Consider the following 254,996-nt stretch of genomic DNA (forward strand, 5'->3'; position numbering starts at 1 on the left):
AGCTCGGGGTTCAAGTGAAAGACCCACCTCTGTCAATAAAGTGGAGAGGAACCAGACATCAACCTCTGGCGTCCAAACACATGCATGCACCCCACACATGTGAATGAAGAGGAAGCTTGTAGATTGTTGGCATCCCCCATACCAACCAATGAAAGATGGTGAGTGAGTGGTCCCTCTGGGTGTAAGCTAAAAGCTTCTGTATATTATGTGATCCCAGCATGCGCCTGTGATCAGAGAAAGCCCTCACGTGGAGTCTCTTGAGGTGTGAGGCCATCAATGTAGCGGCTGTGGGGACAAAATGCTATGGACTGAAGTTGAAGGTGAACCTGAGAGCCAGCTGGGAGGATGGGAGAGACTTGCACTGGGCTCTGGCTACACCAGTCTGTGCTGGATCCTCTCAGCAGCCTTTCAGTAATGCACACAGAAAGCACCTACTATGTGCCAGCAACTCTCCTAGCCCAAGGGGAGTGTGGAGCCGCTCTGACACATTGAAGTCCCTGGAGAGATGTGGTTCCTCCAGACAGAGGAAGGGTCCCCTCATTCCCTTCTGCCTTTCCTCACACTACCTTTTCCATGAGCTCTTTTCTTCATACTTAATTGTGACCTTACCCTCTACTCCCCCTCTTTGCTATGTATCTCTGTACAGGTTGCCCCAACTGAGGTTTCTTGGAATCCAGACTCCATGAGAGCTGGCTAGGATTTCTTATTTATGCTCATGGCAGATTCCCCCGGCACTGAATGGACTGAATGGGCATTGGGTTTAAGGGAGCCCCAGAAACCCAGCCTGCAAGAGTGGGGCAAGATGAGGAACTGATGGGAAGATGGATGGGGAATTAAGTTGCTGTGTTACTTCTCTTGTTGCTGCAACAAGTAAACCTGACAAAAGCAACTTGAGGGAGGAAGGGTTTGTTTTGGCTCATAGTTTGACAGAACAGGGACCATTACAGGGGGGAAGACATGGCACCAGGAGCACAAAGCCGCTGGTCACATTGTATCCACAGTCAGGAAGCAGAGATGAATGCTGGTGTTCAGCCTGGTTTCCCCTTCTTACACAGTCCAGAACCCCAGCTCGTGCCATGGTGCCACCACAGTGAAGGTGAATATTCCCACCTCAACTAACCTCATCTAGAAAATTTCTCACAGACATGCCCACACATGTTACCATGGTGATTCTAAATCCTGTGGTGCAGGCTTTTAATCCCAGGTAGGATTTTACCATGAGTTTGAGGCCAGAGCCTGGGGCTACAGAGTGAGTTCCAAGTTAGCCTGGGTTAGAGTGAGACCCTACCTCGGAAAAAAAATAAGATAAAGGAAGGAAGAAACTCCTACTGTTGCGTGACTAGGTGGATATGCTGTGCCCATCAGATTGCCCTCTAAATACTCACATTTGTGCCCATAGACTAGTGCTTCTCTCCCCTTTGGGTGAGAAGCTTTTTGTAGTTGGTGACTATTGGAGAGACTCAAAACTCCATCACAGTTCTGAGAATAAGTGACTGTGGAGTGCTCAGTGCTAAATGAGACCTCCATATCACCCCCTCCAAGGCTTGAGGAAACATTGCGGGAGAGGTGGCAGAAAGAATGTACAAGCTAAAAGAATGGGGAAGACGGCTTTGGAATATGGCCTTCCAGACTGAAGTGGCCTCACAGTGACTACTGTGACCCACACAAGACCAGCACAATACGGGGTCATTCTGTCATGGATGGTGAAGGAGGCAAAAACATGACGTCAAAGTAGGACGAGTTGAAAAGAAGGGGTTCTGTGGAAAGGGGGCGGAAGCAGGAGACAAGAAAAGGTCATTGTGGGTTATGATCCAAATGTGTTATATGCACGTATAAAAATAATCTTTTAAACTTTCTCTTTATTTTAGAGAGGAAGAGAGAGAATTAGCATGCCAGGGCCTCAGCCACTGCAATCGAACTCCAGATGCTTGCACCACCTAGTGGGTATGTGTTGACTAAAAGGGAAGGATCTGGTCATATCACAGTTTTAAAAACATTAAATGTAGTGGATGTAAGAAACAATTTGCCGGGCTGGAGAGATGGCTTAGCGGTTAAACGCTTGCCTGTGAAGCCTAAGGACCCCGGTTCGAGGCTCGGTTCCCCAGGTCCCACGTTAGCCAGATGCACAAGGGGGCGCACGCGTCTGGAGTTCGTTTGCAGTGGCTGGAGGCCCTGGCGCGCCCATTCTCTCTCTCTCCCTCTATCTGTCTTTCTCTCTGTGTCTGTCGCTCTCATATAAATAAATAAATTATTAAATAAAAAGAAACCATTTGCCATTGCTATCACAAAACATTAGTCTAGGAGCTTGATAAAGAAGAAGCATATCTAGCATATTTAGCTTTGGAGGCTGAACGTCCAAGGTCAGGCGGTCCTATCTATCTGTTCAGCCTCTAGTGAGGCCCTTGCAGCTGTCACGGTGTTCAAGATGACATGATAGAAGCACGTGTGAGAGGAAGAGACGAGAAGCCAGGCGTGCCGTTCTCTAGCAATCCATTCTCACAGCCCTCACTCCAAGACCAGCACTAATGGCTCCCAAGGGCACAGCCCCAGTGGCCTGACTACCTTCCCCTGGACTCTTCCTCTTAAAGGACCCATCACTTTTCCACATCGCCACGTGAGGGTAAGCAGACTTCCACACATAACCCCTCAGATGTGGATAAACTCCATCCAATCCACAACAATGGTTTAGAAGGAATCATGTGAAAGTGGTAGTGATGGAGTTTCTGGGTGGTTCCAGGCTCAGCCAGGCTTTTGTGTGCATGTCTTGTCAGCCAGGAGCTGGGGAGGCAGCTCAGCTGACTTCTGCCTGGGCTTTCTCGCATGCTTGGGAATCAATCTATGCCACAGGGATCTAAAATGGTCTTGCAGGGGACAGCTCTGGCATGTGACCTGTCATGCTCCAGCAAATTCCTTCCCATCACGATAGCACATTTTCTCCACTCTTTAGAGCCTAAAGTAGGGGATGTCACAGTGTGCCACCAACACCTCCTCTTTCAGGATGGAGATCTTGTTGCCCTGGGTGCTATGAATTTGGGGTGTTGGTGACCTGCAGCCCACTGCTCCCCAGAAACTACCCTCTACAGAAGTGAATGCATCCACCACATGATCTTCTCAGGACCCCCCCCCCCTCCACTTTCCAATCCTCACTCCAATTTGGGACAACTCTGAGAGCCAGCTCAGTGACACAAACCAGGATGCAGGATGAGGACTCTGTCACCTTTGGAAATTTGATATTCCTTCCCTGGGATTCCCTCCAGGAAAGATTCTTGGAACTCCCCACCCCAACACACACACAAAACTCACCCTTCCCCAGGGGCTATTCTTGCAATGAACTGAAGAGTTTTATATGCCTTTTAACATTTCTCAACATGTTACTAGTTATGTGAAAGCAACCATTTCCCAAGAGAATGCTATTTTTTTCATGTCTGCTAGTTTCCATGATGTAAGTACTCCATCCTCGTAATTCCATACTGCCACCTCCAAATCACCCTGGGGAATCCAGAAGAGGTGATCAAAACAGGCTTTCATGAATCAGGGGTAAGTTGGCTCCAGGAGACCTCTCATCTGAGGCCAGCATTGCCACATACATGTCTATGTCTGTATAATTTACTTTACTCATTGCTGTGACCAAATATCCAACAAGAAGCAACTTCAGGATTCGTCGTGGCTCACAGTTCAAGGGGACACAGTCCATGATGGTGGGAAAGGCAGGAGCAGAGGCAGATGGTCACATTGTATCTGCAGTCAGGAAGCAGAGCTCAAACAGGAAGTGAGGCTTGGCCCTTGAGCCTCATGGCCTGCCTCCAGGGACTCTCAGCAAAGCTACTGCTCCTAAAGGAAACACAATCTTCTAAATCAGCTCCACTCCTGGGAACCAAGTGTTTAAACACTTGAAGCTGTGGGGGCCATTTCACACTCAAACCCCAACAATGTCATTGGAACAAAAGTATCGAAGTAACCTGCCTTTCTAGTGAACTGACTTATTTTTCTATTTTCTTATATTTTATTTATTCATTTGAGGGAGAGAGAGAGAGAGAGAGAATGGGCATGCCAAGGCCTCCAGCCACTGCATGAAAACTCCGGACATGTGCACCCTATTATGCATCTGACTAACATGGGTCCCAGGAATCGAACCTGGGTCCTTTGGCTTTGCAGGCCAATGCCTTAACTGCTAAACCATCCCTCCAGCCCTCTTCCATTTTTTTATAATTTCATGTTTTTAAGAATAACTTATCTGCAAATGGAGACAATGGGCACACCAGGGCCTCTGGCCACCACACATGAGCTCCAGATGCATGTGCTTCTTTGTATATCTGGCTTTATGTGGGTACTGGAAAATTGAACCTGGGTCAGTAGGCGTTGCAGGGAAGTGCTTTAAACACTGGGCCATCTCTCCAGCCCTATTTCATGTGTTTAAAGTCTCTCTCAAGCCACCAGATGACTGTTACATCCTCGAATGGGGTCTGCTCCGCAGTTCATCATGTATGCATTAGGTGTGGGCAGCCTGGCAGAAGGAGCAACAGGTGGGTGCTGGATGGAGGGAGGTCCTCCCAGATGCCCAAGTATGGCTTTTGTGAAGACTGAAAAGCTTACAGAGTCTCTTTAAAGACTAAGCTCTCTGGAGTCCTTCACTTAAGCTGTCTCAGGATGCCCAAGAAGAGGTTTTACAAAGGTGAGAATGAAGTTATCCAAGAGCCAATTTACCAGCATGGCTGATACCAAGAGAGGCCTATCCTTCCCCAACCTGCCCACCCACCACACACGTGCATACAAACAAGCAAAACCTCCTGGGTGGTTCCAATGCCATGACGACACCATCAAGTCACAAGTTATCAGATGAATCTGCTAACACACTGCCATGCAGTGACGTCACCTCTCAGAATGAGCTGACACTTCCTGTCCCTCCAACATCAGCCAGCTAGCTGCAGAGAGGCCTAACTCAGCTGTACACATCATTAAGCTACATTTTCTCTTATTGTCCTTTTGAGCCCACTGGTATATTTTGGTTACACTTTGCTCATAGCTGAAGTTTCCTGTGCTCAGCTTGGTCCCCATCTTTCAATAGTGGGAGGAGGGAGGAGCCCATGTGAGCCTCAAACCAATGACCCTGGTGCCTCAGCCTCCTGAGTGATGGGATCACAGACATTCACCACTATGCCTGGCTATGTCCATGTCACTGGCTTGGGCCAACAGAAATTGAACATAAAAGTGTAGACTTTGCTGGGTGTGGTGGCACACATTTTCAATCACAACACTTGGGAGGCAGAGATAGGATCACTGTGAGTTTAAGTCCACCCTGAGACTGCATAGTGAATTCCAGGTCAGCCTGGCCTAGAGTGAAATCCTACCTCAAAAAAAAAAAAAATGCAGACTTTGTGGGGGGCACCATATACTATCCAAAATATGACAAGAAGGAACCCACACTCTCCTCTGGTGATCTCATGACATCTATTCAGAAAGGTCCTCAAGACATAAGGTCCCAACAAGGAACAAGAGTTCCACAAATCTCTCAGATAACTTTGCGCACCCCATTTAATTCAAGCTTCTCTGTCTTGGTTGGAGAATCTGCTTTATTTTATAGATGGCAAAGAAAACAGAGTTGATCCATTGATAAAATAAGAATAGCTGACTGCCCACCACAAGACCCGCCACCTCTTCCACACCTGCCACAGCCCAGTAGAACTTGTCGTGAAAGTGGTGCCATGAATACTGCTCCCACTGCTAGCCTGACAACCAGCTCCAGGGTGGCAGACATGGTGATCAAGTAAAACTCATCAAAGCAGAAGTCCAGAGGCTACAGAGAACACTAAATCAAACTGCCAACAGGCCTGCCATGGCTCAGTGGATATTGTGGAGGAGGGGGTGGAAAGATGACAAGAACCACAGTGGGTAGAAATACCCCAGAGGCACAGTCCCTGCACTATCCCATTGGGACTGACTGAGGCCTTCATGATCCCACAGTGAATACCATAACCCCACTGAGGAGGGCCCCAGGGTAGTGATAGTAGGAGAGAGGGAATAAAAAAGTATAATCTACTAAATAAAATTTAATTTTAAAAAAGTTTAGGACCCCTTCCCCCCCACCCTCACCAAGAGAGCAACAGCAGATGTTACAGTCCTAGAAAATTCTAGAATTCTTCCACTGCACAGCATAGATCTAAGCAGCCCAGGAAGGCAAGGGCTGATTTTAGCCGAACAGGAAGAAGGCCTCATTTCTAACGCACACCCTCTACCACCAACCACGGCCCACCACGGCCCTCTCCTTGGCTGTCTGTAATCGGATGGAAATGGTGGCCTCCTGGCTAGGCTTCTCTTCCCGGGCAGCTGAGCCCCCTCTATCTCTTTGAAGATTACAGGGCTTTAGTGTGCCTTTAAAGTGAATTTTTCCCCCTGTGTTTTATTATAATTAATGACCAGAAAACTCTTCTCTTTCCCCTCCCTTTATCTCTTAAATATGTTTCTTCCCTCTTTAAAAATGTAGTATTTCTTTTAAACCAGGATATGGATGAGCCTGTCCGTAGCAGGGCAGACCCGGCTTCATCTGTCAACTTGATTATGCAAAGCCTCTGTTCTCAGCTGGCATCCGAGGTGGATTTCAAAGCCCTGACTCACGTGGGCTTCCAGACAGCAAGCTAAGCCAGTGCCCAGTCATTCGGTGCAGGTGGGGCTGGCTGAGCTGAGCAAGAGGATCCCTCCAAGGCCCCCTGGCCCAAGGCCTCTTGGGACTGCCTCTCTCTCTCCCTCCCTCTCTCTCTCCCCCCGCCCCCGTGTGTGTGTCTGCATGCACACAGGTATGCACTAACAATGCATAGTTCTGCAGACCTGATCTGAATGACTTTTACTGGCACCCAAGAGTCATCCACACAGACACATCTGCAATTGCTCAGAGGACTGGAAGTGAGAATTCATCATAGGAACATGCAAAGATGGCTGAAGAGGTGTCTCTGTGGTTAAGATGCTTGCCTGCATGCAAAGTCTGATGGCCTGGATTTGATTCCCCAGGACCCACATAAATCCAGATGCACATTGTGGTGCATGCATCTGGAGTCTGTCTCCAGTGGCTTGAAGCCCATGTGCAAAGATGTAGGTAGGGCTATGTCTGAATAAGTCTGAGGTGATGACTGCTGCTCTTTCCTAAATGCTCCTCAGCGTGCCTAGAACAGAGCCACACTGTTCAGAGCATGTGCCATACTGTGCCACAGAATGGAGCCCAGAAGAGCAAATGCAGAGCACTGATTACAGCGCGCATGGCCACGTATGTGTGTGCGCACAGGAGATGTCTAGGACATGGCTTCTCGACCTCAATGCTCACCATATCTGGGGATGGATAATCCTTGAGGATGTGGTCTACACATTGTGGGATGTGTGGCAGAGTCTCTGACCTCTGCCTACACACGGCGGTCATGCTATCTGTGTCTGACAACTAAAACCCTCCCCGTATTCCTGAGTGTGCCCAGGGCAAAACTGGGAACATTAAAGATGGCTCAGGAGGTAGCTGTGCTTCCTGCACAAGCATGAGGGCCTGAGACCTCCTGAGTTCGACTCTTGAGAATCCACATAAGTACCAGGTATGGCCGTTCATGCCCCCATCCTGTGGGGAGCAGAGACTCTAGAGAATCCCACAGGCTCTCAAACAGCAAAAGAGACTCTCTCACTAGGAAAACCAAACCAAGTGGGTGAGTGACAAAGCAGTACCCAATGTTCTGGCCACTGCAGAAAAGCCCACCAGACAGTGCGGGCCAGCTCACAAGGCACCATATCCACACATATGCCACACATGCCACACACACTAATCTCTAAAGACTCACACCAAAATGCCAGCTCTGAGTTCTGGGCAGCAGCATCAGGAAGGGGAGATGTGTGGGAGCTCTGACTAGTTGAGCAACATTGTCTTGTATGACTTCTCAGGGCGGGGACACTAAGGTGAGGCCAGGGGACCTGACGATAAAGGCACGATCGCAAAGGGAGGTGTTCAAAACTCCAAGTCTGTGGACTTAGAGCTTCTTGCTGGAGCCATGACTATATGAGCGGTCTTCCCGGGAACATTCATACAGAGCCCTTGGGAGACTTGCATTCAGGGTATGTTGTGTGAACCCTTTTCTTGGAAGGTGCTGACGAGCATCCGCCCTGCCCACCTAGGGTGCCAACAGCAGACTGACGTGGGATTGGGATGCCAGCAAAGGTATACCTGATGAACCCAAGGAGTTCACTGTACTTCCTTACAAAGCGTGGGCGAGGGGTTACTTACAGGAGCGCCGGGGATCCCAAAACGGTCTCATCCCGTTGAGGATGACGACTTCCCCACTAGCTCCATGGATGGAGCGCCCATCCCTTGATCTTCTACCTTCTCTAACTCTATCCCCTGAGGCACAGTCTCATGTGTCGTGGCATACCACAGTCATGGGGTACAGCTGAGATCTCAGGTGGGGATCTGCTGACCTTTCCTGCCCCCTCCATCTCTAATAGGCCCAGTCTACAGGGTCTCTCATGAGAGGTCGCAGCTGCTGCCCCTGACAAAGATGGCAAGTTGATCTGCTCAGAGGACAGTGTCACACAGCAGGGAGTAAGTGCAAGCTGAACAGGAGACGATGCTGGCACACATTTTGCACTAGACAGAACCTTTGCATGGGCCGAGCTCTGCATCATGCAATCTTCCCGGCACTTGTTTGCCAAGAATCTTTCAACCCTCTTTGTTCAGTAGGTGGAGTGCAGATCCCCCAATATGGTAAGGGAAGGGACTGGCTTGTTTTGTCTTCACTAACATCCTCCATGTGTGGACACGTAACTGGGGTGGTATAGGAAGGACCAGAGGCCAACTTTGCCCAGCCCACTCCTGAACCCTTAAAGGGTGCCTCTCTCCTTGTCCCTCCTAATCTTAGAGACCTGACTGTTCCGTGAAGACAGGGCAGTGTCATATTAGGAAGTGGAGCCAGGGTCACAGCTCCTGGGTCTGATTTGATCCAGCGTCCCAAGCCCCATCCCTGGGATCTGATCTCAGTGGGTCTGGGTTGGGGCCCAGACTTCTGCATGCTTCCTGCCTCTCAAGCACTCGGCTGGATCATTGCTTTGTCTTCTGCATGATCTTCTACAAGAGTTCATGGTCCGACCTTCACTGTTAAATGGAATGGAGCTGGGGTTGTCATGTGCTGATCCAACATAGCAAGAGACTTGGGGGTGGGAGGGACATGGGAAAGATGCCCTATGGGAGGGTCCCTGGGCCTTTGGCTATGGGGAGAGCTCTGTCTCAGTTGGTCCCTGTGTGGTGGACAGGAAGGGGCCCTTTCATGCTTGCATAGAGCCAGCAATAGCAGCTCTGCCTCAGCAGGGTCGCAGCCCCACCTCTGACTCATGTGGCAGAATGGCCAGCTGGACTTATCAGAACACAGCATTGAGTGAGGAACTCAAAGCCCCAGGCTTTGGGCCCCCAACTCTGATCTATCTCTATGCCTAGAGCTGGGCCGCCTGGGGGAAGCGGGGCTGGGTAACCACATAGTATGGGTTTGTTTGCTAACAAGAATGGATGCCCCATGCCACCTGCCCTGCCCGAGGTCACACAGCCTGGTCTTGGGCAGGCCTTGGTTAGAAAACACACCTCTCTCCCTTATCCCTATAGCATGGAGCTGGTTCCTATAGGTATTGAGTCTCCATTTTGTCATGGGCACAAGGACACAAGTGGGAAGTCTGAATAAAACCTGGAGTTTAGTTAATAGCGACATGTGCAGGTTAATTGCTTCGTTCTAAAAAGGTCATAGGGGAAGATGTGAACGCAGGGGAAGATGGGCCGGGAGTATAGGGAATGTTGTACACTGTGCATGCTAGACCACGTGAGGGACAGGCTGGCCACTGGCCCCGGTTAGGATCAGAGTTCATGTCCATCTTTCACCCAGTTCTACCACCCAACAGAATCTTATGAGGAAACAGGCTGGAGGAGTTCCCGGACCTTCGCCTCTCTTCCTCTGTAGCATGGTGCTCATAGAGCCTGTGGGGGAGGGGAGAGCGGTATCGGACTCAGCATGACGTGGCGCATTTGCACACACTGCCACTTAGCTGCTTTGACATGTGGCTACTGAATGCCAATCAGCTGTCTGTTCAGACCTTCTTAGACCGGTTCCAGGCGATTGTCTAGTCTCTTCTCCGTGGATGGCCAGGTAGTGTGTGTAGCACTATTTTCAAAATGGCCCCAAACTCACATGGAAGATCTTAGCAGCCTTTCTGCCTCCCACCCCACTGAGCATGCTCACTGGCCTAGAGCCAGCTATTTCTCTCTACCCTGAATGGATGAATTATAAGGATGTGCCATGTTGCTCTCGTTGGAAGTAGCCCAAGTGTCTACAGAGAGGGGGTAGTACATGGGAGGCACGCCCATGCCCTGCCAATAGCCAAAGTGAACGACGAGGCCAATCCACCTGTGGAAATGACCTCCAGATGACCAAGAAATTGCCAGTGTAGATGGTCTCCACCGCATAAAAATTGTGAAAAGGGCTGGAGAGATGGCTCAGCAGTTAAGGTGCTTGCCTGCAAAGCCAAAGGACCCGGGTCTGATTCCCCAGGACCCATGTATGCCAGATGCACAAAGGCACACGTGTGTCGAGTTTGTTTGCAGTGGCTGAAAGCCCTGATGTGCCCTTTCTCTCTCTCTCCTCCTGTCTGTCTCCAACAACAACAAAATATTTAATTGAGTAAGTTTTAAAGAAAACTTTAATTGAGTGCATTTACAGAAAATCATGAGAGAACTTGTACAGGAGAGATCATGGACAGAAGGTCCTGTGTGTTGTAGTGTCCAGGGTAGTGTGGACCATAGAGCATTGAAAAGGTAGCCAGTGTGACTAAGGGCCTGAATGGTACTCTATTCCAATTAATTAAAATTAAATTGCCTCATTGGCTAATAGGTCCCTTACTGGACAATGAGGGTCTAGAAGGTGACAGGACAAACCTACTGGGCAGAGGACAGGAGGCAAAGAGAACTGTGTGGGGTGTGGCTTGTTTAGGAACCTTAATGCTGTATGGTTAGAATTGAATGCTTCCTCGAATGCAGTGTGGAGCCTGGGCTGGAACCCAGGACAGATAAAGAGCAACAGCAGGCACCTGCTGAAATCCGAATGGGTTCAGGAATTAGTAGTAGATGGGCCAATGGTTTTTCCTTAACAACTGCACAGTGATGTGACAGGTTAGTGCTAGGGGAGGCTGCGCAAAGGGTCTGCAGGACTCTGGCGTGGCAGCTCGCCTATAAGTAAAATCATTCCAAAAGCAGGTATTCAAAAATTCACACTCTGGCTAGAGAGATGGCCTGCAGTTAAAGGCAGTTGCTTGCAAAGCCTTCTGACTGGGGTTCGATTCCCCCAGCACCCATGTAAATCCAGATGGACAGTGGATGCATGTGTCTGGAGTTTATTTGCAGTGGCAGGAGGCCCTGGCACACCTATACTGTGTGTGTGTGTGTGTGTGTGTGTGTGTGTGTGTCTCAATAAATATGTTTAAAAGTCACACTTAGTGGTTTTCTGATAGGTCTGTCCTGGATTTAAAAAAAAAACAGACACTTGAAATACCTTTGATTAAAGGTAATAGTCGAAACCAAAGTGCTTGTTGGTTCTAGGCTTAGTTCATTCAAGAACTCTGATGGGGCAACCACACAGCAACATGATGGAAAACTGGCATCTGATCTTGGGAGCCTCAAGCTTGACCTAGGGACCACCTGTTACCTGGCCCTAGCATGAGGTGGAGAATTCAGTTCACACCTATCCTGACTGATGGTGATGGCCTGCCAAATGATATAGCCAACGCTAGTTCCTGAGGCCCACCCAGCTCACTGTGAATACAGGTTAAACTACGCAAATGCTGGAGGACAAAGAGCTGTGTGTCCCACAGCGGCCTTGTTCTTCACAGTCCACCCTATGACAGGAGAGAGATGTTTCCTACTTCCATCCTAACCCTGAGCTCCAAGGTCACAGAGGAGGCCAGGAGTTCAGCAACTCAAACAGCTGAGAACTCTAATGAGTCCATCCGGTGCCCGCCTACACTGTGGACGATGGCAGGGGCCCTGAGGCACCGGGGTGAAGGTCCTGCACAGCCATGTGGACTCTATGGAGCCAGGCAGACCTGAGTTGTGTTCATACCACATCCTAGCTGAGAGGAAGGACCTGGGTGAACACATGTCTCAAGAGCTACAAGCCAGTTCACTTTCTCATCAGTGAACTGTGAGTGACAATTTGGGACTACAGTGAGAATCACAGGAAATAGAAATTAAAGCACCGATAATGAACTGATATGTCATGACTTGTACTGCTTCCTCACAGCCACGGTTTCTACGGGAAGCAGAAGAGACTTCCAAACCACCACAAAGTTCAGTTGAGCTGGGAAAAAAAGATCCAAGTCTTGGGCTGGAGAGATGGCTTAGCGGTTAAGCGCTTGCCTGTGAAGCCTAAGGACCCCGGTTGGAGGCTCGGTTCCCCAGGTCCCACGTTAGCCAGATGCACAAGGGGGCGCACGCATCTGGAGTTCGTTTGCAGAGGCTGGAAGCCCTGGCGCGCCCATTATCTCTCTCCCTCCATCTGTCTTTCTCTCTGTGTCTGTCGCTCTCAAATAAATAAATAAAAAATAAAAAAAGAAAAGATCCAAGTCTTGATGGTGTCATTTCTAGTTGGGGCTTCAAAAGAACACTAGAGAGATGGCTGAAGTCTCTACTTCAGGTGTCGGGACATTCATAAACCTTCTATGGACATCAAAACCGACTGGTTTGCCTGGTCTGAAAGACCGGTAATGGATGTCTTCTGAGAATGGGAAAGAAACCTTGATAAATGTACATGTCGCCTCCCAAGCATCACGTGATGTTAAGGTCTCCTGTGTCATTGGGCAAGCTTCCACCTCAGTCCGAGTGTCACATGGCAGCATCTGCCTTCCTGGACGCTGTTCCCGACATGGGTAAATAATGATGGCTAAATCAAAAACAGACCACACCTCCCTCACTCAGGGAGAACTCACCAGCGTCGGCCTCACCTCTGGCCCTGGGCTTCTGTGTCAGAGGTCTGGGGCGGTGGGGGGGGGGTGTCTGTCTTCATGGACTAAAAACAGCTCCTTCAGGCGGTTTTCTTCTCTACAGAAGCTAGCAGGTCCCTCTGAAGGTGAGAAGGAGTGCATGTTCCTGGGGATCACTTCCTCTGTCCTCATGGGACACATGGGATATTTAGTCAGGTCCCACTGCTGCCTTTTCCCGTGGGAATACTCCAGGGCTGAGATGCGATGGGAGATGTGAATAAAGAGACCCTTGACGTGCCATCTGTGGCTGTGTTTTCTCAGATGGCTTTGTAATGAAATTTTCTAGGTGGTTCCCTGGCTGCCTTAGTGTCCCCAGCCCTGTTACCCTAGTGTCTGGTGGCAGAGCTCACAGGGTACACCCAGGATGGCATGCAGAAGATTCACATTCCATTCATGCCAACAAGAAATGGAGCAATGCCTCTACCTCCTACTGACTGTCCCTGGGAGGACTGAGGTTCCCGTGACCCTGGCAGTTGCCCTGGGGCCCCAGTGAGCAGTCCAGCCATGGCTACTTATAACCAAGGAAGTTCACTTCTCCTGGCTCCTTTTAAAGGTGCCCAAGAGCCAATCGCCAGGGTCTGGCTGCCCCCGGCCCCTCCCACAGGACTTTGCACAGGAGACTGCCTGAGCTCTTCTGATCCAACAGCCAGGTCCCCAGGAGTCCTGGCTGCTGCCGTTTGCCAGCCTGCGTCCTCAGTGTCCTGTCCCCGGGGGTAACAGCACAGACCAGCCCACGTGTTGCAATTTGAACTGTGTTCAAAGACCTTGAATGTAGGATAAAAGGCCATGGTGGCTGTGGTTTGAATCACATGTCCCCCATAAACTCACGTGTTTTGGAATGCTTGGCCCCTAGCTAATGGCAGTTTGGAAGGTGAAGTCTTGCTGGAGGAGGTATGTTGTCGGGGGTGGACTTAGGGTGTTACAGCCAGCTCTGCCTTGCTGGAGTTCAGCTCACTCTCCTGTTGCTGTTGTCCATCTGCTGTGGCAGAGGTGACGTCCAGCCTCTGCTCATGCCATGCCTTCCCCTGCCATCATGGAGCTTCCCCTGGAGACTATAGCCAAAATAAACTTTCCTGCCGTCAGCTGCTTTGGTTGGGTGCTTTATCCCAGCAACAAGAGAAGGTAACTGAAGCAGTGGCCAACACCTGAACACCCACTGCATGCCCCTACAAGTGCATTTTACAACCTTGTTCACCTGAGCCTGTTTTCCTACCTGTGAAATGAAAATGGGGTATTAGTGCCTATCTCAGAATTATTCCATGGGTCACATGGGCAAATAGTTTAATCACTGGGAACGATGCCTGGCATGTCTCACCAAGATTTCATGAAGGGAGGATTAATGAATGGGCTGCAAGCCTCCTATAGGTGAGGAAACCAGTCAGATAGGCTCTGTGACTCACAACCAAATTATCAGGTAGGGCTGAAGAGACGGCTTGATGGTTAAGGCACTTGCCTGCAAAGCTTAAGGACCCAGGTTTGATTCCCCAGAACCTGCAGAAGCCAGATGCACAAGGGGGTACACACATCTGTAGTTCGTGGTACACCCATATTCTCTCTCTCTCTCTCTCAAATAAAGAATAAATAAAATATCTTTTTTTAAAAAAATTTTAAAGTGAATATGGCCAGGCATGGTGGCACACACCTTGAATTCCAGCGCTCAGGAGGAGCGCCGTGAGTTCAAGGCCACCCTGAGACTACATAGTGAATTCCAGATACCCGGCTAGATTCCCGGGCTAGAATGAGACCCTACCTCGAAACACCAAGATCCAAAAAAAAAAAAAAAAAAAAAAAATGAATATACCTGAGGAAAGACCCAAGGTTGACCTCAGCCTCTACCAGCATGTCTACATGCATTCACGTGCCCTCAAATAGTATACAAATAAAACTTTATTATCAGTGAATGTGTATTTTAAATGGTTCTTTGGTGTCAAAATTATCTTATCATTTATTAAAGATAAAATCAAGTTGTGGCTGAATGTATGTGCTTGTTCATGTCTACATAAAGATGTCTTGACTGGATATTTAATATTGTAGGATGTACGGTATCTAATGGTTTTCAGAGTTGAGGTTTTGATTTTTTTTTTTTCAGGCAAGCCCAACAGACTGACCTTTTTATTTAAGTGTGTGTGAGAGAGAATTGGCATGCCAGGGCCTCCAGCCACTGCAATCGAACTCCAGATGTGTGCCCCGCTTGTGCGACCTTGTGCCCTGTGTCACTGTGCATCTGGCTTGTGTGGAACCTGGAGAGTCCTTAGCCTTTGTAGGCAAGCGCCTGCGCCACTAAGCCATCTCTCCAGCCCATGATGTTTTGATTTTACAACAGTCAATTCTAAAAATGGCACTTTGCAGAAAAACACAATATACAATGGCAAAAGCATGTTTGAGAACATTACAGAAATCGCTGGAAATTTTGTCATAGACCCAAGCCAAAATTGATTCTTTTCATAAAACCCACACTGGCAACTCAAGTTAAAAAGAATTTTTTTTTTTTTTTTTTTGAGGTAGGGCCTCACTCTAGTCCAGGCTGACCTGGAACTCCAGAACAGCCTCAAACTCATGGTGAGCCTCCCAAGTGCTGAGTTTGACACACACCACGCGCCCACCTAATCAAACAGCCATTGTTAAAATCAAATATTCTAACGCAATACAATCCAAAGACGTACTAATTTTATACTCACGAACTGAGGAATGGAGCTAGGAAAGTATTGTCTTTGTTTTGCATTATTAAGCTATTATGTGCCTTTAAGAACAGAAACATGTGCACGGAAAAGCCACCGCCGTTCAGAACACACTCTAGTCCTGAACGTGCGCTGCGGCGCTCTGGACAGCATGCGGGGCGCAGGGCAGACGGGGTGTGGGCTCCAAACCAAGGCTGCAGGGAAGCCACGGACGCGACTCAAGGGAACCCTGTCAGAAATAACCTCAGATTCATGGCACGCCTGACTTTGAGTGTTGGGTCCTTGTGTGTTCAAAAACCTTTGACTGGTGCCAAACTTTTCACAAGCCCCACATTCACTCTGAGGTTGTGGGATGTCCCCCATAAACGCACGTGTTTTGAACACTTGGTCCCCAGCTGATGGCAACTTGGGAGGTGGAGCCTTGCTGGGGGAGGTGTGTCACTGGAGGTGGACCTTGAGTTTTATTAGCCCCTAGTTCTCCACTGTCAGCCCAGCTCACTCTCCTGCTGCTGTTGTCCACCTGCTGTGGCAGAGATGATGTCCAGCCTCTGCTCATACCAGGCTTTCCCCTGTCCTTATGAAGCTTCCCCTTGAGACGATAAGCCAAAATAAAAGCTTTTTATCCCATAGCTGCTTTTGGTCAGGTGCTTTGTCCCAGCCAGAAGACAGCTGCAACAGGTTTCAACCTACAGAAGCTGACCTACCCTGTCTATTAAAACTGACTATAGGGATGGAGAGATGGCTCAGCAGTTAAGGTGCTTGCCTGCAAAGCCTAATGGCCTGGGCTCGATTCCTAAGTACCCAGATAAAACCAGATGCAAAAAATGGGGTGTGTGTCTGAAGTGTATTTGCAGAAGCAAGAGGGCCTGGCACACCCATGCTTTCTTTCTCTCCCCCTCCTCACTCTTCCCCTCTCGCTCGCTCTCGCTCTTCCCCTCTCGCTCTTCCCCTCTTGCTTTCTTTTCTCTCTCTCTCGCTTTTCCCCTCTCTGATTCTCTCCCCCAACTCCTCTGTCCTCCCCCTTTGCTCTTTGCAAATGAATAATTTTTTTTTTTTTTTTTTTTTGCCAGGCGTGGTGGCACATGCCTTTAATCCCAGCCCTCAGGACGCAGAAGTAAGAGGATTGCTGTGAGTTCAAGGCCACCCTGAGACTACACAGTGAATTCCAGGTCAGCCTGAGCTAGAGTGAGACCTTACCTCAAAAAAAAAAAAAAAAAGAGAGAGAGATAGGTTCTTCCTCTAGCCCAAGCTGATCTGGAATTCATTATGTAGTCTCAGGGTGGCCTCAAACTCTTAACAATCCTACCTCTGTCTCCATAGTGCTGGGATTAAAGGTGCATGCCATCATGCCTAGTTTATGAATAATTTTTTAAACTGATTACATAGGTGTTGAGGCTATAGCTCAGTGCTGCACATACCTGCCATGCACAGGGGCCTGGGTTCTGGCCCCAATGCAAGAGAGTTAATGCTAAAGCTTTAGTGACACCTAAATTGAACATAGTGTATCCCATACTCTTATAAATATGTTTCATATGTTTAAAAAAGTCTCTGTGCCTCAGTTTCCCCACCTGTACCATTGGCAAGGGCAACTGAAGACCCAATAAGCTCACTGACCTTCAAGGATCACACAGTGAACACAGAGTTAGCACATGAACTAGCTTAGGACTTTGAACATGGCACACACGGTGTGATTTTGGGATAATCCTCCTGGTGATGGTCCCTGGTCCATTTTTTCCTAAGTCATGTGGGACCCTTGAGCATCCTTAGGGCCCTGCATCCCATCTCTGCTCTTGAAAGCCATTGCACTGTGGCACCAGGGCAAGATGGGTGCCTGCCCTACCTCCTGGGATGGGGGAAGGCATCGTCCACAGAGGACATTGAGTAATAACTAGAGAAAAATCCACTCTGGTTCCCAAATAAACAAGCTCATGAGTGATGAGGGGACCCCCTTCTCGCCCACCCCCAACCAGGGCAGCTGGGCCTTGCCAGCACCCTGGACACGTTTCTTACACGCGGGCAAATAAACACCCGCAAAACCCACTTCAAAAGGCTCCAAGGGCAGGGCAGAGGGGCAGCTGCTGCTGATGGAAGCAGCGTGCCTTTGGGGGGCTGGGGTGGCCTCTGGCAACAGACAGCCCCGAGACGTCCAAATACATCAGTGTGACTGCCTCAAAGGCCCAGAGACTGAGAGCAGGAAAAATAAATAATTCCGTTATCTCTGATGAATTTTTGCCTTTGATCTCATCCCCCCACCCTCTCCTTCCATTGCTCTTTCTCCCCACCCCCTTCCTTGATTTTTTTCCCTCTCCCCACTACCTCTTTTTAAACCTCTCCTCCTTGCCGCCATTTGATTTATGCCCCAAACAGCTCTGAGAGGCTGACATCGCCTGATGAATTGGTGGGGTGGCTGTGTTCAGAAACCCCAAACAGGCGGCTGTGGATAGGGCATGGGTAGGTAGGAACGGTTCCTTGCGCACAGGGAAATGCCCATCTCTGGTGAGGGACGCGTGTACACACATGTGTGCAGGTGTGTAGGTGTGCTCCCGTGTGCACACCCATGTTAGTTGAAGCTTGGGCCCCCTCTTCCTCCACGACTTGCCTTTTGTTTTGAGCTAACAGGACTAAGAAAGAGAATTTCTGGGTCTTCCTTGGAGAGTAATCCATACAGAAACCTATCATGATTCTATTGCATTCAAAGCCCTAAGAAGTGAGGGGCGCCTATGACCATACTGGAGCAACCAGAGGACGGCAGTGGTTCTCGGCCATGAGCAGATTATCATGCAAAGACCTCAGCCTCTGTAACCAGGCTGCCCAGGTTCAAGTTCTAGCTCTGCCGTTCACTGGCTGTATGACCTGACCTTAAGAGGCTTAACCTCTCTTGCCCCAGCTTCCTCAGATAAAATAGGGTAATAAAGTCTGTGTCCTAGGATTAAATGGGCTGGTATGGAAAGCATTCACCAGCCACTGGCCAGACTTTTATCAGCCAATAGTGCAAAAGTCAGCAAAAGAAAAGCAGCAAGCTCGGAAGTTTCTAACAGAGCTATGCAAACTAGCTAGAGATTTCAGAGACGAGTTTCCCAACAGCATGTGCAAAGGTCCCGGGGCTGAAGCATGCAAGAAACTAAAAGCTATGAGCATTAAGGCTGGGACATTCAAGGGACAAGAGGAGCAATGAGGGAGCTGGGGGCTGAGCCTCCTCTCCCTCCCTCCCTCCCTCCCTCTCTCTCTCTCTCTCTCTCTCTCTCTCACCCCTCCCATGTCTCTAATAAGTAAATAAAAATCTTTTTAAAAATCTACATGAGTGAGAGCTCAGGAGATGGTTCTGTGGTTAAATGTGCTTGCTTGCAAAGCTTGCTGGCCCAGGTTCAATTCCCCAGTACCCACATAAAGCCAGATGCACAAAAGTGATGCATGAATTTGGAGTGTCTATCCCAAATATATTTTTTAAATTATATTTAAAAAATGTAAACAACCTATGCCAGAGGCCTGGGGCTAAAGTGGAGGCTTGGAGGGTTACTCATGGTTAGAGCTTTTTGGATGAGCACAGACAGTGGCTTGAGTCAGCATGACTCTCTTCACAGCCAGTCGTGAGGGATTCTAGGCAGAACTCTACAAGACTTGAGAAGACACGAAAAGTCAAGGCAGCCTCCCAAGTTCAAGATCATCCCACGGTTGGGCGAGGGAAGGGGGTGGAATCAATGGTAGTGGGAAAGGTGACCACGTTTTTATTTTAATTTCCAAACACCAAAAGAAGTCGCTGGAGCAGCTGATAGAAAGGGGGTGGTCTGAGTAACCAAGTGAATTGTACCTAAAACTCCATTTCAGAAGCTGATCATGGGAATTAACCAGTGCAAGTTGGGAAGTATGTGTTTGCACATGCACGTGCATGCGTGTGTGTGCACAGATGCACGTATCCTGTGTACGTGCACAGAGAGTCCAAGCATGCAGGGGCAGATGTTGGATTGCCCCTCCGTCATCCTTCTGCCTTATTTTCTTGAGACAGCATCTCACCGAGCCTGGAGATCCGCTGTTCAGCTGCATGGCTGACCAGTGAGCCCTGGTGGTCCTCTTGCCTCTGTTTCCCTTAGCATTGGGGTTATGGGTGGACATGGTCACATCCAGCTTTTTGGGGGGAGCTGGGGATCAAACTGAGGCCCTCATGCTTTCACAGCAAATGCTTTTTACCTCCTGAGCCATCTCCCCAACTACCCACCCCCATTTTTTTTTTTTTTTTGTATATCTGGGTCCTGGAGAATTGAACCTGAGCCATCAAGCTTTGCAAGCAAGCACCTTAACTGCTGAGGTATCTTTCCAGCCCATTTTAAACTATATATATATATATATATTGTTGTTGTTGTTGTTTTTGAGAGAGAGAGAGACAGATAGAATGGGAACACCAGGGCACCCTGCCACTACAAACAAACTCCAGATGCATGTGCCACCCCTCTTATTTTATTTTGGGAATTTTTTTCAGTATCAATGCTTGCCTTCTACACCAAGATGTTTATCTGTATGAAGTGTGAACTTGGTTGGTTTCTGGGGGTTAATTTGTTGGTTTGTCTCAAAGCTCCCAGGTGATTCCAGTGTAGTGGGAAACTAGAGACGCAGTGTGATTATAACACATACAGGAGTGGCAGAACTCAGGCCAGACAGATCATCCAACTCTATCGCAACCTCACTGAAGGTGTTTCTCACCTGTGCAAGGAAGCAAGAAATGCCGGTTAAACCATTTGCCCCAGTGAGGCAAGGCGTGTGTGGATGGTGTTTGAAAGAAACCCATCAGACCTCAGCTGCTAGACTCATAACCACTGGACGGTACACTGCCTCCTGCTGTGGGGTAGAACTGGGAAAGAAGTTTGGTTGGGCTTGTAGCCCATGTGGCTTTGGAGTGCAGACCTGAAGGTGGGCAGGGGTGGGAGATACAGTTTCAGCTTCTCCAATCACATGGGCCACGCAGATAAAGCCACCCGCTGGATAATTAAAACTAGGTTCCCAGTAAGCCTGGGCCCTGTGTCAGCATCTTTCCTTGGCCAGGTCCAGCCCCTGCTGTGGGTTCTATCTAAACGACTTCCCAATCATTAGTACCTCACAGCCCCTACTGCCTGCCTCCCTGTGCTTATACTGTGTTCCTCCCTCGCCGTCAGAGTCCACTGAGCCTCCTGCCTTGATTCTTAGAGGTGGTTTTTTTGTTGTTGTTTTTTTGAGATAGGGTCTCACTGCAGCTCAGGCTGACCTAGAATTCACTGTGTAGTCTCAGGGTGGCCTCGAAGTCACAGTGATCCTCCTGCCTCTGCCTCCCAAGTGCTGGGATTAAAGGCGTGTGCCACCAGGCCCAGCGAGAATTTTTTACTATGTTACAATCATAGGCTATTCAATGACTGCCTTCCACTTGGATTAAGAGCCAGGACTGGAGAGATGGCTTAGTGGTTAAGGTGCTTGCCTGCAAAGTCTAAGAACCCATGTTCAACTCCCCAAGTCCCACATAAGACAGATTCACAAGGTGATGCAAGGACAAAGGTCACACATGCGTACAAGGTGGCGCAAGCGTCTGGAGTTCACTTGAGTTGTTGCAGTTGCTGGAGGCCCTGGTTCACCAATTCTCTCTCTCAAAAAAAAAAAAAAAAAAAGGAAAAGAAAAAGTGTGAAAAGGAGACCACATAAGGGTTGAGGAATTTTTCTGTATAACTCAGAAATCCACCCACAGCCAGAGCTTGGACAGATGTGTGTATGCATGTGTGGGCCGAGTGGGCATTGCTAAGGGCTTCTGGGAGAGGCGGGTAAAGGCTCTTCATTGCAATCCTTGTGTCAGACACCTTTATGTCCACATTTCCTGCTGGCTGCCCCATCAAACAAGAATGAAGTCCTAAGTGGACACTTTTCCAAGCACAGGGTAGAAGAAGCACATGAACAAGACAGAGGAAACTTGAAAAGGTAAAAATAAGTGCAATCGTGGACAGCAGCGTTTCTAGCAAGGTTAACACTCGGACTCTAGGCCCTGGAAGAAACCTGCCCTTGTCCACTGACCACTCACCCTCCCAGGCCGTGTGGCAGCAGACAGGTTTGAAAAGGGCGCCTGCCTTCCCCGGGGTGGATCCCCTGTTTGGCACATAGTAAAGTTGTCTCTTCCTGCTTGCAACCAGATTCAATGAGCCCCTGAGCAGACATGAAAGTGATAAATGCCATGATAGTAGAACACAGGTGAAATGAAGGCCGAATCAACTGGGGGGCCTAGGAGCAAAATCCGCCCCCCCCCCAAGATGGGTGTTCTTGGTGAGAGGCCGCTGAACAGCTCTTGTCTTGATTTCCAACCAAACAGGGCCTGTGCCACCCTCCTATTTTGCCTCTGGATGGATCCTGTGTGTCAAGCCCTCAGACTTCTTTCCACAAATATGTCTCCATAAAGAAAGTACATGGGCTGAAGAGATGGCTGATTGGTTAAGGTGCTTGCCTACAAAGCCTAAAGACCCAGGTTCAATTTCCTAGGACTCACATAAAACCAGATGCACAAGGTTGTGCATGTATCTGGAGTTTGTTTGCAGTGCCCAGAGGCCCTGGTGTGCCCATTCTCTTTTCTTTCTCACTCTTTCCCCCGCCCCCGCAGGTAAGGTTTCACTTTAGCCCCACCTGACCTGGAATTCACTATGTAATCTCAGGGTGGCCTCGAACTCAAGGCAATCCTCCTACCTCTGCCTCCCAAGTGCTGGGATTAAAGGCATGTGCCACCAAGCCTGGCTAAACACCCATTCTCTATCTGCCTCTCACTCACTCTCACTCTCTCTACCTCTCTCAATAAATAAATATATATTTTTAAAAGCAGACAGAAGTCAGCATGGTGGTACATGCCTTTAATCCCAACATTTGAGAGGTAGGCAGAGGTAGGAGAATTGCTGTGCGTTTGAAACCACATAGTAAATGCCAGGTCCATCCTGAGCTAGTACAAGACCCTACCTTGAAACAAAACAAAACAAAATACACAGGAGCTAAAGAGATGGCTCAGCAGTTAACATGCTTGTTTGCAAAGCCTGAGAGCCTGGGTTCGATTCCCCAGTACCCATGTAAAGCCAGATGCACAAAATGGCGCATGCATCTGGAGCTTGTTTACAGTAGCAGGAGGCCCTAATATGTCCATACTTACTCTCATTCTCCCACTCTCTCCTTGCTAATAAATAAATAAAAATTGCAGAATAAAACAGAAAGCAGAGCCAAGTATGATGGTGCACACCTGTGATCCCAGCACATGGGAGGTGGAGGAAGGAGGACCAAGAGTTCAAAACCAGCCCAGGCTACATAGTGAGTCTAGGCCTAGCCTAGAATTATCTGAGACCCTGTCTCAAAATACAAGGAGAGGAAAAAGGAGTAGGGGATGGGGAGGGAAGTCTGCACCCATCTTCGCCCAGTGTGGCTCCTTTGCCATAACTTCTGCCTTAGAAAACTCCTCTCCCCAGCCTGGCTTCAGCATGCTACGGCTGCTCATCCACTTATTTTCAATTTTGTTCATACCACCTCCAAAGGCTCATATAGGTTCCAGAGAAGCTTAAGGGATATCCAGAAATTTTTGTGTATTTGTTTTTCAGTTTTTCGAGGCATGGTTTCAGTCTAGCCCAGCCCAGCTGACCTGGGATTCTCTATGTAGTCTCGGGCTGTCCTTGGCCTTGAACTCCACACTCACTAGGCCTCTCACATGCTGGGATGAAAGGTGTGTGCCACCACACGTAGGTATGTTTGTGTGTGTGTGTGTGTGTGTGTGTGTGTGTGTGTGTGTGCGTGCGTGCGTCCACATTTACGTGCATGTGAAGGCCAGTGATCTGTCAGATGTCTCCCTTAATCTCCCTCTACTTTATTTTTTGAGGAGGAGAGAGTTGATTATTTTTGGAGGCAGAGTCTCATTCTATCCTAGGCTGCCCTGGAACTCACTATGTAACTCAGGCTGGCCTCAAACTCACAGTGATCCTCCTACCTCAGCCTCCCCAGTGATTAACGAGGTGAGCCACCATGCCTGACCTCTTAATTTTTTAAGTTTGTGTGCATGCATCTGCAAATGTACATGAGTGTGCACACCTGGAGGCCAGAGACCAACCTCAGGGTGTTTTCCTCTCCTTTCTTCATGATAAGGGTCTCTGTTTTGCTGCTGCTGTGTGTGTGTGTGTGTGTGTGTGCACGCGCGCGCGCCTGTCTAGCTGATCCATAAACTTCCGGATTCTCCTGGCTCCACCTCCCATTGCAGTAGGTGTGTTGGGGTCACAGACATGTGTGCCACTTGTGTCCAGCTTAATGTGGGTGCTAAGGAAGTGAATGAGCAGACAGGCTGAAGAGTAAGGACCTTTTGCTGCTGAGCCACCTTCCCGGCCCCTCCCCCTCCCCACCTTTGTTTGTTTCTTTTTTAAAGACAAGGTCTTTCACTAACCTAGAGCTCACTGATTGGACTAGACTAGCTAGCCAGTGACCCCCAGGGGTTTCACATCTCTGCCCCCTCCGCCAGCACTGGGATTAGACATGTACCACCACACCTGGCTTTTCTTTAACATGGGCTCTCGGGATCCTCATGGCGCAAGCCCCTTATCCACTGAGCTGGGGTTTGCTCTCCTCCATACAGGGTGTGGTAGGGCAATGACTTAACTTGCTATGCCTCAGTCTCCCCACCTGTAAACTAGTGGAGACAGAAGGACCTCCACACACTGCTGTGTGAGATGGAACAAGGCATGTGATAAGGACTCTGTGAACCCACGGGGCGGGTAACGTGCACAGAGACCCTCTTGAGAGGACGCTGTCACAAGAGCAAAGTTCTCGTGGACACGAGTCTGGTATTACAAGTGCATGGTGGCCTTTGCTCCCCTTGTCTTGGTGGCTCTTGTCCACCGCCACCGCCCTTCTATCGCTGGCTTTCCTGTCTCGTGGCCGAGGAGAAAAGACTCTATTTGAGAAAGCGTTGGCCCATCTGTTTCAAAATTCAGGGAAAAATGCCAAGCAGCCTCCCCAGCTGGGGCCTCGCTGCCTCTGATAAGGAGGATGAGGAGAGGTGAATTCTGAAAATTAAACAAATCCCGGTGTCTTTGAAAGGTCACCCAGCTCTGGGGTTGGCCGTCCTGGCGGTGACAGACTACAGAGCCAGCCGGCAGGAAGAGGGAGTGGATGAAACCAGAGACCAGGGCCGCCCGAGACGGGAAGACCTCAGACGTCACCCCACGGGTTCGAGGCCTGTGAGCCCTTGGCATACGAAGCTGACCACTGCCGGGCTCCCCCAGAGTGCTCACAAGGTGCAAGAGCCAAGCATAGTGGATTCTGTCCCTCTAGGAAGAGCCCACTTCCTGTGGCGAGTGGGCACTTCCTGTCTGCCCAGCAGTGGTCAAGAATCCCATCTCTGACCAGGCGTGGTGGCGCACGCCTTTAATCCCAGCACTCGGGAGGCAGAGGTAGGAGGATTGCTGTGAGTTCGAGGCCACCCTGAGACTCCATAGTGAATTCCAGGTCAGCCTGGACTGGAGTGAGACCCCACCTTGAAAAACCAAAAAGAAAAAAGGAAAAAAGAAAGACAAAGAAAAAAAATCTCTGGAGACATCTATGCATCTGGATGAAACAGGAAAAGAGAGTCCTCCTGGGGCTCTGCTAAGCTCTCTAGGGGACCTACAGGAGACTCACTCCTCCATCCCTTCTTGATGGGGCCATAGCGCACCACCGTGAACATGGCCATGAGGACTTGGGACGTCTCCTGTGGCCTTGCCCTTGTGTGTGGCTGGATGGGGGAATGCTCTGTGGACCACGTAGTGCGGGGAAGGTAAGGGGGAGGACGGCACCACACCAGGAAGCTGAGAGAAGGAAGCCATGCATCAGAACTGTCCCATGGTTATGAGGCTGGCGCCACCAAGCAGCACACGAGCCTTATTCCATCTGAGCCTTCAGGCAGTGCTGTGTTAACAAGTCCTTTTATATCTTAATTGACACGAGAAAACAGAGGCTACATCTCTCAGCTGTGGAACTTACAGCTCTGGAACTTAAGCCTCTTTTTTCCTTTTTGGCACACGTGTGTATGTGTGTTGTATGTGTACACACAGGGAGACCAGAGGTTGACATCTAGGGTCTTCCTCAATTCACTCTCCACCTTTATTGAGACAAGGCCTCTCATTGAGCCTGGAACACACCAACTGGGCTAGACAAGCTGGCCAGCAAGATCTAGGGATCTTCCTGTCCCCACCTCCTCAGCGGTGCTTCCCCTGGCCCTTTAAGTGGGTTCTGGGGGTTCTAATTCAGGCCCTCATGCTTGTGTGGCAAGTGCTGTACCCACTGAGCCACCTCCCTAGTCCCAACCCTCTGTTCTTTTTGAACTATTTATTAGAGGGGGGCACTCCAGGTCCTCTTGCTGCTGCAGCCAACAAACCCAAAATAAGTGTGCCACTTTGTGCTTCTGGATTGATGTGGGTACTGGGGTGTTACACCTGGGCCATTAGGCTTTGTGAGCAAGTGCTTTTAACCACTGAGCCATCTCCCCGGCCCCCAAGCCTCTGTTCCTAATCACCTCAAGTTGCTCAGCCCTTCCCATTGTGCACCACGTTTAAGGGTCCTGGTTTCTCCTCCATCTCTGCCCACTCCTGTGATCTGGGGGGGAAGGAGAGCAGCAAGTCCTTTCATGGAGTAGAGACTAGGAAGGAGCCTCACCCCCAGTGCCAGCTCACCACACCATGTCATGAAACTGCCAGTGCCTCCTTCATGAGATGAACCAACTAGCCTTTCCTACGCAGCCTCCAGCCTGGAGAGCCAAGAGCCATGGGGCATATGTCTGCCTCTTCCTATAAACACCGTGGTGGTGGCGGTGGTGGTGATAATTATGGCAGATGGATGGCCTACATTGAATAGAAGGTTCTGGATCTTCCACTGGCTCCAGGCTCCATGTAACATGCTCTGTACATGGTAAAGACATGACATGTGGTTTATCACCCAGGATGAGAATGTTACACAACCTGGTTTACTTCTTTGTAGCACCATTATCTTGGTTTTGTGTGTGTATTTAAACGGTGCCAATGTATGATGGTGAAAACCCATACTGATAACTATTCCAGGGGAGCCACAGGGCCAAGGAGAACAGAGCATCTTTGTTGGGAAGGGCCAGAGTCTGCCCTGGTGTGATGTCAGATGAATCATGTCATGTCCCTGGACATCTGAAGGGGCCTGATGGCCACAGCTATCTCATGCTGGTGCTGTGAAGTTTTGAGGTGGTCAGCCACTCATGATCATCAACTTAGAAATGGGGTTTGGGGCTCAATTTTGTAGGTTATAATTCATGACTGATTCTGTCCATTGTTTCAGGGTTCAGAATTAGGACATCATGGCAGAAATATGGGGTTCAGCAAAGCTGCTGACCCCATTGTCAAGAAGAGAAAAAGGTACTAAGATCCTACCAACTTCTTCCAGAGTAACCCCCTCAATGACCTAAAGACCTCCCTGTAGGCTCTGCCTCTTAAAGGTTCTACCACTTCCCAGTTATATCTCCAGAGGGAAAAAGCCTCCAAACTATACAAGCCTTTGGGGAGATATTTAGGATCCAAACTGTAGATCTTGTGAATATATTTCCTATCATCCACCTCATGTCATCATGATGAAGTTTGCTATGAGGAACCAGATGGAACAGGAACCAACCTGCTTCTGTCAGTGTTGAAGGACAGAGGTCAAGGGACTGGCACAAGGTCACTTTGCTCAACCCGTGGACAGGCTATCCATTCCTACCTCATAGGACGACCACTGTGAAGGCTCAATGAGCAGAACAGTAGATCTTCATAGACAGTGCCTCACACCCTGGCCGTGTCGTAAGACACTTGCCACATGTCTTTCATGTGTCTGCCCGTCTCGTGAAGCAAAGCAGTTGTCTGTATAGACAGCGACTTCTAGATGGTCTAGATAGCAGACTGCCTTGGAAAGTAGAGGTGGCATCTCCCTCCAGGACACAGGGTAGGCTTCTTTGGTGTCCAGTGTCATAAAGATAACTCTATTTGTTGGGATTCTCTCAATAAATAGAAGTGACAGAATGAATATATATGATAAAAGGTATTGATTAGACAAGATGAGCTGTTCAGCCCAACAGTGGTTGTCTTCAGGCTGGAGAGTCTGAGAACCCAGTAGCTGGTCAGTCCATGAGCTGGGTGCCTCAGCAGTCCCGATCCCGTGCCAAAGGCCTGGAGGATTTCTGAAGAACCACTGTTTTCCAGTCTGCAGTGGCAGGCTGAAGAAGCTGGGATCAGGTGTCCAGGAAAGATAGAAGCAACAGGGTAAATTCACTCACCAGTGAGAGGCAAAGGTGCCACCTTTTCCTGGAGTCATCTTATATATAAACTACCACTGGAAGGGCCACCCACCCTGAAGGAAGGTCTTCCTCCCTCTGTCAGTCCTTCCTGGGAACACCCTCACAGATCCACCCAAGAGGCATGTCTCTTACTTATTCCTGATCTGATGAAGTTCATAATAGAAATTACCTGTCATAGGCTGCAGAGATGGCTTCATGCTTAAGACACTTGCTGGCAAAGCCAAAAGACCCATGTTCAGTTCCCCAGTACCCACATAAAGCCAGATTCACAAAGTGTTGCATGAATCTAGAGTTCATTTAGAGTGGCTAGAGGCACTGGTGTGCTCATTCTCTCCCTGTCTCTTTCAAATGTTTTTTAAAAAATTAACCATCACAACATTACTTCTTGGGCAATAGTCAGGGAAGTGTGTGTGTAGCTTCTTTGGGAAGAACTTGGTTCTCAAAATCCAGGGAGGCCCAACTGAGATGCAAGCCCATCCTGTGCGTGACATTCTCCTGGACTGTTCCATCATTCCCAGGGGACTTTGTCGCGTCCGCCTCGACCAGCAAGGAAGACACAACCACAAGTTCTTCTTACAGCAGTTTATTCAGGCAACTTCAAGCTTCATCTCCCCCGAGCCTCAGGCGGGGATTCCTTATAAGCGCACTCACTCGCGCACTCACTCCGCCCAATCACTCCAGGCCATGCAACCCCTCCAGATGAGCATCAGAAACCAATGAGCGGCAGAGATGGCAAACTCCTCCAAATATGGACTTGTTTGTCCCAAGCACTGAACTTCCGTCAGGCACCATCTTTAAGGCTTGGCCAGGGGTACTCTCCCCATAGGCCTTGGCCATGCGGGCCGAGGGGCTCCCCACAGGACTTGGCAAGCAAGGGGAACCCTCACCACCATGACCATTCTACTTGTACTATGAGAAAAGACAGTCCTTGTCTCTGAACATTTGTCAAGTGGTGCCACAGTAGGATATCATCTTCCTCTATTAGCAAGAAACTCTCAAGACTGGAGCTGCTGACCTTCCCTCATAGAAGGAGGGGGTGAGGAACATCATCAGACCCTCGCCTGGGATCTCAGCCACTCCCCCCTGCACCTCCCTGAGTAATAGCTCCTGATCTTAGAAGGTGTGAGAGTACATGGTGTGTGGAAGGTTAACTGGAAGGGCTCCACCTATGAAGCTACAGAGAGGTCATCATTCATGCTGGTATGAGACATTCTGGTGATGCAGATGGTTGGGAGGGGCTAACCTACACCCCTGTAAATTCATTGGTTCCCCAGACCGAACTTTGGAGTTGTTCTTTAGTCTGTCATTTGGTGTGCTCATTCTCTCTCTGTCTCTTTCAAATGGTTTTTAAAAATTAACCATCACAACATTACTTCTTGGGCAATAGTCAAGGATAATAGAAATTTCCTGGACACCTGAACCCAGCTTCTTCAGAATAGCGGACACCTCCTCACGGAAAAGCTTCATAAAAGATGTAGACGAGGAGTCCACATCAAAGTGTGCTGGGTGTGTTGAAGCTATGGGCACTAGCTTTTGCTTCCTACTGCAGTGTGGTAGTTTGCATATAGATTCCCCTCCCCCCAATGGCCTCATGTGTTTTGAATGCTTGGCCCCCAGCTGGTAGAAATTTGGGAGGTGGGGACTTGCTGGAGGAGGTGTGTCACTGTGGGGTGAACCTTGAGGTTTATTAGCCCCTAGCTGGCCAGTGTCTTAGAATTCAGCTCCTTCTGCTGCTTCCTGCCAGCCGCTATGGCAAGACGTAATGCCCTGCCTCTGCTCTACCATCCTTTTCCTGCCATGAGAAAGCTTCCATGCAAGAGTATAAGCCAAAGCAAACCCCTTTCTTCCAGAAGCTGCTTTGATTTGGGTAGTTTGTTCCAGCAACGTGAAAGTAACTACAACAGGCAGGTAGGACAGGATAGGATTATTTTCCCTAGACATGGGCAAGAGTTGTTCAACTTACATATTCTAACTCTTTAACCCCTCAAAGTACTGTGAACCAAAAATGCTATCAGTCATTCTGATATAAGGGTCACATTTTAACCATATGCAGATGGTCTGTCTCATTAGCTTCTTGAATCAAGACACACACACACACACACACACACACAACAAAGCCCTCAATCAGGTCTCATAGTATTATTAGGTCTGGAGTATTATTGTAAAAAGAGATTTGGGGGCTGGAGAGATGGCTTAGCAGTTAAGCACTTGCCTGTGAAGCCTAAGGGGGCGCGCATGTGACTGGAAGCCCTGGTGTGCCCATTCTCTCTCCCTCTCTCCCTCTCTCCCTCTCTCCCTCTCTCTCTCTCTATCCCTCTCTCCCTCTCTCTCTCTCTATCCCTGCCTTTCTTGCTCTGTCTGTGGCTCTCAAATAAATAAATAATGAACCAAAAAGTTTTTAAAAAAAAAAAAAGATGTGGGGCTGGGACAGATGGCTTAGCAGTTAAGGATCCCAGTTTGATTCTACAGGACCCACATAAACCACATGTGCAAGGGGGCACGTGCATCTGGAGTTCGTTTGCAGTGGGTAGAGGCCCTGGTACACCCATTCATTCTCTCTCTCATTAAATAAATCAATAAATCGATAATAAATAAATAAAATGTTTTTTAAAGGAGATGTGAAGTCAGAGTCTAGTTCTGACTCATAACCCAACATTACCCAGCTAGTCCATGGTAAGTCATCTTACCTCTGTCTCCATCTCATCATGTTACTATCTACACTAATGTGTCACAAATAGGCTCTAAAACTGGCTTCCAATCACCCTCCTCCTCTATGCACCTGCCACTGCCCATAACAACAGGATGTGAATGCCCCTGTTCTTGAGTCTGGGCTGGCCCTGGGCCTTTCTTTAATCAACAGAGTGAGTGTGGTGGAAGTGGTGGTTGGTGCTTGCAAGCCCTTAAAAAGACTTAAAGGGTTTGCTTTCCCTTCTTGAAGCACAAGCTATACCACTTGGGGATAGAAGCCACATGCCAAGACACTCTGAAGGAGGAGAGTCCACCCTGTGTTCTGAGTCACCAGCTAAACATAAACACATGGAGGTCTCCAGCTGACATCATGTGGGGCAGAAGAACCACCTGGCTGAACCCCACCTGAGTGCTAGATGAACAGTATCACAAGAAAGGAACTGCCATGTTGCCCCAACTTACTAGTTTGGAACACTTTCTTATGCAGGTCATTGGATTTCCTCTAACCAGCAAGAACATTCAGTCACATGAGGATTTTGTCTGCCTTGATCCCACTGTATCCCTAAGCCTAGCTGGGGACCTGGTGCTTTCTCTTACTACGAATTTTTATACATTAAGGTTATTCATGCAAACAAGTATGGGGCCTTGTTCAGCATTTCCAAGATTTTTGGATTTTGTTTCTGTGTATATGTGTGTGTGTCAAGTGTTGGTACATGTGTATAAGCCCAAAGAGGCCTGAGGACAATGTTGTCCACTTTATTATTTTTTTTTATTTTATTTGCAAGGAGAAATAGCAGGGAGAGAGTGGAGGGGCAGAGAACATGGTAACACCTAGGCAAAATAAAGTATCTGCCACTCTATGCATCTGATATTTTCACTGGCACTGAGAAATCAAACCTGGACAGAAGGCTTTTGTAAAAAGCACCTTTAACTGCTGAACCATCTCCTCAGTCCTTATTTTTAAGTCAAGTTCTGCCACGTGTGCTACAGCACACCTTTAAGCCCAGCACTAGGGAGGTAGAGGTAGGTGTTCAAGGCCAACCTGAGACTACATAGTGAACTCCAGGTCATCCTGGGCTGGAGAGCAAGATCTAACCTCGAAAAACCAAAAGGAAAAAAAAAAAATTAAGACAAGGTCTCTCATTGAACCTGGAGCTCACCAATTAGGCTTGACTAATTGGCCACAGAGCCCCAAACATCCCCCTGTCTCCATCTCCCAGCACTGGGCTCATAAGTCAGTCCACCACACCCAACATTTTTTTGTTGTTGTTGTTTATTTTGTTTCTTGAGGTAGGGTCTTACTCTACCTCAGGCTGACCTGGAATTCACTATGTCATCTCAGGGTGGCCTCGAACTCACGGCAATCCTCCTACCTCTGCCTCCCAAGTGCTGAGATTAAAGGCGTGTGCCACCACACCTGGCCCACACCCAGCATTTTTCTATATATACCAGGGCTTAAACTCAATTTTTTGTTTCCAAGGCAAGCACTTTACACTCTGAGCTACTACCTAGTTCTGTTTTTTGTTTCTTGCGGACAGGGTCTTAATATGTAGCCCAGGCTTAAACCTACTACACTCCTCCTATCTCTGCCTCTTGAGTGCTAGGATTACAGGCATGCGCCCCACATCCAGCTTGTATTTCCAGTGTCTAGGCAACACAGCCAAAGCCTCTTGTTGCTTGGAGACCACTTCTATGTAACCTTTAGCCACAGTTACCCATTCCTGTGTACCAAGGGGAGCTAGACAACAGGGATAGAAATCAGGACCACGAGACAAGGTGACCAGAGGCTGCCCCCACACCTAACAAGCATACCAACTGCTTACCACCCACTTCCTTCCCCAGAAATCCCATGGCACCAATCTCTGGCTCTAACTCCTAAAGGACTGGGCCCCATTCTCCCCTAACCTGCAACAGGGTAGAATGCTTCCGCTCCCACTGACTTCTGAGTAGCTGTGTTCCTATCAGAGCCCGTGTGTCTGGTTTCTAGTATAGAGAGGGACTCCACCTGCATTCCTTGTCCTCCCCACCACTCTCCATCTCACTGGTTCCCCAGTTCTGGGTCTGAACAACAGAAGAGTCTGAAGGAAAGTGGTCTGTCTTTTCTGCCCGCCCCCCACAGCAACCCCCCACGCCATCTCCCACCCCACGGGTACTTTGGAGATAGAAGCCACTTGTGGCTGCAGGCTAGGGAGGAAGATGTCCAGCCTCCCACTGCAATGACTGTCCCCTTATCTGTCCCCTAATGTCAGAGCTCTGCTCCCTCCCCTCCCCCAAGATGGGTCTGACAAGCTTGTTCGTTCACACTCTTCCAAAGCAGTGTCCACTTTGGGAAGGGTGACGGGGCCCAAGAGCAGTCACTTCCTTTGACAAATGCCACTGCTGACAGTCGGACGCTGTTTTACAAAGCCCGGCCCTGCTGCTCTCCAGGTTGCTCAGAGGCAAGTCACTCCCCAAGGACAGAGCCCAAGAGGGTGTCGGCTGGGTGGCACTTACACAAGAGAGGGGCAGTGGGCTGCAGAGCCCAGGCATGCTGCCAGCACCGGGCTGTGTGTCTCAGGCAAGCCATGCCACCTCTCTGAACCTCCTTCTCCTCGCCTGTAAAGATGACAGCAGTTATCTCGCGGCTGTCCTTCTCGACAGACCTCCATCCACCCAGCTTCAAGCAGTGCCCGCTCTATTTCTGTGGGTCAGCTTGGCCTGTTGCTCAGCAAACTCTCTGGAATGGGGGCTCTCCGGATTACAGAGTGTCCACAGAGACACCTGCAGCTAGGGGCCAGATGTGATCTCTTGCAGGCTGTACAACGGAGAACCTCAACTCTGAGGTGGCTTTGGTTGGAAGCTGCCCTTGAGCCCTTGCCACATGGGCCGCTCTAACATGGCAACCAGTTCCCTCCACACCAGCCAGGGGAGAGTCTGCCAGCAAGGGGGCAAGATGGTCTGTAACCATCACAAATGACAGCCTTGTGCCTGCCATGGGCTAAAAGCAAATCACAGTTCCTAGTCTCACTCAAGGACGGAAGGGCAGGCTTATAAGGAAGTGAGAACTAGGGAGGAAGAACTAGTCAGGACCCTCTTACATTCTGTCCACATATCCCTAGCTCCCTCCTGGAATGAAGGATCTGCTGCAAAGGAAGTACTTAGCAGAGGATGTACTCCATGCAGAGTCTGAGTTTTCTGTTCTAGCATTCAAGGACCAAGCAGGAAACAGGACACATCTGTTTGTTAAGCCAGCGAACTATAGGGTTATTATTTTTTTGGAGGGTGGGGAGTGATTTTTCAAGGTAGGGTCTCTCCCTAGCCCACGTTGACCTGGAACTCACTCTGTAGTACCAGGCTCCCCTAGAACTCACAGCAATGCCCCTCCTCCTGCCTCCCAAGTGCTGGGATCAAAGGCACGCACCACTATGCCTGGCTATAGGGTTATTTTTATTTTATTGACAACTTCCATAATTGTAAACAATATCCCATGGTAATTCCCTCTCCCACCCCCAATTTCCCCTTTGAAACTCCACTCTCCATCCTATCCCCTCCCCCTCTCAATCAGTCTCTCTCTTATTTTGATGTCATGATCTTTCCCTCCTCTTCTGATGGTCTTGTATAGGTAGTGTCAGGCACTGTGAGGTCATGGATATCCAGGCCATTGTGTGTCTGGGGGAAGCACGTTGTAAGGAGTCCTGCCCTTCCTTTGGTTGTTATGTTCTTTCCACCACCTCTTCTGCAATGGACCCTGAGCCTTGGAAGGTAGTCATGAGCCCTAGGGGTGTAACGTCTGCTGGTGTCTGGCTAATTGTATCTACTATGCTCACCAAACTGCCTAGTAAGCGCGCACACGTGTGCACACACGCGCGCGCACACACACACACACACACACACACACAATTTTTTTAAGAGAAAAACAAAGCAGGTAAGAGAAGAACACCTCCTCACTCATGGTTGTTAGGAGTTCCTGCCACCCACAGCGCATGATTCTTGTGTTGAGTCCTTTGCTCCTTGTAGCCGTCCAGCCCTGCCACCCCCAGTCCATCCATCACTCCGTCCCTGCTCCCATCCATCTTCCCAGGGCCAGCCCAGCACAACACACATCTGTCAGCACTGGTGACACCATCCACCACTCACCCATCTTTCCCAGACCACCCGCTCTTCTTAGAGCCAGGGCTTCTCTTCCCTCCTGCCCCTCACCCCCGCAGTATGCTCGCCTCTGCCCTTGCTAACCATCCTCCAAACTGTGCATGTGTGAAAAACGAGAACCAAGCAGGTGCTGGGTGGCCAAGGTGACTTCACCCTACCTGTTCCTAGTTGTCCCCATCTCGGCACCTGAGCACTCGGGGGCCTAAGAGCACTCCACAGTACAGATGTGCACACACATCACTCCAGTTCTTATCAAACTACAGGCTGAGGGCTGGGGAGATGGCTCAGCAGTTAAAGGCACTTGCTTGTGAAGCCTGATGATGGCCAGGGTTCAATTTCTCAGTACCCACACAAAGTTAGATGCACAAAGTGGCACATGCATCTGGAGTTCATTTGCAGTGGCAGGAAGTCCTGACACCCCCATATTCTCTCTGTCTGCCTGTTTCTCTCAAATAAAAATACTTAAATTAAAAAAAAAGCTGGGCATGGTGGTGCACGCCTTTAATCCCAGCACTTAGGAGGCAGGGGTAGGAGGATCACCTTGAGTTCAAGGCCACCCTGAGAATACCTAGTGAACTCCAGGTCAGCCTGGGCTTAGAGTGAGACCCTACCTCGGAAAAAAAAAAAAAAACAGGCTGGAGAGATGGCTTAGTGGTTAAGGCAACGCCTGCAAAGCCAAAGGGCCCAGGTTTGTTTCCCCAGGACTCACAGTGAAGCCAGATGCACAAAGTGGTACATGTGCCTGGAGTTTGTTTGCAGTGGCTGGAGGACTTGGCATGCCCACTCTCTGCCTCTTTTTCTCTTTCAAATAAATAAAAATACTTTAAAAAAAAACACAACATACAGGCTGGGCTGGAAAGATGGCTAGTGGTCAAGACACTTGCCTGCGAAGCCTAAGAACCTAGGTCCGATTCTCCAGGTCCCACATAAGTCAGATGCACAAGGTGGAACATGCGTGTGGAGTTTGTTTGCGGTGGCTGTAGGCTCTGGTATGCCCATTCTCTCTCTCTCTCTCTCTCCCTCCCTCCCTCTCTCCCTCTCTCTAATAAATAAATAAAAATTTAAAAATATTCAAAAATAATAAAAACACCCAGGCTAAGTAAGGAGGTCTATGCAGGGCCTAGGATTCTGCGTTAATTTTCGTGTGTGCATGTGTTGTGCATATGTGTGTGAACATGCATGTACCCCATGCGTGTATATGCAGAGGCCAGAGAATATCAATTATTCTCTCTTGCACAACTGTATGTTTCCTTAAGATAGTCTCTCACTGAACCCCGAGCAGCCATTTCTGGTCAGACAGGCTGAGCAACAAGCCCCAGTGAGTGTCCTGTGTCTGCTCCCACAGAACTGGGGTTACAGGTGACTATAGCCATGCCCAGCTGTCTACATAGGTGCTGGGCTCAAACTCAGGGTATCTCGGGCTCTTACGCTTGTGTGCCAAGTGCTCTTACATGCTGAGCCATCTCCTCTGCACAGAAATCTGTGTCTCTCCCCTAGCTGATGCTGCTGGTCTGGGGACCAGAGTTTGGGACGCCACACTGGAGACACTGTGCAGTGGCTTCTCTGATGCGTGGCTCCTGGGAGGATTTCCTTGGCCTCTGAAAAAGACTCTGCTAGTGCCTGAGGCCTTGTATGAGAACTCTGGCATCACTCCACTGGAACTGGAGTGAAATTGGAACTTGGTTAGCACTCTTCCTCTCTGAGGATGTCGTGTCTGTCATAGAGAAAGATGGTTAGATCCCCAGTATTGCATAAAGCCAGGCATGGTGGTGCACACCTGCAATCCCAGCACCCAGGAGGTAGAAGCAGGAGGATCAGAGGTTCAAGGTCATTTTCGGATACGTACTGAGATCTAGACCAGTCTGGGCCCCATAGGCCTGTGTGAGGGAGAGGAATTGGCTTCTCTCTTGGGTCCCTGCTTCCTTACAAATAATAGTGTGGAGCCTGGCATGGCGGCACATGCCTTTCATCCCAGTACTTGGGAGGCTGAGGTAGGAGGATTGCTGTCAGTTCAAGGCCACCCTGTAAATCCATAGTGAATTCCAGGTCAGCTTGGGCTAGAGTGAGACCCTACCTCAAAAAAAAAAAAAAAAAGTGCAGGAAGAAAACTAGTACTGTTCTAGAAGATCATCTGGTGAAAACCCCTTCACCACCTGATCAAGGCCACAAGCCTGAGAAGGGTGCTTCTCTGTCACCTTCCCAGTGACTCATCACCCCCATGAGCAAAGTGTCAGGCACCCCAATGGAAGGACCCACAGCCCTGACCAGTGCTTCTCCGTGGGGCCAAGAGTGAGCAACAGGAAAGTGGAGAACTTGGCTTTGAGCCGAGGGCCGGAAGAGGGTAAGGCGCACGTATCTACATGCCACAGAGAGCCTGGAGGAGCTCTTGGGACAGCAAGAAAGGGTGTCACAGTCTTAACACCAGGGTCTGAGGAAAGGCTGAGGCAGGGGGCTTAAAACTTCAATGCCTTCAAAGGGGAAAGTGCGGGGGGGAGGGAGGGTATTACCATGGGATATTTTTTTATAATCATGGAAAATGTTAATAAAAATTGATTTTAAAAAAAACAACCAAAAATTCTGTTAACATTTTATGGATTGATGCATTGTATTACTGCAAGAAATACTTTATTTTCAGCACAGTGCAAAAGTTCTTTAAAAATGCATATGTCTTTTTTTTTCTAATTCCATTTTGTTTTAAAGCACATTTTAAATGTAGTTTTCTCATTTAGTAAAAGTTGTCTAATTGATATGAAAAAAAAACAGCCAAAAAAAAAAAAAGAAAAGTCAAAAATAGATAAAGTGGTGCTTTCATCTGGAAAAAAAAAAAACAAACTTCAATGTCTGCCTGCACAATTTGGTGAGACCCTGTCTCAAATAAAAATCAATAGAGGCCTGGAGAGGTAGTTTAGTGGTTAAAGTGCTTGCCTGCCAGAGCCTAAAGACCTGAGTTTGATTCCCCAGTACCCACGAAAGCTAGTTGCACAAAGTGGTACACGCATCTGAAGTCCATTTGCAGTGGCTGGAGGCCGTGGCACACTCAATTCTGTTTGTCTCTCTCCTCTCTGCTTGCAAATAAATAAAATATATTTTTTTTAACCAATGGAGGGCTGGAGGAAGGGTCTAGCAGTTAAGGTGCTAGCCTGCAAAGCTAAAGGACCCAGGTTCAATTCTCCAAGACCCACATAAACCAGATGCACAAGGTGGAGCATGCTTCTGGAGCTCATTTGCAGTGGGCTGAAGGCCCTGATGTGCCCATTCTCTCCCTCTCTCTCTTTTCTAGCTCTCTCTCTCTCTTCTCGCTCTCTCTCTCCCCCCAATAAATAAATAAATATAAAATATTTTTTAACTCAATGAGCCAGACATGATTGTGCACACCTTTAATCCCAGCACTCAGGAGGCAGAGGTAGGAGGACCGCCATGAGTTGGAGGCTACCCTGAGACTACATAGTAAATTCCAGGTCAGCCTAGGCTAGAATGAGACCCAACCTCAAAAAACAAAAACAAAAAAAATCAATGGAAAAGGGAGGACCTGGTGATAGAACTTATGCCTAACATGGGTGAGGTCCTAAGTTCAATCCCCAGTACTGTAAAACCAAGTGCATAGCTTATTTGCAAATGCCGTTTACACCACTTTGCACACAGCACTCCTGCCTCCCAGGGGCCCCAGGAGCCAGCCCCCATGGATGCCAAGTGAGAGAAGACTGCCATGGCACGTGTGTGAAGATCTGTGAGCCTAAAGACGTGTGCGCAACATGACTCACACCCAACTGTGGAGTAGCCTCATTTCCTAAGTGTCCACTAAGTATGGACTAACTAAACAGGAACGAGCTGGCCAGCCAGCCTGCACACCAAGCCATCTCGACAGAGGCCGAGTGCATCCTACATCATTCTGACGTGTGTCACCTCCCGACAGCAAACACTCTTCATGCACCAGGTACAAACCATGCTTTCAATCATATGTCTGAGACAATCTAGTGTACTTACACAGATAATATCCGTCCAATGTATTTATAGACACTATAAAATGACATTGAATGAGTGGATAGTGAGGTAATTACAATGATCGTCTCCAGGGAGCATCAGGAGAGGCCTCGGCTTTACTGTGACTCGCATGTCCAGAACACACAGATGTATGATAGAAATACACTGTGTGGGCTGGAGGGATGGCTCAGAGGTTAAGGTGCTTGCCTGCAAAGCCTGTGGACCCAGGTTCAATTCTCTAGGACCCATATAAGCCAGATGCACTAGGTGGCACATGCATCTGGAGTTCCTTTGCAGTGGCTGGAGACCCTGGTGAACCCATTCTCTATAAAAAAGATATAAAGAAATACATTATGTAGGGGGCTGGAGAGATGGCTTGGTAGTTAAGGTGCTTATTGGCAAAGCCAAAGGACCCAGTTTCCATTTCCCAGGACCCTCGTGAAGCCAGATGCACAAGGTGGCATACATGTCTCAAGTTTGTTTGCGGTGGCTAAAGGCCCTAGCATACCAATTCTCTCTCTCATATAAAATATTTGGGCCCATTCCCTCCTCTCTCTCTCTCTCTCTCTCCCCTTCACTCCCCTCCCCTCCCTCCCTCCATCCTTCTCAAATAAATACATGAATAAATAAACAAAATATTTAAAAATTATTTTTAAAAAAGAAATACATTGTGCAGGCTGGAGAGATGGCTCAGGGGTTAAGGCACTTGCCTGCAAAGCCCAGTGACCTGTGTTTGATTCCCTAGTACCTGTGTCAACAGATGTACAAACTGGCACATGCATCTGGAGTTTGCAGAGGCTAGACGCCCTGGCATGCCCATCTGTTCACCTGCCCCTTGAAAATAAATAATTTTTTTACAAAAAGACGTGCATTGTGTAATAACAGCAACACTCTTGCGAAATGGTTTACGAATAGTGTTTCCTTTCTGACCAGCGTTGTGTCTTGACTCCTCCAGTTGAGATCCAAGCGTGGCTTGGGACATGTCTGGGCACCTTCTCTATGCATGGCCGTGCATCTGTCCTGCCTCTTTGCACCACATTCGGGGGAGAGGTGCTGTGTTTCCCCAGCAGAAGGAGAAACTGAGGCTCAGTGGACAGGGGAGGAGTCACTGAACACACGGCAGCCATCACCCTGGAGACGAGCAGGAAGTGAGTTCTGGCTTCTTGTATTATTATCAGGTGCTGTTACTGTGCAGAAGGCAAATCCCAGGAGGAGGAGTATTTACAAAATGGCCCGGCCTATCAGTGTGGAGTGGGTGGTAACTATTTTTAGGGGCGCATTCCTAGAGGTAGAAAGGCAAGGCCAAGCAGAGCATGGTGGTGTACTCCTTTAATCTCAGCACTTGGAGGCAGAGGTGGGAGGATCACTGTGAGTTCGAGGCCACTCTGAGACTACAGAGTGAATACCTGGCCAGCCTAAGCTAGAGTGAGACCCTGCCTTGAAAATCAAAAATAGCCAGCTGGAGAGATGGCTTAGAGGCTAAGGACCCAGGTTCCACCCCCAGAACCCACACAAGCCAGATGCACATGGCGGTACTTGCTTCTGAGTTCATTTGTAGTGGCTAGAGGCCCTGGTGCACCCATCCTCTCTCTCTGCCTCTCTCCCTCTTTCTCCTTCCCCAGCTCTCTCAAAATAATTAAATAAATAGTTTTTTAAAAATAAGGCAAGCCCAGGGAGCCCCCAGACCCTGAAGCCCTGATGCATGCCATGAATGTCCACATTTGTGGTTCTCTGGACTGTTCCTGGGTGTCTCTAAGAGGAATACAGTGACAGATGAAGGAACGCTTCCTGGCAGTGCCGCCACCTGGGCCACCTTAGGGTCGGGTCTAGAAGCACAAAGCTTCAATCAAGAGTGGTGTGTGAACCATTGCTTCTTAAGCTTTTCCATAAAACAGAAAAAGAAGAAATCCTACCAAATTCCTTCTATGAAACCAGCATCACTCTGATACCAAAACCAGGCAAAGATAGAACAAAAAAACAAAATTACAAACTAATCTCCCTCATGAACATAGATGCAAAAATTCTCAACAAAATATTGACAAACAGAATACAAGAGTATATCAGAAAGAACATTCACCCTGACCAAGTAGGCTTTATCCCAGAGATGCAGGGATGGTTCAACACATGCAGATCGATATATATAGATATATATACACATACATTACATAAATGGACTGAAGGACAAAAATTATATGATCATCTCATTAGATACAGAGAAAGTGTTTGACAAAATCCAACATCCCTTCATGATAAAAGTCCCACAGAGACTGGAAATAGAAGAAACATATCTCAATATAATAAAGGCTATTTATAACAAGCCTACAGGCAACATATTACTAAATGGGGAAAAACTGGAAGCTTTTCCAATAAAATCAGGAACAAGACAAGGGTTTCAACAGTCACCACTTTTATTTTACATAGTACTGGAAGTCTTAGCCATAGCAATAAGGCAAGAGACACACATAAAAGGGATACAAATTGGAAAGGAAGAGATCAAGTTATCATTATTTGCAGATGACATGATTCTATACATAAAGGACCCTAAAGACTCTACTAGCAAACTGTTAGAGCTGATAAACACCTACAGCCATGTAGCAGGATACAAAATAAATACATAGTAATCAGTAGCCTTCTTATATGCTAACAACAAACACACAGAGGATGAAATCAGAGAATCACTCCCATTCACAATTGCATCACAGAAAATAAAATAGCTTGGAATAAACCTAACCAAGGAAGTAAAGGACCTCTATGAAAACTATAAAACACTCAAATGAGAAATTGCAGAAAACACTAGGAAATGGAGAAACATCCCTTGTTCCTGGATTGGAAGAATCAATATTGTGAAAATGGCAATCTTACCAAAAGCAATCTACACATTTAATGCAATCCCCATAAAAATTCCAAAGGCATTCTTCATGGAAATAGAAAAAACAATCCAAAAATTTATTTAGAATCACAAAAAACCTCAAATATCTAAAATAATGCTGAGTAACAAAAATAAGTCAGGAGGTATCACCATACCTGATTTTAACCTATACTACAGAGCCATAGTAACAAAAACAGCATGGTACTGGCACAAAAACAGACATGTAGATCAGTGGAACAGAATAGAGGATCCAGATGTAAGTCCAGGTAGCTATAGCCACCTGATATTCGATTAAAAATGCCAAAAATACTCATTGGAGAAAAGACAGCCTCTTCAGCAACTGGTGCTGGGAAAACTGGATATGGATCTGTAGAAGGATGAAAATAGATTCTTCTCTCTCCAAGCACAAGAATTAAATCCAAATGGACTAAAGACCTTAAATCAGACCTGAAACTCTGAAACTGCTAGAGGAAAAAGTAGGGGAAACCCTTAAACATATTGGTCTTGGCAAAGACTTTCTGAATATAACCCCAATTGCTCAGGCAATAAAACCACAGATTAACTACTGGGACCTCATGAAAATACAAAGATTTTGTACTGCAAAGGATACAGTGAAAAAAGCAAAGAGGCAACCTACAGAATGGGAAAAATCTTCGCCAGCTATATATCTGATAGAGGATTAATATCTAGGATATAAAAAGAACTTAAAAAGTTAAATAATAAGAAGTCAAACAAGCCAATTAAAAAATGGGCTATGAAGCTAAATACAGAGTTCTCAAAAGAAGAAATACAGATGGTGTATAAGCATCTAAAAAAATATTCTACATCCCTAGTCATCAGGGAAATGCAGATTAAAACTACATTGAGATTCCATCTCACTCCTGTCAGATTGGCTACCATCAGGAAAACAAATGATCATAAATGCTGGCGGGGATGTGGAAAAAGAAGAACCCTTCTACACTGTTGGTGGGAAAGCAATCTGGTCCAGCCATTGTGGAAATCAGTGTGGAGGTTCCTAAAACAGCTAAAAATTGATCTACCATATGACCCAGCTATAGCACTCGTAGGCATATATCTGAAGGACTCATCCCATTTCCTTAGAAGTACATGCTCAACCATGTTTATTACCACTCAATTCATAATAGCTGGGAAACGGAACCAGCCTAGATGTCCCGCAATTGATGAGTGGATAATGAAGATGTGGCACATTTATACAATGGAGTTCTACTCCGTGGTAAAGAAAAATGAAGTTATGAAACTTGCAGGAAAATGGATAGATCTGGAAATGATTATACTAAGTAAGGTAACCCAGGCCCAGAAAGCCAAGCGCCGCATGTTCTCCCTCATATGTGGATCCTAGCTACAGATGATTGGGCTTCTGTGTGAGAAGGAAAAAACTCAGTAGCAGAGGCCAGTAAGCTAAAAAGGAGATATAAAGGGAAGAGAAAGGAAGGGAGGAGGGTAGATAATAGGTTGGTATTGTATATATGTAAGTAGAAGAATAGATTAATGGGGGTGAAAAGGCCCAAGTGAGGTCAGGGGAAGAGATTTAGTAAAGGAAAGGTGGAAGGAGGGCTAATCAAAATCTAAGAGGATGCAAATAAATCATATGGAATCCTCTGGTTTTGAACAATGGAACACTCAGAAGCCATATATCGTTGTTAGAAAATTTTCAGTGCCAGGGATGGGATACCTCCAGTGAGTTGTTGGCCATGGTGGTCCTTGATGCCCCCAAAACATTATAGGCCATTGCCGAGGCCCTTGGTTTCCCACCAGGAATAGATGGTAAGACCCTATTGCTGAAGACTCCACATACTTGGGCTGCAAGGCCACTGAGAAATCCTGCTGAAACTGAGCTGATAATCTCCTCCATGTAGACCAGCTGACAGAAAGCTGGAAGAAGCCATTCTACATGTAGTTCAATGGGAGAAAGAGATACTACCAGTGAAGATACTCAACAGTGGACACTGCAAGCCTTATAATTGGCCAGCCAAGCCAAATGAGCCAACAGGTGCAATAGTGGCACATCTGTCATGGTGGAAACCACCTTCCCTCCAATTGGACTGGGGCCCGCTCCATGGGGGGAAACACATCCCTGATACTGAAAACTTAAATCAGGGTAGTCATGAGCCCTAGGGGTGTAACATCTGCTGATGTCTGGAAAAATGTATATACTATGCTTATCAAACTGCCCAGTAAGCACTTCTCTGAATATTTATACCCTTATATTAATGCAACTCTCACTTTGGGTAGAGAATCTTCTCTCTTCAGATGGCAGTGACTTTGGGATGACTCAAAAGGTATCATAGTGCTGGAAAGAAGTGACTGGAATACTGAGTTACATCTCGATCACACCTGCCAAGGCTCAGGGTCTAATGCGGAAGAGGTGGCAGAAAGAATGTAAGAGCCAAAGGAAGGGTAGGACTCCTTACAACGTGCTCCCTCCAGACACAAAATGGCCTGGATATCCATGACCTCACCGTGCCTAACACTACCTACACAAGACCATCACAAGAGGAGGAAAAGATGATGACATCAAAATAAAAGAGAGACTGATTGAGATGGGGAAGGGATATGATGGAAAATGGAATTTCAAAGGGGAAAGTGCGGGGGGGAGGGTATACTTTTTATAATCATGGAAAATGTTAATAAAAATTGAGTGAAAAAAAAATTTTTTTTTAAAGTGGTGTGTGAGGGATTTAGTAGTGGATGGTCCCAGGAGACATGGGAAAGAGAGAAGGGGGGTGTTACAACACGGGTAAGTCCAGCAAGAGGGCAGCTCGGGCCATCCCTGCCTGACTCTGTGGGTACTCTTGGGCAAGAACTCCACCACTGAGCTGTCTGGGCTCCAGGTGGGAACATGTCTTTCACCTCCTCCATTGCGTCCCAAAAAAGCTGAGCTGGGGACATTGGGAACCCAAAAACACAGATGCCAAGGGGTTAGGGACACCTACCGGGCAGCAGGAATCTGGATGGCAAGTCAGTTGTTTCTCCTCCACCTGACAATTGTCCTTTCTGGGAACCTCAGCCATCTCCTGAGACCACCACAGGCCACAGGCATTGAATCCTGCCCCATAGACAACCATGGGCTGGAGAGACAGGTCAGCAGTTAAGGTGCTTGCCTGCAAAACTAACAACTCCAGCTTGATTCCCTAGGACCCATGTGTAGCCAGATGCACAGCAGCACATGCATCTGCAGCTCATCTGTAGTGGCTGGAGGCCCTGGCGCACCCATTTTCTTTCTCTCTCTCTGTCTCTCTTTTATCTATCTCTACTTGCAAATAAACACAAATATTTTTGTAAAAAAAAAAAAGTGTATGTGTATGACTAAAACACTGTGATTTCATTACCAAAAAAGCAAAGAACCTCTTTTCACAATGTTTTTTTTTTTTGGTTGTTTTTTGATTTTTTTGAGGTAGGGTCTCACTCTAGCCCAGGCTGACCTGGAATTCACTATGTAGTCTCAGGGTGGCCTCAAACTCATGGTGATCCTCCTACCTCTGCCTCCTGAGTGCTGGGATTAAAGGCGTGCGCCACCATGCCCGACTCATGATAATGTATTGCATAGAGACTTGAATACCAACTTGAGATGAGCCTGCAGTTTCTTTGTGCCTGGCTCATAGCTCATCCCCACTGTCTCTTGCTCACACACAACACCCTGGCCATGTTGCAGCAGGCCCCTTTGGGGACTGATGGAGTATGAATAGCTAGCATCTCTGTGGAAAGCAGTGTGGTAAAAATTAAAATTTCCCGAGTTGCCCTGCCTGTCACCCACATCCAGAGCTTTCTCCTAGAGGAGCAGAAATGCCGCAGCATTCTGGGCTCAAAGGACATGATCAAGGGTATTGGTCGTAGCACATTTTGTAACATGAAACAACTGAATATGATCCGCCTGTCCCTCAGGAGAGAAATGGCAGAGTCATGATTGAGTGTCCATAGGGTGGATTAGCACACAACTATTAAAATGTATGGGGCTGGGCTGGAGAGATGCCTTAGCCGTTAAGCACCCACCTATGAAGCCTACGGACCCATATTCAACTCCCCAGAACCCAGGTAAGCCAGACACACAAGGTGACACATGCATCTGGAATTCATTTGCAGTGGCTAGACGTCCTGACATGGCAATTCTCTTGCATGCATTCACTCTCACTCTTTCACAGAAAAAATAAAGTATGAGGGTTGGAGAAATGGCTCAGCAGTTAAGACACTTGCCTGCAAAGCCTAAGGACCCAGGTTCTATTCCCCAGTACCCAGATAAGCCAGATGTACAAGGTGGCAAATACATCTGGTGTGTGTTTGCAGTGGCTGGAGGCCCTGGCATGCCCATTCTCTTTATCTGCCTCTTCCTCTCCCTCACTCTCAAATAATTTTTTTAAGAAACACAGGAATGGTGCTGGGCATGGTGGCACACACCTTTAATCCCAGCACAGGAGGCCAAGGTAGGAGGATTGCCATGAGTTCAAGGCCTCCCTGAGATGACATAGTGAATTCCAGGTCAGCCTGAGCTAGAGTGAGACCCTACCTCACAAAGATTAAAAAAAGAAGAAGAAAAAAGGATAGGGCAGGCCCATGAAGTTTTTGTTTGAAAGTATATCCAAGATATTACTGGGGGGAAAATGTGCTTTGGAGAATGAACAGCAGTGTAAACTAGTTTTTGCAAGAGGAGGACAAGCTCGTGCTTATGCAAGCACAGAGGAGGGCAGGCAGCACCCGAGGTTCTTGGCTCAGGGTGAGGAGATGGCACAGCTTTCTGTAGCTCTTCTTCTTTAGCTTCTCAAAACCACAAATTATTAAAACTGAAACTTTGACAAGCTGGAGAATGGAGTGGGGGAGGGGCAACATCGGCCTCAGAGCCTGTCTCCTCCCTCTCCCACCCCAATCTCGGCCCCCATAGATGCACACTGTCCCCTCCGCCTCTCCCTGCCCCTGGCCCCCTCCCCAGCCATCCTCAGCCTGTCGTCCTGGGATGTCTCACGCTGACACAGCCCATGCTGCCCACCTCTCCAGCTGCCAGCAGGCCTGCTGCCCCGGCCCTGACCCCAGCCCTCCGAGAGGTTGAAAGGCCACAGCGAGATAACCCAGCTCCAGCCACCCCCGCGGGAGATTGGAGTGCGCTCCTCAGAGCCTCCTGTGATAACCACCACCATATACTAAGTGTCAGGCAAGGTGCTCCACCCTTTAAATGTGTGCCCACATCCCAGCCTCACAGCAGAGCTCAGTGCAGGACAAGGACTGAAGTGGGGGCTCTCGGGCCTTGACTTGCTCATCTGTGAAATGGGGGGGGGTGTTGGTGATGGTCCCTCCTGGGGTTCGGAGAATTAAAGGTGTGTGTTCATATAGTCTCTATTTCTGTATTCTTCTTAATTCTCTTTTCTTTATATTCTCATATCCATATCTGTTTATAGATAGAATAGACTTCAAACAATAGTTTCCAAAGATGGCCACATGATTGACAAGGGGAAGCTGGAAAAGTGACACCCTATAACTAGATATTCCTGCAGAACTGGTGTCCTGTGGGAAGTGTCCCTGCGAAATTAGTTGTCCCTTGGATGAATTTCCCTGTTAAGAAGGCACTGTGGGCTGGAAGTGTAGAATGAGGTTAGTATGGGGTCTTCTGGGAAGACATGCCAGGAACTGGCCCATTTTACATCAGCTGTGAGGTCTCCGGTGATCCCACCACATCTTCCTAAATGGTTGTACTGGAGCTTGTGCACCACAGGGGCACTGGGAACTGGGACCTGCTCCATCCTAAGGGCAATGGGCTGGGGGTGATAGAGGGATGGAGGGCCCACCAGGCCAAACAAAGGCCACTGTCCATTTAATGTAACTTATGTACTATTTTTGTCTGTAAAATGAGACAAAGAGTGCTGCAGGGATGGCTTAGCAGTTAAGGCGCTTGCCTGTGGAGCCGAAGGACCCAGGTTCAATTCTCCAGATCCCACGTAAGCCAGATGCACATGATAGCGCATGCATCTGGAGTTTGCAGTTGCTAGAGGCCCTGACATGCCCATTCTCTCTCTCTCTCTCTCTCTCTCTCTCTTTCTCTCTCTCTCCTGTCTTTCTCACTCTCTAATAAATAAAAAAAATATTAAGAAAAAAATTATTTCTCAATGGTTTGAGAGGTAAAATTGAATCAAGTGAAAATATTGTCTGGGTGCTCTGTGTATGGGGTCTCATGAGTTGGCTTAATTGCAACCTCCACAGAACTCAAGGAGTGAGCCTTTTGTTTGTTTGTTTGTTTTGCATGGTTGATTTAGAGATCAGGTGAAGTGGATAAGCCACTGTTCTCCCCAGTCCCCTGTCCCCAGATGGGAAAAACGAGACACAGAGAGGCGAGTCCCTTTTCTAGGTGTCTGGGAGAGCAAGAGGTAGAAATGGGCCACAGTCCGGACTTCCTCCAGCTCCTATTCCAGTCTGGGCCTGGGAACACCGGCTTCTGCCTGAGGAGCACGGGCGCCCCCTTGTGGCCACATGTCTCACTAGCACCCCCCCCCCCAAAAATAAGGAAGATGAGGAAGGTGTCTTGGGAAAAAATAAAAGTGGCTTCACACACGTTAGTGTTAATGAAGATGGTAAAATATAATAAATGGCACAGATGGCCATCTTGGTTAAATTGAGTCATTGACATAAAGCAATGAGGAGGCCATTAAAGTCAACATGGCCCATATATGGAGGGGTTTGGAAAACTTGAAAATGTCCATGGGAAAACAGGACGGAAACAATCAAGGGGTTGGAGATGGTTCAACAGTTAAAGGCACTTGCTTGCAAAGCCTGATGGTCTGGGGTCCGATTCCCTAGCACCCATGTAAAGCCAGATGTACAAAGTGGCACATGTGTCTGGAGATTTTTGCAGTGGCAAGGGGTCCTGGCACACCCACGTTTTCTCTCTTTCTCCCCCTCCCTTTCTGTATCTCTCCTCCTCTCTGCCTGACTCTTTCTCTATGTCTCTGTCAAATTAATAAATAAAAATAATACTTTTTGAAAATGTGTTTATGGGCTGAAGAGCTGGCTTAGCACTTAAGGTGCTGTTGCAGTCAGGTTCACATTGCTGGCAGAAAACACCCAACCAACAGGCTTACAGACTCAAGGGGCAGCTCCATGATGGCAAGGGGAAAACGATGGCATGAGCAGAGAGGGTGCATGTCACCTCCTGGCCAGCGTCAGATGGACAATAACAGCAGGAGAATGTGACAAACAATGGCAAGAGGAAGCTGATTATGATACCCAGAATCCTGCACCTAACAATACATGGACTCCAGGAGGCTTTAATTCCCAAATTTCTATCAGCTGGGGACCTACTATTCAGAACACCTAAGTTTATGGGAGACACCTGAATCAAACCACCCTGGCCCCCATAAACTGATAACCATACATGATGTACAATGCAATGCATTCATCCAACTTTAAAAGTCCCCATAGTTTTTATCAATCCCAATGATGTTCAAATATCCCCATAGTACGGGGTCTTTTAGCTGAGCCACAATACAAAAAAGAAAAAAAAAAACTCATAATGGCACAGAATAAACATTCACACTACAAAAGATGGCACTGAACAGAGCAAAGAAATATTCAACTAATACAAGATTTAAAACGAACAGGGCAAACATCAAACTCTGTAGCTCCAAGTCCAACAACTCTGACCAGTTCCAATTCAACCCCTCTAGCTAGGCTACTCACAACCTCAGCAAACTTCATCAGTGCCAGCAGCTCTCCTTAGCAGCCATCTCATAATCCTGGCATCTCCACTGGGTCTCAACTGCAACCTGTGGTTCATCCTCATGGCTCCATCAGGTCTCCACACAGGTTATCCAACAAACCTGCTTCACACTGCCCATGGCCATTTTCAAAATACAAAACCATGTTGCAAATTCAATGACACTCTCTCTTTCCTGCATTTCTTATACTCCATAATACCAGGTGGGCTGCCAATTTGTTAATCCAGGGAATAAAGCAGACTTTGAAGAACAGGACAAACCTTGAGCATTCAGGCCCCTTCATAAAACTGCATTCTTTCTGTTGTCCAGTGCAGGTCACCTGGCCCAATCTCAATGATTGTAACTTCTCATACAATTGCAACTGAACAGGCAGCTGTTTCGGCCCAAAGATTTCATTTCTGTGCCATATCCCTCTGTTCACACCAGTCCATTTCTATGCAATGCAACCCTGCACAAGGTCTCATGAAACTGGTATAGCAGCAAGCCTCTCACACAAACTGCTTCTAGCCCAGTCCACGCAAAGCTCTTTCTCACCCTCATAAGCCAAACCTCAGTCTATAGTTCTTACTGCATTCAGGTGTTTCAACTCTGATCAGAATGGTCCATCAAGCTGTACTTACAGCACTGTGAGGTGTCTAAGAGGCCATGGTTTCAAATCTATCCACATTCCTCCTGCGAAGCAGTCCCAAGAGGCCAAAGCCACAGAATCGGGTTTCAGGTTTCAGGCAGCAGCAATTCCACTCCTCTGCCACCAACTTTACTGCTGCAGTCAACTTTTTTTTTTTTTGGTTCTTCAAGGTAGGGTCTCACTCTAGTCCTGGCTGACCTGGAATTCACTCTGTATTCTCAGGGTGGCCTTGAACTCACAGCAATCCTCCTACCTCTGCCTACCGAGTGCTGGGATTAAAGACGTGCACCACCATGCCCAGCTTGCAGTCAACTTTTCGTTGCTGCCAGAAAATACCCAACCAAGAGAAGCTTGTGGGGGGGGGTGGGTGGAAAGAATCACTTTGGCTTACAGACTCGAGGGGAAGCTCCATGCTGGCAGGGAAAAACAATGGCATGAGAAGAAGGTGAATATCACCTCCTGGCCAATATCAGATGGACAACAGCAACAGGAGAGAATGCCAAACACTGGCAAAAGGAAGCTGGTTATAATATCCATAATCCCACTCCCAACAATAGATGGCCTCCAGGAAGTTTTAATTCCCAAATTGCCATCAGCAGGGAACCTAACATTCAGAACATGGGGGACACCTGAATCAAACTACCACAGGGCTTGCCTGAAAAGCCAAAGGACTCAGGTTTGATTCCCCAGGACCCATGTAAGCCAGATATACTAGGTGGCACATGTGCCTGGAGTTCATTTGCAGTGGCTAGAGGCCCAGGCATGCCCATTCTCTCTCACACCTTCTCTCTCCCTCTCTCTCCTCTCTCTCAAAATAAATTTTCAAGTGTATTTATTTTAGATACTTTTATACACAGTGTACACAATGCATTTTGACTCCACCCCAACAATTTACCTCCTCTCTTCTGCCTTCCTCTCCCACTAAGACCTTCTCCATTGGATCCTCATTCTGCCTTTATGCCTTGTATTTGTTTTGACCCACTGATGTAAATTAGAATTGCATGCATAATCATGAATGCGAAGTTGTTTGCTGGAGTGTGCGCAATCCTCCATTGGCTACACCCCTAAAGGACATGACCCACATGCTCTAATCATCAGTTTGCTCTTTACTCTGGGAGGTGTGGGGTCTCCTGGACTCCTCCCTCATCTGTGAAACTGACAGGACCCATCACATGCAGGAAACCACAGTTGCTGAGTCCATGAGCGCAGTGGACTTGTTGTGTCCAGAACACAGCCTTCCGCAGCCCCACGTCCCAATCTCCTGCCCTTACCTTCTTTCCACCTGAGCCCTGGTAGCTGCAGTTTAGATGTCATTCTAGGACTGAGCAGCAACTTGTCCCTCCTTCCTGGTAACCCGGACGTCTCTGCATCTCTGCATTCACCTTTGTCCTCTGTGAGAAGAAACTTCTGTGTTTGAGGTTGCAAGCAGTACCCGTGTATGGGAACAAACATGGATATTTAGAAGGTAATTCAACGTGTTGTCTGATTAGCATAATGCAGTATTGGACTCCCCAACCCACCCCTCCTGCCAAAGCCTAACCACAGACTTTTGGCCAGATTTATAACACCAGGCATGATTTCCCTGCTGTAGAGTAGATCTCCAATCCAATCCGAAAGCAGTTGGTTTCTCCCCTGGTGTTCACGCTACTATTGTACCAGTGGGCATATCTTGCCTGACCTGACACATTAGTTGTGGGATGCCCAGGGGCACAGCTAGATAGGACCACTGATGGCTTCTCCCTGCCCAGCAGCTTAGAAGAGCACCTGCTGGTACTAAGAAAGTGAGCTGACGGGGAAGAAGTCTTCAGGCCTGCTCAGCTTAGCTTCTCTGCATCCTGCAACTGAAGCATGTGATGTCTTCAGCAATCACGATGGACCATTAGTTTTGGTGAGCAACCAAGAGTAACAGCAACTGCCAATATTGTCACAGGGGCCTTGGTGGCCCCCTTGATCCAATGGGAGGTATTTCATCCTGGGTACTAGGATTTTACATCGATACCCTATGGCTTCTGGAAATAGCTTTATCCACCCATATAGACAAATTTGTTGAAATATCTTTTTAATTTCTATTTTAAATTGGCTTATTAAGTAGTAGGTTTCCACTTGGCTTATTCACATCCTTAGTTTTGTTTTGTTTTGCTTTTTCATTTTTCATTTATTTATTTGGAAGCAGAGAGAGATAGGGAATGGGAGCGCCAGGACATCCAGCCACTGCAAGCGACCTCCAGACACATGTGCCACTTTGTGCATCTGTGGGGATTGGGGAATCGAACTCAGGTCATTAGGCTTTGCAAGCAAGTGCCTTAACCACTGAGCCACCCTTGCAACCCACATGTCCTTAGTTTTAATTCATCTTCCCACTGCCCCGTCCCTTCCTCATCTCCTCCTCATCCCCATCCCTGCTTAAACGATCCTCTCCCACTCACGCCCCTTCTGCTTATGTCTCACGCGCTCTACTCTCCCCTTGTGTAACCCCCTCCCCCGCCCGTGGCCCTTCTCTAGCTTCCTGATTTCTACACACGCTCATTCTGGTTGCGCCCCCTAATCCAGACACCTGAAGCTAGGCTGCACATGTGAGAGAGAACGTGCAGCATTGTGTTTCTGAATCCAGGTCACCTCACTAAGTACGACCTCTGCCGGTTTTATCCATTTTCCTGAAATTTTAATTTGTCTTCACAAATGAATAAAACTCCATTGTGGGGCTGGAGAGATGGCTCAGCAGTTAAGGTGCTTGCCTGCAAAGCCTAATGACCCAGGTCCAATTTCCTAGCATCTATGTAAAGCCAGATACACAAAGTGGTGCATGCATCCAGAGTTTATTTGCAATGGCTGGAGGCACTGGCATGCCCATTCTCTCTGTCTGACTCTCTTCTCTCTATCTCTCTTTGCTTGCAAATAAATTAAAATATTTTTTAACTCCATTGTATATATGTGTCCATCTTCCTAATCCATTCATCAGTTGGTGGCTATCTAGGCTGGTTCCATATCCTAGCTATTGTGAATGGAGCAGCAGTAAACATGGAAACGTGAAGATTTCTGAGATACTGGAATACAGAACCCTTAGGGTCTATGCCCAGGAGTGGTATAGATGGATTATGTGGTACATCTATGTTTTAAGCTTTGAGAAACCTACATTCTGATTGCCATAATGGCTACCAGCTTGCATTCCCAACAGGAGATAAGAGTCCCACTTTGACCACATTCTTCCCAGAATTTGTTGTCTTTTTTTTTTAATTAATGCTAGCTATTATGACAGGAATGAGATGGACTCTCAGAGTGGGTTTTTGCTTATTTGTTTTTTGTTGTTTTTTTTTTTTTTTTGGTTTTGTTTTTTGAGGTAGGATCTCACTCTAGCCCAGGTTGACCTGAATTCAGTCACAGGGTGGCCTCAAACTCAGCGATCCTCCTACCTCAGCCTCCTTTGTGCTGGGATTAAAGTTGTGTGCCACCATGCCTGGTTTAGAGTGGTTTTAAATTTCTGTCCCTTGTGGCTAGGGATGATGAAAACTGTCTTAGATATTCACTAGTCACTTGTATTTCTTCTTTTGAGAACTCTTTGGTGAGTTTCAGCTACTTTTTGATTGGGTAGTTCATTGTCTGGATATTTAATTTTTTGAAGTCTTTATATATTCTAGATATTAATCCTCTGTCAGATGTGTAGTTGGCCAAATTTTTCTCCCATTTGCTAGGGTTTATGTTCACTCAGTTAACCACTTCTGGTGGTGGTCAAAAGCTTTTTAAATTTCATGTGGTCCCATTTGTCAATTGTCAACCTTATTTTCTGAGTGACTGGTCCTATTCAGAAAATCCCTGCCTATGCCACTATCTTGTGATATAGCAGTCTGATGGCTTTGAGTCTTACATTAAGGTCTTTGATCCATGAATTTATTTTTATATTTTCATGGTTTTTATTTGCAAGCAGAGAAAGAGGTAAGGAGAAGAGAGAACGGGTATACCAGAGCCTCCAGCCACTACAATCAAATTCCAGATGCACACTCCACTTTGTGCATCTGGCTGTACATGGGTACTGGGGAATTGAACCTGGGTCGTTAGGCTTTACAGGAAAGCACCTTAACCACTGAGCAATCTCTCCAACCCTAGAATTGTTTTGCACAAGGTAAGAGATGAGAATCTAGCTTCATTCTTCTATGAATATCCAATTTTTTAACACCATTTGTTAAAGAAGCTGTCTCCTCCAAAGTGTACTCATCTTCATCAAAAAACAGATGGTTAGGCTGGGCATGGTGGGTGCACATCTTTAATCCCAACATGTGGGAGGCAGAGGTAGAAGGATTGCTGTGAGTTCAAGGCCACCCTGAGACGACATAAAGAATTCCAGGTAAGCCAGGGCTAGAACAAAACCCTACCTCGAAAAACCAAAAAAAAAAAAAAAAAAAAAAAAAAATCAGATGGTTGTACATGTATGGATTGATATCTGGAGCCTCTATTCTATTCCATTGATATAATCCACCTTTTAATAAACCCTACATTGGCTGGATGTAGTGATGCATACCTTTAATCCCAGAACTTGGGAGGCAGAGGTAGGAGGATCACCATGAGTTTGAGGCCACCCTGAGACTACATAGTGAATTCCAGGTCAGCCTGGGCTAGAGCAAAATTCTACTTTGGTGGGGGGGAACCCTTCATTTAGTCAGATGTGATGATGCACACCTGTAATCCCAGCACTCAGGAGAGAGTGAGAAAAAAAATTACAACTTTGAGGCTAGCCTGTCTTAAAAAAATTCAAACGGAGCTGGGTATGGTGGTGAATGCCATTAATCCCAGCATTCCAGAGGAAAAAGTAGGAGAATCTCTGAGTTTGAAGCCACCTTGAGACTAGTTCCAGATCCTCCTAGGCTAGAATAAGACCCTACCTTAAAAAAAATAAATAAATAATAATTTTTTTATTTTTTTTTAATTTTTTATTTATTTATTTGAGAGCGACAGACACAGAGAGAAAGACAGATAGAGGGAGAGAGAGAGAATGGGCGCGCCAGGGCTTCCAGCCTCTGCAAACGAACTCCAGACGTGTGCGCCCCCTTGTGCATCTGGCTAACGTGGGACCTGGAGAACCGAGCCTTGAACCGGGGTCCTTAGGCTTCACAGGCAAGCGCTTAACCGCTAAGCCATCTCTCCAGCCCAAAAAATAAATTTAAAACTAAAATAGAGCTTGGAGAGATGGCTTAGCAACTAAGGTGCTTGCCTGCAAAGCCTAAGGAGCCATGTTCAACTCTCCAGGTCCCACATAAGCCAGACACACAAGGTGACCCAAGCATACAAGGTCACACTTGTGCACAAGGTGGTGCACATGTCTGGAGTTTGAGTGCAGTGGCGAGAGGCCCTGGTGTGCCAATTCTCCCTTTCTCTCTCTCTCTCTCTCTCTCTCTCTCTCTCTGTCTTGCTCTCTTGCACTCTTGCAATGAAAACCTGAAATCTACATCTAACATCCTTGTAGTTTTAGTTGAAGGACACTCATCACATGGTTATTCCTTAATGATAACATCAGTTCAAAGTAATTTCTATTTTCCAAATTTGGTAAAAATACATGCCTAATTTATCCAGCTCTTGTGAGGCTGAGGTAGGAGAATAAGAGTCAAAATAAGATATAAGTTCTTGCACATTTATCTCATGCTCACAGAAGAAAGTACCCCTTTGAAGGGCTTCAGTTTTCCCACCTAATTAATTAATTAATTAACCTGATTAATTTGTCACCACTAAACATACCAGTTATGTTTGGGGGTATCATAGAAGTTGGGGTGTCCTCAGGTATTCTTCTAGAGGTCAGGGAGAAGGTTTTAGTTAGGGTCTTTGCTTTGCAGTGCTGGGGATGGACCCCAGAACCCTACATTGTACCCTTGAGCCCCAGCCCAGTCCTAGGGAGCTGTTGAAAAAGACAGGCCAGCCAGGTCCACCATCTGACAGATGAGCAAGTCACTGACCAAACCTGCCTCCCAAATCCCAAAGCCCATTCATGAGCTGCAGCAAAAATCCCCTCAAGGGCTGGGAAGATAACTCAGCACTTAGAGGTGCTTGTTACCAAACCTGCTGTCGCAGGTTCGATTCCCCAGTACCCACATAAAGCCAGATGCACCAAGTGGCACATGCATCAAGAGTTCATTTGCAGTGGCAAGAGGCCCTGGTATACCTATTCTCCCCCACCACTCCCTCCCTCTGCCCCCCCCTTTCTGTCATAAATATTTTTTAAAATCCCTTCAAGTAGGGTCTTGGAAGCCCTCTGGAAGGGCAGGGATTCCCCAGAAAATCCTTCCAGGGCTGACATGGATCAGTGTCTGCCAACACAACAGTGACTTCAATCTCTGGGCACAGCAGGCCCCAATGTTGCCCTCTGTTCAATGGGGTGATCACTTGCTATTTGAAGGCTACTTACTATGGGGGTGGCAATAATTATATGTTATCAAGCCAGGGGTCATTTTGTCCTCCAAGCCTGTCCTGGGGATAGTGGCAATATGGTTTGTGCTCAGGTGACCAGATGGAATTCAGAGGAGCAGGTAGCAGCATGTCCCCCAGCCAGACACTGGGCAGGTACACTGTGAGTGTAAAATCTACCCTGTCCCAGACCAGGGGCCAGCTGGGGACTTTAGCCAGGAGGTCCCAGAACCCTGGCATTATCTTCCCCAGGGAAGGGTTGGCCTTTTTCCGGATTATCATATGCTGCTGAGCCCTGCCCCCTCTCTCTGCAGGGCAGTTTAAGTCAGTAGGTTGTACATCTGTATTCAGAGCTTAGAAGTCTGCTCCTAACCGTGATGTATTCTAAATGGCTAATGCTGTCAGGGAGACCTTAGGCACTCCTCTCCTCACCCATCTTTTTTTTTTTTTTAAGATTTTTTATTTATTTATTTGAAAGTGACAGAGAGAGAAAGAGGCACATAGAGAGCAAGAGAGAGAATGGGCACGCCAGGGCTTTCAGACACTGCAATCGAACTCCAGACGAGTCCAGCCCCCTTGAGCATCTGGCTAACGTGGGTCCTGGGGAATTGAGCCTTGAACTAGGGTCCTCAGACTTCACAGGCAAGCGCTGAACTGCTATGCCATCTCTCCAGCCCGTCCTCACCCATCTTAACCAGGGAGAAACCAAGGCTGAAGAAAGGCAGAAACATGCCCAGGGCCACACAGCTGTAAATGACACAAGAAGGTTTCGACTACAGATCTGATTTGAAGCCTGCTTTCTGCCTGACGCCCTCATTACTCTGCATCGAGCCAAGCCCAGGCTTAACTGTGAGGGGAGATGAATGGAGTGGGGCTTTCAACCCCCTGGGTGCAGGTGCTAGCACGATTTCAGAAGTACATGGGCGAAGGAGGTGGTGCCGCAGGCCAAGGTGCTTGCTTGCAAAGCCTGCCAGCCTGGGTTTGGTTCCTCGGTACCCACGTACAACCAGATGGACAAAGTGGTGCTGGCATCTGGAGTTTGCAGTGGCAAGAGGCCCTGCTTACCCTTTCTCTGTCTGTTTCTCTCTCTCTTCTCTTCTCCTCTCTCTCTCTACTTGCAAGTACATAAACTAAAAATAAATAAATAAATGCATATTCCTGGCTGGAGGAGAGGAGAGTGACAGGGACTGAACCAAAGCCATCAGTGGTAAGGGGGATTTAAAGGACGGTAAGACCAGCGATGAGAAAAATCACCCGGGGACTCTCAGGAGGAACTTCATGAATCCAGTGAGGGAGATAAAGGCAGCTCTTCCCTTAGGTCTACAAATTCACACTACATGAGACCCGAGAGAGAGAGAGAGGAACAGCACAGAGATGTGCCCGGGGAATCGCCACGTTGGCCACATCATCGACAACCCTAGGAGAGGACCAAGGAGCACCCACCCCTGCTAACGCCACGACCTCAGACTCACAGCGTTTTGAGCCACAGGAAAATGCCTTTCTAGTCAAGGTCATAGACTGTCACTGACTAGATTTGGGAACCACCCACTCACCCACCCAACCTGCTTCGGAAACCATAGCTCTCTCTGCACCATGGGGCAATTTCTAGTCTCGGGTCCAGAGGACAATCTAATACAAAGGGCTAAAAGTTTGCTTTAAAATGAAGAGGAGGAGAGGAAGCCCTAGTATGGGGTTAGTCACAAGCACCTTCGTGTGACCTCAGCAGCTGGGCTTCCAGCCGAAAAGATGAGGTGATTCCATGAAGGCTGAGGGGTTCCTGCCATGGTCTAAATGTTGTGACCTCCCAAGGTCATTCTGAAATCCTAACCTCCAGGATGACGGTATGAAAAGGGGAGACCTTTGAAAAGTGGCGATGTCATAGGGCACCCTCACAAAGGGTCATGTGCACCAGGAAGGCCCCTCACTCCTCCCACCCGGTGGGAGCTGAGCTACAGAGGCCATCCGTCACCCTTGAAGCCCCCTCACCAGACACCACATCTGTGCGCTCCTTGATCTTGGACCTTCAGCCTGTAGAACTGTGAGCAGTGTATTTCTGCAGCATATAAGGTACCTAGTTCATTGAATGTTGTGTGTGCACATGGGGGTGTGTACACGTCAGAGGCTGGAGGAGAACCTCAGGTCTCCTCCTCTGTCCATCCCCCTTGCTTCCTGGAGATGGAGTCTCTCACTGGACCGGTCAGACGGCTGGCCAGCGAAGCCAGTGGTTCTCCCATGTCTGGCCCCACTCAGAGCTGGATTGTCAGGGGCTTGTGGAGCCACGCCCTGTTTTTCATGCCGGCACTGGGGAGAGAGCTCATGCTGATGCAGAGAGTGCTCTTGCCTGCTGAGGCCCTCCCAATTTATGATTTTCACATAGCAGCTCTAATGGACAAGGACGGACTCTGGTTCCTCTGCCTGCTCTGGGAAGCCCTGGCTGACAGTTATACAACAGGGAAGCTGAAGGTCTCCCACACACTATACAAGGGAGGTGGATCCCTGTTTTGAAAGGTAACATTGCGCATGCAATGTGACATTCAGTGGCATGTCCCCAGAGACCAAAAGGTGTGTCAACGCTGGGTGTGGTCCTGCACACCTTTAGTCCCAATGCTCAGAAGGCAGAGGTAGGAGGATCACTGTGAGCTCAAGGACAGCCTGGGACTATAGACTGAGTTCCAGGTCAGCTTGGGCTAGAGCGAGACACTACCTTGAAAACCACTTGGGGATCTGCTTATTCTGTGGCGTCATCCATCCATCCACTCCATCTGCAGAAGGATGGAGCCGTTGCTGTTGCTCACGATGAACACATGCTCCCTACTGCAAGCAAAAGGTCTTTCCTTATTTTGTTAATTGATTGGCACACAAGATGGGGTCTGCCTGGTCCAGATGCCAGAATCCTGGCCCAGAGCAGGGCGGCAGCGATGGAGCCACTGCTGTTGTCGTCAGAGCTGTCGGCTCCCATAGCCAATGGTTCCATCGTACAAGCGCCCCATCACCCAGTCTGCGCAGACACAACTCTCAGCCCTGCCTTGGTGTAAGATTGAGGTCAAAACAACTGCACACAGTGCTGGGGAGATGCTTGGGTGGGGGAGTACTTGCTGCGCAAGCATGAGGACATGAGTGCGGATCCCCAGTACCCACGTAAAAGCCGGGCACGGTGGCATACGCCTGTTCCCGGTGCTGGGGAGGTGGAGAGCGAGGATCCTGCTGGCTAGCTAATCCCGCTGTCAGTGAGCGCCACCCACAAAACCTGCCGGGGTTAGTGTGACTGGACTCTGGTGGTTTGGATATAAATGTATATACCCCATAGACATACACATTTTTAATATTTATTAGAGAGAGAGAATGGGTGTACCAGGGCCTCTAACCCCTGCAAACGAACTCTAGATACATGTAGGCTCTAGGGACTTGAACCTGGGTCCTTAGGCTTCACAGGCAAGTGACTTAACTGCTAAGCCATCTCTCTAGCCCCATGTGCATTTTATTTTTATTAAGTTTGTAACTTGGATCTCCAGCTGCCTGGCTGGAGGAGGTGTCACTTGGGGGTGGATCCTGGGGTCCAGCCCTACGGTGCATTTGGGGGTGGATCTGAATTCCAGCCCAAAGGTGCAGACAGGTCTGAGCTCTGGGCTCTTCCTTGCTGCCAGCTCTTGCTTGCTGCTTTTTGGTGTTTGCTGGCTGGTGGTGGGTTTTCTCTCTCTGCTTAGGTTTATGAATGGGAGCCAGCTTCTTCTGCCACCAATGGAGCTTCCCCCAGACCTATAAGCTGGAAATAAACCCTCCCTCCCTCCCTCCCTTAACACTGTGGTTGGTTGATGCTCATCCCAGCACTGTGGAGATGTCTATGACAGACTCCTTTGCAAATTCTATCTGCAGGTTCTGACTGTGACCTGTAGACAGACTTACAGGGACAGGATGGAGAGGGGTTAAACTGGGATATTCCCAGGCTCCAGAGATCACAAACGCATTTTGGAAAAAATAATAATTACTAAAAATCAAGACCAGAGGACCAAATGGATCCTAAGTTTCTAAAGCAAAGAATCCAGCAGAAAGAGAAAATCAACGACCCACCAGTCTGCCTATGCTTGAGCAGTCTCCAACTCGGACACATGTCCTTGACTGTAAGATTGCTGTATGAAGTGTTTATGTGGAAAAGAGGTAGAATAAGGCTTTTGACAAACCATCGTCAAATGCTTCCAAGAAAACTCGTTGCCCTGAGCTGAGCTGAGTGGGGGAGCCTCCCCTGAGTGGGAGCCACCGAGAGTCTGGGCAGGCTGGCCAGCTCTGGATGGGGCTAGCCAAGCCAGGGCAGGGCAGGTCATCTCTCAGAGATGCCAGAGGACCACCCTAGGAAGGGCCATCTCACAAGTGGGTCATTGTCTCCTGGACAGCCAGGCGCTGGGCTCAGGAGGAAAGGTGGAGACTGTGTGTGTTGGCAAAGTGAGCGAGGAGGGTCTTGACTGTGTGACAAGAAGGGTGTTTGGAGGCTGGGACAATGGCCCAGTCAGTGAAACACTTAGCACACAGGCAGAAAACCTGAGTTCAGATCCCTAGCGCCCATGCGAGTGCCAGGCGTGGTGGCACTGGGGCGGGCAGAGACAGGAGGATCCCTGGGCTTGCTGGAAAACTTTTTTTTTTTTTGAGTCAGGGTCTCTCACTGAACCTGGAGCTCACAGATTTGGCTAAAGCGGAGAGCCAGAGAAATGGCTCGGGGTGGGGAAGGCACTTGCCTCAAAGCCTAATGACCCAGGTACAAATCCCCAGTACACACAAAGCCAAGTACAAAGGTGTCACATGCAAATGGAGTTCGTTTGCAGTGGGCTAAAGGCCCCGGCACACCCATTCATATTCACCCCCCCCACAACATTTTTTTAAATAAAGTAGAAAGTGACTGAGGAAGACCACTGATCTCAGTCTCTAGCTTGTACATGCACATGGACATAAACACATGTCCACATGCATACACATACACCACATACACGTACATGAAAACTAAACGGCCACTGATCTCCCATCCCAGTAGAGGAGGAAGCCAGGGTGGGATGGCCTGGGGAGGGGCAGGCCCGTGGTGATCTGGAAATGGGAAGTTTCAGGATGGAAGGCAGGCTCTGTTTTGACACAGAGACTGGGGGAGAGGACGATGGGAAATGGGAAGAGCTGGCAGCCGAGATTCATGCACCTCCAGAGAAGGAAGCGGACGCACTAGGGCCGGGTCTGCGGCCACTGGGGACTGTGACGCGCTCCCCATCGTGTCCCCTTCCTCCAAACTGCCGCCCTGTCACCACCTCCTGAATCCCGTCAGGGGAAAGCTTGGGTAGTTCCTGCCCTGCGTCAGCCAGTCCTTCATCACTTTAGAAGCAGGTGGGAGCTACTTTCCAGTAAGGGGGACCCACCACCTGATGCCCACAAAGTGAATCTTGCATCTTGTGGAACATGATCAGTTGGTCATCCAAACTACACACACATAAAAATGCGCACATGCACACCTCTGTTTCACCCTAAGTATTTCAAGGGAATTGGTGACTGAGTTGCTAAAAATTTGTTCCATTCTCCTGTTGACCTGCTGAACACAACACCAACCTCCATGAACATGGTCAATGAAGGCTGTAGCTGACTGACACCCCCATTCCTGCGTCCCTGTATCCCAGCCACACACTCTTGATCTGAGACCAGTGAGTGCTCCATAGGGCCTACGACCTTCTATGAGGAACTAACCTCTGCTGAATCAAGCCACTCATGCCCACCCCCAGCCTTGCCCAGAGGACTCTTGGGCACTGCTTTGACATGGTTTTCCCCACCCACCACACACGCACACATGCCATCAGAGGACATAGGCAAAGTCTCCAGATGTTTTTTGGTTGTCACAGCTGGAGGAATGGTGCTGACCTCTAGTGGGCAGAAGTCTAGGATTCCATGTCCTGCAATGCCAGGATAGTAGCAAATGTCAAAAGATGGGCCACCCTAATTCAGGATGACGTCGCCTATGTGGTCACTGTATCCACTGATGAAAGAGGCTCACCCACCTCCTAACATTCAGCTCTCCCCCACCCTGGGCCACACAAGCCGTGCCTGGGCCAGGGCTGCAGAAGACAGCCTGGGGTATCAGAGAAGTCACTTGGGATGTTCGGGAGACAGGTTTGGGAAGCAGAAGCTGTCATGGGGTTTTCTGAGAGGGATAATGACAGATGCAGCCAGGAGGAAGCAGGGGGAGAGAAGATGGGGAGGCCTTGGCTCCAGCCTGGTCTGCAGCTCATTCTGCAGGTAAGTGCCACCATGCGCTCGTCCCCGCTGGCCCTCGCCAGGCTAAGCCAGGGCTTTCACAGTCCCTTGGTGGCTGAGGTGACCCCAGAGTGATGCCAGCTTTTGTGCCATCCCCAGAGCCCTCAGCACTGGCCTGGCTGATAGAGCCAGCCAACCTGCAAAGACAGCCAGGGACAGAGAGGCACGAAGCCACGGGTGTCCTTCCCACATAAGCGAGAAAAGGGAGTCTGCGTGGAGCCTCGGCCATGCGAATCTGCCAGACACCCAGGCAATCCGCTCAAATGAAGAGCCTCGAGGGGCTTTTCTGTGATCTGCACAGTGCTGGATCCTGTCCATGAGCAGGCAGGAGCAAGCACGGACGAGCACCTACTGTGCGCCACAGCCCTACTGTGCCCTGGTTGGCCATATATTCCTATGAAATCCCGGCCCTACCTGCCCTTGCATCATAGAAGGTCACGGGCTTTTCTCCCTACTCATGAGTTAATGTCTACGAAGACTGCTCACAGAACGAACCTCTGGCCAGGCATGATGGTGCACGCCTTTAATCCCAGCACTCAGGAGGCTGAGGTAGGAGGATTGCTGTGAGTTCCAGGTCATCCTGGGCTAGTGTGAGACCCTACCACACACACACACACACAAAAAAAAGGCTGGGCCGGGCACAGTGGCGCACGCCTTTAATCCCAGCACTCGGGAGGCAGAGGTAGGAGGATCGCTGAGAGTTCTAGACTACATAGTGAATTCCAGGTCAGCCTGAGCCAGAGTGAGACCCTACCTTGAAAGACCAAACAAAAACAAAAAGGCTGGAAAGATGGCCTAGCAGTTAATGTATTTGTCTATTAAGTCTAAAGACCCAGATTTGATTCCCCAGTACCCACATAAGCCAGATGCACAAGGTGGCACATGCATCTGGAGTTCATTTGCAGTGGCCAGAGGCCCTGGCACACCCATTCATTCTCTCTCTCTCTCTCATAAATAAATTAAATTTTAAAAATAGACCATCTGTACAGAAACCCAGTGGACAGCATCAGTTCAGAGGCAGCTCCACTCCCATTGTCCATCTCTTTAGGAAGGAACCAGGTCCAGAATGTTCCTTAAGTCCTGGATGGGCTTGAGGGTGTGCGGGCACTTTGAAAGGATCTGTCTAAAGTTTGTGAAGACGTGGATGTTGGCAGTGGGATCTGTTGTTCCTCTAGATTTTTCTGGGGGAACCAGGACACTAAACAGATGCTAAGAAAGGAATTCCTGTCTTCAGGGCCGCTGATCTTGCCGACAGAGGTGTGTGGGCTGTGAAAGCTGCTTTACAACAGACTGGATTGGATGGTTTGCACGACTTCAATAACCATCTCAAGGTTCTTGAAGAGGGACTATGAACTGTGTGACAGGCCACGTGTTTGGACCACTGGTGCCCAGCAGGTGGCGATGTTGAAAGAGGCTGCAGGACCTTTGGCTTAAGTGGCTCCGGGGTGGGGGAGCTTTGAGTCACAACCCTGTTCTTGCTCCAGGCTTCCTGATCCAGCAAGACGCGAACAAGTTATGCCACACTCCCGCCGCCACAGACGGAGCTGGTATCCCTGAAACCGTAAGTCCTTGTCCCGTCACAGCGGTGAGAAAAGTAACAGGTGCCTTTTGGAGGCTGCGAAGCAAGTCAGCCCAAGACTCCTGTAGGCCATCCTGTGTGTCCCTTGATTTGTGCCTGTCTGTGACCCGATTCCCACACCCCCCCTTTTTAAAGTTCCTACGGCTTCATTACACACGTCATTTTTAATTTTTATTTTATTTATTTGAGAGAGCGAAAGAGGCAGAAAGAGGGAGAGAATGGGTGTGCCAGGGCCTCCAGCCACTGCAAAGGAACTCCAGATGCATGCACTACCTTGTGTATCTGGCTTATATGGGTACTGGGGAATTGGACCTGGGTCCTTTGGCTTTATAGGCATGTACCTGAACTGCTAAGCCATCTCTCCAGCCCTGATTTCCCTCTTTTGAATATTTTACTTATTTATCTGAAAGCAGAAAGACAGAGGGAGGCGGAGAGAGAGTATGGGCAAGTTGGGGCCTTCAGCCACTGCAAATGAATTCCAGATACGTGTGCCACTTTGTGCATCTGGCTTTATGTGGGTCCTAAGGAACTGAACCCAGGTCAGCAGGCTATGCAAGCAAGCACCTAAACTTCAAAGCCATCTCTGCAGCCCCCTGATTTTCCCTTTTTATAAAGACACCCGTCATGCTAAATTGATTGCTCGCCACACTCTAGAATGGGGTAAATTGTTCACCTCGACACATGACACCCGCCACAACCTCCATTTCCAAATGAAGCCACATGTTGAGGCACTGGCACTTTGGACTTCAACATATGAATATTTGGGGAGTGAAATTTCACCTACGTGGTCACAAGTTGGGGACGGTGACTACCGTGACAGCCAGGCTCAGGCCACACAATCAGAGGGTTCTTTTCATTGGTGCCCAGTGTCCCTAGCTCCTGTGGGCTCACACCCACCCTTCTACTTCTCCTGCTATGATAAGTCCCCACCCCAGTTCCAGGGCAGCTGTGACCAGGTCAAAACTTCTCAGTGCCACAACAGTCTGTCATGGCACTTGGAGACTCTCTCCAGACAAGGTCCGCACCGTCTTGAAATGGGGGAAGCCTGGAACCATAAGGCCACTTTGACCAGTACAAAAATGTGGTCAAGCCCATTCTTGGTGTGTATCAAAATCCCAGGGGTCTTATCTTGAGCCTCCGTTTACAAAAGCAAGAGCTCAGGTCTCTATTTGGAGCCATGTCCAGAGAGCACCGTTCCTCCTTGTATGACCTCCCGTTTGCAGACCCCATCTCTCACCTGTCAAACAGAAAGACATGATCTCTGCCTGGTTGCAGGTTCCTATGCTGGGTCTCCACTTACTGCTGGTGAAACTGAAGCCCAGAGTGCAGGCTTCCAAAGCACTGGACCCTAACTAAAGCTTTCAGAAAGCTGGAGGAGGAAGCATAGCAGTAACTGCATAGCATCAGCAGGGGGCGCTGCTCTAAGCACTTTACATTTCTTCTTTTTTTTCTTTTAAATTTTTGTTCGCAAGCAGAGAGACAAAGTGAAGAGAGATGGGTAGAGAGAGAATGGGTGTGCCAGGGCCTCTAGCTGCTGCAAACGAACTCCAGATGCATGCACCATTTTGTGCATCTGGTTTTACGTGGGTACTGGGGAATCAAACTCTGGTCGTTAGGCTTTGCAGGCAAGCGCCTTAACCGCAGAGCCATCTCTCCAGCCCCACTTTACATTTCTTAGTTCTTTTGCCACATGATCCCCATCTTACAGAAAAGGAAACTGAGGCACAGGCCGTAGAGATCACAGTAGTCCATGTTTCTAACCCTTCGTGTAGAAACACTTCCCATCATGTAGTTCAGTGGCTTGCTCCAGGCCCCACATCCCCTTCCCTCCAATCGCCTCCCACTCCCCTTCCCCTTCCCCTCCCCCAGCACGCATTAAGCCAGGCTGGGTCTTCGCCAAGTCTCAGCCGTCACAGGTTTCTCATCTTTGATCACCAGTCAGCCCAGATGTTGGGCTGATCAAAGGCAGCTGTTGCCCGGACCCTCCCCAGAGCTCTGGATTATGGATGTGGGAGGCAGATTGGACAGACACGTTGAGGGACTGGGTATTGAGCCTGGCTGGGCAGGGGCGGGGCGCTTCCCTGACCCGGGAGCCTAGAAGGGTGCTGTCTGAGAAGCTCAGGGAGTGCTGGCCCTAGGTCCCGACTCAGGAGTCAAGAAGCCAATTGAGCCAAATGCAAGGTGCCCAGGTGCCTGCTCAAAGCGACAATCCCATGATGCACATGACTCTGCCATGGGCTCCCCCAGCCTCCTCTTGTAGGTCCTAAGGAACTGCGATATTTGTTTACAAGTAGTTAAATGGAGCATAATGGCTGGACATGGTGACAAACACCTGTAATCTGTAATCCCAGCACTAGGGAGACTGAGGCTGGACAATATGGTTTCAGAGCCACCCTGTGCTACATAGTGACTGCCGAGGCTGTTAATGTAACTCGGTGGCATAGAAAAGCCCTGGTTTGCAGTGACCTTGGAGTGACTCAGAAGGTATCATGGTGCTGGAAAGAACTGACCGGAGTGCTCAGCACTGCAATATCTACATCACTCCTTCCAAGGCTCAGAGTCTAATGCAGAAGAGGCGGCAGAAAGAATGTAAGAGCCAAAGGAAGAGTAGGACTCTTTACAACGTGCTCCCTCCAGACGCAAAATGGCCTGGATATCCATGACCTCACAGTGCCTGACACTACCTACACAAGACCATCATAAGAGGAGGAAAAGATCATGACATCAAAATAAAAGAGACTGACTGAGATGGGGAGGGGATATGATGGAGAGTGGAGTTTCAAAGGGGAAAGTGCGGGGAGGGAGGGTATTACCATGGGATATTTTTTATAATCATGTAAGTTGTTAATAAAAAATTTGAAAAACAACTAGATTAAAAGCAATATTTTTAAAAAAGCTCTGGTTTGACCATCAACACCACAAAAAAGAGAGAGAGAGAGAGAGAGAAAACAAAAAGATAGCACACACCTATACTCTCAGTCCTTGGGATGTGGAGGCAGGAAGACCATGAGTTCAAGGCTGGCTGGGCTACATGAGATCTGTCTCAAAATACTGTCTAGGAGGAAAAGATTTCTCCTCCCACTCCCATTCAATGATTCAACATAATTTAAGGGCATATTCTCAAATATATACATCCATATATATCTCATATATATATATATATATATATATATATATATATATATATATATAATTTATTGGATACCAAAGAAAGGCTTATCTCTACTTTGGAAAATTGATATCTAGTTTTGTAATGATTTTAACTTTCAAGCAAAATATAAAATAGTCTGAATGCTTGGGTATAATTTTCTTAATCATAACTACATAAACAGAAAGAAAAGACATAGATGGTGCTGTGGCTTGTCTAAGAAAAGCATCCGACCCCCTGCAGGCCAACAGAGGGTCACACTTTGAATGCAGGGTCCCCACTGCTGGTGCTAGTTTGGGAGGCTGTGGGAACGTTAGGAGGCGGCTCTAGCTCGTGGAAGCCAGTCACTGGGAGCAGGGCCTTGGGGGTATCTTGTTCAAGGCCCTTCCTGCGTCTCCTCTCCTCTACTTCGGCATCTCTTCCATACTTCCTGCTGTAATGAGGTCTGGGAGCTCCCCTGGCACACGCTTCCATGATGCTCTTCAGCCCAAGCACCTGGGGCGGGCAGGAGGCACAGAGCACTGGGAAACCCTGCGCCCTCGAGTCCTTCCTCCCTCGAGGGAGGTCAGTGATGGGAGGCTGAAACACAGGGCGCCGGGCACATGCCAGCTGATGGGCAGGTGGCAACCTCACGTGGACACTTCTGTGAATGAGGCACCAACCGCCCTGACGACTGCAGCCTTGGACTTCCCAGGACGGTGGCGGTGGTCTTTGGGGTGGTCTGTGCCCAGCTCTGTGCAGAGGTTAGGTCCAGCCTTCCCAGCAACCTCCCTACACGCAAGTCAGTTACCAGGCCAAGAGCCTGGGACTGCGCTGGGCTTGGGTTGGCTCAGACCAGCCTGACCAGTGAGTGTGCCGGAATTCCCAGAGCACTGTTGAAGATGGCTATCATTAAAAGATCCCTCTCTCTCTCTCTCTCTCTCTCTCTCTCTCTCTCTGCCTCTTTCTCTCAAATAATATATATGTATATATACTGAAGTGGAGGGCTGGAGATATGGCTTAGCAGTTAAGTGCTTGCCTGTGAAGCCTAAGGACCTCGGTTCAAGGCTCAATTCCCCAAGACCCACGTTAGCCAGATGCACAAGGGGGCGCACGTGTCTGGAGTTCGTTTGCAGTGGCTGGAAGCCCTGGCGCGCCCATTCTCTCTCCCCCCACACTCTCTCTCTCTCTCTCTCTCTCTCTCTCTCTCTCTCTCTCTCTCTCTCTGTTGCTCTCAAATAAATAAATAAAAATAAACAAAAAATAAATATCTGGAGTGGAAAGATGGCTTAGCAGTTAAGGCACTTACCTGCAAAGCCAAGGGACCAGGGTTTGGTTCCATAGTACCCACGTAAAGCCAGGTGCACAAGGTGGTGCATGCGTCTGGAGTTCCCCTGCACTGAGTGGAGGTCCTTGGTGTGCCAATTCTTTCTATCTACCTCTTTCTCCCTCTTTCTTGCTCTCTCTTAAATAAATAAATATACAAAGCAAGACATAAAAAAGTGGCACATGCATCTAGAGTTTGTTTCCAATGGCAAGAGGTCTTGGTGTGTCCATTCTGTCTCCCCTCCCCCTTTCCCTGGCAAATAAATAAAAATTGTGGGATTTTTTTTTATTTGAAAAGAAAGTAAGGGCTGGGCATGGTGGCACATATCTTTAATCCCAGCACTCAGGAGGCAGAGGTAGGAGGATCACAATGAGTTCAAGGCCACCCTGAGACTCCATAGTGAATTCCAGGTCAGCCTGAGCTAGAGTGAGACTCTACCTCCCAAAAGCAAAAAAAAAAAAAAAAAAAAAAAAAAAGGCATAGTGTGGTTCCCAACACTTGGGATAGCGGAAGCTGGAGGATCAGGAGTTTACAGTCACTCTTGGCTACATAGAGAGACCAGCCTGGGCCACCCTGTCTGGAACACTTGCACATCCTGTCCCAGCACCGCCGACAACTACAGAAACACACTGACAGTTGATAACTTTCATTTAATGGGCTGGAGTCAGGCGTGGTGGCACACACCTTTAATCCCAGCACCCAGGAGGCAGAGGTAGGAGGATCACTATGAGTTCAAGGCCACCCTGAGACTACATAGTGAGTTCCAGGTCAGCCTGGAGTGAGACCCTACCTCGAAAAACCAAAAAATAAAAATAAAATCAAATAATGGGCCGAAGGCATAGCTCAGCATCAAAGTATGCTTCCCGCACAAGCATGGGGGACTGAGACCACCTGAGTTCAAGTCCCTCCAGCACCCATGTCAACAGCTGGCATGACCCCACAGGTCTGTAACCCCAGTCCTGTGGGGAGCAGAGACCAGGAGTCAGTGAGGCTTACAAGAATCAGCAGGTCTGCATGAGAATGAAAATACTTAGTAGCAGAGGCCAGTAAGTTAAAAAGGAGACATAAAGGGAAGAGAAAGGAAGGGAGGAGGATACTTAATAGGTTGATATTGTATATATGTAATTACAATGATTGTAATGGGGAGGTAATATGATGGAGAATGGAATTTCAAATGGGAAAGTGTGGGGGTGGGGAGGGAGGGAATTACCATGGGATATATTTTGTAATCATGGAAAATGTTAATAAAACATTTTTAAAAAAGGCTAGCTACCCAGCAGAACATTCATAGAAATAAGAAAAAAAAAAAAAGAATCAGTAGGAAACTCCTCAAGAAAGACAGGCCAGGCAGGTGAGCGACGGAGGGGACACCCAACATTCTCGTCCCCCCAGCCTCCACAGACACCCACTCTGGGCACCACATCAGAACATGCACATGCTTACACACACACACACACACACACACACACACACACACACATTTATATAAAAATTCAAACCTCACTTCCTATGTCCTGCATGTTATTTGCTTCCAGCAAGTAGGAATGTTATCTAGTAGAGACTCCCTATCTCTCCCCAGCTTCCTATCAAGGGACATCGGATGATGGAAACTGGCCACAGAAGAAGTGTTGACACTAGAAACTGGCAGGAATTTTTCTCCAATGAACCGATAAAGGTTTCCCTGCACCTAGCCTGGTGTGTGGAGAAGGCAGGCAGGATGTGGCAAATATAGACTCTCCTTCACCCCCACCCTGAACTACAGTGAGAGCTACATGCTATCATCCAGGCCTGTCTCAGAGACACCAAATATCAAGTCCATCAGGTATATATATTTAAAAGAAAAAAAAATGATGCTGGGCTGGAGAGATGGCTTGGCAATTAAGGCACTTGCCTGTGAAGCCAAAGGACCCCAGTACCCACGTGAGCCAGATGCACACATCTGGAATTTGTTGGCAGTGGCTAGAGACCCTTCTGTACCCCTACTCCCTGTCTCCTTTCTTCCCCTCCCTCCCTCCCCCCCCTCTCTGTTTGCAAATAAAATAAAAAATAACATTTAAAAAGTTGTAAAATTCCTGTGAGCAGTATCTGTCTTCAGTCCCCAAGACAAGAGCTGTGGTTAAGACAAACAAAAAAAAAAAAAACATGATTAAGAGTTTAAAACTTGGGCTGGAGAGATGGCTTAGCGGTTAAGCGCTTGCCTGTGAAGCCTAAGGACCCCAGGTCGAGGCTCGGTTCCCCAGGTCCCATGTTAGCCAGATGCACAAGTGGGTGCACACATCTGGAGTTCGTTTACAGTGGCTGGAAGCCCTGGCACGCCTGTTCTCAATCTCTCTCTCTCTCTCTCTCTCTGTCTCTTTCTTTCTCTCTGTCTCTGTCTCTTTCTCTCTGTCTCTTTCTCTCTCTCTCTCTCTATCTATTTCTGTCTCTTTCTCTCTCTGTCTCTTTCTCTCTCTCTCTCTGTGGCACTCTCAAATAAATAAATAAATAATGAACAAAACAAAAATTAAAAAAAAAACAGAGTTTAAAACTTGTGGGTGTGGTGGCTCATGCCTATAATCCCAGCAGGAGGCAGGAGGACTGAGTTTGAGTCCAGCCTGATATAGCTAGTGAGACCCTGTCTGAAAGAAAAGTGACTGGAGAAATGGCTCTGTGTTTTAGGGTGCTTACTTGCAAGCTGGCTGACCCAAGTTCAATCCCCTGGCACCCATGTAGAGCTGGATGCCAGATAGTGCATGACTATAAAATCCCAAGCCTCAGTGATGCAAGAAAGAGCTGGGAGAGTCTGGAAGCTGTGGGCCAGTTAGACTAGCTCACGTGCGGCAGCAAAGACAAGGAAGACCCTGACTCAAAACGAAGGTAGAGAGGCTGGAGAGAGGGCTCAGCAGGTAAGGCCTTGCCTGTAAAGCCTAATGACCTGGGTTTGATTCTCCAGGACCCACGTGAAGCCAAATTTACAAAACAGCACATGCATCTGGAGTTCGTTTGCAATGGTTGGGGGCCCAGGCATGCCCATTTTCTCCCTCTCTCTTGCTCTCTCTCTTGCTCTTGCTCTCACTTTCTCTCTCTCTCTCTCTCCCTCCTTCCCTTCCAAAGTGTCATCTGACCTCCACACATGGACATGGGCTTACACCAACACACCCCATTTTTAAATATTTGAGGCTGATTTTCAATATTTATTTACAGAGGGAGTATGCATGGGCACGTCAGGACCTCCTACCACTACAAACTCCAGGCATGCACCATTTTGTGCATCTAGCTTTACATGGGAACTGGGGAATCAAAACTGGGTCAGTAGGCTTTGCAAGCAAGCACCAGCCCTTTTTTTTTTTTTTTTTTTTTTTTTTTTTTTTTTTTTTTTGGTCTGGTTTAGTTTGGTTTGGTTTTTTGAAGTAGGCTCTCTCTAGCCCAGGCTAAACTGGCACTCTCAGAGTGGCCTCAAACTCAAGGTGACCCTCCTACTTCTGTCTCCCAAGTGCTGGGATTAGAGGTGGGCACCCCCATGCCAGGCTCCTTTGTTTTGAAAAATGTTCTGTTGGCTGGCTTCAGCTCCCTAGTACTCACCTAAAAAGCCAGATATACAAAGTGGTGCATGTGTCTAGAGTTTGTGGTAGGAGGCCCTGGCACACCCATTTATTCTCTCTCTCTCTCCCTTTTCTTTTTTGAGGTAGGATCTCACTCTAGCTCAGGCAGAACTGGAATTATGTAGTCTCAGGGTAGTCAGACTCATGGCAATCCTCCTACCTCTGCCTGGAGAGTGCTGGGATTAAAGGCATGTGCCACCACACCCAGCTATTCTCTCTATTTTTCTAAAATAAATGTTTGAATGGAAAAAAGTAAGGGAAAGAGGGGAGGGGAGGGGAGGGGAGGGGAGGATAGAAAGGGCTCAGTTGGTAGGCTGCTTGACTAAGTCCTGGGCTCAATATAGAACACTTTATAAACTGGTTGTGATGGCAAACCCTATAATCCCAGCAATTATAACATAGAGGCAGGAGAATTGGTCTAGACCCACTTGGGATGCTTCAGACCTTGTCCAGGAAAAAAAAAAAAATTGATACTTGAGAAACTTTTCTTGGGCAAGGATACAACTTACCACAGCCAAAGCGAGTCAACAGTCTAAAACTTACTGGGCGTTGTGTCTCAGCCAGCACCCCAGAGACTGAGGCAGGAGGATTGGGGAGTTTGAGGCCAGCCAAGGTCATTCCCTTGCCCCGTTTCTCATGGGAAAACAAAACCCCAGTAACTGCCAAGAATGGTGGCACACGCCTTTAATCCCAGCACTTGGAAAGCAGAGGTAAGAGGATTGTCTTGAGTTCGAGGCCACCCTGAGACTACATAGTGACTTCCAGGTCAGCCTGGGCTAGAGTGAGAGCCTACCTCGAAAAAACAACAACAAAAAACCCAGCAAGGCCAAGGTTCTGCTCTGACGAGACCCAGGCCCCCAGTTTACGTTCTCGTGGGTCCCTCTGTTGTCCTGCATGACCCCCAGCACACCTCACACCTCACACCTCAGCCCTCCACGCCCGCCCCGCACCCACTCACGCCGTCCAGAGCCCCCCTCTCTCCCTTCCCTGCAGCCTCGCGCTCATCCGTCCCCCTGGGCCTCTCCCCACACATCTGGGACAGTGAGTCCCAGGTCGACCACCAGGGAGGACAGGAAGCAGGTCAGGACCCACCACAAGCGGCTCGGACCCACTCAGAGGGACATCGCCAACCTGCAGCTGCTCCCGCCACCCACAGTGACCGGACATCAGACATCGGCTCCGGTGGCTCTGACCTCGCCCCATCCCACCTGCGTGACAAGGGATCTTTTTTTTTTTTTTTTTTAAATTTTTATTTATTTATTTATTTGAGAGTGACAGACAGAGAGAAAGACAGATAGAGGGAGAGAGAGAGAATGGGTGCGCCAGGGCTTCCAGCCTCTGCAAACGAACTCCAGACGCGTGCGCCCCCTTGTGCATCTGGCTAACGTGGGACCTGGGGAACCGAGCCTCAAACCGGGGTCCTTAGGCTTCACAGGCAAGCGCTTAACCACTAAGCCATCTCTCCAGCCCGTCAAGGGATCTTTTATCTGTTTGTCCCCCACCCCCCAAGCAGAGGACCAACTAGTAGGCTGTCACTAAGTTGCTGTCATCTTAATTTTTTTTTTTTTTTTTGAGATCAGGACTTACTCTGTAGCCCAGGCTGGCCTCCAACTGGCTATCCTCCTGCCTCAGCCTCACCAGTACTGGGATTACAGTTGTGCCTCACCATGCCTGGCATTGTCCACCACCCTGATCAATCAGTGTTTGCCGGGTGTGACCAGAGCTCAGTCCCTGGCAGCTAGCTCTGTGTCCTCACCGGAGGGCAAGTGGCTTCCGGGCACCATTCAAATGAAATGTTCCACGTGATTGGCAGGTTCCGTCCGCAGACAGGAGCAATTTTATTTTTATTCGCATGTTGACCTTTGGCTCCTACAGTGGAAAGTCCATCTTCCCCATGGGGGAGCAAGAGAGATGAATGCGGCCATCAGGGGGTGCCCCCTTTGGTGCTTGATGGTCCTGCTCTGAGGTTCCTGGACCTGGAGTCTCCCCACCCTCTCCCTCCCACCCCAACCCCCCTGAGTGCATGAGACCCAAGCGGCCAGATCAATCACCAAGACTTTAAAGGGCCCTTGGCTTTTGTACACTGTCCTCCTGATGTTTGTCTTAGCTACATGGCGACACCCGTCTGTTTGGACCTGGCAGCAAATACATCTTGGAGGGGACTTTGATCCCTGGCAGCTGTGTATGTGTAAGGAGCCACAGCCCCAGGGCAGAGACAGCATGGGAAGAAGGCGGGCTGGGCTGGGCTGGTCTCTCTCATGCCCTCCAGGCTTGGCACTTCACCCCAGTCCAGGCCTCGGGATCACCCCAGCATGCTGTGCTTAGAGGAAAATGGAGAGCAAAAGTACAAGTCTCGACATCAGACAGCCCTGGGCTCAAGCTGGCTCAGCGTCCTTCCAGCTGTGTGACCTCTTGGGGCCTTGTTTTCTTCATCTATGAAACAGGCATGATAATAGTTCTTGAAGTTCAGTTGAGTGTGTGATGGTAATTAGGGCTGCGTACTAAAAATGCCTAGAGGGGAAGCCAGGTGTGGTGGCGCATGCCTTTATTCCCAGCACTCAAGAGGCAGAGGTAGGAGGATCACTGAGTGTTGGGGGCCACCCTGAGACTACATAGTGAATTCCAGGTCAGCCTGAGCTACAGAGAGACCCTACCTTGGGGGAAAAAAAAAAAAAAGCCTAAAGGGAGACTGGGGAGATGGCATAGCGGTTAAGACACTAGCGTGTAAAACCTAAGGACTCAGGTTCAATTCCCTAGCATTCATGTAGGCCAGATGGAAATGGTGGCACATGATTCTAAAGTTTATTTGTGGTGGCTAGAGGCCCTGGCATGCCCATTCGTATTCTCTCTCTCTCTCTCTCTCTCTCTCTTTCTCTCTCTCTCTCTCTCTCTCCTTCCCTCTCTCATACATAAAAAAATAAAATAAAAATGCCTAGAGGGGCTGGAGAGGTATCTCAGTGGTTAAAGGCACTTGCTTGCTAAAAATGCTTGGGGCAAAAAAAAAAAGAGAGAAAAACCTGTTTATTATTTATTTATTTGCAAGGAGAAAGAGAGAGAGATTGGGCATGTCAGGGGCTCCTGCCACTGCAAGTGAACTCCTGATGCATGTGCCACTTCGTGTGTCTGGCTTTATGTGCATATTGGGGAAATTGAACACAGACCATCAGGCTTTGCAAGCAAGTGCGCCTTGACCGCTAAGCCAGCTCTCCAGCCCAAAACAAATCTTTCATTTAAGTATTTTGGGGTGTGTGCATGTGTGTGTGTGTATATATACATGTGTGGAAGTCACCAGGCAGCCTTAGAGTGTTGGCCTTACCCTCCACCTGGTTTGAGACAGGTTGCTTGGCTACTGGGTAGAACACCTGGCCCCTGAACTCTATCCCCCACAACCACAGGAGTGTTGGATTGCAGAAGTAAGAGACGCCTGCACCCAGCTTTCTGTGGCTCTAGGGATCTGAACTCCAGCTGTCAGCATTGCTCAGTGAGCACTTTTTAAAATAAATTTTATTTATTTATTTGGGAGAGAAAAAATGGGCACACCAGGGCCTCTAGCCACTACAAATGAATTCCAGATGCATGTGCCAACTTGTGCATCTGGCTAACGTGGGACCTGGGGAAATCAAACCTGGGTCCTTAGGCTTCGCAGACAAGCGCCTTAACCGCTAAGCCATCTCTCCAGCCCTCAGCAAGCACTTCTGATGGCCGAGTGTTCATCTCTCCACGCCCAGAACAAATGTCCGAATGGACAAACCTTTGAGCTGTGCTTGTGAGAGAGGCATAACACCATAAAGCAACGCTATGACGTCATGAATTGTACAGACTATGATGGAATGTTGTCAAGAAAACGTCTCAGGTGGCGCTGCCACTGCCTAGCTCCAGGACATGGCACTCCAGTTCCCCTTTTCTGACCAGGACAGAACGTGTGACCTTTTCCTCACTCTCCCCAACCCACTGGATCCAGAGATTCACACACCCACCCCAAGCTTTCATCCGTGTGTTGAGGTTTTTCCTGCAGACAGTCCCCTAGTGTGACTCTCAAATTAATTTCCAGGACAACTTTACATTTTTGCCCCAACTTGGTCAGAGAATTGCTGTGTCCAACACGCTCCTCAAGAAGGCTACACGGTTCTGCTTGATCCTTGACAAATGGGAAACTGTTGCATGACATCATCTGGAGAGAATGACTGGGGCCTGCGCCAGACCGAAGATGTCCTGACAGTCTTACCTCGGCCAAGCTCAGCCCGGAAGGCACCCCCACCCCTAGAATTACAGGTCGAGGCTAGTTTCACTCGTGGCCGCTACAAGGTGCTCCTGGGTACCAGTGGAGGCCCAGGCGCTGCGCATCTTACAGCCCCAAGGAGCCGCCCACCCTTCCCAGAGCGTCCGCGATGCCAAGCTGACAGCCCTATGCGGAGCCCTGTCTGAACCAGTGGTTCGCGCCCAAGGTGAGGTCCTGCCAGGCCATGGTGACTCAGGGATCCACAGAGGCTGCCCACAATGGGCATCTTCTCTCTCAGTCCCCAGGGTCAGACCTGCCTCGCCCACGCGGGGGGGGGGGTTGTCCCCTGCCAGCTCTCCACGGCCCCTCTACTCTTCACTGGTATCTCTGGTGGCATAAGCAGGTTCCTGTATGTCCTTGAAACCATGCATCAAGAGTCACACAGAGGGAGGGGGGGGGGCTGGAGGGATGACTTAGTGGTTAAGGCACTTGCGGGCAACGCCAAAAGGACCTGGGTTCAATTCCCTGGTACCCACATAAAGCTGGAGGCACAAGATGGCACATGCAGATGGAGTTCGTTTGCAGTGGCTAGAGGTCCTGGCACTTCCCTCTCTTTCTGTCTCTCCAATAAATAAAATATTTTTAAATTAAAATAAATAAATACAAATTAAAAGAAAAAGTCACACAACAGCCCGGGACCCAAGTTCTGCCGCTGATGGGAACCACTGTGGACCAATCACATGTTCAAATCCTGCGCCCACCATTGAGCTGCGGTTTGATGAGGGCACAAGACCCATCACCTCCTAATGTCATCATCCAGGAGCTCCACCCATCCACCCTCCCCACCCCACCCCCAAGCCCAGACCTCTGCGTGGGACCTTTCAGGAACCCTCGGATTTGGTCCGGTTTGCTCAGGAGGTGTGCACACAGGTGGACGAACGCGACACCACACGCACCTCCCACCTATGAGATCCCCGGTCCTGTTGGATGGGGACCCACCCTTCCAACCTCAAGTAAGCCCTAATTACCCCCACAAGGTGTCTGTCTCCAAATACCGTCACACTGGGGGTTAGGGCTCCAATGTATGAATTTGGAGAGACACCATGAAGTCCCCACACTCCTGTTCTCTCTCCTGAACACTTGGACAGGACCAAAGGGTCACTGGCATACTCTGATGAAGGGAAAGGGAGAAAATAATGCCAGACAGGCAGGGTGGCACAGCACAGGAAGGCACAGTGCCCTCAACCTCGGGACTCTCCCAAGCCAGGAAGGCAGGTGGGCCGCGGGTGAGACCTCTTCCTCCAGCGCACCAGGACCTCAGAGCGTCCCTGGGTGGAGGAGAGGCGAAGGGAGTGGTGGTCGCTCCTCCATCAGAACTGATTAGAATTTGCTCCAAACTCAAGAAAAGCCTCAGCCTGGCCAAGACATCAACAGGCTCGCGCATGCGCCGCCCCTCCCTCACGGAAACAAACAGAAACCGCGCAACAAGAAGACGGGTGCGCAGCGTCCTTGAGGGCGCCGCCCATCCCCTTCCAGAATCCCGGCCCGTCCTGCCTGCCGCTGTGGGGTCCTTGGGTATCTCTGGGCTAACCGGTCTCTTCTCTGCTCTTTTTTTGGTTTTGATTTTTGAGATAGGGTCTTGCTGTAGCTCAGGGTGACCTGGAATTCACTATGGTCTCCCAGGCTGGCCTTGAACTCACACGGGACCTCCCTCCCCCGTGCTGGGATTGAAGGCGTGCGCCACCATGCCGGGCCTAAGTGCTGTTTCTTCATTTGCTTTGCTGAGCCTCGTCTCCTTTGATTCTCATGCCCACAGCCGGGGACAGGGGGTGCCCAGAGGCGGCTTCACCCATGTCTACATTCCCCCCAGTGTGCCTTTCCCAGGACCTGGCTGATTCTCCCATCCCCACACAGAGCCCCCAGGTCCATGCCCCTGTCCTGGAGCCTGGAGGGGCTCCCTCGGCTTGCCCCATCCCTCCAGTCCTGAAGAGCAGCACCACCCGGTCCTCACATCACCTTCCCTGTGGGCGTCACCCCGCCTGCCGCCCCTCTCCGAATGCAGCTGATGGCCTGAGGGCCACGGGGCCATTCCAGAATCACATCCCGCCCAAGACCAGTGGCATCCTTTCAGTGGCACCGACTTTCCTTAGACTGAGGCCGCTGTGTCAGGGGCACTCCCCAGCCTCCACGAGCTCGGCGCTGCAGTTCCGCACCCTTCTCGCCTCCCTTCGCCCTGGCCCACCTCTGGGTGCGCCCACCCGCCCTCAGCACCTTCCAGCCCGCGGACCCACCCACCCTTGGACCCAGAAGGCACGGTTCCGCAGCTGGATCAGACGCTGTCGCAATCCGTGTGCTGACCTCCTGCTTCCCCGCTTCCTCGCGGTTCCACTCCATCCCTGTCGGCAGAAATACCGACCCCGGCGCTGCAGCGGGCGCCGCCTCCTGCGGGGTCTTTCTGGCAGTTCAGCCAAAACCCGGGACTGAACTTTGCCTCTCCGCGGGGCTCTGGCGCCCTCTGCTGGCGTCGTGGAGAATCGCATGCAGCTTCTCCAGCAGCCTGAGTCAAGATGGTCCCCACCGGAGGTAGTTTGAATTCACGTCCTCCAGCAGACTCAGGTGTTTTACAAAAGCTTTTCTCCCACTACCTGGCTGGAGGAGGTGTCACTAGGGGGCGGATCCTGGGGTTCAGTCCTAAGGCGTTATTGGGGGTAGATCTGATGTCCAGCCTAAAGGTGTGCAGAGTGCTTGACCTCTGCTGGGGGTTCCGGGCTCCTTGCTGCGGGTTTTGCTCTTTCTTGTAGCGCTGGCGGTGTGGTTGCATCTCCCTGTGAAAGGGGACCAGCTTCCCCCCGCCATCTGGGGAACGTCCCCAGGATCAGTAAGCTTCAAATAAACCCCTTCCTCCCATAAACCGTGTCTGGTTTGGAAGTTCATCCCAGCAACGTGAGCTGACTGCAACACCACCCAAGAAAGAAAGGAGAAGAGGTGGAGGGTTGTGGGTTGGCACTTAGCAAAAGCACTAGGAGGCAAAAGTCCCAAACCAGCAAAGAGGCATGATTGGGGCTGGGCCAGATCATGGCGTGAGCAGTGGGGTACCATGCAGACACTGAAGCCTTGTCCTGGCTCAGGTCATGGCGTGGGCAGTGGGGTAGGGTGCAGATACGGAAGCCTTGTTCTGCCTCAGGTAAATTGCTCCAGCTCTTTTGTGCTGGGGTTTCTTTTCATAATAATCTTTACATCAACAGGTTATGGTGAGGTATATGTGAGACCATATAGCTAACTAGTGCTTGGATCTCAAAATGTGATGTCAATGTTATTGCTGTTGGTATTGGGCTAAACAGTATATGTTCTCTAATCCTCCACTACTCCAAAAGCGGTCTTGTTTTTCATATGAAGCGTGAGTGTCAGAGAGGGTGACTGGCTTGTCCAAGGTCACACAGCAGGAGGCATCACAATGGGATTTGGGTGCTGGAGAAATGGCTCAGCGGTTAAGGCACTTGCCTGCAAAGCCTAAGGACCCAAGTTCAATTCCCCAGAACCCATGTAAAGCCAGATGCACAAGGTGGGGCATCCTTCTGGAGTTTGCAGTGGCTAGAATCCCTGGCATGCCCATTCTCTCTCTCTCCCTCTTTCAGTCTCTCTCAAATAGATAAATTAATTTAAAAAGAAATTGGTTTTGAAACTATGTCTCTGTCTCCTATGTGCATGGGCTCAGTGTCACCTTCTCAGAATGAGCTGCTTCGTGGTCGTGGTCCTTCCTGTCCCCCCCAGGTCGTGTAAGCCGGAGAGCAGTGGGGAGATGGTGCTGTGCCCTGAAAGAACAGTGGGCAGCACCACATTGGCTTGGGTGGAGAGTTTTCAGTCAAGGGCATTTGCCGTAGAGGTGACCTTGGAGAGACACAGCTCTCTTCTCCAACGTGGAGCCCATGGTGGAAAGAGCTTATCCCACAAGATTATAGAATAATGATGATGGCGGGGACTTATTACAGCCTCGGGGCTCCCTCTCTTCCAGCAGACTATCTGCCCCATGTCCGCTCTGACCACCTTGGGGACATCGGTGCCTGGAGTGTGCTGGGCACAAAGGAGTGAGAAGCAGAGGTCTTGGTGCTCGGGAGATGACCCTGTCAGTAAAGTTCTTGCCACACCAGCATGACGACCTGGAAAAGCCAGACATGACAGCTCTTGCCTCGAATCCCAGCGCTGGGGAGGCAAAGATAGGAGGATCCTCGGGGCTCTGTGTCCAAACTGGCGCATTCCAGGTTCAGTGAGAGACTCTGTCTCCAAAAAATAAGGTGAGGGGCTCCAGCAGCGGTGGCCACAGCTGCAAGGCTCGGCTTGAGCCGCAGGAATACCCAGGGGAGAGGATTTTCCACTCATACCGGAGCTCTTCGCAAACTCAAGAAACATGAAGGGAGGACTGCAGTGAACTACAGAGGAGCAGATCACGAGGTAGAGGATCATGTGGACCAGCGGGAGAACTAGAGCCACCATCTACAGCCTCCCCTCCCCCACCACCAGCGCAAGCGCCAGCAAACGCCAGAGACCTGGGGAAGGGAGATCACAGCACCCAGCACCAGCGACCAGAGCAGAGATCCAGTGACCCAGCCAGCCTACTTGAACCCACAGCACACCAAAGAGGGACCCAAGCAGGAGCTCAGCATAGCTGAGACCAAAATCATCCCAAAAGGTAACTGGGATTACACCAGGTCAGTACCCACCTAATAAGCCAGGTATATAGGCTCGAATTAGAAGTGCTAATTGCACCTTCCATATCAGAATAAATTATATGTTAAATCTGACGGATGGTCGGATTTGCCATTCTTTAATAAGATATATTTTGGGCTTGTTATTTGTTTCTTCCTGATTTATAGTGGTTTTATTTCCTCTTGTGTTGCTCATTAGGGAAGGGTCTTGGTCACAAGCTGACTTGGAACCCTCAACAGACCAGAAATCTTAACCTCCTAGTTGACGGGATTATGGGTGAGGGGCAACACACACTCTAAGGGATTGAGACTTTGTTAGAGGATCTGGTTATCATAATACCTACTCTTGTATAATAAATACTGTGTGCTGTTTTTTCATTGAATGTGTACATTGTTTAGTTAAATTTCAGAATCTGTCTGTATTTTGTTCCACTCAGCCTACTTGAATACTCTCATAGCAGGCAAACCCAATATCTAGGGTCACCTTTGTAGATGATACTCTGAGAGTCTTAAGAGCCACACCTACCACCTTAAGCTCCTACCCTGAAGATATATAACATCAGATTGATTGATACATCTAATAATACTGAAGTAACTAGAAAATCCAAGCATTAAATTACTCTAAGATGCAAAAATATATACATTATAACACAAGAAATACCAAAAATCAAGACAGTACAAATCCACCAAAAAGTATTGATGCATCAGAAATGACCTCCAGTGAGAATGAGTTAGAAGAAATGCCTGAGAAAGATTTTGAAAGAATGATTATAAATATGCTCAAAGAAGTCAAAGAGGAAATCAAAGGAATCAAAGAAGATACAGGAAACCAATTTAATGAAATAAAGAGGTCAATATAAGACATACACAAGGAGGTAGAAATAATAAGGAAAAACCAGTCAGAATTACTAGCAATGAAGAACACAGTCAATGAAATAACAAACTGTAGAAAATCTCACCAGTAGAATGGATGAAGGAGAGGACAGAATATCTAAACTAGAAGACCAGGTGGCAGATCTAATATAGTCCAACAAAGAGAAAAACAAACTAATAGGAAAGTGAATGGGAATTTTAAGATATTTGGGATACTATGAAAAGATCAAACATAAGAATTCAGAGTCTAGTAAAAGGAGAAGAATTTCACTTCAAAGGCTTAGTAGGCATTTTCTACAAAGTCATAGAAGAAAATTACCCCCAAATTGGGAAAGAGATGCCAATGCAGATACAGGAATCCTTTAGAACACCAACCACACAAAACCTAGAAAGAACCTCTCCTTGCCATATTATAATTAAACTACCAAACATACAAACCAAAGAAAAAACATTGAAAGCAGTTAGAGAGAAAAATCAAGTTACCTACGAGGACAAGCCCATCAGTATCACAGCAGGTTACTCAACACAAACTTTAAAAGCCAGAAAGGCTGGGAGTGATGTATTCCAAGTTCTGAAAGATAACAACTGTCAACCAAGGTTACTTTATCCTGCAAAGCTATCCATTCAAATGGATGGAGAAATAAGGACATTCCACAACAATATCAGGCTAAAGGAATATTTGAAGACAAAACCAGCTCTACAGAAAATACTTGAAAGAATCCTTCATGCTGAAGAGAAAGAAAAGCACACATATAAGGAACCTGGGAAAAAACAAACCATACTCAAATACTAGTTAATACAAGAGAGCAAAGGTAAAACCAAAAGAACTACAAAAAAAGGCAAAACTAAATATACACCTTTCAATAATATCTCTTAATATCAATGGCCTCAATGCCCCAACCAAAAGATCCTTCAACTTGTTGCCTCCAAGAAACTCATCTTTCTACAAAGGATTGACACTATCTTAGGGTGAAAGGTTGGAAAAAGGTGTTTCAAGTATATGGGCCTAGAAAAAAAGCAAGATCCTAATATCTGACAAGGTAGACTTCAGACCACCATTACTTTGGAAAGGTAAGGAAGGTCACTTTATATTATACTTTATATGAATTAAAGGCACACTCCAACAAGAGGACATTACAATCCTAACCATATATGCACCGAACATGGGGGCTCCCAACTTCATCAAAAAGAAAATGCTATTAGAACTAAGATCACAAATAACACCAAACACAGTGGTAGAGGGTGACTTCAACATCCCACTCTCATCAATTGACAGGTCATCCCAGCAAAAAATAAACAGAGGGCTGGAGGGATGACTCAGCAGTTAATGCGCTTGCATGCAAAGCCAAAGGACCCACGTTAGCCAGATGCACAAGGGGGCACATGCATCTGGAGTTCATTTGCAGTGGCTGGAGGCCCTGGCACACCCATTCCCTCTCTCTATCTGCCTCTTTCTCTGTCTGTCACTCTCAAATAAATAAAAATTTTAAAAAATAGGCATCTGGATTAAATGAGGTCATAGACGAAATAGACCTAACAGATATATACAGGACATTTCATCTAAATGCTGTAGAATATACATTCTTTTCAGCAGCACATGGAACATTCTCTAAAATAGATCATATATTAGGACACAAAGCAAATCTTAAAAAATACAGGAAAATTGAAATAATTCCTTGAATTCTATCTGGCCACAATCAATAGTAAGAAAAGCTATAGAGCATACACAAAATCATGGAAACTAAACAATACAAATGATACAAAACAATACTAAATGATGAATGGGTCAATGAATAAATCAAGAAGGAAATCAAAAAATTCATAGAGTCAATAAGACCACAACATACCAAAACCTTTGAGACACAAAGTCCTAAGAGGGAAATTTATAGCTTTAAGTGCCTATATTAAGAAATTAGAGCCAGGAGTGGTGGCGCACGCCTTTAATCCCAGCACTTGGAAGGCAGAGGTAGGAGGATCTCCAAGAGTTCGAGGCCACCCTGAGACTACATAGTGAATTCCAGGTCAGCCTGAGCCAGAGTGAGACCCTACCTCAAAAAACCAAAAAGAAAAAAGAAAAAGAAATTAGAAAGGTCACAAGTAAACGACCTAATGCTTCACCTTAAAGCCTTGGAAAAGAACAAGGCAAACAAAAAAAAATCAGTAGATGGGAAGAAATAATAAATATTAGAGCAGAAATGAATGAGATAGAAACCAAAAAAGCAATCTGAACAATCAATGAAACAAAGAGTTGATTCTTTGAAAGGATAAACAAGATTGATAAACCCTTAGCAAATCAGACCAAAAGAAAGAGAGAAGAGACACAACTTAATAAAATTAGAGGTGAAAAAGGCAGCATCACAACATATATCAGAGAAATTCAAAAAATCATAAGAACATACTATAAAAACATTACTCCACTAAGTATGAAAATCTGAAAGAAATGAATGATTTCCTTGATTTATATGACCTACCTAAATTAAATCAAGATGAGATTAATCACTTAAATAGACCTATAATAAGTATGGAGATCCAAGCAGTTATCAAAAATCTCCCAACTAAAAAAAGTCTAGGCCCAGATGGATTCACTGGTAATTTTTACCAGACCTTTAGGAATGAACTAACACCATAGCTTCTTAAACTTTTTCATAAAATAGAAAAAGAAGGAATCCTACCAAACTCCTTCTAAAAAGCCAGCATCACCCTGATACCAAACCCAGGCAAAGATAGAGCTAAAAAAGAAAATTACTGACCAATCTCCCTCATGAACATAGATGCAAAAATTATCAACAAAATATTGGCAAACAGAATACAAGAATATATCAGAAAGATCATTCACCTCGACCAAGTTGGCTTTATCCCAGACATGCAGGGATGGTTCAACATACAGAAATCGATACATGTAATACATTATGTAAATAGCCTGAAGGACAAAAACCACATGATCATCTCATTAGATGCAGAGAGAGCATTTGACAAAATCCCATATCCCTTCCTTATAAAAGTCCTACAGAGACTGGGAGTAGGAGGAACATATTTCAACATAATAAAGGCTATTTATGACAAGCCTCCAGCTTACTAAATGGAGAAAAACTGGAAACTTTTCCACTAAAATCAGGAACAAGACAAGGGTTTCAACAGTCACCACTTTTATTTTATATAGTACTGGAAGTCTTAGCCATAGCAATAAGGCAAGAGACACACATAAAAGGGATGCAAATTGGAAAGGAAGAGATCAAGTTATCATTATTTGCAGATGACATGATTCTATATATAAAGGATCCTAAAGACTCTACCAGCAAACTGTTAGAACTGATAAACACCTATAGCCATGTAACAGGATGCAAAATAAACACACAGAAATCAGTAGCCTTTGTATATGCTAACAACAAACACACAGAGGATGAAATCAGAGAATCACTCCCATTCACAATTGCATCAAAAACAAAAAATAAAGTGCCTTAGTTAAACGTAACTAAGGAAGTGAAGGATCTCTACAATGAAAATTTTAAAACACTCAAGCAAAAAAAATTGCAGAAGACACTAAGAAATAGAAAAACATTCATTGATCTTGGATTGGAAGAATCAATATTGTGAAAATAGGAGTCTTACCAAAAGCAATCTACACATTTAATGCAATCCCCATGAAAATTCCAATGGCATTCTTCATGGAAATCGAAAAAATATCCAAAAATTCATTTAGAAGCACAAAAAAATTCAGAATATCTAAAACAATACTGAACAACAAAAATAAGGCTGGTGGCATGACCATACCTGATTTTAACCTATACTACAGAGCCATAGTAACAAAAACAGCATGGTACTAGCACAAAAGTGAACATGTAGATCAAGGGAACAGAATAGAGGACCCAGATGTAAGTCCAGGTCACTATAGCCACCTGATATTTGACAAAAATGCCAAAAATGCTCACTGGGGAAAAGACAGCCTCTTCAGCAAATGGTGCTGGGAAAACTGGATATATGTCTGCAGAAGGATAAAAGTAGACCCTTATCTCTCTCCATGTACAAGAATTAAGTCCAAATGGATTAAAGACCTTAACACCAGACCTGAAACTCTGAAACTGCTAGAGGAAAAAGTAGGGGAAACCCTTCAACACATTGGTCTTGGCAAAGACTTTCTGAATATAACCCCAAGTGCTCAGGCAATAAAACCACAGATTAACTGCTGGGACCTCATGAAATTACAAAGATTTGTACGGCAAAGGACACTGTGAATAAAGCAAAGAGGCAACCTACAGAATGGGAAAAAATCTTTGCCAGCTATGCATCTGATAGAGGATTAATATCTAAGATATACAAAGAACTCAAAAAAAAATAAGAAATCAAACAAGCTAATTAAAAAATGGGCTATGAAACAAATAGGGTTCTCAAAAGAAGAAATATGGATGGCATATTAGCATCTAAAATAAAGTTCTATATCCCTTGTCATCAGGGTAATGCAGATTAAAACTGCGTTGAGATTCCGTCTCACTCCTGTCAGACTGGCTACCATCATGAAAACCAATGACCATAAATGCTGGTGAGGATGCAAAAAAAGAGGAACCCTTCTACACTGTTGGTGGGAATGCAATCTGGTCCAGCCATTGTGGAAATCGGTGTGGAGGTTCCTAAGACAGCTAAAAATTGATCTACCATATGACCCAGCTATAGCACTCCTAGGCATATATCCTAAGGACTCATCTCATTACCTTAGAGATATTGGCTCAACCATGTTTATCACCACTCAATTCACAATAGCTGGGAAATGGAACCAGCCTAGATGTCCCTCAACTGATGAGTGGATAATGAAGATGTGGCACATTTATGCAATGGAGTTCTACTCAGTGGTAAAGAAAAATGAAGTTATGCAATTTGTAGGAAAAGGGATGAATCTGGAAAGGATTATACTAAGTGAGGTAACCCAGGCCCAGAAAGCCAAGCATTGCATGTTCTCTCTAATATGTGGATCCTAGCTACAGATGATTGGGCTTCTGTGTGATAAGGAAGAAAACTCAGTAACAAATGCCAGTAAGCTAAAAAAGAGATATAAAGGGAAGAGAAAGGAAGGGAGGGGGTACTTAATAGGAGGGTATTGTATATATGTAAGTAGAAGAATAGATTAATGGGGGTGAGAAGGCCTAAGTGAGGTCAGGGGAAGAGAATGAGTAAGGGAAAGGTGGAGGGAGGGCTAATCAAAATCAAAGAGGCTATAAATAAATCATATGGAAACCTATTTTTTTGGACAATGGAATGCTCAGGAGCTGAAGACTGTTACTAGAAAATTTTCACTGCCAGAGATGGGATACCTTCCAGTGAGTTGTTGGCCTGGGAGGTCCCTGATGCCTTCAGAAACTTTCAGGCCATTTCCAAGGCCCTTGGTTTCCCACCAGGAATATATGGTAAGACCCTATTGCTGAAGACTCCACATACTTGGGCTGCAAGGCCACTGAGAAATCCTGCTGGAATTGAGCTGATAACCTCCTTCATGTAGACCAGCTGACCAAAACCTGGAAGAAGCCATTTTGCATGCCATTCAATGAGAGAGAGTGAAATCACCAGTGAAGATACTCAGCAGTGGACACTGAAAGCCTTATATTTTGCCAGCCAGGCCAAATGAGCCAACCAGTGCGATAGTGGCATGTCTGTCATGGTGGAAACCAACTGTCCTCTAATTGGACTAGAGTCCCACTCCATGGGAGGGTGTATATCCCTGATACTGAAAACATAAAACAGGGGTAGCCATGAGCCCTAGGGGTGTAACTTATGTTGCTGTCTGGCTAAATGTATATACTATGCTCATCAAACTGCCCAGTAAGCACTTCTCTTAATGTTCATACCTATATATTAATGCTATTCTCACTTTTGGTTAGAAAACCTTCTCTTTTCAGATGGCAGTGACCTTGGGATGGCTCAGAAAGTATCATGGTGCTGGAAAGAAGTGACAGGAGTGCTCAGCACTGCACTATCTCTATCACACCTTCCAAGGCTCAGGGTCCATTGTGGAAGAGGTGTCAGAAAGAATGTAAGAGCTGAAGGAAGGGTAGGACTCCTTGCAATGTGATCCTCCAGACACAAAATGGCCTGGATATCCATGACCTCACAGTGCCTGACATTACCTACACAAGACCATCATAAGAGGAGGAAAAGATGATGACATCAAAATAAAAGAAAGACTGGTTGAGAGGATAAAGGAATATGATGGAGAATGGAGTTTCAAAGTGGAAATTGGGGGAATGGAGGTTATTACTATGGGATATTTTATAATCATGGAAGTTTTTAATTAAAAAATTTAATTTTTAAAAATTAAAAAAAATAAGGTGAAGAGCTATCGAGTAGGACACCTGACATCAGTCACTGGCCTCCACAGTCACCCATGTACACACACACACACACAAAGTAAAGTAGGTCTTGATGGAAGGACTTTTGGGGATTTGAATATCCTAAGCCTCATTAAATTTGGTGAATCGGTGGTGATGCACATCATTCCCTCAGTGAACCGAGTGACCCTGACCTTCCTTCATGTGGGACCAGAGTAAGCCCTCACTTTCTGTTGCTGTTGTTGTTGATGGGTTTTAGTAGGGTCTCCCTCTAGCCTAGACTGACCTGGAATTCACTATGTAGTCTTAAGGTGGCTTCAAACCCCCTGCCTCCAGAGTACTGGAATTAAGGACATGTACCACCACACCTGGCTTCACTTGTTTTTATAACCGTCTTGGACAACAGCTAAGCTGGGTGGAGAAGAATGAGGATGTCTTGTAAGTCCAGGCTGGGGAGACGGCTCCGTGGGTAAGGGCACTCGCACGCAGGCATGAGTCTGGAGAGGCCTGATTTGCCCCACGTTCAATTCATCAGCACCCGTGCAAACAGCTGGGTGCTGCCAGGCAAGATTGTTACAACCCCAGTACTGTGGGAAGTGGAGAAGTGGAGACCAGAAAGTCGCTGGGGCTCTCTGATCAGCCAGCCCGACCAAAAATGGCAGCTCTGGGTTCAGTGAGAGCCTTCATCTCAAGCAAACAGCACAGTGGGGCTGCAGAGATGGAGCAGTGGTCAAAGGAATGACACAGGTGAGGGCTAGAGAAGACCTCCTCCCAACATGCCCCTCGGGCCTCCATGCATGCACGGGGCACATGCATCTGCGCATACATGTGCATACACCACACATATAAAACATCACATACAGGCTGGAAAGATGGCTCAATGATTAAGGCGCTTGCCTGCAAAGCCTAATGCCCTGAGTTCTATTCCCCAGTAGTCATATAAAGCCATATGCACAAGGTGGCGCATGCATCTGAAGTTTGTTTACAATGGCTAGAGGCCCTGGCCCACCTATTCTGTCTCTGTCTCTCTTCTATCTCCCTCTGCTTGCCAAAAAAAAAAAAAAAAAATGCTACACACACAATTAAAAAAATGTAATTAATTAAAAACTACTAAAGAGTCAAGTGTGTGGAGCACACCTTTAAATCTCAACACTTGGGAGGATCGCCATGAGTTCCAGGCCAGCCCGGGCTAGAATGAAACCCTGCTTCAAAAAGAAAGAAAGAAAAACTGAAAAAGAGAACAGAGAAAGAAAGAAGAAACATTGAAAAAAGAAAAAGAAAGAAAGAAGAAGAAAGGAAGGAGGAAAGGAAAGAAGGTAAGGAGAGAAGGAAGGAGGGAGGGAGGTAGGAAGGGAAAGAAAGCCATGTGAAGCCGGAGCTTAGACTGCAGCCCATGTGACAAGTCATGTGTTAGATGGAGAGCAGTGGTCAGAGGCTGGACCCTGGTGGTCAAAGTCAGGAAATGAATTTGATTTTAAACCCAGCAGCAACTGTCCACAACATAGCTGAAAGATGTAAAAGGAAAGATGACAACTTCAATTTTGTGCCCAGCCCACCTGACTCACCTGACTCAGTCCTCAGGGGACAGACGTCATAGCTGCTTGGGGTAACAAATACCCTGGGATTCACAGCCTTCCTACCCCAGAACAAGATTCCACCAGCCATTCTTCTTTTGTAGGGTTTTTTTTTTTAATTTTTTATTTATTTATTTGAGGGTTTTTTTGTAGGGTTTTTTTTAAATTTTTTATTTATTTGCCATTCTTCTTTTATAATTCATATATTTATTTATTATTTGAGCGAGAGGGAGAGGGAGGTAAAATGGACACACCAGGGCCTCCAGCCACATGTGCCACCTTGTGCGTCTGGCTTACAGGGTCCTAGAGGATCACATCTGGGTCCTCAGGCTTCACAGGCAAATAAATGCCTGAACCACTAAGCCAGCTCTCCAGCCCCATCAGCCACTCTTCTGAGAATGAGATTCCCTTCAGCCAAGGTCTTTCTGATTAAGAGCCAGGGTTACCTTGCAACTCCACCATTCTGCCACCATCAGCCACATGCCACAGGTGAGTTTTCAGACACCATGCAGGTGTGGACTTGGCAGCCTGTCTCAAGTTATCTCATCACCCAGAGCTCTCAGGTGCCTAACATGAGGGCTGCGCTTCGGAGGGGCTTGGAGAGTGATGGGCCATGGACTGCTGAACCCACATTGACCCCACCCCAGGATGACCTTCTTTCTCATCCCTCCTGCTTCCCAAGTCCTAGTCTGCAAAGGTCACCACCGGTAGAAGGGGACAAGTGGAAACCAGCATGACTCTGGCTGTGACTTCCCCACTCCATGATCTTGGCCAAGGGTCCCCTACTCTCTGGGCGTTGGTTTCCTTCAATGCCCAAAGAATTTGTGCACACCTGAAAATCCCCCAAATGTACTATCTCTGAGTGCCTTTGAAGATGACAGACATCACAGGCCTCCTGCCATGCTCACTGTGAGGCGCCCTCAGCCAAACCCCAACAAGCACTGGCAAGATGCACAAGTGTGCTGTTTCAGAGACTTCCAACACTATGACATATTCGGCAACTGATCCACACCTACAAATGGAGGAATTACTGGGGCTGGGGTGGTGACTCAGTGGGAAAAATGCTTGCCATAACATGAAGACATGTTGATTCCCAGAACATACATACACATACACATGGTGTGTGTCTATAATCCCAGCACTGAGGAGGTCAATTCAGGAGCTACCTGGGTGTTGTGGTTGCCTGTTCATTGCTGGGGAAAAGCACCCGAACAAGAGAGGCTGATGGGGGAAAGGGTTTATATTGGCTCACAGTCTTCCAGGGGAAGCTCCATGACAGCAGGGAAAGCATGGCATGAGCAGAGGCTGGACATCACCTATGCAACAACACATGGAAAAGAGCAGCAGGAGAGTGAGCTGAACTCACACTGGCAAGGTAGGAGCTAATAAAACTCAAGCTCCATCCCAGTGACACACCTCCCCCAGCAAGGCTCCACCTCCCAGTGACACACCTCCCCCAGCAAGGCTCCACCTCCCAGTGACACACCTCCCCCAGCAAGGCTCCACCTCCCAGTGACACACCTCCCCCAGCAAGGCTCCACCTCCCAGTGACACACCTCCCCCAGCAAGGCTCCACCTCCCAGTGACACACCTCCTCCAGCAAGGCTCCACCTCCCAGTGACACACCTCCTCCAGCAAGGCTCCACTCCCAGTGACACACCTCCTCCAGCAAGGCTCCACCTCCCAGTGACACACCTCCCCCAGCAAGGCTCCACCTCCCAGTGACACACCTCCCCCAGCAAGGCTCCACCTCCCAGTGACACACCTCCCCCAGCAAGGCTCCACCTCCCAGTGACACACCTCCCCCAGCAAGGCTCCCCTTCTCAGTGACACACCTCCCCCAGCAAGGCTCCACCTGCCAGTGACACACCTCCTCCAGCAAGGCTCCACCTCCCAGTGACACACTTCCTCCAGCAAGGCTCCACTCCCAGTGACACACCTCCTCCAACAAGGCTCCACCTCCCAGTGACACACCTCTTCCAGCAAGTTCTGGAGTTCATTTGCAGTGCCTGGAGGCCCTGGTGCACCCATTCTCTGTGTCTATCCATCTCTTTCTCAAATACATAAAATATATTTTTAAAAATAGAAGAAAAGGTGGATAGTGCTCCTGAAGATGACACCCCAGTTGTCTTCTGACCGCCACACATAAGTGCACATGCACCTGCATATGCATACACACACACATAATAAAACTGAACTACATCCTTCATCCCAGCACTCGGGAGGCAGTAGTAGAATTGCCATGAGTTCTAGGTTACCCTGAGGCTACATGTGAATTTCAGGTCAGCCTGGGCTACAGCGAGACCCAACCTCGAAAAACAAACAAACAAATAGCTATATCCTTCATTTAAAATGCTTTCCATTGGGCCAGAGAGACGGCTTAGTGGTTAAGCACTTGCCTGTGAAGCCCTGGTTCGAGGCTCGATTCCCCAGAACCCACGTTAGCCAGATGCACAAGGGGGCGCATGTGTCTGGAATTCGTTTGCAGTGGCTGGAAGCCCTGGTACACCCATTCTCTCTCTATCTGTCTCTTTCTCTCCCTCTCTCTATCACTCTCAAATAAATAAAAATGAACAAAAAATATTAAAAAAAATAAAATCCTTTCTGTTGCAACTATCATTTAATTAACTCCATTTTGGTTTTAGATTTGAAGAAAAATGGTGAGAACATTATGGAGCCTGCATAGCCTGTTCCTCACTGTCAACATTGCCCTGGTGCATTAGTTATCCACTGTGGTACAGTATCGTTCCCTAAAGTCCCTGGATGTTCTTTTTCCTGTCCCAGGATCACATCCTGAATTAATCTTGTCTCTTTAGACTCCTCCTGGCTGTGACAACTCTTCTATATCACTTGTTTTTGTTTTCTCCTTTTTAATATTTTTGTTTATTTGAGAGAGAGAAAGAAAGGGAGAAAGAGAAAAAAGAGAGAGTATGGATGCACCAGGTTCTCCTGTGAACTGCAAATGAACTCCAGATGTGTGCACCATTTTGTGCATCTGGCTTTACATGGGTGCTGATTAATTGAACCCAGGATGTCAGACATTGTAGGCAAGCACCTTTTAAAATATTTTATTTGGGCTGGAGAGATGGCTTAGCGGTTAAGCACTTGCCTGTGAAGCCTACGGACCCCAGTTTGAGGCTTGATTCCCCAGGACCCACGCTAGCCAAATGCACAAGGGGGCGCACGTGTCCAGAGTTCGTTTGCAGTGGCTGGAAGCCCTGGCGTGCCCATTCTCTCTCTTGCTCTTTGCCTCTTTCTCTGTCTGTTGCTCTCAAATAAATAAATAAAAATAAACCAAAAAAATTATAAAAAATAAAATGTTTTTATTTTTATTTATTTTTTGTTCTTGTTCATTTTATTTATTTATTAAAGTGACAGAGAGAGAAAGAGAGAGAGGGGCCAACAGAGACAGAGAGAGAGAGAATGGGCATGCCAGGGCTTCCAGCCACTGCAAACGAACTCCAGATGCGTGCGCCCCCTGTGCATCTAACGTTGGTCCTGGGGAATCGAGCCTTGAACTGGGGTCCTTAGGCTTCACAGGCAAGCGCTTAACCGCTAAGCCACCTCTCCAGCCCTATTTTTATTTATTTATTTGAAAAAGAGCAAGAAAAAATAGGGAGGTAGAAAGAGAGAGAATGAGCATGCCAGGGCCTCTAGCCACTGTAAATGAACTCCAGATGTGTGTGCCCCCTTCTGCCTCGGTGGGTCCTGGGTAATTGAACTTGAGTCCTTTGGCTTTGCAGGCAAGCACCTTAACCATTGAGCCATCTCTCCAGCCCTGTAAGCAAGCACCTTTAACTACTAAATCCTCTCCCCAGACCACATCCTTTGTTTTTATGAACATGACATTCCTGAGGAGCACTGGTTAAGGATCCTGTGGTTGTCTGGGTGTTTTCTCATGACAAGAGGTTGTCCTAAGATGAGTCTTCCAAATCCCAGCCAGGACAACTCCATCTTGCTGGAAGCCGCCATGTAAGACTACGGCTAACAAGCTGTCCTTCCATGGGCAGTGTTGGCAGAATCCCTGATGAGGTCAAACACAGAGAGCACACACACACACACACATGTGGCTTCCCTGGAGGTGGGTTGGGCTTGTGCCATACATTATCAGAGCCTCTGAGAGTGATTCTAGCTACTGTTTTCATCCAGAGGGGTAATAATTCCTCATAGCCTCACAGCCATAGAGAAGAGGAGCTTGACAGGTGAGTGAGTGGGGAGGGGCGCGACTTTGGGATAATGCAGCCTTTGGTAGTCACCCACGACTTTGTAAGTAACCCCTAATAACCTTGTCTAATTCATCAAGATGAGCTTGTATGAGCTTTGGACTGTCCATACCTCTCAGCATGAGAGCAGTTGTTGATTTTACATCATGCACCAGACAACAGAATGCCCTTTCCATTTAAATTAAAGGGACATGCTGTTAATGTGACTCACCACTATTGACCTCAAACTTGACGCCTTGGCTGAGGTAACTGGTGGTTTGAATGAGAAACCTGTGTGTTCGGAATATTTGGTCCCCAGGTGATGGTAATTTGGGAGGTGGGGCCTTGCTAGAAAATGTTTTTTGGGGGGGAAGTTTATGAGTGCTTTAGCCAGTTCCCCTCAACAGAATTTAACTCAGTCTCTTGGATGATGTCCAGCTTCCGCTCATGTAAATCTTTCCCGTGCCATCATGGAGCTTCTCCTTAGACTGTAAACCAAAAGAAAACACTTTCCTTGCATCAGCTGCTTTTGCTCAGGTGCTTTATCTCAGCAACACAAAGGAACTACAACAGAAAATTGGTACCAGTGGGGTGGGGTTGTTTCTAATAAAAACCCTAACTGGGGCTGGAGAGATGGCCTAGCAGTTAAGGTGTTTGCCTGCAAAGCCAAAGGATCCTGGTTTGATTCTCAGGACCCATGGAAGCCAGATGCACAGGGTGGCACATGCATCTGGAGTTTGTATGCAGTGGCTGGACACCCTGGTGTGCCCATTCTCTCCCTCTATGCCTCTTTCTCTATCAAATAACTAAATAAAATAGACTTTTAAAAAACCCTAACTGTATGGCTTTTTGTGTTTGAAAACTAATTTGTGGGAGGAATGTGGAAGGATTTGAAACCTTGCCCTAAGACATGCTTTGCAGTACTATAAGTACAACTTGATGATTATTTAATTTTTAAAAATTTATTTGCAAGAGAGAGAGAATGAAAATGGGCATGCCAGGATCTCTTTCCACTGCAAACAAATTCCAGACACATGTACTACTTTATGCAACTGGCTTTACTAGGGAACTGAACCCAGACCTTTGGTGTTTGCAAGCAAGTTCCTTTAATCACTGAGCCATTTTTTCCAGCCCAGCTTGATGGATTCTTGAAGAGTTGAAAGACCTAAATGCAAAAAGAAATGTGTACTGTTAGGTTTTGGCTTAGGAAGAAAAGATATAGTTTTGTCTGGACTAAGCTAGAGGCAGTTTGCCTGAGAAGCTTACTGCAATCTTCCCATATCCTGAGAACTTGTACAATAATGCAGTGTGTAGAAATGGACGGGTGTGAGCAGATGGATATGGCACAGAAAGAAATGAAAGTTTCAGGCTGAAGATAGTGCCTGCTCAGCTGCAATTGTTTGAGAGGTCCTCACCATTGAGATTGGGCCAGCTATTCTGCATGGGGACAGCAGAAAGAATGCTGGGCTCTTTTGAAAGTAAGGGGCCTGAGTACTGAAGGTCTGCCCTGCTCTTCAAAGTCAGCCTTATTCTCCTCTGGATTAACAATATGGTAGCCCACCTGGTACTATGGGATTATAACAAATGCAAGAAAGAGAGCCAATGGACACACAACACAGTTTTGTTGGAGAGGGCCACTGGGCAATGTGAAGCAGGGTTGTTGGAGTCTGCATTGAGACCCAGTGAAGCCATGATGAACCATGGATTGTAGTGGAGAACCCCACAATGTTTTGGGTTTTCATGTTTTGGGTTTTTCAAGGTAGGCTCTTGCTCTAGCCCAAGCTGAAATGGAATTCATTATGTAGTCTCGGGCTAGTTTGAACTCACAGTGATCCTCCTTCCTCTGCCTCCAGAGTGCTGGGATTAAAGGCATGCACCACCACATCTGGCCTCCCCAGGATTTTTTAAATAACTTATGTTATTTATTTATTATACAGAGAAAGGCAGAGAGAGTGAGTGAGTGAAAGAATGGGCACACCAGAGACTCTAGCCACTGCAGACACAAACTCCAGACACATGTGCCCCTTTGTGCATCTGGCTTATGTGGGCAATGGGGAGTCAAACCTGGGTCCTTAGGGTACACAGACAAGCACCTCAACTGCTAAGCCATCTCTCCAGCCAGAACTGTGAGATAGCTACCAAGGAGAGCTGCTGGCTTGGGGTGGATTATTCCCTGGGCTGTGAGCAGCCCAGTTGGAGGGATGGAATTGGAACTCCAGGGACTTTGTCACTGGTCACAGATGCTGGGTTGGAGCTATGGGATTTGATGTTTGCCTTATTTGTTTTAGATCTTGCTTTGGTTTAATCTTACCTTGCTATGCCCATCTTTTGCATTGTGAATGTTTATTCTGTGCCATTATGTGTATTTTGCTTACCAGGCTCACAGTTAAAAGACCTTACAGTAAGGGTGAACAGTTTTGGGACTGAGAAAAAAAACTATGGTGACTTTTAATGTTAGACTGAATGTGTTGTATTTTATATCATAGATAGTCATGAGTTTACAGGGGGTAGAGGCAAAATACGGTGGATTGAATCAGATGTCCCTCATAAACTCATGTGTCCTGAATGTTCCCCAGCTGATGGCAATTTGTGAGGCAAAGCCTCACCAGAGAAGATGTATTACTGGGGGTGGGCTTAGCAATGTTATAGTTAGCCTTCTCTTGCCAGAACTTGACTCACTCTCCTGCTACTGGTGTCCACCTGCTGTGGCAGAGGTGACGTCCAGCCTCGGCTCAGGCCATGCATTCCCTGCCGTCATCAAGCTGCCCTGGAGACTGGGTGTTCTGTTCATTCAACACTGTACAGTTGCTCTCCTTCCACAGTTTTCGGAATGTCACCCCACAACCATGCTGAAGACCCCCACCTTATTGAGGAAGAAATGGTAGCATTCGTCATACTAAGTCATAAACAATGGGTTGTTTGTCTTATCAACTCAAAGAATGAATCTCTTGAACAATGAAAGGTTAGCTATTTAAGTTACTTATTTATTTATTTTGGAGGAAGGATGAAGCAGGATTTCACGCTGGCTTCGAACTCATGGAGATCCTCCTACCTCAGTCTCCTGAGTGCTGGGATTAAAGGTGTGTGCCACTACACCCAACTGTGAAGGATGAGTTTTTTTTTTTTTTTGGATTTAAAAAATATATATTTTATTTGTTTATGAGAGAGAGAGAGAGAGAGAGGCAGATACAGAGAGAAAACTGATCCACCAGGGTTTCTAGCCACCACAAATGAACTCCTGACACAGTTACCACCTTGTGCATCTGCCTTTATGTGGGTACTGGGGAACTGAACCTGGGTCCTTAGGCTTTGCAGACAAGTACCTTAACCACTAAGCCAAGGGATGAGTTTTTTTTTAAAAAGAAGCTTTATTATAGAAGGAAAGCAAGCTTAGAGAAAACACACTGTTTATTGAGAAGTGAAAGTACAAAGCTCTTGATAGTGAAAAGGGATCCTGGAATGTGTATTACCAAGTAGAATTCTGGACCAGAAGTTGATATATGTTGGAAAACAAAGCGTTTGATTGGTCTGAAGGACAGGACACCAATCTGGATAGGGCCTTTATTATAGTTACCTTCTTGTTGCTAGCATAAAGCACTCGACCAAAAGCAGCTGATGGGAGGAAAGCACTTATTTTGGCTTATAGTCTTGAGGGGAAGCTCCATGATGGCAGGGGAATGGTGATCGAGTAGAGTCTGGACATCACTTTCTTGTCAACATCGTGTGGACAACAGCATCAGGAGAGTGAGCCCCACTCTAGCAAAGGGGAGCTGGCTGTAACAACCTGCCCTCAATAACACACCTCCTCCAGCAAGGTTCCACTACCAAATTGCCATCAGCTGGGAATGAAGCATTCAAAACACACCAACCTTTAAAGTCCCCAGTTTTTTTCAATCTCAGTACTGTTCAAACATCTATATAGTCCATATCTCTAATGTGTGATCTGTAAAACCAAAAACACATAATGACACAGAGTAAACATTCATTCTGCAAAAATATGGCATTTCAAGGAAAGATTGAACCAATACAAGATCTAAAACAAACAAGGCAGGTGTCAAATCCTGTAGCTCCAGGTCTAACATCTCTAACCAGCAACAGAGCATCTGTAGTTCCAATTCTTTCCCTCTACTCACAGCCCAGGGAGCAACCCATTACAGAGCCTGCCACTCTTTTAGAAAACTGTCCCACACAGTCCTGGCATGTCAAAAAGTCCTAGGAGTCTAAATTGCAACCCACAGTTCATCCTCATGGCTCCATCGGGCCTCCACACAGGGACTCCAACAAGCCTGCTTCACATCACCCAGGGTCATTTCCAAAAAATAAACCATGTTGTAAATCCAATGCCCCTCTCTTTCCTGCACTTGTTATACTTCCGTGGTACCAGGTGGGCTACCAAATTGTTAATCCAGGAGAAACACTCCAGCATTCAGGACCCCTACTTTGAAGAGTCAGCATTCTTCCTGCTGTCCCAATACAGAACAGCTGTCCCAGTCTCAGTGGTGTTGATCTCTCAAAACACTTTCAGTTGAACAGATGCTCTCTCCAGGCTGAAACTATGATTTCTTTCTGTGCCATATCCATCTGCTCGCAACAGTCCATTTCTACACAATACCTCCTGCACAGGTTCTCGGGACACAAGAAGAATGAAGTAAGCCTCTCACACAAAATACCACTAGCCCAGCCCAGACAAAGCTCTTTCTTCCCCTCATAAGCCAAACTTCACAGTGCGTAGTTCTTATTGCATTTAGGTCTCTCAAACTCTGATCAGAATGGCCTATCAAACTCTGCTTATAGCACTGCAAGGTGTCTCTTAGGCCATGGTTTCAAGTCCTTCCACATCCCACCTGCAATACAGTTCCAAAAGCCTAGCAGTGTTCCGAGCAGTGATGACACACTCCTAGTACCAATTTTATGTCACAATTACCTCCTCACTGCTGGTACTAAACACTTGACAAAAAGCAGCTGATAGAAGGAAAGTGTTTTATTTTGGCTTATAATATCCGGGAAAAGCTTAATGATGGCAGGGGAAAGATGGTAATGCAGAAGCTAGGCATCATCTCTGCCACAGCAGGTGAACAATAACATCAGGAGAATGAGCCTGAATCTAGCAAAGAGGAGCTGGCTGTAACACCCCTAAACCTGCCTCCAACAACACACCTCCTCCAGCAAGCCTCTACCTCCCAAACTGCCATCAGCTGGGAACGAAGCATTCATAGGGACACCTAATTCAGATCACCACAGCCTTCAATTAGATCTGAGGTCTTTTTCTCTTCTTTCCCCTTTTAGGGATCATACCACAGAGGAGGAAGTGGGTCAGCCTTGTTTCCTGAAATCATTCATATTCCTAGATCTTTCTTATCTGGGACTTGCAGTTGGTACCTGTAGGGCAGGCTGGCTGGCTTTCTTTCTTTCTTTCTTTCTTTCTTTCTTTCTTTCTTTCTTTCTTTCTTTCTTTCTTTCTTGCTTTCTTTCTTTCTTTTCATCTCTTTCTCTCTCTTTAGAGGGAGCAAGAGGGAGAGAAAGAAAGAATTGGCTTGTCAGGGCCTCAGCCACTGCAATCAAATTCCAGATGTTTGTATCACCTAGGGCATGTGCAACCTTGTGCTTCATCTTTTGTGCATCTGGCTTACTTGGGATCTGGACAGAGATTGAACCTGGGTTCTTAGGCTTTGCAGGCAAGCACCTTAACCACTAAGACATCTCTTCAGCCCTTTCTATTTTTTTTTTTTTTATTTTTTAGAGGGATAGATACACACACACACACACACACACACACAGAGAGAGAGAGAGCGGGGGGGGGGAATATCAGAGAGTTCTTATCAGGTGCATACAGTTGGGGTCCCTAGGCCTGCATCTTGACTGCAGGATGTCCCTGTAGAATGCTACTAATATAATGGGCTGTGTTCTCACAGGTGTTCTCACTGGCGTTTGTCAGGACATATATGTATTTTTTGCTGTTCATTTGAGCTTATAACCTTGACTTTCTGCCTACAAAATGGGAGCTGCCTTGCTCCTAATTCCTATTAGTCTCAGGACATTAGTTTTATAAATTGAGTTATCCATTATGTGTATTTGTTTGGTTGAATTTGGTTGAATAAAATGTTCTACCTCCCATGCACCTTTGCAAAGTTCCCTCTGTGTGTGTGTGTGTGTGTGTGTACTTCCTTGTAGTCTACTACTGCAAGATGTCCCAGTTCCATCAGGTAAAATTCCAGCCCTGGAACAAAACCATCTCTCTAGGGCCTGGGTTCCTGCTACTAGAGAATCAACTTGAACCCTGACCATAGCACCACATCATTGTCTGAACATCTACATGGCTCATCCATTATTTTACCAGTTCCCTCTGGGTGGGCACTTTCACCATGCTACAATGGACACCAGTATATTGATATGTTGTCCACATACATCAGTGCATCTGTTTGAAGACTTTCTAGAATCCCTCTCTGGGATTCCTGAGCTCCATGCAACAGGGGCAGGGTGTGGGCAGGACAGCAGAGACACTGTCCTCAAGGTGCCCGTCTCTCCTCGTGAAGCTGAGTCTCAGGCCCTGGGCGCATCCTCTCCTCTGGCTGCTGCTGGCCTTCCTCTGCGCCCTTCTGTACTAAACAGGAAGAAACTCTTTCTCATTTATCATCCATCCTCTGCCCTCCCCACACTCAGTGTCTCTGGCTTTTTAGCCCTGGCTGCCCAGTGAGTCATTTCCTGAAGGTCTGGGCCAATGGAGGGTCAGGAAGTGATTTTAGACAGAAGGTTTTGCATCTGCTGTTGGTTGGCTGTTAGGGATGAATAAATCAAAGACCATCTTTAGTAGAGCATACATTTTATGGAGCAAGGGGAGGCAGACAACAGGAACATAAAAACAAAATTTAGATCCCAGAGAGGGATAATACTTTAAAAAGCAAACAAACAAACAACAACACACACACACACAAAAAGAGGGAAGCGGTGAGGTGGGAAGGATGGAGTAGAGGTGCTAGTTTAGTAAGGCAGATTGGGAAGACCTTTCTGGAAGGATCACCTTGGAGCAGCAACCTGGGGAGAGGGGAGAAAGGAACCATGGAAGGGAAAGGACAATACAGGTAAAGTGCAAAACGGCCTCAGGACAGAAGCCAGCTTGGCTTGGTGGCTGCAGTAACAGGCTAGTGAGGTCTCCTGCTTTGGGCCAGATACAGGAAGCCATAGGAGATTAGACAAAGGAGGGGCGGGTCTGCCTTGGGTGTTAAGGGGACAGGAAGCAAAGAGACCAATGAGGAGGCTGTTGGAATAACTTGGGTAGGGGTGATGGGAGTGGTGGGCCAGATGTGTCCCCATTCCCGAGATATCCCAATCCCTATGACCCATGTCACTGCCGATGACAAAAGGGACATTGAAGGTGTGGTTGAGGATCTTGAGTTGGGAGCTTCTTGGATGATCCAGGTGACTCACTGCGGTCACAGAGGGTCTTGGATGGATTAGGTTTTAGTGCTGTGACCAAATTCCTGACAGGAACAACTTAAAGAGAGAGGTCTATTTTGCTTCACAGGTAGGGGTACAGTCCATCACGGTGGGGGGAGGTATGGCAGACAGCTATTCATATCACAGTCAGGAAGCAGAGAGCTCTGGCCAGAACTTCTAAGCAATATGACTAGAACCTTCAAAACCTTGACCCCAGCAACCTGCTTTCTCCATTTAGACTCAAGTGCCCCCTTCCTAAAGCTTCCACAGCCTTCCAAAACACAGCCAATAGACTGTAGACCAAGTGTTTAGACCCTTGAGCCTGTGGTGCCAGTTCACATCCAAAACATCACACTCCTTACCAGAGGGAGGGGGGAAGAGAGGGAGGAGGAGGAGGAAGGAAAAGAGAGGGGAGAAGGGAAGGAAGGAAAGGAGGGAAGGGGGAAGGAAGGAAAGGGGAGGGAGGGGAGAAGATAGAAGAGAGAGCGCTTTGGCTGCTATGCTGCTGGCTCTGAGGTAGTAGGATGACTGAGAAGGGATCTCAGGACACCCCTCCCAGGTTTCTGGCAGAGCACCTGGGACAGACAGCAACTAGCAGGAAGGCACCAGAAGCTCCTGTGGAATTCTTCTCTCCACCTTCTTCCAGACCCTTCTGGAATCTGCTCCCTGCTTCCCTGGATAGCCCTTCCCTGGATAGCCATTCACTCCAGGAGAGGTCAGATCTGACTTCCCACAGCCTCCCCTATACCCTCAAATCCACTGTGTTGACAACTGACTGGGACCACCCTGGGTTTTTTTTTTTTTTTCACTCCCCAGGCATGGTCAGAGGAGACAGTCTAGGGGAGGTCCAGGTGCCCCCAGATTGTATTTGCTGGGGAAGAGGACAAAACAGGAAGGCAGGAGGGCAGGAGGACTAATAATAATGTTCTAATGTGCTTGCTTATTAAATGTGCGGGGCTATAGAACCCTAACGAGGCCTGCCTTCCCCACATGTGGTGACCATATTTCCCAGGCTAGTGTTGGGACATGGGATTCGTAAAGAACATTCCATTTTCCTTTAATGCCTTTAAAACACCTTCAGATTTGTGAACGTCTCTAGGGAAGGCTATATTTAGTTGAATGTTTTAATAAAGCCAGTTCATGAAAATAATAAAAGTATATGAATCTGGGACCAGCAGGTCAACCCATACCTGCCCCTTTTCTTAAAGGCTAACCCCCACCCCCCTGCCCAGCGGCCTTATAAAACTGCTCCAGCCCATCCCAACAGGGTCATGTGATGTATAAACAACCCCCATCCCTCGCTGTCATTTAATTAAAAGCATCTCCGTATATTAAAAATATGTGTCGGGTAAATGAATAATTTTGGAACACAGCAACCCTTAAGCCCATCTTCAGAACTGAGGGTATATCTTAATTTTTAAAAAATATTTTATTTATTTGAGAGAATAAGAGGCAGATAGAGAGAGGAGAGAATGGGCGTGCCAGGTCCTCTAGCCACTGCAAAAAAACTCCAAATGCATGTGCCACCTTGTGTTTCTGGGTTTACGTGAGTACTGGGGAATCAAACCTAGGTCGCTATAACTGCTAAGCCATCTCTCCAGCCCTAATTTTTTTTTGAGGCAGGGTCCCACTCTAGCCCAGGCTGACCTGGAATTTACTATGTAGTTTCAGGCTGACTTTGAACACATCTTTAATCCCAGCACTCAGGAGGCTAGGGTAGGAGGATCACCATGACTTTGAGGTCACCCTGAGACTACATAGTGAATTCCAGGTCAGCCTGGGCTAGAGTGGGACCCTACCTCTAAAAACAAAGCAAAAGAATGGATGCACCAGGGTCTCTAGCTGCTGCAAATGAACTCCAGATGCATGCACCACTTTGCGCATCTAGCTTTATGTGGGTACTGGGGAACAGACTTGGGTCCTTGGGCTTTGCAGGCAAGCACCTTCACCACTGAGCCATCTCTCCAGCCCCTGAAGGGTCTGTTTTTTTGTGTATGTGCTAAAAAAAATTTACACTAATACATAAAGAGGGGGGTGGAATTTGGTCTTCAACATCACCCATGACAAAATGGGAAGATCCTCAGGCAGTTAAAGAGTGTCCCTCCAAAATGGCCTGGATACCCATGACCTCAAAGTGCCCAACACTATCTACAAGACCTTCATAATAGGAGGAAAAGATGATGACATCAAAATAAAAGAGAGATTGATTGAGAAGGGGAGGGGATATGATGGAGAGTGAAGTTTCAAACGGGGAAGTGGGGGGAGGGAGGGAATTATCATGGGATATTGTTTACAATTATGGAAGCTGTCAATTAAAAAATTAACTTTTAAACACAAACAAACAAAAAGCGTGTGTCCCTCCAGGTATGGAGGGATGGTTTAACAGTTAAGGCACTTGCCTGCAAAGCCGAAGGATTCCCCAGGACTCATGTAAGCCAGACACCCTAGGTGGCGCATGTGTCTAGAATTCATTCCCAGTGGCTGGATGCCCTGACACACCCATTGTCTATCTCTGTCTCTTTATCTCTATCTGCCACTTTCTGTCTTTCTCTCTCTCAAAAACTAAAAAATAAAAATAAAGAGTACCCCTCCAAAAGATGTGCTCATACCTTCATCCCCAGAAACTGGGTCTGTGACTTTATTTGGAAAAGTAGCTTTGTAGATGTCATTAAGGTGAGTCCCAAATACCAAGACCAGAAATCCAGTAAGAGGAGAAAGAGGCAGCATCGACTCCAACTCCAGAAGGAAGGAGGCTTTGTGAAAAGAGGTGTGAGGACTGGGGCAGTACAGCCATAAACCACGGGGTCCATGAGCCATTCCCCCACCCCACCTCCCAAAGCTGGAAGTGACAGGAAGGACCAGAAGCCTGGAGAGGGGAGTGGCCCTGCTGACATGTTGATTTTGCATTCCTGGCCTCTGGAACTATAAGAAAATAAATTTCTGTTACTTTAAACAACTGAGTTTGGGTAGTAACCAACCTAGGAAACCAACATACCCACAAAGCAACCACTTGGAACTACAGCCAAGGTGTTTGCTTCCTGGTTCTTTAAATAAAGTTTTATTGGCACATGACCACACATGTTGCTTCTGGCTACTTTTGAACTGCAAAGACAGAATTTTGTACCTACACCAGAGACAACATAGCCCACCAAACCTTGATTTACACTTCAGATTTTAAGGAGAAGTTAGTCAGTACTTGTATTAGTTCGTTTTCTCATGATTGTGACAAGGGAGCTCACAAAAGCAACTTAACGGGGCTGGAGAGATGGCTCAGTGGTTAAGGAGCTTGCCAGTAAAGCCTAATGCATTTGATTCCCCAGTATCCACATAAAACCAGATGCACAAAGTGACACATGCATCTGGAGTTCATTTATGAGCACCAGAGGTCCCGACACACCCACTCTCTCTCTCTCTTTCTCTGTTGGAAGTGGTGGTGCATGCCTTCAATGCCAGCACTTGAGAGGCAGAGGTAGGAGGATCCCTGTGAGTTCGAGGCCAGCCTGAGACTAAATAGCAAATTCCAGGTCAGCCTAGTCTAGAGTGAGAAGTGAGACACTACCTTGAAAAACAAACAAACAAACAAAAAAGCAACTTAATGGCAGGAGGAGGATTTATTCTGGCTGAAGCTTTTTTTGAGGTTACAATGAGTCATGGCAGGAAAGGCATGACCTCAGGAACAAGCAACTGGTCACATTTTGTCCACAGTCAGGAAACAGAGACAAATGCTGATGCTAAACTCACTTTTTTCCTTTTTGAATATGGCCCCAGCCCCATATTCAGGGAGGGTCTTCCTTCCTCCGTTAAGTCTTCCTGGAGTCAGGGCTGGAGAGATGGCTCAGCAGTTAAGGCACTTGCAGGCAAAGCCTAACCATTTGGGTTTGATTCCCCAGTACCCACGTAAAGCCAGTTGAAGAAAGTGCCGTATGGGTCTGGAGTTGTTTGCAGGGGCTAGAGGCCCTGGCGTGCCCATTCTCTCTTTCTATTTCTCTTCTATCTCTCTGTTTGCTAATAAATAAATATGTCCAAGGCCTGGAAAGATGACTTAGTGGTTAAGGTGCTTGCCTGCAAAGCCTAAGGACCCATGTTTGACTCTCCAGATCCCACATAAGCCAGACGCACAAAGGTAAGGCAAGCGCAAGGTCACACATGCCCATTAGATGGCACAAGCATCTGGAGTTCAATTGCAGTGGCACACCAATTCTCTCTATGTCTCTCTCTAAAAAGAATTTTTTAAATAAAATATTTTCAAAAGTCTGGACTGGTGAGATGGCTTAGTGGTTAAGGCACTTGGCCTGCAAGGGCTAAGAATCTTGGTTTGATTCCCCAGTACCCACGTAAGTCAGATGCACAAGGTGGTGCATGCAGCTGGAGTTTGTTTTCGGTGCCTGGAGGCCTTGGCATGCCCATATTCTCTCTCTCTCTCTCTCAAACAAGTAAATAAATACACAAACAAAATATATTTTTAATCTCCCCGGAGTCACTCTAACAGACATGTGCAGAGGTGTGTTTTCATGATGATCCTAAATCCAGTCAAGTTGACAAATCCATGACTCAAATATATAGGAATTCTTGTCTCTGGCAGTGGTGTAATGGTCACACATACATCATGACTTATTCTTTGTGTTTTACATATAAATGTGTCCATCTATGGTTATATGTAATTGACATTTTCATTTATTGAAAACAACAGGTCATTTTTGCATTGTGAAAAAAAAATCTAAACGGGAAGCAATTAGTCATTATAAAGATGTCTCCCTCCACCTGGCAACCTGCTTTATTGGACCCTCCTGGAGAGCAACAGCTACTGTCATCTCCTTGTGTCTCTTCAAGGTCATCAGTTTTTTTAAAAAACACTCAAACATCACCAATTTATTGCCAGTAGTACTACTGGTAATGTAATTATAAAACTTTTTGTCTATTATAGATGAAACAAGCAATAAATGCATTTCTGTTAGCAGAAACTCTAAGGGGAAAGAAAGAAGGACATAAAAGAAATTATGGATGAGTTGGGGATGTAACTCAGTGGTAGAGCACTTGCCTAACATGTGCAAGGTCCTGGGTTTGATTCCCAGTACCAGAAAGCAGGAGGAGGGGGAAGAGGGGGAAAGGGGGCTGAGGAAAGAAGAAAATAAATGAGTAAAATAAATAAATTATGAGGGAAGTCACTCTGATGTTAAGTTTGAAGTAGAATCTTTCATATATATATTTCTTAGAAGTAATGCCACTCCATTACAGGGTGCCCATATCTCAATATTTAAGTACCATTCCCCACTAAAGGAAATTTCTCAGAGAAGTGGCTAATTTTAGATTGTCAGTCCAGCAAGAAGTACAGAATTGAGCCTGGAACACCTTGCCAGAAAATAAAGAAGGACTCCAAACAAATTGGACCAAGTCAAAAGCCCATAAAACCAAGTTTTAGGGGAACCCATGCACTGGCCAAATGAGTCAATGTGGCTGCAATCCAATATGACTGCATCCTTAGCAAAAGGGCATTATGGAAACTGATGCATGGGTATGAGGAGAATGAGGTGAAAAGACAGGAAGAGATGGGGCACTAAGGAGTGCCAAAGATGCCAGCATGCCATGAGGAGAGAGGGAAGAGGCCTCACCGCTTATGCAAGGAACCAGCCCGCAACACTTGCTAGCCCCCCAAACCAGAGGACAGTAAGCACCTAACTGAGCTATTGCCCCAGCAGATGAAGGCACCAAGTGTCCGTGTTTCCATCCCCACTCTCATTCCTGGGTGACCACGTCCACTCTGCATTCTGGGGCACTTCTCTTGCTTTTGTTGCATAGGGTACCTTGGAGATTGTCCTGTGATTATTCTCAGTAGTCGTCTCTTGTCCCCTGTCCCTGCTCTTAGACCATGCCCTTGTGAAGCCTCCAGCTTCTTGCTGGATCTCTTGTGGAGGCTGCAGTGGCAAAGGGGAGGTGGGAGAAAAGACAGGGGTCACAGACACCGCATTTATCCCCACCACGCAGCCTCTGGGGCTCTGTGAGGAAACTGTCCCCCCACAACCGCTCCTGGAACCTACCTCGTTTCCCCAGCTCCTGCCCTCCCTCGTCTCTGGAGATGAACTGCCCTGTAGACCCCGTGGGCGTCAGCTGGGACCCCGGGGCTGCAAGCTTGCTGTTTCCCTCGCTTTGGTGTTTCCCTTAACCCCAGCTGGGTCCATGTCCTGCGGCTCACACAGCAACTGACCACATCAGAGGCAGAGTCTCTCACATTTCTGAGAACAAGTTGACAGCAGGACCACACCCCTTATGTTGGTTGGAGGTGGGGATCCTGCCTGTCTAGGCCAGCGTCGGGTGTGGTTGCAGGTGCCTGGCTTGTGACAATGTCCCTCCCATCTCGACCTCCTTCTTCACGTGGCTTCTCCTGTGTGTGGCTCCTGTAAGGGCGTTTGTCATTACACATAGGCTCACCCGGATAACCCAGGACGATCTCAGTTTGAGTCCCTCCGTTACATTGCCAGAGACCCTCTACCCAAGGAAGGAGACATTCACAGGAACCGGGGGTCAGGACAGGGGTGTCTTTTGGGAAGAGCTGACAGCGCTCCTGCAGTGCCCACACTTGTGGACAAGTCCTCCTCTGACCGCCGAGGTCCCTTCGAGCGTAGCACTTGCCTCCCGCTAGCTCTGCGTTTCTTCGGGGAACGTGTTCGGCCACCCAGCTCTGTTCAACAACGGCACAGACTCCAGGAACCCACAGCTCTCCAGTGACACTTAGTACCCAACGAGCAGCTGCGACTTAGCCCCGCTTGTGCTGTGGTGGGGTGCTTGGCACTCGTGGATCTGATGAGGCCCCTTTGGAAACGTACTGTGGAGAAAACCAGCCACCTGTGTATAATGTTGAATAAGCGGACTGTGTTCCCAGCGCGATTCCTGCAGACTTACGCTGTGCTAGACACACGCAGGCCTGCCCGAAGGACTTATCGAGGAAGACACTGCTTTCAGGGGCTGGTCTTGCAGATGAGCGATGGGTGCGTTCAGAGATGCACAGATGGCTGACTTCATTAGCAGACAGGGAAAGCCAAATGAACACTGCAATAGCTGACCCACTCAGATAACTAAAATTCAAGATGAACGGATGAAAATGTTAGAAGAAATGAGGGAAACTGGAACATTCACATTCCACTCCTAGAAATGTAAATGTGGGGCTGGAGAGATTGCTTAGTGGTTAAGGCACTTTGCTTGCAAAGCCAAAGGACCTAGGTTTGATTCCCCAGTACCTGCATAAAGCCAGATACACAAGATGGCACCTGCATTTGGAGTTTATCTGCAGTGGCTAGAGGCTTTTGTGAGCCCATCCTCCCCCGCCCCCTCTCTCTCAAATAAAAAAAAATAACATATTTAAAAAAGGAAATGTAAATGGGGCAGACGTTTTGAAAAGTGATTTTTCAGGGATTCCTGAAAAGGTTAATGCATGGCCCAGCAATCCCTCTCCTAGAAGTAGGCCCATGAGAAAGAAACACATATGTCCACAAAAAATTCATGTATATGAATAGTCAAGTGTATACAAGTATTCGGAATAGCCACAAAGTGGAAGCAGCCCATATGTCCGTCCGCTGGTGGGTGGAGAGATGTAACATGTTACAACCAGATGTTTAACGCGAGTCAGCTACACACTGGATGGAGAGCTGACTTGCGCTGCCACATGGGCGAGCCTTGAAAACATGATGCTGAGTGGAAGGAGCCAGTCCCCAGGACCACATACTGCATTTCATTTACATCAAACATCCAGAATCGATAGGCCAGAGACGGCAGGGAGATTCACAGTCGCCGTGGGTGGAGGGGGGAGGATTAGCAGTGACCGATAAAGGGCACAGGATTTTCTTTGGGATGTTGTAATGTTGACTGTGGTCATATTGCAAAACTCTATACTAACAACCGTCGAATTATATGTACCTTTTACGTAGGTGAAGTATGATCTGTCTCAATAAAGTTTATTTCTTTTATTTATTGTTTGTTTGTTTTTAGGTGTTTTTTTTTTTTTTTTTAATTTTCAAGGTAGGGTCTCACTCTAGCTCAGGCTGACCTGGAATTCACTATGTAGTCTCAGGGTGGCCTCACATTCACATCGATCCTCCTACCCCTGCCTCCCAAGTGCTGGGATTAAAAGTGTGTGCCTCCATGCCCGGCACTATTTGTTTATTTATTTATTTATTTTGGTTTTTCAAGGTAGGGTCTCACTCTAGTCCAGGCTGACCTGGAATTCACCATGTAGTGTCAGGCTGGCCTCCAACTCACAGCACTCCTCCTACCTCTGCCTCCTGAGTGCTGGAATTAAAGGCATGTATCACCATGCCCTGCTTTAATAAAGTTTTTAATAATAGCAACAGAACACTATGGCAAGAGACTGAGAGAAACTTGGGGGGAAAACTCCAGTGCAGCTAAAATTCTGTGGGGAGAGGTAAAGAAATATGGACTTTCAGGAGAGAGATTGGGAGTTTTCATTTGAAACCTGGAGAAGTAGAATTGTATCCTAGGAACTTTACAATCTTATGCCCTTGAACCCTAGGAACATATAGAATTACTACCACAGTATTCTTGGCTTCCACATTGTGGAGCGGGAGACTACAGAATTCTCGGAGGGTAAGAGTGGACATTGTCAGCACTCACTGTAGGGTGCCAGGCAGCCCTCAGTTCAAATATCAGCCTTGGGGCTTGGAAGACCGCTCAGCGGTTAAAGGCGCTTGTTTGCAAAGCCCGCCAAGTCCAGGTTCAATTCCCTAAGCCAGATGCAGAAATGTAGTGCAAGTGTCTGATGTTCGTTTGCAGTGGGAAGAAAGCCTTGGCATGCATGTACACACACACACACACAAGTGCATGCAAATAAATATTTTAGGACTGGAGAGATGGCTTAGCACTTAAGGTGCTTGCCTGCAAAGCCTAAGGACCCAAGTTTGATGTCCCAGTACTCACATTAAGCCAGATAGATGCACATGGTGGCACATGAGTCTGGAGTTTGCAGTGGCTGGAGGCACTGTCATGCCCATTTGCTCTGTGTCTGTCTGGTCTCTCTCTTTCTAATAAATAACTAAAATAAATATTTTTAAAATTTTAAGGCTTTTCTACTTAGTAGCTATAAGACTTTGAGCAAGGTGTTTCACTCCTCTGGTCCTTAGTTTACCTTCTGATATTCACTGACATTCTCCGTCACTGAATCATGGTGACCGCCAGCTTCTCTAAGCGTCAGACTTCTTACTCTGTTTGCCACTTGCAGAGATGTCTTTGGACTAAATAACAAAATTAAATTGGAAAAGTGAGATCATAAAACTAAACTAAAATAATAAATAATCAAATAAAATAAATAGCGAACTGGTCCGCTCAACTCTGCTCACAGCTTCAGCAATACTCCACGGATGCTAGGAACCCGCGCCCCCTGCAGGCATTGCCCGGCCTTGCAGCGGCTACAGAAAGGGCGCCTGCGCAGTGTCCGTGCGCTCAGGCCTGGGCCTAAGGGTGGGATGTCCTCCGCCGGGTCTGTTTGGCCCCGCCCACTTCCGGGAGGGGCGGGTCGAGGCTGCGCCACGTGACCTGGCAAAGATGGCGGCGCCCAGCGGTGCGGCGTGCGGGCCGTGAGAGGACGCCGTGCGCTGGTGCTGGCATCTGGAGCGTGGGGTCGTCGGCGTCATGTCGCGATTGATCGTGAAGAACCTCCCAAATGGGGTGAGTGGAGATCCGGGTCCTGAACCCTTGAGGTGGGCCGTCCGGGAGCCGCTGGTCCGGGCCAGGGGCGGCCGGGAGAAGGGAGGGGTTTCCGCTCAGGGCCGGGACGCGGGAGACGCGGAGCGCACGGGGGCGGGTCCCGGGCGCCTCTCCGCCCGACCTCCGGGCCCGCGCTGCTGTTGCAGCTGCTGCTGGTGGTGGTATTCGACTTGGTGGACTCTCAGCCGGATGGCTCTGGTCCTCGAGGACCCTGTACCCAGCGCCCGCCTCCCACGGTGGACTGAATGCTGCCGCACTCGGGGACTTTTGGGCAAAGCTCGTGGGGAGAGGACTCGGAGGACCTGCCCCGTCTCTCTCTCTCTCTTTACATATATATTTTATTGACAACTTCTATACTTACAGACAACAAACGATGGTCTTTTTTTTTTTTTTTTGGAGGGGGTTGGTTAAGGTAGGATCTTGTTCTCTGGCCTCGAACTCACAGTGCTCCTGCTACCTCTGCCTCCTGAGTGCTGACATTATTAAAGGCATGCACACGCCTGGCTTTTCCTCGTCTTTACTGGAGGTAGAAATGTCCAGTGATGTGAAGGGAGTTGTTATTATTTATCCATTAGGTGGAGAAGGGGGACCCAGCCATACATTTCTGCTTGCCTAGAGCCCAGCCCAGAACTTGGGACTTGGTAGGCACACTGGATAAATGAAGACGTGAATATGTGTGTGTGTGAGAGAGAGAGACAGACTGACTGACTGACTGACTGACTAGATGATGTGTACTGGAGGGCCTCTGCCTCTTCATGGATAGATAGGCTTACACACTAAGTTCTTGGATAAAGAGCCTCAACTAGATTCATGCCCAAATATAGAAAGAGCCATTCCTGGATTATCTCTCAGAAAGAATGCAAAGCTCTTTCTCTTTTCTTGCTTTGGACTTAATTTTTTTTTTTCTGGGGCTGGGAAGATGGCTCAACAGTAAAGGCATTTGCTTATAAAGCCAACAACCCTAGTTCAGTTACTCAGTACCTACGTAAAGCCAGATGCACAGGGTGGCACATGCATTTGGAGTCTATTTGCAGTGGCTAGAGGCCCCAGTGCGCCAGTATTCGCCCCTCCCCCTTGCTGGGCATAGTGGCACAGGTCTTTAATCCCAGCGCTTAAGAGGGAGAGGTAGGAGGATGGCTGTGAGATCGAGGCCAGCCTGAGACTACATAGCAAATTTCAGGTCAGCCTTGGCTAGAGCAAGATCCTGCCTCAAAAAAAAGGAAAAGGAAAAAAGCCTTCTTTTTTCCTTGCTGGGTGGGAAGGACCTTGACATGATTAAAACATTTCACATAGTGCAGTAGTATATAAGATCAAGTAGGGTGTGGTGGTATACACCTGGAATCCTGAAATTTGGGAAGAATTATCAGGAGTCATTCCCAGCTACAGAGCAAGTTGGAAGGCAGCCTGAGCTACATGGTACTTCATTTCCAAGAAACAGCTAGGTGTGGTGGCACATTCCTCCAATCCCAGCGCTCTGAAGGCTGTGGTAAGATCTGAGTTTCAGGTTATACTGGGCTAGAAAGAGAACCTGCCTCAAAAACACATAAAATAAAAATTTAAATGAGGGGCTGGAGAGATGGCTTAGCGGTTAAGCCCTTGCCTGTGAAGTCTAAGTACCCTGGTCCACTGCTCACTTCCCCAGGACCCACGTTAGCCAGATGCACAAGGGGGTGCATGCGTCTGGAGTTCTTTTCCAGTGGCTGGAAGCCCTGGCGCGCCCAATCTCAGTCTCTATCTGCCTCTTTCTCTCTTTGTCTGTTGCTCTCAAATAAATAAATAAAAATAAACAAAAAAGTTTATTAAAATTTAAATGAGGGGCCTGGGTTGATGTTGGCTTGGCAGTTAAGGGTGCTTGCTTGCAGAGCTGAAGGCCTAAGTTCATTTCCCAAGTACTCGTATAAAAGCTAGGTGCACAAAGTGACGCATACACATAGAGTTAGTTTACCGTGGCAAGCGGTCCTTAGCATGCCCGTACACATGCATTCTCTCTCCCCTCACAATAATTTTTTTAATTTCAGAAATTATTTATTGAATCCAGTATAACAAAAGTATTATAATTTCTGAATCTTGAACATGAAAAATAATTGAGATATTTTACGTCCTTGAATAGTAATTTCTTTTTTGGGGGGGGGTTTGAGGTAGGGTCTCACTCTAGTCCAGGATGACCTGGAACTCACTATGTAGTCTCAGGGTGGCCTCGAACTCACAGAAATCCACCTACCTCTGCCTAATAAGTGCTGGGATTAAAGGCATGTGCCACCACGCCCGGCAGTAATTTCATATTTTATAGTTATAGCACCTTGCACTCAGTTCAGACCATTGCAATCCAAGTTAAGTAGCTGTACTTCACATGACCGGGGGCTGCTACATTAGACAGTACAATGTAGCTAAAGATTTGAATATTCACAAAATCCTTCACCATGAGTATTATCTTCATTTCCTTTTTCTGAGGTAGGGTTTTCACTCTAGTCCCGGCTGTCCTGGAATTAGTCTCCGAGTGGTCTTGAACTCACAGCAATCCTATCTCCGCCTCCCGAGTGCTGGGATTAAAGGCGTGCTCCACCATGCCCGGTATTTTCATATTTTTGAAAAATATTTATTTGTGTCAAAGCCAGAGAGAGAAAGAATGGGCATGCCAGGGCCTCCTGTCACTGCAGATGAACTCCAGACACATGCACCACCTTGGGCATCTGGCTTTACGTGGGTATCGGGGAATCGAAGTCAGTTGTTAATGCTTTGCAACAAGCGCCTTTAACTGCTGAGCCATCTCTCCAGCCCATCATTCATATTTGTAATAAAATTTCACAGAAATGATTCCAAGATACACAGCTGTAGTGGAAGAGTCAGATTTCAAACCCAACTTTGCTGATGGCCAGCCCATCTCAGGGTCAGGTGTGTTGATGTGAAGTCTAACAGGACCAGCTCATGTCCTGACTTTCACGAGCTGTGTTAGCAAGGCGAGCTGTGTTAGCCAGGCTCATTTTATCACCTGACACTCAGCAGTGATAATACAAGTTGTAATAGGTTACCGTGTCCTCAAGTGAAACAATGCATACAAGTGCTCAGCGACTATTCCATGGAACGGAATGGTTGGTCAACCAGCCTGTGCTTTGTCCATCTTCCTCACCACTTCCCAGAGTCTCTTTCGTCTATGGCACAAGGCTTATTCCTGAGAACCAGTTCCCTTGCTGGTGTTGTGACTCCATAAATAAATATTTTTAAAAATAACAAAATAAAGTGCAATCGTTGTCCTGAGCTGAGTTAGAGCCCTTGATTCTGGAGACCTCAGGTATATCATTTTCTCCACTGTAAAATGAATTCAAAAGAGAGGTGCACACTTGTTAATCCCAGCTACTTCTAGGGGTAAGGCAGAAGGATTATATGATTTTGATGAGATCAGAACTAGTTAAGGGGAAACGAAGGACATTAGAACACTTCCTCCTGGGTTGCCAAAGCTTCTGAGTTCTTCTTGCATTTTCAAACTTGTTTCAAAGGCAAGTGTGCTACACCTGTAATCTTAGGAGGACATGTTTAAAAAGTCCCAGTGACAGAGAGCTGGCTCCTAGCTTCCCATCATTCCTCATACCAGCCAGGCTACTTTCACCACTCACTGAGTTTTCTAAACCCAAACTGAGAGATTTGTGTGTGAAATGGTGGGGACGAGGGGGTGCTCAGCAAAACCAACAGCCAAAATAAGTTTGGCTTTGAGACAATGTCTGGCTATGTAGCCCAGTCTGGCTTCAGACATGTAATCATCCTGCCTCTGCTTCCCAGTGCTGAGAGTATAGTTGTGTATCATGTCAAGATTTTTTTTCTTTTTTAACTTTTTTAATTTAATGCTTGCCTCTGGAGAGGGGTACCTTGTTAAAAGGGTTATTTATTTATTTATTGGGGGACAGATAGAGAATGGGCACACCAGGTCCTCTAGCCACTGCAAACAAACTCCAGATGTATGTGTCAACTTGTACATGTGGCTTATGTGGGTCCTGGAGAATTGAACCTGGGTCCTTTGGCTTTGCAGGCAAACGCCTTAACTGCTAGGCCATCTCTCTAGCCCATGTCAAGATTTTTTTTTTTTTTTTTTTTTTGAGGTAGGGTCTCACTCTAGCCCAGGCTGACCTGGAATTCACTATGGAGTCTCAGGGTGGCCTTCAACTCACATGATCCTCCTTCCTCTGTTTCTGTGCTGGGATTAAAGGTGTGGTGCCCTGCTCTAGTCATTCTTAATCATGTCGGGCTTTGTGGCACACACCTTTAATCCTTGAGAGGCAAAGGTAGGATTATTATGGTAAGATTTAAGCCAGCCTGTGATTACAGAGTGAGGTCAACATCAGCCTGGCTACAGTGAAAAAGAGTGAAAAGCTTAGCTACTTTGAATAAACAAAAAGATTTATTTTTAAAATTAATTAACTAATTAGTTCATTTATTTGAGAGAGAGAATGGGCATGCCAGTGCCTTCAGCTGCTGTAAATGAGCTCTAGATGCATGTGCCACCTTGTGTATCTGGCTTACATTGGTCCTGGGGAATTGAACCTGGGTCCTTTGGCTTTGCAGGCAACTGTCTTAACCACTAAGCCATCTCTTCAGCCCACAAAAAATTACTAATCACATTTGCAAAACCTTTTTGCAGTTGCTTGACCACACCAGCAATCTCTGAACTCGACTGGGGTGGGAGGGCAGAAGATCTCTAGTTCAAGGCCAGCCGGGGTTCATATATATCGTGTATATAATGTAATCATTTTCTGGGGATCAGGATGTGGGCATCTTTGGTGGCCCCCATTATTCTCCCCCACAGTCAGCATTTATATAGTTTACCATATTCAGTCACTTTATTTTTTAAAATACATTTTTATTTATTTGCAAGCAGAGACAGATAGGTGTGCTAGGGCCTCTGGCCACTGCAAACAAACTTCACATGCACGTGGCACTTTATACATCAGGTTTTATGTGAGTACTGGGGAATTGAGCCAAAGTCTTTAGGCTTTACAGGCAAGTGCCTTAACCTCTGAGCCATGTCACTAGCCCTAAGTAACTTACCCACTTTCTTTCTTTCTTTCTGTCTGTCTTTATTTATTTGTTTATTTGGTTTTTCAAGGCAGAGTTTCACTCTAGCTCATGCTGAGGTGGAATTCACTGTGTAGTCTCAGGGTGGCCTCCAACTCATGATGATCCTCTTACCTGTGCCTCCCCAGTGCTGGGATTAAAGGCGTGTGCCACCACACCCAGCTTTTTTATGTGCATGTGTTAGAGGGGTTCGTGGTACTCATGTGGTGGTTAGAGGATAACCTCAGGGTGTTTCGTCCCTTTTTTTCATCTTTTTCATGTGACAGACTCTGCTGCTGTTTTGTCAGTGCTGTGTTAGTCTCTCTGGCCCACAAGCTCCCAGATCCCCCTGGCTGTGCCTCCCATTGACAAAGGTGCAGTAAGATGCTGGGGAATCGAACTCACGCCAGCAGGCTTGCAAGCCAGTGCCTTTAACTGCTGAGCCATCTCCCCAGCCTCTCACTTAATTATTTTGACAAGCCTTGGTTAGGCACCTTCCGTGTCCCACCATATTGCCAATGCTGTAATTGATCCTGTCCTTGCGGCAGGCCCTGTAGGGCAGGGTGAGGGCATCGTCCCCCACCCTGGGTCTCCTTTTCTCCTCAGTTAGGGAATAGGCCTGCTCAAGGTCCCACAGCTGAAGTCAGGTTCAAAGCTGGGACCTGGCCTCTTAGGAAAGCACACTTTACCACCTGCTCTCCCCTGGTTGCCATGGAGAATCCTGGGGCATTTGGATTTCCAGCCCGTTTGCTCTTTGTCCCTTTGCTCTGGGGACTGGGTTCCTTCCTCATGACACCCTCTACCCTAGATGAAGGCAGAGCGTTTCCGGCAGCTTTTCGCCGCCTTCGGCACGCTGACCGACTGCAGCCTGAAGTTCACCAAAGATGGCAAGTTCCGCAAGTTTGGTTTTATTGGCTTCAAGTCTGAGGAAGAGGCCCAGGCAGCGCTGAGCCATTTCAACAGGAGCTTTATCGACACGTCCCGGATCACAGTGAGTCTGGGAGGGTCTTAACCCTTACCTGGCCATCGACACTGATGCCACTTGGTCTTACACTCAGCATTCACATCCCAAGTCTGGCCTCCTTCAGCCTGAGGGCTGTGGCCCACTCCGTGGTACAAAAGTTTTCAAGTGCCTAAGAATTGCTTGAGGGCTTATTGTTTTTTTAACTGAAAATTTGCATACATGTATATCGTGTATCTTGATCATAATGGCCTTCCAGTACCTTCTTTTGTCCCCCTTCCACTGAACCCCTCCTTTCCAACTAGTCCTCCTCTATTTTGAAGTCACTTTTTCCCCCTTCATCACCCATGATGGGCCCCACGTTGTGCCGGTCTGGTGCAGGTAATGTCAGCTGCTGAGAGGTCACGAGCGCCACGGCCACGTCATGTCTGAAGGCAGCTTTCCGCAGCCCCCCGCCCCCAGTCCTTTGGCTCTGACATCCTTTCCACCACCTCTTCCTCAGTGCTCCCTGAGCCTTAGAGGGCTTCACCGGTGTCTCACTTAGCCGTGAGCACGCCGCAGTCACTCATTCTCGGCGCTTGGACAGGTGTTCAGTCTCCCAGTAGTCACTGCCGACTGCAGCAAGCAGCTCGTCTGCCAGAGGCAAGAGCCGCACTAACGTGGGCACGAGCGTGAGTATTCAGAGCCCAGTGATGGGCCACAGCACCTCCACTGAGCCACACGGTAGTAGTGAGGTCTTGTTTTGACCCATCATGTGGAGGTGACCCAAAAATTGGTGGCTGAAGCCAAGGCTGGGGTTGACATTAATTTGCGCTAACTGATGCAGCAGGACAGTGGCAACTATAGAACCTGAATTCCAGGGCAGGATACTCGTGTCTGGTGCCACAGCAGGTGTGGAAATCTCCCTCTCTCACACACACAGGTGGAGTTCTGCAAGTCTTTCGGAGATCCAACGAAGCCCCGAGCCTGGAGCAAACATGCCCAGAAGCCCAGCCAGCCCAAGCAGCTGTCCCACGACTCTGTAACCCCCGATGCTAAGAAAGTACGCGGTGCTCCCCCAGCCCTGTGCGTGATGGCAGGGTGGTCTCACTGGGAGAGAAGTTCCAGAAAGTGGGCCCACCTAGGGCGATGCGCTTCTGTCCCCTTCCCCACTGTGACCTTCAGTGCCTGCCTTCTGCTTCCAGGACCACAGCAAGAAAAAAGTGCCAAGTGAACTGGAGAAGGTGAGCATCTTGTGACCAAGACGGAAGGCCACACGGAGTTGAGAGAAGGTGGGCTAGAGGGGCTGAGCTCTGCCTAAATCCTCTCGCCTCTTCTCCCTCTTCCCCATAGCTGAAGGAAGATGGCGACTTCCAGGAGTTCCTGTCCGTTCACCAGAACAGGGCCCAGGTGGCCACGTGGGCCAACGATGCTCTGGACACTGAGCCCCCGAAAGGGAAGAATAAGCCAGCCAGTGACTACCTGAACTTTGACTCCGACTCAGGGCAGGAGAGCGAGGAGGAGCAAGAAGGTGAGGGGGGGTGTGCCCGGGGCCAGAGGCACACCTGGCATGCCCACAGGCCTGTGTCTAGCCTTGGGCTGATGGGCCTCTGGGTGGGCCAGGTGGTCGCTGCCCTCAAGTTCTCAGCAGGGTAAGCAGCCCACCTGCAGGTATGCCCAGGCAGTTCCTGTCACTGCCTGTCACTGGGCCAGTCTTCATTGAGCACTGCATATGCACGTTCATGACGCTCACTTCCACATACACAAGATATTTATTATTATTATTTTTTGCAGTGGGGGGATCTTGTTTCGCTCTAGCCCAGGCTGACCTGTGTAGTCTCAGGCTGGCCTGAAACTCACAGCGATCCTCCTACCGTTGCCTCCTGAGTGCTGGGATTAAGGGCGTGCGGCACCACGCCCAGCTAATTTTTCTTTTCTTAATGAATAAACAAAGATAACATGTAAAGGAGGTTGTGGAGAAGGCCAGGCTGGTAGCAGAGAGCCATGGCACTCTTGGTGGGTGGCACACACAATGCCAAGTCTTCTGCAGCCTGGGTAGTGCCGTCAGGCATTAACTCCATTGGGTGTTGGTGCCATCGGCATTGCTTCTCAGAGGGTTCACTGGGGTTGCGTGTGGTAGGTGTGTCACCTCCAGCCATTCCTGAGTTGGTAGCCTACCCTCAGCTGGTGCAGGTCTTGGCTTGCGCTCTGAAGTTGCTGGTCTCCTTTCTCCAGAGGAACAAGGCCTGCAGCCAAAGGCAGCTGTGCAGAAGGAGCTGTCAGACATGGACTACCTGAAATCCAAGATGGTGCAAGCTGAGGTGTCCTCCTCAGAAGGGGAGGAGGACGAGGACAGTGAAGACGAGGCAGTGAACTGTGACGAAGGCAGTGAGTCCGAGGAGGAGGAGGAAGAGGAGGGCTCCCCTGCTGCTCCAGCCAAGCAGGAGTGTGCAAGCCAGGGATCCCTGCCTGGGAGCAGAAGGCCTCAGGAGGCTGCAGACAAGGTGTGTGTGTGAGTCTGGGCGGTGAGGCAAGAGACCAGCCTGGGTTTTCCCTGGTTCCTGTAGTCTCCCTGTGGAATCGCACTGCTCAGGTGGACATGAAAGGTGCTGGGCACAGTGCGGCACGAGGAGGCTCTGCGTCAGCATTGCAGGTGTCACCAAATCTAGGGCTCCTGCATTGCTGTGCCTGCGGCTTGCTGGGCACAGTGCACAGCCCTCTTGTGAGCATTGGAGGCTCTGTCACTGTTGCCTCGACCTCTGCCTGGGCTTGGTTCACAGTGAGTCGTTAGCTCCAGTGTGTCTAGCTCCCCCTGGCGCAGACACCCCTTTCTATACCAGGGTATCCATGCCATCATCTGCTGTGACAGCTGCTTACTGGCCATTCCTCCTTGTTCTTGTCCATAACTCAGGCAGGGAAACCAGCCAACCAGAAGGATCCCACCACTCCCTACACTGTGAAGCTACGAGGAGCCCCGTTCAACGTCACCGAGGTATGGAACCCTTGGGGAAGGATCAGAGAGGAGGTGGAGGGTGCCAGAATCAGTTGGGGCCGTGAACTAGAAGGAAGAGGTATCTGAGATCTGATAACATTTAGGCATCAAAACAGTAGGGAGTTGGGTGGCTACGAGAAGACTCATTTCCATCAGAGGAGACATGCATGCATACATACAAATACTGGACTGGATTCTCTAATTGGTACCCAAAAATGAGGGGAAATGTTATTTGGAAGAATTAAGCCAGCCATGATATTGCACACCTGTAAGCCCAGTACTCAGGAGACTGAGGCAGGAGGATCTCTAGTTTGAAGCCAGTTTAAGCCACTAGCAAGACCCTATCTCAAAAAAAAAAAAAAAAAAAGAAAAGAAAACCAGACAAACAATAGTATTGACAGCTTCATAGATGTTTCAAAATTGTCAAGCACTTTTTCTTTTTTTAAAACTTATTGACAACATCCATGATTATAGACAATAAACCATGATAATTCCCTCCCCTCCCTTACTTCCCTATCATAAATCCATGTTCCATGATATCCCCCCCCCCAAATAGTCTCTCTTTTTTATTTGAGACAGAAAGGGGCAGGAGACAGACAGAATGGGCACACCAGGGCATTTACCCGATGCAAATGAACTCCAGACGCATGTGCCACCCTGTGCATCTGGCTTACATGGGACCTGGAGAATTGAACCTGGGTCCTTAGGGTCCACAGGCAAGCACGTCAACCACTAAACCATCTCTCCAGCCCCTCTATTTTGTTTTGATGTCATCGTATTTTCCTCCTATTATGAAGTCTTGTGTAGGTCGTAACAGGCACTGTGAGGTCATAGAAATCCAGGCCATTTTGTGTCTGGTACATTGTATTGTAAGCATTCCTACCCTTCCTTTGGCTCTTACTTTCTTTTGTTTGATTTATTTATTTATTTGACAGAGAAAGAAGGAGAGAGTGAGAGAATGGGCATGCCAGGGCCTCCAGCCACTGCAAATGAACTCCAGATACATGCGCCCCCTTGTGCATCTGGCTAATGTGGGTCCTGGGGAATTGAACCTGGGTCCTTTGGCTTTGTAGGCAAACACCTTAACCACTAAGCCATCCCTCCAGCCCTGTTTTGTTTTGTTTTGAGGTAGGGTCTCGCTCCAGCCCAGGCTGTCCTGGAATTGACTGTGTAGTATCAGGGTAGCCTTGAACTCAGGGTACTCCTCCTCCCTATACCTCCCCAGTGCTGGGATTAAAGATGTGCTCCACCATACCTAGCTGTGGCTCTTACATTCTTTCCACCACCTCTTCTGCAATGAGCCCTGAGCCTTGGAAGGTGTGATAGAGATGTTCTGTGCTGAGCACTCCTCTTTTGCTTCTTTTCAGTACTGTGGTGCCTTTTGAGCCATCCCAGAGATCACTGCCATCTGAAAAAAGAAGCTTCTTAACCAAAAGTGAGAGTAGCATTGGTATGTGGGTGTGAATATTAAGAAAAGTGATTACAGGGCTGGAGAAATAACTTAGCAGTTAAGGCACTTGCCCGCAAAGTCAAAGGGTCCAGGTTCAGTTCCCTAGTACCTACATAAAGCCAGATGCACAAGGTGGCCCATGTGTCTGGAGTTAGTTTGCCCTGGCTAGTGGCAATGTGTGCCCATTTTTTTTCCGTCCCCCCCCCCCCATCTCTCTGTCTCATTCCCTTTCTCTCTCAAGTAATAAATACAGTATTTTAAAAAATCTTTTAAAAAGTGCTTACAGGCCAGTTTGATGAGCATAATATATGCATTTAGCCAGACACCAGCAGGTGTTACACCATTAGGACTCATGACCTTCCCCCACCATCGGCTTTTGAGTAGGTTTTCAGTACCAAGGGTGTATTCTCTCCCGTGGAGTGGACCTCTAGTACAATTAGAGAGCAGCTGGTTTCCACCATAACAGAGATGCCACTATTGCACCTGTTGGCTCATTTGGCCTAGCTGGCCAAACCTAAGGCTTTCAGTGTCCACTGTTGTTTATCTACACTGATGACTTCTGTCTCCCATGGAGCTGCATGCAGCATAGCTTTTTCCAGTTTTCTGTTGGCTGGTCAACAGGTAGGTTTTCAGCTCAGCTCCAGCTTGATTTGTCAGTGGTCTTGTAGTCCAAGAATATGGAGTCTTCAGCAGTAGGGTCTTTCCATATATTCCTGGTGGGAAACCAAGAGCATTGGCAATGGCCTATAATATTTTGGGGGTAACAAGGACCGCTGTGGCCAACAAATCACTGGAAGGTGTTCCATCCCTGGCACTGCAATTTTACTAGTAACAATCTATGGCTTTTGGGTGTGCCATTGTCCAAAAAAGTAGGTTTACATATGGCTTATTCATACCATCTTAGATTTTGAATAACCCTTCCCCCACACCTATCCTTTACTCAGTCTCATTCTCTGACCTCGCTTAGTCCATTCCCCGGTAATCTGTTCTTCTACTTACATATATACAATACCATCCCCTTCAGTCCTCCCCTCTCCTCCCTCCCTTTCTAGCTTAGAGGCCTCTGCCACTGATTTTTACTTCAACTCACAAGTCTAAACATTCCTAACTAGGATCCACATATGAAAGAGAACATGTGGTATTTGGCTTACTGGGCCTCAAGTGCTTTTTCTTTAAATACTTATTTGTGAGAGAGGGAAAGAGGAATATAGGGAATGGGCAAATCAGGGCCTCCAGCCACTGCAAATGATTTCCAGGCACACGCACCACCTTGTGCATGTGGCTTACGTGGGTCCTGGAGAATCAAACCTGGGTCCTAGACATTGCAGGCAAGTGCCTTAACCACTGACCCATCTCTCCAACTCTCAAGTCCCTTTTTTTTTGGTTTTGGTTTTCATTTTAGTTTTTTGAGGTAGGGTTTCACTCTAGCCCAGGCTGACCTGGAACTTCCTATGTAGTCTCAGGCTGGCCTTGAACTCATGGCAATCCTCCTACCTCTGCCTCCTGAGTGCTGGGAGTAAAGGTGTGCCCCACCACCCCTGGCTCCCTCAAGTACTTTTTCAAAACAGATTTTTTTTTATTTATTTATTTGTGCGCATATGTGGGGTGGGGGGCGGAGAGGGGGTATGGGTACACTGGGATCTCTTCCACTGCAAACAAGTGCCCATCTGGCTTCACATGAGTAGCTGGGAAATTGAACCTGAACTGGCAGGCTTTGCAAGCAAGCACCGTTAGCTGCTGAGCCATCTCTCCAGCCCCTCGAGTACTACTTTTTTCTTTTGAGGTAGTGTTTTCCTTTAGCCCAGGCTGACTTCGAATTCACCACGTAGTCTCTGGGTGGCCTTTAACTCACAGTGAACCTCCTGCCTCTGCTTCCCAAGTGCTGGGATTAAAGGTGTGTGCTACCATACCCTGTAAGTACTTCTTCTTAATTCTTGTTTTTTGTAGTCAAGGTATTGGGATGGGGACTCAGGGCCTTTGTTAGCTAAGCAAGAGCTCTGCTATTGAGCTGCTATCCCAGTTATCAAAAAATTGCGAATTCTAAGATAAAATACTTGAGAATTATGTTATTTAATATCTCTGATGAATTATTTTGTTTGGGGGGGGAAATATACAAAGGGAAATTCTCTCCTTCTTGCAGAAAAATGTTAAGGAATTCCTGGCACCCCTGAAGCCAGTGGCCATTCGAATAGTGAGAAACGCTCACGGGAACAAAACAGGTGAGATGTTCCTTCTCAGGTGTGCTAGAGAAGCAGCTGTACATTGGGAAGCTGGGGCTGCCGAGGAAGGGAGAAGCTGTAAGGACGACTGTCTTCTGTCTGTGGCTCCAGTCTGGTAGATGTGGTTAGCACGTCAGGACAAGGGTCCGTCTCATCCCTGCTTCTGCCTTCCTGGTTCTGTGAGCGGCGCCATTTGTAAGTGAGTGTCATGCACGAACTGTTTCCGCTCTTTTCAGCAACAGGCGCGTGAGGTAGATGCACATCTCCCTTCTTTTTCTTCTATGAGCCCTTTATAGAAAGCGTGACCCTTTCCTGGTTGGCCTGTGTGTGATACGACTGGGAAGAGGAGATGGGGCGTGTTAGTACTTGAGGGAAAGTAGTGCTAGAAAGATTCTGCGCCCAAGAGCCCTGCGAGGCTTCATGTGAGTGAGTGGTGTGCCTGCGGCTGTCTGTCTCGTGTTAACCCTGAGCCGCGAGTAGCAGCAGGAGGCCGGGTGCACCGGCCCTGAGCATCCCTGGCTGGGGCGCGCGTACACCTTCCTCAAGAGCACCATGGCTGCTGGACAGAGGCTGCCATCAGTTGACAGCCGTGGTTGGAAGGTACCCACCACATTCCAGTTCAGCACAGCTATTATGCTCATTGGGAAAAAAGTGGTTTATTGTCCTTGGCAGGAAGAGGCCGTTTGGACAGAGCAGTGGGGAGGAAGGTGCTTGTGCACTGGGGATGGTCTAAGCACCTTCCCGTGGTTCCATTCATTTCACTCTTGGCTTTAACGTACCATGTACCAGGCCAATGTGCTCAGCCATCCTGACTCTTCCTGCAGAGAGTGCGCGGTGAGGTAGAGGAAAGGCTCCATCCCAGGCTGGCTACTTAGGAGCCCTGCGAACTTGGATAGAGGGCCAACCTCGGTACCTTTGTGCATGGACAGACACTTGTCACCCAGTTGTGAGGAGCAAGTTAATATTTAGAGCCATGCTGGCCCCATCATCCACTCTTTGGAAGCTGTTGTTATATTGTACAGTCAGCTGCTGCTGATGGCTGCGGCCCTGGTTCAGGGCCCTTGAGAGAGCAAATGGGGAGCAGGAAGTAGCTGTGGAGCAAGAGAGCAGCTTGAGGGCCTAGCGCTGCAGCGCACCAGCTTTGCGTAGCTCGTGAGGGCAGCAGACATGGCTGCCAGGTAGCTAGCGAGGAGATAGGCTGGGGCAGGCAGGGACAGCAGTGAGTGTGTGCTCCAGCCTGGGCAGAGCCCATCGTTTCTCATAGGCAGATGTGGCTGCCTGAGAACGGGAAAGGCGATGACCAGAAAAGTCCTGCAGCTCATACAGAAAATGCGTGCACTTTGGACTGAGTTTTACTCTTGTGGTCAGATAGCCATGGGCCTTGGCATGTCTCATAGCTGCTTCAAGAAAGGGGTATGTGACCCTGCTCAGCTGCCTCCCAAGGTCAAGCTCCCCTCAGGAAGGACTCTCCGGCTGCCATTTCTGAGCACCACAGACTGGTTGTGGAGGTGGCCTTTGCCGTGCAGAATTGGGTCTCAGCACAGCCACCTTTGACGCTTCTCCAGAGAATGTCAGGAGTGGGGTGAGGTTGGGATGGGCAGAAAGGGCGCTATTGCTGGCTCCTAGAACCCACAGCATCCATAAAGCCAGGACACCCAGTCTGAAGCTTTTCTGAGGAAGCATGACTGGGGCAGGTGGAGCAGCCTGGAGGTCAGCACCTAGGACACCCCCATGGTGCGCAGAGCCACACTCGCCTGTCTGTCCTTTCTCAGGGTACATCTTTGTGGATTTAAGCAGTGAAGAGGAAGTGAAGAAAGCTCTGAAATGCAACCGGGAATACATGGGTAAGTATTGCGTGTCCTCTGAGTGCACCAGGTGTGGTCACACCCGACCTGAGTCACAGAGCAGTCTTGCGGGCCTACATCAGCGTCACGTGTTGCTGTCTAACCCTCCTCTCTGCCAGACAGTGGCCCCAGGGACCCAGCAGGGAGCAGAGAGTCCGCAGCCCCTGCCCTGGGGAGCTGCACCAGTGCACTGACCCAGAGGAAGTCACAGAAGAAACAGGCAGAGTAGGGCAGGGCTCAGGAGGCACACCTCTAACTGGCTTGTCCTGCCCTGGCCTCCTGGGACAGCGTACTGGGCAGAGGGGCAGCAAGTTGGTAGGACACAGTCTTTGCCTGTCTCTGGCATGGACAGTGGCTCAGTGCAGCCGCAGACCACTAAGGGAGATGGGGCCCACAGGGGTCCGCTAGTGAGTCTGGGCACAGTGAGGTGGGGGGGGGGATGAGTACTGACTGAAGCTGGATCAGGCACCTGGAGGGGTGCGTGTACCAGTTCACCAGCTCCTCCCATGTTGGGTTGTCACATGGGCCCAGCAGTGCCATGACAGGCCCAGCGGCTGCATCCTGTGCATGACAGGCCCCGGCAGACTCCTCAGGGTTGACTGGAAGGATGAGAGGTCCCAAAGCCCAGGGCACAGCCAGCTATCACCAGCCACCGAGCCAGGAGGTTCTGGCCATTCCAGATCCCCCAAAGTCCTGACCCCTGCTCTCGTACAGGTGGACGCTACATTGAAGTGTTCAGGGAGAAGCAGGTTCCCACGGCCCAGGGACTCCCAAAGAGCAACACCAAAGTCTGGCAGGGCCGCACCCTTGGGGAGCATGAGGAGGAGGAGGATCTGGCTGACTCAGGGAGACTCTTCGTACGCAACCTGTCCTATACCAGCTCTGAGGAGGACCTGGAGACACTCTTCTCTGCCTATGGTGGGTGCATGGCATCTCTCTCCACTACTTTGGGGCTGCTGCTGCTCTTAACGAGGCCTGCTGGCCCTGCCTGTCCTGGGTTTGCTAATGCCTCAGCTCTGAGTAGGTGTCATCCTCGGCGTGGAGCCAGGAGAGGAGTGGTTACCTGAGATCTTCACTTTGCTGTCTAAAGGCCTTGAAAAAATTTATTTATTTGAGGGAAAGAGGCAGGTTGAGAAAGTAGGCATGCCAGGGCCTCCAGTCACTGCAAACAACTCCAGATGCATGCACCACGTGGGTACTGGAGAATCAAACTTGGGTCCTAAGGCTTCACAGCAGGTGCCTTAACTACTAAGCCATTTCTCCTACCCTAAAGGCTTTTTAAAAATCTTTTTTAGTGAGGCGAGGGAGGGAATTACCATGGGGTATTATTTATAATTTTGGAAGTTGTCAAAAAATATTTTTAAAAGTGTTTTTGGATGGCAGGAGGGCTGGCTTAGTGGTTAAGGCACTTGCCTGCAAAGCCAAAGAACCCAGGTTCGATTCCCCAGGACCCACATAAGCCAGATGCACATGGTGCCTCATGCATCTGGAGTTCAGTTGCAGTGGCTAGAGGCCCTGGCATGCCCATTCTGTCTCTCTTCTTATCTCTGTCAAATAAATACATAAATACAAATAAATACGTAAATACAATATTAAAAATCTTTTCCAGGGGCTATAGGATCTTGCTATAAAGCCTGTGCTGACCTTGCCTTGAACTCATGATGCATTATAGCCCATGCTGTTCTCAAAGTGGGCAGCCAAATAAACTGGCAGTCAGGGCTGGTTTCCTTTTGTTCTGGTGATAGTTTTGGGGCTAGAACCCAGGGCCTTGCACGTGTCAGGCAGGCACTCTTGTGACCGAGACACACCCCAACCCACTTTTCTGACTTTCCAGGCCCCAAACTCAGTGGCCCACTATTCAACGTGGCCACACAGGTCCATGTGGTTATAGTTACTACACAGAAGAGCAGTGGGACTCCGCATGGGCTGAGGCCGTGAGGCTACCAGAACCTCTGCAGTGCTACCCTGTGGCTCTTCTTTGTTTTTAGTTAGAGAACAGGCATGCCAGAGCCTCCAGCCATTGCAAACCAACTCCATACTTGCACCACCTTGTGCATCTGGCTTACATGGGTACTGGGGAATGGAACCTGGGGCCTTAGGCTTTTCAGGCAAGCACTTTAACTGGTAACCCATCTCTGCAGCTCCCCCATGGTTGTTGTGAGGCTGGCCTGGACGTGGAGGATCAGAGGCAAGAGGGCTGAGGAGGCTTCTGTGTAGGACCCAAGAGCAGAGAAGGTGGTGTGACCTCTAAGCCTGTCCACTGCTGTCCTGTTATATGGGTCTTTTAGCACAGGCTGGTCCCCCTGATGGCCATAGGGAGATGGGTCATCTAGGCTGTGCGTGTCCTTTTGGTAAAACAGAGCCTAGAGGGTGGAGTATGGTCATACTTTGTGTTCAGAGGAGGGACCACCATAGAGCACGTGCATGTGTGCAGTGTGGTGATGTCATGGCAAATACACGGCATTGCCTGTAGGGGGCACAGTTGAGTACTTCCCACGTATCACCTCAGCTTGCCCCACAGCTGCTCTGTGAACCAGGAACTCGCAGGGTGTCTTACAGGTGAGGAAACAGACTTGTGCAGATTGAGTGACTTGCCCAGGTAGGCCTCACCTGGGCAGGTAGCAGAGCTGGGATGCAGCCTGGCATCTCCATCTTCCCACCCCTTCTCTGGAGGTAGACACATAGAACCTTTGCCCTAATTGGTGTCATGCGTGGCACTCACCATCACCTTCTTGTGAGCTGGCAGCCTCACTAATCTAGAGCAGCCATTTGATGGTCTGAGATCCAACCTATTGCAGGGCCAGCCCCAGCTCTCCCATCCACCAGCACTCAGGACAGCCTGACTCAGCAGCCCAATACCAGATGCTTCTCCCACCCTCAGGGCCCCTGTCAGAGCTCCACTACCCCATCGACAGCCTGACCAAGAAGCCCAAAGGCTTTGCCTTTGTCACCTACATGTTTCCTGAGCACGCTGTGAAGGCCTATGCCGACGTGGACGGGCAGGTGTTCCAGGTAAGTTGGCTCAGAGCTGGCTGGGCCGCTGCCCTGTACTTAGGTGAGCAAGAACGACTATGTATGAGTGTACATGTGTCCACCTGCCACACTGTCGCCTCACGCGGGCTGCTAGAAGATCCCTGAGGGCAGGGCTCTAGACTGCCCTTCACTGTCATTAGCACCTGAATGTGCCAAGCGCACAGTATGTCCTCACAGAATCTTGGTGACTGATGAAGCTTGTCGTGGCCTCTAGGAGCAATGCTTGGCCAGAGGAAGAAGCAGCAAGGGTGATGGCTGGGGCGTGCTGAAGCTTCTCGTAGGGTGGATGAGGCTCTTACCTACTTCTCTCAGTGTCGTGCATGGCACTTGTCCCCAACACTGGGCTGCCTTCTCATCTGCCCCTGGCTTCATTCATGGCTTATGGCTGTCCTTATGGTACCCACCTGTGTGGAGCTAATATGAGAGACAGGATGGGGTGCTGCAAGTGTGGCTTGTGACAAAAGTTTCCTTCATGTGGTGGGGTCAGCTGTCCTTTCCACAGTGACAGGTCCCTGTGCCACACGGACTAAGTGACCCCTGGTCATTCTGCTGACATTATATGTCACAATAGTCAGGGTCTTCTGAAGACCCAGTGCACTTGTAGCTGAAGCTGATGACACAGAGCAGCGCCTGCGTACTTCTTCCTCTTCCTCCAGGGCAGGATGCTCCACGTCCTGCCGTCCACCATCAAGAAAGAAGCCAGCCAGGATGCTGACACCGCAGGCTCCTCGTACAAGAAGAAGAAGGAAGCCAAGGACAAAGCCAACAGCTCCAGGTCCTTGTCACCCCTCAGTGGGTCCCTGAGCCCCCGTCCCAGCATCTGGTGCCCTCGGCCCTGACTTTCTGAGGCGCCTGGGTTCTTTGATTCTTTCTCGTGAACCTAGTTCCTCACCTTCCAGAGCCTCAGTTTACCTGTGCGCTACCTGAGGAGAGCAGAAGTAGCACCCCCCAGATTGCCAGTCAGGGCTGGAAGGTGGGAGACTCAAGTCCTGCCAGCCTCCTGGGCTTCAGGCCCACACAAGGAGAGGAAGAGAGGGGCTCAGGCAAGCGGGCTGAGGTGCCGTTTCTTAGAGGTTTTGCCCCATTCTGCTCCCTGCTCTCTTTAGTTCTCACAACTGGAACACGCTGTTCATGGGGCCGAATGCTGTGGCCGACGCCATTGCTCAGAAGTACAATGCCACCAAGAGCCAAGTGTTTGACCATGTGAGTGAGTGACTGCTCTGTGTGTGTGGGTGTGTGCACGTGCGTGTGTACTTTGTGTACTTGGCCTGCTCACATCTTTTCCAGTGCAGATATCTGGAACTGGCCAACCACTGAGTCGTCTTAGAAAACCTGGGAATGTATTTTTCAGCTGGTTGGCAGAGGGTGCTCAGTGACTTTGCCCATTAGTTCCTTCCTCTGTCTTTGATCCTTTCTTCCCAGACATTCAAGGCCAGCACTGTTCCCTTAGACATGAATAGCGTGGCCATAGTATATATTATTTTTTATATGCCATAGTATATTTTAAAGTCAGTATATCTAAAGTATTATTTGAATATGTATGCAATATAAAAATTTCCCAACTACTTTTCCTTCTTTTAAAAAAATTAATTAATTAATTAGAGAGAGAGAGAGAATGGGCATGCCAGGGCCTCTAGCCACCACAAATGAATTCCAGATGCATGTGCCACCTTGTGCATCTGGCTTTCCGTGGATACTGGGGAATCAAACTCAGGTCCTTTGGCTTTGCAGGCAAGCACTTAGCCAGTAAGCCATCTCTCAAGGCCTTTGGCTTTTTTAAGTACAGCCTATGTTTAATGCGTGGAGCGCTGATTTGAACATGCAACAGTTCAGTGGCCTGTGGCAGTTCAGTGTTGGGCAGTGCATCCTGACCTAAGTTAAGAGGGATGGCCAGGGTAGCTCAGATGCCACCCTGGAAACTCAGCTGTGCCCCATTAAAAAGGGCCTGGTTCTTCCAGTGCCTTTAGGGGAAGAAGACAAAAGTGACAGGTGAATTATGATGGCTGTAGTGTGGCAGCAAGGTGACGTGCAAGCTGAGGCTGAGGTCACCGGATAGACTTGTAGTGGGCCCAGCATGTCCATCTGCCTGAAGGGGCCTGAGGGAAGAGACCTGGAGTGGGCTTGGGGGCAAAGCTAGAGAGACCCATGTGGACCCAGGTTGACTGTGTGAGACTGAGGGAGCCTAGGCCACAGGAGCCTCAGAGCCGTGGGTGGCTGATGGGCGCTGGCTATTTCCATGTCTCTCTGAGCCTCCTGATTGGCCGTTGGGCCTCCTTGCCCCTTCCCACAGGAGACCAAAGGTAGTGTGGCCGTGCGGGTGGCCCTGGGTGAGACCCAGCTGGTCCAGGAAGTCCGGCGCTTCCTCCTTGACAACGGTGTCTGTCTGGACTCATTCAGCCAGGTAGGCCCCAAGCCAGCAGCTGCTGTGGAGTTAGGAGCGCATTTCCTGGGAAGCTGGAGATGAGGGTGATTGGAGCTTTCTCCACGTGGAACCCTGCAGGGTTGATACCTCAGAACTGTTCCACCAAATGACAGAGATGCCCCCGGGGTTGCGAACTCTTCCTGACTCCTGGGACTGAGGCAGCAGATCTGCCCTTTACAAAAGGGTGGGCTCCCTGGCTCCACTGCAGTCCCACCCGCTGAGCTCCCACCCCCGCGGGGCTCCTCACCTGCGGCCGCCCGCTGTCAGCGCTGCGCAGCCCTCGTGTTGTCACAGCTGCCCGTCTCCCCCCTCAGGCTGCCGCGGAGCGGAGCAAGACGGTGATTTTGGCCAAGAACCTGCCGGCAGGCACCCTGGCTGCGGAGCTGCAGGAGGCCTTTGGCCGCTTCGGCAGCCTAGGCCGCGTGCTGCTGCCTGAGGGTGGTGTCACGGCCATCGTGGAGTTCCTGGAGCCCCTGGAGGCCCGCAAGGCCTTCAGGCACCTGGCTTATTCCAAGGTAAGTTGCCAACCTCAGTGTGATGTGGAGAAGCCCTAGGGCAGCTTTGGGGAGACTTTGGTGAGCTGGTTTGCCCACAGGTGGAGTGGGCTGTGCTCAGAATCCACCCCCACCGTGAGCTGAGTGTCTTCCTGAACATCAGCCCTCCCCTGAGGATCGCCCAGAAGCTTGCCTGGCTTCCAGCGTCGCTCTGGCTGTCCTCTGCCCCCTTTTCTTACCTTGGCTTGAATTGTCCTTGTCTCACTGCCCTGCACCTGATTCTTGGTTATAAAAAAGAAAAAAGAAAATGCAGGTTTGAGTTTCCTGAGGCAGCATGATAACTGACCATTGCCCCAGTGGCATAAAACTGCGGGAGTCTCTGATTAAGCTGACATCTCAATTCCAGTCCTGCAGTGCAGTGGGCTTCCCCATTAGCTGCAAGGCAGTGCCACGTCACTTGGCTTGGGTGTCTCCCCATCTCCTGACCTCAGTCCCCAGCCCCCCTCTGCACTGCTGTTCCAAGGATGCTCATTGAGTTCCAGTCACCCAGCTAGTTAGTTCAGGGCCATCTCATCCATCCATCCCTTAGTGGCATGAGGTTCTGGGGTTGAAGACTTGGCCACGTTTTTGGAGCCACCATTCCATCGTCTGTAAAGAATCGGGAATTTCTTTTTGCCTGATACTTTTATGCTTTTAGACCTTGGTCATCCTCACCTCCACCCTCTCCCCACTCCCTGTGATCATTAGGAGCAGGTGGGGAAATGATTTCCGTCTTCTGCTGTTTTGGCTCCACAACAGTCCCCAGCCTGGGGTTCTGCCAACTGCTTTGTCAGAAGTGTGTTTGTGCCTGGCCCATAAGCACCGTTGCTTAAGTGGGGCCCTGGTCTGAGATGTGAGCACCCCTGGAATGCTGACACCCTCTTTCTTCTACCACTTTTGAAAGAAATGCTTGTTATCAAAGGTCTCTTGCAATGTGTGTGTGGCAAGGAACTTTCTCTTTCTTTTCGACTGTTTCACCAATTTATCAGTCATGTGATACCCCACCTTATACACATGGCCATTGAGGCCCAAAGTCACCACAGCTAAAAGGCGATGGAGCTAACTGAACTGTGGCCTTTCTCACACCCAAGCTTGTGTTTTTCTTAAACATAATTAACTTGCGATGCTATGAAATTGGAGTGGGAAATTTGGACATGCGTGCCACTCACTGTCGGGGTAGTGTATCTGTGCCACACAACCTTGTGCAGAAAACTGCCCGTGCACGCATGCCTGCCTACGCACACGCCACCTGGGGCCGTGCACGTGTCTAGAGAGCGCGTGCTCAAGGCTGCAGAGTGCACTGCTTCTCCCAGACGCTGACCCACGGTTCTGCCACCCTGTACCCCTCCTCAAGCCACAAAGGGCCTGAAGCTTTTCTCTCACAGCTGAAATACAGTACCAGGGCCTGTAGCTTGTTCCCAGGCATCTGCAGCATGAGGGGCTCAGGGCCCAGGACACCCCCCCACACACACACCCCTGGCTCCATGGCCTGTGACTCTCAGGCATTTGTCACGGAACCCCTCCCACAGTATCAGCACCCCTGTCTCCACAGTTCCACCATGTCCCTCTGTTCTTGGAGTGGGCTCCAGTTGGTGTCTTTGGTGCAGCCCCACAGAAGAAAGAGTCCCACATCACCCCAGCAGAACCACTGGAAAAGGACCACGTGCCACCAGAAACAGGTAAGAGCTATGGCCGAAGTCATTGTGCCATGGGACTGTGGGAGGACAGCGAGGGGCAGCTGAAACTGCCCATCATGCCATTGGCTTAATATTCCTGTGTTGCCTAACCGACCAGTGGGTCTCAGATTGGATAGGAGTATAAACTGTCCTTTGAAAAAAAGAACATCAAAATTAAGGGTATTACATGAGGTAATGAGTATTGTAGTTTGTCAGTTAAAGGGTGTAGGAAAGACATCCCAGAATTCCTATTAATACAGAAATTCAGAACAGCCAATGGAAACCTGGTTTCCAGGAGAGAGGTAACCTAGGGCTGATGGAGGCAGCCATTCTTGAATGTCTTGGATTGCTACAGCACAGCCTAGCGTCCAGTGACTGCAGAGGCAGGAAAGGAAAGGGCAGTGGTGGCTCCTGGGGCCAAACAAGTGTCCCTGACCCCCCACTGGTGTGTCACAGCCAGGGTCAGGTGACAGTGTTGATAGGAGCAACACTGTTGTTTGTCCCTTGTTAGAACTGTGACCTCATACACAGACACCAAGGGAGTGAAGGCCTATGGGAAAAGTGTGTGTCTGTCTTCTTCCTGGGAGGGCGGGTAACACGTCTCTGAGCTGAGCCCCTGACACACATGAGGCTCAGGGTGGTTCCAGGTTCTTTAGCCTGTGAGTGGCCAGGGACACTGTCAGTCACAGTAATAGGTATGTTTGGGCCCAGCCCAGCCACCCTGGAGTTTGCTTCGAGTGCTTCTCGCTGTCTGGAAGGACACCGCATGAGTCCTCACTGGCTTGTCCACTGCTCAAGCCACACCTCCGCTTTCCCAATGACCACCGCACCCATTGAGACCTGTCTGAGAATGATCCCGAAGGGCAGCCTTTGCTCCCTGCCTGCCAGCGCCCAGTGCTTTGTGTCCTCGCCCGTGAGGCTCTGTCCAGTGTGCTGTTCTCTGTGTGGGCTCCTTGCTGTGGCTGGGCAAGCGCCTCCTCCAGGGGTCTTGGTCTCTAGTTTGTAAAATGGGGGATGCCCCAGGAACTATTGAGGCCTTTGTCAGGACGAGGAGAGGTGCAGTCTGCAGGTCACTGTTGCTGCTACACGTTTGTGGCTGACAAGATCTGTGTGTCCCCATGCGGGCCTGGTCTGTGCTCATATGTGTCCCTGAGCAGGGCTGGTCTCCGTGTACCTGCGTGTCCCTGTGCGGGGCTGGGGTGGGTGCGTTGCTCTGAAGCACAGGGGGACTTCCCAGTGCCAGGAATCAGCATCCCCCTGCCCCTGGTCATCAGCCTGTGTGTCAGTGGTCAGTGTTCCCAGCAGCCATGCCCCTGAGCCCCAGACTGATTAGCAGAGGTCACAGAGCTTGGGGCCTCCTCTGGCTGCCTGACCTCCATTGCACTAGGAAGCTGCACCTAGCTGTGCCCCGCCCAGCCACACTGCCCACATCCCTCTCACCAGTGCCGCCTGGCTCCTTTTGTCCCTCTTTTGACTACTTGCCCCTCCCTGCCCCTGGCGCCAGGCTGTTTTCATCTGCTCCTCCCAGCCCTGGGCCTGAGAACCTTGGAGGGCTGAGGTGAAAATCCTGACTTGGATTCTCACAGGGTAGGAAAGGAGGAGAGACAGCCGGGGGAGGAGATGTTCCTGAGGTCCCCCCCACCCCGCTTTTCTGCACCAATGTCCTCCCTGCACAGGTCCCGGGGGAAGTTGACAGTGTTTTATCTCCCCACAACCAAGACCCTCACCTTGAGATAAAGGGCTCCGAGTTAGGGGAGGTCCCACAAAGCTGCTTGCCACTGATAACAGGCCTGGGATGCAGGAATCCTGTGGCCTGATTATACTGGCACCCCGTGTGGCCTGTGGCGGTTTACCTTGCTGGCTACAGATGGGAGCACAGCCTCCCTGCTACTCCAGCCCCTCAGCCCGCCAAGATTCTAGATCCTTTCCCTCTCCCGGCCCAGCTCTCCTCCTTTCCACTCCTTCCCTGTCACCCTGGCTCCTGGTTCTGAGTTCATTGACAAATGTGCTTGAGCCTCACAGTGACCATTTCTTTCTCCCTCATCTCTTGTCTCCCCACTTGGGGCGGGAACAGAAGCCCTTGTTAATAAGAAGGCCTCTTTCATCATCCTGGTGCTGGCCGCCTCCGCCTCCACCCTCCGGGACCCAGGTGCGGGTCTGTCCAGCCGGGCCTGGTTTGGCCACTAGGAAAGGACAAGGTGCCCAGCAGGGATTCAACTCCCTGGAAGTATGGCCCTGGCTGGCCTTCTGGGAGTCAACAGGGACAGAGAGAGGGTCAGGGCCTTCCACAGCATCCTTTTTTGTTCACAGAGTTAGGCATTCCCAGTGTGCATAGGAAGGAGGGGTGGAGTTGAGAATAAGCAGAACATCATTTCTTGGTTACTTGTGACAAGCCCAGGCCTCTTCGGGTGGTTCTCGTCACATGTTGGAGATAGCCCCACCAGTGTTTCCTTTTACAGACGAGGAAGCACAGAGAGCTTGTCTGATTTGAGCAGGGTCACACAGGTGGAGCCAGCCAGTTGCCCTGAGGACTGAGCTTGTCCTGTGACCCCCACAGATGCCTGTGAATCCAGTAAGCATGTTTGCTCAGGCGCAGGCTGAGACAAATTCATGTCCACAGCTGTCTCTGGAGCGCCACCTCTGAGCCCAGTGTTGGGAACATGGTTATTGAGTCAGGCTCAGTCATGTTCTCGAGCTGTCCTTTCAGTTGGGAACACCCAGATGTGAACGAGTCAGTAAGGTGACTTCACTGTGGCTCTGAAAGAAAGCAGAAAAGCGACAGCAGGCGCACGCCACTAGAACTGCAGTTGGCAGGGGAGCCCTGAGGAGAGGAGTTCGTGCTGAGAGCTGTCGGAGCCAGGCCAGAGGAGAGGGATGGGTTGAGTGGGCGGGGCAACATGTGCCACGGCCTGCCAATCAACCAAGAAGCCAGTGTGGTTGGTAGAGTGAGGCAGAGGAAGGGCCTAGGGTGAAGTCAGAGAAGCTGACAAGCCAGGGGCCGCACTGGAGGGAGGAAGCCACTCAGTTAGTAGTGCAGATGACTGACGAGGCATGTGGCTGTGTCGTGGGCACACGAACCTCAGAAGAGCCATGGCCCGGTGCAGGCGTGTGTGGTCTGGTGCGAGGGGGCTCAAGCGGGCCGTTCTGTCACCGGCTCAGCTTGCAAGTGGCAGGGCCAAGGCTGACCCGCCTCACTCAGCTGTTTGTCCTGTCCACAGGTCCTCTCTCCTTGCCACCTTCTGACTTCAGTCTCCCCCGGCTCCCTTCCAAACCCCATACCCAGACCTCTGAAAACTGATACTTGTCTCGCCCCCCTGGCCCGTGTAAGGTGGACAATAGGAACAGGAGAGTGTGCCAAACACTGGCAAGGGGAAGCTGGCTCTAACACCCATAAGCCCACCCCCAACAATACACTGCCTTCAGAAGGCATTAATTCCCAAATCTCCATCAGCTGGGAATCTAGTATTCAGAACACCTAAAATTATGGGGGACACCTCAATCAAACCACTATGTGGGTACAAGGAACAGAACCGTGACAAACCTTTTGTAAATAAGTGCCTTTAAACATCTCTTCAGTTTCAGTTTATACTTTTATTTATTTATTTATTTTTGTCTTTCCAAAGTAGGGTCTTCTGCTACTCCAGGGTAACCTGGCATTCACTATGTAGTTGTAAGGTGGCTTTGAACTTGCATTGATCCTCCTACCTTGGCCTGTTCATGGAGTAATTTATTTTGAGGTTCATGTTAGCATGGCCTGCTCCTATTTAGCACTCATAGTTTTAGTCTGGTTCATATTCCCTTTTCTTTGAAACTGGGCCAGCAGCAGGGCATCTGCCTGCCTGCCAACCCATCTCTTTGTCTCTCTGCTGAAGCTGGGCACATTCCTCCTGAAAGATGGTGCCTATGGAGACAGGGACCCTGTGATCCAGTAGGTTCTATGCTTTAAGCCCTGGGACTTTGGTGAGTTGGCATTGTGTATTGGGTTTGTTTGTTTGTTTGGCAATGGGGGAGCAGCAGCAGATGGTGAGACCCCAGAAGGTAAGAAGGCAGCTGAGGAAGGAGCAGAGGCCCCCACAGCCAAGATGGAGGAAGAAGAGGAGGAAGAGGAAGAGGAAGAGGAGAGCCTTCCTGGGTGCACCCTGTTTATCAAGAACCTCAACTTCAGCACCACGGAGGAGACACTGAGGGAGGTGAGCAGGCTCTTGAGTGGCAGAGGGGCATGGACGGGGTGGACACCTGGTCACACATCCAGTACCCCAGTACCTCTGTGCTCTGCCTTTGACCCCAGCTCGTGAGCATGTGCAGGCTGACAGCCAGCAGCACGTGTGTGACCTCTCAAGGCCTTGACGTAGCCCAGCCAGTGAGGGTTCTGGTGTCTGTGGGACGGGTGTCATGAGCAAGTCGTGGTGGTGTGCGGCCTGGCTGCTCGGAAGGCAGTCCTGGTGACACCTGTGGTGACCATCTTTTGCAGGTGTTTTCCAGAGTGGGAGCAGTGAAGAGCTGCTCGGTGTCCAAGAAGAAGAACAAAGCAGGTAGGTTTCCTTATGAGCTCTCAGGAAGAAAGGTCTTGGAAGGAGCCATGTCCCAGGGTGGGGGCTCGCCCCGTGCGTCTTGAGACCTCTGATTTTCAGACGTTGACACCTCCAGCTCTTTGTGGGCTTGTCTACAACAGCCCCTATCTGATTTCCCTGAACCTCCTGCTCTGTGGTGGGCCCAGCCTCATACGTCGGTTCTTCTCACTCTGGAACCTTCCTAGACAGCTAGGTAGCTTTGGAGCAGTTCCACAGGGACACCACTCTGCAACTGAAGTCTCCATATCCTGTACCTTAACACTCTGGAACTTTCCCTGACGTAGCAGTGAGTAACTAGTCTTGGTTTTCCCTCTAGCCATCTGAGGGAAATGAACCAGATGTAGTAGTACTAGAACATTCCACTGCGTGAATGGTATTCTCTGGCCAGTGGCTGGGCGGGCCACGTGGAGAACACCCTCCTTACTCCATTGTGCCCTGGGTTTTGTCTTGGGTCTCTTGGCCCCGGTGTCCTGTGCGGTTGGGTAGAATTAAGCCCTGGCTTTCCCACAGCCATATGGTCCCTGCCTGGGGTCTCGGGTTGGCGGGATTGGTATGGATATTTTGCGGGCCAGCCTGGCTGTGTCCTTTTTGTAGTGCTGAATAGCTACAGGTTTGCTGCTCAGGTGTTCCCCAGGCAGGTCCCAGGGCCCACAGGTAGGAAGCGTGCCATTCGATGGCCCTCTTGCCACGAGCTCCCAGAATGCTGGAGAGGTACGAGAGTCCATGCCACAGCGCAGGGCTCGGGCTGTGGAGGGCAGACGCAGCACAGCGGGCACCACGTCAGCACCTCAAGGAAGAGGCCACAGCAGAGCGCCGGCCACTTGTAGGGAAGGGGCAGAGAGTGGTCCTGGGAAGGCGGGCAGAGTCTTAAGTCTTGTGGCTTTTGTGCCCTGCCGAGCAGTGGATGGCCCAGAGGGCGTGCTAAGCACATGTGGCACAGAAGTCATAGATACGTGTTGTCTGCTCGGGCTGCCCAGCACAACCACAGTTTGGGGGCCGAAACTCAGGAATGTTTTGTTTCACTATTACGGAGGCTGGAAGCCTAAGATCAAAGTGCGGGCAGGGCTGATTTCTGCCAAGGGGAAGGAGCTGTTTCAAGCTCTGCACCCCATCCCAAACTGTGGACAGCCATCTCTGGGTCCACTTCACATTCTCATTGTGTATAACTGTCCTGGGTTCAAAGCTACCCCTCTTGTTTGTTTTTGAAATGGATTTTTATTGTGTAGCCCAGACTGGCCTCACACCCATGATCCCCCTGCCTCAGCGTCCAGAGTGTTGGGGGTATAGACATGCACCACATTGGTTTACTCCTATTTGTGAAAGGCATCAGTCATGCTGAATTTGAGCCCATCCTAGTGACTTCATTTTAGCTTGATTACCTCTGTCAGAGCATGTTTTACGTAAGGTCCTGTTCTGAGGGGCAGAGACTGCCACATGGGAGCGTAGGACACACGCCTCCACACCAGCTCTCGTGCACAAACAGTAAGCAGGAGTCTGACAGAGTGTTTTCAAGGGCTGTTGCCGTCCTAACTCTTAGTCCTCTAACGCGTTGGCTCTCCTCCCTGGACTTTACCAGAGGACATGTGGAAAGGAAGTCTTTGTGCATGGACCCGTGATCCACGCCCATATCTGCCTCTGAGTTATGTTGGCTACAGCCTAGTCAGGTCGCCGCTTATTACAACTGTGGTCATCCCTGATAGAGCCCCCTCCCTCCCACATCACATCACATCAATCATAACCCCACTGGCAGATTCATCAGGATTTCTGGTCACAAATGCCCTCTGGGAGGGAGCTGGGGTCTTTCTGGAAGAAAAGGGGGTGTGAAAGTGGAAGAGAAAATGAAGCAGGGCCCGCTGGGGGAGCTGGAGGTCTCAGGCTGTGCTGAGCCTCCTTCCTCTCCTCCCCATCTCGTCTCTCCTCAGGATCACTGCTGTCCATGGGGTTCGGGTTTGTGGAGTACAGGAAGCCGGAGCAGGCCCAGAAAGCTCTCAAGCAGCTCCAGGTAATCTGGGGACCATGGGACCATGGCCCACGGCCCACGAGGAATCAGGAGCCTTTCTCAGCCCTCCGTGGGCTCTTTGATTCATTTCTTCCACCCACAACACTTTCACTGGGGCCTGACTTGTACCTGGTACTGGGCTAGGTCTGGGTGGGGCAAGGGTTTCCCTCCTCCTCTGGAGAAAACAACAGGCGATGTTCACAAGCGTGTGACTAAAGAAGACACTGCCCCAGGGGGATGCTCTAGGGGCCATGAGCCAGTGAAGTCAAACTGATAGGCATGGAGAAGTCAGCTGCACAGAGACCTGGGAGGAGAGCGGCTGGGAGGAGGGAGTGCCGTATGCAAAGGGCCTGTGGCCCAGGCTCTCAGGTAAGAATGAGCTGTGTATATTTGAGAAAACAAAGAGGCCAGTCTATCAGGAGATGGGGATCCAGCAGGAAGGTGAGGGGCTACAGGGTTGGAATTATGCCTGAAGGCAGTGGGAGACCAAGGGTCTCATGGGCTTTAGGACAGTCTCCTGAGGTTTGGTATTCCAAGAATAGTTGAGCTACTCAAGCAAGATAACTGGATTGCTTGGGCCAGGGAGGGCAAAAGTGGGAGGAGGGTCTTAGGCTTGGAGTCCTGCCACAAAAGGAGGGATTGCTGTCCCTCGATAGGCCATATGTCCCCAGGGCAGCTGGGGACCCTCAGCAGCCAGAGTGGAGCTGGGCTGTAGAGAGCGAGCAGCCTGGCTTTGCACCAGCCGCGCAAGGAGCCGGCCTCACTCCTGTGCCGCCACAGCCCGTCCCTCCTGCAGGGCAGAAGTCAGCATGTTAGCGTTCCCTCTGCGGGTTGCCTTAGGTTTTTCAAAGATGTTAGAAATCCCACTTTGTAAGCTGGGCGTGGTGGCACATGCTTTTTTATTTTTTTAATTTTTATTAACATTTTCCATGATTATAAAAAAATATCCCATGGTAATTCCCTCCCTCCCCACCCCTACACTTTCCCATTTGAAATTCCATTCTCCATCATATTACCTCCCCATCTCAATCATTGTAATTACATATATACAATATCAACCTATTAAGTATCCTCTTCCCTTCCTTTCTCTACCCTTTATGTCTCCTTTTTAACTTACTGGCCTCTGCTACTAAGTATTTTCATTCTCACGCAGAAGCCCAATCATCTGTAGCTAGGATCCACATATGAGAGAGAACATGTGACGCTTGGCTTTCTGGGCCTGGGTTACCTCACTTAGTATAATCCTTTCCAGGTCCATCCATTTTTCTGCAAATTTCATAACTTCATTGTTCTTTACCGCTGAGTAGAACTCCATTGTATAAATGGGTGGCACATGCTTTTAATCCCAGCTCTTGGGAGGCAGAGGTAGGAAGATCACTGTGATTTCGAGGCCACCTGGGACCACAAAATGAGTACCGAGTCAGCCCAGGCTAGAGTGAGAGCCTACCTCATAAAAAAGGGAAAAAAAATTGCACTGTATTACTAGGTACTGTATATTGATTTAACTTTAGCTGTATAATTCCACAGGCCCATCTTTTCTCTGTCTCATGAGCCTGAACTTCCACTTGCATGCACACCATGTACAGTTAGTTCTGCATGTACATGTGCTTGTTGCCACCAAAGATGGTGCACATGGCACTCTCTGAGGTGTCTTCTGGGCGCTCCTGGAGACTTCCAGGGTCATTTTGCTACAGCGCCAGCTCCGCCTGCATGGACTGCTGCCGGGGCCTCTTGTGTGCAGCTTGAGGGGCTTTGCCCTGTCATGAAGCTGAGGGAGCACTCTGCAGGTCAGGCCCGTGGGCTCTTCTTCGTGAAGACGCCCATAACAAGGGAAGCTCCTGTGCGTCTGTGTGTCAGGAGACCGACAGGATGCTGGCTCGGCCACCAGCTGCCGCCTGGCTTAGGGGAGGCCTTGCCAGGGAAACACATCTCTGTCCTTGGTTCTGACCAACCCCTCTGTCTAGGTTGTCCAGCCGCAGGACTAGGTGCTTCTGAAGAGTAAGGGGGTAGTGACAAGCCATGTCATTTGTTTCCTAGGGTCATGTCGTGGATGGCCACAAGCTGGAAGTGCGGATCTCAGAACGGGCCACTATGTGAGTCTTGGGTCCCCTCTGTCCTTTGATGGCATCCATCCTCTCTGACTTTGGGGCTGGCTGACCGCTGTGGCAACAGCTGTGGTATTAATAATACAGCGGTCTGTTGCTGTGTGGACAACCTCTGCAAACCCAGTGGCTTATGGCAGTGGCGTGCATGCGCATGTGGGAGTCCAGGAGCAGGTCAACTGGGGTCAGCTCGGGGTCACCTGAGAGCGCGGTCAGGACCCGGGACTGGCAGGTCAGCGTCTGTGGCGGCCCCCATGTGCTCGTGGGCAGGAGGCCTCAGGGCCTCACTGAGAGCTGCGTGCTGGGACTTCTCAAGTGACCTTAGGACTTGGCAGCAGGTTTCCCCACCACGGACGATCCAAGGGACGGGAAGGAAGCAGTGCCTCCTATGGCGTAATCTCAGAAGTTCTGTGGTCACTTCAGCTGCCCCACTGGCCCTGTACGGTGAAGAAAGGCTTATGCAAGGGCGCAGGCCAGCCCAGCTGCTGGCGGTGTGCATTTTTAGTTTGATCTTGCACGCCAGCCCCGTGATGGACAGCCCGGCCCAGGATGCTGAGTCAGGGGGACACCAGGTTAAGTATGAGCTGACCTCAAGGCAGGGACAAGACCAGGAAGAGAACTGAGTTGGGGTGAAAGGGGCTGCTGTTTCTAAAAGACTGGGAGGCCTCTGAAGAGGTGGGGTGCAGAGGAAGTAACTCCGGATAGTCACTACAGTATCAGCTGCCATCGCTCACTACTCCCCTGCTCACAATGTCCTGTGCACCTGGCCACCTCCTTGATTAGACCTGCAGGTGTCCCTGAGTTTGGGATGAATCATCTCGGCCTGTGGGAACCAGCCAGTGTCTTGCATCTGGCTGGAAGGAAGCCCCCCGACATGGGGTTAGTAGAGAGTCACCCCTTGCCTCATCAGGATTTGTCTTATGGTTCTTGTGGCCTTGAGTCACAAACAGAAGGCTCAAAACAGTAGGGCAGTGTCACCCAGGTAAGCCCATACTATTTGAGGCAAAGGTCACCATGGCCAACGTCCCCTGGGGCTGGAAACAGACTGACTGCCTCCCCCCACTTGTCGTGGTGCTAGCCTGAAGTGATAGGAGAGAGGCAGTGCTTCTGCAGGTGAAGGGTTCTGGATGGGAAGATGGCAGGGTCGGTTCTGGGAGAGAGCAACTGACATACCTTGCTCCCCACCCCCACAGGCCAGCCTTGACACCCACTCGGAAGAAACAGATCCCCAGGAAGCAGACGACCTCCAAGATCCTGGTGCGCAACATCCCCTTCCAGGCCAACCAGCGGGAGATCCGGGAGCTCTTCTGGTGAGTCTCTGGCTGCAGCCCACGGGCAGAGCCTCTTCTGCAGGCTGGAGAGGCAGCTTGGGGTTTGGACCATGCCACTGCGGGCGGGCGCAGTGACTTTTCAAAGATCTTCTGGCTGCCTTTGACCCATCCTGCTTAATCTCAGGGAGCCTGGTGCAGGAATCAGAATGGCCAGGCCGCCCTTTTCACAGGTAGCAGGACAGCCAGACATGCTCTACACCCCAGTCTCCATTGCCGAGCAGGAAGGGCACGAGCTTGTGGGGTTGTGCCCCAGCCCTGCCCTCGGTGTGCTGGGAATGTCCACCATCCGGGTCACCCAGTAGCTTGTCCTTGAACCAGATCCACACCACCTGGTGACTTACATCCCTCTGCACGGGCTGTACCCCCAGAGTCAGATTCCATCGGCCAGGTGGGGTGCAGCTCCCCAGGGAGCTCACATGGTCCCGCAGGAATGGGACTCATCTAAGTTGCTCTCTGGGAAAAGCCCTCTGGGAAGAGAGCAAGTTACCTGCATGCGCAGTACAAGCCATGGTCACCAGGTGTGACAGGAGTGACACCCTCAGCTCTGGGGCAAGACCAGTGAGGACACTCAGAGGTGGGCCTGTGGGCACTGGGGTGGGTGCTGAAGGACTCCCTTCACCCCGCCGTGATGCCAGGTAGGAATCTGGATGGAGTGAGGCCCGTGGTGCTTGTGGCTGGGAAGACTGTCCATCAACCCGAATTCCTAGGGGGATTCCTCAGTGGCGGATTCTCATTTTGAAAGCAATCCACACAGGCAGGACTCAGCCTGTCTATCCAGGTCCCTTGGCTTTCCGTCCCTGTCCCAGCTATTGAAATGAATCAGGAGGGACGTTGTTTAGGCATCACTGTACCAGCCCCGAGTGAAGGACACATTCTGTGACATGGCATGAGAGCAGGGACTGGGTCCAGAGCCACCCCCAGCTATGTGCTGATGGTTGCAACTGCAGAGCCCTCAGCTGTCACAGCAGGTGAATTTGTCCCCCCAACCTGATGGCTGGGGTCTCATTGTTCTTGGACTCAGCCCTGCAGTTAGCAGGCGTTAGCCATGATAGTGACCAGGATCTCCTGTCTGAGGCCTCAGTCACTCAGTCTCCGCTTGAGGCATTCTCACATGAAGTCCTTGTTAGAGTGACCTGTCGGCATCTTGCAGAGTAAACTGTGGTTGCATAATGCGTCCCAAGTTGGGTTGACAGGAATTACCTCCATGAAATCTGCCCTCTCTGCTCTTGCCGTGAGCTTCAGGGAGTGGGGCGCTGCGAGGGGGTTCATTTCAGAGCCCCTGTCGTCTTGCTTGTTCCTCGTTGTGTCGTGTCAAGTCCTGGGGTGCTGGCGTTAACAGCTGTGGGCAGTGGAGGCGCCGGCCCCTCCAGGGTCTGAGCGAGGACGGTGGTTGCAGCCTGGTCAGATGCGCTCACTTCCCGGGGTGTTTCCCCTGTCTCAGCACCCGGGAAGAGTCGGGGGTTTCGGAGGCAGCACCACCGTCGGTGAAGTGTGCGGTCCGCACCTGCTGGCTTCCAGATCAAAATGAGTCGGCTAAGCACAGTGCGAGTCGCTCAGGAAGTCACATCCCTCAGGGATGACAGTGTCACTTGGGTCGTGGGATATTGGGGGTGACACTTAGGCTGGGAGACAAAAGACTACAGGATCTGAGTGTTCTGTGTACTTGTCGCAGGTAGGGAATCAGGGTCAAGGTGTCCCCGTGTCCTGCCTTTGTTCTCACAGGAGGGTTCATAAGCCCCAGGAAGCCGGAGCCCTTCCGCAGGCCCCGCCCTGCTTTGCTGTTAGCTGCAGATTGCAGTGGCGGCAGCAGGGGTCACTGTGAGGTTTCCCAGGGCTTGGACTCTGGTCCTAGGAGCCCCAGGCAACATTCAAACAAAGCCACTGGTCTCAGAGGTCACAGGCTAGGGGATGGTTTTGGGGCTTGGGGAACCAGAGTGGTTCATCATGTCAGGCAGATGTGGGGCTTTTCCTGCTGTTGCCCTAAAAATCAACAAGCCCACCTTCCAGATGTGTGTGGCATCTGCCTGGGGTGGTACAGATGCTGCTGCGCCGACGGAAACCAGCGGCTCCAGAATGTGACACGTCCTGAGCCTGCTCGTGGGGTTGAGCGCTCTGCTCCAGGGCTGGAGCTCTCTTTCCCCTCTGCCACCCACTTTTGTCCTCCTGGGTCCAGAAGGAGCTGTTGTCCCCCACTGTGTTTAGATGGGCACACTGCGTGGCGAGGGTTATTGGCAGCAGGCTCTGTGGAGGCCCTGGGTCTGCGTTGTGTTTCGGTGGGCACACTGCGTGGCGAGGGTTGTTGGCAGCAGGCTCTGTGGAGGCCCTGGGTCTGCGGTGTTTCGGTGGGCACACTGCGTGGCGAGGGTTATTGGCAGCAGGCTCTGTGGAGGCCCTGGGTCTGCGGTGTTTCGGTGGGCACACTGCGTGGCGAGGGTTATTGGCAGCAGGCTCCGTGCTGGTGCTCTGTGGCATGGGTACTTCATATGGTGCTCTCGAGCTGTCTTCTCTCTTTCGCTCCCTGTAGCATGGGTGGGAGGGGGCTGGGTAGGGTTGCCGTGGAGCGAGCATGCATGCTGGGAGTTGAGGACCTGTCTCTGAGCACATTCCAGAGCAGGACCATCTACGTGCACCTGATGTGGCATGCAAGTGTTGGGAGCCCTGGCCTAGCAGCTCCTATCTCCAGCTGTCCTGGTGGGTAAGGGTGGCCTCCTGGCTCTGTGGATTGCACTTTGTGCTTGCTGATGCCTATGGAAGAGAAACGTGTTTCGGCGCCATTTGGACAGCCTCTTACAGAACAGAATGCCTGCCTGCCTGCTCAAGTCCCTTACCCATTTTTTAAAAGTTTTCTTTAGGGTCTGGAGAGATGGCTTAGCGGTTAAGCGCTTGCCTGTGAAGCCTAAGGACCCCGGTTCGAGGCTCGGTTCCCCAGGTCCCACGTTAGCCAGATGCACAAGGGGGCGCACGCGTCTGGAGTTCGTTTGCAGAGGCTGGAAGCCCTGGCGCGCCCATTCTCTCTCTCTCCCTCTATCTGTCTTTCTCTCTGTGTATGTCGCTCTCAAATAAATAAATTTAAAAAAAAAGTTTTCTTTAATTTTTTTTTAAATTTTTATTTATTTATATGAGAAAGAGAATGGGCACACCAGGGCCCACAGACACTGCAAATGAATTCCAGATGTATGCCCCACCTTGTGCCTCTGGCTTATGTGGGTCCTGGGAAACTGAACCTGGGTTCTTTGGCTTTGCAGGCAAGAAGAGCCTTAACTGCTAAGCCATCTCTCTACCCCCCATAGTTGATTCTTGAATCCAGTATAAGCTTTATTTATCTGGATCTTTAATATCTTCTTTTTAAAAACTTATGTATTTTCTGTTTTATCTATTTGTTTGTTTATAAGAGAGAGAATGGGTGTTCCAGGGCCTCTACCCACTGTAAACAAATTCCAGATGCATGTGCCACCTTGTGCATCTGGCTTATATGGGTACTAGGGAATCAATCCTTGGGCTTCACAGGCAAGTGTTTAACCCCTAAGCTATCTCTCCAGCCCTTTGTGGGTTTTTTGTTTGTTTGTTTTGTTTTGTTTTTTTGTGGGGTTTTTTTGTTGTTGTTGTTTTGGTTTTTTGAGGTAGGGTCTCACCCTGGCCCAGGCTGACAAGGAATTAACTACGTAGTCTCAGGATGGCTCAGAACTCACGGCAATCCTCCTACCTCTGCCTCCCAAGTGCTGGGATTAAAGGTGTGTGCCGCCACACCCGGCTTCCATTTTTTTAACTTAAAATCAAATTATTTATTATTTGCAAGGAGAGAGAGATTTAAAAAAGAGAGAGGAAGAGAGAACAGGCACACTAGGGCCTTGTTGCACTGCAAGTAAACCTTAGATATGTGCACCTGGCCTTATGTGGTTGTTAGGGAATTAAACCCATGCTGTAAGGATTGGTAATCAAGAGCCTTTAGCCACTGAGTCCTCAATCCAGCCCCAGGTCTAATTTTTTTAAATTAAGTTTTGTGGTTTTTTTTTTTTTTTCAATTTTTTTAAAAATTTTTTTTGGTTTATTCTTATTTATTTATTTGAGAGTGACAGACAGAGAAAGAGGCAGAGAGAGAGAGAGAGAGAGAATGGGTGCCCCAGGGCTTCCAACCACTGCAGATGAATTCCAGATGCATGCACCCTCTTGTGCATCTGGCTAACATGGGTCCTGGGGAATCGGGCCTTGAACCGGGGTCCTTAGGCTTCATAGGCAAGTGCTTAACCACTAAGCCATCTCTCCAGCCCTCAATTTTTTTTATTAACAACTGCCATGATTGTAAACAATATCCCATGGTAAGCCCTCCCTCCCCCCACTTTCCCCTTTGAAACTCCATTCTCTATTATATCACCTCCCCCTCTCAGTCAGTCTCTTTTATTTTGATGTCATGATCTTTTCTTCCTATTATAAGGGTCTTGTATAGGTAGTGTCAGGCACTGTGAGGTCCTGGATATCCAGGCCATTTTGTGTCTGGGGGCCCATGTTGTAAGGAGTCCTACCCTTCTTTTGGCTCTTACATTCTTTCCACCACATCTTCCACATTAGACCCTGAGCCTTGGAAGGTGTGTTAGAGATATTGCAGTGCTGAGTACTTCTGTTACTTCTTTCCAGCACCATGGTGCCTTCTGAGTCATCCCAAGGTCACTGCCATCTGAAAAGAAAAAATTCTCTACCAAAAGTGAGAGTAGCATTAATATATGGTTATGTACATTAAGAGAAGTATTTATTTACTGGACAGTTTGATAAACATAGTATATACTTTTAGTCAGATAGCAGCAAACATTACACCCCTAGGGCTCATGACTTCCCCTGTTGTAAGTTTTCAGTATCAGGAATGTATTCCCTCCAATGGAGCGGGCCTCTAGTCCAGTTAGAGGGCAGTTGGTTTCCACCATGGCAGACATGTCACTATTGCACCTGTTTGCTCATTTGGCCTGGCTGGCCAAATATAAGGCTTGCAGTATCTACTGTTGAGTATCTTCACTGGTGATTTCTCTCATTCCCATTGAACTGCATGCAGAATGGCTTCTTCCAGCTTTCTGTCAGGTGGTCTACATGGAGGAAGTTATCGGCTCAGTTTCAGCAGGATTGTTCAGTGGTCTTGCAGTCCAAGTACAAGGAGTCTTCAGCAATAGGGTCTTACCACCTATTCCTGGTGGGAAACCAAGAGCCTTGTCCTGCCCATTTTTTAAACTTGTGTTGTTTAGTTTGTTTGATTGTTTTTTTAAACTAACTTTTCTTACTGTCTAATTGGTTATGTCATTTTGTGTTCTGAATTCAGTCCCTGGTGGCTGTGATGGCAGTGTCCCTCCTATCCTGTGGTGCTTTTCCTCCCTCTCACAGCTGAAGGCCTTCATTTCAGGATCTTCCCTTGTCTCCTTCCTGTCCCTGAGCTCTCTGCTTCTTACCTGCTCCCATGTTCTGTGAGCCGGCCTCCTCTGTCAGGTGAGTCTGTCCATATTCTGTGAGCCGGCCTCTGTCAGGTGAGTCTGTCCATGTTCTGTGAGCCGGCCTCTGTCAGGTGAGTCTGTCCATATTCTGTGAGCCGGCCTCCTCCATGGAGTAAGTCTCTCTGGGATTGGTGTGGTGTGGTGTGGTGTGATGTGAGGTAACAGTGCAGGGGACTTCTTGACTAGTGACAGAGGCCAGGATTGGTATCTTGTCATCTGTTACATTCTGTGCATGCAGGGGCTACCTGGCCATTGCCTGCTTCTCAGGGCTGTCCAGTGCTGCCACTACATGCCTCCAATTACTGATGTTTCCAGGGTCCCATTGAGTGGTGTCTTTGTTCTTCCATGACAGCTGGGGACTTCCTTCAGGTGTCTGAGAGTTCGAAGGCTTGTTAAGGATCTTGTCAGGATAATAGGGTCTTACAGTAGGTGAGTGACTATTAGGGCACTCTGAATCATCTGGGTCAGGTAGCATCTGTGGACATGGGGTGACGGGTCATTTTGCTTTGGTGAGTGCTGGGATGGAGAGGACCGAGCACAGTACTTACATCAGGTCCTAGGTGACTAGCAGGGTGACATGCCACATCCAGGGACGGAGCAGAACGAGGGAGGCAGTGAGTCACTCATCCCCTCCCCTCCTCTCTAGTACATGGCGGGAGACTCGGCCACCTGCAGCTGCAGTCCCCCGTCCTGCTCTTTCATTCTCCTGAGGTCAGCATTTCCTGTGCCCCTGGCTTCATGGGACCTCTCCTCTGGTGGCAGACAGAGCTCCATGGAGCACAGGGCCCTGCCAGACGGGCAGTATCCTGCACTTGGGCTCCCTCTGTCCCTGCACCCACCAGCCTGTGGACTTGAGGCAGGCAGGTCGGGCTGCCCACTCCACAGCCCATAGCAGCAGGGCGCAGGACCGCACTGCTCCCTGTGGTCCCTGATGCTCTAGTGTAACCTTCTTTCCCATCATGCCCTGGGGGAGGGAGAGCAGCCTTTCTCACCCTTTCATGCGCCACCCGGCACCTGCCCCGTGTCCTTTCAGTGCACCTGCCTTCAGAGCCACCGCCCTGAGCCAGGCGTGGTCTTGAGCCTCAGTACCAGAGAGAAGCTGTTTCCATGAGATGGGTATTATCATGTTCAATCCTGAGGAGGTGAAGAAATGTGGCAGGTCTGTGCAGGGGAATATTATTTGGCCTTCAGAAGATCAGAGGATTGAACTCGATGACAGAGTGTTCATGGAACATGGTGTTAAGTGAGGGAAGCCAGACTGAGGACACATCTCTAGTGCCACTGTAGAAATCTCCAGGAAGCAAGGATGCGTTTTGGCTCACAGTTGGAGGACGCGGGCCATCGTGATGGGGAGGGCATGGTGGCAGGAGCGGGGGACAGCTGCTCACGTGGCATCTGCAGTCCGGAAGCACAGAGATGAATCCCATACCCAAGCCCATGGCATGGTGCTGCCCAGATAGGGTGGGTCTGTCCTCCTCAGCTGTGTTTTCCGGGGATTCTATGTCCAGTCAAGCTGCCGGTGGAGATTGCCGTAACACAGGAGACAGCATAGAGCAGCAGTTGCTTGGGGCCGAGCAAGCGAGGCTGGGGGAGCTGATGGATACGGGGTGGTGGAGATGTTCTAAAGTTGCCTGTCGTGGAGGTTACGAAGCTCTGAATACCCTGAAACCCATTGAGTTGGACGCCGCAGGAGGGTGATTGTGGATGCTAGTCAGACCTCCAGAGCAGAACGAGGACGAGGCCTTTGTGCAAACACTCAGGCCGCTTCAGCTGTGATACCGAAGCTCGGAAACGACCAGCTAGCTAGACATACGTGCCATGTCCGCACAGTGGAGTACTCTTAGCAGAGAGGCACCCCACTGGGGCCTCTAGCAGCCCAGACTACCCCTAGAGAGACACTAAGTGCAGCACGAGCCCCCGAAGGCTGTGATGGTTCGTGGAGAGCTGCTGCCGCCATGATCCCTGTCCCTCAGGGCACTAGAATGTAAGGAAGCGCAGTGAGCGTCGCTGGTGGGGGAGGCGTCAGTGGACTTTGATGATCCACAAGGTGGAGTAGGGCTACCCACTGCTCACTAGGAACACTGTCAGCACTGTGCTGGATGGAGGCATGGTGGCCTCACTGTACCATGACCCCTTCTCTTATCACAGACTTCTCTGGCCATGCGAGCAGACTCAGTGTAACCCCTGCTTTGATCTAGTATCAGTACGCTCAAGGACACGTACGGGCCTGCAGCCATCCACGTAGGGTCTCCACATCATCTGTCACGGGATGGTACGGTCCACTGACTCCCTTTCAAAGCACTTGGGTCAGAACTTGGGCTCTGGCTTTGAGTCCTGGTCTAGACCTTCTTTTGGAGATGTGCCATTTGCTTTTCAGACAAGCATAGTTCTGAAAGTGGGATGACTCTTCACCTACTTCCAGAATGATTCAGACCTCAGCCCCTAATGGGGCGGGGAGGGGGGGGTGCTTGAGTGAAAGGGCGTGAGACCAGAGTCTGTGCTCCCTGGCAAAGAGGGAAGGAGACACGGTTCTTTCTAGTTCTTCATCTGCCACTGAGAGGACAATGGAAAGACAGACACCCAGACTCTTAACAACCTGCTCTCTGGGAAACAGTTCCAAAGAGATCTGACCCACTCTACAAGAACAGCATTAATCCCTTCAGAAGGTCATGGCCCAGTCACCGCAACCCACCTCTACCTTCCACAGTGTTGTGGTGGGGACCAAGTCTCCAGAGCGTGAGCCTTGAGGGCGCATACAACCCCCAAGCTGCAGCAGGGCCAGAAACCTAGCTCAGGCCTCAGCTCCGGCCAGCACTCTTAACATTGTTCTTGTCCTCTGATCTGGTCGTTCTGATTCCACTCTCCTATTGTGCAGTCTAGGACCCCAGTCCCTGGGAGGGTGCTGCTCACCATTAACCTAATCATGGTTCGTCCTCAGGAAGTCATTATAAACATGAACACACTTTCTGCACAGGGTTCTTTCGTGAGTAGCTGCTTATCATGAAGAAACTTTGGAAACGTGATTAAATGTCTACATAGGGCAGGGGTGGAGGGCATGAGGGAGGACCCCAGGAACCTCCACAGTTTTGTGGAGAACCTCATGAGAGAGAGAAAGAGGCCATGGAGCCAGCATTGAGAAAGGAAAGTACATCAAAGAGTGGATTCAGTATGGTCGCTGCACAGACTCAAGTGCTCAGGAAGCACCCAGAATAACTGTATGGCCAGCTTGGAGGCTCCTCCTCCTCCTCCTCTTTTGTGCATCTCACAGATGGCAAGTTGGGCTGTGACTCAGTACATCGCTGGCTTGGCCCCCGCCTGACGCTTTGATCACTGACATAAGGTCGTGTTAGGGTTTTCCACCATATTCTTGTTTTTATTTTGGTCACTAGAGAGGGAACATCTAGAGGAGACTGTAAGACTCTGTGCTGGGCTCACTTTGAGCAACCACCAGTGGCTCTCACCTGAGTTATGTCACTGCGCTCCTGGCCAGCTGGCGGTTTTGTGACGTCATCATTCTCTCTGTGTATGTTGTATTGGTGCCATTCCCGTTGACGTGACCTGGCTACGGCCCATCATGGCGAGGAGGCATGGCGACGGGAGCTTGAGGCAGGTCCGCAGTGAGAAGCAGAGCTGCTGCTCAGCCGGCGCTCTCCTGTCACGCAGTCCAGGACCCCAGCCCCTGGGAGGGAGCTGCTCACCATTGACTAATCACGATGATCCCTCATAGGTGGCTCTACGGCCTGTCACGTTGACAGTCACAATAAGCCATCCCACTTGTGAGAGAGTCCCAGGCAGCAGGGGGTGGGACACTGACAGGGACAGGGGAGCTGAGCTGTCACCATCTGCCCACCTGGCTACAGCCAACATTTGAGACGGGCCGCCAGGTGGAACGTATATTCCACTCTTGTTCTGCCCATAGGCAGCCAGGTCTGCACTTGTCTGCCCACTGGCCCTCCTCACTGTTCACATGCATCCTGCACACACAATACCCACACCTCTCTCTCATGTGCCCTGAGCCACTCCCCAGCCCCTTTGCTTCAGTTTTGTAGAGATGGATTTTATTGATATTTTATAAAAATATTGTTCCACAGTCGATTGGGAAGAAACAAAACAAAACCCTTGTTCTTTACCTTGGGTGCCTGTCAAACTGACTGGCAATCGAACAGTGACTGGTACATTGGAGGCTTGTTTTCAGACCCAACTAACCATTTCCTTGGTGGTGCTGAGGGTGGAACCAGGGCTCCTGTGTACCCAGTCAGCACTTCCTCCCGAGCACCACCCTCAGCCATGCTTGTCCTTGTAGCTCTTTGGTTTCTTGTTTTCATGGGCCTCACGCCTCCAAGATGTCCCAGGCAGGAAAGTCTTCCAACACTGTTGCTGCCTTCAGTCCCTGGGTTATGTGTGTGTCGGGGAGAAGGAGAACCCCACTTCCTTCCAGATTCCTTGTTTTATCACTCTCGGGCAGGTGGCAAGGCTGGTGTTCCCTGCTTCTGCTCAGTGCAGAGCTAGGCCTAGTTTAGGTGTGCTGTGGCTAATGCTGGGTCAGCCTGTGGTGGCGTGCTCCCTGGGCACCAACCCTCGGGTGAGTGATGTGCCAGCAGGTGATGTGGTGAGCCCTAATGAGGCTTGCTGCGAACCTCCCTAATGGCAGGATGACTTGGGTCTTCCTTGGACTGTCAACAGTCCTCCTCTCTCCCCCCATAATAGCTGATTAAGAAAACAAATCACAGGGAGCTAGGGGGCGAAAACCCCTAGGATTCAGGGGGACAGGACAGTACCTCGGGGTGGAAGTAGGTGGGGTCAGGGGTGACATGACGTAGAAGAGGGCTGTGAGACGTTCTGAGAAGAGCCAGAGGCAGTAGTTCCATCTGCGTGGGACACGTCACTTCTGTGTGGATGCTCTGACTTGGAATCTCAGAGTTTCCTGTAGAATCCTATGTTCCCAGGAGGTCTAGAGGGTCAGATTTGGCCTGAGGGCCCTGGCTTGCCTCTCACCCTTTCCTTCTCTTTCTGGTGGTCCTCTAAGATGGGAGTCGCTGTCCAAGTGCTGAAAGACTAGCAAACTGACTGGGCTTTGCTGCGACCTGCCCAGTGAAGCACCCTGCATCCAGCAGGGGCCTCCTAACTGTTCGGAGAAGCCGACACACTGAACTCGGGCGCCCCCTGGTGGGAGGCTCCTTGAACTCCTCTCCCTGTCTTCCGCAGCGGCCACTGCTGCTGCTCCCTGCCAGCCTGCCTGCCCCAGGCCCTGGGTGCTGCAGAGAGCAGAGGAACTGGACTTGCTGCGGGGACAGCAGGTGGACGAGCAGGCCCAGTGGGGCTCTGAGGAGTGGGCAGGAAGGCACACCTTCCCCAGAGGATAGGTTGGCCATGTGGGGAGGGCACACCCATATAGGTGGGTGGGTGGTATGCCAGGAGCGCTCCGGTGACCTGCAGAGATGGGAGTGAGAGAGTCGGTCCTTCCGACCCCACCTCCTCTCGTCCCCAGCACCTTCGGGGAACTGAAGACCGTGCGCTTGCCGAAGAAGATGACAGGGACAGGCACACACCGAGGGTTCGGCTTCGTGGACTTCCTCACCAAGCAGGATGCGAAGGTGAGTGTGGTCTGCCTCGCCGAGCCAGTTCACAGAGACACCGCCCCACAGCCCGTCCCTGCCTTATTTATACAGCATCCCTGAAGGAAGAGCTGCTGGGCATTGAGGGACCAGGCTGTTGGTGGGTGAGTGTGTGTGAGTGTGTGTGTTCATTACACATATGTAGGACCCCAGGCTACCCTGTTTCTCAGGCCTCTCCATGTCAGGGCGAGTCCTTGGTCTGGGTGGCCCCAGGGCTGGGCAACTTGGAAAATGCTGTGAGCACCATTGAGGGAGGTGCCCCAAAGAAATGTCTCCCACAAAGCCCAACACCAGGGCTAGTGGTCCACACACAGACTACAAAACCTGACTGCATGAGTTCAAGTCCCGGCACTGCCTCTTAACTGCTGTTTGACCTTAGATAAGTGACTTGCTTTTCCCATAACTTATTTTCTCCTCCTGTGAACCAGAACTTTTGGGATGTCAGTGGTGGTGGTCTGAGAACAGGGCCTGGCTCTCTTCCCTGTTGGCCTAGTTGAGGTGGGTCTGGGGCTGGTGGCATGGTGGCATGAAGGACAGGATGGGCATCTGCAGTGCCAGCCCCCGCTGGAAGCCCTCCTCTGCACATGGCTGTCCTCCTACCTGAAGCTAGTGTCCCAGCCGACTTTGCTCAAGGGCCTAAAGACACACACAGCGTTGGGTATTCCTGCACCCCCTTACCACACTCATGCGGTTTGGCTCTGGGGGATCATGAGAGCAGAAGGGAGTCCCTGGGAAACAAGGCGCCCATCACCCATTCACCCTGTGCAGCATCCAGGCCAAAGGCAAGATGATTTGGGAGCCCAGCTCAGCCCTCTGTGGTGACTTCCGGAGGTGGCAGCTCCTCCTGTCTGTTAGGAGGCCCCTGGTGGATGCCAGGTGCATCACAGGGCACTGCACAGCAAACCCAGTCTGCTTGCTAGTCTTTCAGCACTTGGACAGCGACTCCCATGTTAGAGGGCCACCAGAAAGAGAAAGGGCAGCCAAGGACAGCCAGGTTTGGTTTTTCGAAGTAGGGTCTCACTTTAGCTCAGGCTGACCTGGAATTCACTATGTAGTCTCAGGGTGGCCTCGAACTCATGGTGATCCTCCTGCCTCTGCCTCCCGAGTACTGTAATTAAAGGCATGTGCCACCACACCCAGCTTCCAGATGTATTTTTATATCCACCTGGGAAAAATGGCAGGGGCTCTGCTGGCAGTCAGAAAGAGGCTTTTAAATTAAAGGGATTTTGTTTGTTTGCTTGCTTATAAAAAAAAAAAAAAAAGGAACTGGGCATGGTAGCGCACGCCTATTTAATCCCAGCACTTGCAGTAGGAGGGTCACCATGAGTTCAAGGCCATCCTGAGACTACATAGTGAATTCCAGGTCAGCCTGGGCTAGAGTGAGACCCTACCTTGAGAAACCAAAAAAGAAAAAAAAAGGTGGGGGTTGAGTTGCCTGCACCTGGCCCTTCTGGAACAGCCGCGAGAACAAAGCCTCTCGCCTTCCCTCTGCCCAGCTGCATGTCTGCTTCAGAAGCTCCCGCCCGCTCCTCCTCGTTGTCCAGATCCCATCTGTCCCAAGTGGACACCGAGTGCCTCCCTTGACCCCACGGTAGCCCTGCCCAGAAGAGAGGCCTGGCAGGGATCGGGGACGTGCCCAAGGTCCCAGCCTGACTCCCAGGGCTGGGGTAACAAGGCTGTCCACACTGGGACGTTAGACAGCTCTGGAGCTACCGGTCCAAAGTCAAGGTGTGGCGGGCTAAGTCTGTAGCGTGCTTCTATCCCAGCTGCTGGTGACAGCTGGCAGTGTTTGGCGCACTGATTTGTAGGCTTGCCACCTGGGCCCTGCCTGCATCTCCACATGGCACTGGCCCTGTGTGTGTGGCCTCTGAAGACACAGAGCTCCAGTGGCGCGGCGGGTTAGCGCGCAGCACTTACGTGAAGACAGTGCCGTCAGGTTCAGGTCTCCCACACCCCTCCCTGCTTTAAGCACGGGCACCTTCTGAGCTCTGCGGCGTCAAGATCTGATGCATCTTTTGGCAGACACAGTGCAAGTGTAACGGTCACTTCACAGTTGGGGGTCAGTGGCTCTTCCTAGTGTGTGCTTTTCGGGTTAATCTGAGTCCCACATCAACGTTTCAAGAGAGGCAGGCACCGCTTATTTCCTGGTCTCTTACCACAGTCCCCCACCCCCACCCGGAGGCAGAGCCAAGGCTCCTGCTGGCACCCTGGTTGCTCTGTAGCCCACCAGGCGTGCCCAGGGCCGCCCCTCTAAAGCTCAGTACTGTGCAGAGAAAAGGGAGCTGCCAGGGTAGTGCGTATGAGAGTCCATTCCACACCAGCCACGTGCCCCACTGTGGGCTCTGTCACTTCCTCATTGTCCTGTGCTTCGGCGTGTCTTCGTGCTCGTGCCCTTTGGAACCTGGGAGGGCCACTTAACTTGTCCAAGTCTTGACACTGGGCTGCACAGGGTCTCTCCCCTGCCTGGCACGATGACTAGTGTCCAAGAACTCCTGTCCGCTGCCCTGTGTGGCCTGGGCTGTTTCCAGAGGTTGCGGAGAGCGTCCTCGCATGGTGGCTCAGCTGCAGAGCTGCCGTGTCGGAGGGAGCCCACCAGGGCCGTCTGGTTCTGTCCAGATGCGATGCCCAGTATGGTGCATCCATGGAGACAGGAAGTAGATCTGTGGTTACCATATCCTGGGTGCCCAGGGCAGAGAGAGCTAAGGTACATGTTTCTTTTGCGGGGTGATGGAATACTGTAAAATTCATATTAATGGTTATATAACGAAATACACCAACAGTGTGTGAATTGGGCCTCAATATAAGTGTTAAAAACCAAAGGCCTGGGGCTGGGAGATGGCTTAGGGGATAAGCACCTGTCACTCAAGCCTGAGATCCAAGTTCATATCCCCAGAGCCCACATGAAAAACGGGAGGTCCTGATAGGCTCCTGTAACTCCAGCATACTGACAGTGAGACGAGGGCCAGTGATTGGAGAATTTTCTGGAGACTTTGAGGTCAGCTAGGCTGGAGTAGGTGGGGGAGGGGGGTAGACTGAAAGACTGCCTCTCATGAGTAGGAGGCAAGGACTAACGCCAGAGAGTTGTCCTATGACTTGCACACACATGCCATGGCACACGTGTGTGAATACCCACAAGCAGGAACTAGACTTCTGAGGGCAGGAACAGCAGAAGGTGACAAGTAAGAGCCAATGGGAGGTCAGGTCAGAGCTGGCCTGGGAGCCAGGGCCCAGCAGCCCGGTAAGGAAGCAGCTGAATGAGATGGGATGGATTCAAGAATGATTCCATCAGAGCCAGCAAAGGGAATGGTGAAGGACTGTGGGTTTCACCCAGTGACCAGGCACAGCTGGGCCAAAGCCGCCAAGAGCCGGGTGGAAGGTCGGCCGCTAATGGGGTGCCCTTCACAGGGAGGATGTCCTGCCCAGGCACTAATTATAGCCCAGAGGTGGGTATATTGACTGCTCCGTCAGTTGCAGCTCTCCTTCTCTGGAAACAGCCCGCTAATGAAATAGATATGCCCAGCAGCTCCCCAAACCCTCGGTAGATCACCCCAGTCTTGGGCCAGAGCCCGCGTTCTTCCTCGGAGAAGCTGGCAGGCAGTGGGAGTGCCGGGAAGTGCTCACGGCTTCCCGTAGCTCACGGGCTGCTGTTTCCTGTCCCTGCAGAAAGCCTTCAACGCCCTGTGTCATAGCACCCACTTGTACGGCCGCAGGCTGGTGCTGGAGTGGGCAGACTCTGAAGTGACCGTGCAGGCCCTGCGGCGGAAGACTGCCAAGCACTTCCAAGGTAGGAGTGGCCTAGGGTCTCCAGAGAGCTGCCCCACTCAGACAAGTGAAGCCCAGGCCCCAAGGCTCCCGCCACCCTGTGTGAGGGGACCGTGTGCACACGTGTGCAAGCTCTGGGGCCCGTTACCTTGCAGGTGGCTGGAGCACTGGGGCGAGGCAGGCAGGCAGGCAGGAGTAGTGTCTGTTTCCCATCATCTCCTGGCAGGGCCACAGCTAGCCGTCGTCAGTCCAGGTTCCAAAGCCTCCCCGAGGCCTGGGGTGCTGGCGGTACTTCCTGGTGGCCGAGCCAGGAACCGCACTGTCACCAGCCTCACTCTGCGCCCTCTGTGGGACCTTTGTGTATGTCTCGTTTAAAGGGCTCTGCTCAGAGCTGCCACCACCTAGGTGGCACCCCGTGGGCTGCGGAGTCAATGACAGGAAGCCCTGGGTACTAGTATGTCTTGTGTTCTGGGCACCACGGCTGCGAAGCAGGGCTGTGGCTCTGCGGGAGGGCATGGCTTCATCAGTGGTCCAGGAAAGGCTGACGCAGATGGAGGAGCCCAAGGTTGGAGGGAGGCACGAGTCTGGTAAAAAGGAGGCCAGTGTGCCCAGACCTGAGGGCAGGCGGGGCGGAGAGGTCCCTGGACCTCACCTCCTCCAGAAGAGTGTGTGTGGCTGTTGGGTGAGAAGGAGGCGAGCGGCGGAGGGCAGCATTGGAGGCATACGGCACTCTTGAGCGCATTGTCCTCGCTGGGGTATCAGTGCCTCCTCCCTGATCCCACCTCCTCCCTGATCCCACCTCCTCCCCGATCCCGTATCGCCGCCTCTGGTCCGTCCAGGCCGCAGAGTGCAGCAGCTGCTGGCGCCTGTGTGCCCACTGTGGGCCTCTTGGCTGTGTGATGTCTCTCCTGATAGGAGCTTATCCTTCCTCCCACCTCCAGAAGAGCTGGGGGCTGGGCTGGGAAGACCCTGTCTGCAGCCACACTGTGCTGAGATTTCAGGGGCAGGCACTCTTCCTCCTGCTTATCTCTGGATCAGGTTCCTCAGAGGGTCCTTTGTCGCTCCTGGGAGGGTTGAGGGAGGTTGCTTGCTGTGAGTGCTCATCCCCTGCTCATCTCTGTCAACCAAGCTCGGGCCAGAAATGAGTTGTCCCTCCTCCCAGCCAGGAAAGCTGAAAGAACCTCCCAGAGATTTTCCCATGGTTGGGTGGGGGAGCAGGGTGCAGTCTAGGTGACTGGTCTTGCCTGGGCTAAGAATTGGTGAAAGCATTCCAACAAGACTGCACCCCGAAAGTGTGCTGAGATAACAAGAGGTGGCTTGGACCGGGGAGGGCTCTGACCACAGCCAACAGGCCAAATCTTTAGAACCCACTCTTCACCCTCCCTCATTCTTCCTAAACCCACCCCCCCTCCAGTCACCCTTCCCACAGAGTGCATTGTTTTGAGCCCCGAGCCGGACCCTGTTCTTTGTGCATGCTATTCCCGAGTTGTAGAATGCCTACCACTTTACTTGGCTAACACTGAGGGTCTTGGGGACACTGCAGCATTTCCCTTCCTGACCACCAGTATCAGACAGTGTCCCACACAGAGGGAGGGCTTGTGGCATGGTAGTGGGGGTTGAGGGAGTCCAGAGCATGGCAGGTGGGCATCGGAGATCCGGGATCTCTGGAGGAACAGTGACTGAAGGGCGTGTGGACGGTACACCAGGGAAGGGGCAGGTCAGTGTCCCAGTCAGACCAGGGTGGAGGAGTGAGGTGGAGGACGGGAGTCCAAGAGCCCCCTCAGGGAGATGATGCTATTCCTCCTGGGTCAGGCGCTGAGGGAGACAGGGAGTTTGGGGGTGAGGCAGCAGGTCAGCAAGTGTGCACCAGGAGGGCTTCCCAGGAGTCAGAGCCCCGAGGACAGGTTTGCATGGACTGCCAATGTACACGTCAGGCCTTCACTGATGACAGATGTTTAGACCAGCAGACCCAGCCTTCCTGCCCATTCCTTCCTGGACTGTGGACTTGGGCATGACCTGAGTTCAAGTCACAGGTGTGCCTCTTCCTGGCTCTCCCACCTTCCACTGTCCTGTGACTCACCTTACTCAGTACACAAGGTAATAAGCAAGGGCCGTGGAGATACAGCGCACAGTAGGACCTCAGTCAGTGGAGTTGGGGACCAGTGTGTGTTCACGTTGCTGAGCCCACTGTGTCGTGTCCCTCCATCTTTTCTTCGTACTGTATACCTGAAGCCCACTTTCTCTCTGTGTCCGGATGGAAAAGGCCTCTCATCCATCGGACCCTCAGTGAGCGCCCTTCTCCACACGCGCTTAGTATGACCTCGGCGTTCCTCAGGCTCTGCCCCTGGGTACCCAACATTTATCAAACTCCTGCAGGGTGCCCACCTCCCATGAGAGTCTGTGGCCCCCACAAAAACATGGTCGGCTTCTGCTTGTCTCCCCTGGCTTGGATGGGTCTCTGGCCTGGGGGAAGAGGCAGCTTTCAGGGCCCTGCGCTCCCCGATGGGATCCTTTGCTCTGAGGGCAGAAGGGGCTGTGGCTGGGTCCTGACCAGGGCAGCTCACTTCTCTTCCCTTTCGCCTTCTCTCTCTCCTCCTCCGGCTTTCTCCCCACATGTTCTTTGCGTCCTCCCTCCCTCCCCTGCCTCCTTCCACCCACTCACTGCTCTTTTCTCCTCTCTTGCCATCTGGGCTCCCACAGAGCCCCCAAAGAAAAAGCGGTCTGCGGTGTTGGACGGGGTCCTGGAGCAGCTGGAAGACAGTGAGAACGATGAGGAGCAAACCCTTCAGCTGTGAGCTGGCACCACTGGGTATGTGGCTACGGGCTCTGGGGATGGGGCAGCTGCTCTGGCTGGCTACAGTGTGGGCTGGGGGCATGGCATGGTGTGGCAGCGGACCCTCCATGAGTCAGGGTGAAGGGGACAAGAGAAGATGCCCGGGTATCTGGCTCCAGGTATGTCACTGGTGACACATTCATAGTCACACTCCATGTGAGGAGGTCCCTTCATCTGCTCCTGAGATCCCTCCTGCGGTCCTGATGCCACTCAGGGACCTCAGTTCAGAAGGTCAGAGGCTCCGGAAATCAGGGACAGGGGGCACAGCCAGCCAGGAGCACGCAGGAGGATGCCTGCAGCGTGGCTTAGTTCTGTTTCCCAACCTTTACCTCCCTGCAGGGCAGCAGCGCAAGACCCCTCATTGCTTCTGGCCTGGAGACAGTGCATGGCTCAGGACCCTGAGCCTCAGCTTAGTTACCCAGGGGCCTTCCAGTGGCTCCTGTGACATCATACTCCAGGCCTTGGTACCAGGCTCACCGCTGGACTCTGCTGTCACCAGTGTGTGCCACCCTCCATTGCCAGGTGGAGGCCCTATGACTATATCGAAGCCTCCCATAACCACCCTGCACCACCAGCCAGAGGGAGCAGGATACTAAGGAGCAAGGAGCCAAGGCCCTTCAGCCACCTGCGATTTGGTCCCAGCACTGCTGCTTCCAGTGTGACTGCAGACCCCACGGTGCTGTCTTCTTGCCCCACGTGGTCTGTCCTCGGAGCCAGGGTGACTCGTGCCTGCCTCGGCCAGCCCCCTGGAGCTTAACCAGCCAGCCCAAGTCAAGATGCTCCTCCCCGCTCAGCTGCTCTGTGGTGCTGGATTTGGGGGTGCTGGGCAGGGATCCGAGCAAGGGTCCAAGAGGCTTCTGACTTTATTCAGGAAACTTGGCCTGTGGTTTTTTTCGTGGGGACCAGGCCCTGGTTTTCAGAATGGCCTGACCCCAAGCCAGAGTACCAGCATCGAGGGCCACTTCCTGTGGGTGGAGAAGGCTCTCACCTGGCCGCAAGTGACCCGGGTTATACGATGAAGGACAAGGCCGAGAGTGGTGGCTCCTTCCCAGAGCCCAGGCCTCCCGTGGGGGGCTGGGCAGCGGGCATCAGCCACTGCACTAGGATGGCACAGTGTGACTGGAGGCTCCAGAGCAGAGCCCGCCCCGCGGCAGCTCAGTGCGAGCAGCAAGCCCTTGCCTGGACTCCGGCCTGTGCGAGCTCTCGGGAGCTCCGGAGGGCGGCTTCTCCAAGTCCTGGGCCCCCAGCTTGACGAAACAGTGAGCAGTGGCTTCATCACAGAGGGGCTGTGGGGCCACCCAAGGTCACCAGCGTGAAGGGCCCACAGTGAGCAGCAGAAAGGGGAGCCACCAGCTCCCAGCCAGAACTGGCTAGTGGGAGTGACGATGCCAGAGAGCACGTCCCTCCTGCCCCAGCTGGTCCCCCAGACCCGCCTTCATGTCACACCCATGGTAGACTCAGCTCTCAGGCTGAGTATGGACAAAACCTTGCTAGGCCTTCCCTGGGCTCTGGAATGAGCCACCAGCCCCACCCTGGTTCCACAGTCCTGCCCTGTGGCCCTGCCACCAGCCCTGAGTGCATTGTGTCCTTCTGGGGGTCTGCCCCCACCCCGGGCCTACAGCGCTCTTCTAGGTCCCTGTTTGCTTCTCCTCGTCTCTGTGGAGATCTTCATCTCAGTCACACTGGTCTCCATTCAAATCACCCTCCACTGAGAGGGATGTCCCCTGGCCAGGTCATCCTCAGAAGCCACAGTTGGATCCCATCCACACCCAGTCCTTTGTCCGGTCCCCCAAGGCTGGGATCACAGGTGTGCACCCCCCACACCCAGATCTGAAGGATGTTTGAAAGGATAAATAGGAGATTGTGGGTGGCCTGCAAACAAGAAGCAGAATAGAGGGGTTCAGGGCTCTGCCTAGGGAGCCCAGCCCAGGAGGGTGGAGCAGGCCTGCAGCGCCCATGTGCAGAGGCAGGGCCTCAGTGGGAGGGAGCCTGTGTGCGTGACATCATCACCCCCTGGGATTCCTCACAGAGCTGCAGCCCAGAACGGGTCCTGGTGGTTGAGAAGGGACACCCTAGTGCTTCTGTCCCCAGATCATTCACCATGCTTTCCACATGGAGTACAGGCCCTGCCTCAGCCTGGAGTTGAGGGAAGGAGCTGGCATTGCCTGGCTGGCAGCCTCACAGGGGAGGGTGGAGGCCATGAGGCGGGAGCTCAGGTTCCAACTCCAGCACTGTGGCTCTGTCAGCATTTTGTCACCTCTTGGTAAGGGGCAGGCACTTCAAGATAGCCACCCCCACTGCAGAGCCAGATAGGACCCTCATTCATTCAGTCGATCCTCGGGCACCTGTGGGGCATCCCCTGTGTTCCAGACATGTACTGTGCACCCATATGGGGGTTGGCAGGACAGAAACCTGGTCATTCCGCATTTTACACAAGGGCAGGGCTTGCTGGCTGGGCATCAGGGTCTGCCAGACTTCTAGACACACAAGTGGGGCAGCAGTCTCCAGCAGCCCCCTGCCTGGGTCCCCTCTCTGCTGCCTCCCTGAACGGGCCCAGCCCTCTTCCCTCAGGCCACAGCCAGGGCGCTCGCTCTCGGGGTGTCTGGGACACGATCAGCTGGAGCCAGGCGTGCAGGCGTTGCTGAACAGAAACAAGCTCTGTCTCAACATCTAATTCAGCTTGTTCAGCAGAGACAAATATGAAGTGGTTGCCAGTCAAAATGTTCAAAGGACCAGTAAGGGGGAGAGAGAGGCCGCTGAAACTTAAATTTTAATGAAAAATTACTTTAACCCTTTGGGACATCCCGGGGAAATAGAACACAGGCTCCTGGGGTTCTGTCTTTGTGTGTCTCAGGATCACCGGGGATTGGTAGGCATCTTTCTTTTGTTGCTCAGCAGTGTGAAGTCTTGTTTCCTAGTGACAGACTCACCCACACCACAGGCGATTTTTCCCACTGGCTCCTGTGCTGTTGGGGCACCAGGTGCCTCCTTGGTCCTTTTGTTTGGCGGGGGGGGATTTATAGCATTCAATTCATGAGGAAAGAACTGATTTGCAAATAACTTGTTTTTCTACATTTATTTTTGAGAACCTCCTATGTTGCCTGGTCTAGCTCAACTCCTGAGCTAAATCAACAGCAAGCTCCGGCCACATGCCTGCTGTTCTGTGGCAGGCGTGTTCCCTGGGGCCGACCCCATCCTTTATTTATTTGCGAGAGAAAGAGGCAGATAGAGAATGGGTGCGCCAGGGCCTCCAGCCACTGCAAACAAACTCCAGACGCGTGCACCCCCTTGCGCATCTGGCTTACATGGGTAGTAGGGAGTTGAGCCGAGGTGCTGGCTGGTGAGATTTTAATGTGGGTCGATTTCAGCATGACACCTGGCCCAGGTGGGTTCCCGCACTCCTCACCTCTCCTCTCTGCAGCCCTTTGTCTTAGTTTTCCTTAAACCTCACCAGCTTCTGGATGAGCTGGTGTAGGGCTGCACCCCCAAGAATTGGCAGAGCAGGACAGGGTTGTGTCCCCTGTGACTATCCTCATTGCTGTCCAGTGCGCAAGGTGGCCTAGCTAGCCAAACCCATGTGCCTGAGGACACGGGGCACGCGGCTGCTGTGCCGCATGTGTGGGTGGTCACAGGAACTGGGCCACAGCAAGTGCTGCTTGATTGGTCTTTAGGTCCTCAGAGAATGGAGCCCAGGCATGCAAGGGAGTTGGTGGGCAGAGCTGAAAGTGGACCGTCCATCTAGTGTGCCTCCTCCCGCTCCAAGAGGAAGCTGTGTCTGCCAGCCAAGTGCCACCAGCACCCAGATTGGAGGACAGCCTTGGATGTTGGGCCTGGAGGAAGCCAACCACCCCCCAACTACACTGCTTCCTCCAGGAGTAAAAGACCTTTACCCCCAAGAGAAGTCTTCAGGTGTCACGGCACACACGTGGAGTCCCAGCAGATGGAGGGGGCCTAGGCAGGTGGATAGCTAGGTGTTCAAGGCCAGCTAGACTTTGTCTCCGAGAGAAGTGTGGACTCCATTTTAGTCTTGTTTTGAGGTAGTCTCACTCTAGCCCATATGGACTAGAATTCACTATGCAGTCTCAGGATGGCCAGCAACTCACATCAATCCTCCTACCTTTGCGTCCTGAGTGCTGGGATTAAGGGCGGGTGCCACCATGCCCAGGAGAGCAGCAAAGAGTGCAGGGACATCAAGAAGGTCAGAAAGAACGTGACAAAGACAGCCACATCTGACAAGCATCCCTGCATGCCGGATGCTGGGCTGGCCACAGTGAGTGCCCTGCTCCACAGCCACACAGGGCCCAAGCTCACTAGGAAATGCCTTGGCAGAGAAGGTGGTCATCAAAGTGGGATTCATTGGGTTGACACAGGGTCATCTGTAGTGGCCTTACCATTGGTCCAGAGAGACACTGGCAGAGCAGGACTGGGAAGTTTGTATCAGCCCATTCCAAAGACACGTATGGGTGCTGCGTGTAAGAGCTGGGTCCACATTGGAAGAAACTTCTTGGAGGTCTAAAATGAGCCAGACACTGCCACCAATGTGTGCCATACCTACTGCCTGTGGAGCTGGGGTGCTGTCTTCAGCCTAGAGAACACAACGTGTCGTTTTTTTTTCCCACTTCAGGCACCCTGTGCCCTTTTCTTATCCTTTTCGTTTGTTTTAAATATTTATTTGCAAGGACAGAGTGGGAACACCAGGGCCTCCAACTGCTGCAAATGCCATTGTGCAGCTGGCTTTACTGGGATACTGTGATACTGGGGATGGTAGTGGGGAGTCGAACTCAGCCGTTAGCCTTTGCAGCCAAGGGCAAGGCCGAAAAATAGACTCCGCCCCTGGACGTGGTCCAGGCTCTGGTGGGCAGAGCTTAAACCACGTGCAGAGGGTAGATCCCACGAGGGGTGCCCCCTGGAGCCGTGTCAAGGATCAGAGGGGAGGCCATCCCAGCCATCTTAGGACCCTGGGAGCCCCCGGGGGTCGTAATGGGTGGGCAGGCAGGACCTCGGTGGAAGCACGCGCAGTCACCGTGGAGGAGGTCAGGTTGGGGGGTCCCCACCAGCCGCCGAGAGCCCGGAACTCGGCTCTCCCTCTGAGTTTAATGAAGAGCCCGCAGGGCCGGGGCCGGCCGCAGGGGACCCCGCGGGCCGCTTCCCCCGAACCACAGGGGGCCCGGCTCCGCTCCAGTCCCACCCGGGGGAGGGGACGAAGGTCGGCTGACAAGCTCGGGCGTCCGCTGCCCAGCTGGGCCCACCTTCCTGCCCGGGGAAGCGTGAGTGCCCGGCTCCTCCGGCCCAGACCCAGAGTTCTGAACCTGTTTCCCTATGCTTCTTGGGGGGCCAAAGCCTCCCTCCCGCCTGGAAGTGGGCGCTGGGGTAGTGCCCACTGTGTGCAGGACTCCTGCCCATGTTCGCTTCCAGGTGGGATGGTGGCTTTCGTCCCCCACATCCATGGCCTCAGGAGCAAAGTCAGTGTGCTAGACGTGGACCACGCCCAGGGCACCGCGAGGCCCGCCCGCAGACGTGTGACCTCCGAATGCCGGTCTTGGACTTGGGTGTACTGCCCAGCTTCTCACATTCATTCCTCAGCAGGTACCCGCTCATGTCTCCTGGGCCGCCTCATTTACAAAGTGGGGTGCGAGGGCTGGAGAGACGGCTTAGCGGCTAAGGCACTTGGCTGCAAAGTCAAGTGTTTGATTACCTAGGACCCAAGCAAGCCAGATCTGCACAAGGCGTCTGGAGTTAACATTTGCATGGCCTGGAGGCCCTGGTATGCTCATTCTCTCTTTCTCTCTGCCTTTCTCAAGTAAATAAAACTAAATTTTAAAAGTGGTTAAAAAAATAAAGTGGGGGCTAGAGAGATGGCTTAGCGGTTAAGCGCTTGCCTGTGAAGCCTAAGGAAACCAGTTCGAGGCTCTTTTCCCCAGGTCCCACGTTAGCCAGATGCACAAGGGGGCGCACGTGTCTGGAGTTCGTTAGCAGAGGCTGGAAGCCCTGGCGCGCCCATTCTCTCTCTCTCCCTGTATCTGTCTTTCTCTCTGTGTCTGTCGCTCTCAAATAAATAAATAAATAATTTAAAAATAAAAAAAAAATAAAGTGGGGTGTGGAGGACAGTTGGACAAGACAACTCCTTGCTACCCACCATATGATAGCTTTGGGGAGACAGAACCCCCACCCCATTTTCCTTGGAAGCCATTCCTTTCTCTGTGTCCTGCCTCCTGCTCCCTACACAGGCAGAGACCTTTGGGGCTCGGGACATGTAATAAGTAATTGAAGATCCGCAGTTCCCACAGTGGGTGTGGTGTGAGACATCGGAGGCCACCCTTTGGGGAAAGTCTTGGGACCTGGGGAAGAAGTGCGTGGGAACAGGAGGACACAAAGCATGCCAAGGCCATTCCGTTTACCATCTGCTGACTGTCCTTAGCTCCCAGATGCCGTCCTGCAGACAATTGAGACCCTCCCCCCAAAATGCCCGAGGTCACCAGTCAGATTCCAAGTTCATAGCAGCCCAAGCTTAAAACCCTTCCACCTTGAGGCTCCTTGACTGTTCACTTTCACAGGGAGCCATCCGAACCTTCTAGGCAGTAGGGTGGTTGAGAGGAACCTTCTTTCTGCTGGCTGTTGGGGAGGTGGAAGCTGTGACTCCACACATGTGGGAGCAGGGGTGCTGTGTTCCCCTCCGAACCTCAGTCTTCCCCTTTGCCAAATGGGACCATTCCTTGTAGCACCTTGGAGGGTATGGGGCTGGAACCAATCAGCATTTGCTGCTCCAAGTCATCTGCCACAGAGAACGTAAGCTTCCCCAGCAAGACCACCGCAACCTGGAGTTGGGGAAGAGGCAGGTCCACCATGGTCTCTAGAAGACAGCAGAAATGGCCACCCCAAAGCACTCCGTAAAATCCAAGCAGCAGCTATGTGAGACTTGCGAGTAAAGGGAGTAATTAGCACACTTCCCACAGAGAGTAAAACCCAAAGGTCAGACAGTGCCAGGGCCATGGGCACACTGTTCAGCCAGGTTCCTGACTGCAGCTGCTGGGTGCACTCCACGCCCCCGCTGACCTTCTAGAAGGCCAAGAACAGCCAGGCAGGAGTTGCCGCCTGAGTCTGGGGACCAGAGATGAACTTTATATTCTCTGCAGCCCCGAGACTGGCATCCTTTGTGCCTCATCTCCCTGTCTGCTCAGGGCGAGCGTCTTCCCATAGGGTGGCAGGCAGGATTCAGCTTTGGACAGGGATGCCAAGGACACCTCTACAGAGCCGCTGTCTATGGGGCAGCGTGAGCAATGACCACATGGGTAGGTGTGTGGACCCTGCGGGTGTGCACCTAAGCCTCCTGGCCCGTGACCATGCCCAACAGTGTGGCTGCAGCTACCACAAGCTCTTGAGCTCCAGAGACACCTCAGCTGTGTGAATGGTCTCCCCGGTGGGGCAGAGGACCAGGTGCCCCGGACCCTGGGCAGCCACAGCTGGTTAGTACAGGTGACAAAAAGCCAACCCCTGCCTGGGAAAGGGGGCACAGCCTGACAGCCACCTGCTCCCCATGTCTCTCCCTCCACTCCCTGCCTCCCCAGCCTCTCCTGGCTCCCCTGCCCACAAGACCTCCAGAGAGAGAAGGAGGGAGGGAGAGAAAGAAAGCTCCGGGCCAGTCCGGGCTGGCTGCAGACTCTCAGGATCACAGCTGTTCAGTCGCGACTTGTAGAAAGCCATATGTTCTCTACCACACCAAAACATGGGCTTGGCCAGGGGAGGAAGGTGTGGTGCCTAAGGTCTAGACTTTAAAGTACATGTTGTTCAACATGGACTTTTCCAGAACCAGTAATGTCAGTCATGGGACATGCTTGGAGGGGGGAGGTGGAACTTCATTGCCATGGTGGTGCACGCCTTTAATCCCAGTACTTGGGAGGCAGAGGTAGGAGGATCACTGGGAGTTCAAGGCTGGCCTCAGACTACATAGTGAATGCCAGGTCAGCCTGGGCTAGAGTGAAACCTTACCTGGAAACAAAAACAAATGAACAAAAAAGGTGTCTCGAGTCAGATGGACATGGACCTGAGCTCCAGTCGCAGTCTGCCACACAGCTGTGGCTTTGGGAGTGTCTGTCGCCTTCCTTCTCTGCTCTTTTCTCCATCTCTCAATCCACATGAAGTGCCTCCCTTGTGGGGCTGCTGGGAGATTTTTTTGGCACGTTTTTGAACTTGCTGTTTCACAAGGGCACACTGTGGTGTTTTGTTATGTTTAGACAGGGTTTTACCATGTAGCCCTGACTGACCTTGAATTCACCATCTTCCTGCCTCAGCCTCCTGAGTAGCTAGGATACCAGGCTGTGCCCACAGGCGCGGTTACTCACTGTGAGGTGAATTTGGGTGGTCCCTTCTCAAAGCCATGTGCAGTCTTGGTCCTCAACATGGTGGCGCTGGGTGGTGAGACCTTAAAGAGATGAGAATGGGCACACCAGGGCCTCAAACTAACTCCAGACACATGCACCACCTTGTGAATCTGGCTTTACATGGGTACTGGAGAACTGAACCTGGGTACTTAGGCTTCACAGGCAAGCACCTTAACTGCTAAGCCATCTCTCCAGCCCAAGCTGCTGCATCTTAAGTTCCAGGAGACACTCACTCCAGGACACAGGAAAGTTCAGAAGATTCTACTCCAAAGCCCACATGAGTGAAGGATGCTATGGAGACCTGTGGCACCAGCGAGACAGAACTGCCCTGGCAGGACAGAGCTGCCCAAAGGCACAAAGTAAGCCTTCCAAAGGGTATCTCCTGTGTAAAGCAAAACCCTGCTAGCTATGGGGGGCTTTGTTTTTATTTAATTATTTTGCCTTTTCGAGGTAGAGTCTCACTGTAGCTCAGGCTGACCTGGAATTCACTATGTAGTCTCAGGGTGGCCTCGAACTCAAGGGGCTCCTTCTACTTCTGTCTCCCAAGTGCTAGGATTAAAGGTGTGCACCACCTCACCCAGCTTTGGGGAGCTTTTCCATCTGGAGCTCCTTTAGGGTCCAAGCCTGAGGAATTTGGCTCCTCTGGCACTGTCTCCTCTGTGGTCATCATTTCCCCACAGAATGTTCCCTCTCCTGGCAGCATGGGCCGGTTCCTAGATAAGAATGTGTTATTTAGTCAGGTGTGGGGACACTCACCTTTAGGCCCAGCACTCAGGAGGCAGAGGTAGGAGGATCACTGAGTTGGAGGTCACCCTGAGACTACATAGTGAATTCCAGGTCAGCCTGGGCTAGAGTGAGACCCTACTTCAAAAAAACTGGAGCTTGCTTTGCAGTGGCTGGAGATCTTCGTGTGCCCATTCTCGTTCCCTCTGTCTCTCTTTTGTTTTATAATAAATAAAAAACTTCTTTTTTACAAAACAAAGACAAGGGACTTTAAAAAGTCTATTTATTTATTTGCAAGCAGGAGGAGAGAGAGAGAAGAGAGACAGACAGAGAATGGGTACACCAGGACCTCTAGCCACTGCAAACTAATTCCAGATGCATGTGCCCCTTGTGCACTTGGCTTACATGGGTACTGGGGAATCAAACCTGGGTCCTTTGGCTTCACAGGCAAACGCCTTAAACGCTAAGCCATTTCTCTAGCCTGATAAGGGACTGTTGAATAGTCCCTGCAAGCGAAGAACTTAAAAATAGAGATGGAGCCAGGCGTGGTGGTGTACGCCTTTAATCCCACCACTCGGGAGGCAGAGGTAGGAGGATCACTGTGAGTTTGAAGCCACCTTGAGACTACATACTGAGCTCCAGGTCAGCCTGGGCTAGAATGAGACCCTACCTTGAAAAACCAAAAAATAAATAAATAAATAAAAATCTATCTATCTATATATATACACACACACACATATGCAGGGAAGGAGGGGGAGATATGAGCTGCAGCTCCGCATGCATAATGCTTGCCTAGTATACATGAAGGCCCAGGTTCAGTCCCATCATCTACATCTACAATCCCAGCACTGGGGAGATGGAGGCAGGAGGAGCAGAAGTTTAGAATCATCCTTGGCTACATGGTGAGTATAAGACCCACTTGGGCTCCATGAGGTGATCTTGTCTCAAAAAACAAACAAACAGCCGGGCATGGTGGCTCACACCTTTAATCTCAGCAGTTGGGAGGCAGAGGTAGGAGGATCGCCGTGAGTTCGAGGCCACCCTGAGACTACATAGTGAATTCCAGGTCAGCCTGGGCTATAGTGAGACCCTACCTCAAAACAAAACAAAACAAAACAAAAAACAAAAACAGGGCCTCGAGAGATTCTTCAATGGTTAAAGACACTTGCTTGCAAAGCCTGATGGGCAGGGTTCAATGTTCCAGTGCCCACTTAAAGCCAGGTGAACATGGTGGATTTTGTTAATTTTGACAAAGCAGCCAGCTGATAACCTCTGACCTTTGATCACTTGGGATCACTGGTTGATCTCACCAGCTCTGGGCTATGAGAACCAGCTCTCCTAATCTTTTGTCACCAAAACGGGCTGGCTTCACCCTGACCTTTGCTCCCTGCCTGTCTCATTTCTGGTTAGTTCCAGGCCTGATAGTGGATCCATGTGGCCTGGATGTAGTAGAGGGAGGCCTGGACTGGCCAGTGATTGGTGAGGGGAGGAGGGACAGGTAGGGACAATGCAGGGCTTGTCTCTGATTGCTCTGGGACACCTACAGCAACCTTTCTTCCCTTCCCTTCCTTCCCTCCCTCCTTCCTTTCTCCTTATGGTAGGGTCTCGCTGTAGCCCAGGCTGACCTGGAATTCACTGTGTAGTCTCAGGCTGGCCTTGAACTCACAGCCCACCTCTGCCTCTTGAGTGCTCTACCTCGTCAGGCTTCATTGCACCCTTTCTGCAGCAGGACCCTGGTGCCTTTGCCAGGCATCTCCAGCCCAAACGGTAGCAGCCTCGAGCCTGCAGTGCTGAGCTCAGGAAACAACCAGAAAAGGTTATGCCCAGAGGTAATTATGGCAACATATATGCCAGTGCAGAGAGTGGTGTTCGGGCTTCTGCTGCCCTGTAGGACATGATCAACAAGCCATCCTTGGAGCTGGCACCTAGGTGCTGGGCTCAGCGTCCTGCTAATGGCAGCTTTGCCATGGGCATGAGCAGGGAGCCCGCACTGGGCATGCTCTCTGGCTCCCCGGCTTCCACTCCAAAATGGCTGTGATCTTGGTCCTTTCTGTTCCTCCTTCCAGTCAGGGCTCTCCCGCCTCTAGGCCTGTGCCAATGGGCAACGAGCTCCTGAGCCCCAGATGAACCCCCAACCAAAGCCAGCGGCTTTCTGTGACACACCTGGACCTAGCAAGTGAGACTGGGGAGAATGAAACATCAACAGATCCCAGTTAGAGCTGCAGAGATGACTCAGCTGTTAAAGGAGCTTGCTTGCGAAGGCTGATGGCCAGGGTTTGATTCCCCAGTATTCACATATAGCCAGATGCACAAAGTGGCGCATGCATCTGGGGTTCATTTGCAGTGGCATGAGGCCCTGTTGTGCCCATTCTTTCCCTCTCTCTCTCTCATAAATAAGTAAAATATTTTTTAAAAGAAAGATGGGAAGCTGGAGAGATGGCTTAGTGGTAAAGGTGCTGGCCTGCAAAGCCACAGGACCCAGGTTCAATTCCCTAGGACCCACATAAGCAAGATGCACAAGGTGGTGCATATGCCTGGAGTTCATTGCAGTGGCTGGAAGCCCTGCCACACCCATTCTCTCTCCCTCTCTCTCTGCCTCTTTCTCACCCTCTCTTAAGTAAATACAAATAAAATTTAAAACAAAATTTAAAAAAGAACGGTGGTTGTCTTTTAAATATAATCTGCAGTAGCTTATGAGATTCCAGGAGGTCACCAGCAGCTCTGTCTGATGTACCTCAGTCTCCATGCCTCCTAGCAGGGGCTGTGCACAGCTCTTATCTTCAGAGTCTGAAACTGTCACCACCTATAAAAGGAACCATCTCTTTGTTTAATCATAGTATTTCTAGAAACTAAACATGGGTATTGGGGCTGGGGATACACGTCAGTTGGTAGAACGTTTGCCTGGTATGCAGAAGGCCCTGAGCTTGGTTCTAGCACCACATAAGCCAGGTATGGTGACACATGCCTATAATCCCACCACTCAGGAGGTAGAGGCAGGAGGATCAGAAGTTCAAGGTCATCCTCAGCTACATGGAGAATCTGAAGCCATGAGACCTGGTCTCCTAAAAACAGTTAAAATAATGAAAGTGGTGGTTGTGTATATACTCTATCCAGGTTTCAGAATGTTAGAAAGTAAAGTGATCATATAATTGGGGAAATACACCATGCATGGTGGTGCATGCTTTTAATCCCAGCATTTGGGAGGCAGAGGTAGGAGGATGGCCATGAGTTCAAGGACAGCCTGAGAGTACATAGTGAATTCCAGGTCTGTCTGAGCTAGAGTGAGACCCTACCTCAAAAACCAAACCAAAAAAAAAAAAAAAAAAAAAAAACTACGGGGGAATAGAACCAGTCAATAAGTGTCCTTAAATGAGTGAATGTTCATCCAATGATCACTTATTGCTAGTCAAATGTGAATGGATGGGTGGGTGGATGGATGAGGGCGTGGATGGGTGGATACATGGATATAGCAAACAGTATAACAGAATATAGACAAATTGTCACTTTGTATAGCCAGCACCTGGAGGCAGAGGTAGGAGAATCACTGTGAAATCGAGGCCAACCTGGAACTACAGAGTGAGATCCTATCTCAAAAATAAAAAAATAATAAAAACATACTAAAATAAGGGCTGGAGAGTTACTCAGTGACTAACAGTGCTTGCCTGAAAAGCCTAATGACTTGGGTTTGATTCCCCAGTATCCAACTAAGCCAGATGTATAAAGTGGCACATATGTAGAGTTAATTTGCAATGCCTATTTACTCTGGCGTGCCATTCTATCTGTCTCTCTTCTGCATCTCTGCTTGTAGACAAATATTATTATTATAAATATTTATTGATTTATTTACATATTTGAAAGAGAGAGAATGGGTGGAGCCAGGGCCTCTAGACAGTGCACACGAATACCAAACACATGTGCCACCATGTGCATCTGGGTACGTGGGTTCTGGGGAACTGAGTCTGGGTCCTAAGGCTTCCCAGGCAACTGCCGTACCCACTCAGTAACCTCTCCAGTCCTTGTTTATCTTTTCAATACCTTTCTTACTTTGTATTGTACATCAAATTGTCATATATATTTTTACACACACACACACACACACACACACACACATACATATGCATATATTGTTTGTTTTTAAAAGTAGATTTCACTCTAGCTCAGACTGACCTAGAATTCACTATAGTCTCAGGGTGGCCTCAAACTCATGGCAATCCACCTACTTCTGCCTCCCAAATGCTGAGACTAAAGGTTTGCATAAATCAGGACTTTGTGCATGCTGGGCCAGCACTCTGCCCCTGCGCCCCGGCCCGGCCCCTTCCACGGTGGGTCTAGCAGCATTTCTGCATCTTGTCTTCCCTGCTGCAGGGCTAAGGAGGCGGTGGAGGGGCACAGCACTTTCTCAGCGTGCATTTGACCTCACTGCTCTCCAGCACGGCAAAACTGAACAACAACACAACACGTCACCTCTACTGGTGGAGCAAGTGGCTAATCTGTATGCTTCTTCTGAGGTCTTGAGGGTCTTGTTTCTGACGGGGCTTGTCAGGCAGGAGGTGCTCTATTGATACTAAACAGTTTGCCTCAACAGGACAGCTGACTCACCTCCCTCCCCGCCTCCCTGGTGCTCCTGGCCCTGACAACTGCCCAGCACCTCCCTGCTGAAGCTTCACAGAAGTGGGAACGCTCCCCCTCAGGACAGCAAAGACAAGTATCTTTTCTCCTCCCCCGCCCCATGTCTCCTCTCTCTAGACAAGGGAAACAAAAGACCAGGAGACACTGTGGCACAGAGGATGTGTCCTCAAACTGTGAGCTGAAGAAATCTGATCTCAGGCTCTGGATGTGACACAGAGGACGTGGTAACTTTGCAGGGATCCCGGCACCTCAGTTAGCTCTCACCTGCCAAAAAGGACTGATAACGCTCAGGTCTACGCCAGGAAACCTTGTGAGTGCCGAGTGCAGGAGATGAGTCTGCGGCATGTGAGAGGCCTGTCCACGTTTCTGAAGCGCTCACTGTTAGGCAATATTGGGGACACTGCCAGGATCCTCAGACAGCCATTTCCATCCTCAAGATCCGGATGACGCCGAGACGAGGATGTGAGTGCTCTACTTGAGAGGTGACGTCGGGAGACACCGTGGCGAGACGATGTGCAAGTTCTCTAGTCAATGCCTGTGATGGGAAGCAAGCCCCATTCCTGTTGGCACCGAGGAGCAAGCACAGCTCATATACCCACGCGGTGCCCTGAGGAGTAAGCGAGCTGAGGTTCGCACACACTCACCCACGTCACTTGTCACAGCGAAGACCAATGGAGCTGAGAGGTTTGCACACACCGACCTCTGCCTCTGTTCAGGAGCTGCCCGCTCAGGGTGTCCACTCCGACACTGCTGCCCTGACACTTTCAGGTTGAGCTGCCTCAGGTGGTGGAAAGTGAACCTTTGGGTTGAGTCTAGAAGAGTGACCGAAGACAGGTGAGCATGCCAAAGATGGAAGATGCTACCAGGCATTGGCTACTGCTCTTTCTTCTTCCCAGATATCATGTATAGTACAGTAATCACCATCTTATAGTTTCCATACGTGTGTGCATATGTATGGTGTACACATGTATGTTAATACCGTGTGAGTGCAGACATGTGCAGGTGTGTGTACCCTGAGTTCAATTCCCACAAAGCACCTTATCAGAAAAGCAACTTACAGCCTCTTCCCTGAGCAAGGACAGGGCACTGGAAGTGGTAGAAACAAGGACGGAAAAATTTAAAAAGCAGTTTATGTATCAGCTGTCAACAGCATATTCCACTGACAACCCTGGAGACTCTGTCCTACAGGACTAGGGATAAATGCCAGGGTCACGTGGCAGGCCATGTGGCCACTCAGTATGGCCACAGCCAATATGGCCAGTCATGTTTAGCTGAATACCTTCATAGACACACAAAATGACACCATTAATATAGTGCGTTGAATGGGAAATGTTTGGGGATTAAATAAAACTATCTTAGAAATCAAACCAAGAAAGGGATCTTCACATCAACTTCTTAGATGTTAACAGACACTGGGTTGGGTTTTATGAGCAGAACACGCCGGACAGTATCAGGGAAGGGGCAGCACGTGCTTGAGACCATCACTGAGAATGAGAGGGAGGTAGCCTGGCCAGTGGAGAAACCAAGAGATCTGTGAAACAGAAGGGATCACAGGTGTCAGCGAGGAGCCCAAAGGACATGAAGCATCCTCGGGGCTTTAATTTCCCCAAGCCTCAATGTGAACCTCTGCGGCCCACCTGAACCCCACACTGTCAAGGTCCCTTCTGTGAATGTTGGTCATGGCCACCTGTGATTGGTCCAGTCCATGTTCTCTATGACCTCAGATGGGTGGGGCCATTGTGAGGTAGTCCCCCCAAAAGCAGATATAAGGAGGCCTGGAGGGCCCTGGATTTGTCCGGGCCAATAGAGAGGAGAGAGAGAGAGAGAGAGAGAGAGAGAGAGAGAGAGGATAGAGAGAGTGGACCCGGACTGAGGAGAGTTGGTGGGGAGATATTTGCGATTATTGAGAGGAGAGGAGAGGAGAGGAGAGGAGAGGAGAGGAGAGGAGAGGAGAGGAGAGGAGAGGAGAGAGGAGGAGAGGAGAGAGGAGGAGAAAGGAGGAGAGAGGACAGGAGAGGAGGGGAGGAAGAGAGGTGAGGAGAGGAGGGTAGAGGAGAAGAGAGAGGAGAGGAGAGGAGAGGAGAGGAGGGGAGGGGAGGGGAGAGGAGAGGAGAGGAGAGGAGAAGGTAGAGTTTTTTGTGTTTTTTTTGCTTTTGGCTTTTTGCCTTTTAATTTTATTTTTTTGGCTCTTTTGAATTTACTTTCTGGTTCATTTTCTTTGGGTAGACTTTGGTGAGGGATTTGTTTTATTCCAGCTTGGTTTTCAGTTTTGATTTTTATTTTGATTTTTTATTTTACTTTCTTTTGTTAAGTACATCTTTCATTTCCTTTTTTACTTTTATCTTTATTTTTGTTCTTTTGCTTTTGGCTTTTGGCCTTTGACTTTATTTTTTTGGCTCTTTGGCATTTACTTTCTGGTTCGTTTGCTTTGGGTAGACTTTGGTGTGGGATTTGTTTTATTCCAGCTTGCTTTTCAGTTTTGATTTTTATTTTGATTTTTTATTTTGCTTTCTTTTGTTAACTACATCCTTCATTTCCTCTTTTACTTTTATCTTTATTTTTGTTCTTTTGTTTTGGCTTTTTGCCTTTGAATTTATTTTTTTTGGCTCTTTGGCATTTACTTTCTGGTTCGTTTGCTTTGGGTAGACTTTGGTGTGGGATTTGTTTTATTCCAGCTTGGTTTTCAGTTTTGATTTTTATTTTGATTTTTTGTTTTGCTTTCTTTTGTTAACTACATCCTTCATTTCCTCTTTTACTTTTGTCTTTATTTTTGTTCTTTTGCTTTTGGCTTTTTGCCTTTAAACTTTTTTTTTTTGGCCCCTTTAAATTTTATTTTTGTTTCATTTTCTTTGGGTAGACTTTGGTGTGGGATTTGTTTTATTCCAGCTTGCTTTTCAGTTTTGATTTTTATTTTGATTTTTTATTTTGCTTTCTTTTGTTAACTACATCCTTCATTTCCTCTTTTACTTTTATCTTTAGTTTTGTTCTTTTGTTTTGGCTTTTTGCCTTTGACTTTATTTTTTTGGCTCTTTGGCATTTACTTTCTGGTCCGTTTGCTTTGGGTAGACTTTGGTGTGGGATTTGTTTTATTCCAGCTTGGTTTTCAGTTTTGATTTTTATTTTGATTTTTTATTTTGCTTTCTTTTGTTAACTACATCCTTCATTTCCTCTTTTACTTTTATCTTTATTTTTGTTCTTTTGCTTTTGGCTTTTTGCCTTTAAACTTTTTTTTTTTTTGGCCCCTTTAAATTTTATTTTTGTTTCATTTTCTTTGGGTAGACTTTGGTGTGGGATTTGTTTTATTCCAGCTTGCTTTTCAGTTTTGATTTTTATTTTGATTTTTTATTTTGCTTTCTTTTGTTAACTACATCTTTCATTTCCTTTTTTACTTTTATCTTTATTTTTGTTCTTTTGCTTTTGGCTTTTGGCCTTTGACTTTATTTTTTTGGCTCTTTGGCATTTACTTTCTGGTTCGTTTGCTTTGGGTAGACTTTGGTGTGGGATTTGTTTTATTCCAGCTTGCTTTTCAGTTTTGATTTTTATTTTGATTTTTTATTTTGCTTTCTTTTGTTAACTACATCCTTCATTTCCTCTTTTGCTTTTATCTTTATTTTTGTTCTTTTGCTTTTGGCTTTTTGCCTTTAAACTTTTTTTTTTTTGGCCCCTTTAAATTTTATTTTTGTTTCATTTTCTTTGGGTAGACTTTGGTGTGGGATTTGTTTTATCATTGATTGGTTTCCAGTTTTGATTTTTATTTTGATTGTTTATTTTACTTTCTTTTGTTAGCTACCTATTTCCTTTACCTTTTACTTTAACATTTTCTTTGGTATTCGTAGCTCTGCTACGATGTCTCTGACGGAGGAGACCCTGTGGTCTCAGTACGAGGACCTGGGCGTCATCGGCACGGGCGCCTATTCGAGCGTCCGAAAGGCTCGCCACCGCTCCACAGGAGTCACGGTGGCCATCAAGGTCCTGGAGAAGCGGCGGAGAATTCGCGCAGTTCTACAGGAGGTGGAAATAATGAAGATGCTGGCACACCCCAACACGGTGTCGCTATTTCAGATAGTTGACACGAAAGACAACGTCTACTTAGTTCTAGAGTTCTGTCAGAATGAGCTGCTGGAACACATCTCCATGAAGGGCTGCCTGCAGGAGGACGAGGCCCGCCAGATGTTCAGACAAATCATAGATGCCATCTTCTACTGCCACAGCCTCGGCATAGTGCATCAAGACATAAAGCCGGACAACATCATGGTGGACGACGGGGGCAAGGTCACAGTCATAGACTTCGGCCTGGCCAGCCGGTTTTGGCCAGGACAGATGCTGCGCAAGTTTTGTGGCACGTACAAGTACATGCCTCCAGAAGCTATCTCTTTCGAAGCCTACGACGGCCCGAAAAAGGACATGTGGTCCCTGGGGGTCCTTCTCTACTACATGGTGACCGGGACCATCCCTTTTAACTCCGACGTGCGCGGGAAACTCTGCCTGAAAATCATAACGGGGGATTACAAGCTACCCGAAGGCCTCTCGGCTGAATTAAAGGACCTCATTAGGCAGTTACTGACAGTAGATCCAAAACGCAGGCCAACAACTCAAATTAGGACCCACCCTTGGCTCCAGCAGGGCCAAGGGGGTTCAGATAATCCCAAACCACTCCCTAGAGAGCTGGACAGGAACATCATATCAGCCATGGGATTCATGAAATTCAACGAAGACAACATCCTCAAAGCTATCCAGAAAAACAAGTACGATGAGATCATGGCCACGTACCTCATTTTACAATCCCAGAAACAGGACACGATGAGGCAGAAGGCTGAAGACAAGCCTGTCTGGCCAGGATCGACGCCTTTCCCCAGCACCTCTGAGCCCGCTGCCTTCCCGATGCCCCCCAAGAGGAAACATCCCGAGCCTGGCTTCCGCACACTGTCTCTGGCCTTATCGGCATCGGAACAGCCTGAGGACAGGCAGCGGGCAGAGCATGAGGAGTTCAGCAGTGCCAGTCTACCCGACCTGTACACATCCCGGCCAGAGAAGAGGACCACTGCCAAGCCGCGTCCTGAACGTGCTCGCCCCTACACCGCTGCAGCCTCCCTCTGTCCCGGCCCCGGTCCACAGCTCCCGCAGAAGGCAGGGCCTGTGACTAAGGACCGCCGTCCCAAGGCCCCGCAGCACACCATCAGCCCCAAGGCGAAAGAACGCAAGCTGGCAGCATCAACCCAGGGCAGCCAGGAGCCAGGGAGGTGGCTGGAGCTCCCGCAGCCGACGGCCAGCACCGCGGGAGGGGACACTGAGCCCGCGAGCCGGGGCCTGCGCAGCTGCCTGAAGGCCTTGCGGGGCAGGATCCAGAGCTGCCTGAGCAGAACGTTTCACCGCCGGCCCGCCTGGACCCGCCACCTCTTCCAGAAGCGCGTGTCCCCACAGCAAGCGGTGGACATCAGTGCAGACGATGACGACCCCGTCACGCCAGAAGACACAACCTTGTGTATACCGTGTATGCGTGGCCGAAGAGGCAAGATAAGACCCTCCTGAGCAGTCATCATGGGACCCTCTTCTGCCAGCTCCCCTCTCCTTGCTGCTCCTCCTGCATCCGCTTCTCCCAGAGCCTGGAGAGAACACATGGCCTGTCTCCACAAACCACCGTGCAGTCTGAGGGGACGTCCTGTCAACTCGGACCCACCCTGTATTCTCACATGAAGTTCTGTCTCCATAGACCCACAGTGTGGTTTGAGGTGACGTTCTGTCTCCACAGACCCACCACGCAGTCTGACATGACATCCTGTCTCCAAAGCCCCACACTGCTGTCTGACGTGATGCCCTGTCTCCACAGACCCACCATGCAGTCCAAGCTGATGTCCTGTCACGACAGACGACCCTCCTGCAGTGTCCCGCGATGTCCTGTCTCTAGAGGGCCACCAGGCAGTCCTATGTGAGGTCCTGTCTCCACAAACCCACCCTGCAGTATTACATGAGGTAATGTCTCCACAGATGCACCCTACAGTCCAACAAGACGTCCTGTCTCCACACACCTACCATGCAGTCGATGTGACTTCCTGTTTCCACAGACCCACCATGCAGACCAACTTAACTTCCTGTCTGCACAGACCCACCTTGCAGTGTGACATTATGTTCTGTCTCTAGAGATCCACCTTGCAGTATTACATAAGGAAATGTCTCCACAGACCCACCATGCAGTCTAACATGACGTCCTGTCTCAACAGACCCACCTTGCAGTTCAGTGTGATGTCCTGTCTCCACAGACTCACCGTGCAGCCTGACGTGAGGTCTTACCTCCACAGACTATGCACGCAGTCTGAGGTGATGTCCTGTCTCCACACACCCACCATGCAGTCCAATGTGACATCCTGTCTCCATAGACCCATCGTGTAGTATGAGGTGACATCCTGTCTCCACATACCCACCCTGTATTCTCACGTGATGTCCTGTCTACATAGACCCACTGTGCAGTCTGAGGTGACATCCTCTCTCAACAGACCCACCATGCAGTCTGACATGATATCCTGTCTCCAAAGACCACGCCCCCGCTGCAGTGTCACGTGATGTCCTGTCTCTAGAGAAACTCCAGGCAGTCCGATGTGAGGTCCTGTCACCACAAACCCACCTTGCAGTATTACATGAGGTAATGTCTCCACAGACACACCATGCAGTCTGACAAGACGTCCTCTCTCCACACACCCACTGTGCAGTCGACGTGACTTCCTGTCTCCACAGACCCACTCTGCAGGCTGACATGACGTTCTCTCTGCGCAGATCCACTCTGCAGTCCTACGTGACATCCTGTCTCCCCAGACCCACCATGCAGTATTACATGATGTCCTGTCTCCACAGACTCACAGTGCACTCCAATATGATGTCCTGTCTCCACAGATCCACCCTGCAGTGGGACATATTGTCCTGTCTCTAGAGACTAACCAGGCAATCGGATGTGAGGTCCTGGCTCCATAGACCCACCTTGCAGTATTACATGAGGTAATGTCTCCAGACGCACCATGCAGTGCGACAAGAGGTTCTGTCTCCACCCACCGTGCAGTCCGATGTGACATCCTGTCTTCAGAGACCCACTGTGCAGTCTGAGGTGACATCCTGTCTCCACAGACCCATAGTGCACTATGATGTGAGTCCTGTCTCCACAGACCCACCATGCAATTTATGATATGACTTCCTATCTCCACACATCCACCATGCAGTCTCGCGTGATGTCCTGTCTCCACAGACCTACCCTGCAGTCTGAGGTGATGTCCTTCCTCCAAAGACCCACCTTGCAGTATGACGTGATGTACTGTCTCCAGAGATCCACAGTGCAGTCCGAAGTGATGTCCTGTCTCCACAGACCCACCATGCAGTCTGAGTAGACGTACTGTGTCTGTAGACGCAACATGCATTCTTAGAGGGTTTGTATATGCAGACCCACCATGCAGTACTGACGTCCAGTTTCCCCAGACCCACCAAGCAGTCTGCCATGACTGTACCCATGAAAAGTCACATGCAAAGCTGCTCATGCAACTGGAGTTTGTTTGCAGTGGCTGCAGGCCCTGGTGCGGCCATTCTGTGTCTCTTCTCTGCTTACAAATAAATAAAAACATTTCAAATTTATATACACTTATGTATGCATATATAAACTTAAAGACAGAAGAATAACTATGAATCTGGAACAAGGATATAACTGTGAGCACTTTTGAGAAAAAGGAGTCAATTTATAAAATGCCAAGACAAGCCACGCCTGATGGTACAAGGCCTGCAGCTCCAGCTACTTGGAAGGCAGAGGCAGAGGGATTTAAATTCTCCAAGCCTCCTGGAAGTGGAGAGTTCAGTGTCAGTGACTGTCAAGCATGTATGAGACTCTGGGTCCACTCCCTGACACTGCTCCTCCCACTCCCCCCAAAACTCAAGGTCTGCCTGAACTACAGTGTGTGCTGAAGACCAGCTTGCACTACTTAGTAAAACACCATCTCAAATTAAAAATTAAGAGGGCCAGGCATGGTTGCGCACACCTTTCATCCCAGCACTTGGGAGGCAGAGGTAGGATGATTGCCATGCGTTCGAGGTCACCCTGAGACTACAGAGTGAATTCCAGGTCAGCCTGGGCTAGAGTGAAACCCTACCTCAAAATACAAAACAAAAAACAAACAAACCAACAAAAAACAAAAACAAACATACATATATAGAGAGAGGAGTTTAAATGTCTCTTCCCTCATGCTATGGCTCTAGGGACTGTAGACTCTCCCAATAGTAGACTGTACCTGGGCAGGATTGATAAAGCACTTAGATTCATCATAAACTGGGCATGGAAGCACATGCCTTTACTCCCAGCACTTGGCACAGGTAGGAGAATTACTGTGAGTTTAAGGCCATCCTGGAACTACAGAATGAATTCTAGGGCAGTCTGGGCTAGAGTGAGACCCTAGCTTAAAAAAAAAGAGATTCTTTATGAAATATATGATTTTTTTTGGAGGCTGATTATTTAACTAAAGCATGGATTATGAGCCTTTGTTTTATTTCTTCTGCCAGTAAATTCACCAATATAAAATGTGACCATGGGCTGGGCGTGGTGGCGCACACCTTTAATCCCAGCACTCAGGAGGCAGAGGTAGAAGGATTGTCGTGAGTTCAAAGCCACCCTGAGACTCCATAGTGAATTCCAGGTCAGCCTGGGCTACAGTGAGACCCTACCTCGAAAAACCAAAAAAAAAACCAAAAAAAAAAAAATGTGACCATGGTTTGATAAGAAAGATGAAGATAATATATGAAGAGTCTTGGAAATCACTAATAGATTTCAATTACCCAGGAGACTCTTACTGATGGTGATTCAGCTGGACAACGTGTTACTTTTTGTTTGTTTGTTGCCCGTACTGGGGACTGAACCTAGGGTTTCTCATACATGCAAGGCAGGCACTGCACCCGAGTCTTGTCTTTGCTACTTAGAAGCCATAGCTGTCCTTGGTCTTCTTTTATGCAAGCACACAAGGACTGTGTTTATCTGCAAGCAGACAGGCTGGAGAGATGGCTTAGTGATTAAGGCACTTACCTGCAAAGCCAAAGGACCCAGGTTCAATTCCCCAGTCTATGTAAGCCACATGCACAAGGGAGTGCATGCACCTGGAGTTCATTTGCAGCAGCTAGAGGACCTGCTACACCCACTCTCTCTCAAATAAACAAATATTTGAAGAGAGAGAGAGCGTGTGAGCACATGCATGCACACCAGGACCTCTAGTCACTGCAAACAAAGTCCAGATGCATGTGCCACGCTGTGCATTTGGCTTACATGGGGACTGGGAAATTGAACCTGGGTCATTACGCTTTGCAGGCAAGTGCCTTAGCTAAGCCATCTCTCCAGCCCATGTTCTTCTTTTTAGACTTTTTAAAAAAAATTATTTGCAAGGAGAAAGAGTTAATGGATGTGCCAGAGCCTCTTGCCACTGCAAACAAACTCCAGATGCATAAGCCACTTTGGGCATCTGGCTGTACGTGAGTACCAGGGGAATCAAACGTGAGCTAGCAGTGTGTGCAAGCAAGTGCCTTTAGCACAATCACCTCACCCTTTTTTTTTGTTCTTTGAGACTGGGTTCCATGTAGCTCAAGCTGGTCTTCAACCTGACATGTAGTCAAGAATGACTAGCAATTACCAATCGTCCTGCTTCCATTTCCCAAGTGCTGGCTTGATGGTAGCGTGTCGCTATGCCTGACTTCTTTTTGCCAACAACATATATTTTATGTTCATTTCTAAATATAAAAATGCTCACCTCCTCAGTCCTATGAGCTCATTTATAAGATAAACAAAAACTGATGATCATGGAAACAACCTGCAGTAATACTTTGGTTGTTTTGTTTTTCTGAGGTAGGGTTTCACAATAGCCCAAGTTGGGGGGGGACACAACCCTGTCCTGCTCTGCCAATTCTTGGGGTGCAGCCCTACACCAGCTCATCCAGAAGCTGGTGAGGTTTAAGGAAAACTAAGACAAAGGGCTGCAGAGAGGACAGGTGAGGAGTGCGGGAACCCACCTGGGCCAGGTGTCATGCTGAAATCGACCCACATTAAAATGTCACCAGCCAGCACCTCGGCTCAACTCCCTACTACCCATGTAAGCCAGATGCGCAAGGGGGTGCACGCGTCTGGAGCTTGTTTGCAGTGGCTGGAGGCCCTGGTGCACCCATTCTCTATCTGCCTCTTTCTCTCGCAAATAAATAAAGGATGGGGTCGGCCCCAGGGAACACGCCTGCCACAGAACAGCAGGCATGTGGCCGGAGCTTGCTGTTGATTTAGCTCAGGAGTTGAGCTAGACCAGGCAACATAGGAGGTTCTCAAAAATAAATGTAGAAAAACACGTTATTTGGAAATCAGTTTTTTCCTCATGAATTGAATGCTATAAATACCCTCCCCCCAAAACAAAAGGACCAAGGAGGCACCTGGTGCCCCAACAGCACAGGAGCCAGTGGGAAAAATCGCCTGTGGTGTGGGTGAGTCTGTCACTAGGAAACAAGCCTTCATACTGCTGAGCAACAAAAGAAAGATGCCTACCAATCCCCGGTGATCCTGAGACACACAAAGACGGAACCCCAGGAGCCTGTGTTCTATTTCCGCAGGGTGTCCCAAAGGGTTAAAGTAATTTTTCATTAAAATTTAAGTTTCAGCGGCCACTCTCTGCCCCTTATTGGTCCTTTGAACATTTTGACTGGCAACCATTTCATATTTGTCTCTGCCGAACAAGCTGAATTAGATGTTGAGACAGAGCTTGGCTCTGTTCAGCAAAGCCTGCACGCCTGGCTCCAGCTGATCGTGTCCCAGACACCCCGAGAGCGAGCGCCCTGGCTGTGGCCTGAGGGAAGAGGGCTGGGCCCGTTCAGGGAGGCAGCAGAGAGGGTACCCAGGCAGGGGGCTGCTGGAGACTGCTGCCCCACTTGTGTGTCTAGAAGTCTGGCAGACCCTGATGCCCAGCCAGCAAGCCCTGCCCTTGTGTAAAATGCGGAATGACCAGGTTTCTGTCCTGCCAACCCCCATATGGGTGCACAGTACATGTCTGGAACACAGGGGATGCCCCACAGGTGCCCGAGGATCGACTGAATGAATGAGGGTCCTATCTGGCTCTGCAGTGGGGGTGGCTATCTTGAAGTGCCTGCCCCTTACCAAGAGGTGACAAAATGCTGACAGAGCCACAGTGCTGGAGTTGGAACCTGAGCTCCTGCCTCATGGCCTCCACCCTCCCCTGTGAGGCTGCCAGCCAGGCAATGCCAGCTCCTTCCCTCAACTCCAGGCTGAGGCAGGGCCTGTACTCCATGTGGAAAGCATGGTGAATGATCTGGGGACAGAAGCACTAGGGTGTCCCTTCTCAACCACCAGGACCCGTTCTGGGCTGCAGCTCTGTGAGGAATCCCAGGGGGTGATGATGTCACGCACGCAGGCTCCCTCCCACTGAGGCGCTGCCTCTGCACATGGGCGCTGCAGGCCTGCTCCACCCTCCAAGCCCTGAACCCCTCTATTCTGCTTCTTGTTTGCAGGCCACCCACAATCTCCTATTCATCCTTTCAAACATCCTTCAGATCTGGGTGTGGGGGGTGCACACCTGTGATCCCAGCCTTGGGGGACCGGACAAAGGACTGGGTGTGGATGGGATCCAACTGTGTCTTCTGAGGATGACCTGGCCAGGGGACATCCCTCTCAGTGGAGGGTGATTTGGATGGGGACCAGTGTGACTGAGATGAAGATCTCCAGAGAGACGAGGAGAAGCAAACAGGGACCTAGAAGAGCGCTGTAGGCCCGGGGTGGGGGCAGACCCCCAGAAGGACACAATGCACTCAGGGCTGGTGGCAGGGCCACAGGGCAGGACTGTGGAACCAGGGTGGGGCTGGTGGCTCATTCCAGAGCCCAGGGAAGGCCTAGAAAGGTTTTGTCCATACTCAGCCTGAGAGCTGAGCCTACCATGGGTGTGCCATGAAGGTGGGTCTGGGGGACCGGCTGGGGCAGGAGTGACGTGCTCTCTGGCATCGTCACTCCCACTAGCCAGTTCTGGCTGGGAGCTGGTGGCTCCCCTTTCTGCTGCTCACTGTGGGCCCTTCACGCTGGTGACCTTGGGTGGCCCCACAGCCCCTCTGTGATGAAGCCACTGCTCACTGTTTCGTCAAGCTGGGGGCCCAGGACTTGGAGAAGCCGCCCTCCGGAGCTCCCGAGAGCTCGCACAGGCCGGAGTCCAGGCAAGGGCTTGCTGCTCGCACTGAGCTGCCGCGGGGCGGGCTCTGCTCTGGAGCCTCCAGTCACACTGTGCCATCCTAGTGCAGTGGCTGATGCCCGCTGCCCAGCCCCCCACGGGAGGCCTGGGCTCTGGGAAGGAGCCACCCCTCTTGGCTTTGTCCTTCATCGTATGACCCGGGTCACTTGCGGCCAGGTGAGAGCCTTCTCCACCCACAGGAAGTGGCCCTCAATGCTGGTAGTCTGGCTTGGGGTCAGGCCATTCTGAAAACCAGGGCTGGGTCCCCACGAAAAAAACCACATGCCAAGTTTCCCGAATAAAGTCAGAAGCCTCTTGGACCCTTGCTCGGATCCCTGCCCAGCACCCCCAAATCCAGCACCACAGAGCAGCCGAGCGGGGAGGAGCATCTTGACTTGGGCTGGTTGGTTAAGCTCCAGGGGGCTGGCCGAGGCAGGCACGAGTCACCCTGGCTCCGAGGACAGACCACGTGGGGCAAGAAGACAGCACCGTGGGGGTCTGCAGTCACACTGGAAGCAGCAGTGCTGGGACCAAATCGCAGGTGGCTGAAGGGCTTTGGCTCCTTGCTCCTTAGTATCCTGCTCCCTCTGGCTGGTGGTGCAGGGTGGTTATGGGAGGCTTCGATATAGTCATAGGGCCTCCACCTGGCAATGGAGGGTGGCACATACTGGTGACAGCAGAGTCCAGCGGTGAGCCTGGTACCAAGGCCTGGAGTGTGATGTTACAGGAGCCACTGGGAGGCCCCTGGGTAACCGAGCTGAGGCTCAGGGTCCTGAGCCATGCACTGTCTCCAGGCCAGACGCTATGAGGGGTCTCGCGCTGCTGCCCTGCAGGGAGGTAAAGGTTGGGAAACAGAACTAAGCCACGCTGCAGGCATCCTCCTGCGTGCTCCTGGCTGGCTGTGCCCCCTGTCCCTGAGTTCCGGAGCCTCTGACCTTCTGCACTGAGGTCCCTGAGTGGCATCAGGACTGCAGGAGGGATCCAGGAGGTACCATCTCAGGAGCAGATGAAGGGACCTCCTCACATGGAGTGTGACTATGAATGTGTCACCAGTGACATACCTGGAGCCAGATACCCGGGCATCTTCTCTTGTCCCCTTCACCCTGACTCATGGAGGGTCCGCTGCCACACCATGCCATGCCCCCAGCCCACACTGTAGCCAGCCAGAGCGGCTGCCCCATCCCCAGAGCCAGTAGCCACATACCCAGTGGTGCCAGCTCACAGCTGAAGGGTTTGCTCCTCATCGTTCTCACTGTTCCAGCTGCTCCAGGATCCTGTCCAACACCGCAGACCGCTTTTTCTTTGGGGGCTCTGTGGGAGCCCAGATGGCAAGAGAGGAGAAAAGAGCAGTGAGTGGGTGGAAGGAGGCAGGGGAGGGAGGGAGGACGCAAAGAACATGTGGGGAGAAAGCCGGAGGAGGAGAGAGAGAAGGCGAAAGGGAAGAGAAGTGAGCTGCCCTGGTCAGGACCCAGCCACAGCCCCTTCTGCCCTCAGAGCAAAGGATCCCATCGGGGAGCGCAGGGCCCTGAAAGCTGCCTCTTCCCCCAGGCCAGAGACCCATCCAAGCCAGGGGAGACAAGCAGAAGCCGACCATGTTTTTGTGGAGGCCACAGACTCTCATGGGAGGCGGGCACCCTGCAGGAGTTTGATAAATGTTGGGTACCCAGGGGCAGAGCCTGAGGAACGCAGAGGTCATACTAAGCGCGCGTGGAGAAGGGCGCTCACTGGGGCTCCGATGGATGAGAGGCCTTTTCCATCCGGACACAGAGAGAAAGTGGGCTTCAGGTATACAGTACGAAGAAAAGATGGAGGGACACGACACAGTGGGCTCAGCAACGTGAACACACACTGGTCCCCAACTCCACTGACTGAGGTCCTACTGTGCGCTGTATCTCCATGGCCCTTGCTTATTACCTTGTGTACTGAGTAAGGTGAGTCACAGGACAGTGGAAGGTGGGAGAGCCAGGAAGAGGCACACCTGTGACTTGAACTCAGGTCATGCCCAAGTCCACAGTCCAGGAAGGATTGGGCAGGAAGGCTGGGTCTGCTGGTCTAAACATCTGTCATCAGTGAAGGCCTGACGTGTACATTGGCAGTCCATGCAAACCTGTCCTCGGGGCTCTGACTCCTGGGCAGCCCTCCTGGTGCACACTTGCTGACCTGCTGCCTCACCCCCAAACTCCATGTCTCCCTCAGCGCCTGACCCAGGAGGAATAGCATCATCTCCCTGAGGGGGCTCTTGGACTCCCGTCCTCCACCTCAGTCCTCCACCCTGGTCTGACTGGGACACTGACCTGCCCCTTCCCTGGTGCACCGTCCACACGCCCTTCAGTCACTGTTCCTCCAGAGATCCCGGATCTCCGATGCCCACCTGCCATGCCCTGGACTCCCTCAACCCCCACTACCATGCCACAAGCCCTCCCTCTGTGTGGGACACTGTCTGATACTGGTGGTCAGGAAGGGAAATGCTGCAGTGTCCCCAAGACCCTCAGTGTTAGCCAAGTAAAGTGGTAGGCATTCTACAACTGGGGAATAGCATGCACAAAGAACAGGGTCCGGCTCGGGGCTCAAAACAATGCACTCTGTGGGAAGGGTGACTGGAGGGGGGGTGGGTTTAGGAAGAATGAGGGAGGGTGAAGAGTGGGTTCTAAAGATTTGGCCTGTTGGCTGTGGTCAGAGCCCTCCCCGGTCCAAGCCACCTCTTGTTATCTCAGCACACTTTCGGGGTGCAGTCTTGTTGGAATGCTTTCACCAATTCTTAGCCCAGGCAAGACCAGTCACCTAGACTGCACCCTGCTCCCCCACCCAACCATGGCAAAATCTCTGGGAGGTTCTTTCAGCTTTCCTGGCTGGGAGGAGGGACAACTCATTTCTGGCCCGAGCTTGGTTGACAGAGATGAGCAGGGGATGAGCACTCACAGCAAGCAACCTCCCTCAACCCTCCCAGGAGCGACAAAGGACCCTCTGAGGAACCTGATCCAGAGATAAGCAGGAGGAAGAGTGGCTGCCCCTGAAATCTCAGCACAGTGTGGCTGCAGACAGGGTCTTCCCAGCCCAGCCCCCAGCTCTTCTGGAGGTGGGAGGAAGGATAAGCTCCTATCAGGAGAGACATCACACAGCCAAGAGGCCCACAGTGGGCACACAGGCGCCAGCAGCTGCTGCACTCTGCGGCCTGGACGGACCAGAGGTGGCGATACGGGATCGGGGAGGAGGTGGGATCAGGGAGGAGGTGGGATCAGGGAGGAGGCACTGATACCCCAGCGAGGACAATGCGCTCAAGAGTGCCGTATGCCTCCAATGCTGCCCTCCGCTGCTCGCCTCCTTCTCACCCAACAGCCACACACACTCTTCTGGAGGAGGTGAGGTCCAGGGACCTCTCCGCCCCGCCTGCCCTCAGGTCTGGGCACACTGGCCTCCTTTTTACCAGACTTGTGCCTCCCTACAACCTTGGGCTCCTCTATCTGCGTCAGCCTTTCCTGGACCACTGATGAAGCCATGCCCTCCCGCAGAGCCACAGCCCTGCTTCGCAGCCGTGGTGCCCAGAACACAAGACATACTAGTACCCAGGGCTTCCTGTCATTGACTCCGCAGCCCACGGGGTGCCACCTAGGTGGTGGCAGCTCTGAGCAGAGCCCTTTAAAGAGACATACACAAAGGTCCCACAGAGGGCGCAGAGTGAGGCTGGTGACAGTGCGGTTCCTGGCTCGGCCACCAGGAAGTACCGCCAGCACCCCCAGGCCTCGGGGAGGCTTTGGAACCTGGATTGACGACGGCTAGCTGTGGCCCTGCCAGGAGATGATGGGAAACAGACACTACTCCTGCCTGCCTGCCTGCCTCGCCCCAGTGCTCCAGCCACCTGCAAGGTAACGGGCCCCAGAGCTTGCACACGTGTGCACACGGTCCCCTCACACAGGGTGGCGGGAGCCTTGGGGCCTGGGCTTCACTTGTCTGAGTGGGGCAGCTCTCTGGAGACCCTAGGCCACTCCTACCTTGGAAGTGCTTGGCAGTCTTCCGCCGCAGGGCCTGCACGGTCACTTCAGAGTCTGCCCACTCCAGCACCAGCCTGCGGCCGTACAAGTGGGTGCTATGACACAGGGCGTTGAAGGCTTTCTGCAGGGACAGGAAACAGCAGCCCGTGAGCTACGGGAAGCCGTGAGCACTTCCCGGCACTCCCACTGCCTGCCAGCTTATCCGAGGAAGAACGCGGGCTCTGGCCCAAGACTGGGGTGATCTACCGAGGGTTTGGGGAGCTGCTGGGCATATCTATTTCATTAGCGGGCTGTTTCCAGAGAAGGAGAGCTGCAACTGACGGAGCAGTCAATATACCCACCTCTGGGCTATAATTAGTGCCTGGGCCGGACATCCTCCCTGTGAAGGGCACCCCATTAGCGGCCGGCCTTCCACCCGGCTCTTGGTGGCTTTGGCCCAGCTGTGCCTGGTCACTGGGTGAAACCCACAGTCCTTCACCATTCCCTTTGCTGGCTCTGATGGAATCATTCTTGAATCCATCCCGTCTCATTCAGCTGCTTCCTTACCGGGCTGTTGGGCCCTGGCTCCCAGGCCAGCTCTGGCCTGACCTCCCATTGGCTCTTACTTGTCACCTTCTGCTGTTCCTGCCCTCAGAAGTCTAGTTCCTGCTTGTGGGTATTCACACACGTGTGCCGTGTCGTGTGTGTGCAGGTCAGAGGACAGCTCTCTGGCGTCAGTCCTTGCCTCCTACCTCATGGGAGGCAGTCTTTCAGTCTACCCCTCCCCACCTACTCCAGCCTAGCTGACCTCAAAGTCTCCAGAAGATTCTCCGATCACTGGCCCTCGTCTCACTGTCAGCATGCTGGAGTTACAGAAGCCTATCAGGACCTCCCGTTTTTCATGTGGGCTCTGGGGATATGAACTTGGATCTCAGGCTTGAGTGACAGGTGCTTATCCCCTAAGCCATCTCCCAGCCCCAGGCCTTTGGTTTTTAACACTTATATTGAGGCCCAATTCACACACTGTTGGTGTATTTAGTTACATAACCATTAATATGAATTTTACAGTATTCCATCACCCTGCAAAAGAAACATGTACCTTAGCTCTCTCTGCCCTGGGCACCCAGGATATAGTAACCACAGATCTACTTCCTGTCTCCATGGATGCGCTATCCTGGGCATCGCATCTGGACAGAACCAGACGGCCCTGGTGGGCTCTCTCTGACACGGCAGCTCTGCAGCTGAGCCACCACGCGTGGACGCTCTCCGCAACCTCTGGAAACAGCCCAGGCCACACAGGGCAGCGGACAGGAGTTCTTGGACACTAGTCATCGTGCCAGGCAGGGGAGAGACCCTGTGCAGCCCAGTGTCAAGACTTGGACAATTTAAGTGGCCCTCCCAGGTTTCAAAGGGCACGAGCACGAAGACACGCCGAAGCACAGGACAATGAGGAAGTGACAGAGCCCACAGTGGGGCACGTGGCTGGTGTGGAATGGACTCTCATACGCACTACCCTGGCAACTCCCTTTTCTCTGCAGAGTACTGAGCTTTAGAGGGGCGGCCCTGGGCACTCCTGGTGGGCTACAGAGCAACCAGGGTGCCAGCAGGAGCCTTGGCTCTGCCTCCGGGTGGGGGTGGGGGACTGTGGTAAGAGACCAGGAAATGAGTGGTGCCTGCCTCTCTTGAAACGTTGATGTGGGGCTCAGATTAACCCGAAAAGCACACACTAGGAAGAGCCACTGACCCCCAACTGTGAAGTGACCGTTACACTTGCACTGTGTCTGCCAAAAGATGCGTCAGATCTTGACGCCGCAGAGCTCAGAAGGTGCCCGTGCTTAAAGCAGGGAGGGGTGTGGGAGACCTGAACCTGACGGCACTGTCTTCACGTAAGTGCTGCGCGCTAACCCGCCGCGCCACTGGAGCTCTGTGTCTTCAGAGGCCACACACACTGGGCCAGTGCCATGTGGAGATGCAGGCAGGGCCCAGGTGGCAAGCCTACAAATCAGTGTGCCAAACACTGCCAGCTGTCACCAGAAGCTGGGATAGAAGCACGCTACAGACTTAGCCCGCCACACCTTGACTTTGGACCGGTAGCTCCAGAGCTGTCTAACGTCCCAGTGTGGACAGCCTTGTTACCCCAGCCCTGGGAGTCAGGCTGGGACCTTGGGCACGTCCCCGATCCCTGCCAGGCCTCTCTTTCTGGGCAGGGCTACCGCGGGGCCAAGGGAGGCACCGGGTGTCCACTTGGGACAGATGGGATCTGGACAACGAGGAGGAGCGGGCGGGAGCTTCTGAAGCAGACATGCGGCTGGGCGGAGGGAAGGCGAGAGGCTTTGTTCTCGCGGCTGTTCCAGAAGGGCCAGGTGCAGGCAACTCAACCCCCACCTTTTTTTTTCTTTTTTGGTTTCTCAAGGTAGGGTCTCACTCTAGCCCAGGCTGACCTGGAATTCACTATGTAGTCTCAGGATGGCCTTGAACTCATGGTGACCCTCCTACTGCGAGTGCTGGGATTAAATAGGCGTGCGCTACCATGCCCAGTTCCTTTTTTTTTTTTATAAGCAAGCAAACAAACAAAATCCCTTTAATTTAAAAGCCTCTTTCTGACTGCCAGCAGAACCCCTGCCATTTTTTCCAGGTGGATATAAAAATACATCTGGAAGCTGGGTGTGGTGGCACATGCCTTTAATTCCAGTACTCGGGAGGCAGAGGCAGGAGGATCACCATGAGTTCGAGGCCACCCTGAAACTACATAGTGAATTCCAGGTCAGCCTGAGCTAAAGTGAGACCCTACCTCGAAAAACCAAACCTGGCTGTCCTTGGCTGCCCTTTCTCTTTCTGGTGGCCCTCTAACATGGGAGTCGCTGTCCAAGTGCTGAAAGACGAGCAAGCAGACTGGGCTTTGCTGTGCAGTGCCCTGTGATGCACCTGGCATCCAGCAGGGGCCACCTAACAGAGAGGAGGAGCTGCCACCTCCAGAAGTCACCACAGAGGGCTGAGCCGGGCTCCCAAATCATCTTGCCTTTTGCCTGGATGCTGCACAGGGTAAATGGGTGGTGGGCGCCTTGTTTCCCAGGGACTCCCTTCTGCTCTCATGATCCCCCAGAGCCAAACCGCATGAGTGTGGTAAGGGGGTGCAGGAATACCCAACGCTGTGTGTGTCTTTAGGCCCTTGAGCAAAGTCGGCTGGGACACTAGCTTCAGGTAGGAGGACAGCCATGTGCAGAGGAGGGCTTCCAGTGGGGGCTGGCACTGCAGATGCGCATCCTGTCCTTCATGCCACTATGCCACCAGCCCCAGGCCCATCCCAACTAGGCCAACAGGGAAGAGAGCCAGGCCCTGTTCTCAGACCACCACCACTGACATCCCAAAAGTTCTGGTTCACAGGAGGAGAAAGTAAGGTATGGGAAAAGCAAGTCACTTATCTAAGGTCAAACAGCAGTTAAGAGGCAGTGCCGGGACTTGAACTCATGCAGTCAGGTTTTGTAGTTTGTGTGTGGACCACTAGCCCTGGTGTTGGGCTTTGTGGGAGACATTTCTTCGTGGCACCTCCCTCAACAGTGCTCACAGCATTTTCCAAGTTGCCCAGCCCTGGGGCCACCCAGACCAAGGACTCGCCCTGACATGGAGAGGCCTGAGAAACAGGGTAGCCTGGGGTCCTACATATGTGTAATGGGTACACACACACACACACACACACACACACACACTCACACATACTCACCCACCAACAGCCTGGTCCCTCAATGCCCAGCAGCTCTTCCTTCAGGGATGCTGTATAAATAAGGCAGGGACGGGCTGTGGGGCGGTGTCTCTGTGAACTGGCTCGGCAAGGCAGACCACACTCACCTTCGCATCCTGCTTGGTGAGGAAGTCCACAAAGCCGAACTCTCGGTGTGCACCTGTCCCTAAAATCTTCTTCGGCAAGCGCACGGTCTTCAGTTCCCCGAAGGTGCTGGGGACGAGAGGAGGACACGGGAGGTGGGGTCGGAAGGACCGACTGTCTCACTCCCATCTCTGCAGGTCACCGGAGCGCTCCTGGCATACCACCCACCCACCTCTATGGGTGTGCCCTCCCCACATGGCCAACCTATCCTCTGGGGAAGGTGTCCCTTCCTTCTCACTCCTCAGAGCCCCACTGGACCTGCTCGTCCACCTGCTGTCCCCGCAGCAAGTCCAGTTCCTCTGCTCTCTGCAGCACCCAGGGCCTGGGGCAGGCAGGCTGGCAGGGAGCAGCAGCAGTGGCCGCTGCCAAAACAGACAGGGAGAGGAGTTCAAGGAGCCTCCCACCAGGGGGCGCCAGAGTTCAGTGTGTCGGCTTCTCCATACAGTTAGGAGGCCCCTGCTGGATGCCAGGGGCATCACAGGGCAGAGCACAGCAAAGCCCAGTTGGCCGGCTGGTCTTTCAGCACTTGGACAGCGACTCCCATATTAGAGGACCACCAGAAAGAGGAAAGGGTGAGAGAGGCAAGCCAGAGCCCTCAGGCCAAATCTGACCCTCTAGACCTCCTGGGGACATAGGATTCTACAGGAAGCTCTGAGATTCCAAGTCAGAGCATCCACACAGAAACGACGTGTCCCACGCAGATGGAACTACTGCCTCTGGCTCTTCTCAGAACGTCTCACAGCCCTCTTCTACGTCATGTCACCCCTGACCCCACCCAATTCCACACCGAGGCATCACACCATCCTGTCCCCCTGAATCCCAGGGGTTTTCGCCCCCTAGCTTCCTGTGTCATTTGTTTGCCTTAAACAGCTATTATGGGAGTAGGGAGGAGGACTGTTGAGAGGCCAAGGAAGACCCAAGTCATCCTGCCATTAGGGAGGTTTGCAGCAAGCCTCATTAGGGCTCACCACATCACCTGCTGGCACATCACTCACCCGAGGGTTGGTGCCCAGGGAGCACGCCACCACAGGCTGACCCAGCATTAGCCACAGCACACCTAAACCAGGCCTAGCTCTGCACTGAGCAGAAGCAGGGAACACCAGCCTTGCCACCTGCCCGAGAGTGATAAAACAAGGAATCTGGAAGGAAGTGGGGTTCTCCTTCTCCCAGACACACACATAACCCAGGGACTGAAGGCAGCAACAGTGTTGGAAGACTTTCCTGCCTGGGACATCTTGGAGGCGTGAGGCCCATGAAAACAAGAAACCAAAGAGCTACAAGGACAAGCATGGCTGAGGGTGGTGCTCGGTGGGGGGCGGGGGGGGGGAAGGGGAATTGCTGACTGGGCATACAGGAGCCCTGGTTTCACCCTCAGCACCACCAAGAAAATGGTTAGTTGGGTCTGAAAACAAGCCTCCAATGTATCAGTCACTGTTCGATTGCCAGTCAGTTTGACAGGCACCCAAGGTAAAGAACAAGGGTTTTGTTTTGTTTCTTCCCAATTGACTGTGGAACAATATTTTTATAAAATATCAATAAAATCCATCTCTACAAAACTGAAGCAAAGGGGCTGGGGAGTGGCTCAGGGCACATGAGAGAGAGGTGTGGGTATTGTGTGTATGGGATACATGTGAACAGTGAGGAGGGCCAGTGGGCAGACAAGTGCAGACCTGGCTGCCTATGGGCAGAACAAGAGTGGAATATACGTTCCACCTGGCGGCCCGTCTCAAATGTTGGCTGTAGCCAGGTGAGCAGATGGTGACAGCTCAGCTCCCCTGTCCCTGTCAGTGTCCCACCCCCTGCTGCCTGGGACTCTCTCACAAGTGGGATGGCTTATTCTGACTGTCAGCGTGACAGGCCGTAGAGCCACCTATGAGGGATCGTCGTGATTAGTTAATGGTGAGCAGCTCCCTCCCAGGGGCTGGGGTCCTGGACTGCGTGACAGGAGAGCGCCGGCTGAGCAGCAGCTCTGCTTCTCACTGCGGACCTGCCTCAAGCTCCCGTCGCCATGCCTCCTCGCCATGATGGGCCGTAGCCAGGTCACATCAACGAGAATGGCACCAATACAACATACACAGAGAGAATGATGACGTCACAAAACCGCCAGCTGGCCAGGAGCACAGTGACATAACTCAAGCGAGAGCCACTGGTGGTTGCTCAAAGTGAGCCCAGCACAGAGTCTTACAGTCTCCTCTAGATGTTCCCTCTCTAGTGACCAAAATAAAAACAAGAATATGGTGGAAAACCCTAACACGACCTTATGTCAGTGATCAAAGCGTCAGGTGGGGGCCAAGCCAGCGATGTACTGAGTCACAGCCCAACTTGCCATCTGTGAGATGCACATAAGAGGAGGAGGAGGAGCCTCCAAGCTGACCATACAGTTATTCTGGGTGCTTCCTGAGCACTTGAGTCTGTGCAGCGACCATACTGAATCCACTCTTTGATGTACTTTCCTTTCTCAATGCTGGCTCCATGGCCTCTTTCTCTCTCTCATGAGGTTCTCCACAAAACTGTGGAGGTTCCTGGGGTCCTCCCTCATGCCCTCCACCCCTGCCCTATGTAGACATTTAATCACGTTTCCAAAGTTTCTTCATGATAAGCAGCTACTCACGAAAGAACCCTGTGCAGAAAGTGTGTTCATGTTTATAATGACTTCCTGAGGACGAACCATGATTAGGTTAATGGTGAGCAGCACCCTCCCAGGGACTGGGGTCCTAGACTGCACAATAGGAGAGTGGAATCAGAACGACCAGATCAGAGGACAAGAACAATGTTAAGAGTGCTGGCCGGAGCTGAGGCCTGAGCTAGGTTTCTGGCCCTGCTGCAGCTTGGGGGTTGTATGCGCCCTCAAGGCTCACGCTCTGGAGACTTGGTCCCCACCACAACAGTGTGGAAGGTAGAGGTGGGTTGCGGTGACTGGGCCATGACCTTCTGAAGGGATTAATGCTGTTCTTGTAGAGTGGGTCAGATCTCTTTGGAACTGTTTCCCAGAGAGCAGGTTGTTAAGAGTCTGGGTGTCTGTCTTTCCATTGTCCTCTCAGTGGCAGATGAAGAACTAGAAAGAACCGTGTCTCCTTCCCTCTTTGCCAGGGAGCACAGACTCTGGTCTCACGCCCTTTCACTCAAGCACCCCCCCCCCCGCCCCATTAGGGGCTGAGGTCTGAATCATTCTGGAAGTAGGTGAAGAGTCATCCCACTTTCAGAACTATGCTTGTCTGAAAAGCAAATGGCACATCTCCAAAAGAAGGTCTAGACCAGGACTCAAAGCCAGAGCCCAAGTTCTGACCCAAGTGCTTTGAAAGGGAGTCAGTGGGCCGTACCATCCCGTGACAGATGACGTGGAGACCCTACGTGGATGGCTGCAGGTCCGTACGTGTCCTTGAGCGTTCTGATACTAGATCAAAGCAGGGGTTACACTGAGTCTGCTCGCATGGCCAGAGAAGTCTGTGATAAGAGAAGGGGTCATGGTACAGTGAGGCCACCATGCCTCCATCCAGCACAGTGCTGACAGTGTTCCTAGTGAGCAGTGGGTAGCCCTACTCCACCTTGTGGATCATCAAAGTCCACTGACGCCTCCCCCACCAGCGACGCTCACTGCGCTTCCTTACATTCTAGTGCCCTGAGGGACAGGGATCATGGTGGCAGCAGCTCTCCACGAACCATCACAGCCTTCGGGGACTCGTGCTGCACTTAGTGTCTCTCTAGGGGTAGTCTGGGCTGCTAGGGCCCCAGACGGGCGCTCCTCTGCTAAGAGTACTCCACTGTGCGGACATGGCACGTATGTCTAGCTAGCTGGTCGTTTCCGAGCTTCGGTATCACAGCTGAAGCGGCCTGAGTGTTTGCACAAAGGCCTCGTCCTCGTTCTGCTCTGGAGGTCTGACTAGCATCCACAATCACCCCCCTGCAGCGTCCAACTCAATGGGTTTCAGGGTATTCAGAGCTTCGTAACCTCCACGACAGTCAACTTTAGAACATCTCCACCACCCCGTATCCATCAGCTCCCCCAGCCTCGCTTGCTCGGCCCCAAGCAACTGCTGCTCTATGCTGTCTCCTGTGTTACGGCAATCTCCACCGGCAGCTTGACTGGACATAGAATCCCCGGAAAACACAGCTGAGGAGGACAGACCCACCCTATCTGGGCAGCACCATGCCATGGGCTTGGGTATGGGATTCATCTCTGTGCTTGTGGACTGCAGATGCCACGTGAGCAGCCGTCCCCCGCTCCTGCCACCATGCCCTCCCCATCACGATGGCCCGCGTCCTCCAACTGTGAGCCAAAACGCATCCTTGCTTCCTGGAGATTTCTACAGTGGCACTAGAGATGTGTCCTCAGTCTGGCTTCCCTCACTTAACACCATGTTCCATGAACACTACACCATCGAGTTCAATCCTCTGATCTTCTGAAGGCCAAATAATATTCCCTTGCACAGACCTGCCACATTTCTTCACCTCCTCAGGATTGAACATGATAATACCCATCTCATGGAAACAGCTTCTCTCTGGTACTGAGGCTCAAGACCACGCCTGGCTCAGGGCGGTGGCTCTGAAGGCAGGTGCACTGAAAGGACACGGGGCAGGTGCCGGGTGGCGCATGAAAGGGTGAGAAAGGCTGCTCTCCCTCCCCCAGGGCATGATGGGAAAGAAGGTTACACTAGAGCATCAGGGACCACAGGGACCAGTGCGGTCCTGCGCCCTGCTGCTATGGGCTGTGGAGCGGGCAGCCCCGACCTGCCTGCCTCAAGTCCACATGCTGGTGGGTGCAGGGACAGAGGGAGCCCAAGTGCAGGATACTGCCCGTCTGGCAGGGCCCTGTGCTCCATGGAGCTCTGTCTGCCACCAGAGAGGTCCCATGAAGCCAGGGGCACAGGAAATGCTGACCTCAGGAGAATGAAAGAGCAGGACGGGGGACTGCAGCTGCAGGTGGCCGAGTTTCCCGCCATGTACTAGAGAGGAGGGGAGGGGATGAGTGACTCACTGCCTCCCTCGTTCTGCTCCGTCCCTGGATGTGGCATGTCACCCTGCTAGTCACCTAGGACCTGATGTAAGTACTGTGCTCGGTCCTCTCCATCCCAGCCCTCACCAAAGCAAAATGACCCGTCACCCCATGTCCACAGATGCTACCTGACCCAGATGATTCAGAGTGCCCTAATAGTCACTCACCTACTGTAAGACCCTATTATCCTGACAAGATCCTTAACAAGCCTTCGAACTCTCAGACACCGGAAGGAAGTCCCCAGCTGTCATGGAAGAACAAAGACACCACTCAATGGGACCCTGGAAACATCAGTAATTGGAGGCATGTAGTGGCAGCACTGGACAGCCCTGAGAAGCAGGCAATGGCCAGGTAGCCCCTGCACGCACAGAATGTAACAGATGACAAGATACCAATCCTGGCCTCTGTCACTAGTCAAGAAGTCCCCTGCACTGTTACCTCACATCACACCACACCACACCACACCAATCCCAGAGAGACTTACTCCATGGAGGAGGCCGGCTCACAGAATATGGACAGACTCACCTGACAGAGGAGGCCGGCTCACAGAACATGGGAGCAGGTAAGAAGCAGAGAGCTCAGGGACAGGAAGGAGACAAGGGAAGATCCTGAAATGAAGGCCTTCAGCTGTGAGAGGGAGGAAAAGCACCACAGGACAGGAGGGACACTGCCATCACAGCCACCAGGGACTGAATTCAGAACACAAAATGACATAACCAATTAGACAGTAAGAAAAGTTAGTTTAAAAAAACAATCAAACAAACTAAACAACACAAGTTTAAAAAATGGGCAGGACAAGGCTCTTGGTTTCCCACCAGGAATAGGTGGTAAGACCCTATTGCTGAAGACTCCATGTACTTGGACTGCAAGACCACTGAACAATCCTGCTGAAACTGAGCCGATAACTTCCTCCATGTAGACCACCTGACAGAAAGCTGGAAGAAGCCATTCTGCATGCAGTTCAATGGGAATGAGAGAAATCGCCAGTGAAGATACTCAACAGTAGATACTGCAAGCCTTATATTTGGCCAGCCAGGCCAAATGAGCAAACAGGTGCAATAGTGACATGTCTGCCATGGTGGAAACCAACTGCCCTCTAACTGGACTAGAGGCCCGCTCCATTGGAGGGAATACATTCCTGATAGTGAACACTTAAAACAGGGGAAGTCATGAGCCCTAGGGGTGTAATGTTTGCTGCTATCTGACTAAAAGTATATACTATGTTTATCAAACTGTCCAGTAAATAAATACTTCTCTTAATGTACATAACCATATATTAATGCTACTCTCACTTTTGGTAGAGAATTTTTTCTTTTCAGATGGCAGTGACCTTGGGATGACTCAGAAGGCACCATGGTGCTGGAAAGAAGTAACAGAAGTACTCAGCACTGCAATATCTCTAACACACCTTCCAAGGCTCAGGGTCTAATGTGGAAGATGTGGTGGAAAGAATGTAAGAGCCAAAAGAAGGGTAGGACTCCTTACAACATGGGCCCCCAGACACAAAATGGCCTGGATATCCAGGACCTCACAGTGCCTGACACTACCTATACAAGACCCTTATAATAGGAGGAAAAGATCATGACATCAAAATAAAAGAGACTGATTGAGAGGGGGAGGTGATATAATAGAGAATGGAGTTTCAAAGGGGAAAGTGGGGGGAGGGAGGGCTTACCATGGGATATTGTTTACAATCATGGCAGTTGTTAATAAAAAAAATTGAGGGCTGGAGAGATGGCTTAGTGGTTAAGCACTTGCCTATGAAGCCTAAGGACCCCGGTTCAAGGCCCGATTCCCCAGGACCCATGTTAGCCAGATGCACAAGGGGGTGCATGCATCTGGAATTCATCTGCAGTGGTTGGAAGCCCTGGCGCACCCATTCTCTCTCTCTCTCTCTGCCTCTTTCTCTGTCTGTCACTCTCAAATAAATAAATAAAAATAAACCAAAAAAAATTTTTAAAAAAATTGAAAAGAAAAAAAAAAAACCACAAAACTTAATTTAAAATAATTAGACCTGGGGCTGGATTGAGGACTCAGTGGCTAAAGGCTCTTGATTACCAATCCTTACAGCATGGGTTTAATTCCCTAATAACCACATAAGGCCAGATGCACATATCTAAGGTTTACTTGCAGTGCAACAAGGCCCTAGTGTGCCTGTTCTCTCTTCCTCTCTCTTTTTAAAATCTCTCTCTCCTTGCAAATAATAAATAATTTGATTTTAAGTTAAAAAAATGGAAGCCGGGTGTGGCGGCACACACCTTTAATCCCAGCACTTGGGAGGCAGAGGTAGGAGGATTGCCGTGAGTTCTGAGCCATCCTGAGACTACGTAGTTAATTCCATGTCAGCCTGGGCCAGGGTGAGACCCTACCTCAAAAAACCAAAACAACAACAACAAAAAAACCCAGAAAAAAACAAAACAAAACAAAACAAACAAAAAACCCACAAAGGGCTGGAGAGATAGCTTAGTGGTTAAACACTTGCCTGTGAAGCCCAAGGATTGATTCCCTAGTACCCATATAAGCCAGATGCACAAGGTGGCACATGCATCTGGAATTTGTTTACAGTGGGTAGAGGCCCTGGAACACCCATTCTCTCTCTTATAAATAAACAAATAGATAAAACAGAAAATACATAAGTTTTTAAAAAGAAGATATTAAAGATCCAGATAAATAAAGCTTATACTGGATTCAAGAATCAACTATGGGGGCTAGAGAGATGGCTTAGCAGTTATGGCTCTTCTTGCCTGCAAAGCCAAAGAACCCAGGTTCAGTTTCCCAGGACCCACATAAGCCAGAGGCACAAGGTGGGGCACACATCTGGAATTCATTTGCAGTGTCTGTGGGCCCTGGTGTGCCCATTCTCTTTCTCATATAAATAAATAAAAATTTTAAAAAAAATTAAAGAAAACTTTTTTTTAAAATTTATTTATTTGAGAGCGACAGACACAGAGAGAAAGACAGATAGAGGGAGAGAGAGAGAATGGGCGCGCCAGGGCTTCCAGCCTCTGCAAACGAACTCCAGACGCGTGCGCCCCCTTGTGCATCTGGCTAACGTGGGACCTGGGGAACCGAGCCTCGAACCGGGGTCCTTAGGCTTCACAGGCAAGCGCTTAACCGCTAAGCCATCTCTCCAGCCCCTAAAGAAAACTTTTAAAAAAATGGGTAAGGGACTTGAGCAGGCAGGCAGGCATTTTGTTCTGTAAGAGGCTGTCCAAATGGCGCCGAAACACGTTTCTCTTCCATAGGCATCAGCAAGCACAAAGTGCAATCCACAGAGCCAGGAGGCCACCCTTACCCACCAGGACAGCTGGAGATAGGAGCTGCCAGGCCAGGGCTCCCAACACTTGCATGCCACATCAGGTGCACGTAGATGGTCCTGCTCTGGAATGTGCTCGGAGACAGGTCCTCAACTCCCAGCATGCATGCTCGCTCCACGGCAACCCTACCCAGCCCCCTCCCACCCAAGCTACATGGAGCAAAAGAGAGAAGACAGCTCGAGAGCACCATATGAAGTACCCATGCCACAGAGCACCAGCACGGAGCCTGCTGCCAATAACCCTCGCCACGCAGTGTGCCCACCGAAACACCGCAGACCCAGGGCCTCCACAGAGCCTGCTGCCAATAACCCTCGCCACGCAGTGTGCCCACCGAAACACAACGCAGACCCAGGGCCTCCACAGAGCCTGCTGCAAATAACCCTCGCCACACAGTGTGCCCATCTAAACACAGTGGGGGCAACAGCTCCTTCTGGACCCAGGAGGACAAAAGTGGGTGGCATAGGGGAAAGACGAGCCCCAGCCCTGGAGCAGAGCGCTCAATCCCACGTGCAGGCTCAGGACATGTCACATTCTGGAGCCTCTGGTTTCCATCGGCGCAGCAGCATCTGTACCACCCCAGGCAGATGCCACACACATCTGGAAGGTGGGCTTGTTGATTTTTAGGGCAACAGCAGGAAAAGCCCCACATCTGCCTGACATGATGAACCACACTGGTTCCCCAAGCCCCAAAACCATCCCCTAGCCTGTGACCTCTGAGACCAGTGGCTTTGTTTGAATGTTGCCTGGGGCTCCTAGGACCAGAGTCCAAGCCCTGGGAAACCTCACAGTGACCCCTGCTGCCGCCACTGCAATCTGCAGCTAACAACAAAGCAGAGCGGGGCCTGCGAAAGGGCTCCGGCTTCCTGGGGCTTATGAACCCTCCTGTGAGAACAAAGGCAGGACACGGGGACACCTTGACCCTGATTCCCTACCTGCTACAAGTACACAGAACACTCAGATCCCTGTAGTCTTTTGTCTCCCAGCGTGTCAACCCCAATATCCCACGACCCAAGTGACACTGTCATCCCTGAGGGATGTAACTTCCTGAGCGACTCGCACTGTGCTTAGCAGACTCATTTTGATCTGGAAGCCAGCAGGTGCGGACCGCACACTTCACCGACGGTGGTGCTGCCTCCGAAACCCCCGACTCTTCCCCGGTGCTGAGACAGGGGAAACACCCCGGGAAGTGAGCGCATCTAACCAGGCTGCAACCACCGTCCTCGCTCAGACCCTGGAGGGGCCGGCGCCTCCACTGCCCACAGCTGTTAACGCCAGCACCCCAGGACACGACACGACACGACACAACGAGGAACAAGCAAGACGACAGGGGCTCTGAAATGAACCCCCTCGCAGCGCCCCACTCCCTGAAGCTCACGGCAAGAGCAGAGAGGGCAGATTTCATGAAGGTAATTCCTGTCAACCCAATTTGGGACGCATTATGCAACCACAGTTTACTCTGCAAGATGCCGACAGGTCACTCTAACAAGGACTTCATGTGAGAATGCCTCAAGCGGAGACTGAGTGACTGAGGCCTCAGACAGGAGATCCTGGTCACTGTCGTGGCTAACGCCTGCTAACTGCAGGGCTGAGTCCAAGAACAATGAGACCCCAGCCATCAGGTTGGGGGGACAAATTCACCTGCTGTGACAGCTGAGGGCTCTGCAGTTGCAACCATCAGCACATAGCTGGGGGTGGCTCTGGACCCAGTCCCTGCTCTCATGCCGTGTCACAGAATGTGTCCTTCACTCAGGGGCTGGTACAGTGATGCCTAAACAACGTCCCTCCTGATTCATTTCAATAGCTGGGACAGGGACGGAAAGCCAAGGGACCTGGATAGACAGGCTGAGTCCTGCCTGTGTGGATTGCTTTCAAAATGAGAATCCGCCACTGAGGAATCCCCCTAGGAATTCGGGTTGATGGACAGTCTTCCCAGCCACAAGCACCATGGACCTCACTCCACCCAGATTCCTACCTGGCATCACGGCGGGGTGAAGGGAGTCCTACAGCACCCACCCCAGTGCCCACAGGCCCACCTCTGAGTGTCCTCACTGGTCTTGCCCCAGAGCTGAGGGTGTCACTCCTGTCACACCTGGTGACCATGGCTTGTACTGCGCATGCAGGTAACTTACTCTCTTCCCAGAGGGCTTTTCCCAGAGAGCAACTTAGATGAGTCCCATTCCTGCGGGACCATGTGAGCTCCCTGGGGAGCTGCACCCCACCTGGCCGATGGAATCTGACTCTGGGGGTACAGCCAGTGCAGAGGGATGTAAGTCACCAGGTGGTGTGGATCTGGTTCAAGGACAAGCTACTGGGTGACCCGGATGGTGGACACTCCCAGCACACCGAGGGCAGGGCTGGGGCACAACCACACGAGCTCGTGCCCTTCCTGCTCGGCAATGGAGACTGGGGTGTAGAGCATGTCTGGCTGTCCTGCTACCTGTGAAAAGGGCGGCCTGGCCATTCTGATTCCTGCACCAGGCTCCCTGAGATTAAGCAGGATGGGTCAAAGGCAGCCAGAAGATCTTTGAAAAGTCACTGCGCCCGCCCGCAGTGGCATGGTCCAAACCCCAAGCTGCCTCTCCAGCCTGCAGAAGAGGCTCTGCCCGTGGGCTGCAGCCAGAGACTCACCAGAAGAGCTCCCGGATCTCCCGCTGGTTGGCCTGGAAGGGGATGTTGCGCACCAGGATCTTGGAGGTCGTCTGCTTCCTGGGGATCTGTTTCTTCCGAGTGGGTGTCAAGGCTGGCCTGTGGGGGTGGGGAGCAAGGTATGTCAGTTGCTCTCTCCCAGAACCGACCCTGCCATCTTCCCATCCAGAGCCCTTCACTTCAAGCCTGCAGAAGCGCTGCCTCTCTCCTATCACTTCAGGCTAGCACCACGACAAGTGGGGGGAGGTAGTCAGTCTGTTTCCAGCCCCAGGGGACGTTGGCCATGGTGACCTTTGCCTCAAACAGTATGGGCTTACCTGGGTGACACTGCCCTACTGTTCTGAGCCTTCTGTTTGTGACTCAAGGCCACAAGAACCATAAGACAAATCCTGATGAGGCAAGGGGTGACTCTCTACTAACCCCATGTCGGGGGGCTTCCTTCCAGCCAGATGCAAGACCCTGGCTGGTTCCCACAGGCCAAGATGATTCATCCCAAACTCAGGGACACCTGCAGGTCTAATCAAGGAGGTGGCCAGGTGCACAGGACATTGTGAGCAGGGGAGTAGTGAGCGATGGCAGCTGATACTGTAGTGACTATCCGGAGTTACTTCCTCTGCACCCCACCTCTTCAGAGGCCTCCCAGTCTTTTAGAAACAGCAGCCCCTTCCACCCCAACTCAGTTCTCTTCCTGGTCTTGTCCCTGCCTTGAGGTCAGCTCATACTTAACCTGGTGTCCCCCTGACTCAGCATCCTGGGCCGGGCTGTCCATCACGGGGCTGGCGCGCAAGATCAAACTAAAAATGCACACCGCCAGCGGCCGGGCTGGCCTGCGCCCTTGCATAAGCCTTTCCCCACTGTGCAGGGTCAACGAGGCAGCTGAAGTGACCACAGAACTTCTGAGACTAGGCCATAGGAGGCACTGCTTCCTCCCCGTCCCTTGGATCGTCCGTGGTGGGGAAACCTGCTGCCAAGTCCTAAGGTCACTTGAGAAGTCCCAGCATGCAGCTCTCAGTGAGGCCCTGAGGCCTCCTGCCCACGAGCACATGGGGGCTGCCACAGACGCTGACCTGCCAGTCCCGGGTCCTGACCGCGCTCTCAGGTGACCCCGAGCTGACCCCAGTTGACCTGCTCCTGGACTCCCACGTGCGCATGCACGCCACTGCCATAAGCCACTGGGTTTGCAGAGGTTGTCCACACAGCAACAGACCGCTGTATTATTAATACCACAGCTGTTGCCACATTTCAAGAGCTGGGCAGCCCCATGCAGTGACCGACACCACAGCCGACAGGTGTCGGGGCACCACGGCTTCCCATAGTTTTGCTCAATTAATGAGTGACTTCCTGACCAGGAGGTTCGCAGGGCTGACCCCTGGCCAGTTCAGGGCACAGGGCCTAGAAAAGAAAGGTAGCCACCCAGGCTGGCTGCTCTCTGGCATGGCTTGTGCCAGACGCCCGACACACATGCCTTACTCACAGACCATGTCTCCTACCCAAGGCTATACTGCAGTTGGGTCAGAACCTGGATTAGAGTGCTGGGCTCAAAGCCAAATCTTACTTCTAGCTCAGGAACCCCACTGGCCTCTGAGCACTCCCAATCCAAGCCTTCTCCTGGCTGAGGATGCTGGGACAGCACAGACTGACGGGTGGAAACCCGGAACCGCTCCACACTAGAGAACAGGGAGCCAACGAAGCAGTACCACCACGGTACATGACCAGCTTGCTGGAAATTACCAGATAAATACCTCAGGCCAGCACAGGACTGCCCGAGGTGACCACCTGAGGCAGGCAGGTGACGATAACGGCTTACTGGGGACACTATGTCCTGGGTACCGTCAGGAGCCGCTCAAGGGTGCTGGGGCACTGGCATGGGCAAGCAGGCGGAGACTAAGGAGCAAACTCCTCCCCTAGATATTCCAGGAAACCAGGCAAGCAGGTCTGCCCTGCTTCCACCATCAACTCTCACAGGAAGTGGGTCTGAGCACTGCGGCCCACTGAGAGAGATGGGTGTGCACAGGGACCGGCTAGGTCTCAGGACACCTGGCGCTCACCCCGAGCCTCAGACCTCCTGGGTTATTGATCTGCCACCAAGATGAGTGTGTGGACTTAGCTTTCTCTCCAGGGACTTGTGGGTGTGAGGTAAGCACTTTGCCTCCGAGCTACACCTGCAGCCCCACTTACAACTTTTATCAGGAGAATGTGTATAAAACCTCTGCTGGGGTCAAGCACTGACCCGCTCAGTAGGGAAGCAGGTTTGGACTTGGCCAATGGCAGCTTCAATTGGAAGAGTCTTAAATGTGTGCAGGGTCAGGTGGAAAAGACACATAAGGGTATAAGTCGTGCGGTCAGCCAGCCCCAAAGTCAGAGAGGATGGATGCCATCAAAGGACAGAGGGGACCCAAGACTCACGTAGTGGCCCGTTCTGAGATCCGCACTTCCAGCTTGTGGCCATCCACTACATGACCCTAGGAAACAAGATGACCCGGCTTGTCACTACCCCCTTACTCTTCAGTAGCACCTAGCCCTGTGCCTGGACAACCTAGACAGAGGGGTTGGTCAGAACCAAGGACAGAGATGTGTTTCCCTGGCAAGGCCTCCCCTAAGCCAGGCGGCAGCTGGTGGCCGAGCCAGCATCCTGTCGGTCTCCTGACACACAGACGCACAGGAGCTTCCCTTGTTACGGGCGTCTTCACGAAGAAGAGCCCACGGGCCTGACCTGCAGAGTGCTCCCTCAGCTTCATGACAGGGCAAAGCCCCTCAAGCTGCACACAAGAGGCCCCGGCAGCAGTCCACGCAGGCGGAGCTGGCGCAGTAGCAAAATGACCCTGGAAGTCTCCAGGAGCGCCCAGAAGACACCTCAGAGAGCGCTGTGTGCACCATTTTTGGTGGCGACAAGCACATGTACATGCAGAACTAACTGTACATGGTGCGCATGCAAGTGGAAGTTCAGGCTCTTGAGACAGAGAAAAGATGGGCCTGTGGAATTATACAGCTAAAGTTAAATCAATATACAGCACCTACTAATACAGTGCAATTTCTTTTCCCTTTTTTATGAGGTAGGCTCTCACTCTAGCCTGGGCTGACCCAGTACTCATTTTGTGGTCCCAGGTGGCCTCGAAATCACAGTGATCTTCCTACCTCTGCCTCCCAAGAGCTGGGATTAAAAGCATGTGCCACCCATTTATACAATGGAGTTCTACTCAGCGGTAAAGAACAATGAAGTTATGAAATTTGCAGAAAAATGGATGGACCTGGAAAGGATTATACTAAGTGAGGTAACCCAGGCCCAGAAAGCCAAGCGTCACATGTTCTCTCTCATATGTGGATCCTAGCTACAGATGATTGGGCTTCTGCGTGAGAATGAAAATACTTAGTAGCAGAGGCCAGTAAGTTAAAAAGGAGACATAAAGGGAAGAGAAAGGAAGGGAGGAGGGTACTTAATAGGTTGATATTGTATATATGTAATTACAATGATTGAGATGGGGAGGTAATATGATGGAGAATGGAATTTCAAGTGGGAAAGTGTGGGGGTGAGGAGGGAGGGAATTACCATGGGATATTTTTTAATAATCATGGAAAATGTTAATAAAAATTAAAAAAAAAAAAGCATGTGCCACCACGCCCAGCTTATCAAGTGGGATTTCTAATATCTTTGAAAAACCTAAGGCAACCCACAGAGGGAACGCTAACATGCTGACTTCTGCCCTGCAGGAGGGACGGGCTGTGGCGGCACAGGAGTGAGGCCGGCTCCTTGCGAGGCTGGTGCAAAGCCAGGCTGCTCGCTCTCTACAGCCCAGCTCCACTCTGGCTGCTGAGGGTCCCCAGCTGCCCTGGGGACATATGGCCTATCGAGGGACAGCAATCCCTCCTTTTGTGGCAGGACTCCAAGCCTGAGACCCTCCTCCCACTTTTGCCCTGCCCTGGCCCAAGCAATCCAGTTATCTTGCTTGAGTAGCTCAACTATTCTTAGAATACCAAACCTCAGGAGACTGTCCTAAAGCCCATGATACCCTTGGTCTCCCACTGCCTTCAGGCATAATTCCAACCCTGTAGCCCCTCACCTTCCTGCTGGATCCCCATCTCCTGATAGACTGGCCTCTTTGTTTTCTCAAATATACACAGCTCATTCTTACCTGAGAGCCTGGGCCACAGGCCCTTTGCATACGGCACTCCCTCCTCCCAGCCCCTCTCCTCCCAGGTCTCTGTGCAGCTGACTTCTCCATGCCTATCAGTTTGACTTCACTGGCTCATGGCCCCTAGAGCATCCCCCTGGGGCAGTGTCTTCTTTAGTCACACGCTTGTGAACATCGCCTGTTGTTTTCTCCAGAGGAGGAGGGAAACCCTTGCCCCACCCAGACCTAGCCCAGTACCAGGTACAAGTCAGGCCCCAGTGAAAGTGTTGTGGGTGGAAGAAATGAATCAAAGAGCCCACGGAGGGCTGAGAAAGGCTCCTGAGTCCTCGTGGGCCGTGGGCCATGGTCCCAGGGTCCCCAGATTACCTGGAGCTGCTTGAGAGCTTTCTGGGCCTGCTCCGGCTTCCTGTACTCCACAAACCCGAACCCCATGGACAGCAGTGATCCTGAGGAGAGACGAGATGGGGAGGAGAGGAAGGAGGCTCAGCACAGCCTGAGACCTCCAGCTCCCCCAGCGGGCCCTGCTTCATTTTCTCTTCCACTTTCACACCCCCTTTTCTTCCAGAAAGACCCCAGCTCCCTCCCAGAGGGCATTTGTGACCAGAAATCCTGATGAATCTGCCAGTGGGGTTACAGACCGGCCACTTGAGAACTGGTTGGCTATTAATTAACACATGATTGATGTGATGTGATGTGGGAGGGAGGGGGCTCTATCAGGGATGACCACAGTTGTAATAAGCGGCGACCTGACTAGGCTGCAGCCAACATAACTCAGAGGCAGATATGTGCGTGGATCACGGGTCCATGCACAAAGACTTCCTTTCCACATGTCCTCTGGTGAAGTCCAGGGAGGAGAGCCAACGCGTTAGAGGACTAAGAGTTAGGACGGCAACAGCCCTTGAAAACACTCTGTCAGACTCCTGCTTACTGTTTGTGCACGTGAGCTGGTGTGGAGGTGTGTGTCCTGCGCTCCCATGTGGCAGTCTCTGCCCCTCAGAACAGGACCTTACGTAAAACATGCTCTGACAGAGGTAATCAAGCTAAAATGAAGTCACTAGGATGGGCTCAAATTCAGCATGACTGATGCCTTTCACAAATAGGAGTAAACCAATGTGGTGCATGTCTACACCCCCAACACTCTGGACGCTGAGGCAGGGGGATCATGGGTGTGAGGCCAGTCTGGGCTACACAATAAAAATCCATTTCAAAAACAAACAAATAAACAAGAGGGGTAGCTTTGAACCCAGGACAGTTATACACAGTGAGAATGTGAAGTGGACCCAGAGATGGCTGTCCACAGTTTGGGATGGGGTGCAGAGCTTGAAACAGCTCCTTCCCCTTGGCAGAAATCAGCCCTGCCACACTTTGATCTTAGGTTTCCAGCCTCCGTAATAGTGAAACAAAACATTCCTGAGTTTCAGCCCCCAAACTGTGGTTGTGCTGGGCAGCCCGAGCAGACAACACGTGATCTATGACTTCTGTGCCACATGTGCTTAGCACGCCCTCTGGGCCATCCACTGCTCGGCAGGGCACAAAAGCCACAAGACTTAAGACTCTGCCCGCCTTCCCAGGACCACTCTCTGCCCCTTCCCTACAAGTGGCCGGTGCTCTGCTGTGGCCTCCTTCCTTGAGGTGCTGACGTGGTGCCCGCTGTGCTGCGTCTGCCCTCCACAGCCCGAGCACTGCGCTGTGGCATGGACTCTCGTACCTCTCCAGCATTCTGGGAGCTCGAGAGGGCCGTTGAATGGCTCGCTTCCTACCTGTGGGCCCTGGGACCTGCCTGGGGAACACCTGAGCAACAAACCTGCAGCTATTCAGCACTACAAAAAAGGACACAGCCAGGCTGGCCCGCAAAATACCCATACCAATCCCGCCAACCCGAAACCTCAGGCAGGGACCATATGGCTGTGGGAAAGCCAGGGCTTAATTCTACCCAACCGCACAGGACACCAGGGCCAAGAGACCCAAGACAAAACCCAGGGCACAATGGAGTAAGGAGGGTGTTCTCCACGTGGCCCACCCAGCCACTGGCCAGAGAATACCATTCACGCAGTGGAATGTTCTAGAACTACTACATCTGGTTCATTTCCCTCAGATGGCTAGAGGGAAAACCAAGACTAGTTACTCACTGCTACGTCAGGGAAAGTTCCAGAGTGTTAAGGTACAGGATATGGAGACTTCAGTTGCAGAGTGGTGTCCCTGTGGAACTGCTCCAAAGCTACCTAGCTGTCTAGGAAGGTTCCAGAGTGAGAAGAACCGACGTATGAGGCTGGGCCCACCACAGAGCAGGAGGTTCAGGGAAATCAGATAGGGGCTGTTGTAGACAAGCCCACAAAGAGCTGGAGGTGTCAACGTCTGAAAATCAGAGGTCTCAAGACGCACGGGGCGAGCCCCCACCCTGGGACATGGCTCCTTCCAAGACCTTTCTTCCTGAGAGCTCATAAGGAAACCTACCTGCTTTGTTCTTCTTCTTGGACACCGAGCAGCTCTTCACTGCTCCCACTCTGGAAAACACCTGCAAACGATGGTCACCACAGGTGTCACCAGGACTGCCTTCCGAGCAGCCAGGCCGCACACCACCACGACTTGCTCATGACACCCGTCCCACAGACACCAGACCCCTCACTGGCTGGGCTACGTCAAGGCCTTGAGAGGTCACACACGTGCTGCTGGCTGTCAGCCTGCACATGCTCACGAGCTGGGGTCAAAGGCAGAGCACAGAGGTACTGGGGTACTGGATGTGTGACCAGGTGTCCACCCCGTCCATGCCCCTCTGCCACTCAAGAGCCTGCTCACCTCCCTCAGTGTCTCCTCCGTGGTGCTGAAGTTGAGGTTCTTGATAAACAGGGTGCACCCAGGAAGGCTCTCCTCTTCCTCTTCCTCTTCCTCCTCTTCTTCCTCCGTCTTGGCTGTGGGGGCCTCTGCTCCTTCCTCAGCTGCCTTCTTACCTTCTGGGGTCTCACCATGGGCTGCTGCTCCCCCATTGCCAAACAAACAAACAAACCCATTACACAATGCCAACTCACCAAAGTCCCAGGGCTTAAAGCGTAGAACCTACTGGATCACAGGGTCCCTGTCTCCATAGGCACCATCTTTCAGGAGGAATGTGCCCAGCTTCAGCAGAGAGACAAAGAGATGGGTTGGCAGGCAGGCAGATGCCCTGCTGCTGGCCCAGTTTCAAAGAAAAGGGAATATGAACCAGACTAAAACTATGAGTGCTAAATAGGAGCAGGCCATGCTAACATGAACCTCAAAATAAATTACTCCATGAACAGGCCAAGGTAGGAGGATCAATGCAAGTTCAAAGCCACCTTACAACTACATAGTGAATGCCAGGTTACCCTGGAGTAGCAGAAGACCCTACTTTGGAAAGACAAAAATAAATAAATAAATAAAAGTATAAACTGAAACTGAAGAGATGTTTAAAGGCACTTACTTACAAAAGGTTTGTCAGGGTTCAGTTCCCTGTACCCACATAGTGGTTTGATTGAGGTGTCCCCCACAATTTTAGGTGTTCTGAATACTAGATTCCCAGCTGATGGAGATTTGGGAATTAATGCCTTCTGGAGGCAGTGTATTGTTGGGGGTGGGCTTATGGGTGTTATAGATAGCCAATTTCCCCTTGCCAGTGCTTGGCACACTCTCCTGTTCCTATTGTCCACCTTACACGGGCCAGGGGGGCGAGAAGAGTATCAGTTATCAGAGGTCTGGGTATGGGGTTCGGAAGGGAGCTGGGGGAGACTGAAGTCAGAAGGTGGCAAGGAGAGAGGACCTGTGGACAGGACAAACAGCTGAGTGAGCCGGGTCAGCCTTGGCCCTGCCACGTGCAAGCTGAGCCGGTGACAGAACGGCCCGCTTGAGCCCCCTCGCACCAGACCACACACCCCTGCACCGGGCCATGGCTCTTCTGAGGTTCGTGTGCCCACGACACAGCCACATGCCTTGTCAGTCATCTGCACTACTAACTGAGTGGCTTCCTCCCTCCAGTGCGGCCCCTGGCTTGTCAGCTTCTCTGACTTCACCCTAGGCCCTTCCTCTGCCTCACTCTACCAACCACACTGGCTTCTTGGCTGATTGGCAGGCCGTGGCACATGTTGCCCCGCCCACTCAACCCATCCCTCTCCTCTGGCCTGGCTCCGACAGCTCTCAGCACAAACTCCTCTCCTCAGGGCTCCCCTGCCAACTGCAGTTCTAGTGGTGTGCGCCTGCTGTCGCTTTTCTGCTTTCTTTCAGAGCCACAGTGAAGTCACCTTACTGACTCGTTCACATCTGGGTGTTCCCAACTGAAAGGACAGCTCGAGAACATGACTGAGCCTGACTCAATAACCATATTCCCAACACTGGGCTCAGAGGTGGCGCTCCAGAGACAGCTGTGGACATGAATTTGTCTCAGCCTGCACCTGAGCAAACATGCTTACTGGATTCACAGGCATCTGTGGGGGTCACAGGACAAGCTCAGTCCTCAGGGCAACTGGCTGGCTCCACCTGTGTGACCCTGCTCAGATCAGACAAGCTCTCTGCGCTTCCTCGTCTGTAAAAGGAAACACTGGTGGGGCTATCGCCAACATGTGATAAGAACCACCCGAAGAGGCCTGGGCTTGTCACAAGTAACCAAGAAATGATGTTCTGCTTATTCTCAACTCCACCCCTCCTTCCTATGCACACTGGGAATGCCTAACTCTGTGAACAAAAAAGGATGCTGTGGAAGGCCCTGACCCTCTCTCTGTCCCTGTTGACTCCCAGAAGGCCAGCCAGGGCCATACTTCCAGGGAGTTGAATCCCTGCTGGGCACCTTGTCCTTTCCTAGTGGCCAAACCAGGCCCGGCTGGACAGACCCGCACCTGGGTCCCAGAGGGTGGAGGCGGAGGCGGCCAGCACCAGGACGATGAAAGAGGCCTTCTTATTAACAAGGGCTTTGTTCCCGCCCCAAGTGGGGAGACAAGAGATGAGGGAGAAAGAAATGGGCACTGTGAGGCTCAAGCACGTTTGTCAACACTCAGAACCAGGAGCCAGGGTGACAGGGAAGGAGTGGAAAGGAGGAGAGCTGGGCCGGGAGAGGGCAAGGATCTAGAATCTTGGCGGGCTGAGGGGCTGGAGTAGCAGGGAGGCTGTGCTCCCATCTGTAGCCAGCAAGGTAAAACGCCACAGGCCACACGGGGTGCCAGTATAATCAGGCCACAGGATTCCTGCATCCCAGGCCTGTTATCAGTGGCAAGCAGCTTTGTGGGACCTCCCCTAACTCGGAGCCCTTTATCTCAAGGTGAGGGTCTTGGTTGTGGGGAGATAAAACACTGTCAACTTCCCCCGGGACCTGTGCAGGGAGGACATTGGTGCAGAAAAGCGGGGTGGGGGGGACCTCAGGAACATCTCCTCCCCCAGCTGTCTCTCCTCCTTTCCTACCCTGTGAGAATCCAAGTCAGGATTTTCACCTCAGCCCTCCAAGGTTCTCAGGCCCAGGGCTGGGAGGAGCAGATGAAAACAGCCTGGCGCCAGGGGCAGGGAGGGGCAAGTAGTCAAAAGAGGGACAAAAGGAGCCAGGCGGCACTGGTGAGAGGGATGTGGGCAGTGTGGCTGGGCGGGGCACAGCTAGGTGCAGCTTCCTAGTGCAATGGAGGTCAGGCAGCCAGAGGAGGCCCCAAGCTCTGTGACCTCTGCTAATCAGTCTGGGGCTCAGGGGCATGGCTGCTGGGAACACTGACCACTGACACACAGGCTGATGACCAGGGGCAGGGGGATGCTGATTCCTGGCACTGGGAAGTCCCCCTGTGCTTCAGAGCAATGCACCCACCCCAGCCCCGCACAGGGACACGCAGGTACACGGAGACCAGCCCTGCTCAGGGACACATATGAGCACAGACCAGGCCCGCATGGGGACACACAGATCTTGTCAGCCACAAACGTGTAGTAGCAGCAACAGTGACCTGCAGACTGCACCTCTCCTCGTCCTGACAAAGGCCTCAATAGTTCCTGGGGCATCCCCCATTTACCAGACTAGAGACCGAGACCCCTGGAGGAGGCGCTTGCCCAGCCACAGCAAGGAGCCCACACAGAGAACAGCACACTGGACAGAGCCTCACGGGCGAGGACACAAAGCACTGGGCGCTGGCAGGCAGGGAGCAAAGGCTGCCCTTCGGGATCATTCTCAGACAGGTCTCGATGGGTGCGGTGGTCAGTGGGAAAGCGGAGGTGTGGCTTGAGCAGTGGACAAGCCAGTGAGGACTCATGCGGTGTCCTTCCAGACAGCGAGAAGCACTCGAAGCAAACTCCAGGGTGGCTGGGCTGGGCCCAAACATACCTATTACTGTGACTGACAGTGTCCCTGGCCACTCACAGGCTAAAGAACCTGGAACCACCCTGAGCCTCATGTGTGTCAGAGGCTCAGCTCAGAGACGTGTTACCCGCCCTCCCAGGAAGAAGACAAAGACACACTTTTCCCATAGGCCTTCACTCCCTTGGTGTCTGTGTATGAGGTCACAGTTCTAACAAGGGACAAACAACAGTGTTGCTCCTATCAACACTGTCACCTGACCCTGGCTGTGACACACCAGTGGGGGGTCAGGGACACTTGTTTGGCCCCAGGAGCCACCACTGCCCTTTCCTTTCCTGCCTCTGCAGTCACTGGACGCTAGGCTGTGCTGTAGCAATCCAAGACATTCAAGAATGGCTGCCTCCATCAGCCCTAGGTTACCTCTCTCCTGGAAACCAGGTTTCCATTGGCTGTTCTGAATTTCTGTATTAATAGGAATTCTGGGATGTCTTTCCTACACCCTTTAACTGACAAACTACAATACTCATTACCTCATGTAATACCCTTAATTTTGACGTTCTTTTTTTCAAAGGACAGTTTATACTCCTATCCAATCTGAGACCCACTGGTCGGTTAGGCAACACAGGAATATTAAGCCAATGGCATGATGGGCAGTTTCAGCTGCCCCTCGCTGTCCTCCCACAGTCCCATGGCACAATGACTTCGGCCATAGCTCTTACCTGTTTCTGGTGGCACGTGGTCCTTTTCCAGTGGTTCTGCTGGGGTGATGTGGGACTCTTTCTTCTGTGGGGCTGCACCAAAGACACCAACTGGAGCCCACTCCAAGAACAGAGGGACATGGTGGAACTGTGGAGACAGGGGTGCTGATACTGTGGGAGGGGTTCCGTGACAAATGCCTGAGAGTCACAGGCCATGGAGCCAGGGGTGTGTGTGGGGGGGGTGTCCTGGGCCCTGAGCCCCTCATGCTGCAGATGCCTGGGAACAAGCTACAGGCCCTGGTACTGTATTTCAGCTGTGAGAGAAAAGCTTCAGGCCCTTTGTGGCTTGAGGAGGGGTACAGGGTGGCAGAACCGTGGGTCAGCGTCTGGGAGAAGCAGTGCACTCTGCAGCCTTGAGCACGCGCTCTCTAGACACGTGCACGGCCCCAGGTGGCGTGTGCGTAGGCAGGCATGCGTGCACGGGCAGTTTTCTGCACAAGGTTGTGTGGCACAGATACACTACCCCGACAGTGAGTGGCACGCATGTCCAAATTTCCCACTCCAATTTCATAGCATCGCAAGTTAATTATGTTTAAGAAAAACACAAGCTTGGGTGTGAGAAAGGCCACAGTTCAGTTAGCTCCATCGCCTTTTAGCTGTGGTGACTTTGGGCCTCAATGGCCATGTGTATAAGGTGGGGTATCACATGACTGATAAATTGGTGAAACAGTCGAAAAGAAAGAGAAAGTTCCTTGCCACACACACATTGCAAGAGACCTTTGATAACAAGCATTTCTTTCAAAAGTGGTAGAAGAAAGAGGGTGTCAGCATTCCAGGGGTGCTCACATCTCACACCGGGGCCCCACTTAGGCAACGGTGCTTATGGGCCAGGCACAAACACACTTCTGACAAAGCAGTTGGCAGAACCCCAGGCTGGGACTGTTGTGGAGCCAAAACAGCAGAAGACGGAAATCATTTCCCCACCTGCTCCTAATGATCACAGGGAGTGGGGAGAGGGTGGAGGTGAGGATGACCAAGGTCTAAAAGCATAAAAGTATCAGGCAAAAAGAAATTCCCGATTCTTTACAGACGATGGAATGGTGGCTCCAAAAACGTGGCCAAGTCTTCAACCCCAGAACCTCATGCCACTAAGGGATGGATGGATGAGATGGCCCTGAACTAACTAGCTGGGTGACTGGAACTCAATGAGCATCCTTGGAACAGCAGTGCAGAGGGGGGCTGGGGACTGAGGTCAGGAGATGGGGAGACACCCAAGCCAAGTGACGTGGCACTGCCTTGCAGCTAATGGGGAAGCCCACTGCACTGCAGGACTGGAATTGAGATGTCAGCTTAATCAGAGACTCCCGCAGTTTTATGCCACTGGGGCAATGGTCAGTTATCATGCTGCCCCAGGAAACTCACACCTGCATTTTCTTTTTTCTTTTTCTTAACCAAGAATCAGGTGCAGGGCAGTGAGACAAGGACAATTCAAGCCAAGGTAAGAAAAGGGGGCAGAGGACAGCCAGAGCGACGCTGGAAGCCAGGCAAGCTTCTGGGCGATCCTCAGGGGAGGGCTGATGTTCAGGAAGACACTCAGCTCACGGTGGGGGGTGGATTCTGAGCACAGCCCACTCCACCTGTGGGCAAACCAGCTCACCAACTGTCTCCCCAAAGCTGCCCTAGGGCTTCTCCACATCACACTGAGGTTGGCAACTTACCTTGGAATAAGCCAGGTGCCTGAAGGCCTTGCGGGCCTCCAGGGGCTCCAGGAACTCCACGATGGCCGTGACACCACCCTCAGGCAGCAGCACGCGGCCTAGGCTGCCGAAGCGGCCAAAGGCCTCCTGCAGCTCCGCAGCCAGGGTGCCTGCCGGCAGGTTCTTGGCCAAAATCACCGTCTTGCTCCGCTCCGCGGCAGCCTGAGGGGGGGAGACGGGCAGCTGTGACAACACGAGGGGCTGCGCAGCGCTGACAGCGGAGAGCGGGCCGCAGGTGAGGAGCCCCGCGGGGGTGGGAGCTCAGCGGGTGGGACTGCAGTGGAGCCAGGGAGCCCACCCTTTTGTAAAGGGCAGATCTGCTGCCTCAGTCCCAGGAGTCAGGAAGAGTTCGCAACCCCGGGGGCATCTCTGTCATTTGGTGGAACAGTTCTGAGGTATCAACCCTGCAGGGTTCCACGTGGAGAAAGCTCCAATCACCCTCATCTCCAGATTCCCAGGAAATGCGCTCCTAACTCCACAGCAGCTGCTGGCTTGGGGCCTACCTGGCTGAATGAGTCCAGACAGACACCGTTGTCAAGGAGGAAGCGCCGGACTTCCTGGACCAGCTGGGTCTCACCCAGGGCCACCCGCACGGCCACACTACCTTTGGTCTCCTGTGGGAAGGGGCAAGGAGGCCCAACGGCCAATCAGGAGGCTCAGAGAGACATGGAAATAGCCAGCGCCCATCAGCCACCCACGGCTCTGAGGCTCCTGTGGCCTAGGCTCCCTCAGTCTCACACAGTCAACCTGGGGCCACATGGGTCTCTCTAGCTTTGCCCCCAAGCCCACTCCAGGTCTCTTCCCTCAGGCCCCTTCAGGCAGATGGACATGCTGGGCCCACTACAAGTCTATCCGGTGACCTCAGCCTCAGCTTGCACGTCACCTTGCTGCCACACTACAGCCATCATAATTCACCTGTCACTTTTGTCTTCTTCCCCTAAAGGCACTGGAAGAACCAGGCCCTTTTTAATGGGGCACAGCTGAGTTTCCAGGGTGGCATCTGAGCTACCCTGGCCATCCCTCTTAACTTAGGTCAGGATGCACTGCCCAACACTGAACTGCCACAGGCCACTGAACTGTTGCATGTTCAAATCAGCGCTCCACGCATTAAACATAGGCTGTACTTAAAAAAGCCAAAGGCCTTGAGAGATGGCTTACTGGCTAAGTGCTTGCCTGCAAAGCCAAAGGACCTGAGTTTGATTCCCCAGTATCCACGGAAAGCCAGATGCACAAGGTGGCACATGCATCTGGAATTCATTTGTGGTGGCTAGAGGCCCTGGCATGCCCATTCTCTCTCTCTCTCTAATTAATTAATTAATTTTTTTAAAAGAAGGAAAAGTAGTTGGGAAATTTTTATATTGCATACATATTCAAATAATACTTTAGATATACTGACTTTAAAATATACTATGGCATATAAAAAATAATATATACTATGGCCACGCTATTCATGTCTAAGGGAATAGTGCTGGCCTTGAATGTCTGGGAAGAAAGGATCAAAGACAGAGGAAGGAACTAATGGGCAAAGTCACTGAGCACCCTCTGCCAACCAGCTGAAAAATACATTCCCAGGTTTTCTAAGACGACTCAGTGGTTGGCCAGTTCCAGATATCTGCACTGGAAAAGATGTGAGCAGGCCAAGTACACAAAGTACACACGCACGTGCACACACCCACACACACAGAGCAGTCACTCACTCACATGGTCAAACACTTGGCTCTTGGTGGCATTGTACTTCTGAGCAATGGCGTCGGCCACAGCATTCGGCCCCATGAACAGCGTGTTCCAGTTGTGAGAACTAAAGAGAGCAGGGAGCAGAATGGGGCAAAACCTCTAAGAAACGGCACCTCAGCCCGCTTGCCTGAGCCCCTCTCTTCCTCTCCTTGTGTGGGCCTGAAGCCCAGGAGGCTGGCAGGACTTGAGTCTCCCACCTTCCAGCCCTGACTGGCAATCTGGGGGGTGCTACTTCTGCTCTCCTCAGGTAGCGCACAGGTAAACTGAGGCTCTGGAAGGTGAGGAACTAGGTTCACGAGAAAGAATCAAAGAACCCAGGCGCCTCAGAAAGTCAGGGCCGAGGGCACCAGATGCTGGGACGGGGGCTCAGGGACCCACTGAGGGGTGACAAGGACCTGGAGCTGTTGGCTTTGTCCTTGGCTTCCTTCTTCTTCTTGTACGAGGAGCCTGCGGTGTCAGCATCCTGGCTGGCTTCTTTCTTGATGGTGGACGGCAGGACGTGGAGCATCCTGCCCTGGAGGAAGAGGAAGAAGTACGCAGGCGCTGCTCTGTGTCATCAGCTTCAGCTACAAGTGCACTGGGTCTTCAGAAGACCCTGACTATTGTGACATATAATGTCAGCAGAATGACCAGGGGTCACTTAGTCCGTGTGGCACAGGGACCTGTCACTATGGAAAGGGACAGCTGACCCCACCACATGAAGGAAACTTTTGTCACAAGCCACACTTGCAGCACCCCATCCTGTCTCTCATATTAGCTCCACACAGGTGGGTACCATAAGGACAGCCATAAGCCATGAATGAAGCCAGGGGCAGATGAGAAGGCAGCCCAGTGTTGGGGACAAGTGCCATGCACGACACTGAGAGAAGTAGGTAAGAGCCTCATCCACCCTACGAGAAGCTTCAGCACGCCCCAGCCATCACCCTTGCTGCTTCTTCCTCTGGCCAAGCATTGCTCCTAGAGGCCACGACAAGCTTCATCAGTCACCAAGATTCTGTGAGGACATACTGTGCGCTTGGCACATTCAGGTGCTAATGACAGTGAAGGGCAGTCTAGAGCCCTGCCCTCAGGGATCTTCTAGCAGCCCGCGTGAGGCGACAGTGTGGCAGGTGGACACATGTACACTCATACATAGTCGTTCTTGCTCACCTAAGTACAGGGCAGCGGCCCAGCCAGCTCTGAGCCAACTTACCTGGAACACCTGCCCGTCCACGTCGGCATAGGCCTTCACAGCGTGCTCAGGAAACATGTAGGTGACAAAGGCAAAGCCTTTGGGCTTCTTGGTCAGGCTGTCGATGGGGTAGTGGAGCTCTGACAGGGGCCCTGAGGGTGGGAGAAGCATCTGGTATTGGGCTGCTGAGTCAAGCTGTCCCGAGTGCTGGTGGATGGGAGAGCTGGGGCTGGCCCTGCAATAGGTTGGATCTCAGACCATCAAATGGCTGCTCTAGATTAGTGAGGCTGCCAGCTCACAAGAAGGTGATGGTGAGTGCCACACATGACACCAATTAGGGCAAAGGTTCTATGTGTCTACCTCCAGAGAAGGGGTGGGAAGATGGAGATGCCAGGCTGCATCCCAGCTCTGCTACCTGCCCAGGTGAGGCCTACCTGGGCAAGTCACTCAATCTGCACAAGTCTGTTTCCTCACCTGTAAGACACCCTGCGAGTTCCTGGTTCACAGAGCAGCTGTGGGGCAAGCTGAGGTGATACGTGGGAAGTACTCAACTGTGCCCCCTACAGGCAATGCCGTGTATTTGCCATGACATCACCACACTGCACACATGCACGTGCTCTATGGTGGTTCCTCCTCTGAACACAAAGTATGACCATACTCCACCCTCTAGGCTCTGTTTTACCAAAAGGACACGCACAGCCTAGATGACCCATCTCCCTATGGCCATCAGGGGGACCAGCCTGTGCTAAAAGACCCATATAACAGGACAGCAGTGGACAGGCTTAGAGGTCACACCACCTTCTCTGCTCTTGGGTCCTACACAGAAGCCTCCTCAGCCCTCTTGCCTCTGATCCTCCACGTCCAGGCCAGCCTCACAACAACCATGGGGGAGCTGCAGAGATGGGTTACCAGTTAAAGTGCTTGCCTGAAAAGCCTAAGGCCCCAGGTTCCATTCCCCAGTACCCATGTAAGCCAGATGCACAAGGTGGTGCAAGTATGGAGTTGGTTTGCAATGGCTGGAGGCTCTGGCATGCCTGTTCTCTAACTAAAAACAAAGAAGAGCCACAGGGTAGCACTGCAGAGGTTCTGGTAGCCTCACGGCCTCAGCCCATGCGGAGTCCCACTGCTCTTCTGTGTAGTAACTATAACCACATGGACCTGTGTGGCCACGTTGAATAGTGGGCCACTGAGTTTGGGGCCTGGAAAGTCAGAAAAGTGGGTTGGGGTGTGTCTCGGTCACAAGAGTGCCTGCCTGACACGTGCAAGGCCCTGGGTTCTAGCCCCAAAACTATCACCAGAACAAAAGGAAACCAGCCCTGACTGCCAGTTTATTTGGCTGCCCACTTTGAGAACAGCATGGGCTATAATGCATCATGAGTTCAAGGCAAGGTCAGCACAGGCTTTATAGCAAGATCCTATAGCCCCTGGAAAAGATTTTTAATATTGTATTTACGTATTTATTTGTATTTATGTATTTATTTGACAGAGATAAGAAGAGAGACAGAATGGGCATGCCAGGGCCTCTAGCCACTGCAACTGAACTCCAGATGCATGAGGCACCATGTGCATCTGGCTTATGTGGGTCCTGGGGAATCGAACCTGGGTTCTTTGGCTTTGCAGGCAAGTGCCTTAACCACTAAGCCAGCCCTCCTGCCATCCAAAAACACTTTTAAAAATATTTTTTGACAACTTCCAAAATTATAAATAATACCCCATGGTAATTCCCTCCCTCGCCTCACTAAAAAAGATTTTTAAAAAGCCTTTAGGGTAGGAGAAATGGCTTAGTAGTTAAGGCACCTGCTGTGAAGCCTTAGGACCCCAAGTTTGATTCTCCAGTACCCACGTGGTGCATGCATCTGGAGTTGTTTGCAGTGACTGGAGGCCCTGGCATGCCTACTTTCTCAACCTGCCTCTTTCCCTCAAATAAATAAATTTTTTCAAGGCCTTTAGACAGCAAAGTGAAGATCTCAGGTAACCACTCCTCTCCTGGCTCCACGCCGAGGATGACACCTACTCAGAGCTGAGGCATTAGCAAACCCAGGACAGGCAGGGCCAGCAGGCCTCGTTAAGAGCAGCAGCAGCCCCAAAGTAGTGGAGAGAGATGCCATGCACCCACCATAGGCAGAGAAGAGTGTCTCCAGGTCCTCCTCAGAGCTGGTATAGGACAGGTTGCGTACGAAGAGTCTCCCTGAGTCAGCCAGATCCTCCTCCTCCTCATGCTCCCCAAGGGTGCGGCCCTGCCAGACTTTGGTGTTGCTCTTTGGGAGTCCCTGGGCCGTGGGAACCTGCTTCTCCCTGAACACTTCAATGTAGCGTCCACCTGTACGAGAGCAGGGGTCAGGACTTTGGGGGATCTGGAATGGCCAGAACCTCCTGGCTCGGTGGCTGGTGATAGCTGGCTGTGCCCTGGGCTTTGGGACCTCTCATCCTTCCAGTCAACCCTGAGGAGTCTGCCGGGGCCTGTCATGCACAGGATGCAGCCGCTGGGCCTGTCATGGCACTGCTGGGCCCATGTGACAACCCAACATGGGAGGAGCTGGTGAACTGGTACACGCACCCCTCCAGGTGCCTGATCCAGCTTCAGTCAGTACTCATCCCCCCCCCCCACCTCACTGTGCCCAGACTCACTAGCGGACCCCTGTGGGCCCCATCTCCCTTAGTGGTCTGCGGCTGCACTGAGCCACTGTCCATGCCAGAGACAGGCAAAGACTGTGTCCTACCAACTTGCTGCCCCTCTGCCCAGTACGCTGTCCCAGGAGGCCAGGGCAGGACAAGCCAGTTAGAGGTGTGCCTCCTGAGCCCTGCCCCTACTCTGCCTGTTTCTTCTGTGACTTCCTCTGGGTCAGTGCACTGGTGCAGCTCCCCAGGGCAGGGGCTGCGGACTCTCTGCTCCCTGCTGGGTCCCTGGGGCCACTGTCTGGCAGAGAGGAGGGTTAGACCAGCAACACGTGACGCTGATGTAGGCCCGCAAGACTGCTCTGTGACTCAGGTCGGGTGTGACCACACCTGGTGCACTCAGAGGACACGCAATACTTACCCATGTATTCCCGGTTGCATTTCAGAGCTTTCTTCACTTCCTCTTCACTGCTTAAATCCACAAAGATGTACCCTGAGAAAGGACAGACAGGCGAGTGTGGCTCTGCGCACCATGGGGGTGTCCTAGGTGCTGACCTCCAGGCTGCTCCACCTGCCCCAGTCATGCTTCCTCAGAAAAGCTTCAGACTGGGTGTCCTGGCTTTATGGATGCTGTGGGTTCTAGGAGCCAGCAATAGCGCCCTTTCTGCCCATCCCAACCTCACCCCACTCCTGACATTCTCTGGAGAAGCGTCAAAGGTGGCTGTGCTGAGACCCAATTCTGCACGGCAAAGGCCACCTCCACAACCAGTCTGTGGTGCTCAGAAATGGCAGCCGGAGAGTCCTTCCTGAGGGGAGCTTGACCTTGGGAGGCAGCTGAGCAGGGTCACATACCCCTTTCTTGAAGCAGCTATGAGACATGCCAAGGCCCATGGCTATCTGACCACAAGAGTGAAACTCAGTCCAAAGTGCACGCATTTTCTGTATGAGCTGCAGGACTTTTCTGGGCATCGCCTTTCCCGTTCTCAGGCAGCCACATCTGCCTATGAGAAACGATGGGGCTCTACCCAGGCTTGAGCACACACTCACTGCTGTCCCTGCCTGCCCCAGCCTGCCTCCTCGCTAGCTACCTGGCAGCCATGTCTGCTACCCTCACGAGCCACGCAAAGCTGGTGCGCTGCAGCGCTAGGCCCTCAAGCTGCTCTCTTGCTCCACAGCTACTTCCTGCTCCCCATTTGCTCTCTCAAGGGCCCTGAGCCAGGGCCGCAGCCATCAGCAGCAGCTGACTGTACAATATAACAACAGCTTCCAAAGAGTGGATGATGGGGCCAGCATGGCTCTAAATATTAACTTGCTCCTCACAACTGGGTGACAAGTGTCTGTCCATGCACAAAGGTACCGAGGTTGGCCCTCTATCCAAGTTCGCAGGGCTCCTAAGTGGCCAGCCTGGGATGGAGCCTCTCCTCTACCTCACCGCGCACTCTCTGCAGGAAGAGTCAGGATGGCTGAGCACATTGGCCTGGTACATGGTACGTTAAAGCCAAGAGTGAAATGAATGGAACCACGGGAAGGTGCTTAGACCATCCCCAGTGCACAAGCACCTTCCTCCCCACTGCTCTGTCCAAACGGCCTCTTCCTGCCAAGGACAATAAACCACTTTTTTCCCAATGAGCATAATGGCTGTGCTGAACTGGAATGTGGTGGGTACTGTCAACTGATGGCAGCCTCTGTCCAGCAGCCATGGTGCTCTTGAGGAAGGTGTACGCGCGCCCCCAGCCAGGGATGCTCAGGGCCGGTGCACCCGGCCTCCTGCTGCTACTCGCGGCTCAGGGTTAACACGAGACAGACAGCCGCAGGCACACCACTCACTCACATGAAGCCTCGCAGGGCTCTTGGGCGCAGAATCTTTCTAGCACTACTTTCCCTCAAGTACTAACACGCCCCATCTCCTCTTCCCAGTCGTATCACACACAGGCCAACCAGGAAAGGGTCACGCTTTCTATAAAGGGCTCATAGAAGAAAAGAAGGGAGATGTGCATCTACCTCACGCGCCTGTTGCTGAAAAGAGCGGAAACAGTTCGTGCATGACACTCACTTACAAATGGCGCCGCTCACAGAACCAGGAAGGCAGAAGCAGGGATGAGACGGACCCTTGTCCTGACGTGCTAACCACATCTACCAGACTGGAGCCACAGACAGAAGACAGTCATCCTTACAGCTTCTCCCTTCCTCGGCAGCCCCAGCTTCCCAATGTACAGCTGCTTCTCTAGCACACCTGAGAAGGAACATCTCACCTGTTTTGTTCCCGTGAGCGTTTCTCACTATTCGAATGGCCACTGGCTTCAGGGGTGCCAGGAATTCCTTAACATTTTTCTGCAAGAAGGAGAGAATTTCCCTTTGTATATTCCCCCCCCCAAACAAAATAATTCATCAGAGATATTAAATAACATAATTCTCAAGTATTTTATCTTAGAATTCGCAATTTTTTGATAACTGGGATAGAGATGCAGCTCAATAGCAGAGCTCTTGCTTAGCTAACAAAGGCCCTGAGTCCCCATCCCAATACCTTGACCACAAACAACAAGAATTAAGAAGAAGTACTTACAGGGTATGGTGGCACACACCTTTAATCCCAGCACTTGGGAAGCAGAGGCAGGAGGTTCACTGTGAGTTAAAGGCCACCCAGAGACTACGTGGTGAATTCGAAGTCAGCCTGGGCTAAAGGAAAACACTACCTCAAAAGAAAAAAGTAGTACTCGAGGGGCTGGAGAGATGGCTCAGCAGCTAACGGTGCTTGCTTGCAAAGCCTGCCAGTTCAGGTTCAATTTCCCAGCTACTCATGTGAAGCCAGATGGGCACTTGTTTGCAGTGGAAGAGATCCCAGTGTACCCATACCCCCTCTCCGCCCCCCACCCCACATATGCGCACAAATAAATAAATAAAAAAATCTGTTTTGAAAAAGTACTTGAGGGAGCCAGGGGTGGTGGGGCACACCTTTACTCCCAGCACTCAGGAGGCAGAGGTAGGAGGATTGCCATGAGTTCAAGGCCAGCCTGAGACTACATAGGAAGTTCCAGGTCAGCCTGGGCTAGAGTGAAACCCTACCTCAAAAAACTAAAATGAAAACCAAAACCAAAAAAAAAGGGACTTGAGAGTTGGAGAGATGGGTCAGTGGTTAAGGCACTTGCCTGCAATGTCTAGGACCCAGGTTTGATTCTCCAGGACCCACGTAAGCCACATGCACAAGGTGGTGCGGTGTGCCTGGAAATCATTTTGCAGTGGCTGGAGGCCCTGATTTGCCCATTCCCTATATTCCTCTTTCCCTCTCTCACAAATAAGTATTTAAAGAAAAAGCACTTGAGGCCCAGTAAGCCAAATACCACATGTTCTCTTTCATATGTGGATCCTAGTTAGGAATGTTTAGACTTGTGAGTTGAAGTAAAAATCAGTGGCAGAGGCCTCTAAGCTAGAAAGGGAGGGAGGAGAGGGGAGGACTGAAGGGGATGGTATTGTATATATGTAAGTAGAAGAACAGATTACCGGGGAATGGACTAAGCGAGGTCAGAGAATGAGACTGAGTAAAGGATAGGTGTGGGGGAAGGGTTATTCAAAATCTAAGATGGTATGAATAAGCCATATGTAAACCTACTTTTTTGGACAATGGCACACCCAAAAGCCATAGATTGTTACTAGTAAAATTGCAGTGCCAGGGATGGAACACCTTCCAGTGATTTGTTGGCCACAGCGGTCCTTGTTACCCCCAAAATATTATAGGCCATTGCCAATGCTCTTGGTTTCCCACCAGGAATATATGGAAAGACCCTACTGCTGAAGACTCCATATTCTTGGACTACAAGACCACTGACAAATCAAGCTGGAGCTGAGCTGAAAACCTACCTGTTGACCAGCCAACAGAAAACTGGAAAAAGCTATGCTGCATGCAGCTCCATGGGAGACAGAAGTCATCAGTGTAGATAAACAACAGTGGACACTGCAAGCCTTAGGTTTGGCCAGCTAGGCCAAATGAGCCAACAGGTGCAATAGTGGCATCTCTGTTATGGTGGAAACCAGCTGCTCTCTAATTGTACTAGAGGTCCACTCCACGGGAGAGAATACACCCTTGGTATTGAAAACCTACTCAAAAGCCGATGGTGGGGGAAGGTCATGAGTCCTAATGGTGTAACACCTGCTGGTGTCTGGCTAAATGCATATATTATGCTCATCAAACTGGCCTGTAAGCACTTTTTAAAAGATTTTTTAAAATACTGTATTTATTACTTGAGAGAGAAAGGGAATGAGACAGAGAGATGGGGGGGGGGGGACGGAAAAAAAATGGGCACACATTGCCACTAGCCAGGGCAAACTAACTCCAGACACATGGGCCACCTTGTGCATCTGGCTTTATGTAGGTACTAGGGAACTGAACCTGGACCCTTTGACTTTGCGGGCAAGTGCCTTAACTGCTAAGTTATTTCTCCAGCCCTGTAATCACTTTTCTTAATATTCACACCCACATACCAATGCTACTCTCACTTTTGGTTAAGAAGCTTCTTTTTTCAGATGGCAGTGATCTCTGGGATGGCTCAAAAGGTACCACAGTACTGAAAAGAAGCAAAAGAGGAGTGCTCAGCACAGAACATCTCTATCACACCTTCCAAGGCTCAGGGCTCATTGCAGAAGAGGTGGTGGAAAGAATGTAAGAGCCACAGCTAGGCATGGTGGAGCACATCTTTAATCCCAGCACTGGGGAGGTAGAGGGAGGAGGAGTACCCTGAGTTCAAGGCTACCCTGATACTACACAGTCAATTCCAGGACAGCCTGGGCTGGAGCGAGACCCTACCTCAAAACAAAACAAAACAAAACAAAACAGGGCTGGAGGGATGGCTTAGTGGTTAAGGTGTTTGCCTACAAAGCCAAAGGACCCAGGTTCGATTCCCCAGGACCCACATTAGCCAGATGCCACAAGGGGGCGCATGTATCTGTAGTTCATTTGCAGTGGCTGGAGGCCCTGGCATGCCCATTCTCTCACTCTCTCCTTCTTTCTCTGTCAAATAAATAAATAAATAAATAAATCAAACAAAAGAAAGTAAGAGCCAAAGGAAGGGTAGGAATGCTTACAATACAATGTACCAGACACAAAATGGCCTGGATTTCTATGACCTCACAGTGCCTGTTACGACCTACACAAGACTTCATAATAGGAGGAAAATACGATGACATCAAAACAAAATAGAGGGGCTGGAGAGATGGTTTAGTGGTTGACGTGCTTGCCAGTGGACCCTAAGGACCCAGGTTCAATTCTCCAGGTCCCATGTAAGCCAGATGCACAGGGTGGCACATGCGTCTGGAGTTCATTTGCATCGGGTAAATGCCCTGGTGTGCCCATTCTCTCTGTCTCCTGCCCCTTTCTGTCTCAAATAAAAAAGAGAGACTATTTTGGGGGGGGGGGTATCATGGAACATGGATTTATGATAGGGAAGTAAGGGAGGGGAGGGAATTATCATGGTTTATTGTCTATAATCATGGAAGTTGTCAATAAGTTTTAAAAAAAGAAAAAGTGCTTGACAATTTTGAAACATCTATGAAGCCGTCAATACTATTGTTTGTCTGGTTGTCTTTTCTTTTTTTTTTTTTTTTTGAGATAGGGTCTTGCTAGTGGCTTAAACTGGCTTCAAACTAGAGATCCTCCTGCCTCAGTCTCCTGAGTACTGGGCTTACAGGTGTGCAATATCATGGCTGGCTTAATTCTTCGAAATAACATTTCCCCTCATTTTTGGGTACCAATTAGAGAATCCAGTCCAGTATTTGTATGTATGCATGCATGTCTCCTCTGATGGAAATGAGTCTTCTCGTAGCCACCCAACTCCCTACTGTTTTGATGCCTAAATGTTATCAGATCTCAGATACCTCTTCCTTCTAGTTCACGGCCCCAACTGATTCTGGCACCCTCCACCTCCTCTCTGATCCTTCCCCCAAGGGTTTCCATACCTCGGTGACGTTGAACGGGGCTCCTCGTAGCTTCACAGTGTAGGGAGTGGTGGGATCCTTCTGGTGGGCTGGTTTCCCTGCCTGAGTTATGGACAAGAACAAGGAGGAATGGCCAGTAAGCAGCTGTCACAGCAGATGATGGCATGGATACCCTGGTATAGAAAGGGGTGTCTGCGCCAGGGGGAGCTAGACACACTGGAGCTAACGACTCACTGTGAACCAAGCCCAGGCAGAGGTCGAGGCAACAGTGACAGAGCCTCCAATGCTCACAAGAGGGGCTGTGCACTGAGCCCAGCAAGCCGCAGGCACAGCAATGCAGGAGCCCTAGATTTGGTGACACCTGCAATGCTGACGCAGAGCCTCCTCGTGCCGCACTGTGCCCAGCACCTTTCATGTCCACCTGAGCAGTGCGATTCCACAGGGAGACTACAGGAACCAGGGAAAACCCAGGCTGGTCTCTTGCCTCACCCGCCCAGACTCACACACACACCTTGTCTGCAGCCTCCTGAGGCCTTCTGCTCCCAGGCAGGGATCCCTGGCTTGCACACTCCTGCTTGGCTGGAGCAGCAGGGGAGCCCTCCTCTTCCTCCTCCTCCTCGGACTCACTGCCTTCGTCACAGTTCACTGCCTCGTCTTCACTGTCCTCGTCCTCCTCCCCTTCTGAGGAGGACACCTCAGCTTGCACCATCTTGGATTTCAGGTAGTCCATGTCTGACAGCTCCTTCTGCACAGCTGCCTTTGGCTGCAGGCCTTGTTCCTCTGGAGAAAGGAGACCAGCAACCTCAGAGCGCAAGCCAAGACCTGCACCAGCTGAGGGTAGGCTACCAACTCAGGAATGGCTGGAGGTGACACACCTACCACACGCAACCCCAGTGAACCCTCTGAGAAGCAATGCCGATGGCACCAACACCCAATGGAGTTAATGCCTGACGGCACTACCCAGGCTGCAGAAGACTTGGCATTGTGTGTGCCACCCACCAAGAGTGCCATGGCTCTCTGCTACCAGCCTGGCCTTCTCCACAACCTCCTTTACATGTTATCTTTGTTTATTCATTAAGAAAAGAAAAATTAGCTGGGCGTGGTGCCCGCACGCCCTTTAATCCCAGCACTCAGGAGGCAACGGTAGGAGGATCGCTGTGAGTTTCAGGCCAGCCTGAGACTACACAGGTCAGCCTGGGCTAGAGCGAAACAAGATCCCCCCACTGCAAAAAATAATAATAATAAATATCTTGTGTATGTGGAAGTGAGCGTCATGAACGTGCATATGCAGTGCTCAATGAAGACTGGCCCAACGTGACAGGGCAGTGACAGGAACTGCCTGGGCATACTGCAGGTGGGCTGCTTACCCTGCTGAGAACTTGAGGGCAGCGACCACCTGGCCCACCCAGAGGGCCCATCAGCCCAAGGCTAGGACACAGGCCTGTGGGCATGCCAGGTGTGCCTCTGGCCCCGGGCACACCCCCCCTCACCTTCTTGCTCCTCCTCGCTCTCCTGCCCCGAGTCGGAGTCAAAGTTCAGGTAGTCACTGGCTGGCTTGTTCTTCCCTTTCGGGGGCTCAGTGTCCAGAGCATCGTTGGCCCACGTGGCCACCTGGGCCCTGTTCTGGTGAACGGACAGGAACTCCTGGAAGTCGCCATCTTCCTTCAGCTATGGGGAAGAGGGAGAAGAGGCCGAGAGGATTTAGGCAGAGCTCAGGCCCCTCTAGCCCACCTTCTCTCAACTCCGTGTGGCCTTCCATCTTGGTCACAAGATGCTCACCTTCTCCAGTTCACTTGGCACTTTTTTCTTGCTGTGGTCCTGGAAGCAGAAGGCAGGCACTGAAGGTCACAGTGGGGAAGGGGACAGAAGTGCATCGGCCCTAGGTGGGCCACTTTCTGGAAACTTCTCTCCCAGTGAGACCCACCCTGCCATCACGCACAGGGCTGGGGGAGCACCACGTACTTTCTTAGCCATCGGGGGTTACAGAGTCGTGGGCGGCTGCTTGGGCTGGCTGGGCTTCTGGCATGTTTTGCTCCAGGCTCGGGGCTTCGTTGGATCTCCGAAAGACTTGCAGAACTCCACCTGTGTGTGTGAGAGAGGGAGATTTCCACACCTGCTGTGGCACCAGACACGAGTATCCTGCCCTAGAATTCAGGTTCTATAGTTGCCACTGTCCTGCTGCATCAGTTAGCGCAAATTAATGTCAACCCCAGCCTTGGCTTCAGCCACCAATTTTTGGGTCACCTCCACATGATGGGTCAAAACAAGACCTCACTACTACCGTGTGGCTCAGTGGAGGTGCTGTGGCCCATCACTGGGCTCTGAATACTCACGCTCGTGCCCACGTTAGTGCGGCTCTTGCCTCTGGCAGACGAGCTGCTTGCTGCAGTCGGCAGTGACTACTGGGAGACTGAACACCTGTCCAAGCGCCGAGAATGAGTGACTGCGGCGTGCTCACGGCTAAGTGAGACACCGGTCAAGCCCTCTAAGGCTCAGGGAGCACTGAGGAAGAGGTGGTGGAAAGGATGTCAGAGCCAAAGGACTGGGGGCGGGGGGGCTGCGGAAAGCTGCCTTGAGACATGACGTGGCCGTGGCACTCGTGACCTCTCAGCAGCTGACATTACCTGCACCAGACCGGCACAACGTGGGGCCCATCATGGGTGATGAAGGGGGAAAAAGTGACCTCAAAATAGAGGAGGACTAGTTGGAAAGGAGGGGTTCAGTGGAAGGGGGACAAAAGAAGGTACTGGAAGGCCATTATGATCAAGATACACGATATACATGTATGCAAATTTTCAGTTAAAAAAACAACAAGCCCTCAAGCACTTCTTAGGCACTTGAAAACTTGTGTACCACGGGGTGGGCCACAGCCCTCAGGCTGAAGGAGGCCAGACTTGGGATGTGAATGCTGAGTGTAAGACCAAGTGGCATCAGTGTCGATGGCCAGGTAAGGGTTAAGACCCTCCCAGACTCACTGTGATCCGGGACGTGTCGATAAAGCTCCTGTTGAAATGGCTCAGCGCTGCCTGGGCCTCTTCCTCAGACTTGAAGCCAATAAAACCAAACTTGCGGAACTTGCCATCTTTGGTGAACTTCAGGCTGCAGTCGGTCAGCGTGCCGAAGGCGGCGAACAGCTGCCGGAAACGCTCCGCCTTCATCTAGGGTAGATGGTGTCATGAGGAAGGAACTCAGTCTCCAAAGCAAAGGGACAAAGAGCAAACAGGCTGGAAATCCAAATGCCCCAGGATTCTCCAAGGCGACCAGAGGGGAACAGGTGGTAAAGTGTGCTTTCCTAAGAGGCCAGGTCCCAGCTTTGAACCTGACATCAGCTGTGGGACCTTGAGCAGGCCTATTCCCTAACTGAGGAGAAAAGGAGACCCAGGGTGGGGGACAATGCCCTCACCCTGCCCTACAGGGCCTGCCGCAAGGACAGGATCAATTACAGCATTGGCAATATGGTGGGACACGGAAGGTGCCTAACCAAGGCTTGTCAAAATAATTAAGTGAGAGGCTGGGGAGATGGCTCAGCAGTTAAAGGCACTGGCTTGCAAGCCTGCTGGCGTGAGTTCGATTCCCCAGCATCTTACTGCACCTTTGTCAATGGGAGGCACAGCCAGGGGGATCTGCGAGCTTGTGGGCCAGATAGACTAACACAGCACTGACAAAACAGCAGCAGAGTCCGTCACATGAAAAAGATGGAAAAAAGGGACGAAACACCCTGAGGTTATCCTCTAACCACCACATGAGTACCACGAACCCCTCTAACACATGCACATAAAAAAGCTGGGTGTGGTGGCACACGCCTTTAATCCCAGCACTGGGGAGGCACAGGTAAGAGGATCATCATGAGTTGGAGGCCACCCTGAGACTACACAGTGAATTCCACCTCAGCATGAGCTAGAGTGAAACTCTGCCTTGAAAAACCAAATAAACAAATAAATAAAGACAGACAGAAAGAAAGAAAGAAAGTGGGTAAGTTACTTAGGGCTAGTGACATGGCTCAGAGGTTAAGGCACTTGCCTGTAAAGCCTAAAGACTTTGGCTCAATTCCCCAGTACTCACATAAAACCTGATGTATAAAGTGCCACGTGCATGTGAAGTTTGTTTGCAGTGGCCAGAGGCCCTAGCACACCTATCTGTCTCTGCTTGCAAATAAATAAAAATGTATTTTAAAAAATAAAGTGACTGAATATGGTAAACTATATAAATGCTGACTGTGGGGGAGAATAATGGGGGCCACCAAAGATGCCCACATCCTGATCCCCAGAAAATGATTACATTATATACACAATATATATGAACCCCGGCTGGCCTTGAACTAGAGATCTTCTGCCCTCCCACCCCAGTCGAGTTCAGAGATTGCTGGTGTGGTCAAGCAACTGCAAAAAGGTTTTGCAAATGTGATTAGTAATTTTTTGTGGGCTGAAGAGATGGCTTAGTGGTTAAGACAGTTGCCTGCAAAGCCAAAGGACCCAGGTTCAATTCCCCAGGACCAATGTAAGCCAGATACACAAGGTGGCACATGCATCTAGAGCTCATTTACAGCAGCTGAAGGCACTGGCATGCCCATTCTCTCTCTCAAATAAATGAACTAATTAGTTAATTAATTTTAAAAATAAATCTTTTTGTTTATTCAAAGTAGCTAAGCTTTTCACTCTTTTTCACTGTAGCCAGGCTGATGTTGACCTCACTCTGTAATCCCAGGCTGGCTTAAATCTTACCATAATAATCCTACCTTTGCCTCTCAAGGATTAAAGGTGTGTGCCACAAAGCCCGACATGATTAAGAATGACTAGAGCAGGGCACCACACCTTTAATCCCAGCACAGAAACAGAGGAAGGAGGATCATGTGAGTTGAAGGCCACCCTGAGACTCCATAGTGAATTCCAGGTCAGCCTGGGCTAGAGTGAGACCCTACCTCAAAAAAAAAAAAAAAAAAAAAAAAAAATCTTGACATGGGCTAGAGAGATGGCCTAGCAGTTAAGGCGTTTGCCTGCAAAGCCAAAGGACCCAGGTTCAATTCTCCAGGACCCACATAAGCCACATGTACAAGTTGACACATACATCTGGAGTTTGTTTGCAGTGGCTAGAGGACCTGGTGTGCCCATTCTCTATCTGTCCCCCAATAAATAAATAAATAACCCTTTTAACAAGGTACCCCTCTCCAGAGGCAAGCATTAAATTAAAAAAGTTAAAAAAGAAAAAAAATCTTGACATGATACACAACTATACTCTCAGCACTGGGAAGCAGAGGCCAGGATGATTACATGTCTGAAGCCAGACTGGGCTACATAGCCAGACATTGTCTCAAAGCCAAACTTATTTTGGGCTGTTGGTTTTGCTGAGCACCCCGTCGTCCCCCACCATTTCACACACAAAATCTCTCAGTTTGGGTTTAGAAAACTCAGTGAGTGGTGAAAGTAGCCTGGCTGGTATGAGGAATGATGGGAAGCTAGGAGCCAGCTCTCTGTCACTGGGACTTTTTAAACATGTCCTCCTAAGATTACAGGTGTAGCACACTTGCCTTTGAAACAAGTTTGAAAATGCAAGAAGAACTCAGAAGCTTTGGGCAACCCAGGAGGAAGTGTTCTAATGTCCTTCGTTTTCCCCTTAACTAGTTCTGATCTCATCAAAATCATATAATCCTTCTGCCTTACCCCTAGAAGTAGCTGGGATTAACAAGTGTGCACCTCTCTTTTTGAATTCATTTTTACAGTGGAGAAAATGATATACCTGAGGTCTCCAGAATCAAGGGCTCTAACTCAGCTCAGGACACACGATTGCACTTTATTTTGTTATTTTTAAAAATATTTATTTATGGAGTCACAACACCAGCAAGGGAACTGGTTCTCAGGAATAAGCCTTGTGCCATAGAAGAAAGAGACTCTGGGAAGTGGTGAGGAAGATGGACAAAGCACAGGCTGGTTGACCAACCATTCCCGTTCCATGGAATAGTCGCTGAGCACTTGTATGCATTGTTTCACTTGAGGACACGGTAACCTATTACAACTTGTATTATCACTGCCGAGTGTCAGGTGATAAAATGAGCCTGGCTAACACAGCTCGCCTTGCTAACACAGCTCGTGAAAGTCAGGACATGAGCTGGTCCTGTTAGACTTCACATCAACACACCTGACCCTGAGATGGGCTGGCCATCAGCAAAGTTGGGTTTGAAATCTGACTCTTCCACTACAGCTGTGTATCTTGGAATCATTTCTGTGAAATTTTATTACAAATATGAATGATGGGCTGGAGAGATGGCTCAGCAGTTAAAGGCGCTTGTTGCAAAGCATTAACAACTGACTTCGATTCCCCGATACCCACGTAAAGCCAGATGCCCAAGGTGGTGCATGTGTCTGGAGTTCATCTGCAGTGACAGGAGGCCCTGGCATGCCCATTCTTTCTCTCTCTGGCTTTGACCACAAATAAATATTTTTCAAAAATATGAAAATACCGGGCATGGTGGAGCACGCCTTTTAATCCCAGCACTCGGGAGGCGGAGATAGGATTGCTGTGAGTTCAAGACCACTCGGAGACTAATTCCAGGACAGCCGGGACTAGAGTGAAAACCCTACCTCAGAAAAAGGAAATGAAGATAATACTCATGGTGAAGGATTTTGTGAATATTCAAATCTTTAGCTACATTGTACTGTCTAATGTAGCAGCCCCCGGTCATGTGAAGTACAGCTACTTAACTTGGATTGCAATGGTCTGAACTGAGTGCAAGGTGCTATAACTATAAAATATGAAATTACTGCCGGGCGTGGTGGCACATGCCTTTAATCCCAGCACTTATTAGGCAGAGGTAGGTGGATTTCTGTGAGTTCGAGGCCACCCTGAGACTACATAGTGAGTTCCAGGTCATCCTGGACTAGAGTGAGACCCTACCTCAAACCCCCCCCAAAAAAGAAATTACTATTCAAGGACGTAAAATATCTCAATTATTTTTCATGTTCAAGATTCAGAAATTATAATACTTTTGTTATACTGGATTCAATAAATAATTTCTGAAATTAAAAAAATTATTGTGAGGGGAGAGAGAATGCATGTGTACGGGCATGCTAAGGACCTCTTGCCACGGTAAACTAACTCTATGTGTATGCGTCACTTTGTGCACCTAGCTTTTATACGAGTACTTGGGAAATGAACTTAGGCCTTCAGCTCTGCAAGCAAGCACCCTTAACTGCCAAGCCAACATCAACCCAGGCCCCTCATTTAAATTTGTTTAATACACTTTTTTGTTTATTTTTATTTATTTATTTGAGAGCAACAGACAAAGAGAGAAAGAGGCAGATAGAGACTGAGATTGGGCGCGCCAGGGCTTCCAGCCACTGGAAAAGAACTCCAGACGCATGCACCCCCTTGTGCATCTGGCTAACGTGGGTCCTGGGGAAGTGAGCAGTGGACCAGGGTACTTAGACTTCACAGGCAAGCACTTAACCGCCAAGCCATCTCTCCAGCCCCTCATTTAAATTTTTATTTTATGTGTTTTTGAGGCAGGTTCTCTTTCTAGCCCAGTATAACCTGAAAGTCAGATCTTACCACAGCCTTCAGAGCGCTGGGATTGGAGGAATGTGCCACCACACCTAGCTGTTTCTTGGAAATGAAGTACCATGTAGCTCAGGCTGCCTTCCAACTTGCTCTTTAGCTGGGAATGACTCCTGATAATTCTTCCCAAATTTCAGGATTCCAGGTGTATACCACCACACCCTACTTGATCTTATATACTACTGCACTATGTGAAATGTTTTAATCATGTCAAGGTCCTTCCCACCCAGCAAGGAAAAAAGAAGGCTTTTTTCCTTTTCCTTTTTTTTGAGGCAGGATCTTGCTCTAGCCAAGGCTGACCTGAAATTTGCTATGTAGTCTCAGGCTGGCCTCCATCTCACAGCCATCCTCCTACCTCTCCCTCTTAAGCGCTGGGATTAAAGACCTGTGCCACTATGCCCAGCAAGGGGGAGGGGCGAATACTGGCGCACTGGGGCCTCTAGCCACTGCAAATAGACTCCAAATGCATGTGCCCACCCTGTGCATCTGGCTTTACGTAGGTACTGAGTAACTGAACTAGGGTTGTTGGCTTTATAAGCAAATGCCTTTACTGTTGAGCCATCTTCCCAGCCCCAGAAAAAAAAAAATTAAGTCCAAAGCAAGAAAAGAGAAAGAGCTTTGCATTCTTTCTGAGAGATAATCCAGGAATGGCTCTTTCTATATTTGGGCATGAATCTAGTTGAGGCTCTATATCCACGAACTTAGTGTGTAAGCCTATCTATCCATGAAGAGGCAGAGGCCCTCCAGTACACATCATCTAGTCAGTCAGTCAGTCAGTCAGTCAGTCTGTCTCTCTCTCACACACACACACATATTCACGTCTTCATTTATCCAGTGTGGCCTACCAAGTCCAGGTTCTAGGGCTGGGCTCTAGGCAAGCAGAAATGTATGGCTGGGTCCCCCTTCTCCACCTAATGGATAAATAATAACAACTCCCTTCACATCACTGGACATTTCTACCTCCAGTAAAGACGAGGAAAAGCCAGGCGTGTGCATGCCTTTAATAATGTCAGCACTCAGGAGGCAGAGGTAGCAGGAGCACTGAGAGTTCGAGGCCAGAGAACAAGATCCTACCTTAACCAACCCCCTCCAAAAAAAAAAAAAAAAAGACCATCGTTTGTTGTCTGTAAGTATAGAAGTTGTCAATAAAATATATATGTAAAGAGAGAGAGAGACGGGGCAGGCTCCTCCGAGTCCTCTCCCCACGAGCTTTGCCCAAAAGTCCCCGAGTGCGGCAGCATTCAGTCCACCGTGGGAGGCGGGGCGCTGGGTACAGGGTCCTCGAGGACCAGAGCCATCCGGCTGAGAGTCCACCAAGTCGAATACCACCAACAGCAGCAGCTGCAGCAGCAGCGCGGGCCCGGAGGTCGGGCGGAGAGGCGCCCGGGACCCGCCCCCGTGCGCTCCGCGTCTCCCGCGTCCCGGCCCTGAGCGGAAACCCCTCCCTTCTCCCGGCCGCCCCTGGCCCGGACCAGCGGCTCCCGGACGGCCCACCTCAAGGGTTCAGGACCCGGATCTCCACTCACCCCATTTGGGAGGTTCTTCACGATCAATCGCGACATGACGCCGACGACCCCACGCTCCAGATGCCAGCACCAGCGCACGGCGTCCTCTCACGGCCCGCACGCCGCTCCGCTGGGCGCCGCCATCTTTACCAGGTCACGTGGCGCAGCCTCGACCCGCCCCTCCCGGAAGTGGGCGGGGCCAAACAGACCCGGCGGAGGACGTCCCACCCTTAGGCAGGCCTGAGCGCACGGACACTGCGCAGGCGCCCTTTCTGTAGCCGCTGCAAGGCCGGGCAAAGCCTGCAGGGGGCGCGGGTTCCTAGCATCCGTGGAGTATTGCTGAAGCTGTGAGCAGAGTTGAGCGGACCAGTTCGCTATTTATTTTATTTGATTATTTATTATTTTAGTTTAGTTTTATGATCTCACTTTTTCAATTTAATTTTGTTATTTAGTCCAAAGACATCTCTGCAAGTGGCAAACAGAGTAAGAAGTCTGACGCTTAGAGAAGCTGGCGGTCACCATGATTCAGTGACAGAGAATGTCAGTGAATATCAGAAGGTAAACTAAGGACCAGAGGAGTGAAACACCTTGCTCAAAGTCTTATAGCTACTAAGTAGAAAAGCCTTCAAATTTTAAAAATATTTATTTTAGTTATTTATTAGAAAGAGAGAGACCAGACAGACAGTGAGAGAGCAAATGGGCGTGACAGTGCCTCCAGCCACTGCAAACTCCAGACTCATGTGCCACCATGTGCATCTATCTGGCTTATGTGAGTACTGGGACATCAAACTTGGGTCCTTAGGCTTTGCAGGCAAGCACCTTAACTGCTAAGCCATCTCTCCAGTCCAAAATATTTATTTGCATGCACTTGTGTGTGTGTGTGTACATGCATGCCAAGGCTTTCTTGCCACTGCAAACGAACATCAGACACTTGCACTACATTTCTGCATCTGGCTTAGGGAATTGAACCTGGACTTGGCGGGCTTTGCAAACAAGCGCCTTTAACCGCTGAGCGGTCTTCCAAGCCCCAAGGCTGATATTTGAACTGAGGGCTGCCTGGCACCCTACAGTGAGTGCTGACAATGTCCACTCTTACCCTCCGAGAATTCTGCAGTCTCCTGCTCCACAATGTGGAAGCCAAGAATACTGTGGTAGTAATTCTATATGTTCCTAGGGTTCAAGGGCATAAGATTGTAAAGTTCCTAGGATACAATTCTACTTCTCCAGGGGAGGTTTCAAATGAAAACTCCCAATCTCTCTCCTGAAAGTCCATATTTCTTTACCTCTCCCCACAGAATTTTAGCTGCACTGGAGTTTCCCCCCCAAGTTTCTCTCAGTCTCTTGCCATAGTGTTCTGTTGCTATTATTAAAAACTTTATTAAAGCCGGGCATGGTGGTACATGCCTTTAATTCCAGCACTCAGGAGGCAGAGGTAGGAGGAGTGCTGTGAGTTGGAGGCCAGCCTGACACTACATGGTGAATTCCAGGTCAGCCTGGACTAGAGTGAGACCCTACCTTGAAAAACCAAAATAAATAAATAACTAAATAGTGCCGGGCATGGAGGCACACACTTTTAATCCCAGCACTTGGGAGGCAGGGGTAGGAGGATCGATGTGAATGTGAGGCCACCCTGAGACTACATAGTGAATTCCAGGTCAGCCTGAGCTAGAGTGAGACCCTACCTTGAAAATTTAAAAAAAAAAAAAAAAACACCTAAAAACAAACAAACAAACAAACAATAAATAAAAGAAATAAGCTTTATTGAGACAGATCATACTTCACCTACGTAAAAGGTACATATAATTCGACGGTTGTTAGTATAGAGTTTTGCAATATGACCACAGTCAACATTACAACATCCCAAAGAAAATCCTGTGCCCTTAATCGGTCACTGCTAATCCTCCTCCCTCCACCCACGGCGACTGTGAATCTCCCTGCCGTCTCTGGCCTATCGATTCTGGATGTTTGATGTAAATGAAATGCAGTATGTGGTCCTGGGGACTGGCTCCTTCCACTCAGCATCATGTTTTCAAGGCTCGCCCATGCGGCAGTGCAAGTCAGCTCTCCATCCAGTGTGTAGCTGACTCGCGTTAAACATCTGGTTGTAACATGTTACATCTCTCCACCCACCAGCGGACGGACATATGGGCTGCTTCCACTTTGTGGCTATTCCGAATACTTGTATACACTTGACTATTCATATACATGAATTTTTTGTGGACATATGTGTTTCTTTCTCATGGGCCTACTTCTAGGAGAGGGATTGCTGGGCCATGCATTAACCTTTTCAGGAATCCCTGAAAAATCACTTTTCAAAACGTCTGCCCCATTTACATTTCCTTTTTTAAATATGTTATTTTTTTTTTATTTGAGAGAGAGGGGGCGGGGGATGATGGGCACACAAAAGCCTCTAGCCAGATAAACTCCAAATGCAGGTGCCATCTTGTGTATCTGGCTTTATGCAGGTACTGGGGAATCAAACCTAGGTCCTTTGGCTTTGCAAACAAAGTGCCTTAACCACTAAGCAATCTCTCCAGCCCTACATTTACATTTCTAGGAGTGGAATGTGAATGTTCCAGTTTCCCTCATTTCTTCTAACATTTTCATCCGTTCATCTTGAATTTTAGTTATCTGAGTGGGTCAGCTATTGCAGTGTTCATTTGGCTTTCCCTGTCTGCTAATGAAGTCAGCCATCTGTGCATCTCTGAACGCACCCATCGCTCATCTGCAAGACCAGCCCCTGAAAGCAGTGTCTTCCTCGATAAGTCCTTCGGGCAGGCCTGCGTGTGTCTAGCACAGCGTAAGTCTGCAGGAATCGCGCTGGGAACACAGTCCGCTTATTCAACATTATACACAGGTGGCTGGTTTTCTCCACAGTACGTTTCCAAAGGGGCCTCATCAGATCCACGAGTGCCAAGCACCCCACCACAGCACAAGCGGGGCTAAGTCGCAGCTGCTCGTTGGGTACTAAGTGTCACTGGAGAGCTGTGGGTTCCTGGAGTCTGTGCCATTGTTGAACAGAGCTGGGTGGCCGAACACGTTCCCCGAAGAAACGCAGAGCTAGCGGGAGGCAAGTGCTACGCTCGAAGGGACCTCGGCGGTCAGAGGAGGACTTGTCCAGAAGTGTGGGCACTGCAGGAGCGCTGTCAGCTCTTCCCAAAAGACACCCCTGTCCTGACCCCCGGTTCCTGTGAATGTCTCCTTCCTTGGGTAGAGGGTCTCTGGCAATGTAACGGAGGGACTCAAACTGAGATCGTCCTGGGTTATCCGGGTGAGCCTATGTGTAATGACAAACGCCCTTACAGGAGCCACACACAGGAGGAGCCACGTGAAGACGGAGGTCGAGATGGGAGGGACATTGTCACAAGCCAGGCACCTGCAACCACACCCGAGGCTGGCCTAGACAGGCAGGATCCCCACCTCCAACCAACATAAGGGGTGAGGTCCTGCTGTCAACTTGTTTTCAGAAATGTGAGAGACTCTGCCTCAGATGTGGTCAGTTGCTGTGTGAGCCGCAGGACATGGACCCAGCTGGGGTTAAGGGAAACACCAAAGTGAGGGAAACAGCAAGCTTGCAGCCCCGGGGTCCCAGCTGACGCCCACGGGGTCTACAGGGCAGTTCATCTCCAGAGACGAGGGAGGGCAGGAGCTGGGGAAACAAGGTAGGTTCAGGAGCGGTTGTGGGGGAGGACAGTTTCCTCACCAGAGCCCCAGAGGCTGCGTGGTGGGGATAAATGCGGTGTCTGTGACCCCTGTCTTTTCTCCCACCTCCCCTTTGCCACTGCAGCCTCCACAAGAGATCCAGCCAGAAGCTGGAGGCTTCACAAGGGATGGTGGGGCATGGTCTAAGAGCAGGAACAGGGGACAAGAGACGGCTACTGAGAATAATCACAGGACAATCTCCAAGTATCTATGCAACAAAAGCAAGAGAAGTGCCCCAGAATGCAGAGTGGGACGTTGGTCACCCAGGAATGAGAGTGGGGATGGAAACACGGACACTTGGTGCCTTCATCTGCTGGGGCAATAGCTCAGTTAGGTGCTTACTGTCCTCTGGTTTGGGGGGCTAGCAAGTGTTGCGGGCTGGTTCCTTGCATAAGCCGTGAGGCCTCTTCCCTCCCTCCTCATGGCATGCTGGCATCTTTGGCACTCCTTAGTGCCCCATCTCTTCCTGTCTTTTCACCTCATTCTCCTCATACCCATGGATCAGTTTCCATAATGCCCTTTTGCTAAGGATGCAGTCATATTGGATTGCAGCACACATTGACTCATTTGGCCAGTGCATGGGTTCCCCTAAAACTTGGTTTTATGGGCTTTTGACTTGGTCCAGTTTGTTTGGAGTCCTTCTTTATTTTCTGGCAAGGTGTTCCAGGCTCAATTCTGTACTTCTTGCTGGACTGACAATCTAAAATTAGCCACTTCTCTGAGAAATTTCCTTTAGTGGGGAATGGTACTTAAATATTGAGATATGGGCACCCTGTAATGGAGTGGCATTACTTCTAAGAAATATATATATGAAAGATTCTACTTCAAACTTAACATCAGAGTGACTTCTCTCATAATTTATTTATTTTTACTCATTTATTTTCTTCTTTCCTCAGCCCCCCTTTTCCCCCCTCTTCCCCCTCCTCCTGCTTTCTGGTTATGGGAATCAAACCCAGGACCTTGCACATGTTAGGCAAGTGCTCTACCACTGAGTTACATCCCCCAACTCATCATAATTTCTTCTTATGTCCTTCTTTCTTTCCCCTTAGAGTTTCTGCTAACAGAAATGCATTTATTGCTTGTTTCATCTATAATAGACAAAAGTTTTATAATTACATCTACCAGTAGTACTGCTGGCAATAAATTGGTGATGTTTGAGTGTTTTTTAAAAAAAAACTGATGACCTTGAAGAGACACAAGGAAATGACAGTAGCTGTTGCTCTCCAGAGGGTCCAATAAAGCAGGTTTGCCAGGTGGAGGGAGATAGCTTTATAATGATAATTGGCTTGCCGTTTAGATTTTTTTTTTTCACAATGCAAAAAATGACCTGTTGTTTTTCAATAAATGAAAATGTTCAATTACATATAACCATAGATGGACACATTTATATGTAAAACACAAAGAATAAGTCATGATGTATGTGTGACCATTACACCACTGCCAGAGACAAGAATTCCTATATATTTGAGGTCATGGATTTGTCAACTTGACTGGATTTAGGATCATCATGAAAACACACCTCTGCACATGTCTGCTAGAGTGACTCCGGGGAGATTAAAAATATATTTGTTTGTGTATTTATTTACTTGTTTGAGAGAGAGAGAGAGAATATGGGCATGCCAAGGCCCTCCAGGCACCCGGAAACAAACTCCAGCTGCATGCACCACTTGTGCATCTGACTTACGTGGGGTTATGGGGAATCAACCAAGATTCTTAGCCCTTGCAGGGCCAAGTGCCTTAACCACTAAGCCATCTCACCCAGTCCAGACTTTTGAAAATATTTTATTTAAAAAATTCTTTTTAGAGAGAGACATAGAGAGAATTGGGTGTGCCACTGCAATTGAACTCCCAGATGCTTGTGCCATCTAATGGGCATGTGTTGACTTTGCGCTTGCCTTACCTTTGTGCGTCTGGCTTATGTGGGATCTGGAGAGTCAAAACATGGGTCCTTAGGCTTTGCAGGCAAGCACCCTAACCACTAAGTCATCTATCACAGGCTCTTGGACAAATTTATTTATTAGCAAAACAGAGAGATAGAAGAGAAATAGGGAGAGAGAATGGGCACGCCAGGGCCTCTAGGCCCTGCAAACAAACTCCAGACCCATACGGCACTTTCTTCAACTGGACTTTACGTGGGTACTGGGGATTCAAAACCCAAAATGGTTAGGCTTTGCCTGCAAGTGCCTTAACTGCTGAGCCATCTCTCCAGCCCTGACTCCCAGGAAGACTTAACGGAGGAGGGAAGACCCTCCCTGAATATGGGGCTGGGGCCATATTCAAAAAGGAAAAAAGTGAGTTTAGCATCAGCATTTGTCTCTGTTTCCCTGACTGTGGACAAAATGTGACCAAGTTGCATGTTCCTGAGGTCATGCCTTTCCTGCCATGACTCATTGTAACCTCAAAAAAAGCTTCAGCCAGAATAAATCCTCCTCCTGCCATTAAGTTGCTTTTTTGTTTGTTTGTTTGTTTTTCAAGGTAGTGTCTCACTTCTCACTCATAGACTAGGCTGACTGGAATTTGCTATTTAGTCTCAGGCTGGCCTCGAACTCACAGGGATCCTCCTACCTCTGCCTCTCAAGTGCTGGCATTGAAGGCATGCACCACCACTTCCAACAGAGAAACAGAGAGAGAGAGTGGGTGTGTCGGGGACCTCTGGTGCTTCATAAATGAAACTCCAGATGCATGTGTCACTTTGTGCCATCTGGTTTTATGTGGATACTGGGGAATCAAATGATTAGGCTTTACTGGCAAGCTCCTTAACCACTGAGCCATCTCTCCAGCCCCGTTAAGTTGCTTTTGTGAGCTCCCTTGTCACAATCATGAGAAAACGAACTAATACAAGTACTGACTAACTTCTCCTTAAAATCTGAAGTGTAAATCAAGGTTTGGTGGGCTATGTTTGTCTCTGGTTGTAGGTACAAAATTCTGTCTTTGCAGTTCAAAGTAGCCAGAAGCAACATGTGTGGTCATGTGCCAATAAAACTTTATTTAAAGAACCAGGAAGCAAACACCTTGGCTGTAGTTCCAAGTGGTTGCTTTGTGGGTATGTTGGTTTCCTGGGTTGGTTACTACACAAACTCAGTTGTTTAAAGTAACAGAAATTTATTTTCTTATAGTTCCAGAGGCCAGGAATGCAAAATCAACATGTACAGCAGGGCCACTCCCCTCTACAGGCTTCTGGATCCTTCCTGTCACTTCCAGCTTTGGGAGGTGGGGTGGGGGAATGGCTCATGGACCCCCGTGGTTTATGGCTGGACTGCCCCAGTCCTCACACCTCTTTTCACAAAGCCTCCTTCCTTCTGGAGTTGGAGTCGATGCTGCCTCTTTCTCCTCTTACTGGATTTCTGGTCTTGGTATTTGGGACTCACCTTAATGACATCTACAAAGCTACTTTTCCAAATAAAGTCACAGACCCAGTTTCTGGGGATGAAGGTGTGAGCACATCTTTTGGAGGGGTACTCTTTATTTTTATTTTTTTAGTTTTTGAGAGAGAGAAAGACAGAAAGTGGCAGATAGAGATAAAGAGACAGAGATAGACAATGGGTGTGTCAGGGCATCCAGCCACTGGGAATGAATTCTAGACACATGCGCCACCTAGGGTGTCTGGCTTACATGAGTCCTGGGGAATCCTTCGGCTTTGCAGGCAAGTGCTTAACTGTTAAACCATCCCTCCATCCCTGGAGGGACCACACGCTTTTTGTTTGTTTGTGTTTAAAATTTAATTTTTTAATTGACAGCTGTCCATAATTGTAAACAATATCCCATGATAATTTCCCTCCCTCCCCCCCACTTCCCCGTTTGAAACTTCACTCTCCATCATATACCCCTCCCGTTCTCAATCAGTCTCTCTTTTATTTTGATGTCATCATCTTTTCCTCCTAATTATGAAGGTCTTGTAGGTAGTGTTGGGCACTGTGAGGTCATGGGTATCCAGGCCATTTTGGATTGACACTCTTTAACTGCCTGAGGATCTTCCCTTTTTGTTATGGGTGATGTTGAAGACCAAATTTCACCCCCCTCTTTATGTATTAGTGTTAATTTTTTTTTAGCACATACACAAAACAACAGACCCTTCAGGGGCTGGAGAGATGGCTCAGTGGTGAAGGTGCTTGCCTGCAAAGCCCAAGGACCCAAGTCTGTTCCCCAGTACCCACATAAAGCTAGATGCGCAAAGTGGTGCATGCATCTGGAGTTCATTTGCAGCAGCTAGAGACCCTGGTGCACCCATTCTTTTGCTTTGTTTTTAGAGGTAGGGTCCCACTCTAGCCCAGGCTGACCTGGAATTCACTATGTAGTCTCAGGGTGACCTCAAAGTCATGGTGATCCTCCTACCCTAGCCTCCTGAGTGCTGGGATTAAAGATGTGTTCAAAGTCAGCCTGAAACTACATAGTAAATTCCAGGTCAGCCTGGGCTAGAGTGGGACCCTGCCTCAAAAAAAAATTAGGGCTGGAGAGATGGCTTAGCAGTTATAGCGACCTAGGTTTGATTCCCCAGTACTCACATAAACCCAGAAACACAAGGTGGCACATGCATCTGGAATTTTTTTGCAGTGGCTAAAGGACCTGGCACGCCCATTCTCTCCTCTCTCTATCTGCCTCTTATTCTCTCAAATAAATAAAATATTTTTTAAAAATTAAGATATACCCTCAGTTCTGAAGATGGGCTTAAGGGTTGCTGTGTTCCAAAATTATTCATTTACCCGACACATATTTTTAATATGCTGAGATGCTTTTAATTAAATGACAGCGAGGGATGGGGGTTGTTTATACATCACATGATCCTGTTGGGATGGGTCTGGTGCAGTTTTATAAGGCCGCTGGGCTGGGGGGGGGGGGTTAGCCTTTAAGAAAAGGGGCAGGTATGGGTTGACCTGCTGGTCCCAGATTCATATACTTTTATTATTTTCATGAACTGGCTTTATTAAAACATTCAACTAAATATAGCCTTCCCTAGAGACGTTCACAAATCTAAAGGTGTTTTAAAGGCATTAAAGGAAAATGGAATGTTCTTTACGAATCCCATGTCCCAACACTAGCCTGGGAAATATGGTCACCACATGTGGGGAAGGCAGGCCTCGTTAGGGTTCTATAGCCCCGCACATTTAATAAGCAAGCACGTTAGAACATTATTATTAGTCCTCCTGCCCTCCTGCCTTCCTGTTTTGTCCTCTTCCCCAGCAAATACAATCTGGGGGCACCTGGACCCCCCCTAGACTGTCTCCTCTGACCATGCCTGGGGAGTGAAAAAAAAAAAAAACCCAGGGTGGTCCCAGTCAGGTGTCAACACAGTGGATTTGAGGGTATAGGGGAGGCTGTGGGAAGTCAGATCTGACCTCTCCTGGAGTGAATGGCTATCCAGGGAAGCAGGGAGCAGATTCCAGAAGGGTCTGGAAGAAGGTGGAGAGAAGAATTCCACAGGAGCTTCTGGTGCCTTCCTGCTAGTTGCTGTCTGTCCCAGGTGCTCCGCCAGAAACCTGGGAGGGGTGTCCTGAGATCCCTTCTCAGTCATCCTACTACCTCAGAGCCAGCAGCATAGCAGCCAAAGCGCTCTCTTCTTTCTTCTTCCCCTCCCTCCCCTTTCCTTCCTTCCCCCCTTCCTCCTTTCCTTCTTCCCTTCTCCCCTCTCTTTTCCTTCCTCCTCCTCCTCCCCTCTCTTCCCCCCTCCCTCTGGTAAGGAGTGTGATGTTTTGGATGTGAACTGGCACCACAGGCTCAAGGGTTCTGAACACTTGGTTCTACAGTCTGTTGGCTGTGTTTTGGAAGGCTGTAGGAAGCTTTAGGAAGGGAGGCACCTTGAGTCTAATGGAGAAAGCAGGTTGCTGGGGTCAAGCTATGAAGGATCTAGTCATATGCTTAGAAGTTCTGGCCAGAGCTCTCTGCTTCCTGACTGTGATATGAATAGCTGTCTGCCATACCTCCCCCCACACGTGATGGACTGTACCCCCTGCCTGTGAACCAAAATAGACCTCTTCTTTCTTTAAGTTTGTCCTCGTCAGGAATTTGGTTCACGAGCACTAAAACCTCAATCCATCCAAGGCCCTCTGTGACCGCAGTGAGGTCACCTGGACATCCAAGAAGCTCCCAACTCAAGATCCTCAACCACACCTTCAATGTCCCTTTTGTCATCGGCAGTGACATGGGTCATAGGGATTGGGATATCTCGGGAATGGGGACACATCTGGCCCACCACTCCCATCACCCCTACCCAAGTTATTCCAACAGCCTCCTCATTGGTCTCTTTGCTTCCTGTCCCCTTAACACCCAAGGCAGACCCGCCCCTCCTTTGTCTAATCTCCTATGGCTTCCTGTATCTGGCCCAAAGCAGGAGACCTCACTAGCCTGTTACTGCAGCCACCGAGCCAAGCTGGCTTCTGTCCTGAGGCCATTTTGCACTTTACCTGTATTGTCCTTTCCCTTCCATGGTTCCTTTCTCCCCTCTCCCCAGGTTGCTGCTCCAAGGTGATCCTTCCAGAAAGGTCTTCCCAATCTGCCTTACTAAACTAGCACCTCTACTCCATCCTTCCCACCTCACCGCTTCCCTCTTTTTGTGTGTGTGTGTGTTGTTGTTTGTTTGTTTGCTTTTTAAAGTATTATCCCTCTCTGGGGTCTAAATTTTGTTTTTATGTTCCTGTTGTCTGCCCTCCCCCTTGCTCCATAAAATGTGATGCTTACTAAAGATGGTCTTTGATTTATTCATCCCTAACAGCCAAACCAACAGCAGATGCAAAACCTTCTGTCTAAAAATCACTTCCTGACCCTCCATTGCCCCAGACCTTCAGGAAATGATTCACTGGGCAGCAGGGCTAAAAAAGCCAGAGACACTGAGTGTGGGAGAGGGCAGAGGATGGATGATAATGAGAAAGAGTTTCTTCTGTGTAGTACAGAAGGGCGCAGAGGGTAAGGCTAGCAGCAGCCAGAGGAGAGGATGTGCCCAGGGCCCTGAGACTCAGCTTCACGAGGAGGAGAGACGGGCACCTTGAGGACAGTGTCTCTGCTGTCCTGCCCACACCCTGCCCCTGTTGCATGGAGCTCAGGAATCCCAGAGAGGGATTCTAGAAAGTCTTCAAACAGATGCACTGATGTATGTGGACAACATATCAATATACTGGTGTCCATTGTAGCATGGTGAAAGTGCCCACCCAGAGGGAACTGGTAAAATAATGGATGAGCCATGTAGATGTTCAGACAATGATGTGGTGCTATGGTCAGGGTTCAAGTTGATTCTCTAGTAGCAGGAACCCGGGCCCTAGAGAGATGGTTTTGTTCCAGGGCTGGAATTTTACCTGATGGAACTGGGACATCTTGCAGTAGTAGACTACAAGGAAGTACACACACACACACACACACACACACACACACACACACACAGAGGGAACTTTGCAAAGGTGCATGGGAGCTAGAACATCTTATTCAACCAAACAAATACACATAATGGATAACTCAATTTATAAAACTAATGTCCTGAGACTAATAGGAATTAGGAGCAAGGCAGCCCCCATTTTGTAGGCAGAAAGTGAAGGTTATAAGCTCAAATGAACAGCAAAAAATACATATATGTCCTGACAAACGCCAGTGAGAACACCTGTGAGAACACAGACCATTATATTAGTAGCATTCTACAGGGACATCCTGCAGTCAAGATGCAGGCCTAGGGACCCCAACTGTATGCACCTGATAAGAACTATCTGATATTCCCCCCCCCCTCTCTCTCTGTGTGTGTGTGTGTGTGTGTGTGTGTGTGTGTGTGTGTGTCTATCCCTCTAAAAAATAAAGAAAATAAAAAATAGAAAGGCTGAAGAGATGTCTTAGTGGTTAAGGTGCTTGCCTGCAAAGCCTAAGAATCCAGGTTCAATATCTGTCCAGACCCCATGTAAGCCAGATGCATGAAAGTGAGGCAAGTACAAGGTTGCACATGCCCTAGGTGATGCAAACATCTGGAATTTGGTTGTAGTGGCTGAGGCCCTGACAAGCCAATTCTTTCTTTCTCTCCCTCTCTCTTGCTCCCTCTAAAGAGGGAGAGAGAGATGAAAAGAAAGAAAGAAAGAAAGAAAGGAAGAAAGAAAGAAAGCCAGCCAGCCCTACAGGTACCAACTGCAAGTCCCAGATAAGAAAGATCTAGGAATATGAATGATTTCAGGCAACAAGGCTGACCCACTTCCTCCTCTGTGGTATGATCCTTAAAAGGGGAAGAAGAAGAGAAAAGACCTCAGATCTAATTGAAGGCTGTGGTGATCTGAATTAGGTGTCCCTATGAATGCTTTGTTACCAAGCTGATGGTAGTTGGGAGGTGGAGGCTTGCTGGAGGAGGTGTGTTGTTGGAGGCAGGTATTAGGGGCGTTACAGCCAGTTCCTCTTTGCTAGAGTCAGGCTCATTCTCCTGAATGTTATTGTTCACCTGCTGTGGCAGAGATGATGCCTAGCTTCTGCGCTACATCTTTCCCTTGCCATCATTAAGCTTCCCCCAGATATTATAAGCCAAAATAAAACACTTTCCTTCTATCAGCTGCTTTTGGTCGAGTGTTTAGTACCAGCAGTGAGGAGGTAATTGTGACATAAAATTGGTACTAGGAGTGTGTCATCACTGCTCGGAAACACTGCTAGGCTTTTGGAACTGTATTGCAGGTGGGATGTGGAAGGACTTGAAACCATGGCCTAAGAGACACCTTGCAGTGCTATAAGCAGAGTTTGATAGGCCATTCTGATCAGAGTTTGAGAGACCTAAATGCAATAAGAACTACGTACTGTGAACTTTGGCTTATGAGGGGAAGAAAGAGCTTTGTCTGGGCTGGGCTAGTGGTATTTTGTGTGAGAGGCTTACTTCATTCTTCTTGTGTCCTGAGAATCTGTGCAGGAGGTATTGTGTAGAAATGGACTGTTGCGAGCAGATGGATATGGCACAGAAAGAAATGATAGTTTCAGGCTGGAGATAGCATCTGTTCAACTGAAAGCGTTTTGAGAGATCAACACCACTGGGACTGGGACAGCTGTTCTGCGTTGTGACAGCAGGAAGAATGCTGACTCTCTTCAAAGTAGGGGTCCCAAATGCTGGAGTGTCTCTCCTGGATTAACAATATGGTAGCCCACCTGGTACCACGGAAGTATAGCAAGTGCAGGAAAGAAAGGGGCATTGGATTTACAACATGGTTTATTTTTTGGAAATGACACTGGGTGATGTGAAGCAGGCTTGTTGGAGTCCCTGTGTGGAGGCCCGATGGAGCCATGAGGATGAACTGTGGGTTGCAATTTAGACTCCTAGGACTTTTTGACATGCCAGGAACTGTGTGGGACAGTTTTCTAAAAAGAAGTGGCAGGCTCTGTAATGGGTTGCTCCCTGGGCTGTGAGTAGAGGGAAAGAATTGGAACTACAGATGCTCTGTTACTGGTTAGAGATGTTAGACCTGGAGCTACAGGATTTGACACCTGCCTTGTTTGTTTTAGATCTTGTATTGGTTCAATCTTTCCTTGAAATGCCATATTTTTGCAGAATGAATGTTTACTCTGTGTCATCATGTGTTTTTGGTTTTACAGATCACACATTAGAGATACGGACTATATGGATGTTTGAACAGTACTGAGATTGAAAAAAACTGGGGATTTTAAGGTTGGTGTGTTTTGAATGCTTCATTCCCAGCTGATGGCAATTTGGGAGTGGAACCTTGCTGGAGGAGGTGTGTTATTGAGGGCAGGTTGTTACAGCCAGCTCCCCTTTGCTAGAGTGGGGCTCACTCTCCTGATGCTGTTGTCCACATGATGTCGACAAGAAAGTGATGTCCAGACTCTTCTCAATCACCATTCCCCTGCCATCATGGAGCTTCCCCTCAAGACTATAAGCCAAAATAAGTGCTTTCCTCCCATCAGCTGCTTTTGGTCGAGTGCTTTATGCCAGCAACAAGAAGGTAACTATAACAAAGGCCCTATCCAGATTGGTTTGTACTGTCTTCAGACCAATCCAACACTTTGTTTCCAACATATATAAACTTCTGGTCCGAATTCTACTTGGTAATACACATTCCAGGATCCCTTTTCACTATCAAGAGCTTTGTACTTTCACTTCTCAATAACAGTGTGTTTTCTCACTAAGCTTGCTTTCCTTCTATAATAAAGCTTCTTTTTTAAAAAAACTCATCCTTCCAGTTGGGTGTAGTGGCACACACCTTTAATCCAGCACTCAGGAGACTGAGGTAGGAGGATCTCCATGAGTTTGAAGCCAGCGTGAAATCCTGCTTCATCCTTTCTCCAAAATAAATAAGTAAATAACTTAAATAGCTAACCTTTCATTGTTCAAGAGATTCATTCTTTGAGTTGATAAGACAAACAACCCATTGTTTATGACTTAGTATGACGAATGTTACCATTTCTTCCTCAATAAGGTGGGGGTCTTCAGCATGGCTGTGGGGTGACATTCCAAAGACTGTGGAAGGAGAGCAACTGTACAGTGTTGAGTGAACAGAACACCCAGTCTCCAGGGCAGCTTGATGGCGGCAGGGAAAGCATGGCCTGAGCCGAGGCTGGACGTCACCTCTGCCACAGCAGGTGGACATCAGTATCAGGAGAGTGAGTCAAGTTCTGGCAAGAGAAGGCTAACTATAACATTGCTAAGCCCTCCCCCAACAATACATCTTCTCTGGTGAGGCTTTGCCTCACAAATTGCCATCAGCTGGGGAACATTCAGGACACATGAGTTTATGGGGGACATCTGATTTAATCCACCGTATTTTGCCTCTACCCCTGTAAACTCATGACTATGTATGATATAAAATACAATACAGTCTCTAACATTAAAAAGTACCATAGGTTTTTTCTCAGTCCCAAAACTGTTCACCCTTACTGTAAGGTCTTTTAACTGTGAGCTTGGTAAGCAAAATACACATAATGGCACAGAATAAACATTCACAATGCAAAAGATGGGCATAGCAAGGTAAGATTAAACCAAAGCAAGATCTAAAACAAATAAGGCAAACATCAAATCCCATAGCTCCAATCCAGCATCTGTGACCAGTGACAAAGTCCCTGGAGTTCCAATTCCATCCCTCCAACTGGGCTGCTCACAGCCCAGGGAATAATCCACCCCAAGCCAGCAGCTCTCCTTGGTAGCTATCTCACAGTTCTGGCTGGAGAGATGGCTTAGCAGTTGAGGTGCTTGTCTGTGCACCCTAAGGACCCAGGTTTGACTCCCCATTGCCCACATAAGCCAGATGCACAAAGGGGCACATGTGTCTGGAGTTTGTGTCTGCAGTGGCTAGAGGCTCTGGTGTGCCCATTCTTTCACTCACTCACTCTCTCTGCCTTTTCTCTATAATAAATAAATAACATAAATTATTTTAAAAAATCCTGGGGAGGCCAGATGTGGTGGTGCATGCCTTTAATCCCAGCACTCTGGAGGCAGAGGAAGGAGGATCACTGTGAGTTCAAACTAGCCTGAGACTACATAATGAATTCCATTTCAGCTTGGGCTAGAGCAAGAGCCTACCTTGAAAAACCCAAAAACATGAAACCCAAAACATCGTGGGTTTCTCACTACAATCCATGGTTCATCATGGCTTCACTGGGTCTCAATGCAGACTCCAACAACCCTGGTTCACATTGCCCAGTGGCCCTCTCCAACAAAACTGTGTTGTGTGTCCATTGGCTCTCTTTCTTGCATTTGTTATAATCCCATAGTACCAGGTGGGCTACCATATTGTTAATCCAGAGGAGAATAAGGCTGACTTTGAAGAGCAGGGCAGACCTTAAGTACTCAGGCCCCTTACTTTCAAAAGAGCCCAGCATTCTTTCTGCTGTCCCCATGCAGAATAGCTGGCCCAATCTCAATGGTGAGGACCTCTCAAACAATTGCAGCTGAGCAGGCACTATCTTCAGCCTGAAACTTTCATTTCTTTCTGTGCCATATCCATCTGCTCACACCAGTCCATTTCTACACACTGCATTATTGTACAAGTTCTCAGGATATAGGAAGATTGCAGTAAGCTTCTCAGGCAAACTGCCTCTAGCTTAGTCCAGACAAAATCTATATCTTTTCTTCCTAAGCCAAAACTT

General features: G+C 50.1%; 5 protein-coding genes and 1 long non-coding RNA gene across 6 annotated transcripts; 4 read left to right on the plus strand and 2 right to left on the minus strand.

Annotated features, from left to right (window-relative positions):
- Nucleotides 1–61,486: 61,486 nt before the first annotated feature.
- Nucleotides 61,487–79,216, plus strand: LOC123453237. The gene is made up of 5 exons (XM_045132113.1): nt 61,487–61,604; nt 64,156–64,232; nt 76,550–76,730; nt 77,979–78,079; nt 78,419–79,216. The coding sequence occupies exons 1-5, from the start codon at nt 61,487–61,489 to the stop codon at nt 78,986–78,988; spliced, it is 1,047 nt and encodes a 348-aa protein (XP_044988048.1). The 3' UTR covers nt 78,989–79,216.
- A 31,928-nt stretch (nt 79,217–111,144) lies between these two features.
- On the plus strand, nt 111,145–164,211 carry LOC123454115 (probable RNA-binding protein 19). The gene is made up of 25 exons (XM_045132254.1): nt 111,145–111,276; nt 117,167–117,349; nt 118,242–118,361; nt 118,504–118,542; nt 118,652–118,829; nt 119,534–119,802; nt 120,210–120,290; nt 123,881–123,959; nt 125,732–125,803; nt 126,518–126,721; nt 128,685–128,815; nt 129,493–129,611; nt 129,943–130,039; nt 131,127–131,237; nt 131,573–131,773; nt 133,344–133,470; nt 137,482–137,657; nt 137,939–137,999; nt 139,961–140,040; nt 142,075–142,130; nt 143,333–143,449; nt 154,430–154,535; nt 158,220–158,340; nt 161,019–161,127; nt 161,491–164,211. Exons 1-24 carry the CDS (start codon nt 111,241–111,243, stop codon nt 161,111–161,113), a joined length of 2,859 nt encoding a protein of 952 aa, XP_044988189.1. The 5' UTR covers nt 111,145–111,240; the 3' UTR covers nt 161,114–161,127; nt 161,491–164,211.
- Nucleotides 164,212–175,324: 11,113 nt separating this feature from the next.
- LOC101603707 (sperm motility kinase 2B-like) lies at nt 175,325–180,172 on the plus strand. The gene is made up of 3 exons (XM_045132114.1): nt 175,325–175,715; nt 178,718–180,078; nt 180,141–180,172. The coding sequence occupies exons 2-3, from the start codon at nt 178,728–178,730 to the stop codon at nt 180,170–180,172; spliced, it is 1,383 nt and encodes a 460-aa protein (XP_044988049.1). The 5' UTR covers nt 175,325–175,715; nt 178,718–178,727.
- LOC123454137 lies at nt 180,170–182,388 on the plus strand. The gene is made up of 5 exons (XR_006633182.1): nt 180,170–180,610; nt 180,709–180,851; nt 181,373–181,518; nt 181,767–181,868; nt 182,113–182,388. It is a non-coding gene; the product is annotated as an uncharacterized LOC123454137 (long non-coding RNA).
- Nucleotides 180,193–187,921, minus strand: LOC123454135. Its single transcript, XM_045132416.1, has 3 exons — nt 186,458–187,921; nt 182,158–182,262; nt 180,193–180,484 (listed from the first exon to the last, which is right to left on the minus strand). Exons 1-3 carry the CDS (start codon nt 186,749–186,751, stop codon nt 180,248–180,250), a joined length of 636 nt encoding a protein of 211 aa, XP_044988351.1. The 5' UTR covers nt 186,752–187,921; the 3' UTR covers nt 180,193–180,247.
- Nucleotides 187,922–188,308: 387 nt separating this feature from the next.
- On the minus strand, nt 188,309–239,403 carry LOC123454134 (probable RNA-binding protein 19). Its single transcript, XM_045132415.1, is given in 25 exon segments — nt 188,309–188,354; nt 188,356–188,410; nt 191,089–191,209; nt 194,914–195,019; nt 205,889–206,005; nt 208,313–208,368; nt 210,403–210,482; nt 212,491–212,551; nt 212,833–213,008; nt 217,024–217,150; nt 218,721–218,921; nt 219,263–219,373; nt 220,461–220,557; nt 220,889–221,007; nt 221,686–221,816; nt 223,781–223,984; nt 224,702–224,773; nt 226,533–226,611; nt 230,227–230,307; nt 230,717–230,985; nt 231,696–231,873; nt 231,985–232,023; nt 232,168–232,287; nt 233,181–233,363; nt 239,280–239,403. Coding segments are annotated over 25 exon segments (2,856 nt in total). The 5' UTR covers nt 239,316–239,403; the 3' UTR covers nt 188,309–188,317.
- Nucleotides 239,404–254,996: the final 15,593 nt, after the last annotated feature.

Source organism: Jaculus jaculus, chromosome 13 (genome assembly GCF_020740685.1).
Source record: "Jaculus jaculus isolate mJacJac1 chromosome 13, mJacJac1.mat.Y.cur, whole genome shotgun sequence".
Classification (NCBI taxonomy): Eukaryota; Metazoa; Chordata; class Mammalia; order Rodentia; family Dipodidae; genus Jaculus; species Jaculus jaculus.

Bases quoted from the DNA above. Each gene is read 5' to 3' on its own strand.
- LOC123454115 (XM_045132254.1), top strand. From the start codon at position 111,241: ATGTCGCGATTGATCGTGAAGAACCTCCCAAATGGG. The intron at 119,803-120,209 runs GTGTGTGTGTGA...TCCATAACTCAG, and splicing joins CTCAGGAGGCTGCAGACAAG to GCAGGGAAACCAGCCAACCA. The intron at 138,000-139,960 runs GTAGGTTTCCTT...GTCTCTCCTCAG, and splicing joins CAAGAAGAAGAACAAAGCAG to GATCACTGCTGTCCATGGGG.
- LOC123453237 (XM_045132113.1), top strand. From the start codon at position 61,487: ATGGAAGGCAGGCTCTGTTTTGACACAGAGACTGGGGGAGAGGACGAT. The intron at 61,605-64,155 runs GTCTGCGGCCAC...TTCTTGCTCCAG, and splicing joins AGCGGACGCACTAGGGCCGG to GCTTCCTGATCCAGCAAGAC. The intron at 78,080-78,418 runs GTATCTCTGGGC...ATCCCCACACAG, and splicing joins TGCCGCTGTGGGGTCCTTGG to AGCCCCCAGGTCCATGCCCC.
- LOC101603707 (XM_045132114.1), top strand. From the start codon at position 178,728: ATGTCTCTGACGGAGGAGACCCTGTGGTCTCAGTACGAGGACCTGGGC. The intron at 180,079-180,140 runs GCAAGCTGGCAG...GAGCTCCCGCAG, and splicing joins CAGCCCCAAGGCGAAAGAAC to CCGACGGCCAGCACCGCGGG.
- LOC123454135 (XM_045132416.1), bottom strand. From the start codon at position 186,751: ATGAGCCACCAGCCCCACCCTGGTTCCACAGTCCTGCCCTGTGGCCCT. The intron at 182,263-186,457 runs GTGTGCACCCCC...TTGCGTCTACAG, and splicing joins CCCCAAGGCTGGGATCACAG to ACACAGTACGTCTACTCAGA. The intron at 180,485-182,157 runs GTGGGTCTTTGG...TGTTCTCTCCAG, and splicing joins ACATCACGTCATACTGCAAG to GCTCTGGGAGAAGCGGATGC.